Source organism: Triturus cristatus, chromosome 7, assembly GCF_964204655.1.
Source record: "Triturus cristatus chromosome 7, aTriCri1.1, whole genome shotgun sequence".
In the NCBI taxonomy this organism is placed as follows: domain Eukaryota; kingdom Metazoa; phylum Chordata; class Amphibia; order Caudata; family Salamandridae; genus Triturus; species Triturus cristatus.
Genome location: NC_140590.1, coordinates 1,269,549,001 through 1,269,819,674, shown reverse-complemented (window position 1 = coordinate 1,269,819,674; position 270,674 = coordinate 1,269,549,001). Strand labels below are relative to the sequence as shown.

General features: G+C 45.4%; 1 protein-coding gene across 3 annotated transcripts; it reads left to right on the top strand.

Moving 5' to 3' along the window:
- The first annotated feature begins 34,647 nt into the window (after positions 1-34,647).
- On the top strand, positions 34,648-258,944 carry LOC146811798 (uncharacterized). 3 transcript variants are annotated; one of them, XM_085618792.1, is made up of 9 exons: positions 34,648-34,810; positions 119,253-119,408; positions 180,941-181,028; positions 191,587-191,694; positions 213,019-213,130; positions 228,497-228,634; positions 243,813-243,934; positions 255,517-255,684; positions 257,620-258,944. In XM_085618792.1, the coding sequence occupies exons 3-9, from the start codon at positions 180,959-180,961 to the stop codon at positions 258,657-258,659; spliced, it is 1,758 nt and encodes a 585-aa protein (XP_085474918.1). In that variant the 5' UTR covers positions 34,648-34,810; positions 119,253-119,408; positions 180,941-180,958; the 3' UTR covers positions 258,660-258,944. The 3 variants fall into 3 exon arrangements, with proteins under 3 accessions (XP_085474918.1, XP_085474916.1, XP_085474917.1); XM_085618790.1 differs by lacking the exons at positions 34,648-34,810; positions 119,253-119,408 and adding an exon at positions 178,661-178,811; XM_085618791.1 differs by lacking the exons at positions 34,648-34,810; positions 119,253-119,408 and adding an exon at positions 178,687-178,802.
- The last annotated feature ends 11,730 nt before the right edge of the window (positions 258,945-270,674 follow it).

Sequence of the window (270,674 nt, the reverse complement as noted above, 5' to 3'; positions counted from 1 at the left end):
TTTACATGAGGATAAGGAGTCACATGTTTTCAACATGATGTATTAGTGTATGTCAAGAACAGAATGTTTCAAGATGAGAGATTGGAGAGTTTTTTGATGATCTTGAAATCAAAATGAATGACTCTGAAGGGCAAACGTAGGAGTGGTAGATAGTCCGAGTCACCCTTTTTCCTGAGAAGCAATAACACCCAACGAGATTTAGATGAAAGACATAGGAGAGGCTCCCAATCCACAGAAACATTAAGTTATTTTCTGGGAATAGCTGAAAGTCATCCCAAATTTTGTTCCAATGTTCCCTCGTAAGACCCTTTCTTTGAGGAGCTTATGAAAAATAATGCAAGATTTGCGTGGAGTGAAGAGTGTTAGAGCATGTATTTTGAGGCAGTAGTTATGCAGAGCAGACATTGGAAAGCAGAAGTATGTGCATACAGAGCTTTGAGAGGCACAGAGGTCCCAAACTCTATTAATGAGTGATGCTTTAGCATGCTGGTCAGGTGTGCATCTTTTAGGTCTACTCTGTGGGGAATGGCAGACCACAGACTGACCACTGGCCATTAATCGCAGTGATTACCAGCAGAGTTGCTGCTAAAGTGACAAACCCAGGTAGCTACGTATCAGTTCAAAGTTCTACAAGCTGTGCATATTATCTGTTGAAATTACTGTTGATTTAATATGTCAAGGGTTTGTATGAGGAGAAGGGGAAGTTAAAGAGTATGTGATGAGTCCAGTGACTCCTTTGTTTGGAAAATGAATGGAAATCAGATTTAGCGGAAGATGAAGTCTTATGCAAGGTTATGATGACTATTAGGAATGTTGAAATCAAGTTTAGGAGGGTGGTGAGGAAGAAGGAAGGAACGTGTTTGCATGCGGCATAGGGATTTTCCATTGAGGTGGACACGTTCACAAGGCATGCTCTATTGGTAGTTCCAATGGCTTTGAGAAAATAATTTATGGGTCTAGCACACATACATTGGTATGAGAGCAATGAACAGTAGAAAAAGGCAAGATTTTGGGTGGCCGCCCATGACAAGGCAGTGGAGCATTTTATACAATAAAAGATATTAGGTGTCAACTAGTTACACTTTAATCGGTGATTGGGGGAATAACTCTTTTTTTGTTTTGGGAAAGTTGAGCATTATAAAGTTTATGAATACATTCATTACATACATTTTCATAATCTATCAATCCCATAAGGCACACAACTTTGTGACAACTGGTAATATTATAAACCAATAACAGACTACTTATGTATACTCGTGGCATAGCTAGGGGGCGGTCCGTCCCAGGTGTCACTTTTTGGGGGGCGGCAGGTGAGGTGAGCTATTTCGGCGAGCGCAAGGTAAGTGGTCTTCTTTTTTTTTAATTTGTATTTTCCCTCATCATCGTTTGTCGACTCCCTCCCCTGCTCTTACCTGCACTGGCTGTCACTGGGCGGCAAACTCAGGGACCACCCTGAGCGGCAAAAGTTTTAGCTATGCCACTGTATATACCCAAAATATTTGCTCTCATGTTTCAGACAATCTTCTCGGCCCTTTTTAGCTTTGACCTGTAAAATGACATATTCAGTTTCGCAGTTCCTGGCACATAAGAGCCCACCATTTGTTCATCTAAGGTGGAAATGGACTTATTCACTCTCTGGCAATGCATAGTCTGGCTTTTACAATATCAATAAAAACAATGTGTGTATATCAGTGAGGGACACTTAGTTTGGTACTCAACATAATGTTGTAGACATTGGGCTCAACAGCGATGTTAAAACTTTGGGATAAACAAACAGCACCTTCCAACCAATATTCATACAGCACTGGACAGCTAGCGAACTTACTTATGATGTCTGCATTCTCTGTCCCGCACCGCGGGCACTTGGATAGTTTATCGGGCAAATAATGTAAGATCCAAACAGTTTTACATTTTGAAATTTAAGTCTAGCTGATATTAGCTGTCAGCAAGCCCTCGTAAATGCTTGTTCAATTTCATATGAATTAATAGTTGTCCCGAGCTTTGCTGACCATCTTGCCGCTAAACGTACTAAATCATACTCCCTTGAGGTGGACAGTACACCATAAATTCAAGAACAGTAATTTTAATATTATCTGAATATACAAGCACCACCAGATCAGGCCTATCTAGACATATATATTTCAATTTTCATTACTTCTGAAATAGTCCCAGATCTGCACCTATTCGAAAAAGCTTTGTTGCGGCAAATCAAACTCTTTTCTAAGTTCGGAAATGTTTGAAACACATGATTTGCAAAGAGCTGACCAGCACTCATAATTCCACTTATAAACCATTTATAGCATGTGGAATCATACAAAATGGTAGGAAAGGGAGGATGGCTCCAAGATGTTGTATTTTGAATCATTTTATTATTTTTATATCTTTTACACCAATCATCCCATATTTTCCAAGAGAGACAGTTTCCACACATAAATTGAAACTCAATGCATGTTGCATAGATCTGGTGTTCCTTCAGCAGTATTTATATGAGTTATATTGTATTATTCCAATTGGGGGGCACTGCTGCTGGAAACAACTGATTACATTTTACTCAATTTCTTCGTGGGTGTCAGAAGCCATGAAATGTAAACTTCAACCACAAATACTGCAACATCCTCCCATAGTTATTAATAGAGACAGGGACTCTACAGGAAATAATGTTAAAATAAATACATTTATTTCGACTTTTTAAAATGTATTATATATTTTTAATTTACCGTTAAGCTAGGTAAATATAAATACTGAAAATATAGTTTGTGATACAATGTTTTAATAACTTTATTATATTTAAAACTAAATGTAACTTTAATGTTTTAGAAACTGATTAAATTCATTTAAATTATTTCTATAAATACAATTTTGTAATTTTTGATACAGAACAAATAAATATAAACTTTCATTTAGGTGAGAATCTTTAAATTAATTCTTAAAAAATAATTTTAATTTAATGATATATTTTTAAATTAATTACATATTTAATTTAAATTAGGCCAATAGTGCTGTAGTATGTGCTATGTTTAGTTCTACATTTAAAGAAGCATGTACAATTAATTTACATTAATAGTTAACATAAAAATGTATTTACAATTTTTTTAAATAAAGTTTCTTACACTTTTTACATTATCCCTATACTTTGCCATAGTTAGATTTCCGCCCCAGTGGCTAAGGCAACAGAGGCACAAAGAGGTCTGAAGTTGCAGCACCTGGCTGTCATAAGTCCAACTAAGGGGTAATCAGGGAAATACACAAAGCCAGCCACACCGAATTGCTTCCTCATCTTTAGCAACATACATGTCCTGAGAGATTAATCAGCAAGTATTTGCCAACCAAAATGCTTCATAGAATAGCTAAAGGAGCCCTGTCCCCATTCCTCTCACCTCAGTGTTGAGGTCTCCTCCCTCCAGCTACAGGAAGGTGAGCAATACTTTCCATTGTCTGTGAGCACAGTTTTGTGCAAGGGCAGGCCAGGGACATCAAAAATAGTATCCAAAACTCTGGCTCACTCACATACATGATACATGTACTACACATATCAACACACCTAATGTGTGCTCTGGATGCTAGCGCAAAGCATTTCAGAAAATGCATAAAAAACTGAATTTTACACCATTGGGACAGTAGGCCTCCACTCCAGTAATTCGAATAAAAAGTCCTGGTCACGCTAAAGGTAACATGGCATGCTGCCACCACCGCTACATTCTAAACCCAATGTCAGGAACAATGGTCTCTGTTTAGAATGGGGTCATGCTTGGTAAGACCACAGGACAAGTGCTGGGCCTCTTATAGTCAGGGACTACATAAGGCCTATGTGCTCACACTAGAGCAGCATGACATCTAGTCCAAAAATCAGAATCTGGATACTCGCAGTCATACCCTCAGGGCAGGCTAACATATCGAATTACTGGACATTGAAAATTCACATCCTAACAATAGGTCATACACCAAAATCGAAAAGTGCCAGCCTCATCTCCAATCTATTTGTTGAGCCACATAAAATCAAGACCATAATGGAATGGCTAGTTCCCACCACTATGAAGCCAGTGCACAGTTTGATATGCTTCGCTAACTCCTACAGATGTTTTATTCCATGTCTTTCTGACACATTGGCTCTATTGAAACTGCTCCAGATTCAGTCCATTAATCTCCTGAGCAAGCTTTTATTGGGGAAGTGGATGTCTTTAATGAAGCAATTGGAACGGATAATAATGATCTCATCACATATATGAATTACATCCCATTGTGTTCTATTTTACCATCTTCCTCCAAGTGAACACAATTATACTATAACAGAACAAGCTGCCCTCACAGAATGGTGCCACTATGTCTAAGAGGCTCAATTTCAGATTACAATTGCATCATTTAAATTATAGGCCCTGGGCACAGGTAGTGCGCTCTACTGGTGACTTACAAATAAATTAAATATCCCAGTTGTGGATGGGTGTCAGCCCCTCCATTCCTCTCCCAGTCCCACTCCATCGGACAGGGAGTACCTCAGGGCTCCGCACTCAGCCCATCCCTTTTTAACCTATATGTACAGCCGCTTGCGGCTGTAGCTAGAGAATGGGACCTCTCGCTGGTGTCATACGCTGATGACACGCAGCTAGCAATCACTCTTACTGAGGGTCCCTCTATTTCTGCAGCGAGGTTCAGGGATGGGCTGGCTGCCGTAGCCCAATGGATGACGGATAATTGCCTGCAGCTCAATGCAGGCAAGACGGAGGTACTGCTTCTTGGAAAGAACACCAGCTACTGGAACCAACACTGGCCCTCCCCCTAAATCCCTGGTCAAAAACTTGGGCGTTTGGATGGACTCAGCACTCAATTTCCAGACCCACACGAAAAGAGTATCGGCCACTTGTGTGGGCCTGATGAGAAGCCTTAATCCCATACTTGGCTTCTTTGACTCCAAGGTTCGCCAAACGATTATACAAGCCACAATTCTGTCCCGCCTAGACTACGCTAACGTCCTACTCCTGGGCGCTAACAAAGATGAGATTGCGCGTCTACAGCGTGTACAGAACACCGCGGCAAGAACCTTGGTTGGACTTCCCCGTAGGTGCTCGGCTAGAGCCACTATACGAAAATTGCACTGGCTGCCGATTGAGTCCCGTATCCAGTTTAAAGCTCTCGTTATGATCTTTAAAATTCTCAAAATGGGTCACCCACAACTTCTCCGCCCTCTCCTTATACCTTACGTGCCACAGCGTAATCTGCGCTCTCTTGGACAACATTTATTGACAGTTCCCCATACAAAGTTAGCTCACATAGGTGGGTGCTCCTTTAGCGTACTAGGAGCTAAACTTTGGAACAATCTGCCGGTGAATATCCGCTCAATGGAAAATCTGTCCGCTTTCCGGAGAGCTGTTAAAACCCATCTATTTCCCCCCTTTTAGGTTTCTGACTTCTGGTTTTCTGTCTCTTGTGAAGATTCTGTGGTTCTTTAGCGCCGGGACGCCCCTTTGCTGGGGCAGCTGTTTTGCGCTCTACCAAATTTTAACATAACATAACATATCAAATGTAACCATGTTTAGGGGAGAACCACATGCACGTTAGCACTGGTCAGCAGTGGTAAAGTGCTCAGAGTCCTAAGGTCAACACAAAGAATAAGCAAAAAGAGGAGGTAAGCAAGCAAAACGTTTGGGGGAAGTCCACACTCAGGCTGACAGGTCTAACAAGAGTTTAGTGTTGTAGAGTGGACTATTGTGGAGAGGAATAGAATGGAGTCAAGCAGAGTGGAGCGATGAAGCGTACAGTGGAGGAAAGTGTTATACTGTGGAGTGGTGTGGTGTGTTGTATTGTGGAGTGGAGTATCGTAGAGTGAAGCGGCGTAATGTACAGTTTTGTAGTGTGATGAAAAGTAGCACTGAGTGTTGTACAGTGGAGTGTCAATGTCTGGAGTGTTATGAAATAGAGTGTGGTGGAGTGGAGTGTCGTCAAGTAGAGTGTCGTAGAGTGTCAAAGAGTGAAGCAGAGTGTTGTAGAGTGCACTGGCATAGAGAGGTGGTCAGTCGAGTAGAGTGTTGTACAGTTCAGTGTTGTTGAGTGCAGTGCTGTGCAGTAGAGTGGTGGAGATTCTCGCATAGTGTAGTGTTGTACGGTGGAGTATCATTATTTGAGAACACAGTGCATGATAGAGTGACGAGTAACAGCATTGTCTGGTTAGCTAGCTGAAACGAGTGTGTAATGAGGTGTGCTACTTGTAATAATTTAAAGGTGGTGGATAAATTGCAAATGAAAATTATAACTTTAAGCTTCACGCTCCACATTCACCAGGATAGCAGAGTAAATGGGTTGGATGGATGAATAGTTTGATGGACAGGTAAACAATGGGAAAGTAAAGGGACGGAAGGGTGTGTTAAAAGATGAAAGAATGGATGGCAGAGTAGCTGGATGTGTGAATGGAGGGGTGGATGGCAGACTGTATTAATGGCAGAGTGAATGGATGGATTATAATGGATTGATGGCAGAGTGGACGGATGGATGTAGATTAAATGATGGATGAAAGAATGAATGGATGACTGAATACAAAGTTGAAATGGTGGATATCAGTGGGTGAATGGAAGGGTGAAAATGTGATATAAATGGATTGGTTGAATGGAAAAGTGCAGTTCATGCACACTGTTGTCCCCTGCACATTACTTTGTGTCTAAACTCATTTAATGCATGCATTGAATTCATGCACATACTGCCACAGCCGGCTTTAGCACTGTTGGCACCCCCCCAAAGACCACCTCTGCCACAGATTCCCTCAGTACCACCCTTTAACAGTGCCTCTCAAGTTTCCATAACCACTGTCTCTCAGATTCATTTAGTTCTATAGCACCACTAATACCAGTGTAAGGTGTCGGAGCACTTTATACCACACACACATTGCACAGAAACAGTCATATGTGTGTAAATCAGTGTATAGGAAATGTTACATCAGACAGTACTACAAGATGTTGTGTAGGAGTGACGTGTCATCGATACTGGTAGGCAATATAGTTAAAGTTCTTATTCAGGAAAGGCACAAAATAAGAATTTAAAATGTAACATCATTGTAAGGGGTTCTCTTTCATAAGAAGAATTGTTTTCTATCCAAATGAAGCCTTTTCACAAGATTAGGATAATGAAAGACTGGGCAAAAAAAACATATAGTTATAACATATACCTTGCAGTTTGCAGCAGCTTTAGGGTGACAGTTAATAGCTCAATGTTCTATATTAGGATTTTGACTTATAAAGTAACAAAATGAGCTTTCTTACAGAAGCAGTAACCCACTGACCTATTTACAATCAATCAATCAATCAGTCTTTATTCGATTTAAAAATACAATCATAAAAGACACAAACATAGTACCTAAAACATACATTTCAATAAATACATTAAAATACCTTATTAAAAGAGCCTTGTTAAAAAAATATTAAACACTTCAACAGACTGAGATTTAGTAATAAAAGGTTTTTTTTTTTTTTTTTTTTTTTAGATTAAAATTGTCCCTGGTACAGCTTAAAAGTGGGGAAGACCCGAACACTGAATTCATTAGGGACCATCAAGGGAGCGCTTAATTGATTTTCTCCGCAATGCCCATGCCCAGCCCAGGTATTTTGCCAATGCAACAGAGACAAATGTCAAAGAGCTAGTGCGCAGAATGCGTAAAGCTACAGTGCTGCTCCTTGTGCCGAGCAATCTACACATTGGTGTGAGCCAAACACGCCTTGGAATGGCAAGTGCCGGGCAGACAAACAGAAAGTGGGGAGATGATTCCATCGCAGCCCCACATGCAGGACATTGCAGTTCCGAGTTCGTGGCCCACCTTCCAGTCAAAGATCTAAGGGGCAAAGAACCAGCTCTAAACTGGAAATAAAGTTTCCTGTCACCCACATTAGTCACCACATCCCAGTATTGTTCCAAATAGGGGGAATCTTTGAACTCCAAAAATTTCCCAGACATCCCAGTTGCTTTATTCAGTACCTGGGAATCTATTCTTTCCCAGTATGCTATTTTAAGAGAACTTTTTGATGGAAACTGGGCAGAAGCTGGGTCGGTCCACAACCCTTCCATACCCATGTCCTTTAAAGACGCATGCAAGTTCTTCAGCCACTCAATTTTGTGAAAAACATCAGATTTTATAATGTCATTCAGGCCCTTGGCATAGTGGGAAAGTTCAGGAGTAGTCCAAAGCCTCCGCCAGTATAGAACCGGACGGAGTCTTGCAATATCCTTAATGGACCTCCTGCCCAGATCATACCTAAGTGGGATCAGAGGGGTGCTCTGAGGAAGACCAGTTATTTTACGCAGGAATTTATGCTCCACATTTACCAAAGTCGCTAGCTGTTCAAAGCCCCAAAGTTCCGCCCCATAAAGGACAGAGTTTAGGGCCTTTGCTTCGTATACTTGCAAAACCGGGCTTATTGGTTTCGTAAATGACCTACTAAATTCCCTGGTCAAAGCACCAGTTATCTGCTTAAATCTTAGGGAGGCCATTTCCAGATGTCTGCGCCAATTATTATTATTTGAGATTTGCAATCCAAGATATGTAAAATTGGTCACTAATTCTAAGGGTTGCCCATTCATAAACACTCTTTTCCCTTGAAAGCTGCTATGAGGGTTAAAGGCCATAAACTTCGTTTTTGCCACATTAACCTCTAAACCATGATCAAGGCAAAACTCATCAAACAGGCGAAGGGCTTTTTGCAGACCATTAGATGTTCTGGATACGATAAGCGTATCATCTGCAAACAATAATATGGGGATGGAAACACCAGCCAACCTTGGAGCGTCGGTATTAGCAGAGAGCATGAGTTCTACTATCCCGTTGATATAAAGTGAGAAGAGCGTGGGTGCCATAGTACAACCTTGTCTCACACCACGCTCAACCGGGAACTCAGATGTATCCTCTCCCGCCCCTCCCCACTGAATCCTAGCATAGTTAGACTCATGCAGACGCATCACCATAGTCAGAATTTCTTTGGGAAGACCTAGCCTCTCTAGAACTGCCCACAGCCGGTGTCGTGGTACAAGATCGAAGGCAGCCCTTAAGTCAACAAAAGCTACATAAAGACTGCCGTTCCCCAATGTCACCACCTTCCAGAGGAGCTGGACAAAGTAAAAGACTTGGTCCACCGTGCTGGTTAGTTTCCGAAAACCAGCTTGGAAGGGTGACAAAATGTTATTATCATCCATCCATTCTTGTATTTGGTTCAAGACCATCCTCCCTACCACCTTCTGAATGGAATCGATGAGGCTAATTGGCCTATAGTTTCCCGGGAGCGTCCTGTCGCCTTTCTTGAATACAGGTATAATAACTGCCCCCCTCCAGGATTTTGGGACTGGCGTGCCTACAGCCACAGCGTTAGCCAATAGGGTTATATACTTGCTCCAGTTACCCTTATTGTGGAGAAAGACGTCCGAAGGAACCCTGTCCTGGCCGGGGGCACGTCCACTGGTAACTGAGCACAAAGCCCTACTGGCGTCTTGGATACAAAAGGGACCCTGGGAATAGAAAACATGATTTGGCACCCATGCAAAGTTAAACAAAATGTTACAAGCATATTGAGGTTTGAAATATTGTACCCACTCTGCCTGTGAAACATAGTTGGAGGGGCTATCAGGGCGCCCACCATGGCCCCACTTGAGAATGTTCCAAAATAGCCGGGAATCTCGGGTATGGCATGCGCTTTTTAAATCCAGCCAGTGTTGCTCGTCCCAGTTTTTTTTGGCCATCCTTACAGCTTTTTTATATGCTAGTCTGGCGGAGCGGATACCCTCCAGTCCACCATTAGACAGGGCTTTCACTAGGGTGGACCTGGATTCCCTACAAACACCGTCGTACCATCTATTTTTCTTAGTTGGAGCCTTATTCGTGTTCCTCAAGGGCTTCGTAAAATAGGAACCTATTTCAGCAAACAACTTCTCATGGCATGCAGTGACTTTATTATTGCCTGGATCTTGGAATAGCAAACCCTCAAGCTCAACAATAGAATCAACTAATTTGTTATCTATATCGGCAATGGCCAAGGTGTTATGCTCGAGCTCCCCCCACTTAAGTCTACGCATGTTATTTGTTAGAGTTACCTCAGGCAGGCACGGAACCATTCCACCAGCTATTAAGCGATTACTAGACCACCATCTATGCGCAACACAGATAGGGTTATGGTCACTCTCAACTCTAACCTCAACAACCATATCTAAAGCTGGTTGCCATAATTGCAAGCTACATAGGACGTAATCAATCCTACTAGAATGTCGACCATTGTCAAAAGTCTTCGCCCCTTGTTTATCACCTGGCGTCCTCCCATTCAGGGCCCTCAGACCATGCTCAAAACAGAGAGCGTTGGTCTGAACAATAATCTCAGTCCACCTTTTAATTGGGCTGAGGTCAAGCGCAGGTACCCCCCACAATTGGTCTTCCACAGCTTCATTGCCCCACCCAGAATCAGGGTCTAGGAGCGGTTCAAAGGTGATATTAAAATCCCCAGCTACCACTATTCGCCTCCCACCTGAGTGCTGGTCGATAATGGAGACCAAGAGAGCCAAAACCTGGGAGCCTGTCCTATTAGGGTCCCTCAAATACAAATTGTAGATGTCCAAATCACCAAGGGTTCCAAGTGACACCCTCACTAATTGAATATCTTCGGACCCAGTAGGTATTGCAGAAGCCTTTGAAAATATGTCCTGTCGGACCCAGATTGTCAGTCCTCCCTTTGGACGTCCCCTTATACCCTGGATTGCGGGGACATAGAAGTTCAAAAATCCCTGTAGAAACTGAGGCTCACAGGTCCAGGTTTCCTGGAAAAGGCAGACATCAAAGTTGCCTATATAGCCTAGCCAATCCGGTGAATCCATTTTTGATTTTAAGCCTGCAATATTCCAAGAGACCATAGACCCCCCCTCCCTTCCTTGGCCTTGAACATGGGCAGAGTTCGCACACAGCTGCACGAGTCCACATTCTGGTCCCATAGACAGATCAGGGGTTGCTACAACTACATCTATTATCTTGTCCACCCCGGTAACAGGGGAGTAACGTAGAGGTTTGTTGAACTTAGGCCCTCCAACAGGAGTACTTGGATTGAGAGGTATAGTAAATAACTGCGGCCCAGGTGTCGGTCAGGCAAAAGCTACTGGGGAGCACAAATCATTTGCTTCCCAATTTTCCAGAGGTGGACTAAGTCCTACAGGGTAAGAGTTATAAAAAAAACCTAGATCGTGTACCCTAATTTTTGACTGGTCGCAAGCCAGTCGGGAGCCACAAATATAATGCACTGTACGACTATCTCCAAAGTTGACTAAAATGGAGTCCCCTGGGACATCTTTGGGTCTTGGACCTACCCAGCTAACCCTTCTAGTGAAGAGGATCTTTCCATCTAGGTGATTAGGAAGCGGTCTGTTCCTATTTAGCCAAAACGTAACTTTGTTCTTTAGTTGCTGGTACGATTCCGAAACCCCTTCCTGTAGTTCAGGGACTCCAGTTAGAACAGCAACATAGGGTGTACAGGCAGGGGGCAGATGAATATGGGCCCTAGGCGATATACTGTTTTTGACCCCAGGTTCCCAGGACCTTTTTTGGTTCATAGACTTTTTTCCAGCATTAATACTGGGCACACTCGCAAGATTGTCTCCCAAATTATCAATACATTGACTAGTAAAGTTAGAATTATCAATGACCTGTACCTTGGGGAGAGCGACCTCGGGTAAAGCCCCATGCACTACTTCATTAGCAGAGGATGCCAGCGGGGGAGTAGGAAGGGTAGAGGACACCCCTACAGGATTGTCCCTTGCCTTGGTAGCTAATTTAATAACATTTTTCAGTGAGCAAAAATTATCCAGAACAGTTTGTTCTAATCTATCTACCTTCTCACTAACTTGCTTAACCCTTTCCAGCACGGGGAGAATCAGAGAACGGAAAATTTTTTCTATTTCGAGGACCATATTACTCGATTGAGGCTGGTCTGTATGACAAGTAATATTCCCACTAGGAGATGAGGGAACTTCGCCCTGTGTAACCCCCATTGGAGATTTTTCCGTAACATTAGGGTGTTTGGCCTTCCTCCCTCCCTGGGACCCCCCTACTCGTTTCCTCTTGGCATTAGGGGGATTTACAATTCTTTTGCTAGCCCTAGTCTGTGGGTGGGTTATAACTAATTTATTAGAGATAGGGGGGTTGCGAGCTATTATCGCAGAGTCACCAGAGTCCCCAGGGGCATCACACACGACACTGCAGGGCTGCGATGTGGAAGGACTTGTCCCAACATTCTCCTGCAGAACTAATTCGCCCCCATTCTGGACCGCTAACTTCAAAGGAGATTTGGCCCCAGCCAAAATTCCCAAGGAAGAGCGTCTAGCTTGCGCTAACTCAACAGACAAGCGACGCTCAGTAATAGCCAGTTCGTGCTCAAGACATGATACAGCTCTTGTAATAAAATGGTCGAGTGTACCGGTCACAGACCCACCCCCGCATGTACGTTTACCTTTGGACGCCATTTGTACTAAGCATACAATACTAGGGCCAATGTGCTCGTTAGCCTAAAAGGAACAATTACAAGAGAGTAAGATACAACTCCACTAGAACACAATACTCGCTGTACAAAATGGGCGACTATGAAGCTAAACAAGGGGATGCAACAATCACTTTCGAGACCGAACAAGGATGAGTACGCCCTTCTACCTTGGATATAGTGTCACAGCAGCGTTAGAGATGTTGCCCAGTCCAGTCAGGATCGGTCAGAGACGGGCAAGGACGGGCCCGCCCTTGGCCCGGGCTTCGCCCGGGCGCTGCCCGCGCGCGTCCCGCGCTGCGTGAGCACCTGTTCGATTTTAAGGAGGTCCGGCGCTGGGTAGCGTCGTCATCGGCAAGCGCCGGTACAGGAATGCCGGGATTTGTAGTGTTCGTAGGCCGTTCCCCTCACGGCAATGAAGGTCCGCCAAAATGCAGCCCAGCGACCCCACAGCAGGCCGTTCCCCTCACGGCAGGTTGGTATTTAGCACAGCGTTCAGCTTTGTTAGGAGCGTCCCGCGCTGCGTGAGCGCCTGTTCGATTTTAGGGAGGTCCGGCGCTGGGTAGCGTCGTCATCGGCAAGCGCCGGTACAGGAATGCCGGGATTTGTAGTGTTCGTAGGCCGTTCCCCTCACGGCAATGAAGGTCCGCCAAAATGCAGCCCAGCGACCCCACAGCAGGCCGTTCCCCTCACGGCAGGTAGGTATTTAGCACAGCGTTCAGCTTTGTTAGGAGCGTCCCGCGCTGCGTGAGCGCCTGTTCGATTTTAAGGAGGTCCGGCGCTGGGTAGCGTCGTCATCGGCAAGCGCCGGTACAGGAATGCCGGGATTTGTAGTGTTCGTAGGCCGTTCCCCTCACGGCAATGAAGGTCCGCCAAAATGCAGCCCAGCGACCCCACAGCAGGCCGTTCCCCTCACGGCAGGTAGGTATTTAGCACAGCGTTCAGCTTTGTTAGGAGCTCACTTTTCTGAATCAGTGATAGGTGGACGAGCGGGATATCCTCGCGCTGCCACTTCGCTTGCTCGAGCTCTCCTAGCAACGGATGAACACTCGAGACCTGCGCGCTCTAGCCTATTATTTGCACTTCGTTATCTGCATGGTACACGTTCTTAGCAGCAGGCATTTTAACCCTCTGCGCTTCCTTAGGATTTGTCAAAACTTCCACTAGACAAACCTCTGGTCTCTTTCCAGGAAGACGATTAATCACCGTACTTCTCCTGACATTTTAATTGATGTTTGAAAGTTGCTGGAGGTCAGGAACGAGGCAGCAGGTGCTTTTAAAATGTTAATACACATTTTCGAAAATGACGCCCCCACCACAAGTCAACGCCCGGTGCGGTCGCACCGATCGCGCCGCCCTAGAGCCGGCCCGGCATACCGCCTTTATGCACATATTCGCTGATGCACACACTGCTGTCTTTCATGGGTGCGCTATGCCGTAAGCACACTTTTTAGGTCTCGCCTGACCCAGCGCATGCGCTGGTCTGGCGAGACTTATTGAGAGGGCTCCAAAAAGTGCTACCCGGCAAGCCTAGAGCTACAGTGCATGTGCGCGGGCGCGCGCGCCCCGCTTTACCGCGATTACTTTCACTTTCGCGGCCGCTTTGAGGTTTGATTGCGATCACTTTCACGGCCGCTTGGCATAGCCAGTAGGTCTCGCTTTTGGGACCTTATAAGTATTTAGTTATGCAACTGTTGCGTGGCTAAACACTTATAAGGTCCCAAAGGCGAGACCTATTGGCTATGCCAATGCTTGTTTTATAGGCCACCGTTTTCTCGCACAAATGTCGTTTATGTACACTTTGTCCACTCCAGGCACACAATTGTTTCATGAGAGCACTTGTTTTGTTCATGCACAAGCACTTCATAATAACAAACGATTTTCTTTGTCAGTGACAGTTTTGGAACAAGCACAACTTTCATTTACAAGCTGCTTTCATATCTATGCTCCTGTCGTGCACTCACCGGGAGCTGTACTTAAAAAGTACTGGAAACCCAGGGAAAATAAACGTGATCCCATCATAAAAATCTGTTATATGTATTTAGAAAAGCCTTTGCGTGGCCTGCGTCGGTTGATATTTCATAAAGGCATTATTAACAATGGTTTCAACAGCTTCAGCAGATGTGCTTCTACGGAGCTGTTGTGTGTACATGCTGAGTTTACTCCTGAATACAGAATATTTTATGAACACATGCCTTCCGAAGTGAAAACTTTACATCTGGGACAGAAATCTACTTCCTCGTACAAACGCACTGAGCAAACTGGACTTTTAGGAGTGAGAATGCAAGAAGAAAGGAGCTAATGAGAGGAAGCCCCCCATCCCCCCCCCCCCCCCCCCCCAGGCTCAAAGAAATGCGCGCGCCCTAAAAGAAAGGCACAAAACAAGTATCCTCCCTTCTAGTGTCAAAAGATAGGAATTGTAAGCAAAGACGGACAGCTTGAGGAATCCCACTGCTGGGGAAGGCTCTCAGCTCTGCAAACACTGGGGGCGTGGGCTGAAAGAGGCCTGAGGGAGCCGGTGTGCACAAAAGACAGGAAGCAAGTCGCAGTCGCAAGTAGTTTAAAGACCAAAGGTTAAATAAATGAAAATGATATGCTTACACAGAGTCGGAGTGAAAGAATGGAATTTATTTTCCCAAGCAAATCGCAACTAGTACAAAGAAAGGTGAAATGAATGAAAATTAAATAAATGCACGCACGGGTCGGAGTGAAGGAATGGAATTTTTAATTTTTAAGCAAATCGCAAGTAGTACAAAGAAGGAAACGTAAAATAAATAAAAATTAAACATATTCGTGGAGTTAGAGTGGAAGAATGGAATTTTATTGTTTAAGAAATCGCAAGTAGTACATAGAAGGAAACGTAAAATAAATAAATATTAAACATATGCATGGAGTCTGAGTGAAAGAATGGAATTTTTATTTTTGAAGTGTTGGAATCACATTGTAAATTAAAACATGAGGAGAAAGAATGACAGAAGAGGGAACACAGCTGCCAAGGTTTTCAATACTGTGTGTGACATTCTCATAATTTCAGTGTAATTATGAGTGACATTTCAACAACTGTGAGTGACTTTCTCGCAAGCAAAGTTAAGTGATAAAGATGAGGCAAGCATTTAAATATCAGAAATGACACCCATTTCACCAAAGAGAAACTCTAAGAATTCTTAAAATTACTGCAAAGCACCAGATATGGAAGGACACTAACCTAGTACTCGCGAGCCACCCCAGACAGCATCACGGGCATTGGCAAGGCTAAGGAGAGTGATGCGCACACCTTACAGCCAGCCAGGATGCTGTTTGTTTCAAAGATAGTACGGTTTAATCAATCCGCATAAAAATGATAACTAAGGAGTGCAGCTGAGCGGTGTCAGCCCGGTTGGCATGCCACTATCTGCCCCACCCCGCAGCACCAGATCACACCAGCAGGCTGCAGCTGTACCAGAGCTTCCGAAAACACCAGGCTCGTAAGTGACACAGCTGCTGGCCATGCTGAAAGTTGGACCGGCACCATTACCGCTTCACCTCATTACCATAACCAGGTATCAAGTTGTCGATGCTATCAATCAATCAATCATTCAGGGGTTTATAAAGCGCACTACTCGCCCGCGAGGGTCTCAAGGCGCTAGGGGGGAGGGGAGGCAGCTCCGGATCAGTCGAAGAGCCAACTCTTGAGGTCTTTCCTGAACCTGTGCAGGGTCGGGGAGCGTCTGATGTCAATGGGTAGCTCGTTCCAGGTCTTGCCTGCGATGTGCGAGAAGGATCTCTCGCCTGTTCTGTTTCTGCGGATGTGGGGGACCTCAGCCAGGGCAAGGTCAGCGGAGCGCAGATTCCTCTTGGGTACGTGGAAGGAAACTCTCGTTATTTGGGTCTGATGTTGTAGAGGGATCTGTAGGCTTGGGTGAGGAGTTTGAAAGTGACCCTTTTCCCGATGGGGAGCCAGTGGAGGTCTCGTAGGTGTTGGGTCATGTGTTCGTGGCGAGGTGTACCGAGGATGAGTCTGGCTGCGGCGTTCTGGATGATTTGGAGTCTGTGTTAGAGAGTTCTGTTCATTCGGCATATAGGGCGTTGTCGTAGTCCAGTCTGCTGGTTATGAGTGCGTGGGTGACGGTCTTTCTGCAGTCGGGGGGGATCCACTTGAAGGTCTTGTGGAGGATGAGCAGGCAGTTGAAACTGGTGGAGGCGACGGCATTGATCTGGTGGTTCATGAAGAGGGAGGAGTCGAGGATAATGCCGAGGATTCGTGCGTGGTCTGTCGGAGTGGGTGGGTTTCCGAGGGCGGGGGGCCACCAGGTGTCGTCCCAGGCGGAGGTGTGGAGTCCGAGGATGAGGACCTCGGTCTTCTCGGAGTTGAGCTTCAAGCAGTTGTCCTTCATCTAGCTGCCAGATTCTTCATTCCTTCCTGGAAATAGAGTCTGGTGTCTTCTGGGTTCTTCGTGAGTGAGCTCGGTGTCGTCGGCGTAGGATACAATGCTGAGTCCATGCTGTCTAACGATGAAGGCGAGGGGGGCCATGTAGATGTTGAAGAGCGTGGGGCTGAGCGATGATTCCTGGAGTACTCCGCAGTTGATGTTGGTGGGTGCGGAGAGCAAGGGAGGGAGTCTGATCCTCTGGGTTCTGAGTGAGAGAAAGGATTGGATCCAGTTGAGGGCGGCTCCTTGTAGGCCCGCGTTGTGAAGTCTGGCTGCAAGAGTGCGATGTGAAACGGTGTCAAAGGCTGCGGAGAGGTCTAGAAGGATGGGGGCTGTAGTGTGTCCCTGGTCTAGTAGCCTGTGGATGTCGTCCGTGGTGGCGAGTTTGGGCGGTCTCGGTGCTGTGGTTGCTGCGGAATCCAGACTGGGAGGCATCTAGGATGGAGTTCTCTTCGATGAAGGTGGTCAGCTGGGCATTCACGAGTCTCTCAGTGACTTTGGCCGCGAAGGGGAGGAGAGAGACAGGTCGGTAGTTTTTCAGGTCAGTTGGGTCGGCAGTGGGTTTCTTGAGGAGGAGTTTAACCTCTGCCCGCTTCCAGTCGTCTGGGAAGATGCCGGACCTAAAGGAGGCGTTGATGGCGAGTCCTATTTCGGGAGCGATGGTGGTGGCGGCCCTGTGGAATATGTGTGGTGGGCAGGGGTCCATTGAGGCTCCTGAGTGGGTTTTCTTCATAGTGGCAGCGATGTGTTCGGTGGTGGTGGGTTCCCAGGCCATGAGGGTTGGCTTGGCAGTGGCGTTGGGGGGGGGTGGGTGTTTTCCGTCGTCGGTTCGCTGAAGTTGTCGTAGAGGGCCTTGATCTTCAGGTGGAAGTATGAGCTTCCGGGGCCGGACTCACTCCGCAAGGCAAGCGCCAACAGACTCAGGCTCTAGGGAGGCTGCATCCATCCTGGTGATTGCTCCCTAGGGCTCAGCTTCCAGTTTAGCTTGTTTATGTGTAGACCGCACTCACCTGCGGCAGTCCCGTGGGCAGGGGTGTGCCCGGGCAGTCCTGTGTGAAAGGGAAGTATGGAAGCGGGGATGCTGGGATGCTGGGTGGAGAGTGGGTGAGTGTATGGGTTTCTCTGGTGTTTTTGGAGGGTGTGTGGGAAAGATTACAGGTGTAGGCAGGTGTCTAACGCAGGGTCCCTTACTTCTTGTGGCGGTACAGATAACTGCTGTTTATCTGCAGTGAAGCGCCGGCGGTGCAGCATGCCCTTTTGCGGGGTTAGGTGCTAAGTGCAGACACCTTCATCCCTGTGGCGCCCATTACCTACTGAGTGCGTGAGTATAATCCCTAACTTTTTTTCTGGCCTGCTCTGTGGGAATTCAAGACCAAACCAACTGGGGAAGCTAGTACTGGCTCTTGTGGAGCGAGATTAAGTTTCAAGGTGGGAGCGCAGGTTCCCTTACCTGCTGCCGGTGTAGGCACACTCTCTCCCTCCTGGGTGCTGCTGTCTTCGGAGTCGGCTGCAGCCGTGCTCCTCCAGGAGTCAAGTTGACAACTATTTGTAGGCTGTGCCACAACATGCAATCTGAGATGAGCTCAGTGCTGCCTGTCAGACACCACCAATCCTGCAGCTGTCTGTACTAGGACAGGACTGGCCGCGTGTCAAAAGACTGTCACATTATTCCATGCCTGTCGCGTTTTCCCCTCGCACCGTGCCGGCTCGCCAATATATAAAGAGAGAGAGTCTCTTGATAGAAGCTGTGGGCCATAATTTTAACACTGACTGTGAGGTGACGAGTCACACAGTTAACCTGAATGGATTGCCGGTGTCAAGGGGAAGTGAATAAACCTGCTTACATTGTAGCCTCTGCTCTCAGCCTGCTTAAGACACCCCAGTCACGAGCTGAGCCAGCCACCCCAAGCCTGCGCAAGCAGCGCAGACCGTGCGCTGCAACCTGGATTATAGTTTCTAACAGTGCACTAATAGCACTCTGGATTGATACTAAGGTGCTACAAATGCATGACTATCCATTTCAGTGCGGTGATGCGGACCACCACACTGAAATGCGTTAGTCTAACGCCTGATGCGTGGTACTTGGCAAAGCTGAGGGAAACAATGGCAGAGATTAAAAAACCTAAAAGGTTAAAACCCATCAATATGGGAGAAATATTAAAGTGTGAGGGGTAGACAAAAGGCAATGGGAAAAAGCAGGATAGGAAAATGGAGAAATAAAATATATCAGATTAAATTTTATTTTATTTATTTATTTTATTTTTAGTGTTTTCTATAGCGCAATCCTGGGTGTCAGAATGCTTTACAGTTCCGCCACAAACAGTTTCGATCACAGTTTACAAATTTACAACTAATAAACAGCTGTTTTCTGTGAGTTGAGTTTAAGATGATTGATAGAAAGCCAATGTACGGTCTTTTGTAGTACGAGGTTCATTATTGTGATCTCTTCAAGCAATGTGATCTTCATATACAGCTGAGTGTCGTCTGCGTACATGTGGAAGGAGATGTTAGCCTGCTGTAGTATTTCCGTGGTTTGCTCAATGTAAAAATTGAATAGGGATGGGGATAGCGTTGAGCCTTGAGGGACTCCAATCTGACTCGGGATGGAAGGGATAGTTTATGGTTCACCAAGAATCTTTTCGATTTTTTCTCTAAGAAGGAATGAAACCATTTTAGGACTGTCCCAGAGAAACCCATCCTATTCTCCAATCGGTCTAATAATTTGCCATGATTTACGGTGTCAAATGATGAAGATAGGTCGAGGAGGACTAGTAGACAGGTTTTGTTACGGTCTAGAGCAAGCAGACCATCATCAGCTATGTGCATAATTGCTGTTTCCGTGCTGTGGTCTGGTCTAAACCCTGATTGGCAGTCGTATAGTAGCTTAAATTTAGAGATGTGAAGGTTCAGTTGTTGTTGAGCAAATTTTTCCAACACCTTAGCCAGTAAGGGGATGTTTGTTACAGGTCTAAAGTTGTTTGGGTCCAATGGATTCTCGGTAGGTTTTTTCAGTAGAGGGATGACCTGGCCTGTCTTTAGAAAGTCAGGAAAGGAACCTTGGGAGAGCGAGGCATTAATTATTTTAGTCCAGCTAGGGATGACCATGTGGTTGACCGTAAGCCAACATTTTGCGGAAAGAGGATCATTGTAATGGTTGTTCGGTTTTAAGGCCAATAAGGTTCTAGCAATGTCTTCCTGATCATAAAGTTTGAAGGTTGACCAATGGGCCTTATTTTTTGGCACTGTGTTTGTGCAGGCTGGGTTGGCTGCTTCACTTGAGTGCTCTTTTGAGTCACGAGATTATCAGCGGTAACCTTGAGTTCATTCTTCATAGAACTAGCTTTGTTAGAAAAAATGCTAAAAAGTATTCACAGCTCAGAGCCGATTGAGCTGTTAGTTGAGAGGATTTGGCCAATTTGTTCGACTGATCCTTCAGTAGATTGAAGAGTTTTCACAGTCTGTTCTTAGCATTATCAAGTTTAATTCCCCAAAAAGTCTTTTTGTGACTGAAGTATGCTTCTTATTGTAGGCTTTCCTAGTCTTTCTTAGCTGATTTAGATGAGGGGATGATGGGAGCTGTCTCCATTTCCTTTTTGTGATTCTGAGTATCCGTCTTTCTTCATTCAGAGAACCGTTGAACCAAGGGTTTTTATCTTCGACTTGAATTCTTTTGAGTTTTAAAGGGGCTATGTTATTGAATATTTTAGACATCGTACTGTTGTAATGATCCGTAAGCTCGCTGAAGTCCACCACTCCAGGAGGAGGTTGAAGTTCGTTCTCGCAACTTGCTGTTAGCAACTCCATGTTTAGGCCTTTAGTATCTCCGACCCATTGCTTAGGCTTGACTGCTTGTGTGGCTCTTTTCTTCTTAAAGGATGTTATTTGAAAGGTGATGATGTGTTGATGCGACCAGTCGCAGGGTACAATATCGATTGAATCCACCTATTTTTCTTTGGAGATGATCCAGTCTAATGTAGCGCCTTTTGAGTGAGTTGGAAGACCACATGCCTACACTAGAGAATTGTCTGCTAGGAAGTTTTTTTAAATATTGACCTGATTATCTATGAGGTCATTCCAATGTAGATTGAAGTCCCCTACAAAGATATTGTTGGAGTGTGGATCAGAATTTGCTCTGATAATTTCCATAAGTTGGTCTATGAACATTGCGTTTTTACCTGGGGGTGGTAGAAAGCGTGTAGTGTAAAGTGTTGGTTATCTGAGAGATGTAGAGAGAGCCCCAGGTATTCACAGGACTCAAGCGGGTCGGAGTGGGCTTTAGAGATTGAGATGATTGATCTGTGTATACAGGCCACTCCTCCACCTGTTTTGTTTAGCCTGTCTTGTCTCACAATATTGTAGTTTGGTGGAACCAATAGGTCTAGCCATGGGGACGATGCATTAACGAGCCACGTTTCTGTTAGGATAGCTGTGTCAATACCCCGGGTCAGGATTAGGCCGGCAATGTCCGCTGCATGTTTCATAGCTGATCAGCAATTCATTAGTAAGCACATAAGCGGTTTCAGAGGGGTATTTAGAATCTAATCTTGCCTTAAAGGTATTCATGTTATTTCTTTCAGGTTGTTAACATTTAGCTTTCTAGGATTCACCTATGTTATTCTGTTTACATTGATTGGAACTGCTCAAATTTGTTGATCATTTCTCTTAGGGGTGGGACTGGGTGACAACTCGTATGATTGCATTAAGGATTGTGTTTTGGAGTCTGTTAGATAACTAAGGATTTTGCTAGGATGAAGAATCCTGTTTGACAGAGGCAATGGGGTTGTGTTAATCCTGTCAAGTTTGTTGTGTAGTGAGTGTACTGATTTTTTAATCTGGATGATTTTAGAGATATAGCTTTCTGAGATAACTAAAATAGTCTTCATGTTTCTGATGGCGTTTTGCATGTCTATTGTTATCCCATCCGTCTGGGCATTGAGCGATTCTAGCTCAGTTCGTGGGGGAGAGGAGAGAAGTGGAAATTATAGCTTGTCTGTAGTCATGGAGATCTGAACGCTAGATGTATTTAGTTCCGCCTGAATGTGGCCATTTATGGTATCTTCAGATAATCTTTCCTTCCACTGTAAGGATAGATCGGAACTAGTATAGTGATCTAACCTACTGAAGTTCTGACCGCCGAAGCTGCATCCGAGAAGCCCTCACTTTGCAGAGTATTAGATGTATTCATGTGAGAAAGTACCCTCTTTCTTGCATGGTATGCCCCCACTTTTTGCTGAATAGCTGATGTACTTTGACTGAGTGTGCCCTGGGCTCCTGTCAATCAGGTACCCAGGGCATGTGTTCCTTCACTAAAACTGCATTGAAGCCTAAACCCAATTGGCATCTCTGGCCACATGTCAGCCCCTGGTAAATGGTACCATAGGTACCCAGGGTACTGTGACCAGAGAAGGCCCCTAAGGACTGCAGAACTTATTGTGCAACCCGTAGAGGCCTTGTGCCCTGACACACACACACGGCCTTTGTAAGCTGAGTGTCTGAGTGCAGAACAAAACAAAGAGACGAGATGGCACACATCCCTGTGTGCCATGCCCACAAACCACTGCCCTGGCATACAGCAGTCACCCCTCTAGCTGGGTGCCCTATGCCAGTGGTGAGGGTACAGGTGCATGAGCCCTGTACCCCTAGAGTGCCCAGGTCCATTCATGGGCCCTGTAAGTGCAGTGCTGCCATTAAGAGTATATGGTGCTGGGAGGTTGTCATTATGAACTCCACAGCACCATAATGGCTGCACTGAAGACTGGGAAGTTTGGTATCAAACTTCTCAGCACATTAAACCCACTCTGATGCCAGTTTGGGATTTAATGTAAAAAGCACCACAGAGGGCATCTTAGAGATGCCCCCTGAACAACGGCCAACTACCAGTGACCTGATTGAGTGGCTGCGCAGGCTGCCACCACCAGACATGTTTCTGGACCCCTGGGTCGAGAGCCTGCTGCTCTCGGGGGCCTCAAACAATGCACATACTGGGACGAGGTGCCAAGCCTCCTCCCACAGGATGGGCAGGGTTCACAAAGGAGAAGCTTCAAAGGCATACCGCCTTTGTGAGCCTCTCCAGACCACTTGCTGTACTCAGCAACTGGTCCCCACTGGTTCTACCCCCCACTTTAGGCGGGAGACCCGGTGGGAAAAACAAAGTGAGGAAGAGAGGTGTGCCCACCTCTGCCAACTCCACCCCTAAGGTGGGGGAGGCGAGGTGAAGCCCAACCTCGAGTCCCCGCCATCTTGAGGATGGGGGGACCCAGCCAACCAGGGACAGGCTCCTGCCCCCCTCCCACTGGAGAGTGGCAGAATAGAGGGTACACCCACCCCAGGGAAGGGACCAATTGGTCCCTGCCCTTTACCTACCTGTAACGCCCCTAAATTTAGTATTTAGGGGCACACTGAACCTTCCTTCCTCAGATCCAGCAACCACAAGAAAAGCAGAAGAAGGACGAGAAGCCGTGCAGAGTTAACAAGAGGACGACGCCCACTGACTTGGCCCCAGCCCTACAGGCCTGTCTCCCCTCGAACCTGCTCCTGCAAAATCCTGGCGTGTCCAGTTGCCAGCAACCTCAAAAACCTGCCTGCTTTCACTTTCCAAGCTGCTTTTCCCATGAACACCGGACGTGTTTGAACTACAGCTTCTGGTGCCAGCCAGAAACCGCGTATCCAGCACACTCTGCACCCGCCGAGCCCGGCCTGTGTTTGAGTGAAACAAACACCACGAGGAGGTCCCCCCAGCGATCCTGACCCGAGATCCGGCGACCCCTGACCTGCCTCAAGTCTCCAGACGACGCCTGCAGCCTCAATCCAGGAGACCCCCCCCCACCGCGACCAGAGCGGGTAAGAAAATCCGACGTCCAAAGGCACCCCTGCACCCGTCACCCCACGGCCTTGTGTGCCCAACTCAGTGGTGCCTAACCATCCCTCTACATCCCAACTTCCCCCTCGAAGTGGTGGTCACTCCTGGAAGATCCTCGTCCCCGAGCCCGCAGTGTTTCTTTGTCCCGGAGAATATCCATTGAACTCAACAGGGCACCCGACCTCAAAACTGCACCCTGCACCCGGCTGCCCTTGCGCCGCTGAGGGTGCCCCTTTGGTTCTAAGTTGGTCCCCAACTTGCCCTGAGCTTAACCCTAGGAGCTTTGCTCACACAACCCTGTGGCCTGCTTGCCAGCAGCCACCAACCGGAGCCCCCCTATCCTCCATAGGATAACATTGGGCCTCAACACTCTGCACCCGGCCGCCCTAGTGCCACTGGGGGTGCAACAACAGTGCATCACTGACCCTGGGAGGCCCCTGAGTTAACCCCAGAACCCTAATTCAAAAGACTGATTACTTACCTCGAAACCGATAGCTCATTTTTCCTCATAGGATAACAGTGAAACTTTTTCTCCCAAAAAGTTTCGACTTTTGAAAACTGCAAATATTCCTTAAAAATCAGCCGATTAACCAAAATGCATTTTCTCAACTGTTTTCAGGAAATCTCCCAGTGCTGAATCCAAGATCCAGCACTGAGTAAGAAAAAGTAACAATAACCTAACTTACCTGCTAAGTAAATTTCCTCCCATAGGAGGTGATTCATTGGTGATTCTATGTGAAAAAGTTTCTAAGTGTCAATGCAATAATATTCCTTAAAAATCGTACCTTTAACAAGAACGCATTTAATCATCTGTTTTCAGGAAATGTCCCAGGGCTGAATCTGGGATCCAGTCCTGTGGTTACAAAAGTAATCTGAAAAGTAATTAACTGCATTTTACTTAAAAAGCCAATTCAATTGAATGTACTATACATGCAATGTGTTGCAAACTGCTTTCTTAAACCTGTAACCAAAACCAGTACAAGTTATACTGCAATTCTGAACTGTGTTCAAACAAGTAAATTACTACTGCAAAGTATTTATATGCTGACCTGTACCAGGCTTGCTTGGTTCTAGAAATAAAACAACGGTATATTTTTTTATATACAAAACAATTGGCCTAGAGTTCAATTCTTGAGTGTGTGAGACCATTTGCTGACTGAGTGTGAACATCAAATGCTTTACACTGTTCTCTGATACTGCCTTACTGCGCGACCAAGCTACCACTTTAGAGAGTAAGGTTCTATCTAACTTTCAACTCTGCCAAACCTCTGGAGACCCTTGGACTCTATACACACTGTACTTCACTTTGGTGCAGTGTATATAGAGCCAGTTTCTTTCAATTCGCCTGAGGTGTGTGAGGGATGGACAATGGGCTAGATTTTAGCTGGTTTGCTACTATGAGGTTATTGTTACCTGCTTTGGGTATGTTCAAAAAACGATTTTAGGCTAACATGCACTTCTTAGCACTGAATCTAATGCTGCGGGTTAAAGTATGGGGGCCATTGCCTTGGAGTAGTGATACTGACTCTGTCTGCTGTATCCTGTTGTCACTAGTTTCAGTGTTACTGAGCAAAGATTTAGTCTGTTATATACAATGAACAATTTACAAAACTGTTTTCAAAACATATAACTGACACTGTAAGTACAACAACAGTGATTGCATCATTATATACACACAATTATAAGGCTGCCAGCCTGCAATATATTTCTGTGCCAATTAAAACAATCATTGGCAATATGTTTTGCCTTTTAGAGAGTTATTTGTCTATGTTTTTAAGTAATGTTGTGTATCAGCATGGCTGGAGTGCTGCATGAATGAAAGTAAAACAAGCATTTACAATGCAAATTGGTCTCAAATTTATGAGAGTTAGAGGTATTGGCGCTGTAAATGGCAACGTCTTTTACCCATGTGCTTTGAATTGATGTGAAGTGGATATATGTGCTGTGGAGTGGAATTATGTGGGTTGGATTGGAATTACAGTTGGGGAAATGTGTGGTGTGGAGTGGATTTGTTAAGTAGAATTATGTGGAATGGTGTGCAGTTTAAATATGTGGATAGTAATTATGTGATATTGAGTTAAGTGTACTGGAATTATGTGGAGTGTACTTGTGTGTGATAGAGATTTTAATTATGTGATGCGCTGTTGAATTTTGTGGTGTGATATGGAATTATATGGTGTGGTTTAGATGTATTTGGTGTGTTCTGTACTTGTGTTGTTGAGTTGAAATATGTGGTTTGTTGCCGAATTGTGTGGTGTAGAAGGAAAATGGTAGAGTTGAATTGTGTGGCTTGGAGGTGTGCAGCATTGAGTGAAATTATGCTGATTGGGATTATGTTGCATGGTGTGGAGTGTATTTGTGTGGATTGTGTTCCCAAGTTTTAAAATGATGACACATAATTACGAAGAAAGGCGGCGTTTCATGGCGCACAAATTTACAAAACCTTGTAATGTGCAAAGACTTGTCCAAATATCCTAATTTTAGGGGGGGCTTGAACAATGTGGGGCGCTGTTTTGGTTGCAAATGGTGCTAGGTCTATGCACATCTGTGGGGTGGGGGGCATGCACCATATTCATCTAAACTTAGCTTGGCACATTTGTCAGGGGAGTTCTGATTCTGGTGCTCCAAACCATGCACCCATAGATGTGTATGTGGTTCACAGGATTTTGAATTCACTGCTCAGTAGGCAACGAGCAGGTTACTTTTAAAACTGTAAACTTATCAAATGCCAAAAGCTATTGAGTGAGGTAAAAAAACAAGCATAAACATTTACGGCAGATAAAAGAGGGAAGACACCCGCATCATTGCTTCTGACAGTGCAGAGTTGGGATACTGGTATGCCTGACCTTTTCCTCGCTACATTTTCGAGCTATTGTTGCCTTGCTTACCTTATGAGACGTGAGATGGTGGTTGGATCTCGCTTGGGGCAGTCTTGTTTCTTTTATAATTATGCTGACCCATGCCTGGCCTGCCTCAACACCAATGTGATTGCTTCATGTGTTTTTAGCTGGTGTGTTTGGGATGGTCGTTTGCCACTGGTGACTTAGATAAACTTCCAAAAACAATGAATCCCACTTTCTTCGCAAAGGCTCAGAAGGATGGCAATTTTATTATTATTGTACTTCCTAAGAAGTAGTCTTATTTAAGCAGGATTCTAGTTTTCCTGCACAATGATCCCATGCCAACTGGTCTGCTCGGTAGGTTATGTGCTCCCTGCTGTTATTACTGTGCAACCAGCCAGGTTGAATTCCAGCAGGGCCAGTTCAGCATTGCATCCATCCAACATAGATAAAATGAGTAGCATTAAATTGGCTAACATGTGTTATTAAAGCACCTACAACTGCAAACCTCTGGCATTAAATACTATAAAAAAACTATTTATCATCATCATTATTGTTATAAACCTCCTAGTCACTGGTTTGATAGTGGCAGGGTCAACTGTCTGTTTCATAGTTCTAAAATCAGCTAAGTGAGTTGGGCAATGATGACCACTTGTTATTTACAGCACTATAAACGGTAAACACTTGCAAGCACTGTAAAAATAACCAGGTTCTTATTTGATGGTAAGGCCAATGAATACACCTAGCAGGTAATCTGCTTTAGATACCACCTGTCCTCTTCTATTCGCAAAACCAAACAGAGAAGAAATGCGTGGATTTTTTTGCTCATATGGCTATCGGGCAACAGAAAACAGATTGTGAGTCACAATGGCAACAGAAAGCACATTTTGGAAGAGGTGTGATGAGGGGACGCCTGCCTGACAACAGACGGAGTCAAGAGCCACATCACCACTACTGCAGACAGTCGTAGTGGAGGGCACGCTATGGAATGGGGGCTCAGTGTTGAAAAGGTCTCATCTTCCAGAGTCAGTTTAAAACACAAGGGAAGAGCAGGCCGCTGCCTTAAGTCTAGAGGAGCAGAAGACCATCAGCATTATCATCAAATTAGCAAAGACTACAGGGAGTGAAGAGGCGCAAAATGTCACTTTGCCAAGGGTGGCAAAAATCCATGCAACAGCCCTAGTTCGCTTTCGCTGGTACCCACTGTTTCCCTTGGAGAATTTTTGAATGGGAGAGAGGCATGCACAGCACTTTAAGGTGAACTACACAATGCATCTAATATGGCGGGATTTCACAAATTTTACCAAAACTCCGCACTATAGCTTGGAGAAACAAGGGATCATGTGCATTAATAGTTACAGCTCTGAAACGACGTGCGGGATCACTTCTCTAGAAGCAGTATATACTCACAAGCAAGCGAGGCACAGAGCGCACTCAATCTAAGTCTCTCGAGTTTTTTGTGCTTCCGGTGACCGGTCTTTCAGGTGTAAACATAAGAACACATTGGCAGATCCCCCTCACTGCAATAACGCTCACTTGAGCAGAAACATACATACACAGAGAAACACGCAGCGGTCATGATTTCCGTCTGTTTGAATCATGCAGTTTAAATTGCTAATGAGTCCATGCTTAAAGTTGATGCTCGATGTGCCACACAGATGAATGGATAAAGCACTGCATGCCGTGCTGATCAAGTTGAAAAGAGCAGCGGAAGCGCGTGTTGCGATGGCCAACCAGGAGGAACCATGAACCTGTGGTAACCAATCCGAAGGAACAATTAGTGAAATCGCCTGAACCGCGTGAACCAAGCACCCAAAGGAGGGACAATTACAAGCAATGCACCAATAAAAAGGCAGCATTTCTGAAAGGCACAAAAATGAACGAATGGCAATTGATGGGCTTGGTTAAAGCCCTTATTGTAGATACATACTGCCTCGCAGAGCAGCGCATGCACTCTGACTCTAGGCTTGACCTAAAAAAGAGATATGATATGGTCGTAACCCTTTTTTTAAATTGCTGGCGGGGTAGGAGGGAAGGCCGGGGATACAAGGAGGGAGGGAAGGAATGGGTTTTGGGGGCAACATGGACAATAGAGGGTGTGGGAATTAAAGCACTTTTTTGTTTTTTTCAGGCTGGAGGTACAGCACTGCCAAGTATCATGCATCAATGGTTAGACAAATGCAGTTTAGCACGGAAGTCCTCATCACCACAATAAAATGCTTAGTCATGCATTTGTAGGGCCTCCTATCACAGCGGCACTACTAGGCATAAGAAACTGCAAATAGGAACAGACCATTGCAAAAGCGCGAGCAGCGGGCTGCCTGCTGGCAGTGGTGTGGAAACTGTGCTGCCAGTGAGCCTGCATTATACAGTGCCACCTTCAAGGTTGAGTTTCTTCACTACCAATAATGAACACAAATTGTCATCACACAGCATAGGGCAGCCTCAGGCTCTGGCTGCAGTACAACATAAAGCTGAGCCTCAGGAACCCAGCCATGTGACATGCCATGGCTAAGTCTGTCAAACAGACTCTTACAATTAAATCCACTCTGGAGAGTAGTAATCACCCTGAGACTACCCTCGTATCCCCTGCCTTCCCTCCTACCCTGCTTGCTCAGACTGAGAGTGATGATGAATCCAGGGGGCGGCGACTTCCCTGTTGTATTTCAAAAACTGATACCACCTGCACTGCACCGTCACTGACAGTTAACTCAATTCCACTTAGTCAGTGATTGGATGATGATTGGCCAGTGACCCAGTGTGAGAAAGTGGCTCTGTATATACTGTTCCCTAATAGGTACAGGGTGTACAGAGTCCACAGTCCCCCAGAGGCTGATAGAGGTCAAAGTTAGGTATGACCTTACTCTCAAAAGTGGTAGCTTGGTCGAGCAGTAAGGCAGTACCAGAGGACAGTGTAAAGCATTTATTGTACACACTCAGTCAGCAAATGGTTTCACACACTCAATAACTGAACTCTAGGCCAATGGTTTATATATATAAAATATATGCTTGTTTTATTTTTAGAACCACAAAGGGGGTAAAAATATACTTTCTCAGAATGAGAGGTTGAATATAAATACTTTTGTCTTAAGCAATACATTTGTGTAAACAGTCACAGTTGGTTGCAATAAACAATCCTATTTCCTAAACATAACAATGCATTGAGCTCAATGGTAAATTCAGGTTATTTGTAATAAATTACTTTTCAGATTACTTTTGGAATTCCAGGTCTGGCTCCTAGAACCAGCCTTGGGTCAGTATTCAGAATCAAGTGATGAAAGTCGACTTAATAACTGTAATGATTTTTAAATAATATTTAGCTATTTCAAAAGTTAGAACTTAGAAAATATTTCAAAGAAAACATTCAATGGATCTCTATGGCAAGAAATTCAAATTGCAGGTAGAGTACTTTATCGTTACTTTAGTAATCCAGGACTGGGTACCTAGACCCAGGACTGGGGTCCTTATCAAAAACAGGTAAGTAATTTCGTTTGCAGAAATGATACGATTTTAAAAGAATATTTCAAATTTGCAAAAATAGACACTTAGAAGAAATTTCACAGAAAAGCAGACAATGGTTTCCTATGGGAGAAAAATGAGTTAGAGGTAAGTATAGTTGTGAACACTTTTCAGGGTCAGGGCTGGGCACCAAGATCCAGCACTGGGAGCTCACCTAGGAGCAGGTGAGTAAATTCGTTTTTGTCACTTGGCTGATTTTTGGTGAATTTTTGCAGTTTTGAAAAGTTCACACTTAGAAGATTTTTGAAGAAAAAGCCAGTCAATGTTACCCTATGAGGAAAATGAAGTTAGCGGTTTAAGGGTAAGTACTCGACTGGCAGAGTTGAAATTCCGGGCATGGACTCAGGGATCCCCCAGTGTCAGGTAGGTACAGTTGGTTCACCCTCAGCGGTTTCAGGACGGCCGGGTGCAGAGAGAGTTAGGCCCAATGTTATCCTATGAGGGATAGGGGGGCCTTGGTTGGTGGCTGCTGTCTGGCAAGCCACGCGGCTGTGGGAGCTGGGCTCCTGGTCACTTACTCAGGGCAAGTGGGGAAGTAGGTTAGTGTAGAGAGGGCACTGCCAGGGCCACTCGGGCGGCTGGGTGCAGGGTGCTTTTGAGCCTTCGGGCGCTCAATGGAAATCAATGGGAATGTTCCGGTTTGGAAAAAGGCTGCAGGCTCGGGGACGAGGATGTTTCAGGTGCCACCACCACTTCGAGAGGTAAGTTGGGTAGTTGTAGGTTAGGTGGGTACCTCGGGATTGGGCACAGGGGGCCGCAGGGCGCCGGGTGCAGGGGTGCCTTTTGACGTCCGGAATCTTACCCTCTGGTTGATCGCGGTTGGGGTGGCACTTGGTTCTGAGGTTGCAGGCTTCTTCCGGGATGTCGAGGGGGGTCCTTGGGTGCCGGACTCGGGGTCACAGTAGCCGTGGGGTCGTCCTCAGGGTCTTTGTCCACTCCGGCACTGGCCAGGCTTGGCTGGTGCAGAGTGTGTTGGGTCCGCGGTTCCGGGCTGCTGCCAGGGGTTAAAAATAGGTTTCTTGAGTAGAGCCTCTACTCATGGGAGTCCCAGGGGCTTAGAGCCAAAAGGTAGCCAGGTCCTCCGGGGTTGGTGAGGTTGCTGGCCACGAGAGATGCCGCGCTGGTGCAGGTTCGAGAGTCGACAGGCCGGTAGGGCTGGGGCCTAAGCAGTTGGTGTCTTCTTCTCTTTTTAGCAGCTGCAGGGCAGGTCTTTGTTCTTCTTGCTCTTCTTGTAATTTTCTATCTGGAATCTAAGGAAGGAAGGTTCAGGGTGCCCCTAAATACTAGATTTAGGGGCGTTACAGGTAGGTCAAGGCCAGGGACCAATGGGTCCTTGTCCTGGGGTGGGTACACCCCCTATCCTGCCTCTCTCCTGTGGGAGGGGGGCAGTAGCCTAATCCTGATAGGGTAGGGCCTCCCATCTTCAAGATGGCGAGAGCCCGGAGATGTGCTTCACCTCGCCTCCCCCACCTGAGGGGTGGGGTGGGCAGGCTGGCACATCCCCTGTCCTTGTATGTGGTTTCCGGCCAAGCTTCCCGCCAGAGTGGGGGGTTGCAGTGGCCTGGGGAAACTCCAAATGGCGGCCTGCCTTTGAAGCTTCCCTTTGCTCATCCTGGGGGAGGAGATTTCTCACCTCACCCAGGATGTGCATTGTTGCAGGCCCGGGAGAGCAGGGGCTCTCCCACCCAGGGGTCCAGCAACGTGTCTGCTGTGTGGCAGCCTGGGCAGCCTCAGAGCAGACGTGGATTGTAAGTTAGCTGTAAGGGGGCATCTCTAAGATGCCCTCTGGGGTGCTTAGTACATTAAATCCTACACTGGCATCAGTGTGGGTTCAATGTGCTGAGAAGTTTGATACCAAACTTCCCAGGTTTCAGTGTTGCCAATATGGTGCTGTGGAGCTCGTGTTTGACAAGCTCTCAGCACCATGTACTCTTAAATGACAGCACTGCACTTACAGTGCCCAGGAATGGACCCGGGTACTGTAGGGGCACAGGGCTCCTGCTCCTGTGCCCACACCATAGGCGTAATGCACCCAGCTAGAGGGGTGGCTGACATATGCCTTGGCAGTGTAGGTGATGGGCATGGTACACAGTGATGTGTGCCATGTCGACTCTTTGTTTTGTCCTGCACCCAGACACTCAGCCTGCAAGGGCAGTGTGTGTGTAAGGGTACAGGGCCTCTGAGGGTGGCACAATGAGTGCTGCAGCCCTTAGAGGCCTTCCCTGGCCACAAGGCCCTGGGTACCTAGGGTACCATGTACTAGGGGCTGACATGTGGCTAGGGTTTGCCAATTTGGAGTTTGTGTGGTTTAAGGAAGGAACATAGGCCCTGGGCACCTGATTGGCAGGAACCCAGGGTACACTCAATCGAAGTACATTCAGCAATTTAGCAAAAAGTGGGGGCATACCATGCAAGAAAGATGGCACTTTCTCACACAACCCCCCCCCCCAAACGAAAGGTGATGAGACTAACCTTGTCCTATGGAGTCTTCATTGTCTAAGTGGAAGAACCTGGAAAGTCCATCTGCATTGGCATGGGCAGTCCCTGGTCTGTGTTCCACTTCAAAGTCCATTCCCTGTAGGGAGATGGACCACCTCAGTAGTTTTGGATTTTCCCCTTTCATCTGCATTAGCCATCTGAGAGGTCTGTGGTCAGTTTGAACTAGGAAGTGAGTGCCAAACAAGTATGGCCTCAGCTTCTTCAGGGACCAAACCACAGCAAAGGCCTCCCTCTCAATGGCACTCCAACTCTGCTCTCTAGGGAGTAGTCTTCTGCTTATAAAAGCAACAGGTTGGTCTTGGCCTTCATCATTGGTCTGGGATAGGACCGCTCCTATCCCTAGCTCAGAGGCATCAGTCTGCACTATGAACTGCTTGGCATAATCTGGAGCTTTTAGAATTGGTGCTGAGCACATTGCTTCTTTTAGGGTGTCAAAAGCCTTTTGACAACTAACTGTCCAGTTAACTTTCTTGGGCATTTTCTTGGAGGTGAGTTCTGTGAGGGGGGTCACAATGGACCCATACCCCTTCACAAACCTCCTGTAGTACCCAGTCAAGCCAAGGAATGCCCTGACTTGGGTCTGGGTTGTTGGAGCTATCCAGTCTGTTGGACAGGCCACATGAAGGGCTTGCTCCCTCCCCGCATGACACGGCCCAAGCCCCGGACTCCCAGGTGTTACCCACAAGAGCAACCCGCACCCCGTCTCCCGACGGAACTCCTGCCCCCGGACATCCATGTATCATGGGGCCGAACCACTACCGGCTTCCCCGGCCGGATCAGCCGCCATCTTGGACACTGCGCCACGAGGCCGCGTGGCCTCAGCTCTACCCTAACCCTGGGCCTGGCCCGGCCCCGACATCCCGGCACCACCATCCACCCAGGAGGTGAACGGACCACTTGGCAGGTCAATGGGAGAAAGAAGTGTCGATGGCTCTCCCCCGCCAGGTGCCGATCGCCCTCCAGCTCCCCCGGGTGCTGGCTCCACCCCCTGCTGGGTGTCTGGACTCCCTCATCCCGGACCCCCCGACCTCCAAGTACGAGGGTCCGGACATCAAAGGGTGCCAGACCTATAACTAGGGCAGCTCCAGAGCAGGAAGGCAGTTGTATCCTGGAGTCGAGAGACACCGAGAAGAACTCAGCCTTGACGGACTACTGGCGCTGCCGTAGCCCTGCCTTGTGAATTATCGTCCTGCCTGCTGGCGCTGCCGCGGCCTTCTGCATCATCCATCCTCGTCGGAACCGGCTGGCGCTGCCGCGGACCGTTGTAACGACCACCTTCATCGGGACCTGCTGGCGCTGCCGCGGACCGTGTAACGACCACCTTCATCGGGACCTGCTGGCACTGCCGCGGACCGTGTAACGACCACCTTCACCGGGACCTGCCGCGGCCCGTCCAAGCTAGAACACCGAGCTCGAGGATTGTGAGCTATCCACCATACCATCTCAGCTACCAGATTGGTAACCAGACTGTCCCGCTACCCCCCTTTCCCAAACCAAGAGACTAGAATCGAGGGGACCCCTGAGTCCAGACCTCCTTGTACCATTTCATCGTACCTTAAGAAATCACCTATAAAGAACGTTAAATCCTATCCTTGTGTGGTGTATATCTGTGGGGGGGAAGTTACTCCTCTGTACGATCGCTGGAGACGGCTCTCCCCGGAGACCTCTCCCCTTGTCCTCGGCCGACCCTCCCGGTCCGTCTAACATTGGTGGCCAGCGGCGCGATCCGAATCAACGCGTAATCGTACAGAGAGTAGCTCACCCCACGACAAAACCACGATGTCAACCAAAGAGAGCGGATCCACCGAGAAATTCCAGATCAGGGGTCGCCAACCGGTCGATCGCGAGCTACCGGTAGCTCGCAGGTGCCCTCTCAGTAGCTCGCGATCTGACTTCCACTTTAGTAGCCTATCATTGTCGTTTTGTTTGTTTTTTAGGTCTTTTGTAGACGCTTCTCTCCCGCCGTAGGAAGCACCTTCTATTTGAGCCAATCTGGGGCGGGGTGAAGTGGTGACGTCAGCCAGCGCATGGGCAGTGTTTGCTGCCCTCGGAGAACCATCATGCGCGCCTTTTGCTGCATGTCTCCCTTCTATGATCCTGTGCACTTTTGCGGACCGAGCGGCAGCCTTGAAGGCATAATTGGATCTCCATGCTGAAATACAGGAGATGCAGTGTCAGCCACCTTAAGCAGAACCAGACAGACAGCAGGTATGTGGGCAAGAGGCGCTTTATTTTTTTTTCAATAGATGCCTGTGCATAGCGTTATTCAAGGCATCTAAAATAAATAAAATATGAGCAGTACTTCGAACAAGTAAATGTGGACAGAATTCCTTCCAATGGCTTTGGCTGTTGAAATTATGTAGCTCTTGTTGAGGTAAATTGTTCATTTTTAGCTCTGCTTTGCCGCCTTATTCTTAGGGTGATAAGACTGAGCATACTATCTCCCCATGTGACTTTCCACAAGGAGAAACGGAAAATCCAGATTCCTCTCGGGCTCGAGATCGCGGGGTGCCTTTTCGCAGTCTGTCCTACTCCTGAGTCCTGACACGAGACGGGGCTTATCTGAAAGTGTCTTGTCAGCATCTTTCATTTTGCCGGGCGTGGGATCCGTTCGCTATATTTTATTTATTATACCCTTTGTTATTGTTTATTAATTTCCCAAGCCGAAAGCTCAGATCTGCTGCTTCGTGGCTCTTTGCTACCAGATAAAGAAAACTTTCCTTATGAAACCAATCCGAGCACGAGGGAAAGGCCAGCTTGCTGTGATTCCTGAACAGCAGCTGAGGAGCTAACAGCGAGTCCGCGGCTGTCTTCACGGCACTCCTACCTTGGGATGCAATTTGTGGGGTCTGTGAGCTGAGGGGAGAAGAGAGCCCCAGTCGTTGGCAGTTCTGCCTCCCCTGGCTTTCATTGGGCAGGCAGCGCCTCTCTGCTGGGATGCAGCAGCCTCTGGGTCTGGCTGGGCTCACTCCTCCCTCCCACCTCCTTCCTCGGCCAAAAGGGAGAGCGAACCTGTCAGTGAGCACAGGGAGAGAGGGGCTGGGGCAGGAGATGTCACCACCAGTGAGAGACCACATCACCACCTGCTGCTGTGAACAAGGCATAGAAAAGCGGCAGAAGCAGATGAGGGGAACCAGGGCTTGTCAATTTTACAGCATTAACACATGGCTGCGGGGTTCTAGTGCTCAAACATTCCCTCCGCAACTTTAGGTTCTTGCCGCTGGCATGGCATGCTAGAAATAATTCATTTTCAGAATCCGAGCATGGAAACTGATGATTTGTTGGGTCATTCAGAAACATTTCTACCCACACTGTGCACCGTGTGCATGGCGCCCATTGATACAGATGAAATATGTACAGTGTGCTGTGTAGCATTCAGATCACTTTCCGATCTATGCTGGGTCGCGCTGGTACATTCTTAGAGTAACTATGCACGTTACAAATTGCTATCATCATCTCTCGTGTGCATGTTCCTACCCAACCTTCCCCAGCATATCCTGGTTCCTGTAATCCAGTCCTGACCGGGCCCCTCAGACCCCGCCGTTCTGTTCTGTTGTGTGTCCTGCACTGTTATTTCGAGGGCCTCCTGCTACTCTAAAAATCCTGTTTGTAAAACACAAAACCGATTCTTCCACCTCGCCTCCAGCTTATCAAATTCACATAAAGTACATTTAAATCTAGTTTTTGCATCACTCACCCATGCATGGTTTACGTAGGCTCCCAGGTGTAAATTGCTTCTGTCTTAACATATGCCTGGATTGGAATATACATTTTATGTGAATCTGGCACTTAAGGTCACCTGAAGCAGTGTGTATTTCTTTGAATCTTGTATCAAACCTTCTAAGGTAGTTATAAACATATTTTGGTGCCATGCCCATTCAGTCTTTGGCCTTTCTGCTAAGGTAGCTTTCATTTACAGAGGCAAACACTTGCCTATTGGTTACTGGAAACCCTAGATACCAATTCATTTCACAAAGGTTTTCCAAACGTTTAGAGAAGAGAATAAATAAACGTAGACTTTTTTTTTTATCATTCAAACTCTTTATATCCCTGTCCTGCACTATTGCTCCACCCAGTCCCTATGTTCTGTTTTTCTATTAACTTATAAGTATCACAATGGGTCTTTGGCACATTATTACACTCTGTTCCCGAATGGTTATGGAGCAGTTTATTATCAGATGATGTGGAGTGGATTGCGGATTTCCTGTATCCCAAGTTCATAGTTATATTTTAGTGACCATTTTATTGCTCAAGAACCAACTTTTATAATCAAGCTGGTGAGTTGGTTGAAAACATTTTACCAAATGAAATTTAAATATGATTTAAAGTAAAATTTGATTCTGCGCCCAGGACCAGACATCCTTAAGCAATATAATATATTTATTTGCAGCAATGTACACTGTTTCTGTCCATTTATTATTTGATGGGCGGAAAGTGGAGCTATGAGAGTTCAAGACAAATGCACCTCGTTTCGAATAGGAAGCATTTCATACAGCTGTATGTTCAGGACTCTGGTGAGTGTCCTGTGATCCACTGACCATGATTTGAAGATTAAGAGGCATTTTTAGAAGTAATAGCTTTTAATCATGAAATAATCATGGACTCCCACCATCCTTGATGACAATTCTATGATAATGAACTTAGTGGCAAGTCATGTGAACCATACATGTGGAATAGGTTATTATTACATGGAATACATTTATGGTCTGTTAGGAGAGAATTTGTACAGTGCAAACCATGAACTCATGCATTTCAAGGTCTAGTCATGTGATAAAGTAGAAAAAGTAGGTATGATGTAATAAAATATTTGTATTGCAGCATTTGTTACTTTATACTGCTTACTACCCTGCAAGCCAATCCATGTGTAGGGTTTGTGGAGGGAAAGGTGTTGTCTTTATTTTGTGAGCCTATGTGGGAAGTGTTCCATGTTGTGCATGATGACCACCGAGGTTCGAATACCGAGTTATGGAACGTACTAGTTTGGTGGATGAAAAGATGTGAGAGACAGATGTGCAGGTTATGGTTTTTAGTATGATTGCAGCTTTGAACAGCACTGCACGTCATTATGATTTCTTATGGTTGTAGTCTTCTTAGCTGGTTATGGCAGAGGTCAGGAGTATGCAGTTTGTTGAAGAGGAAAGCCAGGACTTATACCGGGCTCTCTGGTTTCATATTGTGCATTACAGACACTAAATGGGTATCTGTTTATCCCTCGTCAATGAAGCTGCGCGTGAAGAGACTTTGGGAACGATTCACAAGTTGCTTGGCCTTTAGTAGCTCACAATCATTTTCACGGATCAGAAGTAGCTCTCACTGCAGAAAAGGTTGGAGACCCCTGTTCCAGATGGATAAATTGGAAGAGTATAGCCATCGTGAACTGAAACAATTCTGCATGGAACTAGGCATTGCTACCACCGGCCTGAGTACCAAAGACGATTTTAAGCACGCCATTGAGTCGTGGGCAGAAACCGGGGTCGCCGGATCCCCAGACCAAAATGGTGCAGCATCGGAGAGGATCGCCACGGCTCCCGAGGAGCGAGGAACGGGCCTCTCGCAGGAAGAGATCCAAGAAAGAGAAAAAAACAGATTACATGAGTTAGAAATGGCACGACTCAAAATGGACGGTGAACTAAAATTAGCCGAGCAAAAACTGAACCTAGAACATCTGCGGCTCCGAGAAGAACGGGAGGAAAAACAGAGGCAGAGAGAGCTCGAAGAAAAAAGACTAACACTCGAACACGAGCGCAAACTGGCAGAAATAGAACTACGGAAACAGAACAAAGAACCGGAGGTGCCCGAGCGACCGCGCACCCCGGGAGCGACAGAAAAGAAAGTCCACATCCCCAAGGATGTTGTCCGAGAGTATGTCCGAGAGGACGACATACAACAGTGGTTCAAGGCCTACGAGATCGCCATGACCTCCCACCGGATCGATCGAAGTGACTGGGGAGCCGGCCTATGGGGGAGGTTCGTCAACGAAGGCCGCGATGCCCTACTGCAGCTCCCAGACCATCAGATGTCATCCTATGACCACATGAAGGCTGCCCTCCTCACCTGATATGGGCTCACACCCGAAATGTACCGCCAGAGGTTTCGGGACTGCACCCGGATCCCGGGTACAACGTGGGTGGAATATGTCAACTATTTCAGCCGAGCCTTCGAGGGTTGGATCAAGGGAAGCCACGTAACGACCTACGAGCAACTTTTTAATCTCATGGTGTGGGAGCACCTGTCTAACAACTGCTTCGTCGACCTCAGGCAGCACCTCCTTGACAGTAAATTGACTGACCCCCGGCAACTCGCCGCCGAAGCTGACCGGTGGGAAAGCACCCGAGTGGGCCGAAGAGGGCCACACGAGCAGAACCGGAACAACCAAGGTCAGCACCGTCCCCGAGGAGGAGGAGGAGGAGGAGGAGGCCAGGGGCGAGGGAGAGACACCGTCCCGGCCGCTCCCGCTGCCAGTACCCCGCCCCCGGCCAGCCGGGGGAACCCCCCGATGCGCCCGGGGTTCCGAGCCAACGTCACGTGTCACCGATGCCAGCGAGTCGGCCACTACGCCAATGACCCAAACTGTCCACAGAACCAAACTCCAAAACCCCGCCAGGTAGCTGCCGCCGCCCTGGGGGGAGAACAAATCTCTGAAGAACAAGAAGAATACGAGCAGGCCCAACAAGAGTGGGAACCGGCCGCCATGGTTCTAGCGTGCCTAGGGGGAAAAGACATGGTCCCGCGGGCCCCCCTACCCGCCAACACCAGAAAATATAGCCAGTGGGTAAACATTAATGGGCGCCGGGCCGAAGCCCTACGTGACACAGGGGCCAGTGTGACGGCCGTCCGCTGTCACCTGGTAAAACCAGAGCAGATCCTGCCGAACATTCTCTGCCCCGTCCGCTCAGCCGACAATTCCGAGAGTCTATGTCGGATGGCCTGCGTCCCCTTCGAATGGGGAGGGGTCTCCGGCATGTTGAAGGTGACGGTCCGGGATGATGCCCCCGTGGACTGTCTCCTGGGGAATGATCTTGAGAGTTCCCCGTGGGCCGCCGTCGAAAGAAGAGAGCACCTGGGGATGCTGGGCCTCCCGGACTGGGCGTGCGTAACCACCCGGTCCATGGCCGCCCGTGCCATCCCCCGACCAGAAGAACCAGAATGGCCTGCACCTCCTCCCCCGATCGCTCCAGTAGAGGACACCGACTATACCGACCCCCCAGAGCAAACCCCCGAAGGGGTCGCCCAGCCCCAGGACCTTCCCGGCCTGGCTCAGTGGCGTCAAGAAGGGGGGCCCACCCAGGAACAGTTCCGCCAGGAGCAGAAGACCTGTCCCTCCCTCGAGGGACTCCGCCAGCAAGCCATCGCCCAGAGCGCAGGGGACTCCACCGGAGCCCATTGGGTCTATTGGGATAACGACCTGTTATACAGTGAACAGAGAATCGCGGAGTTAGGGGCCAGTCGAGTGCTGGTGGTGCCCCTCCGTTTCAGAGACTTCCTGCTAAATTTGGCCCACGATGTCCCTCTGGCTGGACACCTGGGCCAGGACAAAACCTACAGTCGCCTGGTGACCCACTTTTTCTGGCCGAGGATGCGAAACGACGTCCTCAACCACTGCCGGTCCTGCCCCACGTGCCAGGCCAGCGGGAAGAGCGGCCGCAAGCTCAAAGCACCTCTGCAACCCTTCCCAGTTGTCACCACCCCGTTCGAGAGGGTGGGAATAGACATTGTGGGGCCCCTGGACCCCCGCACAGCACAAGGACATCGGTTCATCCTGGTACTGGTGGACCACGCCACCCGCTACCCCGAGGCTGTGCCCCTGCGAACTGTAACAGCTCCGGTGGTCGGCCGGGCCTTAATTGGGGATCTTCTCCCGGGTGGGCTTCCCCCGAGAAGTCGTCAGCGACCGAGGCACAAACTTTATCTCGAAATATATGAAGTCCCTCTGGCAACAGTGCGGGGTCACCTACCGATTCACGACCCCCTATCATCCTCAAGGAAACGGACTAGTTGAGCGATTCAACCGTACGCTCAAGGGAATGATTGGGGGATTGGAAGAGCCCCTCCGTCGCCAGTGGGATGTACTACTTCCGTGCCTCCTCTTCGCCTATCGGGAAGTGCCCCAGAAGTCCCTCGGTTTTAGCCCTTTCGAACTCTTGTACGGGCACCCTGTGCGAGGGCCCCTCAGCCTAGTCACAGAAGGTTGGGAGATGGCCCCCCTAAAGACCCCTCCAGACGTCTTCAAGTACCTCCTGGCACTACGCAATCAGACCCGGCGATTCAGGGAAATGGCAAAAGCGAATCTTGAGGCCAGTCAGGAGGACATGAAAAAATGGTACGATCAAAATGCCTCCTCCGTCGAATTCGAACCTGGTCAACAAGTGTGGGTGATGTCCCCCACCGAACCATGTGCCTTGCAGGCAAGTGGACGGGGCCCTTCAAAGTGGTCGAACGCAAGAGCCCCGTCACCTATCTCATCGATATGGAGTCTCCCCGGAACCCCCTCCGGGTCCTCCACACCAACAGACTCAAACCCCACTTTGTGCGCTCGGAACTCAGCCTCCTGATGGCTACAGACAGTGGGGCGGAAGAAGACTCCGAGCCTCTCCCGGATCTCCTGAAGACTCAGGAGAAAGACGGTTCCGTGGACGGGGTCCGGCTCTCCGATGCCCTCACCCCAGAGCAACGCCAAGGCTGCCGGGACCTCCTGCTGCAGTTTGCTACTCTGTTTTCCCTCACCCCAGGGGTCACCCCCTGGTGCTTGCACGACGTGGACACGGGGGACAGTCCCCCTATCAGACACCGGGCATACCGCGTACCAGATCGGGTGCGGGCCTGCATCCAAGAGGAAGTGTCCAAGATGCTCACGCTCGGGGTCATCGAGCCCTCGGACAGCCCCTGGGCCAGCCCGGTCGTGCTGGTCCCCAAAGCCGCTGCCCCCGGCACCACTCCTGAACTCCGATTCTGCGTCGACTATCGGGGCTTGAATGCTGTCACCAGGACCGACGCTCATCCCATCCCCCGAGTGGATGAATTGATCGACCGCATGGGGGCTGCCCGCTACCTCAGCATCTTCCACCTGACAGCGGGCTACTGGCAGATCGGTCTCACACCCCGTGCCCAAGAACGGTCCGCCTTTTCTACCCCTGATGGCCACTACCACTTCAAGGTCATGCCCTTCGGCATGAAGAATGCCCCAGCTACTTTTCAGCGACTAGTGAACCAGGTCTTGGCGGGGCTCGAAGAGTTCAGCGCCGCCTACCTGGACGATATCGCTGTGTACAGCCACCACTGGTCCGACCACCTCCACCACCTCCGAGAGGTCCTGCAAGCCCTCCAGCGGGCCGGCCTCACAATCAAGGCTGGCAAGTGCCAAATTGGTCAGGGGTCCGTGACCTACCTCGGACACCAGGTGGGAAGCGGTCTGGTGGCCCCTCTGCAACTCAAAATCGCTGCCATCCAGTCCTGGCAACCCCCAGTCACGCAGACCGAGGTCCGAGCCTTCTTGGAACTCACCGGCTACTACCGGCGGTTCGTGAGGGACTATGGCAGCATTGTGGGGCCCCTCACGGGTCTCACGTCCAAAAACCACCCGAAGAAGATTAACTGGACCCCCGACTGTCAAGCGGCCTTCGAGAAGCTGAAAGCCGCCCTGTGCACCGCCCCTGTGCTCCAGGCCCCCGATTACAGTCGAGAATTCATTGTGCAAACGGACGCCTCCGACCACGGCATCGGGGCGGTTCTCTCCCAGCTGAACCCCGAGGGTCTTGACCAGCCGGTGGCCTTCATCAGCAGACGCCTCCTGGCCCGAGAACAGCGCTGGAGCACAATCGAGAGGGAGGCCTTCGCAGTGGTGTGGGCCCTCAAAAAGCTCCGGCCCTATCTCTTCGGTACCCACTTCCGGGTGCAAACCGATCATCGACCCCTGCAGTGGCTAATGCAGATGCGGGGGGAAAACCCAAAACTATTGCGCTGGTCCATCTCCCTGCAGGGGATGGACTTCACTGTGGAACATCGACCGGGCCAAGACCACGCCAACGCAGATGGCCTGTCACGCTTTTTCCGCCTCGACGAGGAGAGTCCCCAAGAGGATGGGTGACTCTCCCCGCCTTCAGCTGGGGGGGACGCATGTTGGACAGGCCACATGAAGGGCTTGCTCCCTCCCCGCATGACACGGCCCAAGCCCCGGACTCCCAGGTGTTACCCACAAGAGCAACCCGCACCCCGTCTCCCGACGGAACTCCTGCCCCCGGACATCCATGTATCATGGGGCCGAACCACTACCGGCTTCCCCGGCCGGATCAGCCGCCATCTTGGACACTGCGCCACGAGGCCGCGTGGCCTCAGCTCTACCCTAACCCTGGGCCTGGCCCGGCCCCGACATCCCGGCACCACCATCCACCCAGGAGGTGAACGGACCACTTGGCAGGTCAATGGGAGAAAGAAGTGTCGATGGCTCTCCCCCGCCAGGTGCCGATCGCCCTCCAGCTCCCCCGGGCGCTGGCTCCACCCCCTGCTGGGTGTCTGGACTCCCTCATCCCGGACCCCCCGACCTCCAAGTACGAGGGTCCGGACATCAAAGGGCGCCAGACCTATAACTAGGGCAGCTCCAGAGCAGGAAGGCAGTTGTATCCTGGAGTCGAGAGACACCGAGAAGAACTCAGCCTTGACGGACTACTGGCGCTGCCGTAGCCCTGCCTTGTGAATTATCGTCCTGCCTGCTGGCGCTGCCGCGGCCTTCTGCATCATCCATCCTCGTCGGGACCTGCTGGCGCTGCCGCGGACCGTTGTAACGACCACCTTCATCGGGACCTGCTGGCGCTGCCGCGGACCGTGTAACGACCACCTTCATCGGGACCTGCTGGCACTGCCGCGGACCGTGTAATGACCACCTTCACCGGGACCTGCTGGCGCTGCCGCGGCCCGTCCAAGCTAGAACACCGAGCTCGAGGATTGTGAGCTATCCACCATACCATCTCAGCTACCAGATTGGTAACCAGACTGTCCCGCTACCCCCCTTTCCCAAACCAAGAGACTAGAATCGAGGAGACCCCTGAGTCCAGACCTCCTTGTACCATTTCATCGTACCTTAAGAAATCACCTATAAAGAACGTTAAATCCTATCCTTGTGTGGTGTATATCTGTGGGGGGGAAGTTACTCCTCTGTACGATCGCTGGAGACGGCTCTCCCCGGAGACCTCTCCCCTTGTCCTCGCCGACCCTCCCGGTCCGTCTAACACAGTCCATGATGGCCTGGATTTTGGGTTGTAAGGGCTGTACCTGGCCTCCACCTACAAGGTGGCCCAAGTACACCACAGTGCCCTGCCCTATCTGGCATTTGGATGCCTTGATAGTGAGACCTGCACTCTGCAGAGCCTCTAAAACCTTCCCAAGGTGGATCAGGTGATCCTGCCAGGTGGAGCTAAAGACAGCAATATCATCAAGATAAGCTGCACTAAAGGACTCCAACCCAGCCAGGACATGGTTCACCAACCTCTGGAAGGTGGCAGGGGCATTCTTTAACCCAAAGGGCATCACAGTAAACTGATAATGCCCATCAGGGGTGGAGAATGCTGTCTTTTCTTTTCCTCCTGGGGCCATGCCAATCTGCCAGTACCCTGCAGTTAAGTCAAAGGTACTGAGAAATTTGGCAGCCCCCAATTTGTCTATCAGTTCATCTGCTCTTGGGATAGGGTGAGCATCTGTCTTGGTGACAGAGTTGAGCCCTCTATAGTCCACACAGAACCTCATCTCTCTCTTTTCACCCTGTTGATGAGGTTTGGGGACCAGAACCACTGGGCTAGCCCAGGGGCTCTCTGAAGGCTCAATGACCCCTAACTCCAGCATCTTGCTGACCTCAGCTTTGATGCTTTCCTTGACTTGATCTGACTGTCGATAGATTTTGTTCTTGACAGGTGCACTGTCACCAGTGTCCACATCATGGGTACACCAGCTTGTCAGACCAGGGGTCAGGGAAAAGAGGCTAGCATATTGTTGCAAGACTTGCTTGCAGTCAGTCTGCTGTTGGGCAGAGAGGGTGTCTGAAAAAATCACACCATCTACTGACCCATCTTTTGGGCCGTAGGATAGGAGGTCAGGGAGTGGCTCACTCTCTGCTTCCTGTTCTTCATCAGTCACCATCAGCATGGTGATGTCAGCCCTATCATTGTAGAGTTTAAGGCGGTTCACATGGATGACCGTTTTGGGTGTCCTGCTAGTGCCCAGGTCAACTAGATAGGTTACCTCACTCTTTCTCTCTAGGATAGGGTAAGGGCCACTCCATTTGTCTTGGAGAGCCCTTGGTGCCACTGGCTCCAAAACCCACACCTGTTGCCCTGGTTGAAATTCAACCAGTGCAGCTTTTTGGTCATACCAGTGCTTCTGGAGCTCCTGGCTGGCCTCAAGGTTCTTGGATGCCTTTTCCATATACTCAGCCATTCTGGACCTTAGGCCAAGCACATAGTCCACTATGTCCTGTTTGGGTTCTTGAAGAGGCCTCTCCCAGCCCTCCTTTACAAGACACAGTGGTCCCCTTACAGGATGACCAAACAGAAGTTCAAAGGGTGAGAAACCTACTCCCTTCTGTGGCACTTCCCTGTAAGCGAAAAGCAAGCATGGTAACAGGACATCCCACCTCCTTTTGAGTTTCTCAGGGAGTCCCATGATCATACCTTTCAATGTCTTGTTGAACCTCTCAACAAGACCATTGGTTTGTGGGTGGTAGGGTGTAGTAAACTTGTACTGCACTCCACACTCTTTCCACATGTGTGTTAGGTAAGCAGACATGACGTTGGAACCTCTGTCTGAAACCACCTCCTTAGGAAAACCCACCCTGGTGAAGACACCCAGGAGGGCCTTGGCTACTGCAGGAGCTGTAGTAGTCCTAAGTGGAATTGCTACAGGGTACCTAGTAGCATGATCCACTACTACTAGAATGAATTTGTTCCCTGAGGCTGTGGGAGGTTCAAGTGGACCCACAATGTCCACACCTACCCTTTCAAAGGGGACCCCCACCACTGGTAGTGGAATGAGGGGGGCCTTTGGGTGGCCACCTGTCTTGCCACTGGCCTGACAGGTAACACAGGAGCTGACAAACTCCTTCACCTTTTGGTGCATCTGGGGCCAGTAAAAGTGACTCACTAACCTTTCCCAAGTTTTGGATTGCCCCAGATGTCCAGCTAGGGGGATGTCATGAGCCAAAGTTAGGAGGAACTCCCTGTACTTCTGTGGCACTACCACCCTCCTGGTGGCTCCAGGAGTGGGGTCTCTTGCCTCAGCATACAGTAATCCCTCTTCCCAAAAAGCTCTGTGGGTTCCACTGACATCTCCCCTGGCTTCTGAAGCAGCTTGTTGTCTCAGGCTTTCAAGAGTGGGACAGTCTCGCTGACCCTGGCACAGCTCTTCCCTAGAGGGTCCCCCTGGGCCCAAGAGTTCAACCTGGTAAGGGTCAAGCTCCATGGACTCAGTTCCCTCAGGGGTATCTACATCCTCTCCAGGGGGAGAGGGGTTCTGAGTGTTTGGCTGTACAGAAGCTGGTCCCCCAGTCTTCTTGCCCTTCCTCTTGGTTGGTTGGGCCATTATTCCAGGCTCCAAACCTACTTTTTCACCCTTCCTCTTGCTCTGTGCTCTGGTTTGCACACACACCAATTCAGGGATGCCCAGCATGGCTGCATGGGCCTTTAACTCAACCTCACCCCAGGCTGAGGTTTCCAGATCATTTCCAAGCAGACATGCAGCTGGCAACTTTGGAGAGACCACTACCTGTTTCAGGCCAGTAACCCCCCCCCCAGCCTAATGTTACCATGGCCATGGGATGACTAGTGGTGACACTGTCAGCGTTGGTGACTGGGTAAGACTTCCCAATCAAGTATTGCTCAGGGGAAACCAGTGTGTCTTTCACCATAGTGACACTGGCACCTGTATCCCTCAGAGCTTCTACCCTAGTTCCATTTACCCAGGGGTACTGTAAGTATTTCTTTAAGTTGGGGGGCCACACAGCCACAGTGGCAAACTCCACTTCTCCCAAGGAGACTAAACTTGCTTCAGTGTGTTCCCAGATTTGCTCAGGGTACACCTCTGATCCCATTTGTATACTTGCTGCCCCAGGAGTGGCTGTACTGGGTGCCTTAGGGGCTTTGTTTTGGGGGCAAGTTACAGTTAGGTGTCCCTGCTTCTTACAGGTATTACACCAGGCCTTTAAGGGATCAAAGTTCTTCCCCCTATATGGTTGGGGCACATAGGGAGTAGTTTGGGTCCCACCCACCTGAACATGTGTTTGGGGCCCTTTGGAAGACTCAGACTTTTTATCTTGGGGATTCTCACCACCTTTCCCCTGGGGAGGTTTTGTGACCACCTTCTTTTGGTCACCCCCAGTGGTTGTCTTGGTCACCCTAGTCTTGACCCAGTGGTCCGCCTTCTTTCCCAATTCTTGGGGAGAAATTAGACCTAGGTCTACCAAATGCTGATGCAACTTTTCATTTGTGCAGTTACTCAAAATATGTTCCTTCATCAATAAATTGTACAATCCAGTAAAATCCTGCACACCATGTCCAGCTAACCAACCATCCAGTGTCTTCACTGAGAAATCTACAAAATCAATCCAGGACTGGGTCTGGGTTTTGTGAGCCCCCCTGAATCTAATTCTATACTCCTCAGTGGTGAATCCAAATCCCTCAATCAGAGCTTTCTTCATGAGGTCATAGGATCCTGCTTCTGGCCCAGAGAGAGTCAGAAGCCTGTCCCTGCAGTTACCAGAGAACAGTTCCCACAGGAGTGCCCCCCAGAGAGGTTTCTTTACTTTCCTGATATCACAAGCCCTCTCAAAGGCTGTGAACCATTTGGTGATATCATCGCCTTCCTCAAATTTAGGGACAATCCCTTTGGGGATTTTAGGGTCAGAAGTTTCCTCCCTATCCTTGTTATTATTATTGCTGCCACCATTGATGGGTGCTAAACCCATCTCTCTCCTTTCCTTTTCTAGGGCCAGGAGTCTGGACTCTAGATCTGTTCTTCTGGCCAGCCTCACAAGGCTGTCCTCTTCACTGGGGGGTCCCCCAGTGTTGTCTCTGGGACCAGAGCCACCTGTGTGGTCTCTAGGTGCCCAGATGCTATGTCTTGAGTTGGAGGGTATGGGTGCCATCTCCTCCCTAGGGAATAGTATGGGGAGGTTGCTGTCCACCTCCCCTGTTTCCCTTTCCTCATCTGACTGGCCATCACCATGTTCAGATGGGTGGTCTTTAGCATACTCAGCCAGGAGCTCCTGGAGCCCTTGTTTGGTTGGATGCTGACCCATTTGTAAGTTTTTGAGTTTACATAAGGACCTCAATTCCTTGAAAGACAAGTGTAAGTAAGGTGTGAGGTCGAGCTCCTCCACCAGGTCCATGTTATTATTATCACTAATAGCTGGGTTTGTTTGAGACATTCTAACCTGACAGTTCTAACCCTCTACCCTGACTATAGTGACTTCTATTTTTCTAAAATTCTAATGGGACTTAAGCAAGGCCCTAGCAAGACTTTTAGTAATTTTGGAAAAACCAATCAGAATTCTAAAGGCAATTTTTAAGAGTTCTGTCGTGTGATCAGATGGTAACCAAGTAGTCCAACAAATGCAAGTTTGTATCCCACCGCTGATCCACCAATGTGAGAAAGTGGCTCTGTATATACTGTTCCCTAATAGGTACAGGGTGTACAGAGTCCACAGTCCCCCAGAGGCTGATAGGGGTCAAAGTTAGGTATGACCTTACTCTCAAAAGTGGTAGCTTGGTCGAGCAGTAAGGCAGTACCAGAGGACAGTGTAAAGCATTTATTATACACACTCAGTCAGCAAATGGTTTCACACACTCAATAACTGAACTCTAGGCCAGTGGTTTATATATATAAACTATATGCTTGTTTTATTTTTAGAACCACGAAGGGGGTAAAAATATACTTTCTCAGAATGAGAGGTTGAATATAAATACTTTTGTCTTAAGCAATACATTTGTGTAATCAGTCACAGTTGGTTGCAATAAACAATCCTATTTCCTAAACATAACAATGCATTGAGCTCAATGGTAAATTCAGGTTATTTGTAATAAATTACTTTTCAGATTACTTTTGGAATTCCAGGTCTGGCTCCTAGAACCAGCCTTGGGTCAGTATTCAGAATCAAGTGATGAAAGTCGACTTAATAACTGTAATGATTTTTAAATAATATTTAGCTATTTCAAAAGTTAGCACTTAGAAAATATTTCAAAGAAAACATTCAATGGATCTCTATGGCAAGAAATTCAAATTGCAGGTAGAGTACTTTATCGTTACTTTAGTAATCCAGGACTGGGTACCTAGACCCAGGACTGGGGTCCTTATCAAAAACAGGTAAGTAATTTCGTTTGCAGAAATGGTACGATTTTAAAAGAATATTTCAAATTTGCAAAAATAGACACTTAGAAGAAATTTCACAGAAAAGCAGACAATGGTTTCTTATGGGAGAAAAATGAGTTACAGGTAAGTATAGTTGTGAACACTTTTCAAGGTCAGGGCTGGGCACCAAGATCCAGCACTGGGAGCTCACCTAGGAGCAGGTGAGTAAATTCGTTTTTGTCACTTGGCTGATTTTTGGTGAATTTTTGCAGTTTTGAAAAGTTCACACTTAGAAGATTTTTGAAGAAAAAGCCAGTCAATGTTACCCTATGAGGAAAATGAAGTTAGCGGTTTAAGGGTAAGTACTCGACTGGCAGAGTTGAAATTCCGGGCATGGACTCAGGGGTCCCCCAGTGTCAGGTAGGTACAGTTGGTTCACCCTCAGCGGTTTCAGGACGGCCGGGTGCAGAGAGAGTTAGGCCCAATGTTATCCTATGAGGGATAGGGGGGCCTTGGTTGGTGGCTGCTGTCTGGCAAGCCACGCGGCTGTGGGAGCTGGGCTCCTGGTCACTTACTCAGGGCAAGTGGGGAAGTAGGTTAGTGTAGAGAGGGCACTGCCAGGGCCACTCGGGCGGCTGGGTGCAGGGTGCTTTTGAGCCTTCGGGCGCTCAATGGAAATCAATGGGAATGTTCCGGTTTGGAAAAAGGCTGCAGGCTCGGGGACGAGGATGTTTCAGGTGCCACCACCACTTCGAGAGGTAAGTTAGGTAGTTGTAGGTTAGGTGGGTACCCCGGGATTGGGCACAGGGGGCCGCAGGGCGCCGGGTGCAGGGGTGCCTTTTGACGTCGGGAATCTTACCCTCTGGTTGATCGCGGTTGGGGTGGCACTTGGTTCTGAGGCTGCAGGCTTCTTCCGGGATGTCGAGGGGGGTCCTTGGGTGCCGGACTCGGGGTCACAGTCGCCGTGGGGTCGTCCTCAGGGTCTTTGTCCACTCCGGCACTGGCCAGGCTTGGCTGGTGCAGAGTGTGTTGGGTCCGCGGTTCCGGGCTGCTGCCAGGGGTTAAAAATAGGTTTCTTGAGTAGAGCCTCTACTCATGGGAGTCCCAGGGGCTTAGAGCCAAAAGGTAGCCAGGTCATCCGGGGTTGGTGAGGTTGCTGGCCACGAGAGATGCCACGCTGGTGCAGGTTCGAGAGTCGACAGGCCGGTAGGGCTGGGGCCTAAGCAGTTGGTGTCTTCTTCTCTTTTTAGCAGCTGCAGGGCAGGTCTTTGTTCTTCTTGCTCTTCTTGTAATTTTCTATCTGGAATCTAAGGAAGGAAGGTTCGGGGTGCCCCTAAATACTAGATTTAGGGGCGTTACAGGTAGGTGAAGGCCAGGGACCAATGGGTCCTTGTCCTGGGGTGGGTACACCCCCTATCCTGCCTCTCTCCTGTGGGAGGGGGGCAGTAGCCTAATCCTGATAGGGTAGGGCCTCCCATCTTCAAGATGGCGAGAGCCCGGAGATGTGCTTCACCTCGCCTCCCCCACCTGAGGGGTGGGGTGGGCAGGCTGGCACATCCCCTGTCCTTGTATGGGGTTTCCGGCCAAGCTTCCCGCCAGAATGGGGGGTTGCAGTGGCCTGGGGAAACTCCAAATGGCGGCCTGCCTTTGAAGCTTCCCTTTGCTCATCCTGGGGGAGGAGATTTCTCACCTCACCCAGGATGTGCATTGTTGCAGGCCCGGGAGAGCAGGGGCTCTCCCACCCAGGGGTCCAGCAACGTGTCTGCTGTGTGGCAGCCTGGGCAGCCTCAGAGCAGACGTGGATTGTAAGTTAGCTGTAAGGGGGCATCTCTAAGATGCCCTCTGGGGTGCTTAGTACATTAAATCCTACACTGGCATCAGTGTGGGTTCAATGTGCTGAGAAGTTTGATACCAAACTTCCCAGGCTTCAGTGTTGCCAATATGGTGCTGTGGAGCTCGTGTTTGACAAGCTCTCAGCACCATGTACTCTTAAATGACAGCACTGCACTTACAGTGCCCAGGAATGGACCCGGGTACTGTAGGGGCACAGGGCTCCTGCTCCTGTGCCCACACCATAGGCGTAATGCACCCACCTAGAGGGGTGGCTGACATATGCCTTGGCAGTGTAGGTGATGGGCATGGTACACAGTGATGTGTGCCATGTCGACTCTTTGTTTTGTCCTGCACCCAGACACTCAGCCTGCAAGGGCAGTGTGTGTGTAAGGGTACAGGGCCTCTGAGGGTGGCACAATGAGTGCTGCAGCCCTTAGAGGCCTTCCCTGGCCACAAGGCCCTGGGTACCTAGGGTACCATGTACTAGGGGCTGACATGTGGCTAGGGTTTGCCAATTTGGAGTTTGTGTGGTTTAAGGAAGGAACATAGGTCCTGGGCACCTGATTGGCAGGAACCCAGGGTACACTCAATCGAAGTACATTCAGCAATTTAGCAAAAAGTGGGGGCATACCATGCAAGAAAGATGGCACTTTCTCACACCCAGCAACTGCTGGGCAAAATTATGTTTTTGTGTTACTGCATGTTGTGTGCTCCCCTGCAGGCATAGAGTGAGTGGGGCTGTCGATACCTCTCAGGCCACGCAGCGCTATACACCCATGCCTCATTGGCAGTGCTTTGTTTGTACTACCTTTTATTTTATAGCAGATTACAGGATCTTTTCAGATTTCTTACACCAATCCCACAAGATTTTACATCTAGTTCCCATTGGGGATACCATATATAATGGACTAGACCGGCAATACTCTCTGGTATCCCTGTGTTTCTGGGGTTAGAACTTACCAGTATTCAATTTGATATGGTCTTATGTTGGATGGATGAGCACAGTATTTCTATGGCAAATAGTACCCTTCCTTTTGCTTTCCAACATCGTTTACAAAGGGATACCAAATAATATGGCTCACGCATTGCTGTAATATCTTGTATCCCCTATGTTTCATGTGTTACTCTTTATCCATTGACCACTTGAAGTTGACTACAAAAACTTTTCACATTTTTTACATCATTCAACAAGATTTTACATCTGGTTCCCTTAAGGGATACCAAATATAATGGCCTAAACCGGCTATAATATCTGGTATCCCTGGTGTTTTAGAATTTACCAGGATTCAATTAGACATGGTCTTATGTTGGATGGCTGAGCACAGAATTTCTATGCTGATTATAACCCTTCATTTTGCTTTCCAATATCATTTACTATGGGGATACCAAATAGTACGTCTCACACATTGCTGTAATATCTCATATCCCCTATATTTCATAGGTTACCCTTTAGCCATTCACCAGTAGAAGTTACTTTTTATTATATAGCAGATTACAGTATAGTTTCAGATTTTGTACATCAATCCCACCAGGTTTTACAGCCGGTACCCTTAAGAGATACCCCATATAATGGCCTATACCGGCTATAATATCTGGTATCCCCAGTGTTTCTGGGGTTAGAACTTACCAGTATTCAATTTCACTTTAGCACAGTATTCCCATGGCAAATAGCATCCTTCCTTTTGCTTTCCAACATCGTTTTCAACGGGGATACCAAATATTATGGCTCACGCAATGCTGTAATATCTCGTATCCCCCTAGTTTCATTGTTTACCCTTTAGCCATTGACCACTTGAAGTTGTGTTTTACTTGATAGCAGACTGCAGTAACTTTTCGCATTTTTTACATCATTCCACGAGATTTTACAACCAGTTGTTTAAGGGATACCAAATATAATGGCCTATAACGGCTATAATATCTGGTATCCCCGGTGTTTCTTGGTTTAGAACTTCCTAGGATTCAATTAGATATGGTCATATGTTGGATGGGTGAGCACAGTATTTCTTTGCCAAAAAGCACCCTTCCTTTTGCTTTCCAACATCGTTTAGTATGGGGATACCAAATATTATGACTCATGCATTGCTGTAATATCTCTTATCCCCTAAGTTTCATGGGCTACACTTTAGCCATCGTCCACTTGAAGTTGTCTTTTATTTGATAGCAGAATACAGTATCTTTTCACATGTTGTACATCATTCCACAAGATTGTGCGTACGGTTCCCGTGGGTGATACCATATATAATGGCCTATACCAGCTATTATATTTGGTATCCCCTGTGTTTTTTGAGTTAGAACATACCAGTATTCAATTCGACATGGTCTTATGTTGGGTGGGTGAGCACAGTATTTCTATGCCAAATATCACCCTCCCTTTTGCTTGCCAACATCATTTACTATGGGGATACCAACTATTAAGGCTCTTGCTTTGCTGTAATATCTTGTATCCCCTACATTTCATGGGTTACCTTTTAGCCATTGACCACTTGAAGTCGCCTTTTACTTGATAGCAGACTACAGTAACTTTTCACATTTTTTACTTCATTCCACAAGATTGTACGCCCGGTTCCCTTAGGGGTTAGCTTATATAATGGCCTATACCGGCTATAATATCTGGTATCCCCTGTGTTTCTAGGTTTAGAACTTACCAGTATTCAATTTCACATTGTCTTATGTTGAATGGATTAGCACAGTATTCCCATGGAAAATAGCACGCTTCCTTTTGCTTTCCAACATCGCTTACAATGGGGATACCAAATATTATGGCTCACACATTGCTGTAATATCATGTATCCCCTACGTTTCATGGTTTACCCTTTAGCCATTGACCACTTGAAGTTGTGTTTTACTTGATAGCAGACTACAGTAACTTGTAAAAATCTTTACATTATTCCTCAAGATTTTGCATCTGGTACCCATGGGGAATACCATATATAATGGACTATACCGGCTATAATATCTGGTATCCCCCGTGTTTCTGCGGTTAGAATTTTACCAGCAATCAATTTGACATGGTCTTATGTTGGATGGGTGAGCACAGTATTTCCATGCAAAAAAGCAACCTTCCTTTTGCTTTCGAACATCGTTTACTATGGGGATACCAAATATTATGACTCACGCATTGCTGTAATATCTCGTATCCTCCACGTTTCATGAGTTACCCTTTAGCCATTGACCACTTGAAATTGCCTTTTACTTGATAGCAGACTACAGTAACATTTCACATTTTTTACATAATTCCTCAAGATTTTGTATCTGGTTCCCATTGGGGATATGATATATAATGGCCTATTCCGGCTATAATATCTGGTATCACCCATGTTTCTGGGCTTAGGACTTACAGTATTCAAATTGACACAGTCTTATGTTTGATGGGTGAGCACAGTATTTCTATGCCAAATAGCAGCCTTCCTTTTGCTTTCCAACATCATTTACTATGGGGATACCAAATATTATGACTCATGCATTGCTGTGATATCTTGTATCCCCTACGTTTCATGGATTACTCTTTAGAAATTGACCACTTGAAGTTGCCTTTTACTTGATAGCAGACTACAGTAACCTTTCAAATTTTTTCATCATTCCACAAGATTGAACGTCTGGTTCCCTTAGGGGATACCATATATAATGGCCTATATTTGGTATCCACTGTGTTTCTTGGGTTAGAACTTAACAGGATTCAATTTGACATAGTCTTATGTTGGATGGGTGAGCACAGTACTTGTATGCCAAATAGCGGTCTTCCTTTTGCTTTCCAATTTCGCTTACTATGGGGATACCAACTATTATGGCTCACGCTTTGCTGTAATATCTCATATCCCCTATGTTACATGGGTTACCCTTTAGCTATTGGCCACTTGAAGTTGTCTTTTATTTTATAGCAGATTACAGTATCTTTTCACATTCTTTACATCATTCCCACAAGAATGTATGTCCAGTTCCGTTAGGGGATACCACATATAATGGCCTATACCGGCTATAATATTTGGTATCCCCTGTGCTTCTTGGGTTAGAACTTACCAGGATTCAAAGTCAAAGTCAAAGTCAAAGCTTTATTTCGATAAAAGTCATTATCATAAAAGCAGCTCAGTGTATAAAAAGTTACAGTTAAGAACAACAGTAATAAATTTAAAAAGATTTTATATCTCTGTTCCAACATTTAGGAAGGGCAATAGTTTCAAAAAATGTTTGTTCAGTTAAACTAGCCAACTAGTTGGTTAAATTTTAGAGGTTAAACAATTATGGCAGCATTTTCAGTTTAAGAAATTTTTCTAACGAAGAATTAAACAGATTGTTTTAGCTTTTTGGCTCGGATAGCCCAAGCCCAGGATAGAAACTTGGCTAGGGCGCAAGCATAGGGTACGCTACTGTCCGAAATAAGTATCCTAATTGCCACATCATGACTCCTAGTCCCCAGCTGACGGCATAGGTTTTTGAGCCAGACCCTCCTTGGAGTAGCATATTCGCCGCACACAAACATAAAATGTGCTAATGTTTCCGGTTTAACAAGACACGATGGGCATAGCTCAGACATTTCCATACAGGATTTCCATCTTTTAGTAAAGGTATTAAGTGGTAAGGTTCCCATTCTAAATCTAAAATACAAGGCCCTATCAAAGGGTTTCCCAATTGCATCCAGGTACAGTTCCCGCCTGGGGCAGTCTTTGAACCTCAGAAAGTCCTCTGTTAGCCTGCCCAGGGAGGTGCTAGAGTTTCTTTGAGAACAAATCCAGTCCCAATAAAGCTTTTTAAGTGTTTGCTTTGGGGGTGAAGTTCTACTTAGCCATGATTCAAGTTGACCCAACTTAATTAATACGTTTTTCATGTCTTTTAGCCATTTGATTTTATACCAGCTTGGTGATGGCATGATTTCCTTGAGGCCTCTGGCATATCCGCTTAGTTCTTCTACCCGCCAAATACGGGCCCATAATAATAAAGGGCGAAATTTCGCGATTTCGCCAATCTGGGTACAGCCAAGGTCCATGAATAAAGGAAGTGTCGGGGTGCCTTGTGGAAGGGACATTATTTCTCTGCAGAATTTGTTCTCAGATCTCTGCAGAGCGTCAGTGGACGAAAAGCCCCAGAGTTCCGCCCCATAAAGGGCAGAGCTAACTCCTTTAGCTGTGTAAATCTCAAGGACTGTTCCTATAGGCCTTGTTGTACTGGAACGTTGCTCTCTTAATAGGGCACCTGTAATCCTTTTGTGGCTCAACAGCATTTTATCTAGGTGTGGCATCCAGTCCATTTTATCCGAAAGGCGTATTCCAAGGTAATCAAAGACCTTTACCCTTTCCAGAAGCTCAGCGTTTAGGGTGGGGGAACGCACATGTTGTTTCGGTGGATTGAGGACAAGGTACTTCGTTTTGTTAGTATTTATTACCAGACCTCGTTTGGTACAAAATGATTGGAAATTGTCCAAAAGTCTCTGGAGTCCCATTGGGGTTTTGGAGATTAAAAGCGTATCATCCGCGAAGAGGAGGGTCGGTATGCGTTCGCCAGCCAGGGATGGCTCGTCAGATGGATGTTTGAGGAGATGCTCAACCACCCCATTGATGTAGAGAGAGAAAAGGGTGGGAGCCAGAACACATCCCTGGCGGACTCCTCTCTCCACCGGAATACTGCCCGTTTTCTCCCCTCCAGGGCCCCACCTGACCTGGGCAAAGCTGTCCTGGTGTAGTCTGACTAATAGGGATAGTAGATAATGTGGCAGCCCCATGTCAGCAAGTACTTTCCATAATAGGTCCCTAGGTACAAGGTCAAAGGCAGTCTTTAAATCGATAAACGCGAGATAAAGACTGCCCTTGCCTATAACCACAACCTTCCAATATACCATCATGAGCCTAAATGCCTGCTCAATCGTTCCAGTACCCACTCTAAAACCTGCCTGGAAGTCGGAAAGGATTTTATTTTCTTCTACCCAATTTAGGATTCTAAGTAACAGGACTTTGCCGACAACTTTTTGGCTGGTATCTAACAAGCTGATTGGCCTATAGTTAGATGGGTCATCCCTCGAACCTTTCTTATGGATGGGGACCACCTCCGCCCCTTTCCACGATGAGGGAATAGGGGCACCCCTACAGATGGCAACAAGAAGGGAATGGATCAATTTGCCCCATTTGGTGCTATCGGATTTTAGCAGGTCCCCGGGAATCCCATCAGGTCCGGCCGCTTTTTGTGGAATGATAGAGCTTATTGCGTATTCCACTTCCTTTAGCGTAAAATCAAAGTCAGTGGGGCAGAGTGCATAGTTTGTGGTAGGCAGGGATATAGCAGACCCTCTCCCGTTGGAGCCGTCATGGCAGGAGTAGAGTTTGGAGAAGTGGTCCTCCCACACCTGGCTTGAGATGTTACAGGTTAGCAGATCACTGTCTGGTCTGTTACGTGCCCTTATAGTGTCCCAAAAATATTTAGAGTCTTTTTTCAGGCTGGCTTCTTTAAGGGTTAACCAGTAGGCATCTTCCCACTCCCTTTTGGCCAACCACAAGACCTTTTTATATTCCCTTCTAGCTATTTGAATTGATAAGGGGGACTTCCCTTTAACTGCCTCAATTAGACATGTCTTGGCCTTTCTGCATGATGCAGAATACCAGTCGTGTCTGCCTTTGGGTTTGGTTAGAGGTTTGGTTTTCCCTATAATCCCTTTTACCCAGAAAAGGTCCCCTATAGTTTTTATGGCTACTTCGTAGATAGTTGTTACCTTATCTGCTGCCATAAATAAATCTATGGAGCTGATTACATCTTGTGTGCCATTAATCACCTCTTCAATAGTGGACAATTTATTAGTATTACACAAGATCTTATTCCACTTAAGGCGTCTTCCACAAGAGGAGACAGTAATCTCCTGTGGACAGCTCGGTGGTGCTAGCGGCGCTCTGGTAGACCAAGAATTCATTAGGGTTAGGGAAAGTGAGTTATGATCACTCTCTATGGTAGGAATAACAACCATATCGATGACCGAACTCCAGAGCCCCCGGTCCAGCAGAATATAGTCTATCCTTGTGGAGTGACCAACTCTGTTGAACGTTGGGGCACCCATCTGATCAGAATGTGTGCGGCCATTGGCTGCTCTTAATCCAAACTCTAATGTAAGTGCGTTAAGCTGTATTGCACTGCGAGTCCAGCGCTTAATGGGTGGGATAGAGAGGATGGGAATACCCCACCTACTGTCCTCTTCTCCTAAATCGGGTATTCCTTCTAGGGGGAGTGGCTCATATGTGCAGTTGAAATCTCCTGCTATTATGATATGGCCAGGTTCGTTATGGTCCCCTAATTGGGCCTCAAGTTCCGCTACTGTTGGTGAGATGCACCCATTTTTGGAGCCTCTAACGTAGACATCGTAGAGATCTACAAGTAGTCCCCCACGTTGGCCCGATAGAGAGATACCAAGGATGTCTGGGTTTCCTGCCTTTTTTATGGTTATCCGACAGTTGAGCGAAATGCTTACCCAGATGATAAGCCCCCCTGATGGCCGCCCCTTCCCTGCCTTAGGTTTTACAGCTGGTGTATAAAATGTGACAAACCCGACACGGTGCAGTGGCTCAGTGATCCAGGTCTCTTGGAATACACAAATCTTGTGGGCGTCAATCAGGACGTTCCACTCCGGGAGGCCTAATTTCCTAGAGATCCCCGCAAGGTTCCAACTAAGAATTTTTATCTCGCCATGTGTTGGATCACCGTCGGGGATGGTAATAATTTTAGAATTTGGTGGGTCTACACTGTCCCTAGTAAATATGTGGGCAAGTGGTATTAGGAGTGCCTCTGTTGGGGATTCGGAACACATAGGGAGAGATGTGGCTGGCGGAACATCCTCCATATCGTTATCGGTGATAGTGAGATTTATATCTGGACCTTCCATGAAGTTAAGTCAGTCTACCTCATCTAGCACACAGTATCTATTTGGATGAGCGAATTGTGAATACGAGGGGTCGAAAGAAGGGGGCAAGTCCTGCCATGGCTGTTGCCAATGATGGTTAGCGAATTGTGGAGGCTGAAGGGGTTGCTGCCACTGCTGAGCAGCCTGATATAGGGGTGGTAGATGTTGAAAAGGTTGTTGCCACTGAAGACTAGCATGATGTGGGAATAAAGATGAGAATTGTGGTGGTTGTTGCCAGTGTTTAGTGGTATGTTGCGGGGGATACACAGACCCTCTGTTAGTTGGAAAAGTAGGCCGATGGGGATTTAGTCTTGGCGACATGGGAAGGAAATAAGACAAAGGGAGTGGATTGATTTGGGTAGCAGGACCACTATTGGGTGTATTGCATATGTAGCTGGCTGCCCCTATATCCCTAAAGTTAACTGTAATTACATCCCCTGCTATTGTTTTCTTACTCCTGCCCACCCAGTCCCCTCTACGCACTGTAAGAATTTCACCACTCATATTGCTAGGTAAAGGTTTGTGTAGTTGAAGCCACTGAGCACATTTGTTTTTTAGCTCTACAAAGGTTTCTTTTACTCCCTCCTTCAGTGGGGGAACGGCTGTCAGCACAACCACAAAAGGAGAGACTTCCGGTGGCAGGCTAATTGACTTAAAGCGCGCCTGCTTTGGCTTAGAGCCTTCGGGCTTGTTTGTAGAATGAGGAGCTGCAGGGTTAGTAGACTTTCCTGTGAGATCTTTTGCTTGTAAGTTGGTAGTTTTATTTCCACCAGCAGATTGTTGCAAAGCCGAAGTAGGACCCACCGCCTTCGGAGTAGATAGGGGTGGGGATTGAGCAGAAGTATTCCCTGTTTGGGACAGGTGTAATACAGCTGAATCCTTGGTAGCTGATGGTATTTTTGCCTTGTTAGATGCATCTTTAGGGGGCTTGACGCAAGGTGAAGGTTTGGGAAGCGTTTCTTTAATCCCTTGTGACTGAATAGACCCAGGCCCATTCATCTTATTAGGCCATTTCGAAGTTATTAGCGACGTGAGTCTGTCAAGTTTGGAGATTAAAGGCTTTATTTGCGCTGCTATCGTGGCCTCAAGGTCCAGTTTAAGATCTGTTACCATGTTTTCAACCCAGCAGGGTATGCCTGACGCCAGGTGCGGGGTAGGCGATATCAAGTTGTGATTCCTTGCTTTAGCTTTAGGTTTTTCCTTAGACTTGGTCTTAGACGCCACCTTTGTAGGAATAGTAACCCTGCCCCCAGTGTCGATAGGTACAGAAAGTGTTCCTTTGTCCATTTGCCCATCTAGGCTTGGCTTCGTCTTTTCAGATGTCTGGCAGACTTCTAGATCTGGGGTAGCCTCAAGATCAACATAAGACGGATCCGAGTCAGATTGGGTGACTGACAAATCGACAACGTTCGGAACTGTGAATTCGCCAGCGGTGGTCAAGGGTAGGGGTAAGGAACAATTAATCAAAGCTTGCTGGGAGGGTGAATTTGCGTTTGCAAGAGAGCCCAAGGAAGAGCGCTTAGCGTTCATGAGGTCCAAGGAAACTCTTTTTTCCAGCAATATAATACTTTTATCGATGGTCTCATTCACCCGTGAAATAAAAAGATCTATAGGTCCAGTCACTTGTGCTACCGCCATGGCTTTTTTAGTACAGCTTCTAGTTCTATTGCGCATAGTTGACATCTGTGGTGCTGGGTCAGATGCAAGAAGGGGCCTCTCAAAAGCGGTAGATGATAGGGCTAGGAGGCGGGCACTATGTGTTTATAAAAGAGATGGAAATCACAGTTCCGCCTACCTTGCCAACGGATGAAGGGCGAGGACACAGGGGTTCAGGGCCAGGGCCGTCCTCTGCCTTCCTTGAACGGCCTTAAACGCCCCGGCCTTTGCCCCGCGCGCGTCCCGCGTGCGCGTTGCTGCCACAGCTTATCTAAGGAGAGGTCAAGTGGAGAGGGCGGGAAGAGGACCAGCTGTGACCGATCCGCGCCGCTAGGCACGCTGGTCCTCGCAGTCCCGCCTCTGACCTTGGTGACCAGCTGTTGGTTTCCAGGAAGCGCGTTGGTGTTCATGCACGTCGAGGGACAGGAGGCTAAGTCCACAGTAACCAAAATCTTTGCCTGCGAGCGGCCCCCGCGAAGCGGGGGCCGCGAGGCGTGGCGAAGTGGCCGGAGAGCAACAGGAATCAGGAGCAGCGCTCCAAACAGTAAGGGACCCTGGATGGCCAGCTGGAGGTGTCTGGGGATGATGCGGGTCTTCTTGTTGTCACGGGCAGCGTTGCCGGCCAGCTCCGGCTCCAGGATCTCAGCGGTCAGCGTAAATACCTATCCAACTCGCTGTTCGGGCGTCTGCTAGGTGCAACCTTCAACGCTGTAAACTGAGCAGCTCAGCCGAGCTGCTACCGGCGTGTCCGAGAGTAGCGCAGCAAAAAAAAGGGCCCAGGAGTCATTAATTATACACACGCATAGAATTACAAATTATGTGGGATTACAGCTCCTCTGGGTAGGAGCTTCACTCTAAATTCTACTACGCTTGCTCTCACGCGTGGTAAATCATCCACTTACCAGGATTCAATTTCACATAGTCTTATGTTGGATGGGTGAGCACAGTACTTGTATGCCAAATAGCGGTCTTCCTTTTGCTTTCTAATTTCATTTACTACGGGGATACCAAATATTATGGCTCACGGAATGCTGTAATATCTCGTATCCCCTACTTTACATGGGTTACCCTTTAGCCATTCACCAGTTGAAGTTACCTTTTATTATACAGGAGATTACAGTATCTTTTCAGATTTTTTACATCAATGCCACAAGATTTTACATACGGTACCCTTAAGGGATACCATATATAATGGCCTATTCCGGCTATAACATATGGTATCCCCTGTGTTTCTGGGGTTAGAACTTACCAGTATTCAATTTCACATAGTTTTATGTTGGATGGATGAGCACAGTATTCCCATGGCAAATAGCACCCTTCCTTTTGCTTTCCAACATCGCTTACAAAGGAGATACCAAATATTATGGCTCGCGCATTGCTGTCATATCTCTTATCCCCTACGTTTCACGAGTTGCGCTTAAGCCATTGACCAATTGAAGTAGTCTTTTATTTGATAGCAGACTACAGTATCTTTGCAGATTTTTTGCATCATTCCACAAGATTTTACATCCAGTTCCCTTAGGGGATACTAAATATTATGGCTCACACATTGCTGTGATATCTTGTATCCCCTACATTTCATGGGTTACCCTTTAGCTATTAACCACATGAAGTTGCCTTTTACTTGATAGCAGACTACAGTAACCTTTCACATTTTTTCATCATTCCACAAGATTGTACGTCCGGTTCCCTTAGGGGATACCATATATAATGGCCTACACCAGTCATGATAATTGGTATCCACTGTGTTTCTTGGGTTAGAACTTACCGGGATTCTATTTGACATGGTCTTATGTAGGATGGGTGAGCACAGTGTTTCTGTGCCGAATATAACCCTTCCTTTTGCTTTCCAATTTAGTTTACTATGGGGATACCAAATAATATGGCTCACGCATTGATGTAATATCTTGTATCCCCTACGTTTCATGTGTTACCCTTTATCCATTGACCACTTGAAGTTGCCTTTTATTTGAGAGCAGACTACAAAAACTTTTCACATTTTTTACATCATTCAACAAGATTTTACATCTGGTTCCCTTAAGGGATACCAAATATAATGGCCTAAACCGGCTATAATATCTGGTATCCCTGGTGTTTTAGAATTTACCAGGATTCAATTAGACATGGTCTTATGTTGGATGGCTGAGCACAGAATTTCTATGCTGATTATAACCTTTCATTTTGCTTTCCAACATCATTTACTATGGGGATACCAAATAGTACGTCTCACACATTGCTGTAATATCTCATATCACCTATATTTCATAGGTTACCCTTTAGCCATTCACCAGTTGAAGTTACTTTTTATTATATAGCAGATTACAGTATATTTTCAGATTTTGTACATAAATCCCACAAGGTTTTACAGCCGGTACCTTTAAGAGATACCCCATATAATGGCCTATACCGGCTATAATATCTGGTATCCTCAGTGTTTCTGGGGTTAGAACTTACCGGTATTCAATTTCACTTTAGCACAGTATTCCCATGGCAAATAGCATCCTTCCTTTTGCTTTCCAACATTGTTTTCAACGGGGATACCAAATATTATGGCTCACGCATTGCTGTAATATCTCGTATCCCCCTAGTTTCATAGGTTACCCTTTAGCCATTGACCACTTGAAGTTGTGTTTTACTTGATAGCAGACTACAGTAACTTTTTGCATTTTTTACATCATTCCACGAGATTTTACAACCAGTTTGTTTAAGGGATACCAAATATAATGGCCTATAACGGCTATAATATCTGGTATCCCCGGTGTTTCTTGGTTTAAAACTTCCTAGGATTCAATTAGATATGGTCATATGTTGGATGGGTGAGCAGAGTATTTCTATGCCAAAAGCACCCTTCCTTTTGCTTTCCAATATCGTTTAGTATGGGGATACCAAATATTATGACTCATGCATTGCTGTAATATCTCTTATCCCCTAAGTTTCATGGGTTACACTTTAGCCATCGACCATTTGAAGTTGTCTTTTATCTGATAGCAGAATACAGTATCTTTTCACATTTTGTACATCATTCCACAAGATTGTGCGTACGGTTCCCGTAGGTGATACCATATATAATGGGCTATACCAGCTATTATATTTGGTATCCCATGTGTTTTTGGAGTTAGAACATACCAGTATTCAATTCAACATGGGCTTATGTTGGATGGGTGAGCACCTTATTTCTATGCCAAATATCACCCTTCCTTTTGCTTTCCAACATCATTTACTATGGGGATACCAAATATTATGGCTCTTGCTTTGCTGTAATATCTTGTATCCCCTATATTTCATGGGTTACCTTTTAGCCATTGACCACTTGAAGTCGCCTTTTACTTGATAGCAGACTACAGTAACTTTTCAAATTTTTTACATCATTCAACAAGATTGTACGTCCGGTTCCCTTAGGGGTTAGCTTATATAATGGCCTATACCGGCTATAATATCTGGTATCCCCTGTGTTTCTAGGGTTAGAACTTACCAGTATTCAATTTCACATAGTCTTATGTTGAATGGATTAGCACAGTATTCCCATGGAAAATAGCACCCTTCCTCTTGCTTTCCAACATCGCTTACAATGGGGATACCAAATATTATGGCTCACACATTGCTGTAATATCATGTATTCCCTACGTTTCATGGTTTACCCTTTAGCCATTGACCACTTGAAGTTGTGTTTTACTTGATAGCAGAATACAGTAACTTTTAACATTTTTTACATTATTCCTCAAGATTTTGCATCTGGTACCCATGGGGAATACCATATATAATGGACTATACCGGCTATAATATCTGGTATCCCCCGTGTTTCTGCAGTTGGAACTTACCAGGAATCAATTTGACATGGTCTTATGTTGGATGGGTGAGCACAGTATTTCTATGCCAAAAAGCACCCTTCGTTTTGCTTTCCAATATCGTTTAGTATGGGGATACCAAATATTATGACTCATGCATTGCTGTAATATCTCTTATCCCCTAAGTTTCATGGGTTACACTTTAGCCATCGACAACTTGAAGTTGTCTTTTATCTGATAGCAGAATACAGTATCTTTTCACATTTTGTACATCATTCCACAAGATTGTGCGTACGGTTCCCGTAGGTGATACCATATATAATGGGCTATACCAGCTATTATATTTTGTATCCCATGTGTTTTTGGAGTTAGAACATACCAGTATTCAATTCAACATGGGCTTATGTTGGATGGGTGAGCACCTTATTTCTATGCCAAATATCACCCTCCCTTTTGCTTTCCAACATCATTTACTATGGGGATACCAAATATTATGGCTCTTGCTTTGCTGTAATATCTTGTATCCCCTATATTTCATGGGTTACCTTTTAGCCATTGACCACTTGAAGTCGCCTTTTACTTGATAGCAGACTACAGTAACTTTTCAAATTTTTTACATCATTCCACAAGATTGTACGTCCGGTTCCCTTAGGGGTTAGCTTATATAATGGCCTATACCGGCTATAATATCTGGTATCCCCTGTGTTTCTAGGGTTAGAACTTACCAGTATTCAATTTCACATAGTCTTATGTTGAATGGATTAGCACAGTATTCCCATGGAAAATAGCACCCTTCCTTTTGCTTTCCAACATCGCTTACAATGGGGATACCAAATATTATGGCTCACACATTGCTGTAATATCATGTATCCCCTACGTTTCATGGTTTACCCTTTAGCCATTGACCACTTGAAGTTGTGTTTTACTTGATAGCAGAATACAGTAACTTTTAACATTTTTTACATTATTCCTCAAGATTTAGCATCTGGTACCCATGGGGAATACCATATATAATGGACTATACCGGCTATAATATCTGGTATCCCCCGTGTTTCTGCAGTTGGAACTTACCAGGAATCAATTTGACATGGTCTTATGTTGGATGGGTGAGCACAGTATTTCCATGCAAAAAAGCAACCTTCCTTTTGCTTTCGAACATCGTTTACTATGGGGATACCAAATATTATGACACACGCATTGCTGTAATATCTCGTATCCTCCACGTTTCATGAGTTACCCTTTAGCCATTGACCACTTGAAATTGCCTTTTACTTGATAGCAGACTACAGTAACTTTTCAAATTTTTACATAATTCCTCAAGATTTTGCATCTGGTTCCCATTGGGGATAAGATATATAATGGCCTATTCCGGCTATAATATCTGGTATCACCCATGTTTCTGGGCTTAGAACTTACCAGTATTCAAAATGACACAGTTTTATGTTTGATGGGTGAGCACAGTATTTCTATGCCAAATAGCAGTCTTCCTTTTGCTTTCCAACATCATTTACTATGGGGATACCAAATATTATGACTCATGCATTGCTGTGATATATTGTATCCCCTACGTTTCATGGATTACTCATTAGCAATAGACCACTTGAAGTTGCCTTTTGCTTGATAGCAGACTTCAGTAAACTTTCAAATTTTTCATCATTCCACAAGATTGAACGTCTAGTTCCCTTAGGGGATACCATATATAATGGCCTATACCGGCTATGATATTTGGTATCCACTGTGTTTCTTGGGTTAGAACTTAGCAGGATTCAATTTGACATAGTCTTATGTTGGATGGGTGAGCACAGTACTTGTATGCCAAATAGCGGTCTTCCTTTTGCTTTCCAATTTTGCTTACTATGGGGATACCAACTATTATGGCTCACGCTTTGCTGTAATATCTCATATCCCCTATGTTACATGGGTTACCCTTTAGCTATTGGCCACTTGAAGTTGTCTTTTATTTTATAGCAGATTACAGTATCTTTTCAAATTTTTTACATCAATCCCACAAAATTTTACATCTAGTTCCCATTGGGGATACCATATATAATGGACTATACCGGCTATACTATCTGGTATCCCCTGTGCTTCTTGGGTTAGAACTTATCGAGATTCAATTTGACATGGTCTTATGTTGTATGGGTGAGCACAGTGTTTCTATGACAAATAGCAGCCTTCCTTTTGCTTTCCATAATCGTTTACTATGGGGATACCAAATATTATGGCTCACAAATTGCTGTAATATCTTGTATCCCATACGTTACATGGGTTACCCTTTAGCCATTGGCCACTTGAAGTTTTCTTTTATTTGACAGCAGACTACAGCATTTTGTCACATTTTTTACATCATTCCACAAGAATGTATGTCCAGTTCCGTTAGGGGCTACCATATATAATGGCCTATACCGGCTATAATATTTGGTATCCCCTGTGCTTCTTGGGTTAGAACTTAACAGGATTCAATTTGACATAGTCTTATGTTGGATGGGTGAGCACAGTACTTGTATGCCAAATAGCGGTCTTCCTTTTGCTTTCCAATTTCATTTACTACGGGGATACCAACCATTATGGCTCAAGAATTGCTGTAATATCTCGTATCCCCTATGTTACATGGGTTACCCTTTAGCCATTCACCAGTTGAAGTTACCTTTTATTACATAGGAGATTACAGTATCTTTTCAGATTTTTTACATCAATGCCACAAGATTTTACATCCGGTACCCTTAAGGGATACCATATATAATGGCCTATTCCGGCTATAATATATGGTATCCCCTGTGTTTCTGGGGTTAGAATTTACCAGTATTCAATTTCACATAGTTTTATGTTGGATGGATGAGCACAGTATTCCCATGGCAAATAGCACCCTTCCTTTTGCTTTCCAACATCGCTTACAAAGGAGATACCAAATATTATAGCTCGCGCATTGCTGTTACATCTCTTATCCCCTACGTTTCATGAGTTGCGCTCTAGCCATTGACCACTTGAAGTTGTCTTTTATTTGATAGCAGAATACAGTATCTTTTCAGATTTTTTACATCATTCCACAAGATTTTACATCCAGTTCCCTTAGGGGATACTAAATATTATGGCTCACACATTGCTGTGATATCTTGTATCCCCTACGTTTCAAGGGTTACCCTTTAGCTATTGACCACTTGAAGTTGCCTTTTACTTGATAGCAGACTACAGTAAACTTTCACATGTTTTCATCATTCCACAAGATTGTACGTCCGGTTCCCTTAGGGGATACCATATATAATGGCCTATACCGGCCATAATATTTGGTAACCCCTGTGTTTCTTGGGTTAGAACTTACCGGGATTCAATCTGACATAGTCTTATGTTAGATGGATGAGCACAGCACTTGTATGCCAAATAGCGGTCTTCCTTTTGCTTCCCAATTTCGTTTACTATGGGGATACCAAATATTATGGCTTATGCATTGCTGTAATAGCTCGTATCCCCTACGTTACAGGGGTTACCCTTTAGCCATTGGCCACTTGAAGTTGTCTTTTATTTTACAGCAGACTACAGTATCTTTTCACATTTTTTACATAATTCCACAAGATTGTACGTCCAGTTCCCTTAGGGGATACCATATATAATGGCCTATACCCCCTATAATATTTGGTATCCCCTGTGTTTCTTGGGTTAGAACTTACCAGGATTCAATTTGACATAGTCCTATGTTGGATGGGTGAGCACAGTACTTGTATGCCAAATAGCGGTCTTCCTTTGGCTTTCCAATTTCGTTTACTATGGGGATACCAAATATTATGGCTCACGCATTGCTGTAATAACTCGTACCCCCTACATTACATGGGTTACCCCTTAGCCATTGTCCACTTGAAGTTGTCTTTTATTTTATAGGAAACTACAGTATCTTTTCAGAATTTTTTCATGATTCCACTAGATTCTACATTCGTTTCCCTTAGGGGATACCAAATATAATGGCCTTTACCGTCTATAATATTTGGTATACTTTGTGTTTCGGGGGTTAGAACATAGCAGTATTCAATTTGACATGGACTTATGTTGGCTAGATGAGCACAGTATTATATGGCAAATAGCACCCTCCATTCTGCTTTCCAGCATCGTTTACAATTGGGATACCAGATATTATGGCTCACGCATTGCTGTGATATCTGGTATCCCCTCTGTTTCAAGGGTTACCCCTTTAGCCATTGACCAATTGAAGTTGCCTTTTATTTGATAGCAGACTACAGTATCTTTTCATATTTTTTACATCATTCCTAAAGGTTTTACATACGGTTGCCTTAGGGGATACCAAATATAATGACCTTTACCACCTATAATGTTTGGTACACCCTGTGTTTCTCGGATTAGAACTTACCAGGATTCAATTTGATTTGGTCTTATGCTGGATGGGTGAGCACAATATTTCTATCCCAAACAGCACCCTTCCTTTTTCTTTCCAACATGGTTTACTATGTGGATACTAAATATTATGTCTTACACATTGCTCTAATATCTCGTATCCCCTACATTTCATGTATTACCATTTAGCCATTTACCAGTTGAAGTTACCTTTTATTTGATTGCATACTAAAGTATATTTTCACATTTTTTACATCATTCCACAAGAGTTTACATCCGGTTGCCTTAGGCGATACCAAATATAATGCCCTCTACCGACTATAATATTTGGTCAATTTAATTTGACATTGTCCAATGTTGGATGGGTGAGCACAATATTGTTCTGCCAACTGACACCCTTCCTTGAGTTTTCCAACACCTTTTACTATGGGGATACAATATATTATGGCTCACACGTTGCTGTAATATCTTGTATCCCCTTCTTTTCAAGGGTTACCGTTTAGCCAATGACCAACTGGAGTTGCCTTTTATTTGATACCAGATTGCAGTTTCTTTTCGCAGTTTTGATTTCATTCCACAATCTTTCACATCTGGTTCCTTTGGGGGACACAAAATATAGTGGCCTTATGAACCATACTTTATGGTATCCCCTAGGTTTCTAGGGTTACAACTTACCAGGATTCAATTGGACATGGTCTGATGTTGGCTTTATGAGCACAGTATTTTTCTGCCAACTGGCACCCTTGCTCGAGTTTTCCAACATCTCTTACTATGGGGATACCAAATATAGTGGTTTATGCAAGGCTGTTATATCACGCATCCCCAACTTTTTATGGGTTATCCTTTAGCTATTGACGGACAAGTTACTTACCTTTGGTAACACCTTATCTGGTAGAGACAAGATCTAGCTGCAGATTCCTTAACCTTGAACTTCCAGGCATCAGGCTGGATCCGAAAGATTTTTCTTAGCTGTACCCCTGCTCGTCGGTATGTGGCGTCGGTAAACTCTGAGTGACGTTGTCAGCATCGTGTTCATCGTTGTCGTCACATATGCGTCATAAATCTAACAGCCACTCTGGCGCGCTGACGTAAGTACTTTTCACGACTTTCCACTCCAGAAGCACGAAGCCATGAAGTGACTGACCCTGGTATGTTTAAAAAGAAGCTAGGGCCCTGAAGGGGATAAACCCTGACAGTAAAAACAGTTCCGCAGAGCGGGGAGGATGGGTGGATCGGTAAGGAATCTGCAGCTAGATTATGTCTCTACTAGATAAGGTGTTACCGAAGGTAAGTAACTTGCCCATCTGATAGAGACATCTAGCCACAGATTCCTTACCTTTGAACAGATATCTAAGCAAGACCTTCCCCAGAGGAGGGACTGCGGAAAAGTTTTAGACTAGAAAATCCTACAGATCAGAGTGCCCAAACAAGCTTTCTCTGTGAACCTGAGAATCTAGGCAGGACTGTCAGGCAAACGTTTGCAGAGACGTCCCCATGGCAGCTCGACAGATATCATCGATTGGAACCCCACTCTGAAGCTCTGTGTTGGCTGCCTTTGCTGTGATGGAATGGGCCATAAGGTCCTCAGGAGGCTACTTCTTAGCCAAGGTGTAACAGATTTTTATACAGAGGATGACCCAACAGGAGATGGTGCTCTTTTGAACTACACGCCCCTTCTTTGCCCCATGTATCCTACAAAGAATTGGTCTTCCACCCAGAATTATTTAGTACGATCGAGATAAAATGATAATGCCCTTTTTGGGTCCAGAAGTTGGAGACGCTCTTCTTCCTTGGAAGTATGCAGAGGTGCTTAGAAAGTGGGCAGGGTAACTGACTGTCCCAGAAGAAAGAGAGTTACAACCTTGAGCAAAAAGGATGCCCTAGTTCTCAGTACCACTTTTTCCGGAAAAACTGTCAGGTAAGGAGGCTGTGATGACAGTGCTTGCAGTTAGCTCACCCTCCAGGCAGAGGTAATTGCCACCAAGAAAGCTGTTACTATTGTGAGCAACCGTAGAGGACAGTTGTGCATTGGCTCAATGATGTGTACATCAAGTAGGTGAGTACCAAATTATGGTCCCATTGTGGCATAAGAAAGGGAGAATGGGGAAACAAGTGGGTTAACCCCTTCAAAAACCTCTTTAGCAGAAAGGACTTAAAAGTGAAGCCTGATCTGGTAGCCGAAGAAAAGCTGAGAGGGCCAAAAGATAGCCTTTCACAGTGCCCAAGGCAGGACCCTGCTGGACCAAGGAAAGTACAAAAAAATTATATCTGCCAGAGAGGAAGACAAGGGGTCAATGGACCTTTCTATAATATTTTCAAAATTTGTTCCATTGGCAGGCATATACCAATTTTATTCAGGGACGTCTGGCTGTCACAGTAACCTCACAGACTTCGGGAGGGAGGTCAAAAGCTGTCAACTTTTGCCGCTCAGTGTCCACACAAGGAGGCGGAGAGTAGATAGGTTCAGGTAAAGGACCTTCCCCTACTGCGACAGAAGATCCTCCCGAAGGGACAGCCTGATCAGAGGATCGATACTCATGTCTAGAAGCTCGGGATACCAAACTTCCCGTGCCCAGTCTGGAGCCACACGAATGACTAGTGCTTGGTCTCTCCTAATCTTCTTGAGCACTCTGGGCAGGAGTGGTATGGGGGAAAGGCGTATAGGAGGCATGAGCTCCAATCATGGCGAAAAGCGGCGCCGAGCGCGAACCACCTTGGAAATTCCAAAGTGCAAAACTGCTGACAATGCGCGTTCTCTTCGGAGATGAACAGATCTAACCAAGGCTCTCACCACTGCTGAAAGAGTCCCTGTACCACCTCCGGATGGAGACGCCACTCGTGATCCACAAGGCACCTTCGGCTGAGCGCCGTGGCCCTAGCGTTCAGAGAACCAGCCAGGTGCTGAACCACCAGGGAAATGCACTGTTGTTCTAGCCAAGTCCAAAGACGCAGGGCCTCTTGACAAAGCATCCACAACTCTACTCCGCCCTGTTTGTTACAGTACCACATGGCGGTAGTGTTGTCCGTGAACACTCGTTTCAGCCTTCCCTTTATGGACTGTAAAAAGGCTTTCGGTGCCAATAGGATCACCCGAAGGTCCAACAGATTGATATGGACCTTTGCTTCTGATGGTGACCAGAGTCCTCTGATCTCCACCTCTTCCAGATGGCCACGCCATCCCAAAAGAGACACATCCATCACTATTGTAAGGCCTGGGTGGGGAAGGGAGAGGGGTCTGCCCTCGATCCAATCATGGTCTGCTAGTCACCTCTGCAGCTCTTTCACAGTGCCCTCCGAAATCTGAACCAGGTCGGTGAGATTTCCTCAATGCTGTGCCCATTGGAATTCAGGTCCTACTGCACAGCCCGCATTTGCTACTGTGCATGGTTCACCAGCAGGATTCAGGAGGTCATGAGGCCCAACAGCCTCCGAGCCATTCTCACCGAAATCAAGGAAAGAGGCTGAAACATTAGTATTATAGCAGGAGGTCGGCCATAGTCTGGAGGTGGGAGACGACTGTTTGGGATGAGCCCACCTTCAACAACCAGTTGTCTAGATAGGGAAAGACTGGAATCCCTGATCTCCGCAGATGGGCTGCAACCACGCCATCACCTTTGTGAGCACCTGAGAGGCACTGTTGTGGCTGAAGGGGAGCACTCCTAAATTGCAGGTAACGACGATGGGCAGGCAGGACAGGGATATGAAAATAGGCATCCTGCAAGTCCAACGCTACCATCCAGTCTCCTGGGTCCAAGGCAGACAGGAACTGAGCTAGGGTGAACATCTTGAACTTCTCCTTTGGAGAAAGTAGTTGAGGGCTCTGAGGTCCAAGATAGGATGTAGGCCTCCGTCCTTCTTTGGGACCAGACGATAGCAGGAATAACAACTACAGCCTACTTCTGGCCTGGTAACCCTCTCTATAGCTCCCTTGGCCAAGAGAGGTTTTTTTTTTTTCGTAATTGTTTATTTTGCATCACAAGGGTAATTAATACAAGACAATAAGACCATGGCACATTAATACAACATCATCTATAGAACTGAGTACATCATTGCGTACAGGGTTATACACTGTAGAATAGGAGGGTATAAGTGGAGTTGTTGAGGGAGAAAGAAGGATAGCGGGGGAGTGGGGGGAGGTCAGGAGATAGGGGTAAGTCAATGTGTGCACACAATAGTATCTTCAATGGTTATATTAGTGTGGTAACAACAATAACAATACAGCGGCTCATGATTGTCAGTAGGTTATAGGTATCTGGTGTGGAGACTACATGTTGCAGGAGCATTTGCCAGCATATAGTATGCAATAGAGCCTGTGGTACGGGTACAATGGTGCATGTACGACATAGAAAATAGGGAAAATGGGGAGAGGGATCCTCATGTTGGGAGGGGTTGATGATCTTTATGGAACAGGTACTGGAGGCAGGTAGGAGTGAGGGTGATAAGTGGACGAGGTTAGGCAACCCCTGGTGCTCTTCGGGTATAGGGGGATCAACAATGATCGTTTGTAGGAAAGAGAAGAGGGTGGGCACATATTGTTGTGCAGGAGGGGGGATGCAGGGGATAGGTTGTGTCTGAGTCTCAGGGTGTGCAGGGTGTTGGTCCAAAACCAAGAGGGGGCAGTGTAGACCGCAGTCCCACATGTAATGGTTGCATGCCAGCATGCTGGGATGGGATAGTGGTAATCAGCTCTAGATGGGAGGGGGACATGGGGTGAAGGGGGCGCCCGCCTACGTGTCCAGATGGTAGCTGAGGGCATAGCAAGAAGTCTGGGGGTAGAGGGGCTATGGAAGGGGGAGGGGGAAAGGAAGTGTGGAAAACAGAAGTGATAGCAAGAGGAGAGGAAGAGAAGGAGGAGGGGGAGAGGCAGGGTAGAGGACATAGGGAAGTGAGTTACTATAGGGCAAGGTGGCATTTATGGCGGGGGAATGGGTGCTTCCTCTAGCTATGGTTATCGATCTGACCGATTGAGTTGGGCTGGGTGGGGCTGCAGGGTCTTATTTCCGTGGCCTTTCTGAGAATGGAGGCCCACGTCTGTGTATATACCTCTGTCTGGTCCTGAGGCCGTATATAACACATTCGTATGATGCTGTTTGGATCATCGCCGCCATCCATTCGTCTTGGGAGGGAGGGTCAGGCGATCTCCATTTCCTTAAGATGCAGAGTTTAGCTGTGAACAGTGCTGCATGAAGAAGGCGACGTTGCGGGCGTGTGACGTCCGGGGTGGTGCTGGTGTCATGCAGGAGGATAACTGGGGGTTGGAGAGGTAGGCAGAGGGGTATCACCGCTCCCAGGGTGGTCCCTACCAAGGACTAAAAGGATTGGACAGAGGGACACTTGCATAGTATATGGGGAGATCACATTGCACGCCTGGGCACCTCCAGCATTTGGATTGTGGTAGCAGCCGGCCCTGTTCGGTTTCACTGGGGTCCAATACCAGTCGTGTAAAGTTTTAAAGAGACAACATTTTAATCTGTCTCCTTGAGTTCCCTTGTCTAGGTCTTCTACTATATCTGTCAATCTTCTGCTGCAACTGTGTGTTGTAGCTGTGCCTGCCATTGGCGTGGAGACTGTGTAGGAGGGGGTGTGTGAGAACAAGTGATTGATTAGGATACCATAGAGTCCTGACATGACAACTTTGTGTCTGCCCCAGGTTGACAGCTATTCCACCATCGGCGAGTATGGAAGGGCCCAAGGTCGGTGGCCAAGGCATCTTTGTAGTTGGTGTTGCACCTGCAGGTATCTCCAGGCCTGCTGTGTGGGTAACCCGAATTCCTCTTGCAGTAGTGCGAAGGGTTTTATATCACCGTTAAGGATCACCTGATCGTGGGAATGTATGTTCAGGGCTTTCCATACAGGCCAATGGAGTGTCTTTTTCGCAATTCTAATGCTATCATTACCCCTGATCGGTGCCTTGGCGTGTAGATGGTGGCTGGTGCCTATGAGGGTGCGCGGTGTTATGCCTTGTGTGTGGCCTGTAACACTAGGTGTGGAATTGGTTTGTGCATGATGGTATCCCCATATAAGAGACCCAATCCTTTGCCATGATTGAGAAGTGATCTTTCCGTTTTCACCCATTGGAGGGGTCTGGTGTTGCCGGGTGGAGGTAGGCGAGTTTGGAAAGATGTAGGGTCAAACTGTAGTGCTCTACTGATGGAAAGCCCAGGCTGCCACAAGAGCAGCGGGCCATGAGCTTAGGTGCAGCCAGACGGGGGCAGGTAGTACCCCAGACAAAGGCCCGTATTCTCGCATCGATAGTATGTAAAGTTGACAGAGGTATCACCATGGGCACCATAATTCGGACATACGTGAAGCATGGAAGCGTGACCATGCACATAGCCTGTACCCTGCCCCACATGGAGACTCCTAGTAGGGACCACTTATCAAAGTCTATTTTTATTCGTGCAATTAGGGGTGTGAGGTTATCTACGACCATTCCCTCCAGGCCACTGTTAACTAGCTCTCCGAGGTATATAAGCCGAGAGGACTTCCACCGGAAAGGGTATCCCTGTATTGCGGCTTTGATAGTTCCTGAGGAGAGCGGGAGGGCCTTGCTTTTATCCCAGTTTACCTTATAGCCTGACAGGGTTGCAAAGTCTTCTATGAGTTCCATTAGTGCAGGGAGGGAGCGTGGTAGGTCTCTGAGGGTGAGTAGTATGTCATCTGCGTACAGATATATTTTAGAGAGGCCAGCCGGCATGGGATACCTGTTACTCTTGACTAGTGATGTATGACAGAGGCCAGGGATTCCATGACCAGGAGAAACAGTAGGGGAGAGAGTGGGCATCCCTGACATGTGCCTATCTGCATCCTAAAAGTAAACAACAGAAACCCTCCGCAGTTGACCTGGGCCTCAGGCAGTCATAGAGTAAGTGGACCGTGGAGCTGAATTTGTCACCGAGCTCGAAGCGTTTCATAGTGGCTAAAAGGTAATTCCAATATATGCGGTTGAACGCCTTTTCCTCGTCAAGGGAGAGGACTACTGCATCTTCCGGCAGATCTTTTGCTGTCCATAGCGTATGAGAAAGTGTGCGGAGATGCTTTTTAGAAGATCGTCCTGGAACAAAACCTACTTGCTCATAAAGGATGATAGAAGGGGTGACTTTCTTTAGGCATGCAGCGACGACACTGATCAATATTTTAATGTCTCCATTTAGAAGTGAAATAGGGAGGTAACTGCCACAAAGGAGAGGATCCCTCCCCGGTTTCGACAAGACCGCGATAACTGCCCTGTTGGAGTTAGGACCCAACAAAGGAGTTCTGTTGCCTACCTGTAGGGCCGCATGTAGGGTGTCTAGTGCTTCCTCCCCCGTCCACTTGTAATACTCAGCAGAAAGCTGTCTTCACCCGGGGCTTTATGATAGGGCAAATTGGCAATGGCTGATGTCACCCTCCAAGAGTTCTCTGCCTTTGTCCGATAGGAGGGGGAGGGCAATCCCCTCGAGGTACGTTGAGATCCACTCCACTGGGGCTGGTGCCTCTGGTGTGTACAGATGCATGCAAAAGGACGTAAACTGATTGACTATGTCTTGGGGCCTGATAAGAATCTCCCCTGTCTTGGATTGTATGGCGGGAATGACCATTGCTGCTTCCCTCTGCCATAGCTGCGCCACCAGACGGCGGCCAGCCTTTTTCCCCTGTACATAGTGCCTTCTCTTAAGGTGCTGGAGGGCATATTCAGCTCTGGAAGTGAAGAGGGTATTGGGATAGCGGTGCCACAAGGGAAGCAAATGCCACCACAATACCTGTGCAGGGCCTGCACTTTTTACTTGGTATCACCAAGTGTACTGCTGCGCGGAAAAGCTTAATGAATTTCTGAATTTAGGTTTGGCGTTGGCAGAACGGAGAATAGCTATGTCCTGGAAGTCGAGTGCAGCTCCCAGCATACGCACTTGTCTGTTGGATCTCCGCAAGGTGCTCGTGGTGGAACATATGGTGCAGGCAATGAAGGCACCTCATAACCCTCCACAGATTAATCCCATGCAATGGCAAGAATGCCTGTCTTTTATGGAAGGCAGATTAAATGCACCCAGCTCATCCCAGGGATGAGACGGTTTCTCACTTTGGGTATTTGTAGTAACATGCTAGCATATTGGCACAAGCAAGTTGGGACCCTACTCAGGTATGACCTAACTGGGCAGGAGCTTAGACTACCACATGCATGTGTTGGAGCGAGACATGCGGCATTCCCTCCTTCTCGCTGTTCCCGCTGTCTTAAAATGTGCACACATAAGCAGTTACCCTAGCTCATACATGGTCTGAGTCGCAACCTACATGTAGGTTAGAGGAGATCGTACAGTTCTGTGTTCATAGCGGTCTGGTTGGTTGGAAAATATAGAGACAAGGGGCCTGATTCACAAAAGTTACCTGAGACAAAATCCTAACTTTAAGACTTTCGGTATTCACAAAAGGCATTTAGGAGTAGTAAAGTTTGGATTTTATCTTAAGTTTTGGTCTTAAGACAAAATCCTAACTTAAGTTAAACTTGTGGCCATGCTGAGGTAAGTTCCGTGCCTCCACAGTGTAAAAGGGGGTAAACGGGACACGGGTTGTAGCGCTACTCTGACACTCCCCTTCTGATACAGCGTGGTGGTGCCGCCACCACCAGATGAGGCATCATGGGTCAGCATTCCAGATGAGGATAAGTCTGCCCTGGTGAAGAGTAGGTGGACAGCGCTGTGCACTAGGCCTCTGCCAGTGGGGCCTGGTAATTACCGTCTCCAGGAGTGTCCGTTAACCAGGGGTAGGGTTATCTGCAGGTTGGGCCATGTAGTGTGGTGGTAGGTCGCCCCTGTCTCCCACCTCGCTCCCTGGGGTGCTACCTTGGCATGGTAGGTGTATTCGGCCCGCTTCTGAGTTTGCAGGCAAACGATGTGGGAGGGGGAGAGGATGGAGATTAGGCCCAAGGTCCTCGTTTGGATCCCTGTACCCTGTAATTAATCGCAGCTGGGGGAGGGGCACTCACCGCTGCGTCGCCTGCCCCGCATCTGCTCCAAGTAGAGGATGTGACTCCTTGGCCATCCCTCCGAGGATGCCTCCTGTGTTCGTCTCAGTTAGGCCACAGCTGCATGCTCCTGTGTCCTCCCCTGAGTCACCCAGGCACCGTGGTCACCAGCACCGTGTCAGCGGCCTCTGTCGCATTGGAGGGCATTTCCTCTCCTGTGGAGGATTGTGCAGGGAGGGGTGTAGCCGGTGGCCCCCAAGGCACAGCTCTACAGAAGTCAAGTCAGGAGGGGGGATTGGGAGGCCAGGGCACTGTGCCCCACCTCAGGACACTGGCAGCAGCAGGCGCCCGACTCCCCTGGGCATTTGGACAGATGTAGGGCCTCACCTGAGCCGTGGTCATCAACTTTGGTGTAGGTTACAATCTCAGGCCACACTCTGGGGATGCTTTTCACATAATTCCCTTGCTCGGCATGGACGATGTTTGGGTCCGCTGGCAGGTTGTCACATCAGGAGCTCATTTGTGGCAATCCTGTGGCATTAGAGATGTCGCCACCGCTGTCATCGCATTTGTGGTCTGACCACGCCCTTGGCCAAGAGAGTCTTGACTTCCTTGTGGAGTAGGGCGAGGTGATCCTCCGTCAACCAATCATATACTTGAGCCATGGATGGAGGGTAAGTCTCGAAGGGAAGGGAATAACCCCTTCAGACTATTAGCAACACCGACCTGTCCGACGTGATGTCCGGCCAGTGGTGGAGATAATGGCGTACTCTGCCACCCAATGGCTGTAAATGATTGTGGGGTATCGGTCTAGGAAAGTTTTGCAGTGGAGCAGGGGTTTGTGGCATGGCTCAAATTCTGGCCCCCCCGACTGGGGTCTGGGTGAACTGTGTCCACTGCCCCACAGAGGCTGCTGAGCTTGCGGGGCCCTCTGGCTGGAATAGGGTTGGTGCGGTTGGTAGCCCCTTCTGTAGCCAGGAAAGGAGTGAAAAGAAGATGCCAGCCTGGAAGTTGTGGTGAGGGCCAAGGACTTGGCCGTGGCCCGAGAGTCCTTGAAGCGCTCAAGGGCGGCATCTCCCTTGTCTCCAAAGAGACAGGAGCCATCAAAGGGCATGTCTATGAGGTTAGCTTGGACATCTCCCGAAAAGCCAGAAGTTCTCAGGCTGGCGTGGCGTGGCGATGGACGGTCACCGTTCTGGAAATCGCTCTGCCCAGCAAGTCTGTTGTGTTCAACCCACATCTGATGGTGAAGTTTGCTGCATCTCTCCCATCGGAAATAGCTTGGGGGAGCAGAGCTTGGTCCTCCTCCGAGGTTCTAGGCAGCACTTGTGCAACCGTGTCCCAAATAAAATGGGAATAATGTCCCAAAAGACAGGAAAATATTTTCTTTCCCTAATTCTCCAGTCTCTTGGATTCTCTGGCCCAGGGTGCGGAAGGGAACCTGCCACAGGAAGTGTGGGGAGGGGTGGGTGTGGAGGAAAAGTGGGTCGCACTGTGCAGGGCGATGGTGGCGGGCAATCGTCCTATTCACAGGATCCTCTGTGCTGGGTTTGGACTAGGTGCCCAGAAGGATGTCCGTTAAAGCCTCATTAAAAGGCAGCAAGGGTTCTGAGCTGGAGACCCCATGCTGCAGGACCTCTGTCAAGAATTTAGACTTGACTTCCACCGTAGGGAGCTGCAGGTCCAGGACCTCTGCAGCCCTATGCACCACCGTATGATGCTCCCTCCTCCGTAGCCAAGGTAGGAGGAGACAGCATGCCAGAGTCTGGGGAGGTATCTGAACCACTGGCATCACCCAGATTTCTAAGGGATCCTGCTCAACCTCCCAATCTTCTTCATCCATCCCTAACACTTCAGAATTGAGCAGGTTGAATGACATGGCACAATACGGCTCTGTCAGCGCCGGTCTCGGCGTAGGAGGATGCCTGACTGGCTCCGTGTTGTCGGGTATAAGAATTGGGGAGGTGCTGCCAGTGCGCGCTTGTGACGTAGAGTACCTCGGCGCTGTCGCTGTGGAGGTGTGACCAGCACTGGTCCGGACCCGGGAATGGGTCCAATTGGAGGCTGTGGCAGCGAAGCTGCAGACGTGGAACCCATGGGACTCCATTATCTGAGCCCGCGGGGCAGAAGGTGCACCGGCATGGTCAGACCGCCCGAATATGGCGCACATGGTGTCATAAAACTCCTTAAGCTAGGCAGTGGTGGCTCCCGGACTCGGAAAGGCAGGGAAACGTGGAGTCAACTCAGGCATTCACTCTGCTGAGTGGGGCCTTCAATGCCAATGTTCCTCTGCTGCGCCGTGAGATGGGCGGGGTGATGTCGAAGCACTCTTTAACTTCTTGTGTTTCTTGTGGTGCCTCTTACTTGACTTTGAGGAAGAGGACTTCAATTCAGAGCGGTGCTCGGACTTTCCTCTCGACCGATACTTGGACTGGGATCGAGACTGACTAGGTGACTTCTGCGGTGCCGAGCGCCGGACAGCAAGCAGCTTTAGGGACTGCTCCCTCAAAGCCTTTGGTGCCATAGCCTGGCAGTCGGAACACAACTTCGGGTCATGGTCTTGCTCCAGGCCCCAGAAACACACTAAGTGGGGGTCCGTGACCGACATGGTGCGGTAACAGGTACCACACGGCTTGAACCACGACGTCTTCTTACTCGACATGATTTCCTACACACTAAAAGAAGTCGACAAAAAGTTGAAAAAGTCGGTCAAAAATGGCAGGCGGTAGCTCTCTGCACGGATCGGTGCTGGCTGGTGCGGAGAGAAAAGAACTGCCAGACTGGTGGTTATATTGGTGACGTGGACGTCACTACAACGATGAACATGACGCCGGTGATGTCACGTGGAGTCGACCAAAACCACCTACCTGCGCACAGGGGTACTGCTAAGAAAAATCTTCTGGATCCAGCCTGACGCCTGGAAGTTCAATCATAAGGAATCTGCGGCTAGATGTCTATCAGATCAACTGAAATTGCTTTGTATTTGATAGCCAATTACAGAATCTTACTGCATTTATGATTTCATTCCACAAACATTCGCATCTGGTTCCTTTGGGGGATGGCAACTATAATTGCCCACACGGGCTATAATATTTAGTATCCCCTATGTTTCTCAGGTTAGAACTTACCAGGATTCAATTGGCATACTCTTATTTTGGCTGTGTGAGCACAGTATTTTTCTGCCAACTGGAACCTTCCTTGAGTTTTCCACCACCTTTTACTATGTGGATATCACATATTACGGCTCATGCGTTGCTGTAATATCTTGCAACCCCTACCTTTCAAGGGCTACCTTTTTGCCATTGACCAATTGGAGTTGCCTTTTATTTGACACCAGATTGCAGTCTCTTTTCCCATTTTATTTAATTCCACTAGCTTTCACATTCGGTTTCTATGGGGGATACCAAATATAAAGGACCATAAGGGTTATAACATTTGGTATCCCCTATGTTTCTCCGGTTTGAACTTACCAGGATTCAATTTGACATAGTCTTATGTTGACGGGGAGAACAGGGTATTTTTATGCCAAATAGCACCATATTTTTTGTTTTACAACATCTTTTACTACGGGGATACCAAATATTACGGCCCACACATTCCTATAATATCTCATATCCCCTTCATTTTATGGGTTATCCTTTGGCCATTGATCAACTAAAGTTGCCTTTTATTTGATAGCAGCTTATAGTATTTTTTCACATTTTTGATAACATTCCAAAAGCTTTCACATTGGGCTCCTTTGAGGAGGCCTGGCGGACACCACACGCAGCACCAGCACTGCACTGCAGTCACCTGCAGCCTGAACCTGGTGGAGAGTTTGGGCAATGGCGCACTGTCAAGAACATGCTGGATCATCCACTTGGGGTTGATACCAATGTGGACATGATGGTGAAGCCCAAATCTGCTAAGAACCCCACCCCAGGCACTGGGGATGCAGAGGGCCCTTCCGCCCCTCATGATAATGGAGTTGGCACTCTGGGTCACTCTCCACAGTCACTCTGTCCGGTTTGAAAAGATATTGCATCCAAGATCGATACAGTCTTCTTGGATGTGAACCTGCTCTGGACGGATCACAGGAAACTGGTGAACTGTGTGGACAATGCAGAATCCACATTAAACACAATGCGACCCACAATTGCAGGAACTCCAAAACCAACTGAAGCACATGAGGGCAGAGGTAACCTCTCTACATTGGAGGACGCAGATGGCTGTTCAAGGCGTAATAGTGTCCACTTCTTGGGCTTTCTTGAGTGTTTGGAGGGCCTGAGTATGGAACTCTTTCTCGAACAGTAGTTGATGACCACAGTTCCGAAAGGTAATGTATCCAAATTCTACTCTGCAGAGAGAGCACATTGTCTACCTGGGAGGCCGCCGCCAGAGGGGGGCCAGCAGAGTCCTGCAATTGAGGAACTACTTAATTATAGGGACAGAGACTTGATTCTGCAGTTGTTTTGGATGAAAGGTCCGTGGCACTTAGAGGGCAGCAGCATCACTGCTTAGCTTGGTCAAGCAATGCCTCCGGGAGCCAGGGTCGGATTGGGAAGTCGGGCACCGGGGTGATGGCCGAGGGGCCGGTATTTGAGTTCCAGATGTGGGCCGCTTATTTGGACATCCTGGGGGCTGATTTGGTCAGTATCCGTGCTGTTCGGATGCCTCCAGCGGCCCAGTGGGTGCTTGAGTGAATGTTCTGGAGGCAAATGTGCCTCTATTACCTCCTTTTTACCAACGGGCTGAGGTGTCACTCCCTTTTTCTCGCTGGACTGGCCCATTAGTGTATGCAGATTGAGCGGGGGTAAGGGGCATGAGCTGAAGTTGCCTCACTTGTATTCAGGTGTGGTTCACTGGTGTAAACTAATCTTTACCTTTTTTTTTATCTAAGGGATTTTATCAAAACATGCCTCTGTCAGAGACCTCCCCCCTCCTTTTCATAAAACTTCACCGAAGAAGTGTTTTGGGAAAGGGTAATCCGCAAATGTGGGCCACTTTTGTTTTAGTGTTCACGGGCCTATTTTTGATCCCAATACAACCCTGCCGGGAGCTAGGCCTGAAGTATGCTCTTCTCTTTCCTGCTAAACTTAAGGTGATGGATGAGGAGTGAATCCATTCTTTCTTGACTCCTGGAGATGCATAAACCTGGTTACAAGCCAAGGAAATTGCGAAGCCCACATGAGATGACTGGAACACTGGTAAATAGCTGAAATCGCAGGTGAGGCATAGGAAGAGTGGGGGGTCCCAGAGCCGCCCCTTCATGGCACAGGCAGGGGAAGTGGTGCTGCAATATCGTCAGAACTCTTTTGAGGCATTGCGATCTTACCGTGCCTCTGACAGTCGGATACTAATGGCTCCATGGCCGCTGCTGGGGAGGACTCCCGGAGGTCGGAGTTGACGCAATGGCTGGCAGACGATCCGCTATGAGGAGTGGTGTTTGTTCTTTGATGTGTGATAAGTGGTGTGGACTACTCACCGGTGACTATTGAAGACACTTTGGGGCCTCATGAAAGAGGGTTGAATGCCCAGATCATTCTAAAGGACCTTTGTGTCTGTGACCCCTGACCTCTCCCAACAGGACATGTATTTTATTGCGCATTTCTCTTTGGCTGATGTTCATTCATTGGATGGTTATGGCTGGGCATGAGAGGGAGGTTATATGTCTTGTGCTTTCTTTTCACACACAGATGAAGTTTCCAACACATAATTATGTGGCATGGTCTTGTACAGCACTGCTTCTCTTGAACGCCGATGGGTCATGTGGGGGACCTGCACACTGGAGTTGTGGGGAATGAGAATTGCAAAACGTATCACCATACCCTATGGGCTCACCTACAGGGCCACACTACACCACACTATAACTTGCTGACATCGAACATTAAGGGTATGGCCACTACCACACAGAGATACTGAGTTCATACATATCTTAATCGCAGCTGCACACACATAGCTTTTTTGCAAGAGAAGCATTTGAAACAGAACTACAACATTGGCGAATTCACAAGGGTCATGATAACGATTGCCGGGGGGGTCCCATTTGTGAGAGACATGCACAGAGTTGACACTGAGGGTAGGTACGTGGTGGTGGAAGGACATAAGGACGATGCCCCCCTCACATTGGTGGTTGTTTAAGACCCAACACTAATCACTCTGATTTTTTTAGGCCTCCTCATCCCAGCTCTTTTCCAGGACCCACACAATCTCAGCATATCGGGCAATGACTTTAATTGTGTTCTGGATAATGGCTGGGAGTGCTCCACCTCTCCGCTGAACGGCGCTATGTGTGTCAGGGTTTACAATACTTTCAGGACTGAATGGTTAACTAGAGCGTGTTCAATATGTGGCGCTTGCACCATCCACCCACCAGTGACTTTGTGTTTTATTGCCTGATCCATGACCTCCACACCATGCTTGATCTTCTTCTCTGCAATGAACTAATAGGCACACAGATAACTATGATGGAGTCCTTGGCACATACCCGCTCAGATCGCTACCCACTGCTGATGGCATTACGGACCTGGACGGTTCACACTGAGGCACCACAGAACCCCCCTTCAGGGAGGCCCGATCAACACATATTACCCAATATTTTGTATTTAACACAAACATCACCCCCTCTAGAACTCTGGAGTGGGATGCCCACAAGGTGGTCATCAGAGGGCAATACATTGCCACTATATGGTGGGGGTCCATTAGGCCCTGCGCAGGGTGCTTCTGAACATGGAGTGGGAGTTAACACTACTTGAGACTGAGGTGTCACGTGGGCTGATGGAACAGAAAGCCACAACGATCTAGAGGCACGATTGGGAAAACATGACTATTGGCACTGCTTTGCCATTCTCCATGTGGAGGGGGATCACTCGGGCAGGCTATTGGTGTGGGCTTTCAGTTGGGGGACCAAAGCACATTATGGCCTGGCCAGGCCCCGCTTGCACCCCCCCCCCCCATGGCTACAGCCCTGCCTGGGCCCCTCTGCTGTGGACCAGGCTCTGACAAATGGTGCCAAATCCAGTCCTGGGCCCTTGGAAGTGAGTTTCTGTGCTGCAATCAAGAAACCAACGTATCGACTCCAAAGTGTCATTTTGGAACCTGTGCATCCCCGGAAAACTGGTGCATTTCCACTGCCTGCACCGAAGCCATGGACACCGCTCACCGAGTTCATGACGCAGCAACCTCGACTTTCAACAAAGACCTGATTTTTCCACAGCACCTCTGAAGAATAACTGCTGCATGAGTCTTGGACACCGCATCACCGACATCCATTGTGCACCGTCCCGACTCCGGCGCAATCTCTTCCCTTTGTGGCTTTTGACCGATGCATTGCCTTCAGCCCAGCGGTTCAACTATGACACCATGAAAATTGACTCACCTTGCTCTTGACATTGACACATAACCAACGCTGCATCGCCTTCAGAAACTAAAGCATTGCTTCCATAACCGACGCATCCCCTCCTTTGCACAACGCATCGTCCCCAAGCACCAACACCTCAAAGATCAGGCATCGCCTCCAGGAACTGACACATCACCTGCACCCATGATGCATCCTCTCCGTTGTGCACCACTTCATCCCCAAGCATTGATGCATCCAAGGATTGTCAGCGGGTATATGTGACTCCTCTCTCTGGTCTGCGCTTCATCGCGGTCAAACCGAACTTTAGGATTTGCCCTGTTCAAGCGTGACCAGATAGCCCCAGTTGGAGTTGTTGACTTTTAAGCACTGCATTTTGAGTTCAGCTTGAAAAATGTATATCTTGACTTGTGAATCTTGAATTTCTGTTGTTTTGGTTTTGTTTTATATTCACTATTTATGTAAACTGGTGTGGAGCTCTTTTGTGGTGTATTCGCTGTGTTACTGTGTGTCAGTATGTGCACAAATACTTTACACATTGTCTCTTTAGTTTAGCCTGACTGCTCTGTGCCAAGCTACCAGAGGGTGAGCTCAGGTAAACTTTTAGTGTGTACTACACTTACCCCAACTGGGACTGTGGTTCCTGCTTGTACCGGTTCATACCGCTGCCAACCAGAAACCCGATTTCTAACAGTAAGGAAGAAGCATGTTGTCTTCAAGCTGTAATGAACATATTTTATTGTAAGAATATGGACAGGTCATCGACCTGCTTCTTCAGAAGCAACAGGAGAATGTATAAAATACTGAGTTACAGCACTGTAAGAAATATGGTTATTTTTTTTCCTAGCATTTTATATAGCGCAAACTTGACCCGAAGGTTACAGGTATCAGAGCGCTTTACATGAGCACCTCTTGTGTTACCAGAGGACACATTCAGTTTTGTTAGGCATGGGGAGATTAAGTGATTTGCCCAGAATCACAGGATGTTGAGCATCCCTGCAAAGACTCGAACCCGGTTCCCCAGTGTCGCGGTCGACCGCTCTAGCTGTAAGGCCACATCCTCTCTTATTGGTGGAGGGGATGAAATGCTACTCAATCACAACCACAATCCTTGTCACTGTGAACCACAAAAGTCACTGAATTAAGCTGTGCTTAGCCCTCTGGTAGCTTGCCGCAAAAGATTTCTGGCTTAACTTATAGTCACTGTGTAAAGAATCTATGCAGCAAACAGTAATAAAGTGAAAACATAACACAAGAAAAAACCATCCCAATTTTGAAAAATAAGATACATTATAATAAATAAAATAACACCAATACAAATTAAATCCTATCAGTACAAACAGATTTTTTTATGTTTTCAGTGAAATCTAACACCTAAAAGACCAAAATGCCAACCATGCGTATCTGATTGCATAAGACCCGGATAAGGTCAAAAGTTACGTTTTGCCATGATGGAGCACAAGTCTACACAAGGTGGATTGGGCCTGGTCTTGGTTGACCTTCAGACTGAGATTAAATTTTGAAAAAGGCATGCTGCATCCAAAGAGGAGTTGTTATCGCTGGAGAGCGCTGGACAAAGTCTTGGTGAAGCCATAGACAATGGCAGGAAAAAGCTCTGAGCAGAAGTAGCATGATTTCCAGGCCAGACACTGTCACTGAGATGTCCTGGTGAACAGGATTTGCTGCTGCATAGAATAACATAGCAGGAGCTACTGCAAAGCCAGACCAAATGGCAACACACTTTGGGCAGCCACGGCCGCTGCAGGTAAGAGCGATGGGATGGTGGGGCTGGCTGGGAGGGGTTTCGAGAGACGACCACGAGGTGAAGTTAAATAAATAATTAATTTTCTCTTGTGGTCGTCTCTCGAAATCCCCCTCAGCCGGCCCGACCGCACCACAGCTCTTACCGGCAGCGTCCGCGGCCGACCTTAGGGAAATCAACTGTCAGATAGACCCTTGTTTTCTGCCAATTCTTTGGGTACATTCCGTGAAACTATTTCAAAGTCCCATGTTTTAGGGTTAGGCAAGAGCAGCACCTCTAACACCACTTTCGAGAGTGCAGGACCTGGGAGGCACCATTTGGGGGGGGGGGGGCGGGTTAAGGCTCACTTCAGCAAAAATGAGGTGCAGAGTTCAAGGTTTCTGAAGCTTGTTATGCACCTGCAGCTCACAAAGAAGGCCAGCCAACTATCCCTTGGACTCATGTCTGGTGGTCCTGAGTTCATGGAGATGGTACAGTTCTCCTTCAAGCATCAAGGCAGGTCTCTAACAGCAGGGCAGGCACCAAATGCTCTACCATTCTGCTCTGCTCTAACGCTCTGACATTTACAGCCAGACCTGTCGACTTTAGAACTGGGTAACCAGGTTCAAGTCTCAACATCAGCTCAACATTCTGTGATTCGGGGCAAATCACTTAACCTCCCAATGCCCCCCAAAAATTGGGTTTTTTTAACAAATTTTATTGAGATTTTATTGGTAGTAGAGCATGGCCTGAAAGGCCCATATAGAAACATATCAATCGTGGCACAGTTCTGAGCAATAACAATGTTTCAGAACTTCTAAAACACGGGCACAGCCCGGATACTACATCCCATACCACTCATAATATCAGTCAGCTGCAGTGAAATAGTGAAAACTATGAGCTGTTGTTGTGTCCATGACTATATTTCTGTATTTCCTGCTCTGTGAGGATTACTAGGGGCTGTGCATAAGGCAGGTCAATACCCCTGTACTCTGCCCACCGCTTAAAGATTTTTTTGTGTTTCTTAGGACTTCCCCATGCCTGGAATACTTCCAGTTCCATCCCAATAAATCTGCCCATGGCTTACTACCACCCACCCACCGAGGGTGGGGAAACCACTTCCAGTGTTGAGCAGTATCTCTCTTGGCATGTGTTGGACCCAAAAACAAGAGGTTTTGTTTATGCCTGTTCCCTCCGATCGCATCTGTGCTATGTAGGAGAACTAGTTTGGGTTCAAGGGGGAGCTTCCAGGACAACACTTGAGCTAGCCAAGAAATGATCCTGTGCCAAAAAGGTAGGAGTGCGGTGCAACTCCATACCATACCGTGTGGAGGGCAAGTCCCCTCCTCCATGCTGCATCGGAGACATGTGGGGGAAGATATTACTCCCATGCACCAGAGGCGGGGCCTTGTGTCATATCCTCGGTGTAGGTATTTGAACTGGATTAAATGATACTGTGTTGCAATGGCAGCACCTCTGGGACCTGCCAAGGTTTTTGTCCAGCCATCGTCATTTAGGTCTGTGATATCATCCTTCCACGTCACCCGCAACACACCCAACGTGGTGTGATTATGTGTGACTAAAGTTTGGTATAGTTGTCTGATCTTGTGGGCACCCATATCACCCATGTAAATCTGTCAGATCCTTAATATACGGTGTCAGTGCATGCCTAGGTTGTAGATACTTATAGAACTGGCTACGGTGGAGCTGATATTCATCCTGCAGCTTTTTAAGGATTTGAGCTCCGCCCCCGACATAATATCTCCTAGTGTGGATAGTCCAATAAGGTCCCAAGCACTGAACCCAGGCAGCCCAGCCACCTGCCACACATAGATTCCATTCCACAGTGGGGTCACCTGAGTCAAAAAATGGGACCTTGTTTAATGTAAATATTGCTGATGTAAAGCGCTCCAATGCCTTAGGGTTGAGTTTTCGTCAGAAAAAAATTACTGCAAAATGCACAAAGAGGTAATAACAAAGACTTAACATAATAAGGAGACACTATCACACGCATTTAGTGACTGATTTTTACAAAGTGAATCGCGGCTTCCCTCCTAACATTTTGTGATCTTAGGCATATTTTATTTCACAAGCACTTTCAAATAAGTGTTTCAGAATACCAGCTGCACAAAATCCTACTGTGTTTGAGTCAATTGACCGCAAAGTTGCTTGCTAGTGATCTGGGATGCAGACAGGGTTCACATAACAACTGTCTTGCCTCTTATTTTACTGAAGCCGCAGTCACCAATTTAGGGTCGGGGCAGAAATGGTTCTAAATCCATGGTTTTAAAACTATCACTTTTTTTTTCTTTTTTTTTAAATTTCAAGGTATTTTTTTTTTTTTTACAAAAACATGTACATTCGCATTTTCGTTAAGGGTTCCAGATAAACGTAGCTGACATTAAAAAAATTACATGATACTGTTTTGAACATGTCCAACTGGACCCCCCTGTGCTGTCTAGCAGGAAAAAATTACAGACAGGGTAGGAAGAAGAGAGTAGAAGGGAGAGATAGAGTAGAGGTTGGGTATAAGTAGTGTTCATTCGCTCTGAGCCTAGTCTGGGTTTGTGTCACTATGTGCGGGCAAGTACTTTTCAGTGCAGCGCTATCATGTGACCTTATAAATGTCAAAACTTCCCAATATTAATGCATTTGTTTTCAAGGTCCAGCTCCTGCACGGCTCTAAGAGCCAAGGCAGACCCTTGGTTTGGCTGTCCGTGTTAATTTGTTGTATAATCACGCCTGGGTTGAATAGGGAGGCAGAGAGGTGTCATGTGAAATATCACCACCAGGCACATGTCTACATGCAAATAAGGAAACCTTTTGCTGCTTCTGTCCATGTAGTATCTCGAAGGCTTTGAACATGTTTTATTATTGAAAAGCCAAATTGTTTTCTTTATCCATTTTTCCTCTCATTAATTCTCTCTCGTTCGTTTTCAATTGTGAAATTATTCCTTGTTCCCCCTTTGGTTTTTGCATTATTTCCTTGTTTTTTCAATTACTGTGATGCTTTCCTCTCCCTTTAAATTCTGTTTAACTCGTGTTCATTTGACTCTATTTCCTTAAACTAATCTTTTAGTTTTCTTTAGCATTGTATTGTATTGTACTGTAATTGCAGTTATATAGCGCTTACTATCTCTGACAAGGTGTCGAAGCGCTTTTTTGCCGAGTAGTACACTACTCCGGAATCCATATAGGATTAGTGGTGAATTAGTATAGTGAAATATGAAATTAATTTGAGATGTGGATATGTTAATCTGTTCTTTGGTTTGTGAAGGATAGTAGAGTAATAGAAGAGGGAAAGGTTTTGCATTTATATAGTGCTTGCTACCCTGATGAGGTGTTGAAGTGCTTTTAGGCGAGTAGCACGCTACTCCGGAACCAAAAAAGGATTACTGGTGAATTAGTCTGGGGAAATATGAAATTATTGTGAGCGGTGGACATGTTAGTTTGTTTTTTGGATTGAAAAGGATAGCAGAGGTACAGAAGAGGGAAGGATTTGCATTTATATAGTTCTGGCAACACCTGATGAGGTGTTGAAGTGGGTTTTGGCTAGAAGCACGCTACTCTGGAACCCAAACAGGATTAGTGGGTAATTAGTATAGGGAACAATTTAATTAATTTGAGTTGTGGACATATTAGTCTGTTATTTGGATTGAAAAGGAATAGTGGAGGGCTAGAGGTGGGAAGGGTCAACTAAGTATTAGTTTTTTGGGGGGAGTTTATGGCAGTAGGAGGGTGTTGGGATGAGTAATGGGGAGGTGGAGGGGGAATAGTCAGAGGGAAGGGTTAATAAAGGCTTGTTCGGGAGATCTGAATAGTAAAAGAGGTATGAGATGATGCAAGGACGGGTAGAGAAGGGAAGAGTCTAGAAAGGGTTTTTTGGGGGATCATAGTAGTGGTATGGGGTTTGGGATGAATGACAGATGTAGAGGATATATTGATAGAGGTATAGGGAGAGAAATAGGGTAGTGCATTGGAAAGAGTGGTAGAATGAGGTATGAAATTAGTTAGAGAGTTGAGGTAGAGGATATATTGAGAGCGGTATAGGATGAGAAATAGTGCAGTGCATTGGAGTGAGTAGTAGAATGAGGTTTGAGATGAGTCAGAGTGGAGATAGAGGATATATTGCGAGAGATATAGGCTGAGATGTAGAGTAGTGCATTGGACATGTTGAATTAGAAGCAAAGTAATAAATATAAAGATGCAGAAGTACATGGAGGGTATATATATATATATATATATATATATATATATATATATATATATATATATATATATATATATATATATGCATAAGAAAGGTAACATATGTATATTAAACGTGCATTTAATAAACTCAGACTTTCAAGTGTTGCTGTACTTTAATTTAATTTGTTTGAATTTTTTGTAATTCATAGTGAAGCAATTGTAGATAAATAGTTATGATAAAAAGATTTACTTATTTATGTAGTCACTTATATACATGTTAAACATAGAGTAATGTAACTGTAAGAAATATGTACATTTCTAAGCAAAACAAAAATCTATATCTTTAAAAACAAAATTATTATGCACACTTATACAAAGCAATACACATATGTAGGTACACATCTACAGTCCAAATAAATGCTTACATACAGAGGGATTTGCTGTATATTTATGTTTGAGTAAGGTGGCTGTATGGGGAAGAGCCAGTTTTTGAGTAATATTCTAAAGATAAGGTGGTTATCCATGGATCTTATGTTCGGGGGGTAAAGAGTTCCATTGTTCGGCTGAAGGATGTGCCACTCATGTTTTTTTCCTTTTATGAAGAGCAGTCCTATCCCATGTATCGCTTTGTGGGAGATCCAAAGCAGCTTGAATGTGGGTCTTCTGGCAACCGGTAACCAATGTAGGGCTTTCAAGGCAGGGGAGATGTGGGCTTGCATCTTTAGAAGTAAGAGCAGTCTGGCAGCAGAGTTCTGAATCAGTTGTAGTCTTTTCATTGTTATTAAAGGTGATCCGTGGTAGGGGGGATGGCCAAACCAAGCACCAAGATGATGGCTTGATTCAGGACCTCTCGGGTGGCCGTTCTGATTTAGCTGCTCCACGATGCTGTTTCGCAGTAATCCTGGCCCCTGAAAGCTGCTGCCGCCATCGGATACATCAGTGCAGGGATGGAGTGAAGCGAAGCTCGCGAGGGTGCTCCTGATCTCCAAGTGCGCTGCCCCATAGCGGCGACCTGATGTGGCTCTCGGAGGCCCAGCGACAATAGGGGTCCCGGGCGGGCCTGAGGGCGGGGCCGCTGCTGCGGCAGTGACAGAGACCGCAGCTTTTTGGCCTATGAAGGAGGAGAGGCGGTGATGGCTGTGCCATGAAGAGTTTATTGGTACTGGAAGGGGTGAGTCTTGCTCATAATCCTGGGCTCCCCCAATGAAGTGAAATCCGCATCCTGCACAAACATGGCAACCGCATAACGCCAGCGCAACTTAAATGGCAGGAACTGCGAGGAGTAGCACCCGGATCATAAAGGCATGGCTTTCTTGCACTATACACTGCGTGGCAAGGAGGATATCGGTGGGTGATACTCCCACTCACCCTATGCGCCTTGATATTCCTGCTCTGGAGTGAACTGAACTTGAGGCTCCATTTACCATTTAGATTGGATCACTGGTAATGCGACCATGTGGTGGGATACCCGGGATTCCTAGTATCTCCAACTGGGCATCATATTAAACGTATTGTGCTGCTGCAGTTCCTGCAACTGGGGAGTACTTGTTAGCCCTGCAACCATCCGTACACGTGCATTTTGGCCGCCTGCCTGTTCGTCATGGGGCGTGGTGCCCCCAAGGAGCAGCAGCTCTCCTTTGACACAACTAAGACCCCCTAGACGGGAAGGAGGAGACGACGCAACATGGGGAGAATCAACAGACCCTGAGCAGCCCGCACTGGAGTACGCTGCCGCCATAATGGTGGAGTTGCGGGTGGGCTTTATGGCCATCGACGCGCGTTTTTAAGACCTGAGTGCGCGCATTGACACCATTCATAACCGAGTGGAACAACATGAAACCCGAATAGATGTGGCGGAAAAGGGCATCTCAGAGGTGGAGGATACGCAAGCAGCAATGTCTAAAAACCTCGACTGCACGGAGCGCCTCCTCAAAATGATGGTGGCGAAAGCAGAATACTTGGAGGTGAGGTCACGCCACAACAACCTTCGGATGGCGGAAGAGGCTGAGATGACCAACACAGGCCCTATGGAGCTCTGTGTTGAGAATTTACTAACCAAACTGGTTGGCAGAGACTGCTTTTCCACTACATTTGCTGTGGAAAGAGCCCAAAGATCTCTCGCTCCTAGATCGTCTCCTGTAGCTCCCCACGCTCCATTATAGCGCGACTGCTTAACTACCGCGACCGTGATGCCGCCTTGTGTAGAGCCAGAGGTGGGAGATCTACTATTTCAGGGTACGTCACTGTCCATACGCGCAAGTTTCGGTTCTTCAAACATATTTTGAGAAATGCCAATGCCCGCTATGCAATGCTGTACCCAGTGCACCTTCGCATACAGGTTGACGGCAAAACCTCAGTCTTTAACACTCCTGCAGAGGCATCTGAATTCTGTATGTGCCACAAATCAAATAGAGGTTCCTCTCCTGGCAAGTTACCTACAATTGTCTGTAATGGTTTATGCTCTGTAAAGCGGCACTCTGGGCACATATGATGAACGCATTGTATGACAGCTCTATAAACATTTCAAAGACAATGTAGCAGTATCTCCCTTTCTATTTTCTAGCTGACTATTGCTTTGAACCCCCTACGTGAGCAGTTATATACATATTTGCAACCTATACCATTCATGTTCAGCGGTTCACTCGGGGAGCTGCTGCCTCCCCAGGAGATCTCCTAATTCTTGTAATTCTTTGTTGTCTTTTCTTTTTTTTGTAGAGATGGGTTGGGATTCACCGGATCCAAGTTGGGTGGTTATCCGATGATGGAGGAGGGTAGTGGGGTGGGCAATTAAGTTGCGTACGGTTCAATTTGTTTATATGTCACAGGTTGCTCGTATATTCACTGGGGCGCTATTCATATTTGTTCATAAAGACGCATTGATCCTTACAAGTCTGCATTTAACTTGAGGGGCAATGTACAGGGGGTGGAGGGACTGGAACTTAAATGCATTACATGGAATGTGAGAGGGCTCTCAAATCCCCGCAAGGATGACAGATACTGGCCTATCGGACACAACACAAAATACATATTGCTCTGCTTCAAGAGGCCCATTATGCCCCAAACTCGAATAATCGATTTGCTGCTTCCTGGGGCAATAATAGATTCTTCTCAAATTACAGCACTTATTCCCATGGTGTGTGTGTGCTCATACACTAGACACTTCCCTTTGTGTCCCAGTCTGTCATTACTGATCCTGAGAGGCGAGATCTGCTGGTGACTGGAAGTATTGGTGCAAAACAAATACTTATCATTGAGTTATGCCCCCAATGTGGATGCCCGAGGCTTTTTTAATACTATATCCGCACACATTACCGCCTTACCAAGAGACTCCATCATATTTGACGGGGATTTCAACCTCACACTGCAACCGAACGCAGACACCACGGGTACAGGTCACGTCACAAAACCGTGTTCCACTCCAGAACTTGAGGCATTGCTACGTGCGCATTTATTAGCGGATTCATGGCACAACTTACATCCAATAGACAGGGGATTGTCATTTTATTCGGCACCACATGGCACCTGGCATGGCACCTGGTCTCGTATAGATATATGGTACATGACACCGGACCTTTTGGTTTCATTACAAGAGGTTGATCACCTACCTTGTACCCTGTCGGACCACTCGCCCGTATTGTTGTTGGTGCTCCTGCCCACTATTGCATGCCCCTACAGACCCTGGCGTTTTCCCACTGATGCCATATTGGATACTGTTTTTAAGAGAGAAGTTCAGGATGCAATTGTAGATTATTTTCATACCAATATGGGCTCTGTATCGCGCTACGCCACCATATGGGAGGCCTTCAAATTTTATACTAGGGGTGTTTGCATCACTAAGCAAGCTGGGGTATTGCGCACACTTAGAAGAGACCTCGACAAAACTGAGTAAGCATTGTGGGACCTAGATGCCAGGACCTTGGGATCCCCTCCATTACAACAACGGGCGAGTCTCTTGAGTGATTTCCAGGATCTTGCATTGCACAAGGCCGTCTATTTGGGGAAGTATGCGTGTGCTCGAGTGTATGGGGAGGGTGAGAGGCCAGGGCGCACGTTGGCCCGTCGACTTACCCCTCGACAGCAAATTACATATATTACCCGACTCCAGTCTGCGGACCACGCCTGGGCCACACACAACGCAGATATCCTCTCCACCTTTAAGTCATATTATACTCGGTTATATGCCTCATGCTCCCTGCCGACTGGTACAGCCCTCTCGGACTATTTGAACGAAATAGCGATGGTTTGGCTGGAAAAGGGGCAACAGCCCTTCAAAGCTTCACCTATCGGTGCGGATGAAATTGAGGAGGCCATTGACAGGCTGGACGGCCCCCGAGCACCTGGCATGGATGGACTTACTGGGATGTTTTATAAAAGTTATAAAGCTTCATTGATGCCACACCTTTTGGAGGTCTATGCGGAGGACCTAGAGTCGAGTGAACTACCTACTACTATGAGAGAGGCAATAGTCACATTGCTTCTTCAACCGGGCAAACCGCATAATAGGTGTGCGTCCTACAGGCTGCTATCTTTATTGAATCAAGATTATAAAATATTGCCAAAGGTCCTTGCAACATGGATATCACTCATAGTTGATCAGATAGTTACTCCCCCCAATCAGGCTTTACTCCAGGCCGCTGTACATCTGTAAATCTATACACGCTGTTTGCCATCATAAACCAGATTAATCCCACACTTCCCGCAGCTGTGGTACTACTTGATGCTGAAAAAGCGTTTGATTCTCTAGAGTGGGAATTTCTCCAGGCAGTGCTCACCAAACTTGGCTTTCCACAGAATTTCTGCTCCTTAGTCCGTTTATTGTACACGAACCCGGTTGCACAGCTTCAGGTCAATGGGTTATTATCGGATGAATTTTCCCTATCACGCGGCACCAGGCAAGAATGCTCGCTATCATCCCTATTGTTCTTAACAGCGATAGACCCGTTGGTGCCGCATCTAAAAGAGCATCACCTCCAACGCGGGATTGGGTTCTACTGGGGCCCCCTTCTGGCTTCATTATATGCGGACGACATTCTCTTATTTGTTTGTGAACCCACCAGAAACCTCTTCCCGATTATCCGTGACTTTGGTGCGGTTCGGGGTCTTCTCGGGGCTGGTCATAAACTGGTCCAAGTCTGAAGTCTTTCCACTGATGGAGATCACCCTCCCCTTTGCACTGGACTTCCCCTTGTGCTGGTGCAATGATCCTCCCAGATATCTTGTGGTAGTCTTACACCGCCCAGCTGTGGAGGTCATCTGTTTTAATTACGGCATGGCCATAGTCCGGCTGACGGGATAAATAGACCGCTAGATATCGCTTCCATTATCTATCGCTGGTCGTATAGCGACCATTAAAATGGTAAAACTGCCCCGTTTTCTGTATTTGTTCCTGAATATCACGATCCCACTCACGGTTACTTTGTTCAGCACCCTCCGTGGCATGTTGACAAGACTGATTTGGGCAGGGGGGCAGGCACGGGTGAAATGGCAGATACTCACTCAGCCGTTTGAGCGGGGTGGGTTTGGAGTTGCTGATTTTTATTTATACTATTTAGTGACGCAGACACACTATGCATATTTTTGGTATTATCCAGATGCGCAATTGCAGTTTCTTAAACCAGGGTTTACCCACTCGCCCTTCTTCCCTCTCCTCCATTCTCCTGCTTGGGCTCACTAGGACTCCTGCTGAAATCCACACTTTGCAAACCACTAGCTGGGCTTGGGGACGTCTTTGTAAATATTTAGGGACTGAACATTTGTACTCTCCACATTTGCCCTTACTGGACAACCCATGTCTGCCTCCTACTACCGAAACACTGACGCAGTGGGCGATTGCCCACAACTGCCTTCAGACTTTGGGCGATATGTTTGATAACGGTCAAATGCGCTCCCTAGCATATTTGACGAAGGAGCGAGATGTGAGTGTATTGGACCACTTCCTGATACACAGAACGAGCACCTCGTTGGCTACAGAATTATGTCCCCTGGCAGCAGAACCCCCTGAATTCATGCCCCTCACCAAAATAATTACAACACATGACAATGCACACCTGGTCTCTAGAGTGTACCATCTCGCACAGACACTCCGACCGACGGTGGGTGGGTGGGCGAGGGTGGCCTGGAGGGAGATTTGCCACACCCTTTGACAGACAAAATGTGGACCTATTGTTGCGAACAGACCCGATATGTATCGAATAATTATAAACATAAACTTCTGCATTTTTAGTTTTTACATAGAATGTATGTTACTCCCATGTTGTTTGCCAAGATGAATCACGTTAAGCCAGACAATTGCCAGAGGTGTGCGATGAATCATGCCGATTTTATCCATTTGGTGTGGAATTGCCCCGCTGTCTTAACTTTCTGGGAGTCAGTCTTTGAACATCTCGGTTTAATGGATGAGACCAGCCTTACACCTTCACCTTTACTGGCGCTGCTGGGATATGTTCTTCCTCTGTGGGTTTGCATAAGGCATTTTACTGCAATTGCGCTCCTGTTGGCCAAGCGACAGGTCTCTTTGGATTGGGGTAGAATTTACCCACCATTAGTGAAGGTGTGGCTAAAGTATTTGAGGTACTGTGACACTATTAGCGATGTCTACTCATCCTTGCTTCCTCCTACCTCCCGGCCAAAAAATATCTGGGAACCGCTTTGCTCCTACTTGCTGCTTCATTCCAAACTCACTGATTGATGTGTCCTTCCACTATCAAACAATTGTGATGATGGCTGGCCAATAGTGATATAATGTGTTCTACAATCCACTGATATACGAATCTGCACTGTGTTGTTTATTGGTTATTTTGCTCTCTTTGCTATTATTTGTTTGCTTCTTTTTTGTTTATATTCCATATTTGTCAGTGTAATCTGCAATGCTCATCTATATGTCGACTTGTAGATCAGTATTATGCGCTTTATGGCTATTATTCTTTTGCTTTAAAAAAACCTCAATAAAAACAAGTTAAAAAAAAAAGGTTATCCGTGGTAGAGGCTATCAGCATAATCGAGTTTGAACAGAACAAGAGATGGTAGCAAGATCCTTGTGTGTGAATCCCAGGTGGGAAAAGATCCATCGCAGAGTTTTGATATTAAACTTGCTAGTTTGTCCACTTTGGTATTCATTGATAGCTTGAAGTCCATGGTCATTCCAAGGTTTCTTACTTCCTTTGATACTTGATAGTTTGGTAGCAAACTTATCGGCTCATTGAACCCACACAGATGCCAGTGTGGGATATTATGAAAAATGCACACAGAGGACATCTTAGAGATGCCTCCTGAAAATCGACCAGCCCATGTGTGGTTCCTGAATGGCTACCCACCATTTTCCACCACCAGACAAGTTTCTGGACCCCTGAATAGAGAGCATCTACTCTCTGGTACTGAAACAAAGGCCATCCTGGGCAGAGGTGTCATGCCTCTCCCAGGATGAGCTGGATCGACAAGAGGGGAAGCTTCAAAGCCTGACACCTTTGCACACTGTCCCTGCCTTTTACTGCCCCCAGCAACTGTCTCCCACTACTTTTGGCCCCCACTGTGGGCAGGAGAATAGGCAGGAAATCCAAGCTAGGAAGAGAGAAGTGCCCACCTATGCCAACCCCACCCCTCCGGAGGGATAGGCGAGGTGAAGCACACATCTCAGTCCCCTCCATCTTGAAGATGTTGAGACTCAGCCAATTAGGAAGAGTATCATACCCCCTCCCAGTGGAGGGTGGCATGATAGGGGGTGTACCCGCCCAAGGAAGGGACCTATTGGTCCAGACCTGCACATTCCTTTAATGCCCCTAAATCTAGTATTTAGGGGCAACCCTGAACCTTGCCTCTTCAGGTTTGAGGAAGAAAGAAGAAGGACCGAAGAGCCGTGCTGATCCAAGAAGGAGAAGAGGACACCAAATGCCTTGGACCCAGCCCTACTAGCCTATCCCGGCTATGACCTGCCAACAGCAAGAACCCTGGCTAGTCCAGCAGCCAGCAACCCCTACAGCCCAGAAGACCTGCCCTGCGACCTTCTCTGTCTCCCTTGAGCACCGGATTTTCTCAACCAAAGACTCACCTCCAGAATCCAGATTCCATTGCACCACTCTGCATCGGACGCCCATGACCCGAGTTTGAGTGTCCCGACACCCCAAGGAGGGCTCCCCAGTGATCCTGGCCTGGAATCTGGCAATCCTCAACCTCCCACAAGACTCTAGATGACGACTGAAGGGTCTCCCAGCCGCCACGAGAGCTGGTAAGAAAAGCCGACGCCAGAAGACACCCCTGCATCCAAACCCCCACGGCCTTGGGTGGCCCAACCAACTGTGCCCTGGTATCCCCCAAGATCCGTTCTTACTTCCGCAGCCAATGGTCGCGCTTCAAACAGTTTCCCAGCCCAAGCCTTCAGCATCTTTCAGAAACCGAAGTTCTCCATTGGAAAGCACAGGGTCCCTAATGTCCAATTTGCACCCTGCACCTGGCCGCCCGAGTGCAGCTGGTGGTGCAGCTGTGCTGGACATTGGGTCCTGCAGTGCTGATATTAACCCCAAGAGCTTGCCTCCCACAACCGAATGACCTGCTTGTCAGCAGTCCCTAACCCAAGGTCCCCTTAGCCCCATTGGCTAACATTGGGCCCCTGCACTCTACACCCAGCTGCCCCAGTGCCGTTGGTGGTGCAGATTGAGTGACCTTGGTCCTAATCCCCAAAACTCACCCTTGTAGGTTGTGTACTTACCTCCAAAACCACTAACACTTTTCCCACATAGGAACCCATGTAAAGAGATATTGGGCCTAAAAAATATCTAAGTGTTGAACTGTGTTGTATGAAGAAAAGGAATTCCTGCAAAGTATAAAAAGTCATACTTACCTTGTATGTAGGTATCTTAAGGTGTACTCACTGTAATCCTGAAGTAACGAAAAAGTAATCTGAAAGTACTAACTCTATGATACAAACTGCATTTAAAAGTGATACAAACCTGTAACAACTGCAATTTCTAGTACAACTGCATTTCCATGAACAGTATTGCATTTTAGGTATATTTTACTCACCTGTGCCAAGTCCTGCTTGGTTCTAAAATAATACATAAGTATGTCTTTTTTATACTTACGTCATTGGTCTGGAATCGGTATCTGAGTGTGTGTATTAGTCCTTGATTAAGTGAATACAATAAATGCTTAACACACTCTCTGGATAAGCCTACCTGCTCACCCATACTACCACAAAGAGAGCTGTGGGTACCTACCTAATTCAGCCTCTGCTATACCTCTGGAGACTCCCTGGACTCTGTGAACACTATACCTTACTTTGGTATAGTATATAGAGAGCCAGCTTCTTACACTCTTCCTGGACAGAATCCTGTTTGAAAATCTGAAAGTATAGTATTATCTTCAATGAACTGGGACATCTGGGCAAATGCTGCTCTTTCTATCAGTTTGTCCAGGAAAGGTCCATTTGTAATCGGTCTATGGTTGTCAGGGTTCAGCCGGTTCAGGTTTATTTTTGGGCGTATGAATTACTTTTTTAGTTCTTCTGGAAATTTTCCTATAGTTAAGGAATTGTTAATGATTTTTTCTTAATGGTGTGGCAGCAGAGGTTGTTAGAAGAATACTCTTGAAGGTTTGTGGTGGACTACTTGCTTTGACAAGGTTGATAAATTAATCGTGTGAAAATTGTTGGAAGAAATGGAGAGGCTGGGTTAGAGTATTCTTGGGTTGTTTGTTTTGGAAAAGGGTCAGTGATTGTGCTTTTTTGTTTTAAATATGAGTACAATGGTTCTGTTGTGGCCATATAATGATTCGACAGTTTGTCTGTGAAACCTTGAGTAACGGGATGAGCTCGTTCTACGCAATTTGGTTTACGAAATTCAGTGAGACTTTTATAGAATTCTTTATTTACACATTTAGCATTTTGAATTCATTCTGAATAGTACCTTTTCTGAGATTTTTCGATAGCTGTTTTGTATAATCTGTTAGGTTTCTTCGGCACAGTTTGTCTTGATTGGTGTTTGTTTTGAGCCAGGCCTGTTGCAGCATTCTAATTTGTTATTTTATCTTTTTTATCTCTGTATTTCTCCAAGGTGCCTGTTTTCTTTTGTTCTGTTGTTCAGATTTTAGTTGTATTAGGATATCAAAAGGTTCCTGTAGCCACTCATATCGTTTTGTAACTGAATTTGTAGTATCTATATCTGTACTGGATGTTAGCTGTGTTTCTAAGTGTTCCAAATTGAGTTTGTTCCACGGTCAGTAGGTGGATGCACGTAAAGTGGTTTTAGGTGCGTTGCTTTGCGTAGTTTTATGTTGGAAAGCAAGCAAATGGTGGTCTGACGATGTGAATCAAAAGTAACATTTAGGTTGTGTCCAGTAATGTGTGTGGGTTTGTGGAAGATCTGATGCAGGTTCAGTGCGTCTAGGCCAATGAGGATCGTTTTTGGATGGGGCATATTGAGTTTGTCAAACCAAATGTTGAGGTCACCCAGAATGCATAGATTGGAATATAGTGTTATCATGTTTTAAACTGTGCCTAGAAGTTTGTTGGGGAATGTTGCATTGCTATGTGGAGGACTGTAAAGAAGCTGGAAGTACCAGAAGGAAGATAGTGTAGGGTTGCATCTGGTGAAGAGTGTAGTGTGGTGGAATCTGATTGCATGGTTGCCCCCACTTTTTTCCTGGTGTTTTGATGGTTTTTGACTTAGTTTGGCTGGGAACCTGCTATTCAGGTCCCCAGCCTATCTGCTTTCTCTTATAAATTGATTGCATGGTCTTTAGGTACACTCCAGATTGGATTCTGTGGTACCCTTGTGAGTCCCTAGTATATGGTGTACTATGTACCCAGGGCATAGGTACCCCAGAGGCCTACCAGGGGCTGAAGCATGTATTGTGCCACCCCTGGAAAGCCATGCAAAATGACACCACAGGTCTGCTACTGCAGCCTGGGTAAGGTGGTGCATGCACCCCTTACTGAGGTATAGGTTCACTATACCTCACCTATCACTGTATATAGTAACCTATTAGTTACCCCTATGGCAGGCCTTATCATTCCTGAAGGCAGGGTGCTTGGTTATATGTGAGAGGGTGCCCAGGCATGAGCTGAGCCCCCCTGCAGCCTTCGGAATCTCTTCTCCGGGGTGGTCAGTGGTGCAGCCTGACCATATACTCTTAAGTGCATTATATCTAAAACAGTTAATGCTAACTTTGGACTGGCTGCAGGGAAACATGTTGTGTTTGGTGTCAAACACCTTGGAATCATAACCCAACATCAGTTCTTGATGTGATGATATGATCCCACCCTTCTAGAGGGAGAGAATTAGCAGTACTGGTATACCTGGTAGAAATCTAATAGAGCCCTGGCATCACAAAATGGATGCTGCAGCCACAGACACGGGTCTGGCCTCCTGCTGCTGACCGAAACTCCAGCAGGGAAGGCCTGGATAGTAGGTTCCCTGTCACAGTTCTGAGCTGTTTATAGTATGCATCAGAATGTTGGCACAAGGGCCTAATCAGCATCTTATCCTTCTGAGCTGGATATAGTATGCATCAGAGTGCTGACACGAAGGGCCCAGTCAGCTCTCCGTCATTCCAGTGTGCTTCAGAATGCTGAGACGAGGGTCATAGTCAGCATCTTATCCTTCAGAGCTGAATGTAGTACGCACCAGGGTGCTGGCACAAGGGGCCTAGTCAGCATCTTATCCTTCCGAGTTGAATGTTGTACACATCAGAGTGCTGGCACGAGGGGCCAAGTCAGCATCTTATCCTTCCCAGCTGGATATAGTATGCATCGAAGAGCTGACACGAGGGGAATTTTCAGAATCTTATCTTTCTGAGCTCAATAGAGTGTGCATCGGGGTGCTGGCATGAGGGGCCTAGTCAAAATATTATCCTTCCAAGCTGTAATATGTATGCATCAGAGTGCTGGCACGAGGTGCCTAATCAGCATCTTATCCTTCTGAGCTGGATATAGTACGCATCAGAGTTCTGGCTCGAGGGCCCAATCAGGATCTTATCCTTCCGAGCTGAATATAGTATGCATCAGAGTGCTGGCATGAAGGGCTTAATTAGCATTTTATCCTTCTGAGCTGTATTTAGCATGCATCAGAGTGCTGGCACAAAGGGCCTAGTCAGCCCTCCGTCCTTCCAAAGTTGATACAGTGTGTTTCAGAGTACTAGGATGAGGGGCCTAGTCAGCATCTTATCCTTCTGAGTTCGATAGAGTGTGCATCAGAGTGCTGGCACGAGTGGCCTAGTCAGCATCTTATCCTTTCTGAGCTGAATGTAGTACACATCAGAGTGCTAGGATGGGCCTAGTCAGCATCTTATCCTTCTGAGCTCGATAGAGTGTGCACCAAAGTGCTGGTACGACGGGCCTAGTCAGCCCTCTGTCCTTCCAAGGTCGATAGTGTGCTTCAGATTGCTGGGATGAGGGTCCCAGTCAGCATATTATCCTTCTGAGCTTAATGTAGTATGCATCAGAGTACTGGCAAGAGGGGTCTAGTCATCATCTTGCCCTTCCGAGCTGGATATAGAACACATCACAGTGCTGGCACGAGGGGCCTAGTCAGCATCTTATCCTTCAAAGCTGGATATAGTATACAGCGGAGTGCTGGTATGATGGGCACAGAAAGCTCTCCATTCTTCCAAAGGTCGATGTGCTTCGGATTGCTGGGACAAGGGGCCTAGTCAGCATTTTATCCTTCCAAGCTCAATAGAGTGTGCATCAGACTGCTGGCAAGAGGGGCTTGATCAGCATCATATCCTTCTGAGCTGGATACAGTACACATCAGAGTGCTGACACGAGGGGCCTAGTCAGCATCTTATCCTTCCGAGCTGGATAGAATATGGATCAGAGTGCTGGCATGAGGGGCCTAATTAGCATATTGTCCTTTGGAGCTGGTTATAGTACGAATCAGAGTGCCCACAAGAGGGGCCTGATCAGCATCTTATCCTTCCAAGCGGGATATAGTATGCATCAGAGTGCTGGCACGAGGGGCCTTGTTAGCATCTTATACTTCCGAGCTAGATATAGTATACATCAGAGTGCTGGCACGAGGGGCCTAGTCAGCATCTTATCCTTCTGAGCTGTATATAGTACGCATCAGAGAGCTATCACGATGGGCCTATTCAGCATTCGTCCTTCCAAGGTTGATACAGTTGGCATCAGAGTGCTGGCACGAAGGGCCTAGTCAGCATCTTATCTTCCCAAGCTGGATATAGCACGCATCAGAGTGCTGGCACGAAGGGCCTAGTCAGCATCTTATCCTTCTGAGCTGGATATAGTACGCATCAGAGTGCTGTCACGATGGGCCTATTCAGCCATTCGTCCTTCCAAGGTTGATACAGTTGGCATCAGAGTGCTGGCGCGAAGGGCCTAGTCAGCATCTTATCTTCCCAAGCTGGATATAGCACGCATCAGAGTCCTGGCACTAAGGGCCTAGTCAGCCATTCATCCTTCCAAGGTTGATACAGTTGGCATCAGAGTGCTGGCACGAAGGGCCTAGTCAGCATCTTATCTTCCCAAGCTGGATATAGCACGCATCAGAGTGCTGGCATGAAGGGCCTAGTCAGCATCTTATCCTTCTGAGCTGGATATAGTACGCATCAGAGTGCTGTCACGATGGGCCTATTCAGCCATTCGTCCTTCCAAGGTTGATACAGTTGGCATCAGAGTGCTGGCACGAAGGGCCTAGTCAGCATCTTATCTTCCCAAGCTGGATATAGCACGCATCAGAGTGCTGGCACGAAGGGCCTAGTCAGCATCTTATCCTTCTGAGCTGGATATAGTACGCATCAGAGTGCTGTCACGATGGGCCTATTCAGCCATTCGTCCTTCCAAGGTTGATACAGTTGGCATCAGAGTGCTGGCACGAAGGGCCTAGTCATCATCTTATCTTCCCAAGCTGGATATAGCACGCATCAGAGTGCTGGCACGACGGGCCTAGTCAGCATCTTATCCTTCTGAGCTGGATATAGTACGCATCAGAGTGCTGTCACGATGGGCCTATTCAGCCATTCGTCCTTCCAAGGTTGATACAGTTGGCATCAGAGTGCTGGCGCGAAGGGCCTAGTCAGCATCTTATCTTCCCAAGCTGGATATAGCACGCATCAGAGTGCTGGCACGAAGGGCCTAGTCAGCATCTTATCCTTCTGAGCTGGATATAGTACGCATCAGAGTGCTGTCACGATGGGCCTATTCAGCCATTCATCCTTCCAAGGTTGATACAGTTGGCATCAGAGTGCTGGCACGAAGGGCCTAGTCAGCATCTTATCTTCCCAAGCTGGATATAGCACACATCAGAGTGCTGGCACGAAGGGCCTAGTCAGCATCTTATCCTTCTGAGCTGGATATAGTACGCATCAGAGTGCTGTCACGATGGGCCTATTCAGCCATTCGTCCTTCCAAGGTTGATACAGTTGGCATCAGAGTGCTGGCGCGAAGGGCCTAGTCAGCATCTTATCTTCCCAAGCTGGATATAGCACGCATCAGAGTGCTGGCACGAAGGGCCTAGTCAGCATCTTATCCTTCTGAGCTGGATATAGTACGCATCAGAGTGCTGTCACGATGGGCCTATTCAGCCATTCGTCCTTCCAAGGTTGATACAGTTGGCATCAGAGTGCTGGCACGAAGGGCCTAGTCAGCATCTTATCTTCCCAAGCTGGATATAGCACGCATCAGAGTGCTGGCACGAAGGGCCTAGTCAGCATCTTATCCTTCTGAGATGGTTATAGTATGCATCAGAGTGCTGGCACGAGGTGCCTGATCAGCATCTTATCCTTCCGTGCTGGATATAGCACGCATCAGAGTGCTGGCACGAAGGGCCTAGTCAGCATCTTATCCTTCTGAGCTGGATATAGTACGCATCAGAGTGCTGTCACGATGGGCCTATTCAGCCATTCGTCCTTCCAAGGTTGATACAGTTGGCATCAGAGTGCTGGCACGAAGGGCCTAGTCAGCATCTCATCTTCCCAAGCTGGATATAGCACGCATCAGAGTGCTGGCACGAAGGGCCTAGTCAGCATCTTATCCTTCTGAGCTGGATATAGTACGCATCAGAGTGCTGTCACGATGGGCCTATTCAGCCATTCGTCCTTCCAAGGTTGATACAGTTGGCATCAGAGTGCTGGCGCGAAGGGCCTAGTCAGCATCTTATCTTCCCAAGCTGGATATAGCACGCATCAGAGTGCTGGCACGAAGGGCCTAGTCAGCATCTTATCCTTCTGAGCTGGATATAGTACGCATCAGAGTGCTGTCACGATGGGCCTATTCAGCCATTCATCCTTCCAAGGTTGATACAGTTGGCATCAGAGTGCTGGCACGAAGGGCCTAGTCAGCATCTTATCTTCCCAAGCTGGATATAGCACGCATCAGAGTGCTGGCACGAAGGGCCTAGTCAGCATCTTATCCTTCTGAGCTGGATATAGTACGCATCAGAGTGCTGTCACGATGGGCCTATTCAGCCATTCGTCCTTCCAAGGTTGATACAGTTGGCATCAGAGTGCTGGCGCGAAGGGCCTAGTCAGCATCTTATCTTCCCAAGCTGGATATAGCATGCATCAGAGTGCTGGCACGAAGGGCCTAGTCAGCATCTTATCCTTCTGAGCTGGATATAGTACGCATCAGAGTGCTGTCACGATGGGCCTATTCAGCCATTCGTCCTTCCAAGGTTGATACAGTTGGCATCAGAGTGCTGGCACGAAGGGCCTAGTCAGCATCTTATCTTCCCAAGCTGGATATAGCACGCATCAGAGTGCTGGCACGAAGGGCCTAGTCAGCATCTTATCCTTCTGAGATGGTTATAGTATGCATCAGAGTGTTGGCACGAGGTGCCTGATCAGCATCTTATCCTTCCGTGCTGGATATAGCACGCATCAGAGTGCTGACACAAGGGGCCTAATCAGGATCTTATCCTTCCAAGCTGGATATAGCACGCATCAGAGTGCTGGCTCGAAGAAGTGCCTAATCAGCATCTTATCCTTCTGTGCTCAATGGACTGTGCACCAGAGTAATGGCACAAGGGGACTAGTCAGCATCTTACCCTTCTGAGCTGGATATAGCACGCATCAGATTGCTGGCACGATGGGCCTAGTCAGCCTTCCGCCCTTCCAAGGTTGATACAGTTTGAATAAGAGTGGTGGCACGAGGGACCTAGTCAGCATCTTATCCTTCTGAGCTCAATAGAGTGTGCATCAGAGTGGTGGCACGAGGGGTTTGGTCAGCATTTTATCCTTCCAAGCTGGATATAATACGTATTAGAGTACTGGTACGAAGGGCCTAGTCAACATCTTATCCTTCCAAGCTGGATCTAGTATGCGTCAGAGTACTGGCATGAGGTGCGTAATCAGCATCTTACCCTTCCAAGCTGGATAGTGTTTGCATCAGAGTGCTGGCAAGAGGGACCTACTCATCAACTTATCCTTTTGAACTCAATAGAGTGTGCATCAGAGTGCTGGCACGATGGGCCTAGTCAGCATCTTATACTTCTGAGCACGATAGAGTGTGCATCAGGGTGGTGGTACAAGGGGCCTAGTCAGCATCTTAACATTCCGAGCTCGATAGAATGTGCATCAGTGTGCTGGCACAAGGGCTAGTCAGACCACCTTCATTCTGAGGTACTGTGTGCATGGGTGTTCTGGAAATCTTCTGCATGCTTACAACAGCCAGATTGTCTGCAGAAGGGATGACAGGACTAGCTAGCCTCCCACCATTCCGAGCTTGATACATTGTGCCTCAAAGTACCGGCACGATGGGCCTGGTGAGCCTCCCATCCTTCCGAGCTCGATACAGTGTTCTGTGCCGTGATGACTAGATAGATAGATAAGAAAAATAACAAATGGGGGAGGGAGTAAAGAGGTAACGAGATAGAATCAACCTCCTGTTCAACCTTTTTATAAACAATAAGATTCTACCCTTCAATACGAAGAATTGTTTTTCATTTTTTTGTGATAAGGGGAAAGGTGTATTAGTGATCCATGAGATGTCATGGAAAGGCACTAAGTGTTTTTAAAATACCCCTCACACACGAAGAATTCCTTAGTGTCATCATAGGGGTCTTCCCGTCCTTCTAAGGGGCGGGGCGTGCTTCAACCTACGAGTACGTGGGAGCACTATTTTGTGAAAATAGGTAATGTATGCTGTTGGAGTGAGAGAGGTAGGGTCTGTGAAGAATATGAAGTGAGTTATAAAAATTCCCTGGCTAGTGGAAAAAAACTAATTTTATTCACTTCCCTAGCTGGAAATATTTTAAATCGGGATGCGTAGGGGGTATACTTTAATGTGATGCCCCCTACTGGGTCAACATGTTTAGTAAGCCGTCCCCACGGCTTGTTCGTCAGGACCTAATATGATCCCTACTGCACTCAAAATATATCTATTGTTTTTTATAAATATTGTATGCCTATTTTTCAAAACAAAACATGCAACATTGGCATGTCAGAAAAAGAGGGGGAAATCGCCCTAGTAGCCTCGAAACCAAATTGGTATCTATAAGGATAGAAGAACATTGAATCAACAACGTCGATTGTATTGTTAAACACATCACCATAACGTGGAACCACATATTTGTGTTTCATTTAATAGCCTTGAGTTATCACCATTTGGGCAATATAACACCCGCTTTTAAAGAATAAGTAGGGTGCACCTGAACTTAGAGAAAATATATCTATAGACAGACAGACAGACAGACAGACAGACAGACAGACAGATAGATAGATAGATAGATAGATAGATAGATAGATAGAAAGATAGATAGATAGATAGATAGATAGATAGATAGATAGATAGACAGACAGACAGACAGACAGACAGACAGACAGACAGACAGACAGACAGACAGACAGACAGATAGACAGACAGATAGATAGATAGATAGATAGATAGATAGATAGATAGATAGATAGATAGATAGATAGATAGATAGATAGATAGATAGATAGATAGATAGATAGATAGATAGATAGATAGATAGATAGATAGATAGATAGATAGATAGATAGATAGATAGACAGATAGATACACACTGCGCACCTTAGACACACCACCCCAGTTTTTTAAAATCTTCATAACTTTTTAAAGGAAAAATGGTTCTAATGTATTGGCAATTGCTGTCTTCAAATAAACATCAGGGACTTGGTTCTTCATGGTTTTGGAATGTTATCCTTCTTGAGAATCCCTTACTGCATACCTGCATCTCATGAAAGTGCTCGGCATTAGGACCGCTTATTTTGTACATGCCAAGCATGCAGTGCCCTTAGGGCTGAAAGGGCTTCAGCCCCTCCCGTCGTGTGTCCCAGCCCATGCTGCTGCAGCTCGGGCTGCTGTGGGCTAGGCTGGGTAGTGTCTGGAGTGTCCGGCACGCCCGAGTTTTTCACAGGTCTTTAAAGACCATTCGCATATTTACATACCTTTGTAAACTGGTCACCGAGGCTTAGTTTTTTTTCTGGTTCCAGTACCCCCTGGGCCCCCTTACATTTGTATTTTACATTTACTGTCGTAGTGTAAGAATGCATTTCATGAAAAGGAATGCAATGTAAGGTTGCCGAAAGAAAAATGCCAGCCATGTGTTGTTTAAAGAGCCTGCAAAGACCTTGTCTTGACCCTAAATAGGGTTATAAATCAAAAAGTATGTATTCATTTGTAATGTGACTTCTCTGTCTTTGTTCCCTTTAATTATCAGTCATGGATCATTCAGGCAGCCTTAGAACACAATTAAAAGTGCTTTATATATATATTTGCTGTTTGAAGTATGCACAGACAAATGCTGAAAATACGGCATTATGTGACAGTTCATTTTTGTACCGTCTGGGACATCAAACTAATGAGCTGGCAACCCTAATCATAAGACTGGAAGTTTGTTGCAGGATCAGCACATTATTTATTTCCTCTTCCCTTAATCCCTGATTAATGCCATAATAGCAGGACTTTAAGTGGGCCGGGTCCTGCCGGTGCTCAGCACTGCAGTTCTTAAAAGCAGGTGCCGAGACGGGTATCTATAGGGCTCTACATTTTCACCTTCATACTGGAATGGAAACAAATCTTAACTCTGCAGCAGTTCACTGTTTTGATGTAACTTTATTTTTTTTGCTGTTCTGTATTGCCAAACTCAAAGTGCTTTACATCAACACCGTCTTCATTTATTTTTTGGTAGGCACGGACGATTACGTGATTTGCCCTTATAACACAGGATGTTGAGCCGACGCTGAGACTCAAACCTGCTTACTCAGCACCAAAGTTGACAGCTCTATCCATTACGCCATAAATGTTTGCGCAAGAACTAAAGCATTTTCTATTATAATATACCACAAAGCCATAGTTGTATGTATGCACATAGTGTATTTATCTTTATGCAACTAACAACCTTTGACAAAGCCAATAGTCCTGGCTTGTTGTACGTGCAATGTTACTTATTTGGAGGCAATAACAGAGGCAGCGAAATACCAGTCGGGTGGCACATAATGCTGAGCACAGATTTTTAGCATAAATGTTTTCATCATATCATCCATGCCCCTTTGAGAGAACCCCCCCCCCCCGTTTTTTTATCCCACTCAAAGCCCTACATATTAGCAATAATTTAACTGTTATCTGAAACCCTACACCACCTTCAATAACATGCTGAGTTACTCCAAGTGTCTGGGAATGCACCCTGCATTCAGACAACTCACTCCTTATTCTCGCCCCTTCACTTTCACGCTCACCATGCACTCATAGCGATCACAATGCACTCACACTGATCACCATGCACTCACACCATTCACCCGCTCACCCTGCATTCACAGTGATAACTCTGCAATCACAATGCACTTGCGCTGTTCACCCTGTACCTCACCCTGTAGTCACACGAGAACACTACTCACCCTGCACTTATGTGACACTTTACTCACCTGTCACCCTCAATGCTCACTCTGCAATCTCACTCAAACAAGCCCATCACTAACCATGCATTCATTAGTCTCACTCTGCACTAACATGTGTGCCCAAATTCATATGGTCACCTCACTCACCGTACTCTCACACTGTCCCATCGCTCACAGTGCACTCACATGGGCTCTCCTGCCACCCACACAGTGCAGAGGGTTAATGTGCCTGCTACCAAGAAAATGTACCATGCAGATCACAGAACTGAGTGTAAGTAAACTATAAGTAGCGCTATAAAAAATTAAATTTTTGTCAGAAAGGTCCTACAGCGAGATGAGGTGCATTGTTGGTGACTGGTAGTGAGGGAATTCATGAAGAAGGAGGAAATGGGGCAGGGGGCCCCAAAAAAGACTGTTACACTGTGAGCAACCAGTGCTAGGGCCAGCCCTGGCTGGGAGTCTTAGCCAACCCCCTCCCCCGCCCCCGAAGTTCAGGTCTTCTGCTCAGGCGCGCAACGCCCATTGGACTCAAAGGGCTTCAGCACATCGTGTGTGTCAGCGGGGTTTGAGAAAGCTTCTCGGGCACACACAGAACAGCACCCAAGTACTTCAAGGGTCTTTAAAAGACCTTTTGCTTGTTAATGAGGCTTTGATATTTTTCACCCTTTCTTAGAGCCCCTGCGAGCTGCATTTTGCTTGAAGAATCAGCCCCCCCCCATAATTTCTTCTTAGCCCATCCCCCCCCCCTCAATGTGGCTCTAGTTGCGCCTCTGGTTGTGCCCTTGGTACATGTCCGCACCCAAAGCGCTCTGGGGCAGGGATTTTGTGTCTTGTAGCGCTTTACCAAAACCCCATTATAAAAATAAACTTAAAAATGATCATAATACATGTGACAATATACAACATAGCGCTGTGCTTACACAGATGTAAACCCCTCAATTAATTAAAAAACGAATGTCTGGCAGAGAGTTTTAAAGTTGGAGCAAAGTACACGCATTTCGCAGTACTAATGTGGCATTTCCTCTGTTGCTTTTTAAATGAGTGAAAGCGTGTCCGAAATACAAGTTAGAGGGAAAACAACTCTTACAACAAGGGCTCCTAGTAAAATAATACGAACATAGAAGACATGCCACCAAGCCTTTCGGGTCATGTGCAGTTTTAAGCATCCTGTTTACGGACTGCCGCTTCCAATCCTACGATTTCTTATAATTTGTACTTTTACAATTGTCATGAGTGAATCGACAAACGGCGTCTTAACCCTGTATGAATGCGATGGCTCCTCGGCTTTAGAGCAGAAAGGTGCTGTTCCAACAGCAGCTTGTCTCGGAGCGCTGCTGCTTCTGCCTGCTAAAGCCGAGGCTTGCCTCTCCAGCGGTGGGCGGGGCTTCCATGGGCTCGTCCGAGGTGTCCAATAGACAGGACCTCCGGATTCTGCCGAAGGCAAGGGGATACACGATTCCGAGGGGATACCAGATATTACACAACACCGGCAATGTCTTTGTCATGCAGCGCTGAAGGAAGCTCCCCTTAACACCTCTTTCCCAGCCAAGAGCATGACAATAGAGGCTCTCTTGCGCTGCAGGGTCCACACCCAGCACACCTTCAGGGGGGAAGGGCTGCCAAGGAGAACGGGCAGTGAAGGGGCTCTTCCCGAAGGAGGACGGAAAAAATCTGCAAAGGCGAAGAACATGTTGCCAACGCCAATGACACATTCCCTGCATACTATTCTGTTAAGAGTAAAAAGGTGAACGGAACTCACATTCTCTGACCTTTAAAAATTGGCATATTTGCACCTTTAAGCGCTGGCTGGAAATTAATTCTGAAATAACCCATCCTCAACTATATGCCAATTTAAGTAAACTGTTAAGTGTCCGTAACTGGAGACAGCCAATATTTCTAATTTCAAATCTATAATTAGTTTTCTGTGCTTGTGCTTTAGAGAGGGAGTACTTTGAAAAGCTCAGACAGTGAAATACTTTGTATTTGCTTGTGTGTTTTCCCTTATTTGAATTGAATAGGGAAAATGTCTGACGTTGCAAATTTTCAATTATAAGCTGCGTGGCTTCTTGAAACTAAGGTCTCATAAGCCTCTCCATGTTGATAGCACATAAACACTGCACTCTTAAAGAATAATTCATCAAATTCGACTTTTATCCTTTTCATTCTGGAACTCTTTTATCATTATATATGGAAACAAAAAGTCACAGGATGCATGAAACATATAACAAGGCCCGAAATTCATGGTGACCAAATTTTGAAAATCAAAAACCCTAGTGTTCCCCCAACATAGACGTAGAAATATAATTGTGCATGGACCCAGGGCCACTGCACACCTTACATACCTTAAATGCCAGCATTCCCCAACACTGTCCACGTTACAGGAAGAGAAATTCAGTGCAACCTTTACACAGTATAACTAAATTTCTTTTGGTTCTAGCTAACTCTGCACTGGAACACATGAACCTGCTTTCCTCTGTGTCCAGCTGCCCTTTTCTTAAAACCGGACACATGCTAAATCTGTTCAGGGTACAGATGGTGAAAAAAGAAGAAGACAGACTCAGCAAATCCATGCTCCCTAGTAACCATATCAATATGGGATATCATTATCTGTGAAATAAGCATGCTCGCTTGGCTAATTAATTGACTCTCAGCTTAGAAGTTTAGTAAGCATGGCAAATGTAAAGCTACGTTTGGTAAAATTAGCTTTTTGTGACTGGGAATGAGCTCAAATTAATTCCTGAAGTTCTCTCTGGTTAGGTTGGCATATCCAGTCCAGTACACTCCATTCAGGGGCGCTGGAATTATGCAGCAGGGGGGCCCCAAATTACGTGACAGGTTTGACTAAATTATGTGTCAAGAAAAGGCAAGTTATGCAGCATAATGCAGCACATTTTTTGATAGTATTACCTCATTTTTTTGTAATTTTTTCTCATTAACATTATTTGGGCAAAGGTTTCACGTCATTAGTATCTGTTTGACACCCAAATACTACAGCAATATGCAACAAAAAGGTGATCACTCAACCTTTGCGAAGGGCCTCTCACTGCGCAGCAACATGTGTCGCTGTGTTTTACAAACTTTTTATTCATTTGCGCTAGCAATAATTTTTGTGTTAAAATCTGCAGATTATGCAACAGATGAGATTATGTAGGAAAGGGGGCAAATCCATACTTATGCAGAAAACACCATGAGTGCAAATTTGCATAATTCTAGTGACCCTGACTATAATGCATAAGTGACTAGTCTTTGCACTCCCGCTGATATAAGAACCCATCACACATTTTCAAAAAGTAAAAGTGTTTAACTGAATTTTGTTTTCGGTGTGCACAGACAGGAGAAGGCCACGTTTCTGCAGTCTGGCCTTTGCTGTATGAAGGAAAATAGCTGGCTGCCTGGTCCTCCTTTCTTACCAAGCAAATACAAGGACATGATGTCCGGAGCGCTGAAACTTTTCATATTCTCACCCCAAGTCACACATCTGGGTTGAATCCATCATTGTTCTTAAGCTCACTTCACAATCCCAGATCAATCCCAGCTTTATGCAAATCAGTCTTGGCCCTGTGCCTCATGGTAATAATTTAGCCCTAACTGCCAGGCCAGGTCTTCCCTGGACCGTAAACAAGCATCCTGGTAACACCCCTCATCAGCCAGGCTAGTTTGAATCCAGGTGCAAAGTGAGCAAGGGACCCATGTCTGGGCATACCCTTCCAATTTAGGGCAAACATAGCAAACACAAGGAGATGATGGACGTAGTGCTGAAACTCACCACCAGTCACAGATCTGAGTTGAATCCATCATTGTCTCTAGCCTCCACCCCAGTTCAGACCCAGCCATATGCGAATCAGTCTTGACCCTATTCCTCATGAGAACAGTCCAGCCCGAAGTGCAGAACGAGGTCTTCCCCCGGACCGGAAACAAGCATCCTAGCACTGGTTTCGGGGTAACACCCCTAATCAGCCAGGCTAGCTTGAATCCAGTGGCAAAGTGAGCAAGAGACCCATGCCTGGGCATACCCTGCCAACTTAGGGAGAACAAAGCAAATACAAGGAGATGATGGACGGAGCGCTGAAACTTTTCAGACACTCACCCCCCCAGTTACAGATATGGGTTGAATCCATCATCGTTCTTTAGCTCACTTTGCCACCCCAGTTCAGCCTCAGGCATGTACAAATCAGTCTTGACCCTGTTCCTCATGGGAACAGTCTAGCCTGAACGGAAACAAGCATCCTGGGACTGGTTTCAGTGTAACGCTCCTCATCAGCCAGGCTAGCTTTCTGTGACTTGGGGTGAGTGTCTGAAAAGTTTCAGCACTACGTACATCATCTCCTTGTGTTTGCTTTGTTCACCCTAAGTTGGCAGTGCATGCCCAGACGTGGGTCCCTTGCTCACTTTGCCACTGGATTCAAGCTAGCCTGGATGATGAGTTATGTTACCCTGAAACCGGTACCAGGATGCTTGTTTACTGTCCAGGGAAGACCTGTCTGGGCAGTTCGGGCTGGTCTGTTCCCATGAGGCACAGGGTCAAGACTGATTTGCATATAGCTGGGTCTGAACTGGAGTGCTGAAGTGACCTGAAGAACGATGATGGATTCAACCCAGATCTGTGACGGGGAATGAATGTCTGAAAAGTTTCAGCACTCCATCCATCATCTCCTTGTATTTCTTTTTAGAAAGTAGGCATTGTCCTGACTTAGCCATTTAGTGGCTGCAGCCTGTTCTGAGTCACATGACTTGGTGTAGTTGACAGTCGAGCTTTGTGTAGTCCATCTTCTCCTTGTGTTTGCCTCCTTTGGTACAGACAGCCAGGAATAACACATAGATTCTAACAAGGTGTAGCATTCCAGCTTTATTGGGCACCCTTGTTTCTGAGTGGACTGTGTCACTGCTTCCCATTCCAGTTTAACACATTAATTAAAGTGTGAGTCTAGGGCAGTGTCTCATGTGTGAGAAGCAGATGACTACCAACCAAGGTTTGAGTGTGTTTTATAGTCTTGGGAGATGGCACTTTCCTATGGCTTCTCTCAGTACTCTTCTTTCTAGAGTGGTTCATTTTGGATTTTCGTCCAGTCTCTCTTGAGTGGGAGGAAGGCATATTTAAGCTTTAATTATCTGTACAGTTGTGAGAAGTGGAGTTTGTATTCCTCACGAAAATCTTCACAGGAATATATTTCCCAAATTGATACGCCTATTTTATCCCATTTTCAGAAATTTCGCAATTGTTTCACATCCCCCATGATTTCTCCATTCCATTTTGGAAAGTTTGGAAAATTGTCACAGATGCTGTGGGATGGGATAAGGTAAGTACTCAAATGACCCCAATCTTAGCATTCCACTCATGACATTTGCATCCCAGCTTCATTCATTAAGTAGTGCAGGCAACGGTTAATTTGTAAAAAAAAAAGAAGTATGCAGCTCTCGTCAGGTGGCAGCATGCACTAGCCCATATTTCCTGTTAGCTCCGCCTAAAATAGAACTAACTACTAATCATAAAAATGGGGTGAGAATTTTGTGTAATGGCCAGAGCTGCTGCCTTAGGAGTCAGTGGGAACCAGGTTCGAGTCTCGGCATCGCCTCAACATCCTCTGATTCTGGATGAATAACTTAATCTCCCCATGCCTACCATAAATGAATATGTTCTTAACTGGTACTCATGAAAAGCAACAGTGTTAATGATTAAGTGCAGGTGCCGAGCACCAGAAACCATCGGCTAAAATTAAGTACTAAGTGCAGGAATATTTAGTCCATCAGCTTTTTTATGCAATGTAAGTGCTGGTTCATATAGGTCTTTAAAAGCCCATTTGTTGGCCACCACCATCTATGAGGCTCACTAATAGTGTTAACTGTTGAGAACACTATGCCCCCAATGAAGACAGTCATGTACATAGTGACCACTGTCATTCTACAGACACAGCCTCAATTCCACTTCTAACTGCCTAAAGATAACATTCTCAAGATTGATGGCTAGAACTCTGTGCTACTCGGAAAACTCGTGCCACCAAGACTAAGCAGACAGCGTCCTAAAAAATCCAAGAACTTACTGAAGACAAGCGCAGTACTTGAAGACTGGAGAAGAAATGGAGAAGAATGAAATTCCAGGAGGACCCAATCCTTCTGAAACCACTCTGCTGCAGCTGTCATTCAATTATCACCCGAGAGAAAGCCACATACTACAAGAGCGTATTCAACAGAGCATAGCCCACTTTAAGGCTGTCAAACAGTGTGCCAACCCCAACCCAGTACCAGTTATCCCACCCTCAGCCAACAGATGCAGCACTTTCAACCCCTTCTTCATGGAAAAATCAATAAAATCCGATTTAACATCAGCCATTCATCAGTATCATCCACACCATCACCATCACCTATACTCAGTCAGTACACCACTAACTGGTCATTTATCAAGACTATCTCCCACAAAGACCTCTCTAACATTCTGAACTGACTGAAGCCGATCTCTTCCAAAGATGGAAAAAGATTCATGAAGGTGCACCCAATGAGCAAATATCCAAAGTATAATTTGTTTTAAATAAACGTCTTCTTTATTTTTCTTTCTTTGCCAGCCAACCCGTTTCGGCCATAAGGGGGAACTTCTTCAGGGCTTACAAACAGCGTTGGATGATGTAATTCCTCTGTTCCAGGATAGATATGATTCCAGTCTTCGCATAACATGCTACATCAAGAAATCGCATCCTCCATGTATAATGGGTATTTTGTACCCACTAGAGACACCCGCATCCATGTCTAAAGCATCCGTCCATCCGGGGTTGCATATCCCGAATCACAGGGGGGAAAAAAGCAGTCTGGAGCAAAGGGATTACATCATCTAATTTTCTAAAAGTGAAAAATAAATACACAAATGGTCAACCCAATGATCCCATTTGAGCTTGGGTAAAGGTTACAGAAAGTTAGAGCTTACAAGGGAATTGTGTTAAAAAAAACGTATTCCAAAAATAATTGTTTACTACTTAATTGCATCAACACTGAATAATAAATTGCAAAATCATATTGTTCAAATGAGGGGGGCGTGGCTAGCGCCCGAGGAGAATGGTGGCGCCGTCGTGAGGGCTCCGTCCGAGCCGGAGCTTCTTGGCAGTTCGCGTGTTTTACACGAACCTCGAAGGGAAGCCTCCGATGCCTGAAGATGTCGGGAATGCCCTAAATTCACTTTCGCAGCTGAAGCGGTATTATTTCTAACTTTGCTGCTCCTCTTTGTTTCGGTCGCGGCTCGGTAACGGCCGCGGTCGCCATTTTGTTATGCATAATCAGGCTCTCCTCAGTAACGCGCTTCATCGCGCATTGGCATTCCGACTATTTGGATGATTATACAACGTTTCCAGCTTTACCAGTGACGCGGATGACACACTCCGGCATTTTTAGGTGACTTTCTTCTCAATTTCTGGCTCTTTTGTGATTAAATGGATATTTCTTACCCTCCTCAAGCCTGGCAGCCATTTTAAGAGTTCATTTTGCTTTTCTCAGTTCTTGATATTTTTTGTTCCTGGCCTGGCATATCTACCTGTTAACTCCTTTTCTCTGCCTCTTTTATTTTTTTTTATTTTTTATTTTTTTCACGCTCTTGGAATCCTGCGAAGCCTCTGTTCTGCTTCAAGCTGTATTGTGTGCTCCCAGTGACCTGGTACTTTATAGCCGTGTTGATGGCTGATTGTTTCACCAAAGGCCATAAGCGCAATTATATTAAGAACTCCAAACTTTTTACGGAACTGGCCCATCTAGAAGCCTCTCAGTCCTCTTCCTCCACTGAGATGTCGACGCATATGGTACCCTCCTCACAGCCTTCAGCGAAAACGATGCCTAAGAGGTTGAAAAAAGATCCACCTTCGCCTCCCAAGTCCTCTTCGACTATCTCGATGGAGTTACTCCTTGATGAGATACGGGCCTTGCGTCCTTTTATGGAGGAAACCAACGCCAAACTACAGGTTCTTACTGACAGTTGGACTCTGATGAATGAAAGAGTGTCGTTAGTGGAACGTGATGTTTCCTCCCTACAAGACTCTGCTGCCAAGGTTACCCATCTGCATGTGCAAGTCTCCTCTCTCCAGAAGCAGGTGGAGGACTTGGAAAATCAAAACAGACGCAACAATCTTCGCCTTTACGGCCTGGTGGAAGGTTGCGAGGGGAATGACTCTATCAATTTTTTCAAGTCCTTTCTTCCCAAGCTTTTACACCTGCCCGAGGACACAACACTAAATATCCAGCGTGCCCACAGGCTTGGGCGAGTTCCTTCCTCTCTTCCTGCGCAAGCAAAGCCCAGAGGTGTAATAATGTATTTCCTGGAATACACAGATTTACTGAAAGTTCTCTCCGCAGCCAGAGCATTTCCTCGTCTCACATGGTCGGGCTCCACTCTATTTTTCGCGCAAGATTATGCCAGAGCCACTGCAACTCGCCGTAAGGCTTTCTTGGACATGAAACCTGACCTTCGCTCCATTGGCGCCAGATACGGTCTCTTCCATCCTTGCTTATTCAAAGTCACCTATAATAATAAAACTACGACATATGAAGAACCCACACGACTTCGGAGCTTCCTGAACTCCTGCGGCCAGACCAACATGGAGCTTTCTGTACCCTCCTCTTCTCTCCCACCGTGACTCTCTCTGAAGTTGTATCACAACATCTCAGTTTTGCATGCCTGTTGTTTTTTCTAACTCAATTGTTCTCAGACATATATATTCTCCTGATGAGTTTTTGCTGTTTATTGAATTACTCGTTGTTCGTGTTACAGTCTCTTGTTCTACTCTATCCATTGCTTGTTTCGTACTTCTGTAGTTTGTTCTCGCCTAACTTTGTTATCTTTCTTCCCTCATAGCTTATTGCCCCGCGTTCTGCCTTGTTCCTCTGGTCGGGCGTCCCACCGACCCCGAGTACCTTGCCTTCTTCAGTTGGCTCTACCTCCCTCCCCTCGTTTCCACGTGCGTCTTGTTTTGTTCCTGTTCCTGATCGTATCTCCCCTGGTTTACCCTTTGTAAGTATTCCTTTTACCTTTTTGGGAATGTTTGTTTTTGCAGTTTTATTGGTGTCAATACCTTTTTACGACCTCTTTTCTCTTCTCTCTTTCTTCCCTCTTTTCTCCTCACCTTTCATTGGCTCCCTCGGTCATGCTTCCTTCTCATTATACATTCTTTTCCCTTGTCACTTCACTTCCTCTTTGACTTATATTTACTTTCCTCTCCTTTTGGCCGTTCTTTCTCTCATCCTGTTTCTTTATTGGTCTCTTTGTGCATGTTCCTTTTTCTCTTTCATTGGACCTTTAATATTATTATCTCCGGACTTTATTTTATCGTTTTATTGATCTTAGCAACACCTTGGCTTTCCTCTATCTTTCCGGTGTCTCTTAGTCTTCTCTTACTTTTCTTGTTCCTGTCCACTCCATTTCTTCTCTATTCTTTTTCTTTCTTTCTTTTTCCTACGTTTTTTATTTCTCACGAGGCTTTCTCTCAATGTTTTATTCCCTCTTTGCACTATTCTTTTAATAATCTTTAATGTCTGTACGCATTGTATCTTGGAACGTTAAAGGTCTTCACTCTCCCATTAAGAGGCAAAAAATTCTCTTTCATCTAGCCAAGTTGAATGTAGACATTGCCTTCTTGCAAGAAACACACTTGTCTGACGTGGAAGCTGCCAAGCTAAAGAGAGGTTGGGCTGGTGATGTTTTCTCTGCTCCTGGGGATGGTAAAAGAAATGGTGTGGCTGTGTTAGTTCGCAAATCTCTCTCTCATTCTCTCCTGTCTTCTGAGTCAGATCCCGAAGGTAGATGGTTGTATGTCAAACTTTCCTCGAAGGGTATTCCCATCTCCCTTTTTAACATTTATGCACCTACTGGTGGTGACCCCGCTTTTTGGCGAACAATGGCTTCTCGTATTTCTGAATACGTTGATGATAATTTTATTATGGCAGGAGATTGCAACTTACCTCATGACCCCTTTTTAGATAGGCATTCCAAAGCCTCCTACGTCCCTAATAAGTCCCACAAATTGTTTGTTCAGGCAGTATCCCAGCACAAACTTGTTGATGCCTGGCGTTTGTGCAATCCTACTACTAAAGAGTTTACCTTCTACTCCCCATCTCACCAATCACAGTCCCGTATTGATTACATTTTTCTTTCCCATCATATCTCTCAGTCCCTCACTCACGCTGATATTGGCCCCATCTTGTTTTCTGATCATGCCCCAGTTCTGGTCAACATTGATATCTTACCCAAGTCCATTGGGCCAAAGAGATGGCGCTTTAATAACACTCTCCTTCTTGATCCCAAATTCACAACCTCCTTCGTTGAATTTACCACAGAATTTTTTGCCATCAATGATACGCCCGATGTGCCCAAGCATGTTATTTGGGACGCTTACAAAGCTGCAGCCAGAGGTTTCATCATTGATTTTGTGGCTAAAAAGCGTAAATTCGCTCGCAAGCGTACTTGTGATCTCCTCATTACGATCAAAAAACTGGAGCACGCTTTTTATATCTCCCACTCGCAGGAAAGTTTGACCAATCTTATTGAAGTTAAGATGCAATTTAACAAACAATCTACTGAAGATGCTTCGTTATATCTGTTGAAATCTAGTTCAAAAGTTTATGGGGGTAAGAACAGAGCGGGGAAGGTTTTAGCCAATTATTTAAAAGTTAAGCAACATAAACTGAATATTGAGTCTGTTTTTGATGTTAATTCTGTTTTAAGGCGCACAGATGCTGATATTTTAGAAGAATTTTCCCGCTTTTATGCCAAGCTTTATTCATCTGAAACTAACCCTACTCCCCAATCCCTCGCTACCTTCTTCTCCACCATTCAGACTCCCCCCAATTTTCCTGTTGACTTATCCATTCTTGAAACGCCCATCTCCAGTTCTGAACTACACATCGCACTTCAGTCACTTAAGAAGGATAAAGCCCCAGGTCCGGACGGATTTACAGTTGAATTTTATTTGCAATTTTCTAAATTATTGTTACCCAGATTACATTCTCTTATTGATTCTTTTGTCCTTAGTGGCACCTCCTCTGGCACTTTCTCAGACGCCCACATATGCATAATACCCAAAGAAGGAAAAGATACCCAGTATTGCAAAAATTACAGACCAATCTCTTTAGTTAACATTGATTATAAGATATACGCTAAGTCCCTTGCCATAAGATTAGACCCCTTTCTTCCCGAATTATTGGGCCCAGAGCAGTCCGGATTTGTTAAGGGTTGTTACATCACAGATAATACTAGACTTCTGTTTAATGTCCTGTCCAAATCCTCACGATTCCAGGATTCGTTAGCAGCAATTGCTTTGGACGCGGAAAAAGCGTTTGACAGAGTAGAGTGGACTTTTCTTTTTTCCGCCCTCAGATGTTTTGGGTTTGGTCCTAATTTTATTTCCTTTGTTTCTTTCCTTTATTCCAATCCCAGAGCGGCGGTCTGTGCTAATGACCTGGTCTCTTCTTTCTTCAACCTAGGTAGAGGAGTTCGTCAGGGCTGTCCCCTTTCCCCTTTCCTATTCAATCTGGCCTTAGAACCCTTCCTCTCAAAACTCCGCCAAAATCCTAATTTGCACGGTTTCCAATTTTCTCAAACGAATATTAAACTTGCTGCCTATGCAGATGACATCCTTCTCTTTATCTCCAACCCTGCCATCTCCATTCCTGCATTTCTAACTGAAGTTCATGAATACTCCCAAATTTCCGGTTACAAGTTGAACAACGACAAATGTGAAATTTTACCCCTTACAAAATTTACCTTCAAACCCGATTTTCTCGCGTCCAATTTCACTTGGTGTACCTCTCATATTAAATATCTTGGATTGCACATTGCCCCCTTCCTTTCAGACACTGTTTCGTTATGCCTTAGCAAATGTACCCAGAGACTGTCTGACCTTACTTCCAGGTGGCACCCGCTTTATCTTTCCTGGTGGGGTCGCCTTGACACGATTAAAATGATGCTCTCCCCAATAGTTCTTTACACTATTTCCAATATTCCAGTCCCTATTCCAGCTAAATTTTTTAGGAAAATCAACACTATTCTTTCTTCTTTCCTCTGGTCCGGCATAAAAGCGCGTATGTCCCTGTACAGATTACGACTCCCCAAATCAGAGGGTGGGGTCAATTTTCCAGATTTTCCCACTTATCACAAAGCTTTCCTTCTACGACAAGCTTCCCTATGTCCACACAAAGCTTAAGAATACAGTTCTATTCATTATTTGATCATTAAGCACATGTGTTAAATAAAAAGGACGTCTTTGTAAATTCTTTTTCTTTCCCCCCCTCGTCACATTGTTTACAATTGGTTTTGTATATAGTATTTTATTACTATTCACCACTTGTCACTGTTCACCACAGACACGCATTTCACAATTGCAATTGAAAGTGTAAATTGCAACAGCCTTTGATCATTTTTTTGACTCTCTCTTAAAAACTTATTCACTCAATATTCATGGTGTGTGTTATACTTGATTCATTTCCACTGCAAATCATTGTTTCTTATGTGAATAAGCTATTGCTACATATTCAAAGTAATTGAAACCCCCCCGACAGAACCATTGTTATTTTTAATTACGTATACCCAGGTTCTGAGGGACACTGGGTTGCCCCATTACGTTTACAATTGAACCAGAGAATAAGCATTATTATGGGCTAAGAAGCTTGGTATAGCTTGATTGCAGTGGCACAGTGAACACAGGATGCATGTCTTGTCTTACTTGTCACCCGTAGGGCATCAAAATATAAAGTGATGGTTGGAATGCTTGAATTAATCTCAGGGCGATTGCTCAGGCCGCATCCCAATCCTTACACCATACCACTTCAGTTTGGACACAGCCATATGCAAATCAGCCTTCACCTTCCTCCAGTGAGAACAGTCCAGCCGGAATGGGCAGGCCAGATCCTAACTCAACCGAAAAACAAGCAACCCAAGACTGGTTTCACCCTTATTATGGGCTTATCAGCTAGGTACAGCTTGATTCAAGTGGCATAGTGAGCATGGGACCCATGTCTAGGCATATCTGTCAGACTTAGTACATCAAAAAGCAAAGTGGTGGATGGAATGTTTGAATTATTCTCAGTCATTGGCAGGCTCTATGGCCACATCCCAATTCATTGTTTTTCGCCCACCATGCCACCTTAGTTTGGACCAAGCGATATGAAAATCAGACTTAACCCTGCTTCAAAAGTAATAGTCCAGCCCAAACAGCCAGACCAGCTCCTTCTTGAATCGGAAAACGACGAACATAAAACTATTCACTGCCTTATTATGGTCTCATCAGCCATGTATAGCTTGATTCAGGTGGCACGGTGAGCGCTAGACTCAAGCCTTGCATACCAGGAACACTTAGGACATCAGACAACAAAGAGATGGATGGAATACTTGAATTATTCTCAGCAACTGACGAATGCTTCGGGTCCTATCCCAAACCATAATTTTTCACCCACCATACCACCTCAGCTTGGACCCAGCCACTCTGGATTTCATCCAAATCCATTGTTTTCCGCCCACTGTGCCACCACAGTTTGGACCCATCCATATGCAAACCAGCCTTGACCCTGCTCCAATGGGATCAATCCAGCCTGAACTGCCAGACCAGGTCCTCCATGAACCAGAAAACAAGCACCCCAAGGGTGGTTTCACCCTTATTATGGGCTCATCAGCCAAATATGGCTTGACTCCAGTGGCACAGTCAGCACGGGCACACGTCAGGGCATACCCATCACACTTAAGACATCAAAAAATGAAGTGATGGATGGAATGTGTTAGAAATTGGGTTTCTGGTTGGCAGAGGTACGCACCCTGTCCAAGCAGGATCCACAATCCTAGCCATGGTAATTCAAAAACACACCCTAAATTAGCCTGTGCTCACCCCTTCATAGCTTGCCACAGAGTAGTTAGACTTAACTTAAGAGGCAATGTGTAAAGTTTGTGCAACACTTCAAACCGTAAAACTGTGAAAACACCACACAAAACGTTTCCCCACCAGGTTAAAAAGACAGCTCTTAATTTAATAAATAAAACAAGACCAAAATGAAAAAAATCCAATAAGTAAAAATGGAGATATTAATTTTTAAAGCATAAACTGTAAAACAGCGCTGAGAAGCAATCAGCACTTATGTGGGTTATCTGGTCACGCTGGACTGGGACAAAGTTTATAGTTCAGGCCGACCGTGATGGAGAGCAGACTGGATACAGGGCTCCAGTGACGCCTGTGGAACAAAATGTACCTTAATCCTGGTTACCTCCATAAAGATGCGGGTGCAGCCGAGCGATTTGTCTATGTTCCCCGCGTAGTGAGGGCGATGTGTTGATTTTCTCAATGCAACTGCGGCAATGCGTAAGTTTGGAGGACGATGCACCCGTTCCGAGATGTGGTGGTTCTGAGGGCAACACACTGGGTTTCTCCATGAAGTTGAGGTGATGCATCAATTCCTCTCCATGCAGTGGTGCTGATGCTTTGGCTCCGAGGTGACAGTTCGGAAGGTGATGTGCTAGTTCTGAGTGTGATGCGCTGATCCTGGTCCTGCAACCACAGTGATGCGTTGATTCTGCTCTCACAGCAGCTGATTCATCTGTTGCACTGGAACAAAACACCTTTGGCCTACTTGGAAGGGTCCAGAACTACTGTGGCACAACCAGGCAGGGTAGACTCACAGATGGCAGCTTCCAGGTGCAGGATAATTGGAAGCCTTTTATACCTCTGAGACTTAGATCAGGAGGCAAGCCAGCAAGCCCTTGGAGTCCCACTGGTTCTGGGTTGTAAAGATGTAGGTCCAGTCCTTCTCACTCCCGGGTAAGAGGGCAGCATGCAGTAGGTCAGCACAGCAGAGCAAAGCAGGAGTCCAGCAGAGTAGCAGTCCAACAAAGTGGCAGTCCTTGTAGCAGCACATCCGTCCTTCTTCCTGGCAGAGTATCTATGGGTCCAGAAGTGTACTGAAGTGATTGTGTCTGTTTTCCAGTGCATATACCCAGTGGTGCCTTTGAAGTTGGGGAGACTTCATGGTAGGATCATTGAAGTGCATAAAGGTCGTTCCTTGCTGCCCTGGCTCCAAACTCACTACATGGGGTAAAGTAGTCCTTTGTGTGGAGACAGGACACAGCCTATTCAGTGTAAGTGTGAGGCTGTGTCTAGCTCCTACCTCCCATTCTGCCCATGATGGCCCATCAGGATGTTTATGGTCCATGAAGTCGTACCTAAGCTCCCTTTGTGTGTCTATCTAGAAGGAATGCACAAAACCACCTGTCACTCACCCTGACATGTATTCAGAGACAGGAAGCAAGAACCAAATGGCTTAAGTAAGAAAATGCCAACTTTCTAAAAGTGCCATTTTCAGAACTGTAATTTGAAATCCGACTTCATCATAAGCGAGAAATCAAACATGAACCAGTTGTATCTTCCCAATTGGAAATTATACTTATACAATTTAATAAGGTAATCCCAATGTTACCCTAGACGAGAGAAAGGCCTTGCACCTGTGAAAAACACAGTTAAGAGTTTTTTCACTATTAGGACATGTAAAACTTAAAAGTACATGTCCTACCTTTTACATACACTGCAACCTGCCCTTGGGCTGCCCAGTGCCTACCTTAGTAGTGACTTATATGTACTACAAAGAAAGGTTTGGGCCTGGCTGAGGGTTAACTTGCCAGGGCGACATGGCAGTTTAAAATTGCACGCATAGGCTCTGCAGTGGCAGGCCTGAGATGTTTAAAGGGCTACTTAAGTGAGAGGCATAATCAGTACAGCAGGCCCACTAGTAGCATTTAATTTACACGCCCTGGGCACATGTAGCGTACTTTGGGGAATTATAAGTATATTAATTATGCCAAATGTGGATTAGCCAATGCTTCCATGTATCAAGCAGAGAGCACATGCACGTTAGCACTAGTGTGCAGTTGTAAAGTGCCCACAGTCCTAAAGCTAACAAAAACAAATTTAGCAAAAAAGGGATTGATGACGGCTAAAAGTTCAGGGGTTACCTTGACGAAAGGGCCATTTCCAACACAACCTGTCTCCAACCTAAAGACATGGTTGACTAATCAATACCTCAATGGACTTCCATGCTTGGGTAAAAGAACGTGAACAATGTCCCACTACTGCAAGGGCACTTGTCAGTTCTACGCCTCTCTGAGCTCAATTGAATCACTCTGTCTATACTCCCCTCAACCACTAAACTGACCCATTGTGAACCCTTCTCCTTACCTGTAGACCACATCTTTGCAGCAATTAACCCTAATTTGCTCACAGATGCATCCCAGTAGGAAGGCAGTACAACCATGGCCAACACAGTGATGTGGCCCGTTCTGATTTTGTGGGATCAGACACACAGTACTTATACTCAGTTGTGCCTTTGAAGTGGTGGCGACTTTAAAAAAGGGTCTTTGAAGTGTACAGAGGTGCTTTCTTCCTAGCCCTAGCTCCAGATTCATTACAGGGGGATAGTCAACCCTCTTTGTGGGGGCAGGACACTGCCAATTTAGGTGTATGTGTCAGCTCCCCCCTTCCAGCCAGTCCAGAATGAGCCATCAGGATGCAGATGGGCACTCAGACACACCTAACCTTCCTTTGTGTGTGGTGGTCCAGAGGGAATGAACAATGTCAAGCTGTCACCCACCCCAGACATGTATTGGAGGCCAGCTGCAGGCACACACAGCTTTAAGACAGAGAAATGCCTACTTTATGAAAGAGGCATTTCTAAAATAGTACTGTTAAATCCAACTTTACCAGCAAAGATGATTTATCATTACCATTCCAAAGATACAAAACATTATAGAGCTACCCCTTCCCAATCAGAAATTACAACTTATAAGAGTAATTAGAAATTCCCAACGATAACCTACGAGATGAGTAGGCCTCACAATACTGACAAAGGAATGTAGGTGTTTTTCACTACCAGGACATAAAAAACTTACAAGTACATGTTCTACCGTTTACTCAGCGGCAGTTCCCTTTCATGGGTGCCAGAGCGCCGTCCCCTGCATTTTTTCACCCCAAAAATAAATTTACAAATATCTTTATTTGTTTTATGTCATTAAAAAATAAAGATACAAGCTGCCGTCACACTCACTTAAGCTTGCTTTCATGTGTACTCTGTACTCTGTTTAACATGGAAGCGCATGTGCAGTAATCTCGGTTGTTTATTTCATACATTTGCAGGGCTGATGCTTCACACAGCCCTAAGGCCTGTGATGTCATCAGCAGGGCAAACCCATTGCCTCGTGGGCTAAACTTGGCCCACCCTGAAGACGATGTAATACAGTTAGCCCTGGGCGCAAAAGTCTGAAACCCTACATCTCCAGGAGCTTCCTGTCAATCAGGAAGAGGAGTGTCAGCCACGCCCAGACCACCCTTTCACAGTTCGTGACAGGGTGGGGTTAATGCAGTGAGGCTAGCTGACCACAACCTTTGACGTACTGTGAAAGGGTGGGGTTTACGGATGCAAACAGGAAGGTGAGTACTGGACAATAAGTAGCGTGCCAGTGCAGGCTTTGATTTTACTCACTGTGCTGAGCTTCATGGTCTTGAGTGCACTGCCATTTCAAGAATAGATAAATGCTGCATGAGTGCAAACTGCAGAGTAAAGCCAAGCAGGTGAGCTACGTGTAGTGTGATGTCGAGCACTCAAGTATTCTACTTTTTTGTTATGTGTAATTCAAGCACTCTGAATTCAAAGTGGTCTGTTTACTTTCCCACAGCTGCTGTCTTTTACAGTTTGGGAGTGCACTCGCTGTCACGCTGTGTCCTGTGTATATGCACTTTTTTGGCATATGCAAAGTTTACATTAAAGAAACTCAAAAGGGGACAAATTAGGGCGCTAGAATAAATAACGCTCATTGATTGATAAAATGGCGACTCTCATCAGTCCGGTTTACGAGATCAATTCCAATTTGTCATTTTACATATTTTACTACTTTTTCTAAGATCTGGTGGCGGTTTAAGAAATAAAAATCACTGTCATTTTATCTGAATAAACAAAATACAGAACTTAGATTTGTTTTTTGCCACAAAGCAAGCTACATGGATCCCTGTAAAAGTTGAGATTTTGCACCAATATGCATACAGTAAGGTTGAGCCGTTTGCATCATTTATTTTTGTGTAAGTATTATTTTTTAAAGAGCAGAAAATGTATGTTTGAAAAGACAAAACTCAAAGAACCATTTTGAGTGTCTTAAAACAGCACTAACCCCCACCGGACTGTAATATTCAATTATCATTCATAGGTCTGCCTTTGGAGAAGAAATCCAATGGAGTTGTGCTTCTATGCATTCAGTAGCAAATTCAAAACGCAACAATTATTCTACATATATATTTATTTGCCCCGCTGAACCACTTTCAACATAGTCATGCTGACTCCCTAATCTCACTCAGACAAAAGCAAGGTTTAATTTTTGTTTCACCACTTTCAAACTCCACCAGCCGCCACTGCGTTTATTTACACAGCACCCTGCCATTTGGGCTACCTAGGGCCTACCTTAGGGGTGACCTATGTGTGAAAAAGGGGAGTTTAAGGCTTGGCAAGGATTATAAATGGCAAGTCAACATGGCAGTATAACAGCACACATAGGCTCTACAGTGGCAGGCCTGAGACATGTTTAAAGGGCTACTTGTGTGGATGGCACAACCAGTGCTTCAGGCCCACAAGCATCATTTAAATTATAGGCCCTGGGCACAGGTAGTGCGCTCTACTGGTGACTCACAAATAAATTAAATATCCCAGTTGTGGATATATCAAATGTAACCATGTTTAGGGGAGAACCACATGCACGTTAGCACTGGTCAGCAGTGGTAAAGTGCTCAGAGTCCTAAGGTCAACACAAAGAATAAGCAAAAAGAGGAGGTAAGCAAGCAAAACGTTTGGGGGAAGTCCACACTCAGGCTGACAGGTCTAACAAGAGTTTAGTGTTGTAGAGTGGACTATTGTAGAGAGGAATAGAATAGAGTCAAGCAGAGTGGAGCGATGAAGCGTACAGTGGAGGAAAGTGTTATACAGTGGAGTGGTGTAGTGTGTTGTATTGTGGAGTGGAGTATCGTAGAGTGCAGCGGCGTAATGTACAGTTTTGTAGTGTGCTGAAAAGTAGCACTGAGTGTTGTACAGTGGAGTGTCATTGTCTGGAGTGTTATGAAATAGAGTGTGGTGGAATGGAGTGTCGTCAAGTAGAGTGTCGTAGAGTGTCAAAGAGTGAAGCAGAGTGTTGTAGAGTGTACTGGCATAGAGAGGTGGTCAGTCGAGTAGAGTGTTGTACAGTTCAGTGTTGTCGAGTGCAGTGCTGTGCAGTAGAGAGGTGGAGATTCTCGCATAGTGTAGTGTTGTACGGTGGAGTACACAGTGCATGATAGAGTGACGAGTAACAGCATTGTCTGGTTAGCTCATTGAAAAGAGTGTGTAATGAGGTGTGCTACTTGTAATAATTTAAAGGTGGTGGATAAATTGCAAATGAAAATTATAACTTTAAATGTAGAATTTTTAATTTGTGTGTAGTTTACGTTTGGTTAGTATTGGGGAAAAAAGCTATCCTAACTATAAATAAGCTTTAACCTTTGCTTCTTTTATTGAATACATATCTATATATATGTATTTATGTCTGTGTTTTTGTACTGATTGGTTTCTCTGTGATGTAATGAAGTCTCTGTTGCATTGGATAAGCCGTGTGGTATTAAGATTGGAAGAATTTTGCACCTTATGCGTATTCTTGCACGTCATTCTGCAGCAGTTTGACAAAATGTAATTTTTTTATAACATGACTATTTGTACAATGCACATTGCACTTTAGAAAGAATGGGCACTTGCCCATGATGTCTTTGTGCTGATTGAATGTTTCTGATTGAAAGAGGCAATCTGTCAGATTATGATTTTAAGTTTGGTCTGTTATCCAATGGTACAAGACTGGCTTGTGTTATTGCTTCTGTGTGACCAGGATCCTGCAATATTTGCAATGGACTGTCCATGAGTAGAAGTCATATTTTAACCTGTATATTGTTTTATTACACCTGTATCGCCATTTGTAACGAGATGTACCGGCACAAGAATGGTAGTTTCATGTGCTGTATTGTGTTGATATGCATGTTATGGATTTTTTAGAGGACTGTCATTTTTTCAAGTCAAATGAAGGTTAAGCCCATGAGTGGGTGTATAAAAATATCAAAATGACGACTTGCAGTTCTTGTGAGAAAGACTGCGTTGAAGGTCAAAACGTGTCAGCAGAGTCACAAATAAAGCCGGCTTGAATGAGATCCCGAGCATGCTGGAGCCAGTTTTTGGAGTGGTGAGGGGCGCGTCTAAAGTGAATGAAGAGGCGCCATGCCTCAACACAGTGAGATTTCTGTGTAAGGCAGAAGGTGGGGTAATGGCAGAAACCCGTCTGGTACCTGTGCTCTGCCTTCCCATTGCCCCCTGTAATGGACTGTTAGGGAAAGTAAGAAACATGCAAACAGAAAAAGAATACATTTTCTTATTGCAATTGTAGAAGGGATTTAGTGAGAAACTATATGTGAAAAATGTAAAGCTTACTACATTTGTGGTTAAAATGAAAAAGAAAAATAGCAGTCTAAACATTATTAGGTTAATGGTGGTAGAGAGAGGGAAGTTGTCCCTTTAAAAGCACTCTCTATACATGTGGAACTGCTGGAGCAGGGTTTTCTATTGAAAATTTATTGTGATTTAAACTCCAGTTTATGTTGTTTGTCGTGATTAAAATTACTAGTTTATAATTATTAATTATTAACTTTGTCAGAAGTCTTGATTAACCAACATTACTAATGAGAGAGAATTACACGTGGGAATGCATTTATGTTGCTTTATTAATACGTGTACTAAGTTAGAGAGTGAATTAATTAAATGTGCATGTTTAAATGTGCTGTCAGTTATTTGTTTAAATGCAAACGCTTAAAAATAACGTGCTTTTTAATGCTTCTTTATGTCGCAAATGGCTAGATAATTACATACACATAAGGGTATTAGTGGGAATTAACACTGTATAATCATTACGATGTAGTAACGTTGTTTTGTGTTTCTTTTAATTAAGATGGTCCGTTTTGGCCTAAACAAAGATGGCTGCTATCTACAGCCTGCACTCGAGTGATTGAAATGTGACGAGAGGCCTTGCTGAACATGGTTGAAAGTCACCTGACCACAGCCTCTGTCTGTATTAAAAGTTTCCGTGAGGACAGCAACTCCAGGCGTAATGCCAATTGTGCCAATTGTCCTTGGAGAAGAATGAAGCCACAATGGACTGTGATAGATTTGCGGTGGCTTCGCTAGGATTCCGAGGAAGAACATCTTGTAAAAGAAACATTTGTAGTTTTAGCTTCCTTCTTCCGTGTTTTTATTTTTGTGATTTTTCTGAACGGAGATTTTTGGATGTAACTAAATCGACATCCTTTCCTGCTCACTTTGCTCAGTGGCTCAACGGACGTTTAGAATTTGTTTGTTACTTTTATTTTGCAAGTTTCAGTATAAATATTACTAGACTAGAGAGGGTGTTGGCTGCTTTTGCGTGCATTTCTTCCTGAACCTATGCCTGTGAGGATCTGCGCTGAATAAAGAGGACGACGGCTTGAGAGACTTTTCAGGACCGATCTCCTAACTTGAAATATGACATTTAGCTAGAATAGGTAAATATGAGAATAACATAATAATGATTTTGCTATTGATTGATTTCCATTTGAACTAATTTTTAGATAAATAATTCATTGCTTAAATACGTTGTTGGTGGTTATTTCTTTGTCATTTATTGAGTTTCAAATGTATTTTTATTGATTAATATCAAGACTCAAGACAAGATCATTAGGTCACATTGACCTCAGTTTAGATGCAGATCATTTAGGATTTCTCTCACGTATATTTTTAGCGTGGATAGAGTAATAGAGTGATTGTCGGTGTGATGGGCCCTAGCGTATGATGAGTGTATGTGCGTGTGACTGTGGAATTACTCTGTCCATGGAAGTAGGGAGAATTTATATGCTCTGATCTGCAGCAGTTTTCTGGTAGCAGTAGAATGGTTTGATTATTGTCTTGATCTGATAAGATTGTTTATATAGGTTTTTGGATCCATTGGTTTATTGATTATTGATGTTGATATATGTATTAACACAATATGTTGAAGTTGTCGTATTGAGTTTTATGTAGTCTGTACGGCTTCTGGAATATTGGGAGCTGGTGACGGTTCCGTAGTAGGGCAGAGGGAATTGTGTGCTGCTCTCGGGAAAGACGGGATTGTTGGAATTACCTGTATGTATGCAGGAAAAGCGTGTGACAATTGAAGTTGCACGTCGCATTGTCTGGGTTCGGAATCAGTGACATCGTCGTGTGTTACTACTAGAGATTTTCAGTATAAAAGGGGTGTGTATGGTAGCGAAGGTTATCTGTGAAACTCTGGTTTAAGTCCCAGGGATCCGTAAGGATTGCCGTTAAAGCTTATCACTGGAGAGGTAATAGGTATTCTCTGAGCTTGTTTGAAGGACTGGGCAGAGGTAAGCGCTGCTTGGTTAACGTGTGTAATAATTCTGTAGTGGAACAGACTGTTCGCTGTTCTCGGGAAAGGCAGGATTCTGTGTGGATGTACTACATTTTCTGGTGTGAAAGTGTGTGAATGTAAGAGCATTCAGTTGATTGTGAAACTCTTTGGAGCATTCTAGGAGGAAACAGTTAATGGATGTATGTTAGAAGGGCAGAGTAGAGGGATGTGCTACTGTGTCAACGAAAGTAATAATTCCGTAGTGGAGCAGAGGTAAGCGCTGTTCTTGAGAAAAGCGGGATTCTTGTGAGAAAGATTTTTCTTTACTATTCTGTGGTTAGCGAAGCAGACAATGGAGATGTTTTTATGTTGTAACTAATAGATTTTTGTAGAATCTGACACGAGGTCTACTGAAAGGGTTTTGTAAAGGAGGGGTAGACGAGTGACAGGAGACAGGAGTAGAAGCGACTGCAGCGACTGCTGACGTCAGAAAGACCGCGCTGTGATTGGGCAGTGGGTTGGGACAGTGTTCGCGTTGTGATTCGTGCGTTGGTGTGAGTCGCGCTGGGATTCGTGGACTGAGATAGTGACGTAGACCCTCCAGGATTGGTGCGTTAGTGTGAGTCGCGCTATTATTGGACAAAATATCGTACAGTTGAGGAAAGGACTAGAGGATTGTGATACTTGTAAAAATGTATTATCAAACGGAAGAAAAGAAGAAGAAATCCTTATTTAGTAAATTAAAAAGATGGTTTGACAAGGATAAGGATGTAAAAACTAGAGAAGGTGAATTGTTACCTCCGACAAGAACCCCAGCATCCTTCATGGTTGCGAAATATGGGTATCATACCTGTATCTGGTTAGACAATTAGGCTAAGTACACTAGGGAGGATGGTGTTTTAGCTTTCCCGGAACATGGTTCATTTAATTTGGCCGTGTTGAGAAATTTACGGGAGAAAATTATGTGCCTAGGGCCTAGACCAAGGCCGACACAGTTCGAGGCATTGGTGGAATGGGAAGATGAGGTGCATGAGCGAGAAAAACAGAGAAGTGGGAGTCAGTACAGATACATGTTTGGGAGGAAATATGATCGTGAAACTCATCATGATCGAATGAGGAGATGGCGAGATGCTAGTATGACAGAGGGATTTTATCCTATGAGAACTGTTGAAGAGACAGATGAAGAGAGGAAAGGTGCAGGGAAAATACCTGATGCAGAATTGAGAAGGTATGGGGCTAATGATTATGAAGACGAGGTCTTGGATGACATGCTCTATAAGAGACCACTTCCATATAGACCAGAACAAGAAGTGAGGACACCATTTGCTACTCCTATTAGAGAAACTTTGAAGATCATTAAAACAGAAGTTGCGACACCTGATCTGAAAAGTGGTAGCTCTTTCACGGAAAGGGAGAGAGAGGTAGAGCGAGAAAGAGAGAGTGCAATTGGGAATGAGAGAACAAGAGAATTAGCAAAAACGACATCTGAGCTGACTGAGAAAATTAGAGAGCTGACAAGGAATCTAGAAGCTGTTACAGTGCCTGTAACCATAGGTCCGGTTGTGCCTATTTTTGATAAACAAAGGATGGGTGAAAATGGTTTGACGGTTCCTTTCGTAGGAAATGGTTTGGTTAATTCTTCAGAAGAGTCTGGAATGAGGATGGAGGAAAATAATTTTAGACAGCTGAGACATGAAGCTTGTGTTGGAGAGTTAAATGTACAGCCTAATTCAGGATTGAATACTGGTTGTTTGGGAGGATCGATTTTGGAACCACAGAGGGTTACAGAAAAAGCGAGTACAGTGAAAAAGTCTACAGAAATAACAGCTGAAGATTTGAATGATTGGTTAAAAGTTCTTCAGAAGAAGGATAAAGATTCACAAGCAATTGATGTAGCCAGGTTACGCATAGAACTGGAAGAACTTATAGCAGGAACAATTCCTATAGAAATGTTGAAGAATCATCATGATGGAGAGTTGTTATTTATGTGCAAAAGTATTACCTGGAGGGCTAAGAGTACACATGACAGGTTAAAAGGAATAGCGAGTGAATTGGGAGTTGACATGGATAAGGTGAAAGTTTTGCAGAAACCTTATAGGGTAGATTTTACGGACAAAGACATTGAGAATTTAAATGGTGCTGGCAGAACAGGACAGATTAAGGAAATGATTGCCTTATTGCGAAAATGGGGTGATGTTGAAAAGTGGAAGGATAGGTGGTACAAGAAAAGGGAAGATTCAGTGGAAAGGACTTACTCAGCATTTCCCATGAGAGAAAAAGAAAAAACAGTGGAGGCCTATCCTATGAGAGAAATACCTGGAGGAGGATATGTTCATGTTCCATGCACTAGACAGGATATTTTATCATTTACGAATGATTTCCCTCGACTGAGAGAAAAGCCCGTCGAGTGGTATAGGCAGGTAGACAGGTTTGTGAAATTGTCAAAAGTGCTGTGGATTGATCTGAATAGTCTGTTTGATATAATTGTTCCAGCAGACTTGTGGGCAGAATGTAAAATAGTTATAGATTGGCCTACTAAGGAATACCCAAGAGACCCAAGGACAGGAGCACCAGACCCAGAGGTTATGAAAAAATATGATCAGGTTATTGTATTTTTGAAGAATAAAGTACCTCCTAAAGAGACAGATTGGGTTAAGATAGATCAAACACATCAGGAAGCAAAATAATCAGTTCATGCTTTCTATGAGAGATTGATACTGGCTTTTAAACAGTTCAGTGGAGATGAACACCTGGTTGACAAGGATTTGAGTCATTTTGTATACAGGTTTGTATATGGCTTGAGACCTGAGATCAGTGAAAGAATACGTGAGCATACAGTCGACTGGCAGAGTAAGAAGATTGATGAAATCTTGAGACATGCGAAGTACTTTAGTGATGAAATTGAGGCAAAACAAAGAAAGCTGAAAGAGAAAGCAATGTGGGCACAGGTGAAAGTGGCAGAAAGACAAGAAGCACAGCTGGTGGAACAAGCAAATAATCCAGGAAATAGGCCCAGATATGGCACAGGAAAAGGAAAAGGGAATCTAGAGGAGGCTAAAAAACGCTTCCCTTGTCACAACTGTGGACAATTGGGGCACTGGAGATCTGAGTGTGTGAATCCGCCATTAGTGAGTAATGAGAATAAATCATTGAATCAACAGGTGCAGAACGAGGGGTGTAATAACCAGCAGCAACAGCAGAAGGTGGTCAGACAGCAGAGTCAAGAACCGAAGCCGCCTTTGCCGCAGAATAGAGGGTTCCAAAGATATAGTAAGGACTCTGGATTCTACAATGAAGAGCAGGTAAACAAACCGAGACGTACGGATCCAGTACAACAATACTGGTTGAAAAATGAGGGGAGTGAGTCTGAAGGGGACTACTGACGGTGCCGAAGAGAGGAGGAAGAGTGCATACTTGGTGCAACTCTAGAAATAGACCAGTCAGGACCATTTGTAGATGGGAAAATAAATGGGGAGAGTGTTACTTTTTTGGTAGACACAGGAGCGACAAGATCAACTGTCAGGTCAGCAGATATTAGAAATCTTCCTCTCTCGGACGAAGCAATCCAAGTGGTTGGTGTAGCTAATACACAGATTAAGACTCGTCTTACTGAACCAGTAAGGGTAAGAATAGGGAAATTATCAGATATGCACAGATTTGTGGTCTGTGACACTAGTCCAGTGAACTTGTTAGGTAGGGACTTGTTGTGCAAGATGAATTGTACAATTTTTTGTACTCCTGATGGAATAGCTTTTGAGACACCAGATGAGGATGTCTTGTACAGGATGACTCTAGATAATAGAGAAAGTGAGATTGTTGGGACATATGCTGTGTTTAATCCAGATGATTTGCCACAAGAGTTAAGACACACAGTAAAAACAGCAGTTTGGGATTTTACTGGAGAAGATGTGGGATTGATGAATAATGTAGATCCAGTGAAAATTGCAGTGAAAGAGGGGATTGTTTATCCTAATATCCCACAGTACAGATTGACACCAGAAATTATTGAGGGAATAACTCCTATAATTGACAAAATGATTCAGCAGGGTGTTTTGAGAGAGATACTAAGTAGCCCGTGTAATTCACCAATAATGGGGTTGAAGAAACCTAATGGAAAATTCAGGATTGTACAGGATTTGAGAAAGATTAACAAAATTGTGGTGGCATGTTGTCCTATTGTGCCAAATCCGTCAGTGATTTTGTATCAGATTCCTCATGATGCTGAATGGTACACGGTGATTGATTTGTGTCATGCTTTCTTTTCAATTCCATTGCATCATGACAGTCAGCCGATTTTTGCATTTAAATTTGGACAGCGTATTTTGGCATGGTGTCGTATCCCACAGGGGTATACAGAGAGTCCTTCGATATTTAATCAATTGTTAAAGAAATCTCTGGAAAGTTTGACAATGCCTGAAAACTCAGTTTTGGTACAATATATCGATGACCTATTGGTGGCATCGAAGACACGTGAAGCTTGTGAAGTAGATACCATAGCTTTGTTGAATCACTTGGCCGATGGAGGGTTAAAGGTATCTCCAGCTAAATTGCAGTTTTGCAAGAAAGAAGTACATTATCTTGGACACAATATTGAAAAAGGTCTGAGAAAAGTGACCGATGACAGGATCAGAATAATTAGAGGGATGAAAGCTCCAATGACCCAGAGAGAAGTGAGGATGTTTCTGGGAATGGTGGGTTATTGTCGTCAGTGGATAAGTAATTTTTCACTGATAGCAAAGCCATTGATTAAATTGACAAAAAGTGAGGTGAGAGATCCATTAGAATTGGATGCAGAACAAATGGCAGCATTTGTAGAATTAAAAAGCAGAATGTGTGAAGCTCCTGCATTGGGAATGCCAGACTATGAGAAAGAGTTTGAATTGTACTGCAGTGAGAAAAATGGATGCGCACTTTCAGTGTTAATCCAGAAACATGGCCAGCTGAGAAGGCCTATTGCGTACTTCTCATCAACACTTGACCCAGTAGCTGTGGGTTTACCAGGTTGTCTGAAAGCAGTAGCAGCTACATGCAGAAGCTTGGAACAGAGTGAGGGTATAATAATGGGATATCCTGTAAGGGTATTCGTACCTCATGATGTGGCGATTCTTTTGACCAGAAGCAGAACTCAATATATGTCACATAGTCGGCTGACTAAATATGAAAAAATCATTCTGGGAGCATCAAATGTGACTCTTGAGAGATGTGTGAATGTGAACCCAGCAACATTATTGCCAGATACTGAGAATGTGAGTGTGGGAGATGATGTTGATCATGATTGTTTGGATGTGCTTGATTACTGTACAAAACCGAGACCAGATATAAGAGATCTACCGTTGCCTGAGAGTGATCATGTGTTGTTTGTGGATGGATCATGTCTGAGGACTGATGATGGTGTGTTGAGTGCAGCATATGCAGTGTGCAAAGTTTCAGAGGTTATGGAAGCTTCGTCTTTGAAAGGAGTGAGGTCTGCTCAAGTGGCTGAATTAGTGGCATGGACGAGAGCTTGTAAGATTGGGGAAAATTTGAGAGTGACTGTGATGACTGATAGTCAATACGGATTTCGAGTTGTTCACGATTTTGGCCAGCTTTGGCTACAGAGAGGTTTCCTGACCTCGAGTGGAACTCCTATAAAGAATGCTGAAGTGATTGGAAAATTGCTTGAGGCGATACAGCTGCCTAAAGAACTAGAAGTGGTAAAATGTGCTGCTCATGGACAAGGAGATGATTTTATTACTCTTGGCAATCGTTTTGCAAATGACATAGCACAGTATTGTGCAAAGAATGATAATTCAATTAACAGGGAAAGAGAAAGGGAAATGTCTTTTTGTTCTGTGATGTTTACTAATGTCCTGGAAACATGGGATGAAGTGAAACAGTTGCAGGATGAAGCAGGAGATGAGGAAATGAGAGATTGGATTAAAGCAGGTTGTGCTCCAAGAGAAAAAGATCATGTTTGGATCTATAGAGATGGAAGACCAGTTATGCCGAATAGCATGCTGTCAACAATGGCAAGGATGTATCATGGCCAGGGACACCTGGGGAGGGATGCTATGATTAGGTCCTTTAAACAAACATGGTATAATGCAAAATTCAGACTGATTGCAGAGAGCATTTGTCAAAGATGTTTGATTTGTCAGCAGTTCAATACTGGGAAAAAGACAGTGGTGAGTCTAGGAACAATAGGTAGAGAAGGAGGTCCTTTTTCCAGAATGCAGATTGATTTCATTGAAATGCCCCAAGTTAACAGATTGAGGTATGTTTTAGTTGTGGTTTGTTTGTTCTCAAGATGGGTGGAGGCATATCCGACTAGGAGAAATGATGGAATAACAGTGGCAAAGTTGCTGTTAAGAGAGTTGATTCCTAGGTACGGGTTCCCAGTGACAATTGAGTCAGACAGAGGGGGACACTTCTACAATGAGCTCATGGGTTTGATTTGTGAAGCATTGAGCATACAGCAGAAACTACATTGTGCATACAGGCCAGAGGCTTCTGGAGTTGTTGAGCAGATGAACGGCACAATCAAAAATAGAATTGGAAAGATGTGTTTAGCCACTGGAATGAAATGGCCTGATGTCTTGCCTCTAGTGTTAATGACTATTAGAGCTACTCCAGACAGAACTACTGGATTGAGTCCACATGAGATATTAATGGGACGAGCGATGAGACATGCATTTGTGCCAGTCAACAAGTTGATGACAATAACTGATGACATGGTTTTGGATTACTGTAAAGGCCTGGCTGACGCAGTTCATTCTGTGTTTCACCAGGTTGGAGGAGACGCTACTACACTTGAAAAGAAGCAAGCCCATGATCTGAGTCCAGGAGACTGGGTGAGAATAAAAGTCCACAGGAGAAGAAATTGCTTGGTTCCAAGGTGGGGAAGACCAAGACAAGTCATTTTGACTACAACGACTGCAGTGAAGTGCGCTGGAGTAAAGAACTGGATCCATGCAAGTCATACTCTGAGAGTGTCAAATCCAAAGAATGGGATTGGAAAAGAGTACTTTGAAGAATCGGATTCCAGTGATGATGAAGACACTGAAACAGTGAGAAGAAAAAAGAATCCTGAAAAGGGGGAAGGAGAAAGAGAGTCAGGTGATTCTTTTTTCTTACCGGACGAAGTTTCAAGAGCTTCAAGAGGAGCATTGCAAACCTCAGAAGTAAGATTAGATTCTGGAAGGGTGCCTGAAGTTTCAACAAGCAGAGAAAAGAACAGTTCCACAGAAACTATTGCTGAGACGAATGAGGAGGTTGAAAGAGATCCACCTGAGATTGCTTCTGAAGAAGTAGGGTCAGAAGAAGATAGAGAGGGACAGATTGCGGAAGACCCCCGAGGAGGTGTAGGGATCATTCCTGATAAGCTAGGTGAAGGGACAAGTAGACAGCAAGAAGATTGCGTGCCGGAGACCCGAGGAGGGACAGAAGTAGGGAAATCTCAAGCGGTGGAGAGGAAGAAGTTTGTGGAGCAAAAGAAAATTGTAGTTGAACCAGAGGCAAATGAAACAGAATCAGATGAAAATGAGAATGAGGTTTCAGAGGGTCGAGTTCTGAGGAAAAGAACTTGGATTGGAGAAAGAAACAAACGAGAAGTGAAACAGAAAAGGAGTGTAAAGGGAGAACTTTGGCCTAATAAGGTAAAGAGGCTAAGGTATCGACTGACACGAGTGAATTCATCAAAAGCTGAACAGGTGAACGAAGTGTCGAGTCAAAATAAAGCAAAAGAAGAAGAACAAAAGAAATCAAAAGAACCAGAGGAGATCAAAAGAATAAGAAAACCCAACCAAAAGTACAGGTCACCGGAATGGACATATGTGGCACTGCCTGAAGAAGAAGAAGAAGAAGTGGCAGAGAGTCAAGTCAATCCGGAGGGGATCTTGAGAAAAGTGGTTGAGGAAGAAGAGAAATCTGTTGGAATCCTGAAAGTTATTCTGACTGACATTGGAGAAGAGTCGGATGCTCAGGATATTGAAGATTTGATACAATTTGATGTTGCTGAAGAAGGAGTGAAAAGTGACAAGAATCCAAATTGAATAAACTGAAGGAGTCACTTGGAGAAAAGTGAAGGAGAAATTCAGTGAATGCTTGCTGCTCTAGAAGTTCAAGTAGTGGAGTAGTAGAGGCTAATTCAAAAGACACAGTCAAAGTAATAACATGGCTAACACTGAGAATAATCAAAGTAGATGTACCTTTATGAAAAGATGGTGCAGAATGTGCTGCTGCTGTACAGGATTATTAGTGCTATTATGGGGTGTGCTTGCTTTATTAGTCACATTTAGAGTTACAATAGACACATTAGGAGTACATACAGAGAATATGACTCATGTAGGGAAGAGTTCACAAAGAATAGTGCCAACTAGAATTAGTAATATATACTTACACAAAGATAGGTCAATTAATGATTTTTCTAGTAATGTTTTTTCAAAATTGTTGTACAAATACGTGAAGACAATGGAAGTAAGGGATTGCTACGTCTGTATGCAGTTGCCTGCATCCGTTTCAGAGGGTGTTACTTATCACCATCTTCCAGCCACGTATGGGATTTCTTGTAGTGTGTTGATTAGCGTTTTTTATCTTTTAGGGAAAATAGATTATGAGATGTCTAACAAGAATAATATTTTTGGGCAATTACCTATGAATAAGAGACTAAATCCTGCTAAAGAAGCTAACATTTTAGGTGAGATTTTTATTGAAACAGAAGAGTTAACAATAGATTACATTTTTAGAAACAATTTAACTTGCAGTTTGAAGGAAGAGGAAAAAGCTTTCTTAGACATGGTTGAGAAAAGGAGAATAGGTATGCATGAAAAGGCAGGAGATTATAAATTGAGTGAGACAATGTGGGATATTGAGATGGGAAAGAAGTTGAAGGAAGGGGCCAGTCCAACTTTGGCTTTAGATGCATCACAGAAGGGTAAGCTATGCATTACTAGAAGGAAATCCCAATATGATACATACTTTGTTGGGGCTAGTGAGTGTCATGATACATACTTTATTGCAACCGGGTGGGGATTTAAAGGAGGAGAAGATCCAGTTTTCCCGGGAGTGTATTATATTTGTGGGAACAGGGCTTATTACAGGTTGCCTGACCATTGGTATGGCACATGTTATGTTGGCCTGGTCTTTCCAAAGATATTTCATATAGATAGAATAGAAGATGCAGAAGAAATTAATCTACTAACACGCTTTAAAAGAGAAACTTGGTCAGAAATTGTAGGAGATATTTTTGGAGCTTTGATACCAGCAGTGGGAGTTTCATTGAATGCATATGGAATTCGAAAATTGTCAACAGTGGTGGATCGCTTATCGACAAGTACCGCTGGAGGCTTTCTAGTAGTAAATACTGAGATGGTTGCTTTACGTGCAATGTCTATGCAAAATCGACTTGCCCTTGATATTCTATTGGCAAAAGAGGGTGGAGTCTGTGGAATTTTGAAAGTTCAACATTGTTGCACTTACATTCCTGACGAAAGCAAAGATCTAAAGGTCTATATCAAAAATATTACTGATTTGGATGAAGAATTAGTACCACTGGAAGCTGAAAGTATCTGGACTAAATTAGTTAATAAAATGATTGCTGTTAAGAACTTTATAGCTAAAATAGGTAGTACTATATTTGGTAAGATATTGTTTCCTTTGACATGTGTGATTGTTGCTTTATTGCTACTTAAATTGGTGTGTGTGTGTTGCAAAAACAGGGGAGGGAAAAAGAAGATAATGAGAGAAAATTTTGAAAAGAAACAAAAGAGGTCAAAGAGAGACCCACGAGAAATAGAATTGGAAGAATTTAGGGAGAGTGTATATTTGGAATCAAAGAAAGATGATGAGAGAGAATCTGGTGTGTAGTGCTTTGAAAAGACATTTCCAATTGCTCCTAAAAATTGGGCTAAATTTTTTTTTTGGGTTGGTTTTTGTGGTGATAATATATCACCAAAGGGGGGATTGCTGGAGCAGGGTTTTCTATTGAAAATGTATTGTGATTTAAACTCCAGTTTATGTTGTTTGTCGTGATTAAAATTACTAGTTTATAATTATTAATTATTAACTTTGTCAGAAGTCTTGATTAACCAACATTACTAATGAGAGAGAATTACACGTGGGAATGCATTTATGTTGCTTTATTAATACGTGTACTAAGTTAGAGAGTGAATTAATTAAATGTGCATGTTTAAATGTGCTGTCAGTTATTTGTTTAAATGCAAACGCTTAAAAATAACGTGCTTTTTAATGCTTCTTTATGTCGCAAATGGCTAGATAATTACATACACATAAGGGTATTAGTGGGAATTAACACTGTATAATCATTACGATGTAGTAACATTGTTTTGTGTTTCTTTTAATTAAGATGGTCCGTTTTGGCCTAAACAAAGATGGCTGCTATCTACAGCCTGCACTCGAGTGATTGAAATGTGACGAGAGGCCTTGCTGAACATGGTTGAAAGTCACCTGACCACAGCCTCTGTCTGTATTAAAAGTTTCCGTGAGGACAGCAACTCCAGGCGTAATGCCAATTGTGCCAATTGTCCTTGGAGAAGAATGAAGCCACAATGGACTGTGATAGATTTGCGGTGGCTTCGCTAGGATTCCGAGGAAGAACATCTTGTAAAAGAAACATTTGTAGTTTTAGCTTCCTTCTTCCGTGTTTTTATTTTTGTGATTTTTCTGAACGGAGATTTTTGGATGTAACTAAATCGACATCCTTTCCTGCTCGCTTTGCTCAGTGGCTCAACGGATGTTTAGAATTTGTTTGTTACTTTTATTTTGCAAGTTTCAGTATAAATATTACTAGACTAGAGAGGGTGTTGGCTGCTTTTGCGTGCATTTCTTCCTGAACCTATGCCTGTGAGGATCTGCGCTGAATAAAGAGGACGACGGCTTGAGAGACTTTTCAGGACCGATCTCCTGACTTGAAATATGACATTTAGCTAGAATAGGTAAATATGAGAATAACATAATAATGATTTTGCTATTGATTGATTTCCATTTGAACTAATTTTTAGATAAATAATTAATTGCTTAAATACGTTGTTGGTGGTTATTTCTTTGTCATTTATTGAGTTTCAAATGTATTTTTATTGATTAATATCAAGACTCAAGACAAGATCATTAGGTCACATTGACCTCAGTTTAGATGCAGATCATTTAGGATTTCTCTCACGTATATTTTTAGCGTGGATAGAGTAATAGAGTGATTGTCGGTGTGATGGGCCCTAGCGTATGATGAGTGTATGTGCGTGTGACTGTGGAATTACTCTGTCCATGGAAGTAGGGAGAATTTATATGCTCTGATCTGCAGCAGAACTCTATGACCCTGTTGAAGGCTACAGCTGAAATGTGTTGGTCCTGTGTGTGTCTGCACTTAATCGTGATATTTAATTAATAAACTAAAGGATTTATAAATCCCCAGTTGTGCTGCTGTTTCCTTACCGCAACGTGAAGAAACTTTTATTTCAAACTGAGGCTGAGACGAGAGATGAATTTTGGATAATTAGTACAGAACCGGAGTGTACAGAGAAAGCACCCTGACGTGAGACGAGATTCCATCTCTGGCGAATGTGGAGCGTGAAGCAGGGACATACTGGAATCCTGCCTCTGCACAGAAGGGCTTCAATGTTCCGGCTCTGCAAACTTCCCAGCGGGGACAAGAAGGAATTCACGAAATAAGCGGTGAGAGGAGATGGGCTAAGGGGGATTTGGGGGGGTAGCCGACCGCAGGGAGGTCTCCTCCCCGGGTGGTTTGGGAGGGGCGGGGCGGGCTTCAACCCGAATATTTTGTTTTGGGCTGGGGAATTTTGGAGCCCAAATGGAGCCCAAGCATAAATTCTTTGGGCTCCTGCTCCCAGCCACCATTTTAGGTTTGGTGACCTGATGGCGGGGAGTTTTTGGTAGCTAGTTTTTTGTAGCTAGTTTTGATAGTATTAAGTGTATAAGTTTCTGCATTGGGCACAATAGTCTTGGTTGTTGACAGTGCGACTTTGGACCCGGCGGGGGGGGGCAGGCATGGGATGGCTTAGACTTGTTTCCCGTCTGGGCAGAGGAGGTGAGAGGTCGGGCAGAGGGAAATACAGGGGATGCTCCTGTACCACCGGATAGGAGGCAGGTCTGAGGGGTTCTCAAGAAGGGGGTCGGGGAAGTAAGGGGGGTATTTGGTTGAGGGTTTGGGCCCCGCGTCCGCGATGGCGGCGGCTATGCTAGAATGGAGCGAGGAGGTAGAAGGGGGGGAGGCCACTGTAGGGGGGTCAGTAGAGAGGTAGGGGCAGGTTGGCCTGGGGCAGGGTAGGCAGTCTGGGGTGTCGTCACAGGGGTCGGGGAGAGGGGATCAGGGTGGAGAGGTGAGGGACCCAGCACAACAGTCCAAACCTTTTCATTACAGGGTAAGGAGCGTCGCGGCGCAGCTGACTCGGCAGGGCTGGGGGTGGCCCATGGGCACTGAGGTTAAGGGAGGGTGGAGCCTAACGTGGCGTACCCAGTTCCGGCAGGGGAGCCCGACGCGGCCAGCGCAAGAAGGTCCAGAACAACCTCGCTTGCCCCAACGTGCCACATTTATAGGTGGACCGCAGTGCCGGAAAGAAATCTCTTGGACGGAGTGGATGGTTTGGGGGGTACCGGCGGGTACAGTCACCCCCCCCCGCAAGAAGGACATGTAGGGTCTGGTAAGGCCCGCATGGACAAATGGTCCCGGGTATGGCTCCAGGTGGAAGAGCCGCTTGTTTTGGATTATGATGAAGAGAGCCCCGAAGAAGGGGAGTTGATTGAAGATGTGGGTGAGGGGGGGCAGTCTCATGTGTCCCCTAGTGTTTTGCAGGCGCCAGAAGGGAAGGCGAGAAGAGTCGGCACTCACCCGGTGAGGGCCCAGCGGGTTGAGGAAGGGAGAGAGTCAGTAGCCAGGCGCTGGGGGCTGGAGCGCGCGCCCTCCTTAGAGCCAGGTAAGGCTGCTATAAAGCAAGAGAGGCCTAAGGTGGTGTCTGTGGGGACGGGGGAGGCGGGAGGTCGAGGGGGGCTGATGGGCGCTTGCAGAAAGGTAAATATGTCGTTGATATGGGGGTGGGGACATGGGATAGGGGGCCGGACTAGTACTAAGGTGGAGAGTGGGACCAACACCGACGCAGTTGCCGGGGATGGTAAAGAGCCCTTGGAGAGAAAGGAGTTGAAAATCAAGAAGCGCCCTTATATGAGAGTGACGAAACCCCTGGGGCCCATTTAATGTTGAAAACCAAGGAGCGAATTTGGAAAGAGGAATACGTGAAAATGCTAAAGCTATTACACAGGGAAGTAAGGTCAAAAGAGAGCTCCAACGAGGAAGAACATGAGCTGGCGAAAAGGCCCAAAGTGCCATTGGCTATAGAAAATTGGACAGCGGCGTTCTTGATTTATGCCAGTGTATATTGTGAGAAGTTTCCGAGCGCTGCGTTGCAATGTTTAAGTACATGGATGTAATCCGGAAGGCGCAGATCACGGGGGGTGACTATGCATGGGCGCAGTACGATGAAGAGTTTCGGGCCTGAATGGCATGGTACCCGGAAGCAAAATGGGGGGAGTTATACACCGACCTAGGGCAGCATACTATGGGAGTGTCAAGAGGGGGTAAAACGATATTTACAGCCAGCGGTCTGCTGATAGTCTACCGGCCCTTTCAGGGGAAGCCCACCGGGGAGGGGTGGGAGGCGCGGCCACAACACATTTTTGGGCAGGAGGTGCATGCTGGGATTTTAACAAAGCGGTACAAAAGGGGGTGGTGATGGACGGAGCATCAGAACCAATCAAACACTCACACCCAGTCAACAGATCTGGGTTTGATCCATCACCGTTCTTTAGTCCACTCTGTCACCCCAGTTCAAACATGGCCATATGCAAATCAGTCTGACCCTGTGCTTCATGGGAACAGTCCAGCCCGAACTGCCAAGCCATGCCTTCCCTGGACCGGAAACAAGCTTCCTAGGACCGGTTTCTGGCATTTCAGCCGTCTTCAGCCAGGCTTGCTTGAATCCAGTGGCAAAGTGAACAAGGGACTCACGTCTGAGCATACCCTGCCAACTTATGGCGAACAAAGCGGTACCAAAGGGGGTGGTGATGGACGGAGCATCAGAACCAATCAAACACTCACACCCAGTCAACAGATCTGGGTTTGATCCATCACCGTTCTTTAGTCCACTCTGTCACCCCAGTTCAAACATGGCCATATGCAAATCAGTCTGACCCTGTGCTTCATGGGAACAGTCCAGCCCGAACTGCCAAGCCATGCCTTCCCTGGACCGGAAACAAGCTTCCTAGGACCGGTTTCTGGCATTTCAGCCGTCTTCAGCCAGGCTTGCTTGAATCCAGTGGCAAAGTGAACAAGGGACTCACGTCTGAGCATACCCTGCCAACTTATGGCGAACAAAGCGGTACAAAAGGGGGTGGTGATGGACGGAGCATCAGAACCAATCAAACACTCACACCCAGTCAACAGATCTGGGTTTGATCCATCACCGTTCTTTAGTCCACTCTGTCACCCCAGTTCAAACATGGCCATATGCAAATCAGTCTGACCCTGTGCTTCATGGGAACAGTCCAGCCCGAACTGCCAAGCCATGCCTTCCCTGGACCGGAAACAAGCTTCCTAGGACCGGTTTCTGGCATTTCAGCCGTCTTCAGCCAGGCTTGCTTGAATCCAGTGGCAAAGTGAACAAGGGACTCACGTCTGAACATACCCTGCCAACTTATGGCGAACAAAGCGGTACAAAAGGGGGTGGTGATGGACGGAGCATCAGAACCAATCAAACACTCACACCCAGTCAACAGATCTGGGTTTGATCCATCACCGTTCTTTAGTCCACTCTGTCACCCCAGTTCAAACATGGCCATATGCAAATCAGTCTGACCCTGTGCTTCATGGAAACAGTCTAGCCCGAACTGCCAAGCCATGCCTTCCCTGGACCGGAAACAAGCTTCCTAGGACTGGTTTCTGGCATTTCAGCCGTCTTCAGCCAGGCTTGCTTGAATCCAGTGGCAAAGTGAACAAGGGACTCACGTCTGAGCATACCCTGCCAACTTGCGGCAAACAAAGCGGTACAAAAGGGGGTGGTGATGGACGGAGCATCAGAACCAATCAAACACTCACACCCAGTCAACAGATCTGGGTTTGATCCATCACCGTTCTTTAGTCCACTCTGTCACCCCAGTTCAAACATGGCCATATGCAAATCAGTCTGACCCTGTGCTTCATGGGAACAGTCCAGCCCGAACTGCCAAGCCATGCCTTCCCTGGACCGGAAACAAGCTTCCTAGGACCGGTTTCTGGCATTTCAGCCGTCTTCAGCCAGGCTTGCTTGAATCCAGTGGCAAAGTGAACAAGGGACTCACGTCTGAGCATACCCTGCCAACTTATGGCGAACAAAGCGGTACAAAAGGGGGTGGTGATGGACGGAGCATCAGAACCAATCAAACACTCACACCCAGTCAACAGATCTGGGTTTGATCCATCACCGTTCTTTAGTCCACTCTGTCACCCCAGTTCAAACATGGCCATATGCAAATCAGTCTGACCCTGTGCTTCATGGGAACAGTCCAGCCCGAACTGCCAAGCCATGCCTTCCCTGGATCGGAAACAAGCTTCCTAGGACCGGTTTCTGGCATTTCGGCCGTCTTCAGCCAGGCTTGCTTGAATCCAGTGGCAAAGTGAACAATGGACTAACGTCTGAGCATACCCTGCCAACTTATGGCGAACAAAGCGGTACAAAAGGGGGTGGTGATGGACGGAGCATCAGAACCAATCAAACACTCACACCCAGTCAACAGATCTGGGTTTGATCCATCACCGTTCTTTAGTCCACTCTGTCACCCCAGTTCAAACATGGTCATATGCAAATCAGTCTGACCCTGTGCTTCATGGGAACAGTCCAGCCCGAACTGCCAAGCCATGCCTTCCTGGACCGGAAACAAGTTTCCTAGGACCGGTTTCTGGCATTTCAGCCGTCTTCAGCCAGGCTTGCTTGAATCCAGTGGCAAAGTGAACAAGGGACTCACGTCTGAGCATACCCTGCCAACTTATGGCGAACAAAGCGGTACAAAAGGGGGTGGTGATGGACGGAGCATCAGAACCAATCAAACACTCACACCCAGTCAACAGATCTGGGTTTGATCCATCACCGTTCTTTAGTCCACTCTGTCACCCCAGTTCAAACATGGCCATATGCAAATCAGTCTGACCCTGTGCTTCATGGAAACAGTCTAGCCCGAACTGCCAAGCCATGCCTTCCCTGGACCGGAAACAAGCTTCCTAGGACCGGTTTCTGGCATTTCAGCCATCTTCAGCCAGGCTTGCTTGAATCCAGTGGCAAAGTGAACAAGGGACTCACGTCTGAGCATACCCTGCCAACTTATGGCAAACAAAGCGGTACAAAAGGGGGTGGTGATGGACAGAGCATCAGAACCAATCAAACACTCACACCCAGTCAACAGATCTGGGTTTGATCCATCACCGTTCTTTAGTCCACTCTGTCACCCCAGTTCAAACATGGCCATATGCAAATCAGTCTGACCCTGTGCTTCATGGGAACAGTCCAGCCCGAACTGCCAAGCCATGCCTTCCCTGGACCGGAAACAAGCTTCCTAGGACCGGTTTCTGGCATTTCAGCCGTCTTCAGCCAGGCTTGCTTGAATCCAGTGGCAAAGTGAACAAGGGACTCGCGTCTGAGCATACCCTGCCAACTTATGGCGAACAAAGCGGTACAAAAGGGGGTGGTGATGGACGGAGCATCAGAACCAATCAAACACTCAGACCCAGTCAACAGATCTGGGTTTGATCCATCACCGTTCTTTAGTCCACTCTGTCACCCCAGTTCAAACATGGCCATATGCAAATCAGCCTGACCCTGTGCTTCATGGGAACAGTCCAGCCCGAACTGCCAAGCCATGCCTTCCCTGGACCGGAAACAAGCTTCCTAGGACCGGTTTCTGGCATTTCAGCCGTCTTCAGCCAGTCTTGCTTGAATCCAGTGGCAAAGTGAACAAGGGACTCACGTCTGAGCATACCCTGCCAACTTATGGCGAACAAAGCGGTACAAAAGGGGGTGGTGATGGATGGAGCATCAGAACCAATCAAACACTCACACCCAGTCAACAGATCTGGGTTTGATCCATCACCGTTCTTTAGTCCACTCTGTCACCCCAGTTCAAACATGGCCATATGTAAATCAGTCTGACCCTGTGCTTCATGGGAACAGTCCAGCCCGAACTGCCAAGCCATGCCTTCCCTGGACCGGAAACAAGCTTCCTAGGACCGGTTTCTGGCATTTCAGCCGTCTTCAGCCAGGCTTGCTTGAATCCAGTGGCAAAGTGAACAAGGGACTCACGTCTGAGCATACCCTGCCAACTTATGGTGAACAAAGCGGTACAAAAGGGGGTGGTGATGGACGGAGCATCAGAACCAATCAAACACTCACACCCAGTCAACAGATCTGGGTTTGATCCATCACCGTTCTTTAGTCCACTCTGTCACCCCAGTTCAATCAGGGAAGGCATGGCTTGGCAGTTCGGGCTGCACTGTTCCCATGAGGCACAGGGTCAGACTGATTTGCATATGGCCATGTCTGAACTGGGGTGGCGGAGTGGGCTAAACAATGGTGATGGATCAAACCCAGATCTGTTGACTGGGTGTGAGTATTTGATTGGCTCTGATGCTCCGTCCATCACCACCCCCTTTTGTACCGCTTTGTTCGCCATAAGTTGGCAGGGTATGCTCAGACGTGAGTCCCTTGCTCACTTTGCCACTGGATTCAAGCAAGCCTGGCTGAAGACGGCTGAAATGCCAGAAACCGGTCCTAGGAAGCTTGTTTCCGGTCCAGGGAAGGCATGGCTTGGCAGTTCGGGCTGCACTGTTCCCATGAGGTACAGGGTCAGACTGATTTGCATATGGCCATGTCTGAACTGGGGTGGCGGAGTGGGCTAAAGAATGGTGATGGATCAAACCCAGATCTGTTGACTGGGTGTGAGTATTTGATTGGCTCTGATGCTCCGTCCATCACCACCCCCTTTTGTACTGGGATTTTAAAAAAGGCATGTGCGCGCGAGAGTATTGCAGATTTTGCCTTTAGTGCTCAAAATGTAGCAGGCGACATGCCTTGGTCAACTGTTGGGGGGGCGACAACAAGGGGGCCAGCAGTGGCAGCAGCCAGGTGCCAGCGTAGGGCGACAATCTCAGCAATTTCAGAACAGTAGGGGGAGGTCAAAGGGCCTTAGGGTCCTGAGCCCAAGGGCTCATATGCCAATTAACCTTGAAAAATTGGAGGAGTGCCTGCGGGGGTACGGGGATGTGACGGCTCGGCAGGTTCTGTCAGAGGGGTTTTGATGGGGATTTTGGCTTGGTTTTCTTGGACCCAGGCAGAGACGGTGGGTGGATAATCTCAAATCAGCAGCAGAGCACAGGCAAGTGGTAAGGGACAAATTGAACAAGGAGGTGCGGGAGGGGGAAGGATGGCAGGACCTTTTGAGGATTGGCCAACAGAGACCCTAATTGTCTCGCCAATCGGAGTGGCACCCAAAAAAGATTCAGGGCAATACAGATTTATTCAGCATTTTTCCTGGCCGGAAGGGGCCTCGGTTAATGATTTTATTGATGAGGAGGCGGCCTCAGCTTCATACTCTTCAGTTGACGTGGCCATGTCACTGGTAGTGACCGCGGGAGCAACTGCAGCAATGGCAAAATGTGACATAAAGTCGTCATCTCGGTTGCTTCCAGTCCATCCAGTTGATTGGGATCTTCTGTGTATCCATTTTGAGGGTAAATGGTACATGGACAAAGCTTTACCGATGGGTTGCTCTATGTCGTGCACTTTGTATGAGTGTTTTAGCACCTTTTTGCAGTGGTATTTCACGCTGCGCACAGGTCACAATGGGGTGACGCACTATTTGGATGATTTCTTCTTTATCAGTTCACCGGGCTCCATGGATTGCCAAATAGCACTGCACAATTTCCATGAGCTCATGGAGGAACTGGGGGTCCCTTTGGCACCGGAAAAGACGATGGGACCCGGCACGGTCCTTTCTTTTTTGGGTATTGAAATTAATTCTGTGGCTATGCGGGCACGCTTGCCAGCAGATAAGAAGGAGAAAATGATAGAGCTATTGGAGTGGATGCTCTCTAAATAGAAAGTGAAGTACATACAGGTGCATTTGGGCCATCTCAGTTTTGCATGCAGGGTGGTCAGGGCAGGGGGACTTTTTGTAGGAGGCTGGGGCGAGCACTGGCAGGACATCATCTACCTCACCATCACTTACGCCTGTCGGCGGGGGTAAAAGAGAATTTACGCATGTGGAAATTTTTTTTGCAATCCTTTAACAGAGTGCCATTGGCAACGGAGGACGATGTGATTTTCTCTGATGCAGCAAAGGCTTTGGCCTGTTTTGGCAGGGTGGATGGTGTGCTGAGCGGTGGCCGCAGCAGTGGAAGGATGGGGGGCGTAGCATAGCCTTTCTGGAATTCTTTCCGTTGGTAGTGGCACTGACACTTTGGGGACAGGAGCTGGCTCACAAGAAGGTCTTGTTTCAGATTGACAACATGGCAGTTGTGAACATTGTGAACAGGCAGTCCGCAAGGGTTACGGAAATGCTGAAACTGTTACGCGTTTTTATGTTGGGGTGCCTGCGACATGACATTGTGTTTCGGGCATTGCATGTACTTAGTGTGGAAAATGACATAGCTGACGCATTGTCTCCTTCACGTTGGGGGAGATTCCGTGGGCTGGCCAAGGAGCCGGACAGGACACCGACCCCAATGCCCGCGCATCTGTGGTACGTAGGCAACGCAGGATGTTACAGTTGATGGTAGGCTCGTTGTCAGCGTCCACATGGTCAGCATATCAACTGTCCTGGAAGGAGTTCTTGGCATTGGTGGCGCAGAGGCGCTCAGAGCTATGGCGACGGTCCGAGGATGTCATTCAGTTTATTTTGGACCTCAGTGATCGGGGTCTCTCCAGGGTTACCATCGCCGGGAAATTTGCGAGCATAGCATTCATGGGGAAGCTTTTATGGGGCTATTCCCCATCGGTGGGTGAAGTGGGGAGGAGGATGCTAGAGGGATGCGCCAGGGAGAGGGGGAGGTCGTTCAGTTCGGAGCCCTCTATCTTGGCGAACGTTGTCCAGGTTGCTCGTGGCGTTACCTGCGGTATGCTTAGATGGTTTTGAGACATGTCTTATTCTCCATGCTGATGGTGTGGTTGTTTTTCAGGGCATTTCGAGTATCCGAACTGCTGGGCAGCAGGGGAGGGGGGGTGTGCGATGGCGAGATGTGACCCCTTTGGAGTCCGGTATCCATATTTGGTTGGGTAAATCTAAACAGATCAGAGGGGGAGGGTAAAAGGGGTCAAGTTGGAAGCACCAGTGCCAAGGGTGACGTGCCCACTTCAATGAGCCGGCCGCCGGCGAGAGATGTCTGGCGGTGCTGGGGAGGAGGTGGTTTTTAAACATGTAAATGGGCGGAAGGTGACGGACTATCAGCTGCGCATGGTTCTGAGAAAGATAGTAAACAACATTGGTTTGGAGGGGGCTTGTTACGGGACGTATTCCTTTCAAATTGGGACTGCAACGGAAGCGTGTAACCGGGGTTGGTCAAGAGGCGATATAATGCAGCTGGGGCGCTGGTCCTCTGAATGCTTTCAGCACTATGTTAGACTCAATGTGGGGGAGGCGCATGCGTCATCCCCCTCTTTGTGAGGCTCATTCTATGTTCTCTCATTTCAGGTTCAGTTGCCGTCCCTCAAGCGGAAGATCTGTTCATATGGATAATTGGACATTCCCTTGTAAAATGGGCCCACGTACAGGCGGGCCAGAGTTATTTTGGGTCACATTTAAGGTTTAATGAACGTTTGTTTCAAATTGTATGGCATGGGAAAGGAGGGATGCTCTGGAGGGAACTGATTCCTTGATTAAACAGATGGATGTCAGGGGGCAGGTGCCCAGATGTGTTGCTAATCCATTTAGGTGAAAATGATTTGTGTAGGGACAAGGGAATTGTCTTAATGAGGGCAATGAAGAGGGATCTAACACGGCTTAAGGAGTAATGGTCCGGCTGCCACTTTGTGTGGACTGAGTTTGTGCCTCGGAGGGTGTGGAGGGGTGCCGTGAACCCCAAGGCCATTGAGAGGGCTCGGCGAAAAGTCAACACAGAGATGTCTAGGTTTTGTAGAGGTGCGGATTTTGGCAGAGTGAGTCATAAGGACATAAGTTTTGACGCTGTGAAATTTTTCAGAGATGATGGGGTACATTTGTCCAGGATGGGCATGGACCTCTATTTATTGGAAATTAGAGAGGTTCTGTCTAGGTGTTTAAACGTTCAGAAACACTCAGCATATTTAGGCTCATGGCTGCCTATTTGGGGGGCAGAAAGGTTGGGGGAGGCAACCCCCATCACTTTCTGGGTGGTGGGGGTTATTGGAAGTTTGCCAAGGTTGGGAGGTTTTTGGGCATTGTTGAGGTTGGGTTATGGACAGGAAAACGGTAGGCAGGTTATTTTAAGTTTGGTTGGGTGATTTACAGTTGTAAAAGAGGCAGGCGGGGAGGTTGTTTAAGGGAAGTGTTGATTTAAGGGGGTCATAGGTTATTGCAATGCTTGGTATTGTGTTGTAATATTGTACTGTATGGGTGGGTTCAAGGAAATCTTAGGAGCGGGGGCGGGGTCAGGGGTCAGGTATGTGGTTTTTATTAGTGAGGTTTATAGTTTTGTGAGGCGGTTTGCCAGGGATGTTTATTTGTGATGTGCACCTGTTTCAATAAAGCGGCCTTTAACACACAATCTTCTGGTTTGTGGTTTGCTCCCCCCCTCCCACTCCCTCTCCCAAAAGGAGAGGGAGGATTGTAAACACGTGCAGCTCGGAGGAGACATTAAGGAGATTACCTAAACTCCTGGCCAATTGCCGAAACTATTCCGGTCACATCATATACCACACACATTGAATATATGTGAAGACAGGAGCCCTAATGATTGGCATATTAAGATGGAGCCAAAAATATCCGAGAGTCGAAATTGAAGGAATGTGAACGGATGATCGGATGATTCCAGGCCGGGTTTTTCACACTCCCGAATACTAACAGAGTGAAAGTGACACCTGATTGGAGTCAGACGAAGAAACTTTTTATGTTTAAACTGCTAAATGAATTTCAATGTTAGTATAGTAAATAATGAATAATTAAATACTTTTTGGATCTTGGATGAGAGATTGAGAAAAATAAGGATTGATTTGTCTTCATAAGATCTCGAAGCATCACTAAGAGAATCCTATTGGTGTGTAAAGTATGGCAGAAAGGCGCGCCAAAGAAGGGCTAAAAGCTAAGGAAATATTTGGAACTGGCACATATACCAAGAGTACTGAAAATACAAAAACGAAAGAGATGGCACCTTTAAAGGTAGTCAAGGAACTAGAACAAATAAGAACAACTGAGATTAATAAATGGTGGGAGATGACAACCTTAAAAAACTATTTGCAGTGTAAAGGGATATCAAGGTGACTACAAATTTTTGTGTTACCCACCTCAAGTGATTTAGACTCAGATCTGTGCAAGCAATGGCAAGATTACACTACCGGAGGCTCAAATGAACTTATGAGATCTTTGATTATCCATGCTGAAAGAAAACTAACAAAAGCTGTTGAAAGGATTAAAGAACTTGAAGAAGCCATGGAAAATGTTCAAGAGAAAGAAGAAATAAAAACTGCATTAAAAAATATGGACAATGAACAGGAGGTGGAACAGCAAAAAGCAATGAAATGTAATCGTGACAAAAGAGATTATGCTGCAGGTAGAATTTACACCTTTGAGAAAAGATTTGATTATCTATATTCAAGACAAACTGCAGATACTAGGATCATAGGGGCAAATCAGCTGCATCCAGTGTGGAAAGTTTGGAGGAGAGCTCGGGGGACGAAGAGCCTAAAGCAACACACTCCAGATTGGATTTTTTAGGGGAGATTAGACTATATCAAATGAACACCAGACAAAGAGGGAGAATGACCAAATTACAAGAAGACATCACAAAAGAAAAAGATCAAAAAGAGGTCGGGGAACACGAAACAAAAAGGAGTAATGAATGTAGAAGAAAAGGAGAACAATCTTCTCATCAATCTCTCCTCTAAATGTATTAATGGAAATCATATAAGACTACTAAGTAAAGAATTTACATTTTGTCCTACATCGAGATACAATCTTCTTAATGCCAGACCTAATCTTTACGAATTTACTAGAAAAAGGAAATTGAAGAAATTTCGTGCACAAAAGTAAAAGTATCGGAATAAAGGAAAAACAAAACCAAGTCTTTCAGCTATAACAGCTAAATAATTAGTTCCCCTACATACATTAGTGAGTTTGGAAATGGAATCATCAGGAATGCATATACAAGAAATGGATAGCATGTCGGAACTAGCTCTTTGTGAGCATCTTGAAATTCCCACTGCTGTTACCCCAACAAGTGGAGTAAAATTGAAATCTAAAGCTTCACCCCAGCTTCTGGCTGGATACAAGATTGATTTATTCCATGAAGTCATGGTGGGAGGACTAACAAAAATAGTAACTAAAGGTGAGGAACATAAAAAGAATTTTGAAAATAAAATTAACAAACTTAGAAATAGAAGCTCTGATTGACTTACAACAAGATGACAGCATAATCATCAAGTCTTGTGACAAAGGAGGCAATATCGTAATTCTGAGTCAGCAAAAATATATGATGGAAGCCAAAAGACAATTGAATAATAAGCAACATTACCAAAAGCTCACAAAAGACCCTAGTAAGGAATACATGGGCATTTTTCATTCCATGTTAGATGAATGGAAGTACAATGGTCTTCTTGACTTGGAAGAATTAAAGTATTTGAAAACAACACACCACATCATGCCCACAAATTATTTTCTCCCAAAGATACATAAAGACCTGGTGGATCCCCCTGGAAGGCCTATTGTCAGCTCTAAAGGATCCGTGTTAGAGAATACTTCAAGATACATTGATATCTACGTGACTCACAAGGCTTCTTAAATAGAGTCAATGATTTACCATGGAAATCAAACTACTATATGGCAATAGTAGATGTAGTGTCCTTATACACTTCAATTCAAAACACGGATGGAATAGAGCCATGCAAGTGTTTCCTTACTGGAGCATTCAGACATGCTTATAGATATGATTAATTTTTGTTTACATCATAACATTTTTTTATTCAGTGAGAAATACTTTTTACAAGTGCAGGGACATCATTTGCGCCGACATATCTAAACTTTTAATGGGTTGGTGGGAAGCAGAGATAGCATGGAACAAACAAAACAGAAGAACTATGGAGCAAGTTATTTTATGGGTCAGTTTAATAGATGATTTATCTTTGATTTGGGAGGGAGAAAAGGCAAATTTGGAATCTTTTTTTAAATCCTTCAATCAAAATAAATTAAATCTACAGTTCACTTTTGATATGCAAAGGAAAGTGATCAACTTTTTAGATAGTGAGATCTACATAGACAAGGGCAAAATCTGTACAAAACTATATAGAAAACCTACCAGTAACTACAGCATATTACATGCGAACAGTGGACATCCCCAACCTTCAAAATGGAGTGTCTCCTATGGGTAATTTCTAAGAGCAAGAAGATGCTGTTCAAAAGAATCAGACTTTAAACAACAGACTAAAGAAATGTTCAATAGATTCCAAATCAGGGGATATCCAGAAAGGATCTTAAAAGATGCTCTGAAGAGAGCTGGAATGAAGAAAAGAGAAATGCTATTGCTCACAAAAAATAAGGAAGTTAATCCTAATACACAAACTATCAGATACATTACAGATTTTGATACATCTAACTGAAAAGTAAGAGACCTGTAAGAGAGAATTGGAAACTTTTGAAAATGGATGATGAATTAGGATCTGTACTTTTAGAATTTCCTAGTATCACCTATAGAAAATCACCATCTCCAAATGATGTACTAACAAGAAGCTATTTGACACCAGACAACCTGCTGAAATAGAAAAACACAAACTGGCTGACTAAGGAAAGAAAAGGTTTCAACAGATGCTCAAAATACAAAGCTTGCAACTTTTGGAAAACATACTCAGGAATATAAAACAATATACGGAAAAAATGAAAAGAATATAACAATGGATCACACGTGAAACAGATTTAGTAATTTATGTACTCGAATGTGCTTGTGGCATGAAATATGTGGGGTGTATTTCGAGAACAAGGGAGCCCCAGTATTTTGACCCTGGGTGGATTAATGTGGTTAAGGAGAACACAGGTCTGTGTGAGGCCAATATGGTACTCTGGTAGCCTGGCCTACAATTCATTTGAAAGCAGATTTAATCAGTTGTAGCGGCACAACAAGTCCAGGCGGGGCCTTGTTAAACAGTGTATGAAGGGACACAAAGTTTTTCGAATTACATCGCATTTATTCACATCATAAATGGAGTATCATTCGTTATTTAAAGATTATAGTTCTGGTGCTCACACAGGTACGTGAAAGTGCGTGAAGTGAAAGGTGCTGGTGACAATTAAAATTAACATCGCATTGAAAACAACAGAAAAACAAAACTCCAAATTAAATTATTAAACATTAAGGAGTTTAGGTTATAACGGTCGCCGGCATTTCGATCTCAAATAATGGAGATCATCATCAGGACGAACAAGGTGTGAGCATGTAGAATTGGTAGCGTCCACAGGGGTCTAGTCGGACGAAAGCAAAGCGTAATGGAGACGCTGTGTAGCACTGGTGTCAGCGTGATGGCAGAACACGTGGACTCATGAATAAGCCACGGTGACGGGAGTGACCCTGTCAGGAGTGCCAGGAGGTAACTACCCATATTATGTGGGTTTGCAAGGAACTTGTGAAGGTCGCGAGGGGCGAAGAAGGAATTAAGCTGATTTGGAGAACCCCGGCAGACATGAGTAACTCGGAGGTGCTTAACCAGGAGGTCGGTTGCACTCACAATCCAGTGTCAACAAGGGAATTAATCCTGTTAAAACTTCATATTCTCAAACACATACGAGCCATAAAGAATCAAAATCTTCAATATGCTATGGCCAAATACATCTGGGAGCTCCATAAAGGAAATCTAGACAGCATGACATATGATGGAGTAAAGCATATTGTGAAAAACCAAGAGGAGGAGATAAAGAACTAGAACTGCAAAGAGAAGAATCAAAAATGATTATACTAATGGGGACAAAAACACCTTATGGACTGAATGCTGGTGTGGAATTCCATATACACCTATAAGAATGCTTATAAGAACTAAAATCTGAAATATTTCAATGAATTCCTACATACCCCTTTCACCCCTTTCTCTCCTTTTCTTTTTTTTAACCTATGTCTACTTCTTTTATCTTTCCTAAAGGTGAGTTTTTAATCTTGGGGTAAATTGTTATATACGGAGATAAGGACTAAAAGTAAGCACTTTATGCAAATTCACATGGAGAATCCTAATTCTACTTTAGAAGACTGAATAATCTATAATGCAAGACAAACAATATTGTGCTTTAGGAACTTTTGCAAGACAATATACTTATTTATCTGTTTATTTATGATAATTTGCACAAATTTATAGATATATTTTGCACACAGGGGTCAAACCTACCCATGAGCCCTTGTAATAGTCTGTTAGGGAATTATTGTCAAATCTTAGGTTAACCACAAAAGCCACATGCACAAGACTGACTCTGCTGTTGCCTATTAAGTCCCCAAGATCACCAAAGCTAAACAAAATGAAAATGGCAAAACAGGTCCAACCATACCTGCTCGTCCCTTATGTCACCTTCTTGATACAGCCTGTACCATACGATTTAACATTAGAAAGGGGACCACCCCTGGTTTTCCTTGAAATCCCTCACAGCCAAAATAGTTCAATTCTTACCAGCAGAGGAGAAGCACTGAGGTTGCTGTCCCCTCCATATCATTCGATGGGTGAGGTGGCCAAAAGCAATGTGTTCTTTAAACTTCCCTCCAGCCTCTGCCATTCAAATGAGCACTTGTGGGCATAACTCCCCACGTCTTTGAGAGCCCTTGTCCAGTGGCAGCCATGGTCAGACTAGCCTATAGAGCAATCAAACAGTGTCCGGTATGTTGATCTAATAGGTCAATGTGTGGGCTATTTTTGGCTATTTGTGGGCCTGTTTCATTATCTAGTGGGCCAGTTTTTACTGCTCAAATCCCCACAGTTTGCCATTCCTTGTGTCACACTTATCCTGTGTGGGGCATATTTACCAATATGTTTCCAGTGCAGCACATCAAGTCACTTTACTACGCTGGCCGGCATGACAGAGGAACGACAGGATTGTGCTGTATCTATCATAATACGGCACATTCCTGACTTTTCCCAGTGTTGGTGCACAATGTGCTGCCTAGCTCCAGTGCAGGCACTCTTGCACCATTGTGCAAGGGTGCCTGCGCTGTAAGTAGGATTGTTTTTGTAGATGAAGGCGCACCTTCCTGTACAAAAACAATCTACTGAGGGATTTTCCTCTTTCTATGTGTGCTGCAAAATGAACAAGTATTGGCATAGCCAATAGGTCTTGCTTTTGGGACCTTATAAGTATTTAGTTATGCAACTGTTGTGCGTGTGTGGTTGTGGTTGTGTGTGGTTGTGGTTGTGTGTGTGGTTGTGTGTGTGTTATTGTGTGTGGTTGTTTGTGTGGTTGTGTGTGTGCTTGTGGTTATGTGTATGCTTGTGGTTGTGTGTGTGGTTGTGTGTGTGTTAGTGGTTGTGTTTGTGGTTGTGTATGTAGTTGTGGTTGTTTGTGTAGTTGTGGTTGTGTGTGTGTGTGTGGTTGTGTGTGTGTGTGGTTGTGTGTGCTTGTGGTTGTGTGTGGGTCTGGTTGTGGGTGTGGTTGTGGTTGTGTTTGGTTGTGTGTGTGTGGTTGTGTGTATGTGGTTGTGTGTGTGTGTGGTTGTGTGTGGTTCTGTGTGTGTGGTTCTGTGTGTGTGGTTCTCTGTGTGTGTGTGTGTGTGGTTGTGGTTGTGTGGTTGTGGTTGTGTGTTGTTGTGGTTGTGTGTTGTTGTGGTTATGTGTGCAGTTGTGGTTGTCTGTGTAGTTGTGGTTGTGTGTGTGTTATTGTGTGTGTGGGGTTGTGTGTGTGGTTGTGTGTGTGTTGGTGAGTGTGGTTGTGTGTTTGTGGTTGAGTGTGGGTGTGGTTGTGTGTGGTTGTGTGTGTGGCTGTGGTTGTGTGTGTGAGTGGTTGTGGCTGTGTTTGTTTGTGGTTGTGTGTGTGTATTTGTGGTTATGTGTGTCATTGTGTGTGTGTTTGTGTGTGGTTGTGGTTGTGTGTGGTTGTGTCTGTGTTTGTGGTTGTGTGTAGTTGTGGTTGTGTGTGTAGTTGTGGTTGTGTGTGGTTGTGTGTGATTGTGGTTGTGTGTGTGTGGTTGTGTGTGTGGTTGTGTGTGTGTGGAGGTGTGTGTGTGTGTGTGTGTATGGTTGTGTGTGTGTGGTTGTGTGTGGTTGTGGTTGTGTGGTTGTGTGTTGTGGTTGTGTGTTGTAGTTGTGTGTGTAGTTGTGGTGGTGGTGTGTGTGTGTGGTTGTGTGTGTGTGGTTGTGTGTGTGTTGGTGTGTGTGTGTGTGTGTGTGGTTGTGTGTGTGTGGTTGTGTGTGTGTGGTTGTGTGTGTGTGTGGCTGTGGTTGTGTGTGGCTGAGGTTGTGTGTGGCTGTGGTTGTGTGTGGTTGTGTGCGTGAATGGTTGTGTTTGTTTGTGGTTTTGTGTGTGTGTTTGTGGTTGTGTGTGTCTGTGTGTGTGGTTGTGTGTGAGTGTGTGTTTGTGGTTGTGTGTAGTTGTGGTTGTGTGTGTAGTTGTGGCTGTGTGTGTGTGTGATTGTGTGTGTGTGGTTGTGTGTGGGTGTGTGTGTGGGGGGTGTGGTTGTGTGTGTGTGTGTGTGTGTGGTTGTGTGTGTGGGTGTGGTTGTGTGTGTGTGTGTGGTTGTGTGTGAGTGTGTGTTTGTGGTTGTGTGTAGTTGTGGTTGTGTGTGTAGTTGTGGTTGTGTGCGTGTGGTTGTGGTTGTGTGTGTGTGCTTGTGTGTGTGTGGTTAAAATTTTACTCACTACTCAAAATGAAATCCATGTTATCAGCGTTGCCAATGCTCCTTTATGTGTAATGCCTTAAATGAAACACAATGTTATAAGCATCAAAGGGCTGGCCGAGAACGGAGGGGGGGGAATGCGAGGAGCTGAGGGGAATGCGAGGTGCAGAGGACCCAGAATGAAACTGATGAAAAGGAGCCAGAATGAAAGTGACGAAAAGGGAGGAGGGAGATGCGAGCAAAGATTTTTCCCAGCTGCTCAGTGGCGGCAGGGACATATACTAAGCACCACAAGTCTTATCATGATATGCCCGAACAGGCTAAATGCAAAATGGTAATCTGGTTAAGCAAAACAAATGGACTACTCACCTAACCCATCCACATGGACAAAGACAGAGGACTAACAATCACAGCATAAACAGATTCAAAGGACCGAGCCAGATCCACCCCCCACAAAAACAGAAAGAGGACTAGACGAAGTTTGAATGCATATACAGAGGAATTGGCCTAGTTAGACTGGAGGCATGGAAAGAATGATAGGACTATTCACTCTCTCACGAGACAAGCAAACGGCCATCTTGGAATGTCTGATATTTTAGTCATACACTCCAGAGCACAATCAATGACCAGTCAGTCCCCAGATTCTATATTCCCGTAAGGCGCGTAAGGCGGCATTATAATAAATATCTTGACCATTACTCCCTTAATGCGATGACGTAATAAAGACTGAGACCTTTATCTCTCTTACTCACCGAATAGATCCCCTACCACTTGCACTCGCTATCTGTCCCTCTCACCCCCCCTTGCAAGCCTAAAACACCCATTATGGAACCCAAGGGCCAACACACCTACTCCATCAAATACCCTCCTACCCTCTCAAAAAAGGCAGCCAAAGGAATCAAACATAATCTCCTAAAAGCACACCCAGAAACTCCAATCTCTGACCCCTACTTCTCAAATAGCACAGGACACACAACGAATGACATTATATTCTACACCAAGAGGAGAGCACAATGGCGAAAAGCCTTTCTTACCCTATTCTCAACAGCATCCAATAAGAAAACTGCACACGGCATCACACTATCTATCATTCCCTCTCCGTTCTACAACGCTACTGCCACATTCACCATTTACCATAACGGGATCATACTCATACAGGCATCAGACCATAATCTTAATATATTAGACAATATCTTCCCAATCATCAAAGCGAAGGTTACAAGACCCCATACCACCTTTCACAATCCTACGAGCGTCCCCCACCGATTCTCCCCTCTAGACACTCTCCCTCGGTATCCCATTATACAAATACACCCACCACTGGTCCCACTATGACTCCTCTGAATAATGGACATCTGCATTATTCCGACTCCCCCCTAGCTCCACTACTATCTCCACTACACCCACCCCGCCTCTCACCCCTTTCACCCCATCCACAGCCTCCCCACACACACCCGCCCTTCTGCACTCAGCCCACACCAATACACCATCACCCCCCACCCCACTATACCCCTTCCCAGTGATTTCCACCCCACAACAATGCAACACATAGAATCGGACACCCTATTCTCCACCCCTCCACTCCCCATGGGACCACAGTCCCTTCGAACCAACACATGTCATACCCTGGGACACCACACAAGCCACTACACCTCTTCACTTATCCACAGACCAAACCTTCAAGATGAAAAGCCCCACATCAGACCCCAGACTAGACGAGATCCTACTTTCCCTACAACAAATAAAAAATGACATACAAACCCTTCATGACCCGATCCGGCAACCACCCAAACCCCAAGCAAAACCCACTCAACAGGCTTGCGCTAGCCCGTCATCTCGGGGACCCCTCAAATGGAAAATAGTTCCTTACCCCAATGCATCATCCAGGCCAACCAGAGAAAAGAACACCTTATCACCAAGTGACATTACTTCCCTACTTCACTCATACGAACCTCCATCTCTACCAAGTGGACCTGTACACTTAGAGAACACACAGACAGGGTCCTTAATCCAATCCATCAACCCCAATGCCTCAAGACTGACAAGACACACTCCCAGAGGCACTGTTGAAAGCAACCTCACAAGAGTACCCACCCTCCATGACCAGACCATCACCCCGACCAAGGCCCAGATAAAATGTATCCTTCTAAACTGTAGATCGGCAGCACGTCATGCCACTGATATAGCCGACCTCATTATAACCAATGAACCCGACCTTATTATCTTAACGGAAACCTGGCTGACTGAATCATCCACACCCATTTTAGACATACTAGTTCCCCCAAACTACTACATTACAAGACTAGACAGACCTGATAAGACAGGTGGTGGTATTGCCTGCATCCATAGGAACAACCTTGCGGTAAGACGCGCAAACACCCCGGTGCTCTCATCATGTGAATACCTCTGCCTACACATTACGTGCAATAACAAGCCACTTTGCTCACTACACTCTATCTACCATCCTCCGAGCAACAACCTCACCTTCATCGAGCACATGATGGACATTACAGCGACAAATGCAGGACAACAAAATACACAGATCTTCCTGGGTGACTTCAACCTCCACTGGAACGATCCTGACGATCAAGAGGTCAATAGCTTCAAATTTTTCCTATCCGACCTCAACTTGTCCCAAATATGTGACAGCCCCACCCACGGAAAAGGCTCAATCCTTTATCTAGTAATTTCCAAAGCGGACTCTACCCAGCTAGAATCGATTCTCCCATGCGACTGGTCTGACCACTACATTATCACCTTCCATATCAAGGAAGTAGTTAAATTACTCTCTGTCCAACCGACGAGAACGAAAATCTGGAAGAGGAACCTAGAAACCTAGAAAACATCAATCCGGCCGACCTTGCATCCGCTAGTCGCATCCTCAAGCCAGTTCCTGATGGATCAAACGATGTACAGGATCTGGCCAATCACTACTTTAACTCTATGAACAGGGTTCTTGACACCTTAGCCCCATTACAATTAAAAAGAGTCACCAAAAAGAATTCAAACCCCTGGTATGATGGTAGACTAAATGAAGACAGAAGAGCACTGAGAGCAATTGAAAGACAATGGAGAACAGCCCCATTCACTGCCCACCTCAAACTACTAAGATGCACCAGAAATGCCTACTACAGAAGGATTCGTCACTCAAAAGCTGATTTCATAGGTGTACAACTAGACCAAGCCAAGAATCGCCCCAAAAATTGTTTGAAATAATCAATACTCAGTCTAAGGGTGGCCCCCACTCCCCCCAAACCAATCCAGATTCAATCCCCAACTGTGAGGATCTTGCCTCCTTTTTCACAACAAAGACTGACAAATTAAAGGCAGACCTACTTAATGATCTATCATCCATTACCGATACACACTCAATCCCCTCACGGTCCTCACCAAGTACCCCGCTTAACGGTCCCATAATACACGACCTCAAGAACAATGCCTCCTGGACTACCTTCAACCTCTACAGCGAAGAAACTATCCTAAACACGCTCACCACTCTGAATCCTTGCAATCACTTCACAGACCCCCTTCCAGCATCCCACTCAAAGACCTTCATGCCACTGCTAGTGCCCCTATGGACTAGAATCATAAATTCCTCTCTCTTGCAAGGAACCATCCCTGACATCCTCAAAGCCGGTCAGGTAACCCCCATCCTTAAGAAAGTTTCAGCGGACCCATCAGACCTAAACAACTATCGCCCAATATCCAATATCTCAACCTTGGCCAAACTACTCGAAAAATGTGTCCACATGCAGCTTAGGAAGCATATAGACCACTTCAACCTGCTCGACCAATTCCAATCAGGCTTTCGATCAGGGCATAGTACCGAATCAGCCATGACCCACATAATTGATGACACGTTACAAATACTGAACGAAAACAAAGCATGCTTGCTAATCCTACTTGACCTCTCTTCAGCGTTCGACACTGTCAAACATGACAATCTACTGAACCTCCTGAAGCTCAGAATGGGGCTATCCGGAACAGTGTTAAACTGGTTCACTTCCTTCCTCCAAAACAGAACACAAAGATTCAAGATCAACTGTTGGAAAGGCGTTCGCCGGAGGGGGGGTTCGGTGCACGTCCTACCCACCCCTTTTGGCCCACCTCTCCCAAGTAGGCCGAGCCAGGCGCGCACACCCTGAGCGTACACTACGAACAGAGGGACACCACACCGTATTTCTTCTTAAGATGATAGATTTTATCGAAAGGTTCAAGGGATCTTTATGATCCAAGTTGCAAGTAGTACATCAGCGCCACAAGAGACTACAATCTCGTGATAGGGGAATGGGGGTAGCGGGACAGTCTTTGAGTACAGTGTCTCTGCGGAGTACCCTGCGGACAGCTCCCAATCCTTGAGCTGGAGGGTGTTGTTTTTCTCGGCAATCTCTTGCCAATCTCCCTGGAGGGGAGAGCCGCGAGTCACTCAGCAGGCACAGGTGGTTTCGGAGACAAGGAGCCGCGACGGCGTCAGCAGGGCTCAGATGGTTTAGAGTTCAGGGAGCCGCGACAGCGTCAGCAGGGCTCAGATGGCTTAGAGTTCGGGGAGCCGCGACAGCGTCAGCAGGGCTCAGGTGGTTCAGAGTTCGGGAGCCGCGACAGCGTCTGCAGGGCTCCGATGGTTCCAGGTCTTCTCTGTCGTTCGTCCCTTCGGCATCCCCTATTATACTCCCCCTGCCCTTTGAAGTCCGGAGTCCTCGCAGAGAGGGGTCTTGGTGACTGAGGGGGTTCGTCGGGGTTTCCTGCCGCTCGGTCTTTTGGTCTTTTCAGGTGGGTCTGGGAGGGACCCCAGACGCTCAACAGGCGAGGCGCCTGCACCCCAGGGGCCGGGTGGCCGATCGAACCCTCCTGGGGGAAGGCGATCCGAGGTGTGACTGGGCTGGCGCCTCTCGGTCTGGCTCGGGGGGTTCCCGCTCCCTTGGTCGGGCATGCGTGGCAGGGTGTCGAGTCCGGCGGGTGCTCTGGCCGGCCCTCGGGTTTGTGTGGCTGGGGCGGCCGGAGTCGGTGATGTCGTGTATCATGGTGGTTGCAGGTTGGCTTGTTGGTCGGGAGGGCCCACGCCGCGAGGCCGGTCTCACAGGCGTCCCCCCAGCTGAAAGGCGGGGAGAACTACCCATCCACTGGGGGGTTCTCCTCGCTGAAGCGGAAGAATCGGGACAGGCCGTCGGCGTTGGCGTGGTCCGTCCCGGGGCGATGCTCGACAGTGAAGTCCATCCCTTGGAGGGAGATCGACCATCGTAGCAGCTTGGGGTTTTCTCCTCTCATCTGCATCAGCCACCGCAAGGGCCGATGGTCCATCTGCACTCGGAAGTGGGTTCCGAACAAGTAGGGCCGTAGTTTCTTGAGGGCCCAGACTACGGCGAAGGTCTCTCGTTCTATGGTACTCCAACGCTGTTCTCGAGGCAGCAGCCTTCGGCTGATGAAGGCTATGGGCTGATCTATGCCCTTGTCGTTGAACTGCGAGAGGACTGCCCCGATGCCGTGTTCGGAAGCGTCTGTCTGGACCACAAACTCCTGGGAGTAGTCGGGGGCCTTGAGTACTGGGGCGGTGCACATGGTGGTTTTCAAGGCGTCGAACGCTTGTTGGCACGGGGGGGTCCACTGCACCTTCTTCGGGAGCTTTTTGGAGGTCAACTCCGTGAGAGGCCCTGCGAGGCTACCATAGTTTTTAATGAATCTCCGGTAGTATCCTGTGAGGCCCAGGAAGGCCCGGACTTCCGTCTGAGTGGTGGGGGGCTCCCAGGACTTAATGGCGTTGATCTTTGGTTGGAGGGGGGCGACCTGCCCACTGCCCACCTGATGCCCCAGATAGACTACGGAGCCTTGCCCGATCTGACATTTGCTGGCTTTCACGGTTAGGCCGGCCTGGCGCAGGGCCAGCAGTACTTGCCGGAGGTGCTGGAGATGTTCGTGCCATTGAGAGCTGAATACTGCTATGTCGTCAAGGTACGCTGCGCTGAACTCCTCGAGTCCGGCCAGGACCTTGTTCACCAGCCGCTGGAAGGTGGCCGGGGCATTTTTCATTCCGAACGGCATGACCCTAAAGCGGTAGTGTCCATCTGGGGTGGAGAAGGCGGAGCGTTCCTTGGCTCCGTCCGTGAGCGCAATCTGCCAGTATCCGCAGGTCTGGTCAAATGTGCTGAGGAAGCGAGCGGCCCCAAGGCGGTCGATGAGTTCGTCTGCACGGGGGATAGGATGGGCGTCCGCTCGGGTGACCGCATTGAGTCCCCGGTAGTCCACACAGAATCTCAGTTCGGGGGTGACCCCAGGGGCGGCCGCTTTCAGGACCAGGACTACCGGGCTGGGCCAGGGACTGTCGGAGGGTTCAATCACCCCAAGGGTCAGCATCTTCAGTACTTCGGTCTTGATGCAGGTTCGGACCCGGTCAGACACCCGGTAGGCTCGGTGTCTCACTGGTGGGCTGTCGCCGGTGTCCACGTCGTGGACACACCAGTCGGTGACCCTCGGGGTCAGGGAGAAGAGGTCTGCGAATTGCCTGAGCAGCTGGCGACAGTCGTCGGACTGTTGTGGGGTGAGAGTGGTCGAGAGTCTCACTCCCTCCACGGAGCCATCCGTTTCTTTAGCGCACAGGGGGTCGGGCAGGGGTTCAGTGTCTTCTTCCGCCTCATCGTCGGTGGCCAGGAGCAAACTCAACTCCGTCCTCTCAAAGTGGGGTTTGAGACGGTTCACGTGGAGAACCCGGAGGGGTTTCCGCGGGGACTGCACATCGACCAGGTACGTGACCTGACTCTTCCGCTCGATCACCTTGAAGGGGCCAGTCCATTTGTCTTGGAGGGCGCAGGGTTTCACCGGGGCCATGACCCAAACCTGCTGGCCCGGCTGGAACTCGACCAGTGTTGCGTTCTGGTCATACCAGCGCTTCATTTCTTCTTGACTGGCCTCGAGGTTGGCTTCTGCGAGTTCTCTGAATATCCGGGTCTGGTTGCGGAGCGCCAGGATGTAGCGGAACACATCAGGGGTGGCCCCCCGGGGACTTGTCTCCCAGCCCTCTTTGACCAGGCTCAGGGGCCCCCGGACGGGGTGTCCGTATAGCAGTTCGAATGGGCTGAACCCCAGGGACTTTTGGGGAACCTCCCGGTAAGCGAACAGGAGGCAAGGGAGGAGGACGTCCCATCTCCGGCGTAGGGGCTCCTCGAGGCCCAGGATCATCCCCTTCAGGGTCCTGTTAAATCGTTCCACCAGGCCGTTGCCCTGGGGGTGGTAGGGGGTAGTGAACTTATATGTTACCCCGCACTGCTGCCACAGGGCCTTCATGTACCGGGATATAAAGTTAATTCCGCGATCGCTCACGACCTCGCGAGGGAACCCCACGCGGGAGAAGATCCCCATGAGAGCCCGGCCCACCACGGGGGCCGTCACGGTGCGGAGGGGAATGGCCTCGGGGTAGCGGGTGGCATGGTCCACCAGGACGAGGATAAATCGGTGGCCCTGGGCGGTCTTCGGATCCAGGGGTCCCACGATGTCGATGCCAACCCGCTCAAACGGGGTACTCACAACGGGAAAGGGTTGCAATGGAGCCTTGCGCTTTCCGCCACTTTTCCCACTGCCTTGGCACGTGAGGCAGGATTTACAGTGGACCTCTACATTTGCTCGCATCTTGGGCCAATAGAAGTGGGTAACTAGTCGCTGATATGTTTTGTCCTGGCCTAAGTGTCCTGCCAAGGGTACATCGTGGGCAAGGCCCAGGAGGAGGCTTCGGAAGCGCAGGGGTACTACCAGTACTCGGGCTGCTCCTAGCTCGGCCGACTTTTGTTCGCTGTATAGGAGGCCGTTGTCCCAATATACCCAGTGGGTTCCGGACCGGTCACCTGTGGTCTGGGCTTCGGCTTGCTGTCGGAGTCCCGCGAGGGAAGGGCAGGTGGCCTGTTCTTGGCAGAATTCTTCACGGGAGGGACCTCCCTCGCAGCGCCACTGGGCCATCTCGGGCAGATTTCCAAGCTCGGTCAGTGTCTCAGGGGCGGGATGTCCCGACCCCTCGCCAGGAGTAGCTTCTTCTTCTCCTCCCGGAGGAGGGCTGTCCGGCTCTGGTAGCGCGTCCCGGTTCTCGGGGACAGTGTTCAGTGGGAGGGCCTCAACTCCCTCGGAGGAAGGCAGTCGAGCGGTCATGGAGCGCGTGGTGGCGCAGACCCATTCGGGTAGGCCCATCATCTCGAGATGGGCTCTTCGTTCCACTTGTCCCCACGGGGAACTCTCAAGGTCGTTGCCCAGGAGGCAGTCTACGGGCTGGGAGGTTCGGACCGCTACCTTCAATTCACCGGAGACTCCTCCCCACTCGAAGGGCACCAGGGCCATCTGGCAGAGGCTCTCGGAGTTGTCGGAGGATATGACTGGACAGAAAGCGTCGGGCAGGATCTGGTCTTCGGAGATTAGGTGGCGGTGGACCGCGGTGACACTCGCCCCGGTGTCGCGGAGGCCCTCTACTCGGTGACCGTTGATCGTCACCTGCTGTCGGTACTTCTTCGTGTTGGCAGGCAAGGGTGTTCCGGGGACCATTTCTCGATCCCCGAGGGAGACCAGGGCCATGGCAGCTGGTTCCCACTCTTCGGAGTCCTCCATCTCTTCCCCTAGGGCCACGGAGGCCATTTGCCGGGCCGGAGGGGTGGTCGTTGCGGGTCGTTGATACATGGGACACTGGGGGTCATTGGCGTAGTGTCCGGTCTGTTGGCAGCGGAAGCAGGTGGTCCTGGCTCGGGGCCCCGGCCGCCCCGGTGCTCCGGTGCTGGTTGGAGGCGGGGCTGGACCTGCCGACGGTTGGCCGCTGGGGGGGCTGTGCTGGGAGCCCCCTTGGAAGTCTCTCGGCCGGCCTTGGTTTCCTCCGCCCCTCTGGCGAGGGGGTCCCTGACTGTGGCGACCGTTGTCTCCCACGGGGCCTCGGGAGGCCCGGGTGTTCACCCATCGATCAGCCTCGACGGCCAGCTTTCGAGGGTCGGTGAGTTTACTGTCTAGGAGATGTTGGCGCAGTTCCACAAAGCAATTGGCCGCCAAATGTTCCCAGGCTATCAGGTCAAACAGCTCTTCGAAGGTGGAGACCTTGCTGCCCTTGATCCACCCGTCCAAGGCCCGGCTGTAAAAGTTCACGTACTCTACCCATGTGGTGCCGGGTATCTTTTTGCAATCTCGGAACCGTTGCCGGTACATTTCGGGGGTGAGCCCATATCGGCCCACTAGGGCCTCTTTCATGTGACTGTAGGAGTTCAGTACCGTGGAGGGCAGATCCAGCAGGGTATCTCTTCCTTCGCTTAAGAACCGGCCCCATAGCCCAGCCCCCCAATCCTTCTGCGGGACTTGGTGAGAGGTCATGGCGACTTCGTAGGCCTTGAACCATTGCTGGATATCATCGTTTTTGTAATACTCCTTCACCACATCCTTGGGGATGTGGACTTTGGCTTCCAAGGTGGGGGCGGATGGTAGATTCCCAGAGGGTCGTGACTCCTCACTTTTAGCCCTTAGCTCGATCTCTTTTAAGCTGCGTTCATGTTCCAGCTGGAGTTTCTTTTCTTCGTGCTCTCTCTGGCGTCTCTTTTCCTCGAGTTCCCCTTGTAGCCGTAACTGCTCGACGGCTAACTTTTTCTCGGCCAGTTTTATTTCTCCCTCTATTTTGAGCTTGGCCAGTTCAAGTTCGTGGTTGCGGCTTCTCTCTCGGTCCGCTAGCTCCTCGGGGGACAGGCTCCCCTCTGGGCCGCTGTTTCTCACCGGGATGCTTCGTGGTTCATTGGCGGAATCTCCTTCTGTTTGGGTCAGGGACGCTCCTGTCTCGACCCAGGTCTTCAATACTTTCTGGAAATCTTCCTTTGTGCTTAATCCGGTGGTAGCGATTCCAAGGTCTTTGCAGAATTGTTTTAATTCTCTATGCGTGTAATAGTCCAATTGATCCTCTCGGAATGTCGAGCTCGTTTCGGTACCTGCGGCACCTAGGGAGGTTTCTCCTTCCATCTCTGTTTGGTAGTGCGTCAGTCGTTTACTGCACGCTCTCTTTCGGTGTCGGCTCGGATCCCGTCGTCTGCCACCAAATGTTGGAAAGGCGTTCGCCGGAGGGGGGGTTCGGTGCACGTCCTACCCACCCCTTTTGGCCCACCTCTCCCAAGTAGGCCAAGCCAGGCGCGCACACCCTGAGCTTACACTACGAACAGAGGGACACCACACCGTATTTCTTCTTAAGATGATAGATTTTATCGAAAGGTTCAAGGGATCTTTATGATCCAAGTTGCAAGTAGTACATCAGCGCCACAAGAGACTACAATCTCGTGATAGGGGAATGGGGGTAGCGGGACAGTCTTTGAGTACAGTGTCTCTGCGGAGTACCCTGCGGACAGCTCCCAATCCTTGAGCTGGAGGGTGTTGTTTTTCTCGGCAATCTCTTGCCAATCTCCCTGGAGGGGAGAGCCGCGAGTCACTCAGCAGGCACAGGTGGTTTCGGAGACAAGGAGCCGCGACGGCGTCAGCAGGGCTCAGGTGGTTCAGAGTTCGGGGAGCCGCGACAGCGTCAGCAGGGCTCAGATGGTTTAGAGTTCGGGGAGCCGCGACAGCATCAGCAGGGCTCAGGTGGTTCAGAGTTCGGGAGCCGCGACAGCGTCAGCAGGGCTCAGATGGCTTAGAGTTCGGGGAGCCGCGACAGCGTCAGCAGGGCTCAGGTGGTTCAGAGTTCGGGAGCCACGACAGCGTCAGCAGGGCTCCGATGGTTCCAGGTCTTCTCTGTCGTTCGTCCCTTCGGCACCCCCTATTATACTCCCCCTGCCCTTTGAAGTCCGGAGTCCTCACAGAGAGGGGTCTTGGTGACTGAGGGGGTTCGTCGGGGTTTCCTGCAGCTCGGTCTTTTGGTCTTTTCAGGTGGGTCTGGGAGGGACCCCAGACGCTCAACAGGCGAGGCGCCTGCACCCCAGGGGCGGGGTGGCCGATCGAACCCTCCCGGGGGAAGGCGATCCGAGGTGTGACTGGGCTGGCGCCTCTCGGTCTGGCTCGGGGGGGTTCCCGCTCCCTTGGTTGGACATGCGTGGTAGGGTGTCGAGTCCGGCGGGTGCTCTGGCCGGCCCTCGGGTTTGTGTGGCTGGGGCGGCCGGAGTCGGTGATGTCATGTATCATGGTGGTTGCAGGTTGGCTTGTTGGTCGGGAGGGCCCACGCCGCGAGGCCGGTCTCACATCAACCAATCTTTATCCAACCCCACCCCAGTCACCTTGGGAGTACCCCAAGGCTCTTCCCTCTCCCCGACACTCTTCAATCTGTTTATGGAACCACTCACAGAGCTTCTCAGCCTCGAAAATATCCAATACCACATGTACACAGATGACACACAACTCTACATTAAGATCCAATCTCTCGACAATATCAAGTCCCTGAACTCATCGCTCCAAAAGACACAGACATGGCTAGCTAAGAATCATCTAAAGCTAAACACACTAAAGCCAGAATTCCTCCTAATCGCTCCCCGAACCAAACAATGACCATAAGTGAGTGGATGAAGCATCTAACTGCACTCGACGGTCAACCTTTCATCATTGACTCCGCTAAATCTCTAGGAAAAACCCTGGATAATAAGCTAAACATGCAGAAGCACATCAGCGCTGCAACAAAAGGAGCAAACTTTCAGATCAACACGCTGAGAAAATTGACACCCTTCATTCCCGCAATAGACTTCAAACAGGCGGTTCAATCCCTAGTAATTTCCAGAGTTGACTATGGGAGCGTTGCTCTCTGTGGTCTCCCCAAGGCAACGACCGCCCCTCTCAGAGCATCAATCAATACAGCCGCCAGACTCATTACAGGCACTAAAAGAAACTGCCACATCTCCCCTGACCTACATGCCCTAAACTGGTAACTTTTGAGGCCAGGATCCAGTTAAAAATCGCCTGTATGACTCATAAGGCACTACACCACAAAACCCCTAGATACCTAGCCGAAAAACTGATATTATCAGGTGGTAACAGATCTACCAGGAGCTCTAACAAGCTTTTACTGAAACCGCAACGTTTCTCCAAGAAAAAAACGTACAATCGTACCTTCTCAGGAATGGCCCCCAGGATATGGAATGCCCTACCCCCAGAAACGAGACTCAATCCATCTACGGCTTTTTTAAAAAAAGAAGTGAAATCGATTCTCATGTCCAAATTTACTTGAACTATAGCTATTTGCATTTCTCTGTATTATGTACCTTGTATACACATAACGCTGTATTTACATGTACACATTTTTTCCTATGTCTGATATGTGAAGCGCTCTGATACCCGCAAGAGTTTGTTTGCGCTATACAAAACCGTCTAAATAAATAAATAAATCAAAGGGCTGGGCAAGAAGGGAGTAGTGGAATGAGAGGAGCAGAGGGGAATGCGAGGAGCCAGAATGAAACTGACGAAAAGGAGCCAGAATGAAAGTGACGAAAAGGGAGGAGGGAGATGCGAGCAGAGCATCAAAGGGCTGGGCGAGAAGGGAGGGGGGAATGCGGGAAGCAGCTGTGCACGCCATCGTGCACTCAAGCTGGTAGCCAGCAAAACCATGTGGGTAGGGGAACAACCTTTACAATGCAACTTTTACAACGCACTACCATTACAACGAAACTGTTACAACGCAAATGCATTGACAACGCAGGACATTACAACGCAAGTCTTTACATCGACTTGCACTAGATGGCGTGCCAACATTAAAAATAGTGTAGTTTAATATCCCAACACCTTCCCTACTGTTACATGGAGTTGGAATAGTAAATTACACTTTTTTAATGTTAGCACGCCATCTAGTGTAAGTCGATGTAAAGACTTGCGTTGTAATGTCCTGCGTTGTCAATGCATTTGCGTTATAAAACTTTTGTTGTAACAGCATGCGTTGTAAAAGCATGCGTTGTAACATCATACATCCATGTGGGTAGCACTTTGAAAACTCACCTACTAAAGTCTCTCCGTGCAGTGCATGCGCGCTAACTCAGCTAGACCCAAAAATCAAGTTGAAATAAACATATTTCTCATTGTTACACCTCACCTGGAGAGGCGTAGCAGTTTTGGTGCATTCCCAGGTCTACCACGTGGTAAACTGGGAATGTGTTAACACTCATGGGTGTTGCGTGGGAACACTGACACACCACCCATGGAACATCTGTCTGGGGCAAAGAAATGCAGCACAGCGATTTGCACTGCTTTTTTGTTATTCTGTATTTATCAACTCACACAAAGTGGCCTTGCACGGCTTGATAAATTACATTGAAGGGTTGTGTCGCGCATGCACTCCATTGCGTGGTGCAAAAGTGACGTAACCCTTTCATAAATATGTCCCTGTGTCTTTATACGTTAAAAAATGCCCCAATTTGAATACATGGATCAATTTTTGTAGCTATCTTATTCACTAATGAGGGCCACTTTTATTTTGGTGCCCGGGACAATTTTCTATCCCAGTTCGGGCCTGGACTGTTTGGCGCTGATAATCTACACGATCCTTCTGGTCTTCCTGCAGCACTAACACAATAAAGTCATGCGTGCTCCCTAAGTAGCTCTTTAAGTAACATTTTTAGTAGAAGAACTTAGACTTCGGTTAAAAACCATACAACCAACAATCATACTGTGCAACACAATGCAATATATGTCATCTAAATGCATTTCTAATTCGTCATATATATACATTTAAAACGGTATCATCCTGCCACAGACCGTTGCAATGAGTTTGCAGGGCCGGTAAAGGAGACCCCATCAGCTGAGCTGGTAAGATAGCTCAATAGGTTAATGCATCTTCCGAATGTGTGTGAGTTACTCTGAGGTTTGCCGCTGGTTCTTAATGTCGTTTGAATAAGGGAGATTGGGTTTAATAGTAATAACATCTGGAATTAGCTCTAAGAGACAAGCATTGGTTGAGCACAGAGACGGGGTAGTAATAATCTTGTCCCCTTATATTTTATGTTTTCTCGGCTGCCGGAGGTGATTAGGTGTTTGTCATGAACTCTGGCATCACAAATTAAGTCAGCCTCTAGGCAAATAGCTTAAACATATAATTTGTGTGACACTGGAGGCGGTCAATCCATCATGCTGTTTCTGCGCCGATGGCCGCACCCTATCCCCAAGAAGAGACACGAGATCATGGGCGTCCGCAGAAATTTTTCCAGGGGGGGCGAACCTGGCAAATGAAGGGGCGTGGCTAATGTTAATCAATAGGGGCGGGGCTAAAATGGCAGACAATCAGGATCGGGTAATGTTCATGCCAACCTGAGAAAAACAAGCATTGGCATAGCCAATAGGTCTCGCCTCTGGGACCTTATGACTGACTCACTGACTGAAGAACTTATATAGCGCACTTTTGCCAAGGCGTCTTGGCGCTGGGTTAGTATGATGCCGGCAGTATAAGTATTTAGTTCTGCAGCAGGTCCCAAAGGCGAGACCAATTGGCTATGCCAAAGCTTGTTGTTATATCTGGGCATGTTGAGAGGCTAGGGGACTGGGTCTCGATGTCGGGTTGGGAGCACAGCAATGACCTACTCAATTTGAATGCATAGGTAATACAACCGGAGGGGTGAAATGAAAGGTTCACTACCAGGAATAACAGGAAGGTAGAAAGTTAGGCTGGTTAGAAAGGTAAGGCGGGGTAGAGGCAGGCATGGTGGTGAGGGGAGAAACAGATGCATGCTAGGAGAGCGCTGTGAGGGAGTGAGGCGAAATGGGAAGAGGCACTGAAGGTGGGTCGGGTAAAGACCGTAGTGAGGCAAACAGAAGGGTAGCGAGGGGTGAAGGGTAGACAAAGAAGTGAGGTGTAGAAGATTCAGGAGCAGAGACAGGTAAATCAAAGATGGAGAGGGCACAATAACGCAGCCGTAGAACGTGAGAGGGCCAGGTAGAGAGAGGGAGAGGTGTGTCAGAGACAGGTAGAGACAGCTGAGGAAGAGGGAATAATAAAGACTGAGGTAGACAGGTGAGGTAGAGGGGTGCGTTGATATAAAGGAAGTGCAGAGATGTGTCACAGATGTTACTGAAGAGGAAAAGAAGTAGAGATATTGAGAAAGAAGTAAGGTACAAAAAGAAGTAAAGGGGTGAACAGAAGTAGAACGAGTGGAAGGGGAGAGAACACGTAAAAGATGAATGGCAGGGTAAAATGAGCGATCAGGCAGTGAGTGTGAGGAGTGGGATACAGAGGCAAATGTGGCAGTGAGTGCGAAGTGCGGGGTACAGAGGGATATGTTGTGGCAGTGAGCACAAGGTGCGGGGTAAAGAGGGATATGTCATGGCAGTTAGCGCGAGGTGTGGGTTACAGAGGGATATAAGGCAGTGAGCGCAGGCAGGGCCGGCTTTAGCGCTCGTGGCGCCAAGTGCGACAATGCTTTTTGGCACCCCCAATGACCACCTCCACTACAGGTTCTTCATAACCATCCTTTCACAGCGCCCCTCAAGCCTCCGTAACCATTCAGTCTCAGGTGCATTTAATTCATTTTATAGCGCCGCTCCTATCAGTGTAAGGTGTCAGAACACTTTACATCACACAGATTACATAGAGACAATCAATCATAAGTGTGTAAATCAGTGCATAGGAAATGTTACATAAGAGAGAGGACAAGAAGGTGTATGAGTCACATGTCATCCATACAGGTAGGCACGATAGTTTAAGAGTGCTTGGTCAGGAGAATCAGAAACCTAGAATTTAAAACCTAGCACCATGGATGGGGGGGTTCTCTATTAATAAGAATTGATTTCTACCCAAATTAACCCATTTTGCCACATTATGATAATGAAATACTGGGGGGAAATCATAACGCTCTAGCCCAGTTTGCATGCATCTTTGATAACAGTTACTTGCTCACTGTTCCACATTAGGATTTTAACTCATAAAGAGTTAACAATATGGTCTCTCTGACAAAAGTGTGACCCACTGACCTATTTACATTACATTATACGCACTTTGTGAGCTGCACATTCTTTGCAGCAAGCATAGTAACCCTCTGCGCTACCTTAGGATGAGTAGAAACTTCCATTACACAAAACTTTGATCTCTCCCTCCCTCTCTCTCTCCAAGGAAGTGCATTAATCACTTCAGTCATTTAGACATTTTTATTGGTGGCTGATAATCTCTAGGAGTCCAGGAAAGAAGCAGGTGCTTTTAAAATCATCATATTAGGGCCCCCTACACGAAGTCAGCAGCCGGTGCGGTGGCACCGGTCGCACCGCCCTAGAGGCGGCCCTGAGCACGAGGAGTAGGGTACAGGGGGATATGAGGCAGTGAGCGTGGGGAGTGGGGTGCAGAGGGATATGAGGTAGTGAAACACAGGGTCGGGACGTCCTGCCAGACATGATAGGGTGCATACTGGCAGATAGATATGTTATTGACACGAGTCTGTGTACGTTTTAGTGGGATCTGAAATCCGGGCTATGCTGCAACCTCAATTTTAGACTTGGGAGAATAATGCATCGCTCTCAGGCTACAGAGTGTTAAAAGGAGGTCTTTGTGTCCAGACCCAACCACTCGTGCTTGTGGCCGCAGCTCAAACTGGCCATTGTCATTCTGTTTGTGATCATCAGCCACAGACAGAATGACAATGGGCGGGAGGGGCTGCGAGGAGGAGTGCGAGGCGCCCCATCAGGGAGTGGAGGCCTCTGACAGGGAACACCTCTGCTCCCTGCAGGGCCCGTAATTACGGACAAAAGGCGTCTGTAAAAGCATGGGTGGCCGCAGGGGGGCAATGAGGAGCACTCCAGGGGGGGGGGGGCAAGCGCCCCTCCTTGCACCCCCCCCCCCCACGCCCATGCACGAGATTAGAATCAAAGCGCCAAAACAGGAATTTCTGCATTTTGCCGCTTCAGCGCTCCCCATAAATAGTGCGCTGCCGCTGGTGCTGAGCTGAGAGCTGGTGCCCTGCGTCCCTGAGTGCAGGCTCGTCTAGACTCTGCTCCAGTCTCCCACCTCTACAGCAGCACTGCACCTCAGCAGAGACAGACGAAAGTGGACAGCTTCTACCCGATCTCAGGTGACAGGCGTGAGTATCCAGCAGAGGCGTGTGCACTAGAGAGGGAACACTACCAGAGGGTTATTCTAAGGGTGATGGCCCCGTGGAGTCCAGGGAGGACACACCAGTGGGTGATGGTTGAGGGCAAACCAGGGGGACATTGTACGGTCGAGTGTCCAGTGCAGACCAGAAAGAACATGCCTTAGGGGTATTCTAGGGGTGTTGGTCCCATCGAGACCAGACAGGGTACAGCAGCGAGGCATCATATGGGTGATGGCCCAGTGAAGACGAGATAAGGTAACCACGAGGGTCTTTCTAAGGCTGCTGATCGATAGTAGAGCAGAGAAGGCACACAGACGTGGCAATACTAGAAGTGATGCGCCAGTGCATTCCAGAGCAGGCATTCCATGTGGACATTCAGTGGCTAGTGGATCTGTGGATTCCAGCCAGGGCACGAAGCTGGCCTTCTAGGGGTGATGGTGTAGAGAGGCCCGAGAGAGTACAGCAGAGGAGCATCCTGTGGGTGACTGCTGCGTACAGAAGAGAGAGTTTTACCAGAGGGGCGGACGTATCAGTGGGTATTCTGGGATGATGATCCGGGGCTTACCACAGAGGACACACCAAGGCGACATTTTATGGGTGATGGGTAGGTGGGCAGACAAGTGAAGGCAGCCCAAAGTGGCATTGTATGGGTGAGAGTCCAGTGCAGGTAAGAGACTGGATATTAGAGGATCATTCTTGGAGTGATGACCTTGGGCAGACCGGCGGGGCGCTGCACTGGAACATTCTGTGGTTGATTGTCCACTGCATACTAGGGAGGGAATACCAAAGGGTATTGGGTGAGTTACGGTCCAGTGTATGATGAGGGGGGTATACATTTACCAGATGGCAACTGTGGTAATAATGGACAACGCAGTCTTAATTCTCTTCCTTTTCATGTTTGTGTGTTTTGAAAGTCTTAGAATTATTTGCAGTAATCTGAACATATTTCAGAGGGTTCTGAAGTAATAGTACCTGTTTCTGAAATACTTAAGTACCAAAAATGTGTGGCCAGTAATTTGATGTTCGATCAGATAATCTTGAACAGTCTGCAATAGACAACGTTTCACAACTTTGTAGTAAGTCTCTTACAGCTCACGGTGACCAGTATTTATCTCACCACTCAATTTCTTAAATTGACATATCCTTGATGGTGTGGTGCAGAGGCGCAACTAGAGCCAAATTTCGGGGGGGGCTGAGCAAAAATTTCGGGGGGGGCTGAACTTTAAGCAATAGGCAGAGTGGAGCTGCAGGGGCTCTTAGAAGGGGTGAAACAACAGCAAGGCTCCATTAACATGCAAATGGTCTTTTAAAAACCTGTGAAGTGCTCGGGTGCGGCTGCTTTTTTGCCCGGGAAGGTGTCTCATCCCGGGCTGCCACACACGACGGGGGGGGCTGAAGCCCTGTGAGTCCAATGGGTGTTGCGCGCCTGGTGTGGTGTACATCTCGCTAACCACAACGCATTCCTTTTTAACTTGTTAAATAGCCAATCACGGAAGCACATTAAAAATACCTGATGCAAACAGACAACTTCACTCGCACGTTTCTTCTTTTTAGCCAGGGAGCTCTTTCAATCAGATTTCCAAGGAACTGCCGAACGGAGATCAGTGGGCAGCTGCCTGGGTCTGCTGGATTATAGAGAGTTCTTATTTTTGAGCAGCTTAATGCATGAGGTCCTTAGGCTGTTGAGGAAGATGCCTGAAGTTAGGGGGTACACCTGGAAAACAATTACTGTCATAGATTTCCAGAATTTGCCCCGAAATGTATGGGTAATCCTATGGGCACAAATGTCTAACTTTTCCCTCTTTGCCTTTGTGACTGCGGACCTGAATCTTTCTTTGTCTTCCTCTCTGCCTCCCTGGTTCACTCTTTCTCTTTGTGCCCGTCTGATGCATCACATAGTAATGAAATACCTTCGCATCTTTGAATTTTAAGCTAAGTTGAAAATGTAACCTCCCAGAGCTATTAATAAAGGCCTAATGTGGCGTGTGACTTTGAATGACAATGAATTCGTATACCCATTCCGTCCACTTTGAGGTGGTTCTTCAGCATCAGACAGATGCGCTCTACAGTTTCTTTTGTTTTTACGAATTCCCTTTAAATCCATTCTTTCTTTTCAGAGCAACCCGCTGGTCAGTATGAGGGGCTCCTCTGTGCTGCCCCTGATGGTCCTCTGCATCCTTTACACTCACCCAGCATCCAGCTCAGGTAAGATGTATGTATGTATGCGGTGTATGTATAGCACAAACCAAACCTAAATGCATCGGACCGCTGTACAGGGTGAAAGACAAACTTACAGTGAACGAGTGACAAGAGAGGCAGCGGAAGCCAGCAAGCAATTTTTCTGCACCGACCTGCATCATTTAAAAAACACTGGGATGCTCTGTACTTACAAGAATACGGTGCACCCCTGTGCTCTCAAAACAGCAGGTGTGCGCCAATGCAGACACCCTTGATCCATGGTGCAAGGGTGCCTGTGTTGCGGGGATTATTGTTGTTGTGCAGGAAGGGGCACCTTCCTGCACAAAAACAATCCTCAGTGGAGTTTTGCTCCTTCTATGTGGGCCGCTGAATGCACCACACATAGAAAGCAAAAAAACACAGAGAAATACAAGTATTTCTGCTCATTGCACCACATTTATGCCTCCTTTTGAAGATAATCAATAGAACATTGGAAGTTTAGTAATTCACCAAGGAAAAACAACCCAGCTACCTGGCACATAGTTGTGGGTGGGGGGGGGGGTCAAGAGGGATAACAGCTGGAATAACAGAGCATGTTGTAAACAAGACACTAACCAAGCATTGGCAAAGCCAAAAGGTCTTGCCTAGAGCTATTGGCAATGTGTTTTAGCCATGTTGTACACCAGTGTGACTGGTGTTCAACCTAGCTAAAAGTTAGTGGGGTTTGGTAGAACGAAGTGACCTAGATTTGGGTAGATTGGAGTGTGGTAGATTCGGTCAGATTGGGGTAGAATGAAGTGGGTAGATTTGAGTGGGGTAGATTAGGGTACATTAGAATTGGGTAGATTGGAGTGGTGTAGAGATGGGTAAATTGGAGTGGGGTATGGAGGAGTATATTGTGGTAGAACGGAGTGGGGTAGATTGGGTTACATTGAAGAGGGTACATTGGAGTGGGGTAGATTGGGTTGAGGCAGGCTAGGTTGAGGAGATAGTGGATTCAATTGGAGTTGGGTAGATTGGAGTGGTATAGACTGGTGTAGATTGGATTGGAGCGAGGTACATTGGAGTTGATTGGAGTGGGGTAGATGGGGTAGACTGGAGTGGGGTAGATGGGTAGATTGGAGTGGGGTAGACTAGAATGGTGTAGATGGGGTAGGCTGGGGTTGGGTAGATTGAAGTGTAGATTGAGGTAGGTTGGGTGTGGTCGATTGGGGTGGGGTAGACTGGGGAGCAGTAGATTGTGGTAGATTGGGGTGAATAGATTGAAGCATGATAGATTGGTGTAGATTAGGGTGGGGTAGGTTGGGATAGATTTGGGTGGGGCAGATTGGAGCTTGTTAGCATGGGGTGGATAGATTGGGGTAGACTGGAATGGGTAGATTGTGGTAAAATGGGTGTAGTACATTGGGGCAGATTGGGGAAGATGTGGGTGGGGCAGATTGGAGCGTTTTAGCATGGGGTGGGTAGATTGGGTAGACTGGGATGGGTAGATTATGGGGAAATGGGTGTTGTACATTGGGACAGATTGGGGTAGATTGGAGTGGGGTAGATTGGGGTAGATTGGAGTGGGGTTGAAAAGGTAGATTGGAGTGGGATAGATTGGGTGGAGTAAATGGGGTTGACTGGAGTAAGTTAGTTTGAGTGGGGTAGATTGGAGTGGGGTAAATTGGGATAGTTTGGGTGGCATAGATCGTGGTAGATTGGTGTGGATTGAAGAAGGGTGGAGTAGGGTAGATTGGAGTGTGATGCTTTGAAGAAGAGGTGCAGTAGCACATGGAGGAAAGGGTAGAAGCAGTGCCATAGAGATGGTGGAGCAGTAATGCAATGAAGCGGATGAGGCAGCATTATTATGATGCAGTGCGCTGTTCCTATTTGTTATCAATAGCTGTGAAGGCAATTTGTTTTGAAAAGTGAAAAAAAATGACTTTTCCAGCCCTGGACCCATTATGCCCATTGTAGGAAAAACCCAACTATCCAGTTTCAAATGCTTGGGAACTGTTTTAAATGTAGGTATTTTGTTAATAGAACAGATTTACTTTGTGATTTGTTTTGTCTTTGCAGGACATTTGTTTTGTTCCAGGTAAACAACTGCAAAATTGACAAATTTAGGAGGTCATTATGATGGCGGTGAACCCGCCACTGACAGGCTATCGGTGGAGGGTTCACTGCCATCGTGAGGCCATTTTCCGCCCACCGTATTATGATGGCGGGCGTATCCATGGCAGTCGGAAACATCGACTGCCACGTATACGAAGGGCTCCCCACCATTCTTTCCATGGCCGTTCACCAGCCATGGAAAGGCTGGTGGGGATGGCCTTTGGGGGCTCGTTGTGGGCCCCCCTTGTGCAGGGGTAGTTTGTTTTTGCACTTGCGGGGCACCTATGGTGCACCACTACAGTTCCCTGCACCATGTGGCAGGCATTGCGTGGTGCTTGCCACGTAGTGCAGGGAAAAGCAAAACCTGTCTTATTTCCATCCCAGCAGGTGCTGTAGCCAGCAACACCCGCCGCAATGGAATAAATGCCTTTTGCGCCCGTCGTGGTGACGATGGATTGTATTTACATATGTGGTACCTCCGCCTTATAGGCAGGCGGTCCCCATCCCCGGGACGGACGGACAGAAGTCCGTCCGCCATCGTTATCAGACCCTTAGTTTCACTGTATATAGGTGTAACTGCAATGCAGCAGGGCAAGCCGTTCCATGGTTTATTTGCATGCCCATATTGCCATGGACTCTAATTACTGATTTAAGCTGCTTCCTCCTTTTTAATTGTGGTTTTGCAATAGCAAAGATAAGTTTGAAAGTTTACAGCAGACAGGGCAGAGTACATGGGCAGTGGGCCCTAGTTTTTAAAATCACTCTCACTTTAAAAAAAATCAGATTAGGGCTTTATATACTGTTCTGTACAATTTTTCTGTGACTCACGTTCTGCCTGCTAAACATAGGAGGGTATGGAAGGAGTGATTGCCATTTGCTTGTTTGTTTTTGTAAAAAATAGGAATGGAAATTAAAGAGTGTTTAAACACATTTAAAGGGGGCGGGTGGTGAGACAGAAAAGGCATGAATGGTGAAAGGAGCAGGGGGTGAGAAAGGAGTGAGTGAAACCCCAAGCACTCGTATGGAGTGTGTAAACACAATTTAAAAAGTAGCTCCAAAAATGGGAGCAGTGGGTGAACAAAAGTACTTGGTCCATGCTCTAAGGGAGAGCTAAACACATGAAGCGGCATGACACATGCCTGCCAAGACAAACTCCAACGAAGGATATGAGAGTGACATTGTAGCTAGAAAATGGTAAACAGTTAGTAGCCTATGGGTGGGCTACCAACTGTAAACAAAATGCCTTGAAGAGAAAGCACATGCGCTGTCTAGCCGAGACCTGGAAAGGGAATGAAAAGGAGTGCGCAAGGAGAGAAAATAGAAACAAAGAAAGAGGGTGTAGAAGGCGAGGAGAAGGAAAGCATAAATGAGCTGATCAAGCTCAAGTGCCCAGAGCCCAGTGTGTGGGGCACAGAGCCCCAACATAGCCCACTATATATTTATACCAAAGACCAGCTCTATTCAGAAGAAAGTACCCCAGATTCATTCAAACATTCAGAGTAGGTTATTTAGCTTAGGTATCAGCCTTTAAAGAGATATCATCATCTATTAATTCAACCAGACACAATGTGTAGACAACTGCTGACATTCATCTCCAGAGCTGACAGATTTTTGTTACTGCCAGAGACATGGAAATCTATCTGCTCCAGTTGTTCTCCAGTCTGGTATTTTTTGGCATGTCATAGAGCAGACGAATGGAGTTTGCTACATCATTGAACCCCTCATAATAGACCAAGCCCAGTTAGAATAGAGCCTTTACTCTGGATTGGGCTGGATGACATGTGTTGTGTCAGAGACAGTTTGCCAACATCTCCTGCAAGAGGGAATTGGGATTAAGTCATACTGAGTTCAAACAAGACCATTGCATGCTATTAGAGCAGTGTTTAAAAGATGCTGCCCTTCTGAAGGCCCGGCCCTTGCTAAGTATGAGGAGCAGAGCAGACACAGTGTCTTCAGATTATGGTATAACATGATTCAGAAAGTCTGTCTTGTCAACAGTAGTGCAGCATGTCCTCTCTGGGTTTGAAGAATATCTCACCCATCAGGGTACTGCAGAGGAAACTGAGAGTCTCTTGTGCTGGTCTCATAAGTTCAGTTCTGAAAGTATTGGTAGACCAAAAGGAGTCATACCCAGGTGGGCTCCTCAAGCAGTTTGGAAGCGGAAGGTATCTCCATTTTTGTGAGCATGTGCAAACAAAATGCTCTTTATTATGTCTGAAGTGGCCACAAAGCAGAAAGTCCTGTAGATGGCTAATGCCCTCAGCAATTCATAGCAACCAATGAAAGTGTCAGTTGTCATATGTTGCTCATCATTCTGCCAAATGGAATCCCCTAATAGCAATTTCTTAAAAATCGCAAACGCAATTAGGGAATCGCTATTTGTAATTGCCACTCCATTTGTTCCTATAGGCCTCAAGGCCCATAGGTGCGAATGGCTTTGCATTACCTAAACTGCGATCAAATATTTTGTGATCACAAATTAGGTCATGCAAATGCAAGGGTGTACTGGGGCTTCAGACCCACCTGAAGTGCCCCCCCCCCAAAAAAGGTGCACATATAAGGTACACACATAACCTAGGGGCATGTGTGTGCCACATGGCATTTTGGAAAATGTTTTTTTTGCATTTTCTAAAATTACACGTTTACCATTGAATAAAAATCAATGGTAATATCGATTCCTAAATGCACAGTTTTCATTTAGGAAAAGCTTTTTACATGAGCATTAGGGAATCGCGAATTGCAATTCACTATTTGCAATCGCAATTTAGGTAATCGCTAAAAATTGTGATCACCTAAATTGCGAATCCCAAAGCCTTTCATATATTCAGAAAGGCTATTTTGCATTTGTAAACAGGCAAATTTAGCGATTTCGCACTGTTTGCTAATGATAAATACTTTGACACATGTGGCCCAAAATTATTCAGTCTGCCTGAACACAAAGGGGCATACAGCTCTGTAATTGCTCATTCTGAATATTATTTAATTTTTATAAAGCACATGAGGCCAGATGTACTAAGCACTTTAATGGCAAAAAATAATCCAATTCTGCATTTGTGGTCGTTAAAATGCTTTTTGTATGTATTAGGTATTGGAAAGATTTTCTACGATCCTTAATGAATACCAATTCAGTATCTGAATGAGTGTTGTAGGCATTCCTTTCAAACATGGAATTATTATCCTACCTATCAATATTTTGACACTAAAATCTAGTCACAAAACATTGAAATTTTACAGACATCACAAATTATTATTATTATTTAAAATTTGTAGGGTGCACAGCTACCCCGAAGGTGTTTTCGGCACCAGGCAGGGTAGGCAAGAGAGAAGAGGTATGAAGAATAGCTAATTTAAGAACAACCAGGTTTTCATACCCTCGCGGAAGGCAATCAGAGAGGTCTCAGCTCGCAAGGAGGCTGGTAAGAAATTCCATAAGGTCGGTCCCAGGTAAGCCAATGACCGGCCTCTTGTACGGGCCCGTCTGATTTTAGGAACAACAAACCAAATTTGCTGAGCAGAGTGCAGGGGGTGAGACGGAAGGTAACACTGCATTAAATCCTGCAGCTGTTTCGGGGCCAAACCTGTTTTAATTCTAAACATATAACACAGAGCCTTAAATTTCACCCTATTAGACACCGTCAGCCAGTCTTGCAGACACCCCGAGCCTGAGGACAACTTAGGCAGTCGAAAAAAAAGTCTCACTGCTGCGTTTTGCACCATCTGCAGCCTCTGGATGGCCAACTTATCTGCTCCCAGATAGTGGAAATTGCCGCAATCCAGTCTTGAAATAACAAGAGCCTGGACCATGGTTCTCTGGGCTGAGAGAGAAATCAGCCATATAATCTTCTTCAACCATCGCAAGACTGCAAAACAGGTAGATGAAATCTTAGCCACTTGTTGTTTCATCGATGGATGTTCATCTATAATGAAATCCAGGTTCCGAATTCTGTTCACTAGCATGAGAAGAGATCCCAGTTTGGGGGGCCAATGTTGTGGTCCCCAGAGGTCATGTCTTTTGCCTAAGATCATAACTTCCATCTTGTCGCCATTTAATTTGAACACATTATTTTGCATGCAAGAGGCTACTTTGCTCAATCCTAGGTTAAGGTCAGAGGTCTTATGTCCTTGTGACGAGGAGAGAGAAAAGATAATCTGTGTGTCATCAGAATAGTAAAAAGACAGTCCAGCATTTTCAACAACCTCCGATAAAGGGCGGATGTATATATTAAATAACAGCGGACTCATCACTGAACCCTGTGGCACACCATGAGGGGATGCATGAGAATTGGAACAGGCCATTGCGGAGGAGACCTGGAAGGTCTGATCCTTAAGAAAGGAACAAAACCATTCTAAAGCCATTCCGTCCAAGCATAGTGACTGTAAGGCTTTCTCCACGGAATGATGGGATACCGTGTCAGAAGCGGCACTGAGATCTAATAAAATGAGTGCCTGCAGTTTCGCCTTCATCTAGACGGTACCTTAGCATTTCTGTCACCCCCAACAGTGTGGATTCAGTAGAGAATCCAGCTCTAAAACCTGATTGGGAGGTGTGAAGAAAGTTCTGGGTTTCAACGAAGGAGGCCAGTGGACCATTTATATGCCTCTCCAAATTTTTGAGAAAGTGGGGAGCAGTGAAATAGGGCGAAAGGTAGACGAAATGGAGGGATCAGAATTGGCTTTCTTTATGAGGGGGAGGACCATAGCGTGTTTCCATCTGTGGAGACCTATCCCATCCTTTAGGGATGCATTTAAGAGCTCCATTTTCATTACTAGAATGGAGGATCCAACTGCCCTAATACATGTGGAGGTATGGGATCAAGCGGGAGCCAGATTTAATATTTGAAAGGAGGTGAATAAAGGAGATAGAGTCCATGGGGATCCAAGTGTCCAGTTTGGAGGAAAAGCTAGTATTTCTTATGGAATCAGATATAGCAAGGGCCTCTCTAGCATTGAATGATTCAGCTACTTCTGACTTAGTATCGAGTGTTTGTCCTTCGTAGCCCTGTGTGTATATTTTTAATTTTGTCAATGAAGAAGAGAGCAAGTTCTTCACATTGACTATGGGAAAGGGCAGGAGACTTCATCAGTTTTTCAGTGCCGGATAGTTCTTTTACTAATTTAAAAAAGAGTTTTAGTGCAATTTTGTGACTGTAAGGTTTTTTGTAAGAAAAAGTCTGTGCGGTGCACTTAAAGCATTTTTCTATGTCGGTTTAGTATCTCCATTGTAGTGTTCCCTCCAACGCCTTTCCTGTGCTTTACACTTGGACTTTTCCCTTTTAGCCTATCCGTAAACCAGGGATCAGGAGGCAGGTATCTGTTTGTGCGTTTAGATTAAAGAGGGAGACATAAATCTACTGCTTCCAAAAGCCAGTTATGAAGGAGGTATTGATGCATTTGCAGAAGTGAAGAGGTCCCCTAAGGAATATTAAAAATAATCTCCAGTCACAGTGTTACAATTTGTGACCTACATAAGTAATATTTATCAGGTATTATTACAATGATTTGAAACAATTATTAAATGGTCAGAAAAATACTGGTCACAAATTACAACCAGTGTTGCCTTCCTCTTGAGCAGTCCAACAATGAGGTGGTCTTGGGAGAATCAAAACGTGTGGTGCATTCTTATTTATTGCTTGTGTCTTAGTATGCATGCTTGCAACAATAGTTTAACATGGAGTCAAAACTTAGGAAAGGAAGACCCTGCCTGAGGAAGGACCAGTGTCCTTTCTACAATGAATTGTGCTTTCTAGTGCGGAAAGTCAGGAGCTGGTGGGATGTGATATTTTGGGAATGCCAAACAGCTGCATTTTTTAGTTACTGTGTGTGATGATGGTGTACTTGATGAAGGACATATAGATGCACTTGGGCAGTCATCTCACCAGAGAATCTAGTTCAGTGACAGCAATGCATTCTCTGTGAAAAGGCAAGAGATGGAAGAACCCACTTGAGGGGCTTAAGATGATTCTATCAGTCCTTAAAGAAAACTGATATGTAAGGAACTTAAGTCAGTGTGGTGTGATAGAAAACTCTCAAGGTCTTTAGCATTACAGCTAGACCCTGACTGGTTCCAAGAGTGAAAGGCAAGAAATTCTTATTCCAGAGTTGACAATGAGAAACAAAGACTTTTGATGAGGTTTATCTTTAAGAAGCTGTAACACATCCAGCTGTAGTGTCCTCAATCAAGCTGTTGAAAGCACAGGTCGTCCAGAGGTCTTGACTACAAATCTTAGAAAGATTTAGGTATCAACAGCATGGTTGTAGAAATCTAATAACTACTGCTGGCTGTAAACTACTCAGAGTGGAAGAAACAGAATATCCTGATGCCACTGACTTACAGGATGCTTTCTCTCTTTTTTTCAATTTATTTATGAAATGAATTATGTTATGAAATAATGTGTTCTGTTTTTTTATGTTATTGGGTATGATTGTCCTCCTTTTGATTGTGTGTTGTGTGTCTTGTGGTGTTTGACTGCGTTTTGAGATGTTTCAATACCATGCTCATGGGGTTCCAATTTTGTTGAAACTAAGTACAAAATAAATGTTGGAAGTAAATATTTATATTTTGTATAAAAAATATATTTTTGATAAATAAAAGATGAATAATCAATGTCTCAGTGGGACAATGTATTTGTGATATTGGATGTATTACCATGTGCATTAATTAACTGTTAAAGAGAGGTTCTTTGTTATTTGATTTGTTCCCTGCTCTCCTCTCCTTATATTCAGTGTTTTCAGGGACCCTCTTATGTTCTTTATTGACCCCGACTTACATGCCCAGAGCCTCGTGATTCTGTGAGGGTAGCTTAACTAGACAAATTAAAATAGTTTTTTTAATAAGTAACAAGATATTAACCTGAAAGTACTGTGATTCATGTGGTTGACGAAGAAGTGGATGAATTGAGAGTTGTCCCTCATGGCAGACTAGACAGATTTACTATGGATGGCCACTAGACGGCCTCCTCTTGTAGTCGATGAAATGATGGCGTTGTCAGAAAGAGTTACCTGCAGAGCCATTCTTCTTCCTACAATATATGTGGTTGAGGAGCCCATCTGCTGACTTCCACTGCGCGCACATTCCAGTCTTCAACTGATCTTCTGGCAGAAATCTGGAGTTTAAACGCAAAGCCAACTGACAGGATTATTGAACTTCAAGAAATTACAACTGCATCAACTAAAAGCTATAATAATAAATGCAATCACACAGGTACCACACCTACGCAACTTGGGATGCTCATAAAACTTGGGATGCTCATAAAGAGACCTTTATCCCCCATTATGAGTATTATTCTCACAGTTTTCTGCAATATCTCATGCTTATGCCAGCTACCTCTTTGACACACAGTGATTGGAGCATGTCTCCAGTCCTCAAACACTTTATTCAGACCATACACGAGTTCCCACACATACCAGAGTATATCAGCCCACTCGTAATGAGGGCCTATGTCTTTCCTTTACCTAACCCTGAACCTACAATTAACTATAAGCCTTTCCCTCAACCTTGGATCTAGCTGGTAGCTTAGTAGCCTTTACCCTCACCAAGCCCTCCGTGCTTCTACCCGTTCGCTAACCCTTCCACCAAGGCTAACATTAACCCAAACGCTGCGCCTTACCTTCAGCTTTTCTATGGCCTTTTCTCAGGAATGATTTTGCAGATCTCTCTTTATGTTCACAGCTCGTATAAGTCGCGTAGAGCAGCTGCTAGGGACTTTCACCCTGGCACCCTGTCTTTTCTAAAGAAAATATAAAAGGTAAAACGCCGGGCCCCCAATCTACAGGTATCTGACTTTGAGTAAAAAAAATCCCGCAAAAGGTGATACACCTATAGGTTAATTGTAGCGGGAAAACCAATGTGTCATGCTCCAAACAAGAAGACAGATTTCTATATCCTTTGTTACAGCACAAAATTGCAAGATGTTCACCTTTGCATTTTCACGTATCACCTTTCCAGTGACCATGCCCCATTGTTCGAACCTATCTGACAGAATAGTCAATTATCTTTGTGATGTCACAGCCTTTAGAAAAATACCTTATGGAAATGTAGATGAATGCTACTTGATTATGGTAATCAGCCTGTGTCATTTTACTATAGTCACAGCAAAGGGGTGCATTTCATATCAATTCCTAACTGTACTTGTGTTCTCATACAGTACATAGGGGAAGCATGGATCATTTCCACCGTACCATTCACTGTTGAACTGCCCCGGACTAGGTGGACGGTTACCTCTGTCCACAAGCAGGATATGGAGAAACAAAATAGACAAATGGATAGGCCTGCTGGGCAGGTTGGTTTACATTGTCACTGAATTCTCTCTTTTCCATTTCCTGATTGCGTCCACCAAGGGTGGCGGACAACCACTCTGGACAGCAGAATGTGACACATTGCAGACTTTTGTTAACACTGCATTGAACCCTTTAGAGCATGTGTGGATTGGTGGATGAAATCTGTTTATAGAATCTCTTTCTGATAGATTCCCTTTTCTTTATGATGCAGATAAACTGATCTATGCCTACACCACCGAATTTGAGGCGATCTGGAATGACAAAGATAGTGGAGCAAAGGATGACGTGTCCATTTGGAGACCAGTGGCCTTTCAAGCAGGTAAGAAAGATCCAGCATAACTAGAGATATTTATACTTACTAGGTACAGCCTAGACTCAAGTGGTCAGAAAACTGTTCACATGGAACCTTTGATATCCCCTCCAAAGTGAATAAACGTTGGCAACCGGCTGGCACATTGGCTTCTTTCCAAGGCAAAAACTCAACTTTTTCTAGCCCAATCATCCAAAGTCCTTATTCCCCAAAATCTCCTGCCAGTTGTACATGAAGTGCATCAATGACAAAACTCCCTTTTAATTAGAGATCAACGGAATTGCCAGCATCAGATAAAATCCAATTGGTCCGGTTGGGTGCTATCTTATTGGAAATGTTTTATAAATTTAACTGCTAGCTATGTGCAAGGCCAGATCTAAAGACTGAAACAGTTATTCAAATAACAGGGTAAGTGGCATGAATAACACTGGCACAACTCAGAACTGAAATTTGATAAATTCTTAGAAAATAGACTGAGGGCCTGGTTTAGAGTTTGCCGGATGGGTTACTTATCTATAGGATATCATGGAATAGTACTAGGGTGGACGGGATATCCGTCATGTTTGTGTCGAAGTAATCACACACCTAAACTAACTCTAAATCAGGGCAGGAGCTACCCCAAAAACGCAATGTATTGAAAAGTCCATAGAAACTTTGTTTGTGTTCAGATTTGTAATACTATTGGGACATTACATTTCTTCTTAATATGGTGTTTTACATTGGCGTTGCAGAAAAATGCTTTGATTGCAATTTTTGAGGGCCTTCCCAGCCATAGCCACCTAAGGCGTAGCTTTTCCTTATGATGCATTGAAATATGTATTCTTCTGGATTTGCAATTTATATTAAGCATCAAATGTTTTATTTGCAAATGTGCAAAAGTTTCAATCAGATCACCAGCCAACTCTTTCATTTGATCTGAAAAGATCCTCTGAAGATAGTCACTGTGGTACATGAACGTAGGCCTAGCAAGGGCTACAAATTAAGGAGATTAATGAGACATATAAAGAAGGTGGACGAAGTGTTGAAAATTGTATTCTTTGAGGATACTTGGGTAGTGGCAAAGTAGGATGCTACAAGCCTAGATCTTATTTCCCCTTGAATGTGAATACAACATGACTCTGACCAAACCCTATGATGTGCAGACTCCCACCTCAGTCTAGGATGTGAAGATCCTGTACTAATGTGTCCATGAAGGGCAATCTAGGGCATGTTTGAGAGCTTCTGACATTTCAGGATGGAGTGGTGATGCGATAATCCCCCTTTAGTTGTTTCCTGTTACAATTTGTGTAGTAGTTACTTGTGTCACAAACATGAAAGCCTACTAAAAAGAACTAAGGTAGAAATGCATCAAACTTTAACTGTTGTTGAATCATTATTATTCTTTTATACAGTTAATTTGTTTATTTGCAGTTTTATATAACATGAAGAATAATTCTTGAATGGGTGACAGTGCACATTTAAAATACACAACTGCATTTAGGGATTGTTACATTACTTTATCCTAAAGACTAGTTTTAATATAAAGAGTACAATCAAGCGAGACAGTCCTTGTAATACTTTTTTTGGCCAACTAGCAAACCAAAGACAAAAGAGTAAGGGCGTCCAGACATATGGTCTATTCTTCCTTTGGGCAGAAACTGCCCATCACTGTGGAGCCTCAGCTAGTCATGACCATGCCACCCATGTGGAAATCCCTAGGAGGCACATTAAAGGGTCAATGGTCATTGGGCGATCCACTGTGTCCAACAGTATCTCCACTATTGTCACTCATAAGCATCCTTTACTGGAGCAGGACCACACCATGTTAAAGAAGTTTGCCTCTGAGGCAGGGCGGCGGAGGCACCTTGTGCCACAGTTAGTAACATGCGGTGGATGTGTTGTACAGTTCCTATTAATTCAGTAAGACCGTACATTTGGGTAGCATAAGTGTACAAGCTGTGAGGGACTGGGTCCACTAATACCATCAGACTATGTTGACCTAGTCCCTGGCTAGCTCACACTGTGAAATTTGGACCTCTAAACCTTACAAGTAACCAGATAGTATCTGCAACCTCAGAACATGACAACCCTGATTCCCCAAAAGAAATTGTAGACTTAGATCTACCCTTTCATTGTTAATTCAGGCATGCCCAAAGGGAGATATACAAAATACACAAATTGGCATTTTACACTTTAATTGAAGCAATTGGATTGTTGTGTAAAATACATGTGCTGCAATTATGAGTAGAATAAAGCAGAGCATAGTAACCAGCATTATGAGAATAGTGAAAGAGATACACAATTCAACCATTGTGAGAGCTGAACGCACCAGCAAGGAAGGGAGACCTGCAGAGGGGAGAGCTGGAGACTGTGGAGGCAATCAGTAGGCTGCAGTGGGGAGAACAGGGGCTCCAGGTGCACCACGCCCATTGTGAGTACCGCTGTGTCTACCCCCTTCACTCACACTTTCAAATATGGGTGACGTGTGAATGTCTGTTTGCTCGTTTGCCATGTTTAGATTGGTTGCATTGGACTGTCATACATAGGTACATGTGAGCATTGTCTGCCAATTGCATGGTGTGTGTGTTTAGGGGCTGTCATGTATAGGAGTTTGTTTGGGAATGGAATGTCATGTATAGGGGTAGTTGTGTGAGTGTGTTCATAGACTGTTGAGTGCAGGGGTAGTGGGTAAAGCTGTCATGTATAGGTGTGTATGTGTGTGACCTGACATATAGGTGTGCGTAAAAGCATTCATACATATGTTACCTATGTTTGTATATGGACTGTTGTGTGATTGTAGAGGGAGTCATATACATGCTCTTGTGTGTGCACGATATAAACATAAGCATATGTGCATGTTAGAGAGAGACTGAACAGGCACTGCCGTATTGAGGGTCGGTGTGTGATTTGATTGCAAAGGTTGTCGTGATCAGGTGTACATGTGTGCTTGGACTGCTGCGTTTGTGTACGTCTGTAGGAGGTGCCATGTCAAGCTTGTACTAATCTTATGTGTATGTGTGTAGAGATCACCACTTAGGTGTGTATGTATACGAGGGCCTGACTGCTTTGTTTAGGTATGTGCCGGAAATCCCTTGTATAAATGTGTGCATATATGAAAGTCACACAGTTCTGCCAAGTATTCTGTGTGAGATAAAAATGACTGCTATCTATAACATGTGTGTTGAGACAACCACTCCCTTTCAGAGGTCTTGCTTTTTGTTTGAATGCTGTATATATATGCGGCTACTTATGTGCAAGAATGGATTCCAATATATAGATGTGTGTATGCTAATGTAAGTGCTGCAATGTAAAGCTGAATGTATGTGTGAGTATGTAATGACTGTAATTTATAGGTATGTCTGTTTGGGGGCCTGCTGTACATCGCTGTGTATGTATTGTATTGTATATTGTATTTATATAGCACTCAAATGTAAGTGTAGCATGTGCCATGTAAAGCAGGTGTATGTGTTTGTGTGTAAGGGACTGTAATATATTGTGTGTTTGTGTGTTGCTACATGCATGGGCTTTGTTGTGTGTGGGAGTGAGGCAGTGGCCATGCATAGGTGTCTTTCTGTGTGTACTTGCAGGGACTGACATTTTTAGGTACTTGAGTAGAATCTTTCATGAAAGCAAAGTCAATGTATAGAGTGTGAGTGTGCTTACATGCCTACATGCCTGCTGGGACTGCAATGCAAAAGTGTGTGTGTAACCAGCAGTGTCTCATTCCTTTGTAGTAATGCTTATAAATTAAAATTGCACTGTGCAAAATCCACAAGTTAGCAGAGAAGTTTGTGAGCCATACACTCTTAGGGGGTATCCAACCATGTGACATAAGTGGAAGCAACATGACAGAGCAACAAACGAAAAAGGGCATCACAACAAGGACAACAATGCAGAGTAACTGAACCAAATCAATACAACCAGGAGCAAAATTTTCTGTGATGCTGATACATGGCAACACATTTTGGCAACGCAAAAAAAACACCTTTGACACTCTCCAAAGCACTACTCTGTCTCACCCTCTACCCCTCTCAATATATCCTCTTACCCCACTCCCACATGTATCACAAACCTCATTTTACTACCATGATTTCCCTAATTCCTTTGTAGAGACTCTTCCTTCCTCCATCTTTACTTTTACTCATCCTCAGCCTCATCTTACTACTAGGATCTCTCAAGCAATACTTACAAGACTCTTCCCTCTTCTATGCCTTCATTATTCTATTCAAGTCAAAAAGTCAAAAGTTTGCTTTATTCAGTTAAAATTTTAAAACCATCAAAGCACAAGACAAAATTTCATGGTACGGGTAAATGCAATTACAAAAAATTCACACAAAAATAAATACTATACATGTTGGCACTAAATACAATAAAAGTATGTCTTTCAATTAATTCAACCATATTACAAATCTATAAAATCATTTCTACTTCAGCATTCCATCTTCAACAGTTATTAAAAACAATACCAAAAAAAATAAAAATGAGTGGGCTAAACCCTATTTCTACACCTAATGGCCCGACGATGAAGCTAGCAACCCCAAAACAAACCAGAGGAGACTCCAGCATTTGTAAATAGGCCAAAGCAGGCCTCACTTGTTCAAAATGACGATTCTTAAAAATCGGAAGAATACGTTTTTTACGCTGTGAAGAGTAACATTTACAAAAAAATACCATGTGCAACGTATTTTGTTCAGAAATGTTGTCACAAGGGCAAGACCCCAAAGTACCCTCTTTGAAAAAACCTTTGGGGTAGGCCTATAGCTAGGGAAGCATACCATGTTTAAACCTTATTAACAAAAACAGATGGAATGGTTTGTTTATATAGGTTAAGTATGGCTGGATCTCACAACCTAAACTTAGCATGACAAACTTCCTAACTGCCGGCTTCCCCAATTCATCTCCTTCCCTCAGCAGCATCGCTCTGTTCAAAAATTGGGTCTTAAAGGCCTTTATTTTCACCTTGCTGAGCGCACATGGACTGTCAAACAATTCGAGACAGCCAAGTGACTCCAGGTTGTTTTTAATGTAACGAATCCATGGGATAGACATAGCTTCATCAAGGGACAAACAGTCTTGAATAATTTGTTGGTTTAGATTCGGAGGCTGCTGTGCCCAAACTCTAAACCAACCTAATAGTGGAGCCACGGAAATTTGATCAGTAAGATATCCCACCCCCAAATCCTCGTGTATGTTAAAAATTGGAGCAGAAGGGGGAAGAGACAACAATTTCCGAAAGAAAGTATTTTCTACTATTTGGATGTCAGGCGAGGCCTTATAACCCCAAACCTCGCTACCATATAGGGCCATGGGAATACACTTAGCTCTATAAATCTTCATAAGAGCGGGAAGCAGTTTACACCCCAAACGTTTTGCAAAGCCCAACAGCACTCCTGTTGCTCTAGCAAGGGTATTCTTTTTCTGAGCACGTTGCATGACCCAAGATCTTCTATCGTCAAATACGATCCCCAAATATGGGAAGGTCTGCACTTTTATTAGCTCCTGCCCATTACAGAAAAATTTAACCCTTTTCGCCCTCCCAGTACCTATTGACATGGAATGTGATTTTTTGAAATTTATTAATAAGTCTAAAGAGACCATAAAATCATAAAAACCATTTAAAAGAGCTTGTAAACCTCTCGCGGTTCTTGCCAACATGACAGTGTCATCGGCATACAGTAACGCAGGGATCATTTTTGAGCCGGCTTTGGGGATATCTTTACTAACCGAGGTTAAAACCGCACCCAAGTTATTAATGTAAAGCGAGAAAAGCAGGGGGGCAAGAATGCACCCCTGTCTTACCCCGCGCCTTAATTGCCAAGCATCTGACAGACTCCCGTCTTCACTATAGCGGACGACTGCGGTAGTGTCCTCGTGGATAACAGCCAAAAATTAAATCAATACTGGGTCAAGCACCAAAACAGCTAGTAAAGCCCATAATTTTTGCCGATTTACAAGATCGAAAGCAGTGGACAAATCCATAAAAGCTAAATGAAGGTCCCCCTGCTTAGCGACCGCGTATTTCCCAATAATGAGATGTAAATTAAGGCATTGACCTACAGTACCCTTTCCTTGTCTAAACCCGTATTGTAGGTCAGAGATTATGGATTTATCCTCCAACCAAATTGTTAAACGGGCAAGGACAACTTTACCCATTACTTTCATGGCAGAATCCGAGAGAAATAGGCCGATAACAAGCCGGATCTTCTCTTGAACCTTTTTTAAATAGTGGGACAATAACAGCTTTGCCCCAGGACTTAGGAGCACCGGCCTCAGATGCAGCATTAAAAACACAAGTTAAAAGTTTTGCCCAAAACCTTGGATATGCCCTATAAAGGTCCGCGGGGCCTCCATCCGGTCCTGGAGCTTTACCTTTTGCCATTGACTCAATGGCCTCCAGGACTTCTTCTTCCTTAAAAAGGATTCTTGAGGCTAATATACTATCCGCAAAGTTTACTGGATTAAGTTCTATTCAATTCAACTAACATACTCACATGTCCACCGCTCAAATTAACACATATTTCCTATACTAATTTTCTTTGGGTTCCGGACAGTGTGCTACTTGCGGAAAAGCACATCGACGCCTCGTCAGGGGTCTTACTTCTATGATCTCCCAAATAACAACTTCCAGACTCTTCTATCCCTCCATTATCCTATTCAATCCAACTAACATACTCACATGTCCACCGCTCAAATTAACACATATTTCCTATACTAATTTTCTTTGGGTTCCGGACAGTGTGCTACTTGCGGAAAAGCACATCGACGCCTCGTCAGGGGTCTTACTTCTATGATCTCCCAAATAACACCTTCCAGACTCTTCTATCCCTCCATTATCCTATTCAATCCAACTAACAGACTCACATGTCCACCCCTCAAATTAACATATATTTTCCTATACTAGCCCACCACTAATCCTTTTTGGGTTCAGGAGTAGCGCACTACTTGTGAAAAGAGCTTCGACGCCTCGTTATGGATAGTAAGCTCTATATCAATACAATTACAAAGAAAAACCTCTTGAGGAACATTCTACCTTAGAAATAAACAAAGAACTGACTTGACTGAATTGTTTTATGATTTTGGGCGAAACTCTTTGCTCTCCGTAGTCTCACCAAGAGCGAGTTTCCAAGAGCTGCTTCAAAGGACCATGAACTGCATTACTGCTGAGTACGGGAAAAGGCACCACTTGTGCTACTTTCTCTTTAAATTGAACACGTGTCAATCCGTGTGTCCGCACTCAACATAGCCAGCACATTTTAATCCTGACATATGTAGTCCCCCTCCAAGCAGCCCCATACCAAGGCACAGCCACCACCAGGAGTCATCCAAAGGAGTACTAAGGCCCACCCGACTGCCACCAAAACCTTGAAGGCACAGGCAGCATTTCAAACTGCATGGTGGTGTCCCTCTGGTAGAGAAGCTATAAAGTAGCAAGACCATGGACGGACTATGGAACAGTGAGACCAGCAGCAATGGTGGCTTCATGGGCTCTGACAAAGGGCCAAGTACAACCCCTTCCGCACTTGACATTCACTGGTAGGGAAGGCGAGCAGTCACTGGTTTCTCAGGGAGGTTGTGGGGGGTGTGCAAACTCAAAACTCAGCAATCACCAGCAGCACAATAACAGAATGTCAAACCCAGTGCTTCACTTTGGTAAAGGAAAGGTACTTTAATCTACACACTTTAGATGTAATACTTAACAGCACATAAAACAGTCACAGTTATTGTACTGGTGCTTCGGTCACTGCAACTTGTTTTCTGCTCCAACTTTCCTCTCTCTATTTCCCCCCTTTGGTGCAACTAGGTAGACTGCCCACGGTGTTTGAGTGTTCCTTGTGTATGTGTCAGGGCTTTGTTGCAGATTACCCTAGAGTTCACTTCAAACACTCAGTTCCAAAGCAAATATTTGCTATTATACAGTTTCAACACAGTGCATGTCTCAGAGTCCATTTTCTGGTATTTAGTGGAGACCAACAGGCCATATTACACTTCACTCCTGCTTTTGGAAGAAGACACAATAGCTGGACACTCGACCCGCAATATTGGGGGGGGGGCAGCAGCCAAATGACAGCAAGAGCTGCTGTACGATTTCCTCACAGGTAAACATTGATTCTGGTACTGATGAACCCTCTTCCAGGTCAACAGTGAGGTGCAGTAGGCAGGCCCTCAAGATCAAAGTCACACTTGCTTCAGGGCAGCTCCAACAGTTTTGGTTGCAGCAACACAGCACACCTCAAGCACAATCTTGGAAGGTAGCGGCAATTTCCACCTAGGCACAACTTTTTGGTGGTGGTGCAAATTCAGATTTATTCTTTATTCTTTAAGTTAGTTAAAACCATAACAGTATACCAATAAAACTGTATGAGATAAAATAATATAAATAGTTAACACGAAGGAATTCTGTCAGCCGAAAGGTATTGCTTGAGGACAATGATGGATCGGTGTAAGAATAAAATGGGCCAAGAGCAGGTGTTACAATATTTCGCAGAAAGTGCTGCAGTGCTCTTAATACCATAGTCTTAGTCAGACAGGTGATCTGATCTAATTAATTTCTCGTATAAAAGCAAGAATTTAATTGTTTTACAGTTAAGCTGAGGGTCTGTTGGATGAAGACACTTTACTATAACGGATCTACAAGTACAAATGCCCCTAATATTAAAAGTTTTTTTAACAATAAAATCCGATTTGATTAAAAAATGGGACCGATACATATTAAGTATATGGAATCCTGCTTTGCCGCACCACACAGGCTGCATGACTTTGGTCCATTATGGGGGTGGTGCAGTCTGTCCAGAGCTCACAATTCTTGGTTTTGCGGCACAGTCTGCCTTTGGCACAAACTTCTGAGCAACGCATTCCATCTCAGGCATAAACTTCCCAATGACAGCGGCAATAACGGCTGACTTTGTTTCCCTTATGGAACCATTGTCACAAACACTACTGCTCACAAATCTCATGGCATGCAGATCGCTCTTCTCAATCTTCGTTCATCCAGCACACCCACACAGCACTGGGATTAAACTGCTCTGCCGCTTCAGGTCAGTCACATCTCTGCAGGGTTGGCAGACTCCTTCCCTCTCTCAACAGTAGGCCGGCTTCAAAGCTCCTTAGACCAGAGGCCCCTCGTCTTCTAGCAAGACCAGACCCCAAGTGATGTCTCCTGATCTCTGCAAAGCTGCTCATCAGGCAGGCACCAGCTCAGGCTGTGCAGTAGTCTTCTGAGCACTCTGTGGCACACCCCTGGTTGAAGAGAACTTGTAACTGGAGCAATAGGTCGCTGAGTCACTCCCACTTATATACATTTAAAGCAGACCAGGAATGTGGAATTCTCTTTTTGAAAGTCTGCACTTTCTTTAAAAAAAAATGTTTTTATTACTTTCAAAAACAGTGAAACCAGAACAAAATTCAGTTACAGTCACTCAGTACCTTATGTTAATAATCAGCATATAAAACAGTCTTGATAGCCTTTGCAATCCCCTTTGTTGCATAACCACGCACAACCAAAGATTTATGTAACATTTCCATTCAGCTTCACTTTCCCTTTAGTACCGAGATACCATCAGCCTGACATTGAGTCTGGAAGGACTGTCCCTCTGGGGTCCATTTAAGCGTCCCCTGCTATTACATCAAAGCCATAATATTTCCTCCATCTGCTCCACACCTTGTGGAATTTCTTCGGGCAGCCCCTCGCCGTGTAGGTGATCCTTTCGGCGCCATCTACATATCCATCCCTGCTCTCCATTCTCAGAGCGTTGGTGTGTTTATGGCTCCCCATTTTTTCGCTACATTTCTCTTCACTACTACCAGTGCCAGTGTGGTAAAGATTAATTGTGGTCTACCCAGATCAACATTGTTCAGGATTCCCAGTAATATAAATTTGAGATCTAGGGTATAGTGACCTCTAGTATTTTGCTCAGTTCCTGTATTATCTTTCTACAGGAGGCCTGTATCTTGGCGGACTCCCAAATTATATGATGAAAGTTGCCTTCCCTGTGTCCACACCTCTGGCATTTGGGTTCATTTGCTTGCCCTATCTTATATAGTCTAGCTCAGTCGTAGTAGGCCCTGTGTAGTATTTTGTATTGAATGAGGCGAAGGCATAATTTGATCGCCACCTCCCTAGGGTGCATCAAGGCTGCTTCCCACTCTATGTTCTCCAGTGTGGCCGAATTTCCTCCCCAGGTAGACCTCAGCTTGCCCAGTCTGTCTGGTGCATTATTGTTTAGGGTCTTGTAGGTGAGTGATACGGCCTTGGTCGTCATATGCTCCTGGAACAGTATCCCCTCCAGTGGTGCATAATCTGGCAGTGAGGAGTCATCTATGCTTTCTGCTTGCTATGCATGTCTGATCTGTGCATATTTGAGGAACTGGGATGGTTGTAGTGCAAATTCAGCTTTGAGGGCATTGAAGCTTTTGAGTTTACCTTTGTCTAGGATGTCTCCTATCATGGAAATACCCATGTCACCCCACTCCCCAAATCCCCTTAGTTTCTGCATTTCTTTTAGCCAGGTACAAAGCCATAGGGGTGTCTCTTTAGTAAGTTTGTGTTCCCATCCCATTGCCTTTGCTGCTCTTACCCATGACTCTATTGTAGCTTGGGTAGCCGGGAGGAGTTTCCCCTTACCTCTGCCTCCATATAGATAGTAGAAGACGGTAGGTCCGCTAATGGTTTCCCTCTCTAATATGTAGGTGGGGTGTGCATCTGGTGCATGTATCCAATCATTGATTGGGGTTAGATGTTCCGCCCAATATTAAGCTTCTATATCAGGTAGTGATATCCCTCCATTATATTGATTGCGCTGTAGGATATGGAGCTCAATCCTAAGTTGTTTCCCCAGCCATAGAAGTGAGCGTAGTTCAGCCTCTATCTCTCAGAAGATTTTTCGTGATAGGGGGAATATGTGTTTTGTAGGGCATATAGAAATCGAGGTAAAGTCATCATTTTGAACATGGAGGTCCAGCCGAGTATGGTAAGTTGTAGCGATTTCCATCGCTGCACGTCTCCCTTGAAGTTCGTAAGTATATGTTTAATGTTTTTTTGGTAGCAGAGTTCTTTGTCTGTGGTAAGGTAGATTCCCAGGTAGGTAAACCCATTGTGTGTAATTTGGAGATCTCCGGGGAGTGTGGGCCATGTGGGTAAGATACCTGGGCTATATATCACTGAGTTATGCCAATTGACTGTGTAACCCGGATTTTGTCCATATTTGTCTATTGGAAAGTCTGCACTTTCAGGAGTGTTTTGGGTTGATTCTCTTTTGGTCTTTCTTCTCTAGGATATTCTCCAGATATAGCCTTTGTACACAGTGATGCTTCTCACAGCTAGGGGTGGGCAAAACTTGCAGAGTTTCATTCAACAGAATTCCACATAATTACCTAAAAACTCAGGAAGATTCCATGGAGTTTGCGAGTGGCAGAATTTGGTATATAATGCTGCTTTCGCTGAGTTTTAGCACCAAGAGCTTGTCTTACGCTGCAAAATCAGCACAAATGGCACCATGCGGTGCGCCAGAGGGCGCTGCTTCTTTCTACCGCTTGAGTAGATTTTCTACTCAAGCAGCAGCTTTCTCAACACGAGTGACAATTTTCTCAACCTGAGTGGTAGCGACCTTCTGCGACTGCCTGTTTTGAGAAATCTTGCAGGGAGGAGGTCTAGCACTTTATTTTCTGGTATGCACTTGCTAACTTGATGTTGGCGAGTCACTTATTATAAAAAACTCCACCACACAGCGGTTGGCAGAGTTTTCCAGAACCCGCGCTCCGAGCAGAGTATGAAGGTAGTCTTCAGCACAGAGTACCTACAACACAAGCACAAAGAAGTGTTAGTTTTCTATAGTTAGCTTATCAGCAACCACAGAGACAATGTTCATAAAAGAGACAAAAGACTGACCTCACCTAAAGGTCTCATCTCATCCAGAAGAACAGAAATTACAGCCCCACCCTTCACCCCAACCTCTACCAAATGGCATTGCAACAGGAAGACTAATAATGTCCCTCTCAGCAAAAGGAACTAATCAAATTTCTAAAGGAGCTCTGTCTCCTCTTTTCCCACTTCAGTGTCAGGAATGTCAGCAATGCGCTTCCAATGAATGGGAAAGCAACTTCACTTCCATAATGTGCACATGAATAGGCTAACAGCATCCAAAATGGAATCTGCAGGCCTTCATTACTCTGCCTTCACTGTAAACACACTGTATGCATGACATAGTCCACACGCATAACAGACACTTGGGATGCTAGCACAAGGATCTTGGTTAGTGCATAGAAGCAGAACTTTACAAGGGTTTGCCAGTAGGCCTTCACTCCAGTTACACAGATGAAAAGATCTGTTCATAACCACAACTATTGATTCATAAAACAAGGTATGCTGCCACCATTATACATGCTAAACCTTTCAAAGGAACTTTAGTCCACTGTCAATCAAATGAGGGCAAGCTGGACCTCACTCATGTGAAGAGATGGGCCTAGACCTTCACACACATTAGATTAGCGTGAGACTGGAGACAAAGTCAAAAGCTGAAATACCAGATATTTCCAGTTGGGCACTCATGGCAGTGGGACCAGTGGCGTAGCTAGACGCTTGGCCGGCAGCGGCAGCCTGCATATAAAAGTGTGGGGGGTGCTGGCATATTCCCGCTACAGCCGCAGGTAAGCGGGGAGGCCACCGCCACCAAAACTCGTGATGCCCAGGGTGGTTTGCCCCTTCACAACCCTTGCTATGCCACTGAGTGGGACAAGACTGTACAACATGCAGGGAGACTAGCTTTGTGACTGAAGCTTTACAGGCATTCAGTGTACCTGGAAGTTTTCCACCCAGTGTGGGTCCTCTTATGCAGAGTCAAAAAATGTATGACTGGCATTCAAAGCAGTGATATAATTTTTGCCCAGTGTGTGTTATTATATCGCAAGTGAGGACAGATTACAACAAAAAATATTCGGACCGTCAGATTACAAGTAGGGTTTCTACCCAGTGTGTTTTTAAGTGAGATTTCTTCTGAGGTTGGAATGTTTCTGGCATTCAGAACATCGATAAGGTGTTTCTTCAGGGTGACCACTCTTGCGGAGTGAGATTTATTTTATGATGTAAGTTTTCTGGCATTCAGAGCAGTTTTCCCTCATATAGGTTTTTGCAAGTCAACTGAAACTGAATTTCTGACTACAGATTTTCTGGCACATAGAGAATTGTTTATTTCTCCAATTTTCTGTTCTCTAGTGTTCCACAAGACTGACCTTAAAACTGATGTTTCTCCGTGGCATAGCACTGATAAGCTTTCCCCCATGCGGTTTCTCTCATGTTAAGTGAGGCTAGCTTTCCTGCTGATGCTTGTCTGACATTCAAAGCTTCAATAATTTTCTGCCCAGTGTGGTTCTTTTCATGCAGAGCCAGAATGAATTTACAATTGAAGCTTTTCTGGTATTTAGAGCACCGATAGGGTTCCTTCACAGTGAGGTTTCTCTCATGCTGAGTGACAGTGGGTTTAATACTGAAGCTTTTCTAACATTTAGAGGACTGTAAAAGTGTTTCCAAGTGCGGTTCAAATGGGATTCACAAATAAGTCTGTTTACACACTCAGTGCACTCATAAGACTTCAATCTGAAGTTAATTTCTCCAAGTTGGAGTTTGCCATGCATATATCCCCTGATAGAACTGAACCTTATTGCTGAGCCAGAACAACCTTAGGTAATGTTCATCATTAACCTCCCAGATACTCAGTGGATGCTCTTCGTAATGCTTGTATTGGGTCTATGACCACTTCTGTTGTGTGGTCACCGCTATGGGAAGAACTATCTTAGTCGTCCTAAGAATTAACTTTAAGCAGTCCCTTACTTCCATGAGGACTACCTCAGATCTCTTAGGACCTTCTTGTAAGCTGTCCCTTGTACCCAAGAGGACCACTGTCATGGGGTTATTACCTTCATGCTATGTTCATGTAGGTTCTCATGTGCAGAGTTAAGATTTTTTGTGACTTAAGATTTTCTTACCTTTTCTATTTAGCATCTTATAAAGCACCAATTTCATGATTTGGGGTTTAGTGTTTATAAATAGAGATGATAAAAAGACCTTATTGTGTCATATTTGGTAAGACTTGGGTGCGAAACTGAGGGCAATTCCACCGGTTCCACCTCTACCTGCCCCAGATTGCAAAAAGGGAGGAATGCAGGTGAAATACCCTGCAAAACAAGAATTCCTCATTCAGGGCTAGGCACAAGGAACTCTTGTGCTGTCCTGCACTGTCGGTGGCAGGCTATTATAATGTAATGGTAATTACATTAAGTTGTTTCCAATGGCTGGCCTCTGACAGTCATCTCAAAATAAACGTCCCCAGCTGCAGAGCTTGTGTGTGATGCCTGCCTACTATGAGTACCCTGCAGGCAGAAATTGTATACATACTTCCCTTTTGGTGAAGTTGCTTTGAAGTGCACTATCAGGGGTCCAGGCAATGTATTTATCTTAATGCAGCTTGCGTTACGAGATTGAAATGCCCAGAATATTGTGATAGGAGAATATCTAGGACAGAACATAAAGGGACAAAATATCGGAAGGTTAGTGCATATAGGGAAGACCAGATTTACCATTGCCAACTCCACATGTATGTACAATGAAGATATACGTACTGCGTGGGTACATATATGTGGAGGTAAATATAGATAGAAAATCTAGACTTACTTGTCAAAATATTTGTTTTTTATATGTTGTCCTCAACATTGTGTCCCATCAATATTCTTAGGTCAATATTGAAGGTGCACACCCTTTAATGTAAATTCATTGCCCAGCCTCTCACAGTGCTTCAAAAAGAAACTGAGCCTTTTGTTCCACCCATGGAACAGTGGATCAGCTCCAATTCTGCTCCATGAAAAGAACATAAACGGGTGAAATTCCAGCGTTTTACTTACCATGGAAGAATTATGCTCACCTCTATTTACTAGTTAGGTATATTTTTACATAAAGATAAAGTCAGAAAATGAGATCACAATTTAGTAGTATAACAATGGCTCTTTTTAACCTTCCTTTGCCCAGTGAATGGTTTCTTGACTGGTGATAAGACCGGAAAGGGGATGTTAAGAAATTTTAAAGGATCGTCATGGTTACATGAATGAGATTAACCCCCATGGAAGAGTTGGTGCCCAGGATCTCTTTAGAGTAAAATTACAATTGTTTGGAACCACAAGACTAAATCATTACCTTCACTGTAATTCTTACACCTGAAAATCCCTAAAATGGTTACAACCGGAAATTCTCAAAATATGGCCAGCAAGTTGTTACATTTACCAGCATTAAAGCCAGTGCTGACAGACAAATCAGTGCCCTCTGGACCAATGTCCACCTCCGTAACTAGGTACAGCATCAAGTCCTTGTCATTACCATAGCAACTGCCTCAGGCTCAGGTTAGTCGTTCCTCTAGCTACGCTGATATGTCTCTATCTGATGCAGGACCCCATCCCTAGTTAGTTTTCACTGGAAAAACAATGAAATTCAATCATAAATCTATGTTGAGACCAAGGCGCATCCATTCCATCTCCTCAGTTTAAATATTTGCATCTCTTCTCAAGATTTGACAGCAGAGTGAGACGAGGCTTCTACTGCCCGTAGACCCAGGATCAGTTCGCTGCTCATTGCAAAAAGGTCCATTTCTTCTGTACCTTACAACATTTCTGGCATAAGCGCATAATTGTTCCTTCCTGCAAATCTCTGTTTTCTTCTGAAGAGCAGTTGAGTGTAACCGTGAAAGCTTCACATTGACCTGTAAAGCATTGATCAATGTTGAAATTAGTCAATATTAGATTGCTTGGAAAGCAACATAAATTGGTCTAAATTATGTGTTTCATACCATAATGCCATAGCGGGTATTGGAGAACCTGTGTGGGGGGATAACAAATCTGCACTAGTTGGCAATTAGATATTGGTAGAGCTACATAGTTGTGCAAAAGGGAGGTTGCAATATGAAGAAGAAAAAGAAGGGCAAAAACAAGGTTGAGATGGAGGCTCTCCTCTCTCTCGCCTTAAAACGTAAGAATTAAAGATACCAATTTAAATGGATCAATATTTTCTAAGTAAAAAGGTTCTATCAGTAAACACACTAAACCCTTTTGAGACACTACAGGGCATATTTACAATGAAATGGTGCAGAAATAAAAAGTATTTCTCCTCGTTGTGCCACTTCCCCTGGGGAGGCATACGTTTTTAGCACTGCTTTAGATTTACTGATCCTTGTAAACCTGGAGCAGTGTCAAAAAGCAATGGATGTTGCATGGGAACACCCACAGCAACACCTATCCACGCCTCCTTGCCACAGAAAACTGTGTCGAGGTGGACCATATTTCCAAGGCGACATTAAGCCATGCAAAGTGGCTTAGCGCCGACTTGTAAATATGGAGCAGAGCATAGCACCTCCGGAGCACCGCAAAAATGTGACCCTCCGGTGGCGCAATACCCTTGTATATATGCCCCCATAGTGTTTACCTATATTCATGACCGAGGTCATACTTTTAGAATGTTGTATTTGCTCCAACCCCATGTTAATTCTTATGCTCAGCACAATGTAAAGCAGGTAGCTTATTTGCTTTTAAGGGCAAATTCCCTGAAAAATAGGGCCAACAGATTCTTCTAGGATATTGTTGGTCTCTGTTCATTCTTGACCTGAACTCTTACCTATCTGACATTCTTCTTTTCGGGGCTGGGGAATCCTGTCCCTAGCTTCCACTACTCAATGGAGTTATTTTGGATTGCATACTACCAACGTTTCTTTTCTGCACGCCTCTTGTCTTCTATCAGACCTCAGTGTCTTAGTTTCATCCAAATAAACACACATAAATCAGAGATAAATGTCTCAGTTTAATCAGTCTCCTCAGAATAACATTGTCCTATGTTTCTTTCTCTTTTAGCTGCTCATTTCTGAAAGCATATACATCTTAACTACAAAAACCTCAGTTTCACCTTTTTCCCTGCTGCAAACTGTTGTGTCTGCCCTGCTTTTCTCTTCTTCCCTTCCAACCAGTATTCCTTCCAAGTTCTGCCCAGAAAATGAATACCAGTTTAGGTTCCGCCTACCAGTCTGCTTTTAGCTGTCTAGTAGGAGAAAGTCTATTGAGTACAAAACAAAAATCTACAGTGGGCTTTTGGCCAACCCATTGCTTACCATTGGCTGCCTTTGTTGTTACGCTTATTTACATGTTTTTATTCAATGACTTTCCATACCCATCCTGTGTTTGTTTCTCACTTTCTTCTGTTTATCCCTCCCCTGGGGCACAGCCTCTTTGCAGTAATATTGACTGGATGACGCGTATCCTTGCACTGTTCACCTTTAGGGATCTACTTTTTTTTAGCACTCTATGAGACTGCATGTGTTTTTTAGGTCGCGCCTAGCGGCAGCGCGTATGCGCTGCTCGCTCTGTGAGAATTCTGTAGTAGAGTATGGGAGAGAAGCCGCGGCCACTCTCCTTCCATATTTTTCATTGGCTTGTGTCATTGTCTTTCGTAAATGCTGCCTTAGGATTCGTTAATAGGCTTGTTAGTCCCTCCTTAATACAGCCTTGTCTTCATTTGTACTCCCCCATGGCTACTGGCCCTTTTACTCCAGTTGTTACACTGGACCTGTTATTTAGTCTGTAAGCACTATTTACTTTATTGAGTTTCTCTTACTGCAAGCCGGACATGCGCTGCTTCAGCTGAAACCGCTTGTGTTTTCTTTAAGCAGCTCGGCCACCCTAATGACACGGGTGCTACTTTCAATCACTTTAACCCAGCATTATCTAGTGTCTGTTTCAACCCCCCAAGTAAAATGGATTTAGAAATGATTAGCAAATTAAGTAATGTGAATTCCAGGTAGCACATAATCCTGTGTAAATGGGCTGAAGCTGACGACAGTACATTTGTGTTACATGTCATCTGCACTAAAGCCACCTGAGGGGTTATTTCCAAAAGCCTGTTTTATTAACAACAACACCGCCACCGCCCGTACCACCAATACCACCACCAGTACCACCACCATCAATACCACCACCATCAATACCACCACCACCATTACCGATACCCCCACTACCAATACCACCACCACCACCAATATCACCACCTCCAACATTGCCACCACCGACAATACCACCACCACCAATACCTCCACCAATACCAATACCTCTGCCAATACCAATACCACCACCAATACCACCACCACCAATACCACCACCACTAATACCAATACCAGTACCACCACCACCAATACCAATACCACTACCACCAAGACCAATACTGACACCACCAATACCAGTACCACCACCAATACCACCACCACCACCAATACCACCACCAATACCAGCACCACCAATATCACCACTACCACCACCAATACCACCACCACCAATACCAATACCACCACCTCAGCGCCTCTCACTCACTAGTAATAGCAGGGGCAGTGTACGAGGCCAGAGCTGCAGCCGAGACCATCCCTCCCTCCCTCCCACCATGCCTGCAATAAAGCACAGCACGTCCAGCACCAGGAGGTGAAGCCACTGCCCTACTACAGCTGGAGTGTTTTTTATTAGGCCAAAGATAGCAATGACATTATGCAATGCCACACTGCACACTCAAATCACGGAGAGGGCAGGAATTAGACCCCCTTCCGCTCTTCCTCCTGAGCTGCGACAGTGTAATCACAGAGCAAAAGATGTTGGAGCGCTTTGTTAGTGTTTATAGCCCTGATCATATGTAACTCTCACTTCACACTTTGTGTCTGTGTAATTTAACTTACACATATTCTTCACTGCACTATTTATCACTACTTTGAAGATGTTGCAGGCCAGTCTCTTCTTCTGATATTTACAATCTAACAAGTGCTCGAGAAGGCCCTTTATTGCAATGCAATAGGTCTCGCATTTGCGAGCGTTTAGGCTATTAGTATTGTAAATGACAATGCCTTTTTTTTATGTGTTAAAACCCAAAACATAAATAAAAGTCATTGTCATTTACAGTGCCAATAGCTCAAACTTGCGTGAAAGAGAGCTATTGCATTGCAAATGCTTGTTTCATGTGCTGCTTCTGCTTCTTGTGTGCCGTTTTCTCGTGTGCTACTTCTCTCCCCCAAATATCCACCCGCGTGCTACTTGTTACTCTTTCAGCCCTCCTCCAAGCCTGTCCATTGTTTTCCCCACCATCCCTTGCTTTTTCTTGTAATTGTTTGGGTCTTCCACTGCTCCAGCTTCAATAGCTACGGTTGCTGCCTTGCTCCCTGCCTACTCACTCCCCTTTGCTTCACCCACACACCGCCCCACATGCTCCTCCGTTGCTTCAAAGAGTTCTTTTTTTATTTTATCTTTTTTGGAGGGCACAAAAATCCCTTTCGCACTAGTCAAACATCACTTTTATTTTACAATTCTGACTGTGTCATTTTGTAAGCGCATGCATGTATGGTGACGCGTGTGCTCATACTTCATCTTGCATACACGCACCTAGAACTTTCTTTTGAGTAATGCTGCTGAACATCAGCAAACAGCATTGGCAATGCCTGTAGTTCCAAAAGGTGAGACCTGTTGCCTTCGCCAGTGCTTGTTGAACATGATTTGTCTTTCAGGTGCATATCTCCGTTGGTTTTAAGACTTGTCATTCTGTACGTTTCAGTAGACACGTGATCAGTCCTATTGTTATTGCCACAAAAAAACTCTCATTCGTGTACTTTCCGCACATTGTGCCTCACACCCACTCATTTATATTAAATGATGAGACAATTGGCTAGAAAACATACCCATAATACAGTGGGCTAACACTTCAACAGGATAATTTTGTAGTCGATGTGAATGAAGATCACAGATTCACAAGCGCTGCTGAAATGGATAATGTGTGTTTCTTTAGCACATTTTTTTTGTTTTCTTATATTTAATGGCAGCTGGGAGCTCTTTAACTTGGGAGAGCGCATTGTTTTCTGCCAGCTCGGATTCGTTTGTTGTTTGTTTAAACTGTACAGTTGAGGTGGTCTTTCATTTAAAATAAATCTGTTAAAATGAATCTGTCTTACTTGGAATTGTTGTTAAACGTTTTTGCTCTTTTCGGCACTTATTTTGAACCCAGAAAACACAACTCCAACCTAGACACCTGCCCCCTGCAGGTTCACTTCTACAAATAATTTTGCACGAGTGCAAAATATAGAGGGGCAGATTTATAATAACTGGCGCATCCCTGCAGATCAACAGGGATGCGCCAGTTATTATGCGCCACAGCTGCGCCACCATGGATGCGCCGCATTTATAATGCGGCGCACCATGGGGCAAAAAAGGCACAGATGCGTGACGCATCTGTGCCGTAAAAGTGTCGCATTGCTGGAGTTGCGTCGCAAGCGCGACGCAGCTCCAGCAATGCTCTGGGGGGCCTTATCTTTACAATGCTGCGTCAATCCTTACGCCTGCTTCAAGCAGGCGCAGGGTTTTGACGCAGCATGGGCCTAAAAGTGACTGAGTGAAATCTTGTAGATTTCACTCAGCCACTTTTAGGAGGCGTTCCTGCGCCGGAACGCCCCCACCTGCCCTGGAACGCCTACATGTGGCGCAGGGCTTTACAACGTGACGCATCTGGGAGATGCGTCACGTTGTAAATACCCCGCACCATGGCGCAGGATTTGCGCCGCTGCTGCGTCACAAAAGTGACGCAACGGCGGCGCAAAAGTGGCGCAAGTGCAACATAAATCTGCCCCAGACTGTACAATACAGATCAGGCCGGTGACTAACTTGCCCTAGGCAAATGACAGCGTCTTACTATTAAACTCTTAACAATGTGTTGTAGAACCTACCACCCTTCGGGTTCAGTTTCAGCTAGCTTTATTACAATTGTCCTCTCTTCACGACTCCTGCCTCCGAGAAAGACTCTCCAAATAGTCCCGGCCAAACGCTAAGACCACAGGGTGGGTGGAAGATGAAAGGCTATTTTGTCTGAATCTATGGAAACTCGATTATGTGTAACGATGTATATGTGTATCCATCGATTCGTGTAGCTAAGTGCTTCCCAATATCCATGTCACAGCTCACATGGAGCACAATGTTCGACATACAGGTTTGAGCAAAGGCATGACAATTGTAAATACAAATGCTCACCATATAAATAGACAGATACAACCAAGAGGTGAGGTACAAAACAGGTCGCGAAATTCATTAAATGCTGTAACATTTCCTAAAGAAAAGCTTCCTCGTGTTTTTTGAAGATCTGTGATGCCCCTTCGTGACTCAGAGAATGGTCTTCACAAGCTCTCGAATCCAGGTTATTCCTCTATTTTACAAGCACACTGCAAGAGCCATAGTTTTACCTTACCTCTTTCTGAGCTTAAATTCAGTCTAGTAATTTGTGCTTCTGCTAACCATGTCCCTCCTGTTTCACCGTTCTAGGTTTCTATCCTGTTGGTGACACTGCCGTGAACAACCATTCGCCTCCTCCAAACGCTGCCGTCGTAGTGAAGGATGTTGGGAATGGGATGGTCACACCACCTTCCAGTTTCAGGTATAACCCCTTTTTTCCTTCAGAACACCAAAAATTAGACTTTACATGCAGTGAACTTTGGTCCCAAAAAAGTTAAGATGTTGTCAAGTGTGCACCCGCACTTAAGTTGTGAAACCAGAAAAAAGTGAGGTTCCAAAGCGCCATCCGCAGATGCTGCCTTACGAATGCCGAGGTTGCTGAATACCAAGCCCGCTTGTCTTGAACCTGTCTCATGGCTCTTTCTTCCAACGCCATTCACTTCATGTCTCTAATCTCACATTTCATCCCTGCTTTCTCCCATTGCCAGTTTTCTTATCTTTCTCTTTCTCCTCATTTCTTCTTTTACTCTCTTTCCCCTCTCAAGCTCTGGCTCAAATTCTGATTAAGCCCCGGTTTGAAAAAGTGTTCCAGTGCTAACACCTGCAACCACCCGCATAAACAAGGCAATGGCAAGCACGAAGAATGGTGACTGTGTGTCTCTGCGTATTATTTTCTTCATGGAAACATGCTGTACTCCATCTTTCAACCAGGGGTGTTAGAAATTGGGGGTTGTTGGTTGACTGGGGTGTAAGCCCTGGTCAAGCAGCAAGCACTATCCTAGTCAGGGTAAGTGGCAGGCAAACGCTAAACTTGGGCTCACCCTCTGGTAGCTTGGCACAGAGCAGTCAGGCGAAACTTAGAGGCTGTGTGTAAAGTATGTGTGCAACACTTTAAACATTAAAACAGTAAAAACACCACACAAAATTATTCCACACCAGGTTAGACAAAAAGCTCAGATCTTAATAAATGAAAAAAAAACAAAATGACAAAAATCCAATTAGTAGAACCGATTTATGTTGATTTTTGAAGTTTATGGTGAAAACTAGCACCAAAAAGCACAAAGTGCTATTGGGGATATCTGGTTGCATCAGACTAGGACAAAGACATATGTTTAGGCTGACTGCGATGAAGCACGGGTCAGCCATAGGGAACTAGTTAGGCCCGCTGAACATAGTATCCTAAATTCTGGTTGCGGAGTGTTGCATGGGTCTGTGTCGAAGATGCGTCGTACAGCCGAGGGGATGCGTCGGTTCTGAAATGCAACGAGGCTGCGGTGCAAAGTCCTATTGCGTTGATATCAAGGATCCCATTGACGGGGCTTGCGATGCAAAGTACAGTGTCGAGGATGCGAGACGCAGCAGAGGTCATGTGTCGGTTCCAATGAGCGGTGAAGCTGGGATGCGGAATTTAAGCATCATCGTCGAGGCTGCCGTCAATGAGAGATGCAAGGAGCTTGCACTGATGAAAGTGTTGCGCAGCAGTAGTTCCAAGCCTATGTGTCGGTCCCAACATGCAGGAGGTGGTTGAGATGCAAAGTCTTTTGCGAAGGGTCAATCCACACAGCATCAGAGATTCATCGGTTCTGCTCATGGATGTGTCACTCAGTTGAGGAGATGCATTGGTTCCGCTCAAGGATGTGCCTCTCAGCAGAGAAGATGCATCAGTTCCACTGGGAAGCACCTTAAGCCCACTTCCAAGGGTCTGGGACTGGGGTGGCACCACCTGGCAGGGTAGACTCACAGCTGGCAGAGTCCAGGTGCAGGTGTTTGGACACCTGTTATGTCCCTGAGGCTTCTGATAAGGCAGCCAGCCAACTAGCCCTTAGAGCCCTTCTGGGTTCTTGGATCAAGAGATGCAGGTCCAGTACTTCTCACCCAGGCAAGAGGGTACCAGATCAGTACAGCAAAGCTGGAGTCCAGCAGAGTGGCAGTCTTTCCACAACACAACAGCCCTTCTTCCTGGCAGAGTAACTACAGGTCCAGACGTGTACTGAAGTGGTGGTGTCTGAGGTCTAGTACTTATACCCAGTGGTGCCTTTGAAGTGGGGGAGGCTTTAAAGACATACCTTTAAAGTGCGCAGAGGTTCTCCCTTTCTGCCCTGACTTAATACAGGGGGTATGCAGCCCTTTGTGTGTGGACAAAACACAGCCTATTCAGGTGTAAGTGAGGCTGTGCCCAGCTCCTACCTCCCATCATGCCAGAGATAGCCAATTGTGGCACATCTAAGCTCCCATTGGGTGTGGCTGTCTAGGAGGAATACACAAAGCCCAACTGCCAATTGAACCCAGTCATGTGAGCAGAGGCAGGCTAAAGGCACCAAATGGCTAAATCGAGAAAATGCCAACTTTCTAAAAGTACAAAAACTGGGGGAGGGGATAGACCCAAAGGACCGGAACCAGGTAGGGCCGTACTAAATTGAATACAAAAAGAGGAACCTGGCTCCGTTTGACATTATGCTCTTATTATTTTTGAGCAACAAACAGACCAATATCTTTTCTGTTTAAATGGATTTTTTATTAAACCATTCCTTTCTTTGCAATTGTTTGTATTTTACCAAAAATATTTTAGTTGCATGAGAAGTAAAGGGCACTTTTTTCAACACGGAGGAATTTGAGTAAACTTGTTGTGACGTGAGGGATTTGCATTGAATCGTATGCCCCACGCACACACTCTAAACATTTTCCCTTGTTTGGCACATGTTTGGCCCCAAAAACAAGATAGCGATAAGAGTATTCTAGTTTCTGATGTTATGATGCAAAAGTCCAATGTTGTTGTCTATACATGTGTTTGTATATAAGTATTTCATGCACTGTAAATCATCATAAGTATTTTTCATGTTTTGTATGTTAATTTGAAAAATGTGTGTCTCTTTACTTCTCAATCAACTAAAATCTGTTTGGTAAAATACAAACAATTGCAAAGAAAGGAATGGATTATTAAAAAATCAATTGAAACAGAAAAGATAGTGGTCTGTTTGTTGCTCAAAAATAATAAGAGTATAACGCCAAATGAAGCCAGGTTCCTCTTTTTGTATTCAACTTTCTAAAAGTGGCATTTTTAGAACTGCACTTTAAAATTTGTCTTCAACGTAAGTTTTGATTTTGAATTGTGATTTCAGGGACACCAGATTTGAAGGATCTATCTCTTCTCGATTGGAATTGACACTTGTAAAATGTGATAAGGTTATCCTATTGTTATACTATGAGAGAGAGAGGCCTTACAGTACAGGTAAACACATTTGAGGGTTTTCACCTACCAGGACATGTACTACGTAAAAGTACATGGCTTGCCTTTTAAATCCAGTGCACCCTGCCCTCATCTGTCCAGGTCCTACCTTAGGGGTGACTTATATGTAGAAGAAGGGAAGGTTTGGGCCTGGTCAAAGGTTCGTTTTGCCTGGTAGATGTGGAACTGGCAACTGCACAAACACGCTCAGCAATGGCAGGCCCAAGACATGGTTCAAGTGCTATTTTAGTGGAGGGCACAAGCTGTGCTGCAGGCCCACTTGTAGCATTTACTTTACAGGTCCTGGGCACATGTGGTGCACTTTACGAGGGACCTATAAGCATGGCTTAATTTAAGCGTGTGGTTTCCAGTGTTTGCCACCAGTGCTTTTTACAGTCTGCCACAAGGCGGAGCTGTCTGGCTAATTTAGAGATAACCACAAAAACAGCTAATTATTAATTCAATATACATTAGAAATTACTATTACCTACCATGGAGCCATTTCTATAACTTTGGGGGCCTGAACTAATCTGAACTGTTACACTTGTAGAAGTGTGATGGTTAGTACTTGTGTTGTTACTATCATTGGCAGCATGGCAGGAGCAGTATGTGGAGCAAGCTGCAGTGGCCTCCTGACTAGAGCCCTGACACTTATGCTTTTTACAAACTAAGCACTGTTTGTAAGTATATTAAATATGCCAATTTGGTATGGGCCAATAATAACATGTTTAGGTGAGAAAGCACAAGCACTTGAGCACTGTTTATGAGTAGTAAAGTGCACAGAGTTTTAATAATAGCAAAAACAAGGTCAGAAAAGTGGAGGAGGAAGGCAAAAGGTTTGGAGGAAGATCATCCTAAGGCTTTCAGGTCTAACGCAAGACTAGCGAGGTCATTATGTAGCTGGGTAGACCTCTGTGAAACAAACAGCTTGGAACAGTCAGTTTGCAAGCCAATGTCGTCTACTGCCAAGTAGTTTAAAAACACAAAGAATCAGCTTTATACCACTAGCATCAGTGGGTAAGCACATTTTGTTTATGTGATTCTTGCCTTATTTTCAACATTACCTTGTTAATAATGGATTTCGTGCTCTATTTCATCAGTTACCATGATGCTCACATGACTCTGAGCTCTGTCTGAATTGTTTATTTTACATTTGTTTGGATCAACAAAGAAATGCTGGAAAGCCACATTAATTTACTACGTCAAGCTCAATATTGTTAGTTGCATTGTAAATTTACTCCATTACATCTAGAGGCCTATCTTTTATACTGGAATGCATGGCACATTACTATATGTTAGTTCTTTTATTGATCCCCACCAATAGAGTCTTGATGAGGTCAGCTAGGTCAAAGGAATAACATACTAATCCATGTGTCTCCTAGGGTTAATTTGCACAGACATGCAATGGTTCCTTCAAATTTCTTCTTGTGCCAGTGTTTGATAATTCAGAGGTTTGTAAAACATTAGTTTCCAGGCTCAGCTACAGAGGAATCTAATCTAAAGTTTTATATGTTGATGTAGCGTGCAAAGGAAACAAATTAGTTATGTTATATGACAATATGGTTGGACCAAAATCAAAGTGTTCAGTTTCTATACAATCTAGGATTTTCTTTTTTTTACAAGGGGAAAAATGCATAATGTGTACGGCAAGTGCTTTGCTCTCCAGCATAATGCCAACCACTGAATATAAACACAATATGAACACAACATGGAAGTAACACGGTTTGTGTTTGAGCAGTGAAAATAACTGTGTCCCAATTACACATTATTTGGAGCAACTGTACTAATAAATACACGTTCACACTTTTATTTGCAACATTGACACATTGACAGGAGAAATCGCTTTTTACTGCCACACAGACTGCATGTAACAATTACTTCTGTCTCCTGAGTGCCCACACTCTGGAATGGTAATAAATAGATTACACTCTGTGAATCTGCATGTATGTTGTATAATACAATTGTTTGGCTGTTATATATTGAGGAAAACCGGGACCAGTTTCAATAGGTTGTATATTCGAACACTGGATAGCACATTGCAAAATCCCAAACTTAAAAAAACATGGTAGAGTTCATACTTGGAATCTTCTTTAGTATAGAGGACGCGGAAGTCATCATACAGTACCAATGGTTTTGAACGTTTATAATAAATAAGATGTTGAGATAAAATCCGAAAAACTCCAGGATACGAAGTAGGTAAGACGATCTATGATCATAAACAGGTGTTTTCAACAGCTCAACTACACGGTCTCAAAACCTCACAAGATCCTCAACATTCTAACCTGTACTCCCTTGGGTTCTAGACGTTCCATGGGGCAGGGAACTATGATACAAAGGTGGGGGAAAACAGCTGGGAAATACCAACTACCAATTTACTGATAAAGCTAAATAAAGAAGTAAATATATATATAAATATACAGAAATTACAACACATCTACTTATCTTGCAAGCAGAAAGAACAAAACAAAATAGTAGAAGAAATGTAGGAGAAGCATACACAATTGCGTACAAGAGCACAGTGTGAAAATGTATTTCATTTCATAGTCCTGTTGCCAATTAGGCACTTTCCCCAATCTCGTGCTTTGCCTTGAATCGTCCAACTCAGTTTGGTTCTCTCCATCTTTTATCTTACAAAATTTCCCTGTAGACCATTGTGTGGAACAAGTTTGTCCATGCTCTACAATTGTCAATTTCAAAACACTACTACATTTTTCTTATTTTTATTTTATCTTCCCTGGATCGTAGTATTTTTTGTATTTTTTTATAACTAGTATTGGGTTTCTTTACCCAGACCCATTGTCCTACTTACATTTTTGTTCTTTGGCACCCCATCTGGTGTCATACTTCCTTTTATATCTACTTTGATGTTTGACAATTTTTTCCTTGATATCATGTTTTGCCATCTGGAAAGAATTATTTTCAAAAAGCCAGTTAGGGGAAAGTTTTGAACCTTGTTTCCTTCCCCTCAACAAACAGTAAACCCCATACAAAGTACTTAAAATGAGTGATGGCCCAGAAACACAACAACGCTTTCTTTTCTATTGTTGAATAGTTCACTACCGCTACCTTAAGAGTCCTAGAAGCAAATGCAATAATTCTCTCTGTTCCACCAACAACTTGGGAAAGAGTAGCTTCCAAACCCTTATTACTTGCATCAGTGGTAAGTATAATTTCCCTTTTGCTGTCAACATTTGTAATAAAGGGTGCTGAAATAATGACTTTCTTTATGTCATTAAAATTTAGTGTATGATTAGGCAACCAAACAAAATTGGTGTTTTTCTTTCATAAATCTCTCATGGGTTGAAAAAGTCTTTATAAACTTAGACATTTATTCAGCCAACCCCAAAAAAGAGTTGACTTCGTCTCTATTAGGGGGAATAGGAGCCTTCGAAACTGACTCAATCAAAACCATTTTTGGCTTGATCCCCTCATTAGACAGAGTGTGATCTAAAAACTCAACTGACGCTACCTCAATTAAAACAAATGTCTTCTTTAGGGTAAGACCAGCACATCTTAGTTTATCCAATACTTCCCTTAAATTACAATTGTGTTCCTCCTCACTTGCACCATATATGAGGATGTCATCTTGGAAGCAAACTGTTTTATCCACTCCCTCCAGAACATGCTGCATTATCCTCTGGAGAGCTGATGCAGCTGATGCAAGGCCAAATGGCATTCTCAAAAATGTATAATGTCCGAAAGGAGTGGTAAAAGCGGTGAGGATCTGAGAATCACGGTGCAGAGCAACCTGATGATAGGAGTAAAGATCCAGCACAGAAAAATATTTAGCATCATGTATCACACTCAGAATTTCATTTATTTTTGGAAGAGGGTGCCTGTCAATCCATATGCTGGCATTGAGACTCCTCAAATCCACAAACATGCAAATGCTATTTCCTTCTTTTTTTGATGTAATAACAATGGGTGGCAACCATTCAGATCTCTCTACTGGTTCAATTATACTTTGTTCCTGTAATTTCTTAAGCTCTTCCTTTAATGGCTCCTGCATAAGTAAAGGTATGGAACATGTTTTATGTACTATGGGAACAACATCGGACTTAAGTTTGATTTTATGTATGTAATTTTTAAGCAAACCAATTTCCTCTTTAAATACATCCGGAAATTCTTCACATATGTCCATACCTACAAAGGTCAGATCTACCAGAAGAACTTGCTCCTCATTGTTGGGATCTAACTTGATCCCAAGATCTCTTTGATGTTTCAAACTTAATAAGTTGCATCCTTTTTCTGTAATGTATACTTTGCCTATAGTATGTCTATCTTTGAATGAAATTCTTAGTTTTACCTTTGCCTTCAAAGGAATAGGGTCTTTGTTATACCCTCCTGGATATATGGCAGGTTTTCCTAGGACATATTCCTCTTCTCTAAAAACATCATTAAATATGCTGTGGTTAATCAATGTCTAAGGCGACCAATAGTCAGCATAAGCCGTGACAGATTTCCCATCTAACTGTATTTCACATGAGGGACACTTGACTTTGTCATCCTGCTCAGAATCATGAACTTGGAAATAAACTTATTACCATCTTTATTCTCTGAGATGTCTTCAGTATGGACCATATGTACTCCGCTATTTGTAGTAATTGCTTTGTACATTTCAGCATAATGTCCTGTCTTTTTGCACTTCCTACAGGTTACACTTCTAGCCGGGCATTTTAAGTTATTAGGAAGATGATTTGGATTTCTACATCAATAACACTTCACATTATCATTTTTAAACTTAGACTTACCCTCTTGCACTTCTAACACCTGTTCACAATCTCCTATAATGCCAACTTCTTTCTCATCCCTTTCACTACCTTTACTGATTTTCTTCTCTTTCACACAAAATGCAGTATGTTCAATTCTCTTAGCATTATGAATAGCTTCCTCCAAGTTAGGATTATTAGTCAGAAGTTTCTCTTGGACCTTGTGATCATTAGTGCAATGGACTAACTGATCTCTAATTAGGGAATCTGTTAAAACTCCAAATTCATATGTAGCAGATAAACCTCTAGGTGTCACTATATAGGAGGTAACTTTTTCATTCTTTCCCCGGACTCTATTGAAAAATGTATGTCTTTCAAAAATGACATTCATTCTTTCCTTGAAATGAGCACCCAACTTCCTTACTGTAGTAGTAAATAAATCTTTATATCCACCTTCCTTCCCTTCAATATTGTCAGATAAATCCTCATACACCTTTGTGCCCTGAATTCCCAAATTATGCAATAAAATATGTTGTTTTCTAATTGAGGAAAAATTCTCTCCCCCTATAGCAATTAAATAGGAATGCAAAATATTCATGCATCCATCCCATGGAATTTCTGGTTCTCCTTCTTCGTTACAAAATGGAGGAGGTTAGCTCATATTCATCACAGCTGTTAATGAACACAAAAATAGGGAAAATGGGTAAGAGAAGACAACTGAGAGAATTTAAATTGACCAATGGACAGGAAATACAAACTGTGCCTGTAAGCAAAAGAAAAACACCACAATGTTAATTACATTTCTGGGGCTGAAAGATTCCCCACAGCAAGAATCGACAATTGTGTAATTGAAGCTGTGCCTATCAGTGAAGGAAGGTACCCCACAGAGCTATCGTCTGCACCACACACTTAAATAGTTGAAAAACTGTGCCTGTTAGCGAAAGAAAGGCACCACAAATGTTAAAAAATTACTGATTCCTTACAGCAGAAATGGACCTTTTTGGAAAAAAACTGATGTGAAAATGGAGCTGTGCCTATCAGGGAAGGAAGGCACCACACTGTGTAATTAGAGTAAATGCAGCAGCACACAGAGTCAGTGAATTAATGGAGCGTAGAGGTTGCTCACCACAAGAACCAAAGGTTTTGGAAAAAAAAGGAAGCTGTGCCCATCAACGAAGAAAGGCACACACAGAGATAATTAATTTAATGAGATCGTGTAATGGTTTCTCACAGCAGGAAACCAACGCTATGTAGATGAAGCTGTGGCCATCAGCTAAAGAAAGGCACCCCACAGAGCTATCGTCTAACGATGATAATGTAAGCATGAACAACAGAGAGGCAGCTACGTGTGAGGATCCGGCTGCGTGGTGAGCGTGAGCAAAGGAAACAGCTGACAGGAAACTCCATGTGAGGAAACCGGCTGCGCAGCGAAAGTGATGGAAACAGCTCATAGGCCGCTACGTGTAAGGAAACGGGCTGCGCCGTGAACCTGAGCAGAGGAAAACAGCTGACAGGCGCTTCTGTGTGAGAAAACAGGCGGTGATGTTTACCTCGGGGAACCGCTGGAGAATAATCTTAAAGCTGTTTGTATATGCCCCAAGAAGATCAGCAATATGTTACAAAGACTGGAGGCAGAGCAGAAATAACATCCAGCAGACAGCTGCAACGAAAGCAGGAGTCTGCTAAAAATGAAAGCGGAGCCGATCAACTCTAAGAACTCCGTGGTGCTGCGCTCGCAAACGTTAGGTTTTAAATCGCATACAAGCTGTGCCTGTCAGCGCAGATGACAGCTGGCAGGCAGCTCCAAGATAGTAAGAGTGAGGAGAGCCTCCCAGCCAGAAGGAGGCGCTGTCCATTTACTTCAGTAGGCTCAATGAAAACACTCCACAGCACATCGAGTAGAGGAAAGACGCTTTAAAAACAAGCATTGGCAATGCCAATAGGTCTTGCCGTATAGTGGAGTTCATTGGCGTGGATAAAAGTGAAAAGTAGTGTTATGAAGTATCTTAAAGTGTTGTTAAGTGTTGTGGAGGGAGTAGAGTGTCATACAGTGGAGTATAGTGTTAGAATGGAGTATAGTTTTGTGGAATGGTACAGCGTGTTGTGTATTGGTGTGGAATACAGTGGAGTAGTGCAGAAGATGTTGTGTATCGTGAGTAGAGTGGCGCAGAGCAGAGTAGGTTAGTATATAGTGTACTAGAGTAGTAGAAAAAGGCGTTATAGAATTTTGTGGAGTAAAGTGCTATTTAGTGTATAGACGGAGTTGCGTAGAGGGTTGTATAGTGGAGTAGAGTGAACTAGTGTCGCAGAATGGCAGATAGTGGAGTATAGTGCTGTACAGTGTAGTGTGTTTAATGGATTAGAGTGTCAGTGGAGCATATTTTAATGGAGTCTAGTTTAATAGAGGTTAAGAACATAGGCTCCCGTAGAAGTCAATGGGAGTCCAACCAAATCGTATCTGGAAGCATCTGGAAGCATCATGCTCGGTCGGTCAGACTCTCCCGATCCAAGTCAGTCGGAAACCATTTCCAAACCGATTTGATCGGGAAGATTTCCTAACCGCATCAGAATTGGGCCCTATGAGTGAAACTTTCTCGTAAGCAAAATCAAGCAATGTAGATGAGGGACACATAAATATCAGAAAGTACACCAATTTGAGCAATGAGAAATTCTAAGAAGATATTAAAACTGCTGTAAAGCACAAGAATTAGAAGAACATTAACCTAGTAAAAAGCAGTAACTCATAGCTAATCCTCATAAAATACAGTTTTGCGCATATGGTTCATATTGGAGGAGGTATGTGTAGAAAGACCTATATAAACCTTCTAGCCGCCCTGCAGTGGGAGGATCAGGTACACGGTGTCCTGATACATTCTTGAGCAGGCTTGGAGCCTCCTGCAGCCACAGACACACTGCTGCCCCCCCCACCAACTCCCTTGGACCTGGTTTCCAGTGCACTTCCAAGCAGGGTTGGATTGGGACAAAAAATGAGCCCGGACACCCTTAAAAAGCAGCCCATGTTTGGGGATCATGACCTATCATGAAACCTTGATTGATATGTGTCAGTGGGCTAAGTTTTGGAAACATATGTGGTGAATTCAGTATTTTAAAACTTGTAGAGCCTGTCACTTAGGTAAGGTTTTCAAGAACAACAATTGCAAAGGGAAGAATTCAAGCAAAAAGGGCTGCTTGTTTGAACAGAAGTACATCATACCAGTTCACACATAGGAGTCCTCAGTAAAGCAGGTCTGCCCCTTCTTCACCGTCATTCTCCCTCTACGCTCACTGGCACCAAATAGACCTGTTTCTTTCCGCAGCCTTCCCTCCTGACATGACTGTGCTTCTTGCATTGTCCTCAGTGACAAGAGTGTGCCTCCTGCATCCTCCAGACTGACAGAACCATTCTTCTGGGACATTCTCCAGAGCTGATGTGTGTTTCCTCAACTCTCTTTATGGGCAGTTCTAAGGCCTGATTCACTTTTGCCAAATGCACACCTGCACTTACTGCATCCGGGGAACAACCTTTACAACGCAACTTTTACAACGCACTACCATTACAACGAAACTGTTGCAGCGCGAGTGCATTGACAACGCAGGACATTACAACGCAAGTCTTTACATCGACTTGCACTAGATGGCGTGCTAACATTAAAAATAGTGTCGTTTACTATCCCAACACCTTCCCTACTGTTACGTGGACTGGAGTTGGAATAGTAAATTACACTTTTTTAATGTTATCACGCCATCTAGTGCAAGTCGATGTAAAGACTTGCGTTGTAATGTCCTGCGTTGTCAATGCACTCGCGTTGTAAATCTTTCGTTGTAACAGCATGCGTTGTAACAGCATGCGTTGTAACGTCATACATCCCTGCATCCACCCCATAAATGGATGATGCACCCTGACCTCGATGGAACTGTACATTGCACCCTAAGGCAGAAGAGATAACTCATTTCAATGAGTATTTATGTAGTGCATTTCTTTCTCCACTCGGTGTGAGCAGTTCACACGCTGCAGTGCACACATTGTGTAAAACCAGTGTATGCCAAGAGTGATGCTTTTAAATCCAAGCTCTTTTTTTCAGTTTTGCATATTATTCTTTTTTTGCACAGGCTGGCTTGTGTAACCTTCCCTTGACACAAAGTATGGATTTTTGTAAAGCACCTGAACATCAACTGGTGCACAATCTGACCCTCACCCCCACACCCCCTCACCCCTAATGCTTAGGAGCAATTCACATGATGCGCTGCACAAGACTCAAGCTGCATGCCAAAATAAATTGATAAAGCACATCTAGAAAAATTAAATACTCTCAGGAAACAGGACTGGATATTTCATCTAACATGAAGTCAACGAGTAAAATGTAAATGGGACGGCATGGCTGACTTGCATCACTTTTAGAATTCTTGTGCTTACTGTTGTAAAAGTGTGTTTACTTACAACATTAAGGGGATACATATACTTTGTAGGGGCCTTTACCGTTTTCAACTGGTACCTTCCCACATAAACCTCTGGCCTCACCCTTTACACTCCTATGGGCTGCTTGAAACCCAAGAAGCCGGTGTGATGCAAAAAGGCATTGATGCCCGCGGGGGCTTCTAACTGTCCAATTAACGTTAGTAGCACCTAGGGCACAGGTGCAACAGAACTGCTTATCCCACCTCGCCTCCTACCCCCAGGCGTGCAACACCCATTGGACTCAAAGGGCTTCAGCCCGCCAACCCCCCCCCCCCTCCCCCCCCCCCCCGTCGTGTGTGGCAGCCCGGGATGAGACACCTTCCCGGGCAAAAAAGCAGCCGCACCCGAGCACTTCACAGGTCTTTAAAAGACCATTTGCATGTTAATGAGGCCTTGCTGTTGTTTCACCCCTTCTAAGAGCCCATGCAACTCCACTCTGCCTATTGCTTAAAGTTCAGCCCCCCCCCCGAAATTTTTGCTCAGCCCCCCCCCGAAATTTGCCTCTAGTTGCGCCTCTGCCTACCCCCCACACCTCCTCAAACATAGAGTCGCTCCAGGCATCTCTGGAGGGTGCACAGGTCCAAGCGCATGATTAGTTTGGAGGAGGCAAATAGCTTACATGGGGTACTCCACCAGGGCGGTCCACCTTCGTTCTGTGCACGAGAGTGGACCGAGCAGGCTAACAGCTTGCTAAGGCTATGGCAGCTTTGGTTGTATGAGGTGTTCCTGGCAGGTGGGTTTACAGACGAGGCACTGAGGGTAAAAACACTCCTCATCTACTGGCCCAATGGCCGACGTCCCAATCCGACTTTGTTTCCAAGGCCCATAAATCCCCCATATGTGCTACTGAACAGCACAGAATATGGTGCCCCCGCTCTACCACTCACAGACATCCCATTGCACTACTTTAGTGCACTTCTGGCTCTTACTTGCGTCCTCCTGCAGTGCCAGGGTGGTCCAGAGGGAGTCTTTAGCGAGGCTGTTGGGATGAGGGTCACTCAAACTGCAGGTAGTAGTGTTGTAGACTGGCTGTGTCTGTGCTGCTGAGTGAGTTGGCACTCACTGCCACCGCGCTAAGCTGCTCTCTCTGATTGTGTCATTTTGATGGCCTTGGTCAGCTCGGGCCTCATTCAGGAGTAATGGTGCACTGCTATGGGCAGGAGGCTGGAGCTTTCATGTGTCCATGTGCAGATCTCTGGGGCCGCATTGGTAGAGGGCTGCTTGCACAGGGCGTGGCTCAGCTGGACCAGGATTGTTAAATACTTGCAGCGCCGAGATACCCATATGGGTGAGTCATGCGCTATTATTTTAAATGTAATTTACATTAATTAACATCACAGCGAGGGCAGGCTGGGCCTGGGACCAATGTCTGGGGGCCACAGGCACCTGGAGGCAGAAGCTGTTAGGGCAGCCTGCAGGACTTGAGACACTGCAGGCAGAGTCTGGCCTGGCTGATGCCCTGGAACAATAACATCCTGTATTCTACGACCCGGTGGCCCTTCTCACAGTGAGCAGGGATTATCCACATAGCTACCAAGATTTCCGATTTCTATGTGTGACATACTCATAATTTCAGTGTAATTATGTGTGACATTTAAACGACTATGAGTGACTCTTTCTCGCAAGCAAAATCAAGCAATGAAGACGAAGGAAACATAGAAATATCAGGAACTACACCCTCACGCTCATCTAAAAGTAAATTAAATTAGTGACACAACTTTACAGACTGCAGACAGACTAGTGACTGCTGAGTTCGGTGTGCACTCGATCTCTGCGTGACTCAGAGCACTGCAGGCATCAGCTCTCGCCCTCGTGTGCAGCAGACCTCAAATTGTCCAGCAGTCATTGCGCTGCCTTTTGGAAGCAGGTCTTACTGTCTGTGTAATGTAGACTGAAGGTTCCTTCTTTGTGTAGCAGTGGGCACCACAAAGTCTGCATCCATGTGATGTTGTGTGTGTACTGGAGGCTTGTGTCTGCGTGCACAGTGTATCTGTGCTCAATGCTGTATGCATGCAGGAGGCTTGTATCTGTGTGCACAGTGTAGATGTGCACAATGCTGTATGCGTGCAGGAGTTTTGCACCTGTGTCCATGGTATAGCTGTGTGCAGCAGATCTTAGATAGCCTGCCTCAGGTCTCATCTCTCAGACTCTGCCTACATGAGGATGGATGTTTGTGTGCAGCAAGCTTCAGTCTGCATACGCCTCAGATTTGGCATCATTAACCCCATGGCTCAGACTCTGCGTGCACAAGACTAACCCTGAGCGGAGCACGCATAGTGGCACTCTGCGGAGTTCCACGGAGTTAAAAAAAAAAACTCAGTGGAACTCCACTCAGATAAATACTCTATTTTTCTAAATTTAAGTGGAGTCTTTTTGTGGTGTTTTCATTGTGTTACTGTGTGTGTGTTGACAAATTCATTACACATTGCCTCTTAAGACTGCCTGCTCTGTGCCAAGCTACCAGAGGGTGAGCACAGGATAAGTTAAAGTGTTTATCTGACTTACCATGACTAGAGTGGTGGTCCCTACTTGAAAAGGGTGCATAGCTCTGCACACTAGAGACCCCATTTATAACATTGTAGATTGGAGAATAAGTCTGATGACCGTAGCCTGGAGGCTTTTTCTACTGGTTGTGCTTTTGGCAATAGGGACTTTCATGGGGTACTGAAAAGTGTGATGTGGAGCTTGTGTTAGTGTTTTGGATGCTAGGGTCTGGATATCAAAGGCTGTGCTCTGTGTCACACTGACATTGAGGCTTTAATGTGTGTGGCTGTAACGGGTGAATACTGCGGACATGTGTCGTTGTGGCTCCCTGTACAGTACTGTTAATCCTTTTTTGCTGCCCTGCCTATGTCCTCACGGTTAACTGTTGCCTGAGGCTTGCTTGCTTGTTTCCTTGTGTTAATGTGACAAAATGCAATAAAGATATTTACAACAAAAAAATTAAGCCCCTGTCACTGAGCAACCTCTATTTGGATTGGGTAAAATTTCCTTTTCCCAAATTGATAAAATCTTGGAACTGAAATTCTATATCACAAAGTCGTGTCTTATCTGTAAGATCCCACTTCTAAAAAGCTTTCTGTTCACACACTATTAGCACGTTCGACTAATTTTCTTTTACTAAAAAAGGACATCAGTTTGTGATCCATTTTCACGTTATTGCTTTTCTTTTTCCAGAGTTATATGGAAAGATACAGGGAGTGGAGCAGCAAAAGATGTCACCATTTATCAGATGATACCACCCTCTGGATACGCCTGCTTGGGGAATGTAGCAGTTGGCAACTACCACCAACTGCCTACCGCCAATGCCTACAGGTAAGTCAATATGAAGGGTGAAACCGATGTGCTGGCCTCCAGAAGCCAGGCTTGATGTGGGACAAGAGCACAATGGATAATGGAAACCAAGAAACTCCGGTAAATAGCCCATCTTTTAAAATGGTGGAACTGAGATTAAAATGAGAGAGTGTGAGAGGGTGGTTTACAGGTGTGGAGGATACCCGCACAAATGGACAAAGATCTGGGGGAGATGGGACGAGAGTAGAGGGAAGCTCTGCCTGCCGTTAGGAATACCTGCCTACACGAAGATACATCAGAGAGAACATACTAATACTGTGTTGAGTCCTGGCTATTGGGGGCGGGTGTTTGTTAAAGTAAGAAGCTGCATTTGTTTGTATATCACAAGTCGAAAAGTGAATGTCCTGATATGTATACAACATGTCTTTTGTAAGCCAATTGAGATGGTTGTCACTGTCTTTGGTTGGGTATTGTTTCAAATAAAAAATAGTTTTACAAAAAAAACAAGAAAATAGAGAGCGTGACCCCTGAATATTGATGAACTGTGTCGATGGGACACAATATTGAGGACAGAATATCAAAAATAACATATTGACAGGTAAGTTAACCTAGATTTTCTATACCTAAATCCACATATATGTACCTTTGCGTCACATGTTTTTTCAAGGTACGTAGATGTGGAATTTGTAATGGTAAATCTATACTTCTCTAATATGCACTTTCCTTTGATATTCTTGTACCACAATATTGTTGGTGTCAGTATTCAGTAGTACAAACGAAATTGGGTGGAATTGAGTTTGTAATTAAAGCTGTTGTTAGGGCTGTAGTTCATCTTCCTGAGCTGAGAGTATGGGGGTAGTCAGGGTACGTACTACTTGAGATAAATGTGTGACAATCTAGAAGTGTATAAAAGACTCACTTTTAAGACATCCTTCACTGCCAGTGCGTGAATAAACAAGTCCAGTTTTATAATCAAATGTCAGAATGGAGACAATAGAGATATTTCTTAGAGAGAAAGCATATACAAAAAATTAAATGCCGCCTTCGCTTGACATCTCACAAAAAGAGAGAGGAGAAGGCATTCAAAACTTCAACAAGTAACACTACATTCTGGTTTAACATTTTAAAACACAATATAATGTAGCTTCATAGCCCGGTTTGCCAAAGTCTCTTCATCAGCAGCACCAAGAGAGATGCAGGAGCTGAGGAGAAACCCCGCCTCTCCTTCCACAGCCCCTGTGACGCTGTGAACTACTGGAGGACGGATGACTCACTGTGGGGCATATTATCAACGGCTAGCGATATTTATCGCTGACCGTGCTTAGCGATAATATTATTATTGCAGGCTATGTCTGGAATTTATCGCCCTGGTAGCGCGTTATCAACAACGCGTTTCTCCAGGGCGATAAAAATTCAAGAGATAGCGAGGTTATCGCCCTTTTGCAGGGAACATCGCTGGTTTTCCAGTGATGTTCCCTGCATAACGGCGATAACCTTGCTGATACGACCCACAGGGTCGTATCAGCATAATCCCCCCCCCTATGTTAGGGATGGCTAAGTCAGGATTTTAGCAAACGTTCGATTTTGGCGAAAACAGACGTTTTCGCCAAAATCTAACGTCTGCTAAAATCATGTGGGCTGCCTTGTAAATATCGCGATGTACACATCAGCGATATTTGCAAGGTAGTCCATCTGGGGTACGCCCAGTAATGCCCACTTTGCACCTCATTTGAGATGCAAAGGGAGGCGTTGGGAAAAAGGGTGCTAACATGCGATTATGCATGTTAGCACCCTCTTGTAAATAGGGCGCTGGTTTTATCTCTGCGGGAGATAAAGCCCTTGTAAATATGCTCCTGTGTGCCCTTGTCCGGAACCTCTGCCTTTCTCTTTACCTTGCATAGCCCACATAGGCTGTGGAGAGACAGGGGAAAGAGTTAGTCAGAGGGTGTAGATTAGGACATTGGAAAGTTGAGAGCAACAGGGCTATGCCAATGTTTGTAGCGACTGATGTCTTCATGGAGCTCTCAACATTCCATTATTCTAATTTGTGAGAAACAGTTGGGCCCTCTATATAAATTAATTCATTGGTAATCCAGTGCGCAATTTTACACTTGGAAATACAGACAGAGGTGAGTATTGGTAAAACCAGAATGCATAATTACCCAAAGACCATTAGAAATGTTTGACGGAATGGGGAACAACATCACACAAGCCGGAATTGGCAAACAGCAAAGAAAGCATTCAAAGGATAGAGGCTTGAATGAAGAGAAAGTTTCTGCTTGCAAATGTATGTTTGGATGTATTTTATATATTGAACTAGTTAACCTTGGTGTATTTCTTCTTTTTTTATCCATTGAAGTGTTAAAAGGATGCTTTCCAAAAGCAAAGTTCTGTGTGTATTCCAAGAACCTCCACCACTGAGGGGGCCCATAAGGCATCATTAAGAGAAGCCCTGTGCAAGCAATCACATTACTATAAATTAATCAGAGTGAATGTGACTAGTGTTTAATTAACATTCACTTTAAATTCTGCTAGTCGTACTTGAGTCTTCACAATTATTGCCGTTAGTATTCAGATATTGCTCACAAAGAATACTACTAGTCTTCAAACAGTGTTCGCAATCAATGAGACTAGCCTTCATTTTGCTCTTGAAATAGTACACGAGCTGCAAATAAACCCTATCAGAATACTACTAAGCTTGAAATACTATTCTTCTGGAATACTACTAGTCTTTTTGTAGCAGTCAATTGAAGTGTTCATCATGTATTTGAAGGGAAGTTGAGTAGAACAAGTATTCCTCATTTGCATATTTCGGCTTGTGGGCATACTACTTAGTCTTCATGCATACTAAATGACTGCTACATTTTAATAGTTCATGAATACCACTGTAAACACTGAAATCACACTAAATGAAGAGCTTACATTTTTTGGTGAGGGGTTGGCCACTGAGCAAATCTTTTTGTTTCATTTGAGGGTAAGGGATCTTGTCCTTGCCTTTCTTTTGGACATTTCACTTCTTGGTGCTTACAGGATGACCTTCTGTATCTTGCTAAAACCTAGAGGTGAGTACATAGGTCTCTTCTATGCTTGAAATCCTTTTTTGAAATCAAAATTAGACACATAAAAAACTGAATTACTCTTCTCTGTGCAGGGAAATCAAAGATGTGCTACAGGAGGTAAAATAATAATGTACCAGAAAGATCTACAACTGCCTGTAATGCATGTTAGCCTATCATTATGCCTTTCGAAAAAAACATGGACCCCTTATGGGGCATGCCAGAGTAGCTCACGTATGCTTATAACAGTAATCTTGCACTTGTGAAAGTGAGGGTTTTCTGTCATTATAGACTAAATGGGTTTTACCAGGGCGAGACCGTAGACAGTTTCCCTACAACCTCTACAACCCAAAACCATAATCTCCAGCCTTCAAGTAAAGGTTTTGTCAGGGCCTGTGGATTTTAGCTTCATGCTGCTGGAAGGAGGTTAACATTGTGTAGATCCTCAATATTCAGCAGTTGAGGAGTCTACTGGAGATAAAAATGTATAATCACTGTAGAGTATTGTCGTGTAGTTCCTATAAAACCTATATAGGATCTGTGTGTTTAGACAACATTCACTGTAGGATTGGTGCCAGACTGATTCTAAGCACTCTTCCGGGTATGTTAGCCTGTATACCAGCTAGCTCACAGTGCCACTAGAAACTCCTCTTGCCAAGGAGAGAATAGTTCTTAGCAACTATCAAACATGACAACCCTGATCTCTCAGGACCGTGGAAACAGAGCAGTACTTTTCGCTCAGTCACTTGTGCTTGCAGTTACAGAGAGATACACAGAATAAACGATATGGACGTTTTCAATAAACATTTATTGAACAGTCGTCATTCTAGTGTAAAATAGGTGTGCTGAAACAACCATTAGACAGAAACAGATATAAATGATTAGAAGCACTAGGAAAGTAAAATGATGGTAGATTTCTATCATTATGCTAAAATCAAGAATACAGGCAGGTATATAAAATACATGTGTATAAAATGCGTACTCCTACGATGCAATCCTAACTAGATGTACCTAACTGTACCTAGCATGTGTGTAGGTGTTAAGCCAAGAATCCCTCTAGTATAAAGTCAACCCCATTACCTGAAGTGAGAGACTGTGGGACCCTGTCTTGGTCTCAAATTGGACACCCCGCAAGGGATGTTAGACCACTGCGAGCTGGAGTATCTGCATGCAGGAGTCTCAGTGCTTGCGTCAGTGTGTCGGCATGGAAGTCCTAGTTCTCCTCTCCTTGTCTCAGCAAGTTGTGATGTTTATATACCCAAAGGTCTCCCTGGGGGTTCTACCTTGCTGGGCCAATTGTCGGATTTAGGATGACATCGGAAATGAACATAATACATAGTTATTATGCAGGAGATGGTAGTCCTGCTGAGTTTCCAGGAATCCTCATGCATAATGTATGAGGCTTTACCAGGGAAAATCCCGTGTTCTGTGTGCAGTGTCATATCTAGGTAAAAGGTCAGTCCCCAAGAACCGTTATGCGTACCATGTAGGGAGAGTATAGGTGAAGGGTTACAATTTTACCTGAGCCTATATTGGGGTACCTATATGGAATATAACAGTATTTTGAATGGAACTCATGCTACTAGTCACATGAGCAGGAAGAAGTGCCAGATTAGCCAGAAATGGAGAAATCACAAGAAGGGTAGGACAGGTATACTGTGCAATGAACCTTCAACCTCCTCCATCCCCCAATGAAACACATTGACAAGGAAAATGTGCAACTAAGAAACAACAAAGTCCTTTTGGATGGTTTTAGACCTGGCATCTTCCGGGTGATTTCCCCTGTCTTTTTTGTTTCTGACCTCCTGTTTTCGACTGTGTGCTGCATTTAGTTTTTGATAGTTTTAGAGCTCTGGGGACTTTACTACTGCTGATCAGTGCTAAATGCAAGTGCTCCCTGTGTAAATTGTGATTGTGATTGGTTATCCATGATTGGTATGTTTGATTGTATGGCAAGGCACAGAGGCCAGTGTTATGCATATCCTCTTATTGCCAACTCACAGCAGCAACTACAACAAACATTTAGAACGTAGAATAGGAATCCTTGAACATTCCATTCCTTATATAACCCCTTGTCTGGCAACCATCTTCCTTATTTGTTGCTGCTCACAGCTAAGATAAGTACATGCTTTTTGAACTCTTCATTAATAAGACATTAAATGTGTGAGCAGAATGAGTTTTAATTGGGCGATACGTTAGCAGAAAGTATGGTTAGTATATCTTTGTAGAGCTTTAGAGTAGGAGAGTATTTATAATACTTTCATTTATTGAGGAAATTAAAATTTGAGCATTTTAGGGTTTGATCGGCAAGTGGATTCCGTTTGAAAAAGTATTAAGGGTTTTTCGTTTAATAACAAAGTTTCATGGGGCCTGCTTGAAGCTAGATGCGGAGGTGGTTGAACAGCGCGTATTTCAAATAGTGTGCTCAGCTCACCATGACCTGTTGGTCGAAGTGGACACGAGACGTGAGAGTTTGCATGCGCACAACTGGAAGAGCCCAGAGTGTGCATGCTGTGCTACCGTCTATCATACATGGGAGGGATCAGATAGTGTAGATGGTGGGCAAAAGGAAAGGTTAATTTGGTACACTCACTTCATATATATTCTCATTTTTATCATTCATTTTCCCTTTAGTTTTGGAAGCAACCCCACTTTTGCAACATTTACCATAATGTCCCTTCTTCCCACCAACATTGCACTCACACTTGATGGCAAGGCAAACCTTGCTCTTTGCCCAATGAACTATATTGCCAAATCTGAAATATGCCCCTTTGAATATTTGAAGATTCTTGTTCTTATACAATTTGTTAGACTTAGTACTAACAGCATTCACAACTTGTTGTTCAAATTTCTTTTGATGGAATTCCCGTCATATCACCGCAAGCCTTACCTTGTGCCCGTGTTGTGGCCTCACAGAGATGATATGAACCAACTCCATTGTACCTTTCTTCTTACTTGCATATGTGTATCAAGTGGACAAGAAAGAAAGTTGGGTCATGGAGTATGAAGTCTTGGAGGTTTTGTAAGGGGTATCTTTCAAGATGTAGGTGGCTGCAACTTAAATATGGAAGAACAGGCTCTTGAAAAAGAGGGACAAGTGTATGTGCGTCTAATGGGATTTTGGGTGCAGGCTGCAGCAACCAAGGCAATGGGTCTTGAAACCACCAAGGATGAAGGATTCTATAATGATAAAAATATGTTCATGGTATGATGATATACTTTGCCAATGTACACACACCTCCAAACAGTGAGAGAGAAATATAAGAATATTAACCTTGGCATGAAATGTTATCTCATAGTTCATGAACCCAAAAGGTATGACTCACTTTAGGCTTCACGTTAGTGCTGTTCTTCGTATGTACTGCTCTTTGTGGGCATTTGCAAATCAAAAAGTAATATGCTTGTAAGCGTAGTATTAAACAGACTAGCGCTTCCTGCGCTGTTCATGCCAAAAGATAAGGGAGTTTACATGCATTCCATGTACATGTTTGTACATGTTTAATCAAAATCAATAATGAAAAGTGCTTCGTGCATGTGTGTTCAAATGTTTAAACACCATACAAGCACTCCATGCCTGTGCGTGCATATGCCAGAGTAATAGCTCCAAGCGCATTTTATAAATGCCAATATAAGCATCCCAAGTACGTGTCACACATGCCCATTTAAGTGATCCATGCGCATAGCATTTGCCAAAGTAAGACCTTCAAGCACATGTTATAAATGCCAATATAAGCGCTTCATGAGCTAGTACTCACAGTGATGAGATGAAGGTTTTTTCGGAGATATGCAAAATAGCCAAATAGTAGCCTTCTGGAATCATGCTGACAGACAAAGAACTGTTGGACCAACTAACGTGGGTTTAAATACACTTACTACCCGCAAGTCCAGCCAGACCTGCTGCTACCTCGCAGGTGTGTAGGAAGTCGACAACAGCACCACTAACCTAGCAGCGGTTCTGAAGTGAGTGCTTCATGCACGCAGCCACAGAACGGGCCGTTTAAATATAGCAGGTAGGGCGCGCAAAAGGAAACAAGCATGTGCCACGCAATAGGTCTCACATTTGCAAGAGTTAGAGCTACTGACGTTGTAAATGTAAATGTTTATTACTTATGAGTTTTGGAGTGGAGTGAATGTATGTGGTGTGAAGTGGAATGGTGTGTTCACGTTAACGCTGTATTTTTTGGGCACAATACAATCCAGTAATATTTTTAAAATATCCTTATGGTGAGTGTTTGCTTTTAAAAATTAATTAAGTGCATTATTTAAAAGAAATATTGCATACACACGTGAGCCTAAAGTTTCATTTAAACAGCTGTTAAGTAGTCACACCACTTTGTTTAAAACAGTGAGCTGTTACAGGATGTAAACAGTCCTGATATGCTAAACTAGAGGAGTTAAAGGCTATGTCTGTTTAGCATGCTTTTTGTATACAAATCAGCAATCAAGCTTGTAGCCAATGTTAAGTTGTAAAGGTTGCCAGCAAGTAAGTTAAGCATCACTGCAGTAAACAACATGTGGTTGAGATGTAAAACATTTGTCTGTGTTTGAAATGTGTGGGAACTACTGGGATGTATAGGCTTTATAACAAAAAAAGAACAACCCTGTAGTGTTTGTATTGAACCTAATTGCATGTATGTTTAAAAAAGAGATCTCAGTCACAATATAGGTAATTTTAAATTTAGAATACCATAATTGCATTCTGTTCCAAAAGAAGCGGGTGGTTTAAAAAAAAAACAGTAATGTATACAAACACGAGCACAAATGTTTTTCACAAAACAAGTTTATTCAATGCTCATGAAACAAAAAAAAACAGAAACCTAGTATTATGTGCACATGTGTTTTGCACAGAGATATATGTTTCAGTTTAATTTCTATACATTTTAGAAAATGTGAACTCCCTTGACAGATTAATACTGTAATCAAGGAAGCCATATAGTTTGGTGAAATGAACAATTTGCTGGTGTTGCTCAGAATCTGTAGTCAGAGCAAGTCATAAACTACATCGTTATCGCTTTCTTCGATCAGGGGGAGCAGAGCATGGTAGTGTATGTGGGAGCCTGCATTCTGCAGAATTTGTCAGAGGAAAGAATGCAGGGCTGGGGAAGGTTTCTCCACTTAGGTGGGAAGGAGATGCCAAGCATTTGCTGAGAATTTACAGATGCCTTACACAGAAACAAATTTGTTAATTATGAAACAAACAAATGTTTATTTTTCACACAGAAAGTGAGCCAAAATAAAGATTAAAACAACAAAGGAAGAAAAGGCAAAATTTTCTAAAAAGGGGAGACAGGCTAAGTGAAATCAGAAAAAAGGTCTCCAAAAGATGTGCTAAGAAAGCCAAATAAAGGTCACACACGAGTTTTGAAAAGACTGGTGACAGGCTAAGCGAAACCAAACAAAAAGAGTAGTTCAGAAAGCAGATGCTATAGAACTAACTTGAGGAGTAATAATGTACTTGGTCCCTACTCACAGGGACGGAGGACAGTAAAATAGGCATGTCAAATGCATGCCTTAAACAAATAGAAAGGAAGAATGGATGACTGAAAATGCAGGCAACTAATAGCAAAATGGGGGATGGACTAGAAGCCCACAGACTGATTACAGCAGGTCTCAAAGAGACAGCGCAAGTGCTGCCTAGGCTCGACCTATAAACATGAATGTTAGCAAGTCACAACATACAAACACACCAGGCATACCGTCTATCATACATGGGAGGGTTCAGACAGTGTGGATGGTGGGTTATGAGCCCAGAACCATGAATTTTCCGTAACACATGCCTGGAAATGTTCAATGTGTTTCGCAATAACTAATACTTCACTAAGCTTTGGATCCCCTTTCTGCCACAGCTCTTCCCTCTCCTTGTCATTAGTACACGTAACATAAACTGGTACCTAATGCGTTTTTCAGTATTAGTTCCAGAATTGCAAGTGGATGCTAATTGTCCTAGAGCAGTAACGTCCTCTTCTAGTGATCTTCAGATCGTTGGGATCGCACACCAAAGTATACCTCTCAAGTGAAACTTTAGGTAAAAAATGTTTATCAAGTCTCTTCACATATATTTCATAATCATTCAAGATAGACACTGCATCTCCCTCTTTCTCATCCTAGAAATCTGGGAGATGCTCAAAAAGTCCTGTCCTTCAGATCCTAGACAATGAAGTAACAAGGAGGCTTCCTTTCTACCCACACCTTCTATCCACATACTTTTAAGTCATTCTTAAAAATCTTTTTCCATTTAGGCCATTTCAGTAATGGCTCACCAGGTGTCACCAAAAAGAAATATTCTGCATGATTGTGCATAATTGAGCAACACTGATAATAATAAACTGAGCAACATTACACTTCATACTGACAAATGATAAAGAATAGATAAATACGCCAGTATCCGATACGATACTCGAGTTTGCACCTGGGATAAAAAATTATTAAACAAAACCCTAAAATGGATGAAGATAAATAGTCATGAACAACAAAGACCAGCAGGTAGCAATCTAATATTAGCAAAGTAGCAGGCTGTCTTTGGATAACATGGAAAAGATGACCAGAAGTTCACTATCAGCTCCCACACTTTCTGAAGAAGAGGAGAAGTCTTGTTACTTGCGGAGAGACTATCCTATAAAGAAGGAATGCATGCTGACAACTAGGAAGAGTGGTAGGGTGGGCAAATGGCCGGTCCTGGCCTGCTATATGGCAGAGAAATTCTCTGAGTTTGCAGCGCTATATCGATAACTAATAAAACTGTCTTAATGTGACGGAGAATGTTAAATCAGAAAAGTCTAGTTACATCATCTACATGGTTGAGCAATATCTTTGGTGGGTGGGTGCATGCATTAAAGATGAGTGGTGAAAGAGGGCACTTCAGTGAAAGGATTCCTGCATGAGCATCTGCTTACATCCCTGCAGATGACGTTAGTAGCAGGTCCCGTCCAGTCTGAGCCGGAAGAAAGTGGTTTCTAAGCACTATACCTTGACTATTTATTTTCCTGATTTGCTATTACTAACCATAGTAGATTTGCATTTCTGGGAAAGGAGGAACACGCATTGGTTCTTTTGTCAATGTGATGCACATATTTGGAGAGAGAACATATGTATTTTCATTACGTTACATTTATTGCTCAAAGGGAGTCAGTATAAGATAAGAAATAGACTGTCAGAAAATGAAAGCCCGAAGTAGTTTTATTTTCCCTAAGTAACGCAGAGGAGTAGAATTTGTGGGAATTTACCATCAGCGAGGCCCAGGGATGGTTACCGTTTCTAGCCTTCTCTGGGCATGAAGACCATCCAAAGGTTTCTTCAACACTACTGCTGTCCAGTGTCTGTACCGCAATTTTGTAGGGTGCCTGGTCAGAGTTTGCGAAGTGACATAAAAACATTCGCCATGCTATGCGGAGTTCCTCAAGCAGCGGAGTGCGTTACCTTGCACCGTTCATACAGATTTATAGCGCCGGGTGTTTAACCCGTGCTGTAAAATTAGCACTAATGGCATCACACACAGCGCAAGAGGGTGCTGCTTCTTTCTGTCACTCCAGTAGAAGTTCTACTGAAGCGGCAGCTTCCTCAACGCGAATGGAAGGTTTCTCAACGCAAGTGGTAGCGACCATCTGCAACCATCCACATTGCGAAATCTCACTGGGAAGTGGTCTAGTGTGAATTTTCCCTGCTCACGCTCGCCAACTTAACATTGACGAGTGGGATTGAGGAAACATCTTGGAGTACAAAGTGCAAAAAAACTCCACAAACTCTGTGAACGAAGCTGAGTTCACCACCCAAGCCTATTTTGTAGCCCCCCAGAATGCTTCTGGAGATGAATTCAGATATGTTCTTGTTTTGTTTTCATTGGGGTGGTGCCAGTCCTGAGGCTGGACAATATTTTGTCACATTGCTTTTTCTGTGACAACTCACCACTTTGAAGTGCAGTCACTCTAAGCTTTAGGATGAATTACCTGGGCGGGTAGGCAAAGGAATTTGACTAAGATCACGCAGCATGCCTGTTAAGAAAATCATAGCTTCTTGTTGCAATGGGAAAACATTTCCAAGCACTACTATGCCTTTTCATGTTGTTGGTTGCCATTTTGTGATGCGATTGTTGTAACTTGTAAGATGCAGATAAGTACTCTAGAAAACAATATGTATTTTAGCTGTAGAACCTCACCATCAAACAGATCGATAACTAGCTATTAATTCTTCAGTCATTAAGCATTTCTCCCAGCTGTTGTTTCTTCAGGAGGGTGGGGGAGCATCGCTCCCCGCCCACTATCGCCCCCCGCTCACTGCAGCAGCACTAAACTTGAAAAATAAAATGGCAATGAAATTATTTCATTGCCATTTTATTTTTCAAATTTAGCGCACAGCAGCAGCCAACCTTCCTCAAGCCAGGAGAAATGTGGGCGTGTCCTCCTCTGCTGCCAACTGGCAGCAGAGGAGGGCTGAACCAGGGCTGACTGGATGCCCCAAAGTGCGCATGTCACTTTGGCTGGCGGTCTTACACTCTCCAACCAGCTATCTTAGACAGCTTGGTGAAGACCAAGCACAGGCCTAAAGGGCCTGAAGGAGCATCCATCCATGATGCTCCATCCAATCCTGGCGCTTTTCTCATGTTAGTGAGAGTAGCACCAGGATTGGTTAGTAGAATTTTCCTTGAGGCTGGAGCCCAAGCTTGACAGAAGAGGGACCAATGAGAATGTCGGACATGCAGCAGGCAAGGTATGTGACTTTATTTTTTATTATTTGCCACTCGCCTTGCCTGCATGCACACATCCACCCACCACTTATTTGCCTGCCCCACTGATGCATAAACTTGCCAGCAGACCCTGATTTCTCCACCCAAAAGTTGCCCTCAAGATTCATCAAACTAGCCATTAGCCTCAGTAAATGTCCTCTCTGAGGTAGATTTTGAGGTGGTGTCTGTGGTGTCTGTGACTCTAAATAAAAAGAAATATTCCCTTACCTTGCTTGTAAGTTGCTGCATGACACGTATGACGTCCGGCTCACACCAGCACGAGCTTCAGGCAACTCCCCTAACCAATCCTGGTGCTGCTCTCATGCTAGTAACCAACATTAAAGAAGCGTCAAGTTTGGAGGGAGCGGCCTATCTCAGCGCTGTCAAGTGCATTGGAGGCCTGTGCTTTCTCTAACCCAGCTGTCCATGACAACTGGTCTACAGAGGTTTAAAATGCACATGTCTGGCTGGCTGTCGCAAGACAGCTGGCCAGAGAGACATTCGCACTTTAAACCTAAGTGCACAGCTCACCACTCCTCCCTGTTGCGGTAATGGCCCTCCACGACCTTACACTCAGTTGGGTCTCGGATTGGTGAAAAATAAAATGGTCATAGATTCACATTATTACCATTTTATTTCTCATCTCTTGGGTTTTTCTGGCGGCATTTTTGTTATTAGGGCGACACTTCTCCAGTCTAATGAAGGAGCCGCACCTGACAAAAACCCAGGTGTAGAGCCAGACAATCCAACGTTCCACATGTTAACCAGAATGCAGACAAGAAGATAGTATGTGTAACCGCTATCACGAGAAGACGCTGGGAGCAGAGCATCTGAATGAAGAAACCTGAGCCATGAGCACGAGACATATGAACTTGGGTGCAGCAGAGAGAGTGCGTGTAGTTGTACACATAGGAAGATGCTTGCAGCAAGGAAGGCGTGCACCGAAGCATGGGTGAAGCTCATGAAGCAGATAAGTTTGGATGCACATGATTGCCCTCACGATCACCAGTGCGCAACTGTAAACTTTTTCCTTTTTTTTCTTTTTTTTTTTAATCCCTCAAGAAATAATCCATGGGAAGGAAGAAGAATATCAGAGTCCACATATAATTACTCCTCTTTGTGATGAGAGGAAATCCCAGGCAAGCATTAAATATTCACTCAACCCCATAGAAAATATACAAAAGTAATAGGAAATACAAGGAAAAATAAATCAATTCACAAAAGAGAAGATTATGATGGAAGGCACAGCATACCTTTCTTCTAGAAGTTAACCATATTATAGTCCAAAGCGTACAACAATTAGTATGCAAAATAAAAACTGCTGGAGTTGAAGTCCAAAAGAACTAAAGAGTTCTCCCTTCATCGCCAATTTGTGATGTGTTATTCCAGAAATAAGTGATCCAGTCTTCCTTGAAGTTGTGAGAGAAAGTAGGTTTTATTCCAAGGAATGGAATTCAGCCTCCAACAACCAATCTTTTCCTCGTCAGCTTCAACCGTCAATACCATAAAACTTGGAACCCACGCATAGAAGCTGGAGCATGAGCCACAAGATATTTGTAGGTATCACTGGTATATCCTCCCAAAGACCGCATCCGTCACATAGATACCATGACAAGATGTACTAGATTCACTTATATAATAAGAAAGGATAAGAAGTAAAAGGAGTCTTTTCCCCTACCTAATGCTCTATACTGGAGGGCTTTCCTCAACAAGGAAGGTGGCCCTCACCCATCAAAGTTGCATGTTTTACCCTAAAGCCCCGCCTCAATGTAGTTTCAAAGAGGTAACCAAGGAGACGTCTCTCATAGAGTTCCTCAGGGGCGTTCTAGAGATTAAATGCTCCCCTATTGGTGTGCTGATTTAGATCTATGTAGATTAAAAATGCATCCTATATCTGAGTTTTAAATAACTCGGTGTTAAGAATATAAGTATTCAGAAGGAGGATGGTTGTTCACCAGCTGAAAAAAAGTAGTGTCGCCTACTTTTAAATATTATTCTGTAATCTTCAAAGTTTGAACGGTAACAAACTTTTTCAATGTTTCTTAGATTTAGGACCTGATTTAAATGTTGGCGGAAAGGGAACTCTGTCATTACAGCAACAGAGTTCACCCTCATTAACCATTAATGTCCTCTTGCCCAATTTAGAATACTCTGCCTCTGCCATGGTCAAACTACTCTGATGGCCTGACGGAGTAAGGGCCATCGGAGGTTTGGCTGTATGATAGCCCACCTAATTTAGATTGGTGGACATACATCAGATTTTCAATGTCTGACTCTGTCAGACAAAAAGCTGTAAAAAGGGCCCTTAAAAATAATGATCAATGCCCCCTTCACCATGGGAGAAAACTCTCATGGCGAGGGGGGCATTGTTTTTAATTTTCAAAGAGCAAATTCCATTTTGTTTAAAACATTTTTTTTTAAATTGTTATTTTGCCATACCGATGTATTATGTTGAAGGAGCAGTCCCTCAAATTAACAATGCATTCTAGGAACTGCCATGACAGTGGTTCTGCCAACGCTGGGTGGCACCTCCGTCAAGGCGATGGAGTAATTTACTTCATCGCCCTGGTGGAAAAACTGGGCAAATGCCAAGAATTAAATTGGATCCCATGTATGAAATCACAGATTTATGATTAAAGAGTGCCTCAAGCTTCCCAGGAAGTAACTGCACTTTCACTTGACATCTTGCCAGTGATGAAACTTCATTATTCTAGGACACACCACTAGGGCGAAGTATGCTAAATTCTTGGCTATGCCAAGAGTAAGGGAGTATAGTTCATGGTGTTTTTTGCTTTTCATTTTTTTGGGCTGAGGTTGGCTTTTGCTTTCTCTGTTTACTCCTTTGCTGGCTTTGGATTTTTGCACATTTAAAGCTCCAAGACAGCAGCTGTTTCCTGCCTAATATCCAGGTGATTCTGATTCAAAATGGGCTCGATTGTTGTCTTGGACCTTGCAAAGAGGAGGCAGCTTCTGAAAGGAGCATGTCTAACTGTCTCACTGCCATATACAACAGGTACCTATAGCCCCCAAATCTCCTTCTCAGACTGCGTAATTATAAGGTTAACATAGCAGTGCAAATTGAGATCTGTCAGCCAGCCTCATCTAAAACTAAATCAGCTATCAGTGAAGAAGGCAATGGCCTGGTGAGCAGTGCTTTTATTGGGTTATTGAATTATCAGCTTACAGAAATGAATGCTTTGATGCCATACCTGATTTGTGCAATGGTTTCTGGTTGGGATGCATAGTCCTTTCGCTAAAACATTCCTTTACTGGGTTGAATTACCCTGTTTATCAGCTTATTATTTATCTCTCTTTTCTCTGGTTCTGTTTATTGGTTGAAATTATTTTTTGTGTCCTATGATTGTGAAAAAGTAATTTAGAAAAACCATGCAGAACTGTGACCCCAACTTTCAATGTTTCATAGGTGTGTCCGGTCAGATCTGGTTCAAACTGGTTTCTTTTTTCCTGTCTGGAACGACAGAGGATCAGGCGCTGTTGCAGACGTTGGGCTTTGGAGAATAGAGAATGATCCTGCCCAGCCTGGAGGTATTCATTTTTACTTAAGAAGCAATTAACTAATCTAAAATTTTGTATAGCACATGATTTTTTTTAAAGTGTTGTCACAGGCCTCCATTACGAGATACCAAGAGTTTGGATAAGGAGATATTGGGGCGGGAATTATCAATTGTGTCCAGTATCTTTCTCCAAACTCTGGGCATAATGAGTTGTTGGGCAGAAAGGTAGAACAACACGTGGTACCAGTATTACTGGTTCAATATCCACAGACATATCCCTATTTCTGGCCAATAAAAGGCTCTTTTACATTTCCATTTACCACCTTCTTCAAATAGGTGGCAAATGGGAAGAGGGATCATGGTGGATCACAATGTGTAGAGGTTGTCAGATGGCAGTGATTGCTCCTGTGAAGCTGAAGGAAGGTTTCAAATGTACCCCTAAGTATTGGTTGTGGCCTGTGAAGAAGCAGGTGGGCACCAAAATGTGTATTTCAAATCTTGTTTATTTAGTAAGATGCACGAACCCACAACCGAAGCACCCTCATCCCGTGACTTCCAGCACCAGCTTCCTGACTCACAGGGTGGGTGGATGACCGTGGGCCAAGCGATTAAGCATAAACAATTAAATACATGCTAAGTAATAACAATTCCATTGCCTGCTTGTAAGTTGACAATTATGGCAGGAAATGAGCGTAGGAATAATATACATACGTACCCATTATTACATTTACTCCTGCTTAATAAAGAACAAAAATAAGATACACATCAACATACCTAGTGAAGAACAAAGTCTTTATTTTTAACAGGCAAGGAAACTTTGAGAGAGCTTCTGGCTTCAGAGTTTTCCTCATTTTGCAGTGCATGCTCAAGACCTGGTACGCGTTCCACAAGAACCCCTTGTGACTCATTAGCATGTATCATTTTCAAAGCTGTATGTGAGTTAGAGGTACAAGAAAATGAGGACTCTTCACTAAGCATACCTGATCTAGCACCCCTCTCAACAAGAGGGGGTCTTGATACATCACTGGTTGAGTTTGTGATAAACCATTGTGAGTTATCAAGTAATTCATCATCTTGTAAATGTTTGTATCGCATAATTCTTTGGAAAGAAGTACCTTTTTTTACTTTACCTGGGCTTTTGATCATTACCCAGTCTTCAATCCTAAAGTCTTGATCTCTAACATTATTTGTGTTATCAAAATACCTCTTATATAGAGACTGTTGATGTAATGTAGTGGTTACCAGTCTCTTTTTATCTTCACAGGCACAACAATCAGTCCTGGGATATAATACCTTAAGTCAATCAGGACATTTATTAGACCTGGGGTCTTTTTTTCGTAACACGGTAAATAGAGAAATTTCTGTGGATCTATAAGGTGGGATTAGGTATGAACACTGTTTTAGTTTCAAAAACACATCTACTGGAGTTTTTGTAGACAAGGCAGTCTGAATCCCTTTTCTCAAGAACTTATCCTTTCTACAAGAGCATTGAAAAATGGCATGCAAAAGTGCTATTTTTAGGTGTTTTCTGTGATGAGACAAAATAAAATCTTTCATTTGTGCAGATGTGAAGTGAGTACCATTGTTTGGTTTTGCCCTCAATATGAAAAATGTTTCTTAAAAATTGTATTACTACCATTGTAGAGGGTGCAGAAGTTAACTCAAAATAAACCTATTTAGAATAGTAATCACTAGTACAATGAGATATTTTTTGTCAGCTGGTAAGAATTCAAAAGATCCTGCAAAATCTAAAGTCAACTTACACCAAGCATCATGCAAAGGAGTCTGACTTGTCTTCCAATGTTTGTCGGAGGAAAGACAAGTGCTGCAGTTGTCCATCCATTTAGATACCTGACTGTCCATTGGAGGCCACCAAAATGTTGTTTTAATTTTCTCTAAGTTCAACCCACTCCTAAGTGGCCTTCAGGAGGATCTTTGACAAGCTTGTCGCAAAGAGACACTGGGGTATGAAAACATCAGCATGCATCAGAATGCCTTTAACAATGGACAGCTCATTGGCCACTAGGGCATATGATTTGAGAGGCATGGGTGAAGATCTATCCTTGGGCCAGCCCTTTCTTACCAAATCCTTGGCTGCCACCAATACCTCATCTTTCTCCATGCCAGCTAACCATTCTCTATATTGCACAATACCAAATGATTCTATCATATCTTCAACCATGATTACCACACACTCCACATCATCAAGTGCTTCATCCTGAGATTGTGTTTAAATAGGCATCCTTTATAGACAATCCGCTCTGGTATTCCGTCCTCTTGAAATGCACTTAATGGTAATGTTAAATTTCTGAAATCAGCATAAAGGTCTCACTAACCTTGTGGAGGCCTTGCCAGTTCCATTACCGTCAAGTAGATGTAAAAGAGGTTTGTGATTGGCAAAGATCTCAAAATTGGTCCCCCAAAGGAAGGTCTTAAATTTTTCTACAACTCAGGAACAGGAATTTCTTCCCTTTCTATCATGCTGTAATCAACTCCAGCTTGTTTCAAACTTATTGATGCAAAAGCATTGGTATTTTCTCTACGAGATACCCATTTGGATAAAACCACATCCAAGCCATGCTGGCTAGCATCCAAAGTGACAAGACGCTTTTGAACTGATGAAAAATGTGAATGAGCAGGCGCATTAACAATCAACTGCTTGACTTTTTTGTGAAAGCTTTATTGGTGATGGTATCTAGTTGAAATGTCATTCCATTTTTTAAAAGCTTCCATAGTGGTTGAACTACTTAGGCATAACCAGAGATAAATCTAAAGCAATACTCACTCATATTTAGAAATTATCTTAAGGAATCCTTGTCTTTAAGTGGTGTGACCTCAGAATTGGCTTCTATAAGAGAAAAGCTGGGTTTAATGATAAATATTTATCACCTTTAAGCATTTTTCTAACCTCTTTCAAAATATCCAAAACCTTCCTTAAGATTGTTTTGTGTTCAATCACGGATTTAGAAAATATCATCCTGGTAGACTTGAACACCACTAATTCCTGCCAGACTTGTGTTCATAAGTTCCTGGAATACACTTGCCAAGCCAAACGGTAATCTCAAAAATGTATATGCCCCAAATGCAGTTGCGGAACCGGGAAGGGTCAGGAGGGGGGTTGCGGTCCGCCCTGGGTGGCACTCTTTTTTGGGCCCATGGAGGTGACCAAGTCGACCTCCCCACCACCCCCCATAGCAAGTCATTTGTTGACCAGCACATTCACCCCCTCCCCGGAGAGCAAGTCATTTGCCGACCAGACATACTCGCCGCCCGCTCTTACCAGCTCCCGGGTGAGAAAGTCAGGGACTGCCCCAGGAGCCAATATGACTAGCTACGCCACTGCTCAAACTGTGTCACACAGGTGGTGGGATCATCTGGGGTCAAAGGAATTTGGTGATGGGCCGAACTTAAGTCTAAAAGATTGACAATTTCTGCATCTCCGATATTGGCCAGGAGGTCTTGTATTCTGGGGAGTGAATGGCAGTCAAAGACTATATTTCAGCCCATAGGCAAATATCTCCAACCTTTTTCCAGACTATTACAATGGGGCTAATCCACTTTGAAGAATCTGTAGAGACAATTACCCCTTCTTCCACTAATTTGTTTAGCAAATTCTTCTGGTCATCTCTCACACTAAGTAGGATAGGTCTAACTTTGTGTGCCACTGGGATGGTGGAGTGTTTGAGCCTAATTAAATGTTTGAACTTGTTATTATTTCCACTTTTGTGTTGAAAATCTCAGGATAACCTTCTAAAATTGTGTCTAAACCTTCATTATTTTCATAATTAAAAAGAGCTAAATGTGTCATTCAGCTGTACCAGATTGTCTGATCCTGGAACCAGTTGTAAACCCATCTTTGCTAGATCTTGCCATCCTACTATATTTTTACCTTTCACAGCTTAGTTCTTACATGCCTGCCTAAGCAGGTCACTCTTTCCAAAAAGTAATCGAGCATGTCAATTTCTTGGTCCCCATATGCTTTGGGAAGAATATCAGTAGGTTGTAGAGGTGTTTCATTTGACCAATGTTGTGAATATAAACATCCAAAATAATGGTAACAGGTGCGCCAAAATCTGCCATCATGCTCAGTGTTAAATTGCCAATCTTGACTTCACAAAATGGGCATTTAACTTTTTAAGTAGCATAAGATTCCTACCTAAGATTCTTTACATCTTTCAAACACTGGTCCTCCTTGTACCTAGTGACAACATTGGGGACTTCCAGTCGATGTGTAATTCATATGTTTGGGCAGGCAGAAAAGAACGGCTTGCTACAGCAATATTCACTGAGCCTGCGGGGGGAATTGGGGATCTCTGCCCTGGCTCATTACTATGTGGTTGCTCACCTTCACTACCTGATGCACTGGACACAGAGGGGGGCTAGTAAGGGATATATAAACCACACTATGGATGTGTGGCCCCTCTGGGAGGTGCCCTTGCAACTGAAGGTTTAGCATACCAAAACAATGCAGGGCAATGCTGGCGGTCTGGAGTTAGGATTGCTGTTGGAAGGTATCTTACTTCCTTTCCATCCCCCTTCCCTCTCCTCTGGGACAATTCGGAGTACACTTCAGGACTAACCAGGGTCCCCTTTCAGAGGTGGTTGGAGGGCTTGGGCAAAACCCTTAGAGATCTATTTGACTACGACACTATCAAAACATTAGAATAATTAAACGAGGAATATGTATTCCAGAATCAGAACACTTTTGTTATATGCAACTGTGACCTTGGCTGCTCACCTAGAAAAATAAATGGGCACCACTGGAACTCTTACCCCCTACAAAAAATATTTATTTTATTGAATGGGGGTCAGACATGCTACTTCATGAGTATATGCTATTTTGAATTGTTAAACCTGGAATCCTTGATGTGGTTTCCCCAGACTCTTTGCCTCCTGACCTCCAGTTTTTCTGACTTCATTGTTGCTGGCTTTAGGATTCTGGGCCCTTTATCCTGCTAACCAGTGCTAAAGTATATTTAATATATTTATTATTTATTTGCCTGATTACTTAAAACCATTGCAAAGTTACAACCGTGCTAAAAGAAATCCACAAATTCGTAAAAGCATGTTAATAAATCTAAAATAAAAGTGATTTTAGACAACATATGCTGTAGTATCTATCCCCAAATTTATAAAATCATGTTGATAAAACTAAAAAACACAATAGTTTTAAACAGTGAATGCCATAATATCTATGTTAAAACTAAGGATTTCATCATGGAGGTTAAAGTTCATTTAGACTTTTGCAATTAAAAACTTCTCCAGCTTGTTCTAAAATACGCGCTTATCACAAGTCTGTGTCGGTTGAGTCAGTTGGCTGCTAGATTGAGTGCTAAAGTGAATATGCTCTGTACTCTAAACATGGCGACATTGGTTTATCCACAATTGGCATAGTTAATTACCTTATACTTCCCTAGTAAATTGCACTATATGAGCCCAGGGCCTGCACATTAAATGCTAGTAGTAGGTCCGAAGCACTGATTGTGCCACCAACTCAAAGCCCTTGAAACATGGCTCAGGCCTGCCATTGCAGAACCTGTGTGTGCAATTTTAAACTACCATTTCGACCTGGCAAACTAACCTACTTGCCAGGCCCAAAAATTCCCTTTTATTACATTTACGTCACCTGTAAGTTAGGCCCTAGGCAGCCCCATGGGCAGGTTGCAGTGTATTCAAAAGGTAGGACATGCACATATAACGTTTACATGTCATGGTAGTGAAAGACTGCTAAATTCATTTTTTACTACTGTAAGGCTTAACTCTCCCATAGGTTAACATTGGGATTATCTTAAACCTCTTTTACGGGTAATGTCCAATTGGGAGCAGATAGAAATTTGGGGTTTGGGGTCTCTGGACTCACAATTTGAGATCACAGCTGATGGTTAAGTCGAATTTCAGTTTGTAAGTCTGAAAATGACACTTTTAAAAAGTTGGCATTTTCTTACTTGAACCATTCTGTGCCTCTGTCTGTCTCTGAATAAACATCTGGGCTAGGGTGACAGCTGGTTTTTGTGAAGACCCTCCAGACAGTCACACAAAGGGAGCTGGGGTGTGACATATTCCTCCTTATGACCCATCAGCAGGCTGATGGACCTTCCTGAGGTAGAGTAGGAGGGAAGAGTTGACACTTGCACCTGAAAAGGGCTGTGCCTGTCCCCACACAAAGAGCTGGAGAACCCCCTGTAGTGTGTCTAAAACCGGGGCAGGAAAGGCAGGGTCCTTGTGATCTTCAAATGCCTATTTGATTTCTCCCCTACTTTAAAGGCACATTTGGGTATAAGTACTGGCCCCCTAACACCACCAAATCAGAGCTCTACTGGACCCAGGAACATTCTGCTTGGAAGAAGAGCTGCTCTGCTGTAGGAGGGACTGCCACTTAGTTACTTGCTCTGTTGTGTTGGCCTGCTGCCTGCTGCTTCTTGCCTGGGTGTGAGAAGGACTGAACCTGTTCTCTACATCCTTGAACCCAAGATTGTCCAAGGCCTTGCTGGCTTGCCTCCTATTTTCAGAAGTCTTGTTAGTCCTACCCTTGCCTGAGGTGTCCCCCTCCAGTCTTAGGCCTCAAAAGTGGGCTCTGCAGCTGTTTTGCTTCAAAACCAGTGCATCAACCCAGTTGTGGGAGAAAAAACAATGTTCACGCAGTGCCAATTTGATGACGGTGCAGGTCCCGACTACAAGGTTCGATTATGACGCAGCTCCAATCCTTCAACATCGTCTGTGCGGCTCGACAATGATGCTCTGTGCGGCTCGACAATGCATTGCCTGTACCTCAACAGAGTACTGTGGTGACGCAGTAACCTGACTGTGCAGAAAAGCTTGACGTGTCGTGCTCTCGATGTCAACGCTTTGCTCCATACAAGCTACTTCTTCAGCAGACCCTGCATGGCTTCTGTAGCTGGCCTAACATCTATTTCTGTTGGGCCGAACTTTGGATTTGCACAGGACCCTTGCAACCTCAAGTAACCTTTTGACCATTAGTGGTTTTTAAGCACTGTTTTTGCCTTTAATCTTTAAAAATTCATATCTCGACTTCTACTTATTGGATGTTTTTTGTTTTGTTTTTATTTTAATGAGATTAATATTCTGTATTTTGTAAATCTTATATGGAGTCTAGTTTTGGTGTTTTTACTGCGTTACTGAAATTAAAGTGTGCAAAAATACTTTACACATTGCCTCTTATGTTAAGCCTCGCTGCTTTGTGTCAAGCTACCAGAGGGTAAGCGCAGGTTAATATAGGATGTGTATCTGACTTACCCTCACTTGAGTGGTGGTCCCTACTTGGACAGGGTGCATACCTCTGCCAACTAGAGACCCCATTTCTAACATGAATGCTAAGCGGGGAAAGATAAATGCCCATCCCTGCGCTCTTGGGAAAAGGCACTGGGTATAACATTAGACCAGAAGTAATGAAGGGAAATATTGGAACAAGCTAACAATTTTGCCTCTCAAGCAGGGGGCAGGGAAACCCTACTGAACATTCTTTATACATGGCATTATACTCCGACATGACTGGCGAAGATGAGAAGTGGGAAGAGCCCGGCATACTGGAGGGGATGTGGGGTAGAGGGATCACTAAGTAAGTGCCTCCCAACTAATATATGCAGGGACATTTCAATATCAGGGAAGGGAGGGTAATCCCCCATAGGGATATGGACACAGCACTGAAACAACAGCACTTGTTGCGGTCTCATATGTGTCTATCAGCGTCACCCTTAGTTCTAAGATTTCCCATGTGAACCTTATTGATGCCGGTGGACTAGTAGAGTTTACTCTACCTCACCATGATATCTCAGATACTTGTACTCAAAATTGTTTGTGCAGGACATTTTGATCAAAAGGGATTGGCTTCTTACGGGAGGCCCCTTTACTCCTCCTGCTGTAGTGCTCCACCTTCAACTGTGCCCCAAAGCAGTCACCTCCTCCCCCAAGGCCCTATTCTAGGAGCCCGTGGAGATTTCCAGCGCTGCATAATGAATCATTTGGCCAGGAGTAGTGAAAGGCTGACAAAGCGCTGCATCACTTTAGCCTTTTTGGGTGGCGTGGATAGACCCAGTATGCACAATTTTACCAATGTCCAGCCCTGCACTCCCATAAGCCATGAGAGCACAGCAGCCAAACAGTCAATCCTGGTATTCTGCGGGTACAATAACTACCTTTGGAGCAGAATTGGCTGGAGAAACTATGGTAGAACCTGGGCATGGAGTAGCTCTCTATGGCAACAAAGGGAACGGAAAGAGACTTTTCCAAACAATGGGGACGCTTGCTATCCTTCCCTAGTAATGACTATGAAAAACTCACTTGCCCCAAGAGCCTAAAAGCACTAAACATTTTGAATGGCTCCAAATTAGATAGTTATAATTCTATGATTCAACAACATAGGGCTGCACAGTCATGAACTCAAAAGACTTTCTGCCTAGACAGGAGGCACATCATAAGTTAAACGTTCTTGAGATCTAGGTTGAGAGAAGCGGTGGTGGGGGACGGTTCATAGGAGGAAGCATTGTTTGAGTGCAGGGGGAAGGGATAGTTGTCTTTTTTTCTTTCCAAGGTTTTCAAAAATATTCTTACCACACAGAAGTCTGTACTGGTTGTGCTGGTAGAGATAAATGCTAATAAAAATGTATATGAACTTACAATTACCAGTACTGAGGTGCAATTAAGCTATTTCATTTTTAACATAGAGGCCTTCTTTCATGGAACTACATTTGATGCAATATTATATTTTTTTGTAAGAAATAAATAAGAGGCCCCTTAGCACTTTGGACAGAGAGAGAGCTCCTTCTTGTACCCATGCAGTTTCCCACTTACAAGCTGCATGTCAAATGGAGGAGAAGAAACCTTCTCCCAATAAATGATAGTAACATGTTCTTGTGATGCTCAGAATTTTCTTAAAGGAGCATTCATAGTTTACTGTCTTTTCCTTTGGAGTTGGTCACTTAGTTTATCTCTAGAATTGTTGCAAAATGCTTTTTTACCATGATGTTTAAAAATGTGTGTTGTAAAATGCATTGATCAGCTGCACATTTTCAAAACTTTCTTTGAAGTTGGAGGTTTACATGTCAGAATATCGACCAGTATAAAAATAAGAATACATAGGTACTTGCTAATCTTAAATTCACATCTACATACCTTGCATATATTCATATTGACAAGGTATCTTATGTTATGGTATACAGTTTTGCAGAGCGCGCTATCGCCTAGTAAGGCATCCTGGTGCTGAACATATGTGAGTCTAGGCAAAGTTATGGCTAGCGGGCTCCTTGAAAAAAACAGATCTTTAGCTGTTTGTGGAATGCAAGAACTGAGGAGGCTCATGTGTGTAGCACTCAAGCAGGCATTGAACTTGATCTGGGTACTGGGTGACTTGTCTGAGAGGAAGAGAATGAGTTGTGTGTCATTGGTGTAGGAGGGGATGTTAATGTTGCGAGAGTGGATGATGCTGGCTAGAGGGATCATGTATGTGTTGAAGAGGGTCTGGATTATGTAGGATCCTTGCAGAACCTCATAGAAGAGGTCACAAGTATCTGAGGTGTACAGTGCCAGGCTGATTGACTGGCTCTTTCCAGTCAGGAAGGAGCAGATCCATCAGAGTGCGTGTCCTTTGATTACAATGCCGTGTAGGTGTTGGATGAGGATGGGGTGGGGGTGGGAGACAGTGAGGTCCAGAAAGAGGAGGGCTCCCATGTCTTCTCTGTTCAGAGTCATGTGGATGTCATCCTTGGTAGTGATGAGGGCAATCCCCATGCTGTGTTTAGGTCTGAAACAAAACTGAGTGGTATTGAGATGTTAGTGGCCACTGAGATATTCGATGATGTGTCTGTTGACGATTTTCTCTACGATCTTGGCCGGAAATGGTTGCAGCGAGATCAGTCTGTTGTTGGTGCATATTGAAGGGTCCTCTGAGGGTCTCTTCAGCCATGGGATTACAACTGCAAATTTCCAAGCATCTGGGAAGGTTGCATAAGAGGTGAAGGCATTCAGAATGGCCATCATCCTGGTGCCAATGGGTTTCAGTTCTCTGTAGTAGGTGAGATGGGGGTAGCAGTCTGACTGGGCCCCTGAGTTGCTAGACTTCATGGTGGCAGCAGTTTCTTTTGGGGCGATAACGGGCAACGTGGTTAGCACAGGTTTTCTACATAGGATGGGGAGGCATTTAGCAAGGTGTGTTGTGTCCAGTTGTGCGTTGAAGTTGCAGTAAATGGCAGTGATTTTGTTGCTAAAGAATTGAGGTATATTGTTGCAGAGGTCCTGCTAGAATGTAATCGAGATGGAGGAGGCCACTGGTGAGGTGAAATTCTTCACCATGGCGAAGATTTCATTGCTTCTGTTGGTGTTGGCATTGATGCGATATGCCAGAGCGGTGCATTTTGTTGTTCTGATCCTTTGTTGGTAGCATCTCATGACACATCGGAACATACTCCTGTCTACATTATCCTGGCTCATTATCTATTTGTGCTTCAGTGTGTGTTGTGGAGTTTCATCAGTCTGAGTTCCTTACTCCGTGTACCAACTAGCCTTGGATTGGGATCTAGATCGTGTTGCATTGCTGTGTTGGGGTTGGGGCAGGGAGTCAACACAGGAGGTGATCCAATTATTGAAATTCTTGATGGCTTTTGGGGATGGTGTTGCTGTGTTTGGGTCAGTGGGTTTTGAGAGCACTGCTCCTGTCCTTGTCAGTGAAACAGCTCCAATTTTAGAGAATTTGACTTGGACGGGGATGAGGGAAGGTACTGATATGTGGAGTAAAATATAACCAATCTAAAAAGAACCAGAGGTAATGTTGTCAATATTGGGGTAGCTTCCTGGATTTGTACTTTGGGAGCCATGGACTTTGGACTGTGAACCGGGTGATCTGACAGCCAAAAAGGCCTAATGAAAATGTGTCTTCTAGGTAAAGGGGAACAGTAGTGGAGAATGTGACTGGTAATAGACATAAATATTGACAGTACATGTGAACTCCTGGCAGAGTAATATTAATCTTGATTGTGTACCTTATGTTGCTTGCTTTGAAATGAAAAAACTCTAATAGTTTGTTCAATTTTTTTAAAGAGTAGTCAACCTATGCTTACCTTTATTTACTAACCTTCTGGACATTCCTATTGCTGATATTCTTGCTATGCTATGTTTTTTGGAATGATACTTAAGAACTCTATATTCTGGCAGTGTACTCCTTGGAGAAAGACATCAACATCACTCATGACGTTTGCTTGCTTTATGCAGCCTGAGATGATTTGATCATACTTACCAGAGTTGCTTTTGGCTCCCGGTCCAGCCCTGTTAGCCAGACCTCTCCACAATCCACAGCGCTTCTGCAAAGTAAAAGTAGTCATATATTCCTGCAGTCGAGACAAGGTTTTATTCACGAACAGTGACAGTTCTAGTAAGCCCAACCAGCCATTCAGAACTAGTATAGCACTTACAAAGTCTGTGGGTCTAAAAGTAGCAATCGTCCCATAATGGCTTCAGTGTCTTTCCTTTGCTTCAAAGTTGGCCCACACAATAACATATTGCCTATTCCAGGCAAATGAGGAATGTTCTATAACTGTCAGCAATTTGGGGACAAAGTTGAACGGTTAGAAATTAACCTGCACCGTCTATGTTTTCCATTTAAAGGTTTGACTTCAGAGTCCTTCTTATCTGTTAGCAACTATAACAGACCATCGGATACACCGTACATCCTGAAATCTGATAAAATAACACTCCCATCACAAGGCGCCTCTGAAGACATTGCTCTGGTTCTTTATCAGACACAAGAAATGGTCAACATCTGGGATGATAAAGGTAAGCTCACAGATGTTTACGGTCACTATAAATCTCTGGTCACTGACAGATTAAATACGTCAGATGAGGGCTGGCATATAGGGACGTTGGGAATTTTTAGAAGTTCTGCTGACCCTGATTGGCTCCTATGTTTAGTGAAGAGCCAGTCACATGTTAGAAAATTTCAACACATAAATAATGTTTTCCCAGTCCTTTTGGAGGCATCAGTGCGGCCAGAGGTTTTGCCCTTTGATCAGTTTGGTGGGCCTATTATTCGCTTAAAACTGCACTCTGTAACTAGCATCTAGTCAAGCAGTTTATTCTATATGAATAAGTATATATATCAGCGTGTTTGTGTGTGCTTTAAGATTTTGATGCAGTATTTTCTCACAACAGACATTGATGAAGCTGATGGTCTCTTCTTTAGTGACCATTGAAGCTTTTTTATACAGTGTGCTGATTTTTTACATATGATGACGGGGCTGTTCTTTCCTGCTCACGCGCTTCATCAAAGTGCCTCACTCCAATAAGTAGAAGTGACAAAGAAATACAGTTCTTCGGAAGAGTGTTTACTGATGTTAAATATCTTGATGAGTGCTTACTGTCCCACTTTCCCAAGGCCCCAAGTTAGTCCACTTCACATATTCAATACGCAGATCTGCTAACTCTCCAGCTTGTGTAAATAAAGCAAATCTTCCAAGATAAGTTGCCCGTGTGAATTTCAGTGGGATCTGCCATCTTATAACCGACACCTTCAGAGGTGGCCACTACTTTCATTTTATTTATACTGTTGTGGTTCAGTACTTCAGACCATTTTCATTTCATCTGCAGCTCAGATGATGGGCTAGCTAAGTCAAATTCTAATGCAAGGTTATGGATCTGCTTAAGCCCACTCAAGCCTCCTGGAGTTGGTGCTACCATTAGCTTGATTTTGACAACGTTTGCTCCCTAGGCCACTTCTAGCTGCACTGCAAGAAAGTCTATGTTTACAAATGGCTCCCATCTGGTGCATGGATAGCGCGTTGGGCTGTAGAGCATGCTAGGCACATCAGAGCAAATAATACAATTCTCACTAACCCAAGGATGAATGTCTGTAAACAAATATTTTCAAAGAGCCTTCTCATCCCAATAAGAGAGCCAGACTTAAAATATGAAAGAGAAAAAAAACCAAAAAGGCTGAAGGCAAGTAAACAAATTAAGAATTATGCAAACATTTGATGGAAAAGAAAGCATTCTAACTCATCAGTAAGATAGTCTGATGAGAATAGTATTGCATATTTTTAGATCATGGGACGAGAATACATGCCCCCTTTTGAGGAGCTATGGAGGGGTGAGCAGACAAGTTGGGCAAGGATCTCATGTATTAGGTCTGAATGAGGGTTGTTTATGCACTACTTTATTCTAAATATGTGAAATTTAAACGAGGAGATATGCTGCGGGTCTCTAGGCCATATGCAAGTGTGCTTCTACCAAGAGAGGATAATTCACTGTTTAGAAAAAGGGAAAACAAGAAACGACACAGGTCCAAAGGTGGAATGAAGAGAAATGTGTCAAGTGAGGTTTTTACAAGCTTGTGGTTTGACACAAATAATCAGCAACTTTGTTTGGCAGTTATGGTCTACTATGTATGCACACTCTGAGCGTCTCTTACTCCTTGACCCTTATTTACCATTTCATTTAAAAAAGTATTTTAAAGATCAACTCCCAAATTTGAGGTTCACAAGTCGTACCTCTATTGTGCGTTCCCATTGCTTACAATCCTTGTTGACATACTGGCAACATTACACAATGAAGGAAGAATTATGTGATCTTTAATGGCAATTAAAAGGTCTGGAAGCCTTAAAATATGGAAGACAATCTTCTTAAAACAGCCAAGACTTACATAAAGGACATGTTTGACGAATGAGTAGGAATGTATGAGCGTTGGACTCATGCGTATTGTATCTTGTTTTTTAGGGAGTGGAGCAGCTCGAGATGTCTCCTTCTGGAAAGCTAACCACTGCTGCAGCCTGGGCCACATCGCCGTTGATAATTACAATAAGCCATCTGGATCATTTGCAAAGGAGATTAAGGCAGGGACTCTGGTGAAGCCTACCTCCTTTGTCCAGGTTTGGACAGATAGGGGTTCAGGAGCTAATAGGGATGGTGCCATTTGGCGTCCTGTGTGTCCACCCGGTTATGTAGCCCTTGGCTATGCAGCTACAGGGAACTATGCACCACCTTCCGCTGATGACTTCCGCTGTGTTAAAGCAGAGTATGTAACCCCAGCACTTTGGACCTATGTTTGGAATGATAGAGGAAGTGGGGCAAGGGATGATGTCAGCATTTGGAAAGCATCTCCAATAAATCCAGAAGGTCAAACCCTCAATGCTATGTCTGGTATTAAAAGGTATGGGGACATGGATATCCCAGCCTACGTGCTGAAGAGCAAGTATGTTTTAGTCCATAATAGCAAGCCCACCAAAAAGGTAGTCCTTTATGATATTAAATATAACTTCAATGATAAGAAAATATTGAGAACGGAGCCCTTAGAATTGAGTGCCAGAACCAAAGTGCAGAACTGTGCTGCTCCCAAAGATAGCCCATCTGTTTATACTGAAAGGCAGTTGTCCTTTACTATTGAAACAGAATCTAGCTGGAGCTTTGAATCCTCCATTGAGATAGGAGTTACCGTTGAGGTGAGTGCAGGCATCCCAGGTCTTGTAGATATGTCTGTTTCCTCTTCTGTCACCACCACTTTTACTGTGGGTACCGCAGGTAGGCGGACGGATTCAAGGACTGACAGTATTAATGCCAACCTCGAAGCTAGGCCGAAGACCTCTGTGGAATACTTTGTCATGGGAACGCGCTACACTGCTGACATACCCTGGACCGGAAAAATGAGAACTATCTTTGAGGATGACACCATAAATGTCCAAGATGTAAAGGGGGAATATATTGGGGTGCAGGTGGCTGAGATTATTGTGAGTGCTGACGCTCCAATCCGCTGTGGCTAAAGCAGAACGTCACATCTTTGCAGCTTTAAATCATTTGAGGTTGGTCTCTTGTCATGTGCATTTACTTATGAATAATTTAGTGATGTGTTTTCTGTTGTATACATGATCCACTCTGTATCACCCAGAAATTAATTAATTAATATGCCCATCTTCATCCACTGACATACACTGACAACAGGTGAAGTGCACACACTCTTTGTGCAGCCTTCACCATTTGTATTTTACTCTTTATATAAAAACGCAATGTGCAGTGCCAATAAAATGTCAGGTGACGTTTACAAAACATGTATATGTGTTTATCTTTCTTGGTAGATTGATTTTGATTACCTAGTGTGTGTTTGCAAACAGACTGCAGTTTGTTGCAATTTATATAAGTAAAAGGACCATTATTAGTGTCTCCTCTGTAGACTCTAGTTGAAACTTTCAACAGTGGTGCTCAAGAATGTGTGTTCAGACCAAAACTGATGTCTATGCACTAGATGATGATCTAAGTCTATGCTATGAAAGTATTGGGAATAATCAATAGTGAGGCCTCAAATAAACAGATTGCCTGGAGTTATTTCCTGAATTGTTTTCATTGACAGTTTAGTAGGATTAGAAGTCCACAAGATAATGCTCAAAATGTATTCTCACCCAAGTGGCCGTTTAGTGCGTAGAGTGCTTGAGGAATGAGTTGAAGGAGAATTTATGCAAGAAAGAAATAACAGAAAAGATAAAAAGTTCAGAATGGATCGAGCCAGTGGTTCGACCAAATAAAACCGACTGAATACACTGGATGTGTGCTGACCTCCATTACCCTAGTATCAACATTTAAGTCGCTAAGCATCCCATGCTAAACTTATCAGGGATGTTTTGTTACTTTAGGGAACAGGGATTAATCCCACCCTAGATATGGTATTTGCGTACCACAAAAGTGTCTTGCATAAAGATTAACGTCACCTGATATATTTTATCACTCTGAAAGGAACCTACTGGTTCGGAAGAATACCATTTTATCTAACCTAGGTTTGACCACGTTCAAACAAATGACAGATATCCTATTTACATGAGGATAAGGAGTCACATGTTTTCAACATGATGTATTAGTGTATGTCAAGAACAGAATGTTTCAAGATGAGAGATTGGAGAGTTTTTTTGATGATCTTGAAAGCAAAATGAATGACTCTGAAGGGCAAATGTAGGAGTGGTAGATAGTCCAAGTCACCCTTTTTCCTGAGAAGCAATAACACCCAACGAGATTTAGGTGAAAGACATAGGAGAGGCTCCCAATCCACAGAAACATTATGTTATTTTCTGGGAATAGCTGAAAGTCATCCCAAATTTTGTTCCAAAGTTCCCTCGTAAGACCCTTTCTTTGAGGAGCTTATGAAAATAATGCAAGATTTGCGTGGCGTGAAGGGTGTTAGAGCATGTATTTTGAGGCAGTAGTTATGCAGAGCAGTCATTGGAAAGCAGAAGTATGTGCATACAGAGCTTTGAGAGGCACAGAGGTCCCAAACTCTATTAATGAGTGATGCTTTAGCATGCTGGTCAGGTGTGCATCTTTTAGGTCTACTCTGTGGGGAATGGCAGACCACAGACTGACCACTGGCCATTAATCGCAGTGATTACCAGCAGAGTTGCTGCTAAAGTGACAAACCCAGGTAGCTACGTGTCAGTTCAAAGTACTACGAGCTGTGTATATTATCTGTTGAAATTACTGTTGATTTAATATGTCAAGGGTTTGTATGAGGAGAAGGGGAAGTTAAAGAGTATGTGATGAGTCCAGTGACTCCTTTGTTTGGAAAATGAATGGAAATCAGATTTACCTGAAGATGAAGTCTTATGCAAGGTTATGATGACTATTAGGAATGTTGAAATCAAGTTTAGGAGGGTGGTGAGGAAGAAGGAAGGAACGTGTTTGCATGCGGCATAGGGATTTTCCATTGAGGTGGACACGTTCACAAGGCATGCTCTATTGGTAGTTTCAATGGCTTTGAGAATAGAATTTATGGGTCTAGCACACATACATTGGTATGAGAGCAATGAACAGTAGAAAAAGGAAAGATTTTGGGTGGCCGCCCATGACAAGGCAGTGGAGCATTTTATTCAATTAAAGATATTAGGTGTCAACTAGTTACACTTTAATCGGTGATTGGGGGAATAGCTCTTTTTTTGTTTTGGGAAAGTTGAGGATTATAAAGTTTATTAATACATTCATTACATACACTTTGATAACCTATAAATCCCATAAGGCACACAACTTTGTGACAACTGGTAATATTATAAACCAATAACAGTCTACTTATGTATACTCGTGGCATAGCTAGGGGGCGGTCCGTCCCAGGTGTCACTTTTTGGGGGGCGGCAGGTGAGGTGAGCTATTTCGGCAAGCGCAATGTAAGTGGTTTTCTTTTTTTTTTAATTTGTATTTTCCCTCATCATTGTTTGTCGACTCCCTCCCCTGCTCTTACCTGCACTGGCTGTCACTGGGCGGCAAACTCAGGGACCACCCTGAGCGGCAAAAGCTTTAGCTATGCCACTGTATATACCCAAAATATTTGCCCTCATGTTTCAGACAATCTTCTCGGCCCTTTTTAGCTTTGACCTGTAAAATGACAGATTCAGTTTCGCAGTTCCTGGCACATAAGGGCCCACCATTTGTTCATCTAAGGTGGAAATGGACTTATTCACTCTCTGGCAATGCATAGTCTGGCTTTGACAATATCAATAAAAACAATGCGTGTATATCAGTGAGGGACACTTAGGTGCCGATTCCGATCCTGGAAAAACCGGGTACGAACCGTCGGTCGGAGCGTTTTCTCCGTCTGACTCGTACCCGGGAAAAAAACATTACAAACATGCAAGTACGATTCGCACGGAAACACCATTTCCGTACGAATCATAAAAAACACCGACCGACGAAAATATACATACAAATGTGATCCGGGAAAGCGCCGACGTGACGTTGGGACGCATTCAGGCTGCGTTTCACGAACCAGGAAGTACGATTCGAACCGACAGCAGTCCGGACGGCAATATTTTTGCGGCACTCAAAAAGTGCCGGAAAAGCGAAGTACGCCGCGATGCGAGCGGAATTGGGGGTCCGGTACGCGCCGTCCCCCCCAGCCCCCCGTATGTACATGCCATCCCCCCCAGCCCCCCGTATGTACGCGCCGTCCCCCCCCAGCCCCCCGTATGTACGTGCCGTCCCCCCCAGCCCCCCCGCGGATGGACATGCCGTACCCCCAGCCCCCCCGCAGATGGACGTGCCGTACCCCCAGCCCCCCCCGCGGATGGACGCACCATACCCCCAGCCCCCCCGTGGATGGACGTGCCGTACCCCCAGCCCCCCTCCGTGTATGTCCGGTGCGGACCCCCACCCCACCCCCGAATGTACGGAGTGTACCCCCACCCCCGAATGTACGGCACGGACCCCCACCCCCGAATGTACGGAGCGTACCCCCACCCCCGAATGTACGGCGCGGACCCCCACCCCACCCCCGAATGTATGGAGCGTACCCCCACCCCGAATGTACGGCGCGGACCCCCACCCCACCCCCGAATGTACGGAGCGTACCCCAACCCCTGTATGTACGGCGCGGACCCCCGGGGGTGGGGGTCCGCGCCGTACATTTGGGGGTGGGGGTATGCTACTTGCGCGCTCGGACTTCATTTTTCCGATTCGTACGTAAAATCGTCCGGGGACGTGTCGGACACTTTTTCCGACCCGAGGACGTGTGGGGGAATTTTCCCAATGCGATTCGTATGTATTTTTTCCCATGCGAATCGTACTTGCCAGTTTGTACGGTACTTGTACGATTCGGACGGAAAAAAATCTGGATACGATTCGTACGGAGAAAAGTTTTCCAGGATCAGAATCGGCCCCTTAGTTTGGTACTCAACATAATGTTGTAGACATTGGGCTCAACAGCGATGTTAAAACTTTGGGATAAACAAACAGCACCTTCCAACCAATATTCATACAGCACTGGGCAGCTAGCGAACTTACTTATGATGTCTGCATTCTCCGTCCCGCACCGGGGGCACTTGGATAGCTTATCGGGCAAATAATGTAACATCCAAACAGTTTTACATTTTGAAATTTAAGTCTAGCTGGTATTAGCTGTCAGCAAGCCCTCGTAAATGCTTGTTCAATTTCATATGAATTAATAGTTGTCCCGAGCTTTGCTGACCATCTTGCCGCGAAACGTACTAAATCATACTCCCTTGAGGTGGACAGTACACCATAAATTCAAGAACAGTAATTTTAATATTATCTGAATATACAAGCACCACCAGATCAGGCCTATCTAGACATATATTTCAATTTTCATTACTTCTGAAATAGTCCCAGATCTGCACCTATTTGAAGAAGCTTTGTTGCGGCAAATCAAACTCTTTTCTAAGTTCGGAAATGTTTGAAACACATGGTTTGCAAAGAGCTGACCAGCACTCATAATTCCCCTTATAAACCATTTATAGCATGTGGAATCATACAAAATGGTAGGAAAGGGAGGATGGCTCCAAGATGTTGTATATTGATGAATTTTATTATTTTTATATCTTTTACACCAATCATCCCATATTTTCCTAGAGAGACAGTTTCCACACATAAATTGAAACTCAATGCATGTTGCATAGATCTGGTGTTTCTTCAGCAGTATTTATATGAGTTATGTTGTATTATTCCAATTGGGGGGCACTGCTGCTGGAAACAACTGATTACATTTTACTCAATTTCTTTGTGGGTGTCAGAAGCCATGAAATGTAAACTTCAACCACAAATACTGCAACATCCTCCCATAGTTATTAATAGAGACAGGGACTCTACAGGAAATAATGTTAAAATAAATACATTTATTTCGACTTTTTAAAATATATACATATTTTTAATTTACCGTTAAGCTAGGTAAATATAAATACTGAAAATATAGTTTGTGATACAATGTTTTAATAACTTTATTATATTTAAAACTAAATGTAACTTTAATGTTTTAGAAACTGATTAAATGCATTTAAATTATTTCTATAAATACAATTTTGTAATTTTTGATACAGAACAAAAAAATATAAACTTTCATTTAGGTGAGAATCTTTAAATTAATTCTTAAAAAATAATTGTAATTTAATTATATATTTTTAAATTAATTACATATTTAATTTAAATTAGGCCAATAGTGCTGTAGTATGTGCTATGTTTTGTTCTACATTTAAAGAAGCATATACAATTAATTTACATTAATAGTTAACATAAAAATGTATTTACAATTTTTTTTAATAAAGTTTCTGAAACTTTTTACATTATCCCTATACTTTGCCACAGTTAGAATTCCGCCCCAGTGGCTGAGGCAACAGAGGCACAAAGAGGTCTGAAGTTGCAGCACCTGGCTGTCATAAGTCCAACTAAGGGGTATACACAAAGCCAGCCACACCGAATTGCTTCCTCATCTTTCACAACATACATGTCCTGAAAGACTAATCAGCAAGTGTTTGCCGACCAAAATGCTTCATGGAATAGCTAAAGGAGTCTACTATCAAAAATGATGAGGGTCAAATATGTGTGCACTGATGAATATACAATTAATGCAAATAGTGTTAGGTGTATAAGTTCCACTCCACCTCCAGTGGCCCACCGCAAAAAACCACTCAAAAACAAACAATATATTAGAAAATGGAAGAAGTGGACAAGTAATCCGTAAACAACAAATTATTGTAGTCTTGGGACCTGATGAGGTCCCAAGGGGGACGAAACGCGTTGGCTGTGTTTATGTATAATTAAGATTTTGTTTGGACTTCTAAGAATGTGTTGGAGCACCAAATTGAAAATAATTTGAAAGAATAAAAGAATCTATTTGGAAGAAATCTCTTGGACTAGAGAAAAAAAAAATTCTTGGACTACAATAATTTATTGTTTACGGATTACTTGGCCACTCCATTTTCTAATATAGAATAGCTAATGGAGCCCTGTCCCCATTCCCCTCACCTCAGTGTTGAGGTCTCCTCCCTCCAGCTACAGGAAGGTGAGCAATACTTTCCATTGTCTGTGAGCACAGTTTTGTGCAAGGGCAGGCCAGGGACATCAAAAATAGTATCCAATACTCTGGCTCACTCACATACATGATACATGTACTACACATATCAACACACCTTGGTGACGATTCCGATCCGGTAAAAATATTCCCCATACGAATCGTATCCGGATTTTTTTCCGTACGAATCGTACATGTCCCGTACAAACTGGCAAGTACGATTCGTATGTGAAAAAATCCATAAGAATCGCATTGGGAAAATTCCCCACACGTCCTCGGGTCGGAAAAAGTGTCCGACACGCCCCCGGACAGTTTTACCTACGAATCGGGAAAATGAAGTCAGAGCGCGCAAGTACGATCCGTCCTGTCCGTCCGAATGCACAACCGTATGGAAAAAACACCGTACGGTGCGAACTCCCATAGCAACTATGGAGACGTCCAAATATGTGCCCACATACGCGCCGAACACCCCCCCAGCATACCCCCCCACGTACATGCCGTACCCCAGCACCCCCCCGTAGGTACGGAACGTACCCCCACCCCCCCAGGTACGGAGCGTACCCCCACCCCGTAGGTATGGAGCGTACTCCCACCCCGTAGGTACGGAGCGTACCCCCACCCCCCATATGTACGGGTCCACAGCGTACCTACGGGGGTGGTGGTATGCTCCATACCTACGGGGGTGGGGGTACGCTCCGTACCTATGGGGTGGGGTTGGGGTACGCACCGTCCATAGGGGGGGCTGGGGGTATGGCGCGTACATACGGGGGGCCGGGTGTACGGCGTGTACATATGGGGCTGGGGGTACTGCACGTACATACGGGGGGCTGGGGGTATGTGCTGGGGGACGGTGCTTACATACGGGGGCTGGGGGTACGCACCGTCCATACGGAGGTGAGGGTATGCACCGTCCATACGGGGGTGGGGGCACACACCGTACCTCCAGCACCCTGTATGTACGTGCCGTACCCCCAGCTCCCCCATGTACACGCCGTACCCTCGGTTCACGTATGTACAGCATGTACCCCCAGGCCCCTACACCTTGCCCGTGCCTGTACACACCCTACCCGAGGCCCCTACACCAGCACCCTCACCCAGCCTTGCACATGTACGAGTCGTACCAAGCCATAGCAAATGTGAGCACTGTACAACAACATGGCCGATGTACGCACCTCACAGACACGAATAACACACGTACTGAACCAGGACACTGCAAAACACCACAAGGAAAGTCAATTAGAATCGCACAACACCACAAAACACGTCCTACAAGCCCAAATACATCCAATACACTGACCTGCAACAGCCAAACAGGTAAACAGAGGCCCAAAACACAACCACTCCTTATAATACACCCACCCAAAGTTCAAACACAGCCACACCCACAAATGGACCAATAAAAAGGGCCCACACACACAAACCATGAGCCTTTGGAACAGACTCACTGCTGCCAGACCCCACAGACAACCCACAGCACCATACTTGAACCTTTACTACACCTTACACTTGCACACCTTCACACAACCACCTTCACAAACACCCCCTCATCACATTCACACACACACATTCACAACCACACACACACACCCACAACCATCCACACCCACACCCCACACCATGCCCACAGACAGGAATCCAAAGTTCACCACAGCGGAGCTGGAGATCCTTATCAACGAAATCATCAGAGTCGAGCCACAGCTCTTTGGAACATTGGTCAGACAGACCAGCGTAGCAGCTAAATCAGCCATGTGGCAGAGGATCATCGAGAGGGTAAATGCTGTTGCGCCCATCAGAAGGACCAGGCATGAATGCCAAGCCAGGTGGTACGATCTGCGGAGGATGGTCCGCCGCAAAATGACAGACGAATACAACCAAGGGAACATCACTGGAGGTGGCCCGCCCCGCAGATCGGTACACTACCATCCCTGGGAGGAGAAGGTGATGAGCACGCTGCCGCCGGTGGGAGTACACGGAGTAGGAGGAGTCGCCGAGCCTGGTGAGTACACAAACAACTCACCCCACATGGGGGGAACCGCATCAACAACCCAACTCACAATAATGCACGCAACTACCCCAAAGCCATCTCCAGACACAACCACACTCCAAAAACACGCACATGCCAGCGGCTCCATGCCCCATGCACCAAGCAAGGCCATGCCAAGTCACAGGCCACATAAAACACCAACACAAGACAGGATGTCCGTGTTGCCGGGAGGGGGGGCCTCCAAAATCACATTGTGCAACTCAGAAGCAGACACCAATGCCCTCAGCCCATATGGCCTAGGGCAGAGCTATACAAACAGTGTGTCCCGACACTGCACTGTGTCGCCTGCAAATGGCGGCCGCGTCGCAGGATGACATGGGTATGAAGGCCCAATTTGCACATAACAGCAGCTAATGAAGAGGCATCACTATGAAGGAGTGTCAGCACACACCGCCGCTGCAGCGCAGACTCAGAGACACTCTGCCGAATGGGGTCCGGGAGATTCTAAACAAAGCCACATGAACAAGCCAATGGCCATTGAAAGACCTGCAAAGTGTGTGTGCCCAGGAAGCTGGGCTGAGGTGACAGAGGGTGACAGGCAGACGGAGGGAGAGGGAGAGAGAGGGAGGGAGACAGAGGGCGACAGAGGGCGACAGATGGAGACAGACAGACGGAGGGAGAGGGAGAGAGAGGGAGGGAGACAGAGGGTGACAGAGGGAGACAGACAGACGGAGGGAGAGGGAGAGAGAGGGAGGGAGACAGAGGGCGACAGAGGGAGACAGACAGACGGAGGGAGAGGGAGAGAGAGGGAGGGAGACAGAGGGCGACAGAGGGAGACAGACAGAGGGAGGGAGAGGGAGAGAGAGGGAGGGAGACAGAGGGCGACAGAGGGAGACAGACAGAGGGAGGAGGCTGACAGAGGGAGGGAGAGAGGGAGACAGAGGGAGACAAAATCACCCTTGGGTGGTGTGGGCATGTCCGCTCATCAGCAGGTGGACTGTGTGCATGTTGACAAGGTCTGGCAGTGCGTGAAACACCCCTCATTTGTTTGGAAAGCACTGGGCCATGTGTCAAACTGTGCACGAGCCGATCCTTGCTGCAGGCACAAACCTAACCTCACACCCAGTATACCCACTCACTGTGTTTGTTAGAACCCAGACACAAATGCATAAGTTACCTACCTGCATTCTCCAATAGACATGACAAGCAACATTTGGCCACGTACAGTGCAACACGTAAGTCGGTTCTGCAGCGCTCGCTACGCACGCTTGCTACACTGCTCACTGCGTTCAAAACTGATGCAACAACAAAGAGTGTGTCACACATAGGAAAAGTGTTGACAGCTGTGGCCAAGGGACATACCCATGCACCATGCACAGGGACTTGCCAAGTACAGACAAGGTAGATGACACTTGGCCCTGCTGTAGACAGCACAAGGCAAACCTGTGACCACTGTACTCACATTCACTATCATGCCAGCAGGCACCATGAGGGGATAGACACATCACCTGGTAGACCCAATGACAAATCACACCACACCCAACAGCATGCCCGGTCACACACCCCCCCCCCCCCTTTCACAAGCACACACCCCCGGGGCAGGCAACGCAAATTGGCACTCCCACAATGGATATGTGACACAACAAGACCAATCCATATCCAAATAAGCATCCCAACACTCATTAGACAGGCCAAATAACCAGGAGTACATATCAATCTGTCCCCCGCAACATACCCATCCACAAGTGCACTGTGAGAGGAATGCTAGACATATCCAACTACCCAGAGGAACTGTGCCAACTTGAATATGTATGAAACATGGATGACGCATGTAACACCATTAACATTGTCTCTCTCTCACACACAGGGCAACGTCATCGATCTCCCCCCAACACTGGGGGGGAAGAATCACAGGACCAGGCTCGGCGTGACGATGATCCCACCGGCAGCGACGACTCTCACCACACCGTGGATGACCCCGACCAACCTGGCCCCTCTGGTGCCCAAGCACCTGCAGCACCTGCGTCAGGTACAACTGTGCCAACAACCACCCCCATTCCTGCCACATCCCAGGATACACACAGGAGCCCTGCTCGCACACAATGCAGCCAGTCTGACCAGGAGGGACAAGGTACCCCGGGCACCCAGGAGGAGGCAGGCGACCCCGCAAATGCCATCCCTCAGGGGTCCCGGAGACCCGATGTACCCACAACGGCAGGCCAGGCTCAAGTGGGCAGGGGTGGTGGGGGCATCCTGGACACATACCGGCGTGACACCAGGGGCATCAGCCAGGCCGTGGAGGCCCTCAATGAGATTAAGAACCTGCAGGCCGAGCAATATGCCAGTCAACAGCAACACCAAGGACGGATGGAGGCAAGACTGGCTGAGCTTGTGGCGGTGCAAACGGACATGACCCATGTACTCCGTCGGATTGCTGAAAACATGGGCAACCCTCCCTGTGCCACCAGGCGTAGATCACCACCAGCCACAGGGAGGGATCAGGAGGAGGAGGATTCGTCCGACGGAGCATCACAGACATCGTCACGGTCTGCTTCTGAGGGTCCCCGGATGAAGGTGGGTCGTCCACGCAAAAGACCGTGAGAGTCAGCGGACCATTACCATCTCCCAGGTCACTTGGCCTGGCACCTGGCCCTCTGGCGTAACAGCAGCACCTCATCCAATGACATTCTCTGCCACATGGACTTGCTGGTCACTGTCTGACCAATGTTGACAAAGACTGTGGCATGGACTTCCAATGGCAAGGATCCCAACTCCCCCTGTGAACTTTGGATTACAGACACCCGGCGAGCACCACTTTACATCCCCCCAAACACGTACCCCACCACTAATAAACGTCTTAGAAATCACGAGATGATGCCGTCATTTAGCATTATTCCATTACATGTGTGTGTTGGAAAGTCAAACCATGCCTGAGTTTTGAAGTAACTCCAACCATGCATACCCTGGGGTCTGAGTCTGGCACAGGACACACATGGGTCACAATGTATCATCCAATACAGACATGGAGCACCATACTCAGCTGTGATGGGCCCAACCAGCTGAGGGGGTGCCTGCACAACTATGCGGACAGACCTATTTCGAAGAGCAACAGTCATGCGCAGAGGTCAGGGATCATGTGGAGTGTCCTGGGGTGGGAGTCCCAGGTATGTGTAGCCAGGTGGGAGAACTATGTCCTGCAAGCAGGAGTCAGGTGGATGTGGAGAATGGTGGCCAGGCCAAGGTTGGATGCATGGAGATGGCACAATGGGGTCTTGGTTGACAGTGCCACAAGGTTGTGTTGGGGGCATGGTCGTGGGCTGCATCCTGAGTGTGGGCGTGGATTGTGAAGGTCATCCTGCAGCTGACAGTGATCCATTGCAGCTATCTCTGTTGGACAGTGATGTGGCTGGGTCGCCGGATGTTGAAGCAGAGCTGTGCAGATGCACCCTGGATGTGGACAAGTCTCATGGGAGTTGTAACGTACTTCTCCCTAGAGTGCAGGGTAGGATTAGACACAGATGTTGTAGTTGACCTGGGGGATGGTCTGTCTTGCCTTGAGGTGGATCGAACTGTGGATCTTGTGCATAATGCAGAGTGTGCTGAAGCCTGAGGTACAGATGCTGGTGATCAGCATAGCACATGTGAGCAAGCAATCCATGATGCACACCAGCTCGTGTGCGTGGACATTGTGTGCCTGTGCAGGGCCCTTGCGGGTGGGACACAAGCAGTTGACCCAGCTGTAAGGGGACAATCCACAAATGAACACCTCAGTTGTGTACAAGTCCAGCATCAGGTGGCCAACGTGCAGCCATCTGCCAATGGATACCATGCATTATTCAATATGAGAACTGGCAAGGACTGCGTCTTTGGGGAGGGTGAGGAGCACCTGCCTGTCAATGGGACACCAGATGATGATGAGATGCAGTGCGCATGTCATGGTGTAGAGGGGGATCCTGGACACATTGTAGACTGACACGCTGAGACATGATACCTGTGCCATGTGTCCCACAACGACACCAT

Coding starts and splice junctions, on each gene's coding strand:
- LOC146811798 (XM_085618792.1), top strand. CDS start 180,959: ATGAGGGGCTCCTCTGTGCTGCCCCTGATGGTCCTCTGCATCCTTTAC. Junction 243,935..255,516: donor TGATCCTGCCCAGCCTGGAG/GTATTCATTTTT, acceptor TTCCATTTAAAG/GTTTGACTTCAGAGTCCTTC. Junction 255,685..257,619: donor CAACATCTGGGATGATAAAG/GTAAGCTCACAG, acceptor CTTGTTTTTTAG/GGAGTGGAGCAGCTCGAGAT.